We start from the raw sequence: 223,130 nt of genomic DNA, 5'->3' as shown, positions 1-223,130 counted from the left end.
CTGAAACTTTGTACCCTTTGACCAGTGTCTTCCTACTCCTCTCTCATCCATCCCCTGGCAACCATCATTCTACTCTCTGCTTCTCTCAGTTTGACCTCCTAGATTCCACATATAAGCGAGATCATACAGTATTCTTCTTTCTGGGTCTGGCTTGTTTCATTTAACGTAATGTCCTCCAGCTTCATCCATGTTGTTGCAAATGGCAGGATTTCCTTCTCTTTTGTGGCTGATTAATACTCTATTGTGTGTGTGTGTGTGTGTATATATTATATATAAAAGTATATACTTATATATTATGAATAATATATGTGTGTATATATATACACACAAGAGTATTGATTGCATATATATGTATGTGTGTGTATATATATGTATATATAATATATATGTATATATCACATTTTCTTTATCCATTCATCCATCAACAGACACTTAGGTTGTTTCCATATCTTGGTGGTTATGAATAGTGCTGCAGTGGGGGTACAGATATCACTTTGAGATACTGATTTCACCTCCTTTGAATACAGGTCTAGAAGTGGAATTGCTGGATTATATGGTAGGTCTGTTTTTAATTTTTTGAGAAATCTTTATATTGTTTTCCACAGTGGCTGTGCTAACTTACATTCCCACCAACAGTGTGTATTCCCTTTGCTGCACATCCTCACCAACACCTGTTATTGTTTGTCCTTTTGATAACAGCCATTCTAACAAGTGGAAGGTGCTGTCTCATTGTGGTTTTGATTTGCATTTCCCTGATGAATAGTGATGTTTGAGGACCTTTTTATATACCTGTTGGCTATTTGTGTGTCTTCTTTAGATAAATGTCTAATCAGCTCTTTACCCATTTTTTTAGTTGGGTTATTTGTTTTTTGTTTGTTTTTTGTTGTTTTTTGTTTTTGCTACTGAGTTGTTTTCAGTTTCTTATATATTTTGAATATTAACCCCTTATCAGATCTATGGTTTGCAAATATTTTCTCCCATTCCCTAGGTTGCCTTTTTGTTTTGTTGGTTATTTTCTTTCCTGTGCAGAAGCTTTTTAGTTTGATGTTGTCCCACTTGCTTATTTTTGCCTTTGTTGCCCATGCTTTTGGTGTCACATCCAAAAAATCACTGCCCAGGCCAATATCAAGAATGTTTATCCGTATGTTTTCTTCTAGTAGTTTAGTTTCAGGTCTTATGTTTAAGTCTTTAATCCATTTGAGTTGATACTTTTATGTGCTGCAAGATAAGGATCCAATTTCATTCTTCTGCATGTGAATATCTGGTTTTCCTAGCACCGTTTATTGAAGAGACTGTCCTTTCTCCATCGTGTGTTCTTGGCACCCTTGTCAAAGATCAGTTGGGCATATATAAGTGGGTTTATTTCAGGGCTCTCTATTCTGTTCCAATGGTCTACATGTCTGTTTTTTATGCCAGTATCACACTGTTTTGATTAGTGTAGCTTTAAAATCAGGAAGTGTGATGCCACTAGCTTTGTTTTTCTTGCTCAAGATTGGTTTGGCTAACATTCTCTTACTTGCTCTTGTGGGTACACAGGATCTAGTCTCACATGACACTCCCTGGGCACTGAGCCTCTACCCAGCAGAGTTCTGTTGGCATCTAAATTGTCCAAGGGGCACTGTCACAGGGAAGAGGCATGAGGACCACTTCCCCAGACCTGCACCCTCCTGTTAGGGCATCCTGGGCCATCACTTTTACCTCGGAGACCTCACAGAGCACTCGCAGCTCTGCAAAGAGGGAGAAATGGCTGCCTTTTCTTTTTAGACAATATTCAGTTAGAGGTGTTCCAAATCAGGGCAGCTTTTACCCCAGAGACTTGTGAGGTTTTTAATAACAGACCTTTTTCTGTTTACTTACACGCCTCTCTCTCTTCAGGTCACAGATGTGGGCTAAGAGTGGATCAAGTGAGAGAAAAACTGCAAGGCTTACTCAAAATGCCTCTTTGCTTTTGGAATCCTAGGCCTTGATGTGGGGGTGGAGGAGTTGGCTCCTTCTTCCGGTGGAAGGGCCTCAGGCCCTATTGTACTGAGCTGTTGTAGGCTGCCCTCCCCATTCTACCCACCAAAGCCACTTCATGTGCACAATTATATCTGAGTCCAGAATTAAAACAAGCATTTTTCATGTGTATCTTATTTAATGCATTTAATACATAAACAAGAATATTTGTAATGTGTCACACAGCATAATAATAAATGAAATGTCCATTATTAAGCCATGAAATTTAAGCAGCAGAACAGAAGCACTACCATTGCTTCTACCTATGTACTCCTTTTATATCCCAACCTTGTGATCCCACCAGGTATAACCTCTTTCTTGAATGTTAGGTTTTATCATTTCCTTATCTTTTTATATATACAGATACAGAGTCATATACATATACACTTCTATGTATATATAGTTTTATAACATATGTATCACTAAACAATATAGGGTTTCATTTTGCTTGTTGAACTTCATAAAAATGTCTCTTTAGGTATGTAGTCTTCTGAAACTAGCTTTTCTCACTCAGCATTCTGGTACTAAAATTCATCCATGCTCACTCATTTTCACTATTTCGTGAACAGGGTTGTATTAAACATTCTTTTATGTTTCATGATGCTCATGTACAAGAGTTTCTCTAGAATATATACTAGAAGTCGAACTGCTCTGTCATAGGATATACAAATGTACAGCTTTACAAAATGATGTCAATTTGTTTTCCAATGTACCAATTTATATTCTCACTAGTGCTTGTGAATTTCTTTCATTTACATCATTTCTGAAGCTCAGATTGGCAAACTTCTTAATTTTTCAATCTGCTGGGTATAAAATGATTTCTAGTTGAGATCTAGATTTCCCTGATTAGTGATGAGGTTGAGCGTGTTTATTTACCATCTGTGTGATGGTAAATAAACACACAGCGTGTTTCCTCTGTGTGAAATGTCTGTTCAAGTGTTTTGCCTATTCTTATACTGGGTTGTCTAGTCTTTGCTATACAGGAGTTTTCGCTAACACTGGATGTTAATCTTTTATCAGTTATATGTGTTGCAGTTGTATCCCAGATTGGGGCTTGATTCTTCCCTCTATGATGTCCTTTAATAAACAGAAATTTTTTAACATCAATGTAGTCAAATTTAATATTTTCCTTTATGTCTTAGTTAAGAAATCCTTATCTATCCCAAGGTAATAAAGATATTGTCCTCCATTTTCTTCTAAAAATTTTCTTTTCTTTCTTTTTTGAGACAGGATCTTGCTCTGTCACCCAACCTGGAGTGCAGTGACACAATCACAGCTCACTGCAGCCCTGACCTCCTGGGCTCAAGCAATCCTCCCACCCCAGCCTCCCATGTAGCTGTGACTACAGGCACACACCAGCTAGCTAATTGTTTAATTTTTTTTGTAGAGATGAGTCTCACAATGTTGCCCAGACTGAAAGTTTTTGTTTTTTTTTGTTTTTTTTTTTTGAGACGGAGTCTTGCTCTGTTGCCCAGGCTGGAGTGCAGTGGCACGATTTCAGCTCACTGCAAGCTCTGCCTCCCGGGTTCACGCCATTCTCCTGCCTCAGCCTCCCGAGTAGCTGGGACTACAGGCACCTGCCACCACGCCCGGCTAAGTTTTTATATTTTTAGTAGAGATGGGGTTTCACCATGTTAGCCAGGATGGTCTTGATCTCCTGACCTCGTGATCCACCCACCTCGGCCTCCCAAAGTGCTGGGATTACAGGTGTGTGCCACCGCACTCAGCCATAACTTTTAAAATATTTATTTTCACACTTAAGCCCTTAATCCATTGGGGATTTATATTGATATATGGTGTGAAACAGAGATACAATTTCATATTTTTCTATGTGGAGAGACAATTGCCCCAGCACCACTCACTGAGCAGTTCCTTCTCCACCACTGATCTGCATCGTCCTCTCCACCATAAATCAAATTTCCAAAGATTGACAGGTCCATTTCTAGGCTCGTTAATTTGTTCCATTAGTCAACTTTCTATCCCTGCACTACAACGTATTGTCTTAATTAGCTAAGTTTCATCCTAAGTCTTGATAGAGGAACCATTCCCATCTTTTTCTTCTTCTAGATTGTCTTGGCTAACCATTTTTCTTTGTTCTTCTACCTAAATCTTAGAATTGTTTATCAAGTTTCCTGAAAATACAAATGAGATTTGTATTCAAATTGTTTTGAATTTGGGGACAACTGACATGTTTTTGTTATATGATTCTTCCTGTCTATTAATATGGCATATTTCTAGTTTACCTTTTAAATGTTTTTAAATGTACCATATTATTTTCTCCATTATTTGGCAATTTTTCTTAGATTTATTGCTTGGTTCCTTAGAATTTCTATTGTATGTATATATATACACACACACACTATATATATATACATACACACACATACATACACAGTATATATATAGTTTTATTGATGTATAATTCATATACCATACAATTCACCCGTTTAGTGTGCAATTCAATGGTTAATTCACTAGTTAATTGCCTTAACTAGAGACTAGATGTCCTTTTGGGAGACTTCTTTGGTGGTGACCAGAAATGACAGGAGAGGATGATGAGCTACTCCTGGACAAGAATGCTGATGAATGCGTTCATCCTCCCACTGCACAGCCATTTCTCCTAGGCCTGGGTAGAACAGGCATTCGTCTTGGTGGAGTTCTTCCTGGAGATTTCTGCCTTCTAGATATGATCTTGATTGGGATCTCTGGCACCATCTAAGTTGAGGATGAGAAGCTGAGCAAGATGTGTGGGGGATCTTGATTTGGAAAGTGACTGAGATCTTGGTGGGGGTATTTTCCTTTTTCTTTTCTTTTTTGGGAATTTTTTTCATTTAATCTTCTCCTAGCTGTGGCTCCATGTTCTTGAGCTCAAAACAGCTCTATTACTCATTGACTGACCTTTAAACACATACATCTGTGAAGGAAGCTCCCTATTTGAAATCCTTCTGCCAAGTATAAACCACTTCTTTTTTTTTTTTTTTTTTTTTTTTTTTGGGGGGGGACAGTGTCTCACTCTGTTACCCAGGCTGGAGTGTAGTGGCACAATCTCGGCTCACCACAACCTCTGCCTCCCGGGTTCAAGCAATTCTCCTGCCTCAGCCTCCTGAGTAGCTGAGATTACAGGCATGCACCACCATGCCCAGCTAATTTTTGTATTTTTAGTAGAGATGGGGTTTCACCATGTTGGTCAGACTGGTCTCGAACTCCTGACCTCAGGTGATCCGCCCACCTTGGCCTCCCAAAGTGCTGGGATTATAGGCGTGAGCCACCCCGCCTGGCCTCAAACCATTTTCTTTTAAATTAATTGCTGTAGAGAGGCAGATGAGGTTACTGAGCTGGAGAGACTTACATTCGGATCTAGCCTTGCCATTTTCTGTGTGGCCCTTTGCAAGATTAACAGAGTGTTAGGTGCAACTATTCCAGTTGTCTCAGAGTTTTGTCTAAAAGTCCACGGCAGAACAAGCGTTCTGTGTCCCATGAGCCATATGGAAGATGGAAAGCACCTACCAGGACACCTAAGAGACCTTGAAGCTTGGGTTCGCATGCTCAGGCTGGCAGGGAGAGGACACCATGTTCCACTCTCTACAAGTCAAGCGGGGGAAGGAAGGGGAAGAAGGAAGGGAAGGAAGCTCAAGTGGTGTTCAGGAGTTAGAGGCACCGGGGGACCAGGCTATGAAGGTGAGAAGAAGCCTGTCTGTGGTCACCCAGGAAAACCATGGGACCTGTAACATCCCCTGGTGGGAAAGAAGGGAGTGGGTTTGAAGTGACAGGGAAGGGAAAAAAAATGTCGCTTTCTCCTTGCTCCCTACTAAACTTGGGACTTGCAATAAGCCTAACATATTTACTACTCAAAACCCAATGAGACTCAGTTTCCTCATCTGTAAAGTGGAGATAAGAATAGTGGCCATCCCACAGGGCTTCTGAGGATTTGAGATAATAATAACGAACTTAACATGCAGAAGACACTCAGTTGTATTTGTATGTAGTTCTATGTAGTTTCTTCCCTTCAAAATTGGAGTATTGTATTGTAGTAACAGTTTTATTACTGGATTAAATCATAAGAAATTGCTAATATTCAGCCATTTTGTCATACGGAAATGGCAATCTCCTATGTTTTGACACAAGGTATCAGGTGTCTTTTTCATATTATCAAATATCTTTGAAAACATAATTTTTAATGACTGCATCTTGTTCCATCATATGAATAAACTCTGATTTACTCAGTTCTACTTCCTGTTCTATATATTTAGGTTGTTCTAAATTTTTATTGTTTTCTACAGGCTTCTAACTAGAACATAGGTCATTTAATGAAATCTAAAATAATGCGTTGTGTAGTGTATGCATCATAGAATTTTCCAGAAGTGCTAACGAATATTTTCTTTCTAACCCACACGGCCTCTATTAGTCTGCCCTCGACGCTCTTGGCCCCCACCCACCACCACGCAGAGCACTGGGCTGGCCCCTCCTTCTGCTTCTCTCCAGCTTCATTGAGCCTTTCCTGAGAAACACGGGAAGTGGGGTTGGAGGAGCCCAAGGCTCTGGGTGTAGCCATAAAAGAATCTTGCCAAAGCTCTTCTTACCAGTACATCGATGTGGCATAATTACTGAGGTGCACTCAAAATCCATGTTTCTTCTTCTTCTGTTTTCCACTCTGGCTTATAACCTAGACATTGGGTGGGGGGTGGGGGTGGGTATTGCCCTAACCTCGGAAAGAGAGCAAGCCCATGCCCTTTCTCACCGCTATTAGATACACAAAACTCTATGGTTACTTGAGGCCATCCATCTTCAGTTCAAACTTGAAATGTTTGGTCCAATATATTAATGAATACTTCACTCACCTCCCTTCCCTCTGCCCTCCTCTATCAAGTTAAGGCTGTCAGGTGGTTGGCCTGCTTTGGGGGGAGGATGTGCTGTTTTTCTCCCTTCCTACCCACATCCACAATGTCTGAAAGCCATTTCTGAAGGCTACATGGCAAATCCAGAGGGTGCAATAAGGAAGGAATAGAGATCGGGGAAAGAAAGCTCCTACTTGTGTCTTGGTGGTGGGAAAGCTCTCTGAGCTGGGCAGATGCTTCTGGCAGATTCTTTTCCTCTTAGGCTTTTCTCCCCTGCTGAGCCATCTACCCCCCATGCCCCTTCAGAGTGGCTCTCCTTCAGTCAGTCACTCTAGAATTCCCTCTTAATTTTGGAATCCCCCACAATTCTGAGCAGTCCTCACCCTAGAAGGCCACCCTCTTGGACAAAAATCTCTTCAGTGACCCCAGGCCTTCCTCTTACCCAGATTCTACAACCACTGCCCAGGATCCAGGACTGTAGACCAGCCAGGCCAGCAGAGGGGAGAGTAGCACTTCCCAGGCACTGCCCAGACCGGCTGCTTTCCCTCCACCTTCATGCCCACCCCACCCCCACTCCTCTCCCCTGACCCTTCAGATCTTGCTAGGTAGGCCAGGCAACAGGACGCTGAACAAGCCACTCAGCACATTATGGGTGGGGAGTGGGGGGCTCACAGCACAGCATTTTTCCAATATATCCTCTCTCCCTCTCCATACAGTCAGCTACTTTACATCTTCCCTTATATGGAAGATCACTTATATCTTCTCTAACCAGTTCTCAAGCCCATTCACACTTTGCCATGCACAATCATAGCCATGTTTGGGTGGCCTGCCTTTCATTTTGTCCTCTGCTGGCTGTGGCTCCACGTCCTTGAGCTCTAAACAGCTCTGCCACTCACTCTCTCATCTCTAAACACATACATCTATGGAGGAAGCCCCTTATTTGAAATAATCCTTCTGCCAACTAAATGTCTTCAAATGCAAACCATTTCCATTTAAGTTCATTGCTCTTTGTATTAGAATTCTCCAACTTTAGGTGTTTTTTTTTTTGTTTTTTGTTTTTTGTTTTTTTTTGAGCAGGAGTAGGGGAAAGTTGTCTGCCAGTAGACAACTTTACAGGGCAGAGGGATTAATTACTTCTGTCGTACTTTCCTTTTTATTCAATTATTGTAATTGCAAGCAATACTTTTCCTTCCTACGATCTTCGAGTGTATTAAAGTGTCCGTGATGCATGAACTGAGGGTAGCAGTGAAGTTCAAGAAAGAAAGCCACAGGGAAGAAGGCTGCCACTGGGATGGGACAGGAGCCAAGAGTCAGGGGTCAGAAAGGCCAACATTTCCAAAGGCTACGGACAGCACACAGGACAGAGGGAGTGAGGAATCAGAGGCCAGGCAGGGAAGGAGGGACACGCAGCTGAAGGAGGCAAGCCCATCTATTTCCGGTCACTCACCTGTGGCCGACTGAGTCCTCCAGGGAGCCACACCACTGCCACTGGCACTACTACTTAGAGAGGTGGAGTCTGTGCTCTCAGGCAAATGACAATCAAGCATGAATGTAGAATAAATTTATTTTCAAACATTCAAGTACTCACAAAATTTACTTCCCATAACCCTTTCTTAAGAATGTACTTGAGGATGAGCTCCAGCAAAATAAGGAAATAATCTAAGAGGAAGACGTGAGATGTAGGAAACAAACAGTAGAATCTACCCAAGAGAAGGAAGGTCACAGAATGAGAGCTGTGCATCGCTCCTGGAACAGAAAGACAGAAAGCTCCAAGAGCCAGGTTCAGGGAAAAGCATGGGTGGGGTCGGGGTGGGGATAAGGATTCAAGAACATACTATCCTTGAGAGTTTGGGACATTTCGTTACAGGCCTTTCCATAATGTTTTATTTTTTCAATCATGTTTATATATTACTTTATACAAATTATAATTATCTTAATAAAAAATAAAACACTACTGGTGTGACTTAACAGTCCAGATGCAGCCACTGAGTCAAGAGAGAAATGCTTTGTATTTGGGGGCCTTGTTAATGATACTTGCAATGTGGGTTAGGGTTAGACTAGTTAGATGATGATGCAATGATGTAAATATTGGCTATTAAGATAGAAACAGGCCAAGCACGGTGACTCACACCTGTAATCCCAGCACTTTGGGAGGCCAAGGCAGGCAGATCACCTGAGGTCAGGAGTTTGAGGCCAGCCTGACCAACATGGAGAAACCCCATTTCTATTTTAAAAATACAAAAAATTAGCCAGGCATGGTGGCACATGCCTGTAATCTCAGCTACTCGGGAGGCTGAGGCAGGAGAACCACTTGAACTCGGGAGGCAGAGGTTGTGGTGAGCCGGTATCGCACCACTGCACTCCAGCCTGGGCAACAAGAGCGAAACACTGTTTCAAAGAAAAAAAGAAACAGCTTGCAAGCAGGAGACAAACTTTAAAATGAAAATTAAAACTGTATTTTCAGCTTTAGTTAGCATATATATTTATGTCATTATAGCAAAGAAAATATTTATAGTCTGGTTATGAGGCCAAGAGGCCTCCAAGGTTCTACTTCAAGCTCTGTCACTAACTTATTGTGTAACCTGGAAAAATTCCTAACTGCTGTGTTCTCCAGTTTCAACATTTCTAAAATAGAATTCTTTTATTTGTATTGAATATGTATTGACTGTCTTCTAGTAGACAGTGTGCTGGACCCTGGGATTGCAACAGAGAGCAAACCCCACGAAGCCATATTCTAATGGAGGGGCAGACAATAAGCAAAATGTGAACATCTATTATAGTGTGTACCAGAAGCGGGTGAGTGGCATGCAGAAAAGTAAAGCATAATACAGTAGTAAGGAGTGCTGGGGTAGGGGATGACATTGTAAATTAGAAAGTCAGGAAGGCCGTGTTGAGTCAGAAACATCTGAGTAGACTTGATGGAGATGAGAACAAGACTCACCTACACCTGGGTGAATAATATTCCAGGAAGAGGAAATACTACATACAAGCACTATGACAAGGAAGGAAACTTGCCTTGTACGTTAGAGGGGCACCAAGGAAGCCTGGGGGCTGAAGCACAGCCTGTGAGGGGAGAGTAGGAGGCGATAAAGTCAGAGATGTGATGGGGACCAGGTCATACGGCCTGTGAGACCACTGTAAGGACCTTGGTTTTCATTCCAATGTTGATGCATTGGGGAATTTTAAGCAAAAGAGACATAGGACCTGAATTCCATTTTAAAAGGGTAACTCTGGCTGCTGTGTGGAGAAAGGGCTCTGGGAGACAACAGAAGAGGTAGACAAACCAGGTAAGAAGCTTCTGCAACAATCCTGATGTTATGGGTTGCATGTGCCCCTACCCACTCAAATTCATATATTGAAGTTTTAACCCCCACTACCTCAGAATGTGACTTATTTGGAGTTAGTCTTTACAGAGGTTTTAAGACGAGGTCATTAGGGTGGGCCCTAATCCAATATGACTGGTGTCCTTATAAAACGGGGAAATTTGAACACAGATACATACATAAGATGATATAAACAGACGCATGGAGGAGACGGCTATCTACAAGCCAGAGAGAAACCTGGAATAAATCCTGCCCTCAGAAGGAACCAATGCTACCAGCACCTTAATTTTGGTCTCCAGAATTTCCGGCCTCCAGAATTGTGAGCTAATAAATTTCTGTTAAGATATCCAGTTTGTAGTAGTTTTTATGGTGGCCCTAGCAAACTGATAAACCAGGTAAGATATAATAGTGGCTTGGATGGAAGTAGCAGTGGAAGTGGTTAGATCCTGGATATATTTTGCAAGAAGAGTCAACAGGATTTCCTGACAGATTAGAAAGGATGTGTGAGGGAAATGGAATCGACTTCGGGGCTTGGGCATGAATAACTAAAATAATGAAATTGCTACAGACGGAGATGGGGAAAGCTGAGGTTGGACCGGGTTTGGAGGTGGGCACGGGTGGAAAGCCCAGGAATTCAGTTTTGGATATGTTATTAGAGATTGAATCAGGGATGATTATGACACAATTAATTGTGAGAATCAAACGAATTCAGTACATATTTGTTACATGTTTACTATGTACAAAGCACTGTGGCAGTTTTATATAGTATTCTTTAAATGTTTAAAAGTCTCTGTTTTATAGAAGCATAGGTGACAAGTTGTATGATGTTCCACCTCAAAATGGTGAAAACACTAAAACTAAGAAGTGGCATAGGCTATGCATGGGTTGGCCATAAAGTAATCAGAGTTTCTTTAATGGATTGTTAATTTCCTCTACAGATAATTTCATAGCTGTAAGTTAGCAAGATGATAATGACAAGTCATTACAGTTAATACTCTGAGGTATTCATTTAGAGTCATATGCTCTAGTGTGACTGGTTTTCTCAGTCTTGTTACTATAAAGATATGTATGCTTTGTGGGCTCAAGAATCAGAAAGATCTAAATCCAAATTCTGGCTCTGACCCAAGCTGTGTGAACATGGCAAGTTACTCTCCAAGTCTTGGTTCCTTTATCCGTAAAATGGTGAAAAACATACCTCATAGGATTGTTGTAAAGAGTAATTAAGCGACACATATAAAATGCTTACTCTAGTGATCAGTTCACAGCAAGTACTCAATTAAACTATTACTATTCGTTTCTCATGGTGCTATAGGAATTCCGGTTGAAGCGAGCCACTATCACTATATGGTCAGAAAAAAATATAATGGGACAAACAACCCCTAGGCTAGGACTTAAAGCAGAAGGGATATTTGCACAGGCAGCAGAGACCAATGCTTCTCAAGTTTTAAGGTGAATTTCAATTATCCAGGGATCTTATTGAAAAGCAGATTCTCAGGAGGTCTGCGGTGGGCCGTGAGATTCTGCATTCTTAACAAGCTCCCAGGTGATGCCCATCCTGCTGCTTGACCCACACTTTGAATACAAAGGGTCTAGATCACTGACAAGCAGAATGATGTAAGCCAGGACTAAGGGTGTAGATATACAGTGTGTTGAACGACAGGTACAGTCAGTCTGGCAGAAGTAAAGTTAACAGAAAATACCATGAAAAAGTTTGGAAAGTAGGATGAAGCCATATTCTGGCAGGCTGTGAAAGGCTTGTTGATTTTATACTTCATTGTGTAGTAGACAGCTGTGAGCAGGAGAACAATAGCTTGGTGGAGGCCAGGCAGGGTGGCTCACACCTGTAATCCCAACACTTTGGGAAGCTGAGGCAGGACTGCTTGAGTCCAGGAGTTCGAGAACAGCCTGGGCAACATAGTGAGACCTGGTCTCTACAAAAAGTACTGAAAAATTAGCCAGGTGTGGTGGCACACACCTGTAGTCCCAGCTACTTGGGAGATGGAGGTGGGAGGATTGCTTGAGCCCGGGAGTGCAAGGCTGCACTGAGCTGTGACCGCGCCTCTGCACTCCAGCCTGGGCAACAGAGCAAGACCTTGTCTCTAAAAAGAGAAAAGAATAACCTGGTAAGACAGCACCTTCACACACTCTGGTATTTATCTGTACAACACATCTGAACAAACAGGGGCTGAAGATGAAGAGGTCCGAGCAAGACTGCTCCAGTCAGGGTCCTTTCATCCGGGAGAAAGTGAAATCCCTTCAAACCAGTTTGAATAACAGGAAGTGGGGAGGTGGTTACTGCAAGGCCACAGGGCTCAGAAGGTGCAGGGGTGGATTCAGATCGAGGCCACCTCTTTCTCACGGAATCTCTAGGGACTTCTCTTCTTCTTTCCACACATCTGCTCACCCACCTTTGTCCTGCGGCTGGCTTTCCCTTAAACTCCTCTCACATATGGCCCAGAGTAGCCCGTGGATTTTTTATTTACTCTCCATGACTCACTGGAAACTTGTCTGTGTCTTTTAATTCAAATTCCTACAGGAAAATACAAACAGGTCACACAATACATAGGTCATTGTGAACGGGCTACTCTTCTCTGTGAGGTAGGATCAGAGGGAAGACAAGATCATGCAACTCAGTAGAGGCAATGTGCCACAGCAGATTAAAAAGGCTGTGGGCAGGTACCCCAATATATGTATGTTTAATGGGAAAAAATGTTCAAGTATAGTTTATCCTTAAAAAAAAAAAAAAAAGGCATCTCCTTGTTCCTCCTCATCCAGACTTCTCCAAATCAGCCTCCACTATCTCCACTTCCTGAACTCACATTTGCTCACCCCACTGCAGTCTGGCTTCTGCCTTCTTTTCCCCCACCCCAATAGTGCCCTAAGTCTGCTCTATCAAAAGTCACCTGTGATTTCACAAGTCACTAAATACCAAAAACAGTAATGTCAGTGTCTCTGTGGCTCCAATTCTGCCTTGTGTCAATAAGTACAGGGAATCTAGTTTCTCCACCAATATGCCCAAACAAATCCAATCACATCAAATATATCAGTTTGAATGAGGTAGTAATAAGGTGAGATTACACAATGAACATAATTTCATTTGACAAATTCTTTCCTCCGACATTTGCCTTTACTCAGTTTGTTCCTCTCCATATTCACCAAGGACAGCTCCTAGCCCCTCTGAAAGCTTGAAGCCAGCTGATCCCCAGAATCAAGGCTCAGTATTCTCCAACTTGAATGGTGATCTCACAAGAGGGAGTTCTCATCCCATACTCCTACTAGCGGAGAAGTGTCACCTTGCGGTTTCTTCCTGCACCATCTGCCAGATATGCGTGACTGTCCACTGTCCAATCATCTGAAGGTTCCTGTAGGCTGGGGGCTATCGTCCCATGAACAAGGTGAACAGAGATCCCTAGGAGCCAGCTTAGGCTCCAGTCCCACTGAGATCTAGGCACAGGCTGATTCCCACAGAGGTCAGCTATGAGTTAAGTACAGCTCATAACTCCTTGGAGAATTCAGAGTCCAGCCGTATTTAGGGAAGACTATTTATTCTCCTATTATGGTTTAGATTTGTTTTCTGGTAATAGCAGGTATCCCTCAGTTAATGGCAACTCCTCTCTCCAGTGCTTGGGCCAGATGCTTTCTCTCACAGTTCATACCCAATATATCAGCAAATTCTGTTGGCTGTACCTTTAGTATATATCCAGAACCCAACCACTTTTCACTACATCCATTACTACCATCCCATCCATCAAGGCCATTCCAGTCACAGATAACCCACATTAGCACAACCGCTTCCTTAACTAGTCTGCCTCAGCTCTCCCCCCTCACACTAGCCAGAGGATCGTTTTAAAATGGAAGTCAGAGTATATGACTCCTCTCTTCAAAACCTCAGGTGGCTTCCCATCTCACTCAAAAGCCCTATGGCTTTTGCTTATAGTCCTTGTAATAGTCCACAAGGTCCTACATCTGTGCTTCCACGCCCCTGACTTCATATAAAGCTCTTCCATCTTTACTCCATTCTAGCCACACTGGCCATCTTGGAAAATACTAGCAATGGCTAATATTTTTTGAGCACTTACTCTGTGCCATGTACTTCTTTACATTTACTTAATCCTTCAGAACTGAGACTCTGAGAGGTTATACAACTTGCTCAAGGTTACACAACTGGTAAGCAGCAAAACTGAGGATGAAACCCAGAGTATGGCTGCAAAGCCAGTCTCAGCCATATATATAGTACAGCTATATACTGCCTTTAATACGTATTTTTATTAGCGCTACTTTCTAAATATTTGTCATTTTTTTCCTCGACCTGAGAATATTTTTTAAAATTCCAGGTAATTAGATATTTCATTTTAATTCATTTTTAATTATGTAACTTGAGATTCTTCTGGCTTGATAGCCAATTTCCATACGACTCAGTTTCTTGACAAGGTATATTGTTTCAAAATTACAATATTTAACATCTCTATTAGATCTACCTTATTTTGATCCCTTATATACTTTGATATGTAACTTTTTGCACAATCAGTTTTCATCTTTATCTCACCATTAGTTCTTTGAGCTCTTTTTCAGAATTCAAGTTCTCTATTTGCGAGTATGGAGAATGTCTGAAGTCTTTCCTGGGATATTCTTTTGATAGCTGTTTTTTTCTTTTGTAGGAGGGCAGAGATGTTGGGTTGTGGTAACTATTCACAGTTCCCCTGCTGATTCCTTTTTGCCACTAGTCACCTTCTGAGGATGGCAGGTCTATCTAGGCCCTCTGTTTACAAAATCCATGACATTGTAAGAGATTGGCCATCTGAAACAGCTGGTAGCTTAAACTTGAGTTTCATGATGCAATCTCACTGAGGAGTAGGGGGCAGATCCCATCCTTAGTTTTTGCCTTGCCTCTGTAGAGTATGAGGTAGGCATGGCTGACAGTGAAGCCTGTCATGGGTTCTCTAGAGACCCATCTGTTGTTTCTCTCAGCTGAATTCAGTCTCCACCTGCAAGTGGATTGTGCAGCTGTATTTCCTTGGTGATTTCTCACTTCAGGATTTATTTGAAGGCTAGAATGCAGAAAGTGCAGTGTTTCAATGAGATTTCTCATCAATTCCACACCCTTGTCACTTAAGATGAATGAACTGAGTTACTGCAGGGGTGTCCAAAATGTGTCTTGGGCCCAGTGGAAGCCCTTTAATCATCTTTGTCACACCTACCAGAGGATCTTCGAGTGTGTTTTTCAGAGTGGTGACACTTTCAGAGAATTCATTCTCGAGCTTGAGAAGTCTATCCCAATTGATTTTGGTTTTAGTCCAAAAATATTTGGTGGATATTCTTCCTACTTTGTGGTATAAACTTAGGCTTTCTCCCCACTCCCCCTTAACTGAAGTTTCCTAGTTATTTAAATCCTCCTGTTTTCAACAGTTGCAATAGCATGGAAAGTAAAATGTCTTCTAGTTTAAAAAGTGAAATAATCAGGACTCCTTGATAGTCTATATCCCAGGTAATTGAAAAAATGATGTATCACAATGATGATGGTGGGTAGAAGGGCTGTGGTGGGAACAGAAAAGGAAGATGAAGTCACAGGAAATACAAATAATCAGTAATTAGTCCAGGCACAGTGGCTCATGTCTGTAATCCCAGCATTTTGGGAGACTGAGGCAGGAGGATGGCTCAAAGCCAGGAGTTTGAGACCTGCCTGGGAAACACAGGGAGACCCTGTGTCTATGAAAATATTTTTTTTTTTTTTTTTTTTTTTGAGACGGAGTCTCGCTCTGTCGCCCAGGCTGGAGTGCAGTGGCGCGATCTCGGCTCACTGCAAGCTCCGCCTCCCGGGTTCACGCCATTCTCCTGCCTCAGCCTCCTGAGTAGCTGGGACTACAGGCGCCCGCTACCACGCCCGGCTAATTTTTTGTATTTTTAGTAGAGACGGGGTTTCACCGTGTTAGCCAGGATGGTCTCGATCTCCTGACCTCGTGATCCGCCCGCCTCGGCCTCCCAAAGTGCTGGGATTACAGGCGTGAGCCACCGCGCCCGGCCTATGAAAATATTTTTAAAAATTAGTTGGGCATGGTGGTATGCACCTGAAGTTCTAGTTACTCGGGAGGGTGAGGCAGGAAGATCGCTTGAACCTAGGCGTTCAAGGTTGCAGTGAGGTATGATCATATCACTGCACTCAAGTCTCGGTGACAGAACAAGACACTGTCTCTAAGAATAAAAATAAGTAAAACAAATAATCAGTCACCAGAGATCATAATTAAAGTCCAGAAGTCAGTAAGGGACACAGACTGGGAATTACTCATCAGAGCTGAAGCTGCCAATAATTTGTCGCACAAATAAAGTTTATGTTTTCTCAGAGTCACAGTATTTAGTCTTATCTACAGTGTAATCAAGTTGGGCCATTTAAAATGATAAGCTCTAGTTTAAGAGGTCAAAAGCAGCAAGTAAGGCAAGAAGACACAGAGCTTGGTCTCAGAATCAGGTCTGGATGAGATTACAGCCTAAGACATAATAAATAGGAATCAAAACAAAACCAGTTGGCAAGATGAACTGCAGTTTAGGCAATGGGCAAAGGTCCGATATTTGAGAGCCCATAAGAAGTGGATACTGGAAGATGGTAACATGGCTTGGATATTCTCCACCTCTGACTCATATAAATCTCAGTGAGATATATCTATAGCTACATATCTGTATCATATCTCTGCAGTTAATGTTTTCTTTACATACCAACTATTACCCTCTTATCGACAAGTGGGCAAGGATCCCCATGAACTGAATTCATGACATATGCTTTGATAACTAAAGGCTAACAACTTTAACTGTTGTTATATGAGGTAGGCATGGCTGACAGTGAAGCCTGTCATGGGTTCTTTATCCTTTACAAAGATTTTTCACACACACCATATTTTATTTGGTTGATGACACTCGTTTTTAAGAGCTATTTTTTGCCTATTTGATAGATGAGGAAACCATACTGCAGACAGATAAACGACTTGCCTGTGATCACACATCTATTACATTTACAGAGCCAGTAGAATGAAGGCTCCATCAGCTATTTTACACTTGGCTTTACATCTGGAGTTAACACAAGTAATAAACACATCTACACCAAAATAAAGTGGCGAATATTTTCCCCATAAATGTAATATCATTCAAATGTACATGGGGAGGAGTAAAAACTTATAGAGCATGGCAAATCTAAAGTTACTGCCTAAGTTTAGGTATGGTCAGAAGCACCCTTGAGGCCGGGCACAGGGGCTCACGCCTGTAATCCCAGCACTTTGGGAGGCCGAGGTGTGCAGATCACTTGACACCTCATCAGCTCCTGACAACTCCTGACAGCTGGTCAGGAGTTCGAGACCAGCTGGCCAACATAGTGAAACCCCATCTCTACTAAATATACAAAAATTAGCCAGGCATGGTGGTACACGCCTGTAGTCCCAGCTATTCGGGAGGCTGAGGCACAAGAATCGCTTGAACATGAAAGATGGAGGCTGCAGTGAGCAGAGATCATGCCACTGCACTCCAGCAGCGATACAGCAAGAGTCCATTTCAAAAAAAAAAGTACCCTTCAGAACAGGTAAATTTATAAAATATTATTGCTTCCTTGCAAGATTTACTTCATTTTATCTGCCTCATACTTATCCAATCATACTATATGTTGTTGTGATGATTAAAGAAGATAGTAAAGTGAGATCTTTCAAAGCAAGTGTTTTTAAAATCAGTGTATATTAATGATATGGCTCTACCAAAGTAATATGTCTGTTATCTACATACATACATATTTTCTCAAGGGATAATAAAAGTACAATTACTATTGTATAAAAGTCAGTACAATTATTTTTTACCTTTAAAAAGAGGACAAAAAGCCAATGACTCTTACATTAAGTTGCAATGCCAATTAAGTAATGAGTGAAGAAAAACCACCGGTGAAAATAAGGGGGATAGAGAAAGGTAGGAAGAAAACCCTATTAGAATAGTGTCACAGGGGCCAGTAAAAAGGAAGGGATATACAGAAGTCATGAATAGGACCTACAAAAAAGGACGGGATATAGTCACTGACACTCTCCAATAATAGGTCCAAAAAATGAGCTGCTCTCCATCTGGGGTGGCTAGCAGAAGCCCTGAGGAACTGAAGTGACTCCAACTTATGAGATGAACAGTAGTAAAATAATGACACGCTGTAAGATAACAGCCTTTTAAGAAACAGCTCAGGAAGGCTCAAAGATGATGGATTGAATATAGGTTTATGAAACTCTTGTGCCCCAAACAAAACAGGTTAAGAATAAAACCTAAGTGCTGGAATCAGGGAGGGACACCACAGGATCAAGACAGAACAATGATTACTGGCAACTACCCTCCCTCATAAAATGATGGGAGATAATATAAAAACACAGAAACATACTAGATAAATCCGCAATGATGAGAACAAGAAATGTACAAATCTTGACAAATTCTGGGGAAAAAAGTATATCTTGAGAAAGAATTATAGCCCAAAGCACATGGTGGAGAAAAGTGTTGCCAGGGTAAAGCTGAGATGTGGAAGACAGCTGGCTCTAAAATCTCAAAAACTCTAAGACTTCCTGAAGAAGAATAGAGAAAATGGAGGAAAAATAAGTAATAAAAATAGCTAAATGCTGTTTTTGAATCAGATGGAACACAAAATGACACAGGGAAGTTGATAAAAAGGAGTATCATATACTAATAAAAAGCATAGCAAGATTAAGACCATAGAATTCAATCAAAAAGCATTAAAGAGAAAAAAACAGGTATTTAATACTGCTGACATGATACAATGCATCAAGAATACGTATCAGTCATAGGACTCCTCACATCAAAACTTTGAAATACATAAAGTAAAAACTGATACAAATACAAGGAGAAATATTCATAATCTTTATGGGAGACATTAACAAAACCATCTACCCTAAACCAGAAAGTTTGACAGACAATAAAAACAAGATATAAAAATTTAAATAACCTAAATAAACAAGCTCAATCTAAAATACAGATACACACAAACTGTGAATAAACCTTCTTTTCAGCATACATAAAAACACAGAAAAATCTCTCAGTAATACAGACAACCGAAATTATACAAGTGACATTCTTGGCCCATAAATTTAGCTACGTAAGAATAACAAAAGGATAATAAAATAAAAAATATGCCCCTCCCTTCAAGCCTATCCCCACATTTTTTTCCTCTTTTGGGAGGAAAAAAAACACACTAGGCTTAATAATCAAAACTAAAATGACGAACTATTTGGAAATGAGCAAAAAGTGGAACACCACCAAACAAGACCTATGTGATATAATCAAGAAGTACTTAGAAGAGGAATGCATATATTAGAAAACAAGAAAAGACCAAGATATACGTGAACTAAACATTCAACCCAAGAGACTAAAAGAACTACTAAGTGCAAGTGAAGTTGAAAAAAGAAATGAAGATCACTGCAAAAATTATAGAAATAAATACTCAATAAATAAAACCAAAAGCTGCTTCTTGGAAATTTTTAATGATTCCAATGACAAAGGAAAAAATGTTGACAAAAAACTTAGACTCAAGAAAACAAAACATAGAGAGATGCTGCAGAGATTTACAAAATAAAACAGCCTATGTTAAAACTTTTCCTAACAAATTTTCAAACCTAGAAATGCATGATTTCCAAGGAAAAGATTACCAAAATTGAGCCAGGTAGAAGGAACAATCTGGCTTAACCAACCATAAAAGCAGCTAAAAAGACAATAAAAGTTTCAGCTCCTAAAAAAATCTACTAAGCACCAAAGGAGATGAAATGGAGACTAAACTAGTATTCTTATCCACCAACAACAAACAATTAGAAAGGTACTTTTAAAGAAAGTTACAATGTGCAAGACTGTTATGAAGAAAATTGTAAAACTTTATTGATAGAAAAAGAAGCAAGATCGATACAAAGAGACTGACCAACTAACCAGCCATATTCATAAATGGGAAGATTCAACATCATGAAGATGGCCATTTTCTCCAAATATATATTTTTAAATTCAAAGTAGTTCTAATAAAAATCCTAAAGATTTTTCCCCAGAATCAGGCAACATGATTTAAAAATTCTTGTAGTTATAAAAAGACAATAGCCAGGACAATTTTGAAGAGTATTAATAAGGAGATGCCTTACTATAAAACTACAGTAAATATACTACACACATAAGCTAATGCAATAGAAAAGGAAGCCTAGAAACAGATCTTAATCTGTAACTGCCTGCATTTAGTATATGGCGGATAGAGCACTGTAAGTCAAGTAGAGAATAAACTATTCAATAACTAATGATACTGAGGCGAATGGCTATCCATTTGAAAAAGAGAAAATAAGATCCTTAGCTCACAACATAAATACAGTTTCAAACTGATACAAATCTAAAAATGAAAAGCAAACAGGAGCTCTTATACATTGCTGGCGGAAGTATAAAGTAATATAACTACTTAGGAATGCAATTTGGCAATACCTAGAAAGCAGAATATCCATATTTACTAAATTCAACATTTTCATTCAGAATAATTGTTTATGAGACAGGAAGAACGCTCACTTTTGAACTGCTTATAAAAGTGAAAGTGCAAACAACCTGATTATCTACCAATAAGAAAAATGATTAACTATGATAGAGAAATGGATTAACTGTTGTATATTCAAACAACAGAATGCTTTACAGCAATTAAGAGGAATTAACTACTGGATGTAATCAAATCTAAGATAACATCGATTATAAGGTACAGCATTATTCTGTCATTAAGAAAATGCTGCCAATTTTAAGACACCACTGATTTAGGAAGCATCCCAATTTTAAAAGATGTTATATTGTGAAGAAATGGAGATCAACAAATGTCAATATGGCTATATTTCAAAGACACGGTGTTGGGTGAAAAATAGGTTTCAAAATGATAACTATGATGTCTTTTTTCCAAAAAATTTTAAAAACACGAAATAGTCCTATGTATTTTAAATACACATAAGTAAAATGAAGATGAACACATGCATGAGAATGATACACATTATTAGGATAAGACAAAAAAGGGAATGCAGCTTGTGCACAGCTTTTTTCTATGTTAAAAGTGAGCTTATCTTCTCCACCAAGGGACAGAGACAAATCAATCACTCCACAGTGCCTGTGACACACACAATTATACAACATTCTTCAAACCCAAGAAACACAGCTTGCTAAACGTTTCTGAGATCTTATTCCTTACTCACAGGAAGTGGGTAGGTGTGCATCTGTGTGTGTGCGCGCGCATGTGCACGCACGCGTGTGTGTGTTGAGGGGGAGAACTTAATGCTAACTGAAACACAGCAACGTTGGTATCTTTTAAATTTGGGAAATGAGATCATGAATATCTATTAATGAGATAATCAATGTCTGCTGTATTATTTCCTGCATGTCTGAAACACTTTTTTACTTAAAATTTTAGAAAGCACCAAATAAAACTTTTAAAAATTCTATTATAATTTCAGGAAGCAAATAACTCCTACACTATATAAACGTTCATAGAAAAATACAAACAACTCTCCAACTCATTCTAGAAGGCTAGCAAAACTCCTTACATCAATACTGGAATAATGCTAGTATGATAAATTATAAAGCAATCTCAGACATGAGAATACTAAGTAAAATGTTAGCAAACTGAATCTAGTAGCATGACCAAGCTGAGTTAGTCCTATCAAAGCAAGGATGGTTCTATATATGAAATTTATTAATATAATTCATTAAATTATCATATATTTTTAAAAACATAAACTTCCATACAAACATGGAATTCAACATATATTCCAGACTTTATTTTTCAATAACCCTGATTAGAACTAGATACTTTCTTAAATTAGAAAAGGCAGAATGCTTTCTATTTAACTATGCTCTGGAGGAGCCAACCAATGCTAATTAGACCAGAAAGACATTTTGTATACGTTTCAGAACAATATAAAATAATACTGACAAAACAATTTGCAGATCGTATTATCCATCTGACAAATCTAAGAGAATTAACTGAAAAACTATTAGAGTTCAACAAAGCAGCTGAAAACAAAATAGCAGCTGGGCTCAGTGGTTCACATCTGTAATAACAGCACTTTGGGAGGCCAAGGTGGGTGGATCAACTTGAGGCCATGAGTTCGAGACCAGCCTGGCTAAACGGTGAAACCCCATCTCTACTAAAAGTATAAAAAATTGGCCAGGTGTGGTGGCACACACCTGTAGTCCCACTTACTCGGGAGGCTGAGGCACAAGAATTGCTTGAGCCTAGGAGGCAGAGGTTGCAGTGAGCTGAGATTGCTCTACTGCACAGAGCAAGACTGTCTCAAAAGAAAAAAAAAAAAGAAAAGGAAGAAAGAAAAGCATAGCAGCTATACCAACTAGAAAATAATGGAAATAGCAATGTAAGTAATAATAATAAAACCCATAAAACATTTTAAAAGGTGCAAAGCCTATTCTTATGAAGAAAATAAAAACTGTATTGAAAGGAAGGCCTTAAAAAAATCTATCTCAGTGGGAAGACTCAATACTGAATAAGCGAAAATAACAAGAAGAGCCAAGGAATGACCAAGACATTTTTAAAATTAAGACTTCGAGAATTTTTGGACCAAATATAAAAACTTATCAATATAGCGAATTAGATATTGGTACAGGCAAAAGATAAAAATTAGAAAAAGAAATCAATGAAATAAAATACAAAATATGAAGGAAGAATTAGCTAAACAAGAGTGACCCATGATGCAGAGCTTCGTGGGGCACATTATCCTAAAAGCGATGGTAAATTATTGAAGAGATATAAGGTTTATATTATTTGCTACTGTTGCTGCTGCTGCTGGGGGGGGGTAGATAAAATCATGGTACTTCACAATCTGGCTACATTATGAAAATGAATTTGAGGTGGGGCAAGAGTAAATGTGAGACCAACAAAGAGGCAAAGAAATGATGAGAACTTAAGGGAGACTGGTGGAAAAAAGTAGAAAAACTCAAGGGATAATCAGGAGGTAAACTCAACAGGATTTGATGACAGACTGGATACAGGTGTAAGGAACAGGAGTCAAAGCAAATTTCTAGATTTGCATTACTAGGTGGATACTAATTCCATTTTCAGACATACGAAGATGATCAGATTTGGGAAGGAAAGGTTATTCATTTAGTTTCAGAAATGCTGAATTGGAGGTATTATAATGAATTTCTTAATAGTTACATGCTTTCAGATTTTAGAAATGCCAGATGATGTAAAATGCCTACATTTTTTTTTTTAGAAGCTGTTTCCACCTTCAAACAGAAATTCACATAAAGGACTGGAATCCAAATATCCAAAGCACCCAAAGACTATGTAAATATTAATAAATCACACGCTGAAACTGATGAACCCTGACACCAAATATTTTATCCTGAAGAATATGTCCCACCCAGCTTCCTTCATATCAGTAAATGACACCACTCACTCAGTTTCTCTGGCTCAAAGTTTAGGAGTCATCTTTGATTCATCTCCCTCACGCTTCCATATCCATCAGCAAAGGGCTACTAACTGTAACTTCAAAATACATCGTGAATCCAAGTACTTATCACAATTTCTATCACTCTTATTGTGAAATGAATGAACAAATTGTCTAGACTACTAATATAATTTAACTAAACTGGGGGGCTTCTATTCTTACACTCTATTAGCCATTCTCATCAATAGCCAGAGTAGTATTTTTAAAAATTAAAACAAACCTTGCCACTCTCCTACTCAAAGCCTACAATGGATTCCCATCAACTTTTGAACAAAATTACCAAGAGACATCATAGGTGTGATCTGGCTCTTTCTTATCTCCTTTCTATCCTACCCCTTCCTTCAGCTTTTGCTCAATTCAACTCCAGAAACATCAGCCTTCTTGAAATCCTTGATGCACAGAGTTCATTCTTGCTTAAGGACTTTCATACTTATTCTTCCCTCTGCCTGGAATACTCTTCTCCCAGATATTCATAAGTCTTGATGCCTCGCTTAATTGAAGTCCATGCTCAGATGTCACCTTCTCAAAGACGCCGCCTTTGACTACTCTGTGTCAAATAGCGTTCCTGCTGGGGAGCTGGGCGGAATAGCCTGAATGAAATCTCCTGCAGGCTTGCTGTGCTAGTCTGTCATATAATGCATGTCTTACCATTAAGACATTTGAAACAACCAGATTGAGTCTAACTAAAGTTGCAACCCAGGCTCAACTCTTGAAGTGATCAATCTCTAGAATGCCTAAAAGAAAAAAGGGCAAACCTGCTCTTGGGAGAAAAATCACATCAACTTCAATCCTTTAGTACTTTTAATTCAATGTCCTCAAATAAGAAAAAAGTTACAAGATCCAAACAAGGAAGGAAAAAATGTGACCAGGAAAAGTTTGATGGATGTTCAATAGAAAAAAGAGTTAAAAGAATCAGATCGACAAATGATTGAGAAGTTGTAGTTAATTGGTAAAGATTTGGACTATATAATTAAGAGAAAAGGGGAAAAGATGAGTAAAAAGAGACTTTCAACAGAGAACTGAAATCTATAAAATATTATTAACTGGACATTCTAGAACTGAAAAATACAGTTTTTTGTTTGTTTGTTTTAAAGACAGAGTCTCACTCTGTTCCCCAGGCTGGAGTGCAGTGGTGCGATGATTTCAGCTCACTGCAACCTCTGCCTCCCAGGTTCAAGCGATTCTCCCACCTCAGCCTCCAGAGTATCTGGGATTACAGGCGCCCGGCTAATTTTTTTTATTTTTAGTAGAGACAGGGTTTCACCATATTGGCCAGGCTTGTCTTGAACTCCTGACCTCAAGTGGTCCGCCCATCTCAGCCTCCCAAAGTGCTGAGATGACAGGTGTGAGCCACCACACTGGCCTGAAAAATACAATATTTGAAGTTAATAACTAATTGAAAAGTTAACAGGAAGAACAGACAGCAAAAGAAATCTGAAGATGGATCAACAGAAATATCCAAAATGAAGCACACAGAGAAAAAGTGGAAAGAACAGAAAATACACTTAAAGGCAGATGGGATACAAGCAATCTAATAGATTTATAATTGGAATGTCAGAAAGAGAAAATAGTATAGAATATGTGAAGAGATAACAGCCAAAAATGTTTCAAAACTGATGAAAGACATCAACCGGTCAGTGAACTCCAAGCAAATTAAATAAAATGAAAATCATACCTAGGCATACCACAGTCAAAGTGCTGAAAACAAGAAATTAAAAAAAAGAAGAAGAAAAATGAACTAAGATGAGAGCACATAATGATTCTTAAAAAAAGAACAGAGCAAAAATGGAAAATCTATGGGTAAACATGAGAACATGACTATTCAACAAGGACACTGTAGCATTTTTATACTGAAAATAGACAACAACTTTAGCACAAAGGCTAGAGAGGCAGATACAGCTGAATTGTTTTAAACTTTTTGCATTGTTCGGATGGTGGCAAAAGCATTAATCACAGGCTATAATAAGCCAAACATAAATACTGTAATTCTAAAAGAATAACACAATCAGGTTTAACTAAAAAGCTAATGGAAGAGATAGAATAATAAAAAGCACTTTAAATGAGCCAGAAGGAGGCAGGAAAGGAGAAAATAAAGGAGAGACTGGCATAAAAGAAAATAAATAGCAAAATGGTAGATTTAAAATCAACTATATAAGTAACTACACTAGAGCTTAAACACTATTAAAGAACAAAGATTCTCAGATGAAAGAACAAAATCCAAGTATAAAATGTTTACATGATACACATTTTAACCATGAGAACATAAGTATGTTGAAAATAAAAGGAAAAGTTTTATCATGCAAACAATAGCTGAAACAAAACTGATATGGCTACACTAATATCAAGCAAAGTAGATTAAAAATATTCATAAAGATACCAAGTGACATTTTAAATTATAAACCATATCACTTCATCATGAAGATATAACAATCCTAAACTGTATGTTTCAAAGTATATAAAATAACTTCTCCACCTATCATTAGTACTTTCTATCCTGCTTTTCCTTTTTTTCACTGCATTTTTCACAATCTGACATCATATATTAATTTTTTTTTCTTATTCACCCACCTCTAACATAATGAAAGTACCACAAAAGCAGGGACTTACACTATCTTGATCACACTTTATCCTCTGCAAAACTGAGTAAAATTTTTGAGTGCCTGGCACATAGAAGGCATTCAATAAATGTTTGCTGAACGAATTAATAAAACTGCTACCGGCAACTTATTTATTTAGTGCTTATTTTTAAAGTTTATATTATACATTTATTTTGTTCAGTTACGCAATTATTCAACTTAAATAATACTTAGAATTCTCTGTCCGCCAACATTTTGCATGAGAAGTTTAAACAAAAGGTTTGGGAAAAGTTACTGAGACGTGTTTCCACTTCATGAAACAAAGGCTCCAAAATTAAAAATCATCAAATGTGCCTTTCTCCATTTAGTATTTAAATATGTATGTTGATTTACATAAACAAAATAATACAACTGTATTAGCTTTTATGTTTATTCAACTTCACAGAAATCCAAAAATGTGTCTGAAAATTGGTTATCTATTTAAATAGCAATTGTTCATTATGGTGACATAATACTATGTGGTGGCAGAGATATGCCTAATTTAAACAAATTCTTAAATTCCTGACATTCTTACAAGTGGACAAAAGGAAATCTTAAAAATCAGACTTACAAGTTATAAGAAGATATAGAAAGCAATTTAACCTTTAATACCTGGAATAAGTTTTACAGCCACATTTGTAATTTACATATACAGTGGAGATCACTGAAAAAGCCTCCTGTTGCACTGCAGCAAGAAATTTTATTATAATGTAGATTAAACAAATTTGCTACAGAGTACAGCAAGATAACCTCACTGAGGAATAAGATTTTCATAATGGAACTTGTTACAGGGAGTTAAATATTTTCTTAATGTTATACAGTACATATTTTCAAAATGAACATTATCACTGAAATAGTTTGCTAACAATTGTTAGCAATTAATGTTTTATACACACTTAATTTTACTGTAAAGTATGTGGCTCTCCAAATCTTACTACATGAAATGTTAAGCTTAAACGTAAGATAATCCCCTAAGATGGAGACTCAAGACATCAAAACTTTGATCATTATTGCACCTATTTTTCTACAAAAAAAAAAAAAAAGAAAGAAAGAAAAGAAAAGAAAAATTTACATCGTAATCCACCCAAAAAAAGAACAGACAGGTCGTAAAATTACAGACTCATCGGCATTGAACATAACAAAATCTACAATGAACATTTTTTTGTGAACTGCTGTACAGCATTACAAAAATGTGAAATGAAATTTGCTTAACTATAATCATGCAAATAAAAATCCTTCACAATCATTTTTTCGTATGTTTTATAAAATGTTCTTAATATTTCCATAAACATTTCTGGTGCAATTTAATCAATGACAAAAATACAAAGCTATTCCTTATTCTTCATGTTATAGATTTTAAAACATGCCTTTGTACTGCTGAAACAGAAATTATGTGTTTGGGAGAACCGAGCTAAGGAAACATTTCAAAACCAATGTATGTTGATCCCACCTGAGCTGCTTTGATATATGACAGCCTCTCATAATTACTGGTGTCAGTATTGTTGTAAATGAAGAATAGTTAAATATGGAGAGATTAAGACACAATTCAAAACACTTTTTAAAAAATAAATGGCTGTTTCATAAACACAAACAAATCTTTAAAAGAAAAATAATCACATCAATTGCAATATACATTGGCAAATAGTAAAATGTCATTTTCCAAAATAGTAGCTTCTTTATTATATGCCCCATCTATTATAACCAATCTTGGAAATATATCTTAAACATAATGGTGTATCATATGAAAATGTTCCACTATTCAATGTGATAAATTTAATAAGTTAGAATATGATTTTTCCCCCTCTGGTGTTAACCATGAAAAAACATAACAGCACCTAAAATACTAAAATGAAATTAGGTAAGCATTAAGTAGTAACCTATATGTTTTGGTTCAAAATACAGTTTATACAACTGTATAAAGGATACTGCCTTAAGTAATTTATTTCTACATTTTGCAGATTACAATGAAGAAAAAAAAAGACCTGCTCTAAATCCAAATAAATTTCCACTTCTCCCAATCTGGACAAAGTGGAATTTCATTCAAAGTTCACAAGACTGTGACAACTACGGTAGCTGATATACTTGGATATACCACTTCTACGCTGCCCCCACCCCCCAGAATCAATTTTTTGGCTCCAAAATAAAGTACAATAATAAACTCTTGATGAAAAACTATGTTATGGGGCAATCTATCATATACTATGGCTAAATATGAATTTACAGAAAACAGCACATCCCATTTTCAGCACTTTTTTTCATAAACATGCAACTCACTATAAAATACAAAACACTTGGCTTTCAAGAACAGCTTTATAAAGACACACTGCATCAATAAAATTTTTTCTTTCTGATTAACTTTACACTGTTACGGAGAACTGGAATATTTCTAATGTGTATATATCAGGTTTTATATTATAGTGTAATTTGCATTTTCTGAACATAATGTTCAAGAGGAAATATCTATACACAATAACATTCTAGACTATTAAAAACTCATTCAAATTACAGAATTTTATTGATACAGTAGATTAATAAAAACTGAAAGGATGATAAAGTGGGATAAAGAATTCAGTACATTATTTTATAACACACTCTTTAAAATTAAAATACTTTAAATCTTTCTTCTTAAAATTTTCATTGCCATGAAAGGCCAGAAAATTCTGGGACAAATCAATACTGAGGTGTAAAGTAATCCAAGAACTTCAGGACTATTTCACAATTTGCATGGTTGTCCTCCTATCAGAGGCATCCTTCTGGTGTAATGGCAGACAATTTAGCACCTCTGAAGATTAAGGGTGCCCAGGAGTAAACACTAGGTAAGATACACAAAGGGAAGAGACCATTTAACTCTCCAACAAATAGTGACATCAAGAAAATGACACCAATTGTTGAAAACAAATTTTTTTTCACAGTAAAATTGCAGAGAATACAAATACAAACACTGACAGATTACTGCTTAAGATCTATCCTAACAAATTCTTTTCAAATCAATAGATCCAATAAACAGTCGGGTACTGTCAGTTTAAAGCCGCAGATAAAAGCTATACAAGCACTTCAGAAATCAGAAACATTAAAAAAAAGAAAAAAGATATTTACAAGTTTCTTCTTTATGTCTACATAGCCATCGCACATTACACTTTCACAAGACTCCATAGTCAATGTTACCATGCGTATGGCTAAAGCATGTGACCACAAATGTATGGGGTCACCAAAGTAAGGTCCAACTGTCCACTCTTCAGCAGTCCCATTTTGTGCATCAAAGGCTTTATTCAGCCTCAAGCTTGACAAAAAAAAAAAAAAAAAGATTTTTCCAAAGCTTTCACAGAGAAAGTTATTAATTACATTTGTTCATCGCCGTTCCCTTTTAGCACTTCGCCGCCGTACCTTAAAAGGAAAGTCACCAGATGCTTAATTAAAACGGGTATATGTGCATAAGATATGCAGTAATCATTTTTAACTAATCTTTATTCTCATTTGTTCCTGATTTTCTTTGCTTTCCTTTCCCTGAAACTTCTTATCCTTACTTTCTGCCCTGGCATCACATATTTAGACCTCTATAACATTTGAACCCTTACAGGCTCACAGACTTCCCCAGAACAGTGAAAGAAAAAAATTATTTTACTTTTCTATCTAATAATTTTAAAGAGAAATGAACAGAAGTCAATGTCTACAGCAAGAAAAATAACTCAAACAGATTAATCATCTTTCTACTTATGTTTCCTGTGGTAAATGAAAACATTTCACATTTATGAACTTACATTATCTTTCTGGGAAAGTAGTTACTGAGTTTGGATCTTAACAATTATCAATACAGTAAAATAACTTAAAATTCAAACATATTATCATTTGCTGGCAAGCACTAATGAAAGCATAAAACTTCAGTTCAAAAAATGTCAATATTAACAATAGGAATATAAAAGAGGGTTTTAATTTACATGTAGTTTTTCTCTGATGAAGACATCAATCGTTATTGACTCTTCAGACTTACTTTGATGTCCTCCCCAAAACCCTTTAAGAAACAAGCCAAACTAATTTGAGGCCACAATTAAGCATATTTTCCTGTGTACTTAACTCACTTATTCACAAAAATGAATCCTGGTACAGATAGGAGTTCTGATTCCATTAAATAGGACAGAACAGCAGAGACCAATTCTGAGACTTGATTATAGAGCTTGGGTTTCTCAAACAAAGATGGGAGAAGAGCTTCTACTTAAATGTATTATGTTTTTTCCTAAGAGAAATATCTGAGTTGTATTAACTGGTAAAGTTATTTATTTATTACTTTAAAAGTCAAGAAGGGCCGGGTGCAGTGGCTGATGCCTGTAATCCCACCACTTTGGAGGCCAAAGCAGGCAGATCACTTGAGGTCAAGAGTTCGAGACCAGCCTGACCAACATGGTAAAACCCTGTCTGCACTAAAAATACAAAAACTAGTCGGGCATAGTGGCATTGGCCTGTAATCTCAGCTACTTGGGAAGCTGAGGCAGGAGAATTGCTTGAATCTGGGAGGCGGAGGTTGCGCTGAGCCCAGATCGTGCGCCACTATACTCCAGCCTGGGCGACAGAGTGAGACTCTGTCTCAAAAACAAAAAAGTCAGGAAGTAACACATACCTACTTTTGCAAAATAAGTATGTATTACCAATTTTATGAATTCTCATTCAGCTCAAACTTCAATTCCAAAGGCTGATTTTATTCTGTGTAACTAACTTCTAATTTCTGTAATGAAACCCAAATAGAAATACTAAACGGAGAGTTGTAAAATATAAACAACAGTATACTTAATGGGTATCAGTGCCCTAAAATCAAGGTACAACTTACATGCTTAAAGTGTCAATATTAGAATGCTGTACATTCAGTTCAGACTTGACATTTACATTCTCATTAAGCTACACCTATTTGCTTAGTTTCGGGTTTCCATAAAAGATGTTCTCCATTATCCAACCTGGTAGATAAAATGATGCTATAAACTAATGAAGTAATACATATAAATACTAAACAAGTACTAAATGATCTAACCAAACATTTACTAACTCTTTTTATATCCCACACCACTCACAGAAACTTTGAACACATACATTTACTGTAGAAACCTCCTCCTCCTCTGTTTCTTCCTGTGGAATATCATCGACAGGAGAGCTACCCTGAAACACATCTACTTCTTCACTTGAATCATTTTCCTTAGTAGCTGCTTGTTTGGAGCGTCCTACACGGCTAGAGTAAAACACATGTAAAACACAATGAACGTTCCAATCTTTCAGTAGATTACCTCGTTAGAAGAAATGTTTCAAGTATTTCATCGTCATATCATGTTTACCCTCAGTTACTTTATGAGACAAGAACATTTCTTTAATATTCTGAATCCTAAACCAGCATTTAATCATAGAATGTTACATATTATCTACCAAGTAACAACAAAAAAAAGTGACTGAGAACATACCATAACCTAAAAGTCTGCTCTTCCTTTCATCTTTCCTAACACAGTAAAAGGCATCTATGTCCACTGAGCTGCTCAAAGCAGAAAGGAATTCTGCTTTGAATATAGTGTACCTGTCTTTGTCTGGCCTTACAGATTCTTACGGAGATCTCAAATCCGTTCACTTCTCTCCACATCTCCATTGCTACCTCCTAATTCAAACCATTCCCATCTCTTGCCTCTTCTCTTTACAAAGTTATCTTTTAAAAGTACAAGAACAGATGATGTTACTGCTCCCTACTGAGCTGAGAATAATTTTGTAAACCTCCTTAACACAGTATACAAGGAACAGTAGATGGTCCTTGCCTACCTGTCCACCACTCTCATCTCTTTCTGCTCCCCAACTCCCCACAACTACAATCCAACAAACCCTTGCCTTCCTTTAGCTTTCTGATTTTGCCAAGTTATTTTTCACTTCAGAAACTTCAAATATAGTGTTCATGCCACCTGTTCTCTGCCTGTCTAGCCCCTACTATTCTCAAGATATCAACTCATTGTTACTTTTAAAGAAAAAACTTCCTCACTCCATTAGATGGTGGAAAACAAGAACCACGAGCCCATGAAAACAAGTACCACGTCTGTTTTGTGTCCCTAGCACCTAGTACTCTCTGAAACACAGGAGGCATCAAAAAATATGTAATAGAACCATCTAATCAAATGGATCCCTCTTGATAAATATTTATTTTTTAAAATTAGAAACATAACTTATCACTTCTATAAGCAATCCAAAATATGTATTTTTTTAACTCATGCTCGAACCAAACAATTTTTTTACTTGGTTTGGTTTTTTGAGATTAATGAAACTATACAAATAACATGAAACATAATGACAATCTTTTTCAATTTCACTGAGGTCAGAACAAGAAAAAGAAACAAATCCTAACATATGTTAGTATACTAGCTCTAGAAAGAGCTTCCCAGTGAAAGGAAGATAGGCTTCCAAGACAGACTACAGAATCTTCTTCCATATCAATTTTTTTTTTTTTTTAAGAAATACTTGTTTGGTTTAGAACATTCATAGGACTTGTGTAATTTTAGGAGAGCACAATAATCATTTAAACCCTGAATTTTATGATGTCCAAATAAAAACAAACTAAAATTATGAGGTTTGTTATTTCCTTGTTACATCATTCATGTGTATTTTATTAAATAAAGGATTCCTTAAGAATCCTTTGTTTAGAAATAGTGATTTGGTTGAATCCAAACACATTTATAAAGCTGCCACAAAAATGTACTTACCTTTACTTTTAACCTGATAGAAAAATTACATGGAAGATGGCATGAAGTACTGGCTAGACACCCAGGCAACTTTTCCTCTTCCTGTGGAATACACAGGAATAGGAAAATCTCTAAGATAATTGAGTATTTAATGACAGTACATTGGCAACTCTGAAAAGTCGAGCCACTGATGTAATTATGTATGGGTGGGATTACTCTCAGAAAAAGTGCTAAATTTCCGACTAATAGAAGACATGCTACTCTATTTCCACTCACATAACTGAGGAGAAAAAATACTGTCAGATCTACAAATTACAGCAGTGATACTCTGGTGACACTAAAATTTGGGGTACAGATTCTTACTGTACCTCTCTTATAAATGTGTTCGTGTGAACATCTAAAACTATATACATGTTGATATAGATAAATGAACTGGGTTAGAAAACAAACAAAACCAAGATATCAAACGCTTGAGACCAACATGTGATAATTTCTATGGATATAATTTTTAAAAAATGGTACCTGTTACTTTCCTACTACAAGTTCAAAGAATAAAAGCAGAAGCATAAGACCTGTTTTCCTTTTTTTAAAGGAAAAGGTGCTAATGAGAAACATTTAAAAAAAAATTGTAGTGTGGAATGACAAGGCAACCTGGTCAATGTGTGGTGATTATTTAAAAATACCTTATCATTTCTTTAGATATCATAAAGTCTGTATAGGAAATAATATAATATTTGGTATTCATTTATAAAGATTTGCCTGCACCTGTAAAAATGTACAAGATAGTTTATTGAGATATCAATCACTAAGGTAAGTTTATAAAAATTTTATCTTACCTAGTGTAATGGGGCTAAATATATGGAATTTAAATACAGCAATATGTATGTTTACAAATTTAGGAACTTTTGCAAAATAATTTGAAATTGGTTTGAAATGTAATATTTACAACTTACACATTTTTTTTTGGTTGTGATGGTGATGGCGTTTTTGATGGTCTTCCTCGTCCTTTCTGTGGTGTGGACTGTGTGGATTCAATTGCACTAGATTCAGGAGATTCTGCTCTGCTTTGGGGAAGACCCAAATGTGGATAGCATCAAATTATGATTTATAATATAGTAACGAAACAGATGCAGTTCAGAGTTACACATGCTTACCTCTGCTGTGCTCTCCTTGACACTCGGTGCTGTTTGCTTTTGGACTTCTGTTCCGTATTTCCACTTTGTCTTTCTTCTTCTTCCTCCTCCTCTGGTGCTGGAGGTCCAGATTTTTTTTTGCTTCCTTTTTTAGAAGTTTTCATTGTTGGCTCTTCTTTTGGTGTACCTCCACCAAGAGGTTTTGGTGGTCGGCCTCTCTTACCCTTTTTTGGCGGACTATTCTGTTCATCTTCATTTTCTAATATATCTTCTTTGAGCCTCTTTTCCTCAGGCCACTGCTGTTCATCAGATTCTGAAGCCGTATGGCCTCTTTTCCGACTTCGCTGACTGCCTTTAGGTTTCTGTTCCTGTACCAACTTAGTCAAGTCATCCATACCTAATTTCTCCTCCTGTTCTGTGACGGGCGTTTTTTTCCGGCCTCTAGGCTTCTCCAATTCAGACTAGGGAAAAAAAAAATCACAATTTATGGTTATGAAATTGTGAGTATACATATTTTGAGGAATGAAACAAAAAAATCTGTTATCTAATGTTGTCCTAAATATGTACCTAAAATATACAGCTCTTAAATACACCAGAACTGTATTTGCTTTTATTATAGTTTTTAATTTTAAAAACTTATCTGGGATAAAAGGGTACATTTGCACTCTTACTTTTCAGCTAGAGTGTCTTAAAAGGAAACCTCTCAAAATCAGTATCTTACTAAATTATAAATTTTAGTGAAGAGCTATCTCATTAAAAAGAGCATTATAAATTCAGTGCTTGGTCCTAAATGACAACTATACTAAAGTATCTGTTTGGATAGTCAATTTAAGTAATTCTAATTTTACCACATAGTGCGTAAGACATAAAATATTAACTATATAACATGCTTACATCATAAAAGAACTATTATTTTACAAATGGAGGTTGCAAGATACAAAAGGTAAACATATTCATCATTTATTATAAATTTTGGAAACACTTCTGAATTAGAAATACTGCTTCTTTCTAGGTATAACTAACTGATTAACAACAGAAACAACAAAAAACCAGTGGCTTTCACATTTAAAATAAAATCCTAGTCTATATTCAGAGAATCTATATGTGAACCAGCGTGAAGGCTGAAGAAATTCTCCAAAGACCCAAGAATAAATTGTATGTATGAACACTTATAATACAAAGTTAATTTCCAAAAGTCTGCGCAATTTATATTTTCAAAAATCACTGAAAACAACAAAAACTATCGAATTATCTGTAACTTTTTCTAACTTTAAATTGAGTTTCCTGTGTGTGAACTGCCTAATTACATCCTTCGTATTGTGTCCTTTGTCAACTTTGACTACTGCGGTGTTAGTAGGTTTTCTCTATATTCCTCTATGCTTTTGTGTATGCCTCTATGCTTATTTTTAAGTGTTATTTCTTTATTATTAATATTATCTTTTATTATTTTTGAGATGGAGTCTCACTCTGTCACCCAGGCTGGAGTGCAGTGGCACCATCTCTGCTCACTGCAAGCTCCGCCTCCCGGGTTCACGCCATTCTCCTGTCTCAGCCTCCTCCCGAGTAGCTGGGACTACAGGTGTCTGCAACCACGCCTGGCTAATTTTTTTTTTTTTTTTTTGTATTTTTTTAGTAGAGACGGGGTTTCACCGTGTTAGCCAGGATGGTCTCAATCTCCTGACCTTGTGATCCGCCCGCCTCGGCCTCCCAAAGTGCTGGGATTACAGGCATGAGCCACACTGCACCCAGCTTTTTTTTTTTTTTTTTTTTTGAGACAGAGTCTCGCTCTGTCACCCAGGTTGGAGTGCAGTGGGGCAATCTCGGCTCACTGCAACCTCTGCCTCCCGGGTTCAAGCGATTCTCTTGCCTCAGCCTCCCGAGTAGCTGGGACTAGAGGCATGTGCCACCATGCGTGGCTAATTTTTGTATTTTTAGCAGAGATGGGGTTTCGCCGTGTTGGCCAGGCTGGTTTCAAACTCCTAAACTCAGGTGATCCACCTGCCTCGGCCTCCCAAAGTGCTGGGATTACAGGTGTCATTGCACCTGTCTTTTAAGTGTTATTTCTTGCTTGCTTTGGACTGAATTGTGGCCCCCACCACCAAAGAAAAAAATTGTATGTTGAAGCTCTAATCCCAATGTGACAGTATTTGGAGATGGGGCCTTTGGGAGGTATTTCGTTGAGATGAGGTCATGAGGTGGCACCCTCATGATGAGATTAGTGTCCTTATAAGAGGAAACATCAGTGAGCTTGGGTGCCTTTCTTCTTCCTCCCACCCCACACCTCTCATGTGAGGACACAGGAGAAGGTGGCATCTGTAACCCAGGAAGACAGCCCTCATCAGGAACCAAATCTGCTGGCACCTTGATCTTGTATTTCCAGCCTCCAGAACTGTAAGAAAATACATTTCTGTTGTTTAAGCTACCCAGTCTGTGGTATTTTATAATAGCAGCTTGAGCTGACTAAGACATTATTGTGTATTGTTTTAGAACAGAATGTGAGATGAGATTCTAAACTGGATTTTCCACTCCCAAAGACACATCCAACCATTTCAGAATCAATGATTTGTAGTGCTTCCTTTATTTTATATGTTTTGAACAAGAAGAATATTTCTGGGCTATCATAACAGAAGCACAATATTTTACTAAGTATAATTATGTATCTGGTAGGGCTTAACCTACCTTTATTTCTCCTCCTTTTATATTTATTTATTCCTCCACATAGACTTGAAACAAAACCATGCTGGAATTTTGCAATTATATATTCAGTTGAAAAAAACTTTCATCCTTTTTTATTCCTTTTTCCTATACAAGAACATGGCCTGTCTTCTCTCTCTTCAAGTCTTCCAGTTTTGAGATTTTCTACATATAGGTCCTCCCTATCTCAGTTTTGAGATTTTCTACATATAGGTACTCCCTATTTCTTTTAAAGGTTATATTTAAATCTATGAATCTGTCAATCAGTCAATCTATGTTTGTTGTTGCATTGGTTCTTGTGATGAAGAAAATAATCCCTTTTCCCCTAAATGTACATCTGATACAAACCAAAATTATCAGAGTAATGTTAGTTACAAACATAAATATATACATAGGTAGGGATAGATTTTCAACTGCTTCTTTTATTTTTCTAAGATTACAAAAGTAACAATTGGTCAAACATTCTAGAGCAATTTTTAAAAACAGTGGTGAGAGCAGGTTGCTTGTTTTGTTCCTGATTTTTAAAAAGAATGCTTCAAGTATTTTGCCTTTAGGAAGAATGGCATTGACTACTGATTTAAAATAGACAAAACTTTTAGCACATTAAAGATGTATCCTTCTGGTACTAGTTTACTAAAAGTTCCTATTTGTCAAGAACGGATTTTAAGTTTTATTTATGTCCTATTGGCATGATCTGAAATTATTTTGTTTTTGGTTTTCCCTTCGGTTTATTTAATATACTATCATAGTAAAAGATTTGGTAACATTAAGCTATCCTTACATTCTAAGGAGAGGGGAAGATCTATACATGACTGGATTTAGTTTGTTTTATTTATTTAGAGTTTTGTGCACAAATTAAAAATTAACTGTTGTTACTCAAAGATAAGAAGGTAAAAGAAATGTTAAATTAGAACTAAATTTAAAATGTCACTTCTTATTTTAATTACTATAATTCTTTTTGATGTCCAAAGATCTAAAAAGGTAGATGATTTCCTTTAAGCTTTGGAAAAGGTTGGTGGTAAAAGAAAACCCAATGTCTACTTTCTTGAGAATACTAATCTAGTTTCCTAAAGCACCACTACTTCTCATTTCTTTTTCATTTTGCATTGCACTGTTTTAAGAACAGAGGGAGTATAAAACTGAGGTTAGAAGCAAAAGACAGGAAAATATTTTATTTATAAAGCTAAATATTTAAATACAAACGTATATGGAAAATAATTCCTTTGCTGTGAAATTTCAATGAGAAGCTGGTAACAAGCAAATGAGACCGTGCTCTTTCATTATAATCTACTGGTCTTTAAATTCAACTTGTGTCTCATAATACTCATCTCTCTGAGGGCACTTCAGTCAAAACTAGCTTATTAATAAGATTCTTCTAGCACCTCTAAAACTGGACCTAACATTACACATTATCCATGCCACAACAAATAGCAAAAGGCCTCCATTACAATCATACTAATAGATCTCAAGAGCTCAAAAATTCAAAACAGTTCTATGAAAAATAGAGTAGACTTTGTTCTGTACTATCCCAAAAGGTAAAAGCAGATGCAAAATTTATAGGATAACAGAATATTAAGAATTAATAAAAACCATGTTTCCCAACTTTTGGGGGATGGGAACACCAAGGTATAAGTGTAGTACACTATAGGTGTGGGTATGAGTAACCTAGTTGACTTTTCCAACAAATGAAATACATCATGAGCTCTCTGCTTAAAGCATTTTCAACGTGGTGACCAGCTCTCATTAATAATAAAGGAATTTCTGCAGTAAGTGAGAACTAAGAAGACATAATACCTTTTCCAATTCAAGGATTTTCTTCTGTAAATCCAGATAACAAGATTATTTCCAAGCTAAGTGATCAATTCTTAATTTTGCTCATGTGAAAATTTTAAACAGCCAATAAACATCGTAACTTACAGTATACATAGTTAGAATTCAGTAAAATTTAAGAATAATTCTTTCACAGCGGGTAGTATGGCTCAAGCCTGTAATCCCAGCACTTTGGGAGGCCAAGGCAGGCAGATCACCTGACATCAGGCGTTTGAGACCAGCCTGGCCAACATGGTGAAACCCCGCCTTTAAAAAATACAAAAATTGGCTACGCATGCTGGCACATGCCTGTGGTCCCAGTTACCCAGGAGGGTGATGCAAGAGAATCACCTGAACCCGGGAAGCGGAGGTTGCAGTGAGCCCAGATCGTGCCACTGCACTCCAGCCTGGGCGACAAAGTGAGACTGTGTCTCAAAAAACAAAACAAAACAAAACAAAAAAGAATAATTCTTTCTAAATGGAAATAAACACTCTGCCAACATAAGTTATTGGAGAAACATGAAAATAAACTTCTTGGCATGTGTAATGCTGGACTCGTGGAAGATGGGCAGTAATATTTTAGAGAAAGTAAAAGTAATTATTTCTTGGTTAACCTCTCACCTCTCTTAATCACGTAGATTCGAACATTTTAACTTTTATTATTATGATAACCATAATCAAAAGTCGTAACAATGAAACAGCAGCAACAATTCATTTTGGCTAAGTCACTTACTCTGATAAAGCTTACCAGCTAAGTATCCATAATTTACATACAGATAAGAAAATTGATTCTGATAGCCTAATTAGTTATTAAGGAAATGATCTGAAGCTGAACTGTAAAGTCAAAACAAACTCAGTTAAGTCCACTGAGTTGTGTTAGGAGACATAACTGTATTTTGTGTCTATGCTAAAACTTTAGCAAATTTGTCTTAAAACAACACAAACTGTCTATCATACAAGTTATCATTTTATCATTTCTATTAAGATTTAAAAACTGAACAAGGACTTGACGAGGACTATAGCATTTTCTACCTTTAACAGCAGCTTATTTAGTAAAAGGCTCAAGAAATAAATTAAATGAAAGAAGCGTTAAGGGTCCTCATTCCATTCCCCTTCTCTAAGGCTAAGTCTAAATATCCTATGTTAACAAAAACAACAACAACAACAAAACCACAAGCAAATGAGGAAAACAATACAAAAACCAAGCAGTTGAGTATGCAACTGGCAAGTCTAATACCAAAAATCTGAACAATTGAGATTACTTATCACATTGATAAGAAGCACAGATTCTATATACTTAAATTACATAGAGGATAATTATAAACTCAGGTTTGTGGTTAAAACCACTAAAATAAAATAAAATGTAAATTTGATAGTCATGTTAACTGGTTTCAGTGTAAACATTACTAAGTAAAATTATCATTAATATTATTATAAAATCAATGCAAATATCTCACCCTTACAAGATCAGAGTCGTCTCTCTTGTCACTTTTTTTCCCCGGCAAAGGTGAAGACATTGTGTAATCTTCATTTTCACTGTGATCCATTTCAGAACTATCAAGCCTTTTAATATAGACATTTGTAATTGTTATTACAATCAAATAACCTTACAAGCTTTTTCTGTTCCTAGTGTAGCTTTACAGATTTATGGAAAAAATTTCGTTCTTTTCAAAAATGAATCAGTTTCATTCTACCATATTTGGTACCAACTCAACAAGCAATGAAGCTCATTTAATTTAATATAGTGAGAAAATTTTAAAAATCAAAAATTTAAATCTAATATTTTCCTAAGTCTTTTTAAAACCTAAATTCTATTTTGGGGTCAGATCATAGAACCAATTAAAACTTTTCTCGTTGGCAGGTTAGCTTGGTCTACACTGCAACCTGCCCTGGTTCCTTACCCTATTCTATTTTTTCGTCTCTCTGTAGCATTTAACACCCTCTAACACACTATAATTATTACATTTATTACGTACTGACTGCCTTCCCCTGTTAGAATATAAGCATGAATCTTGTGTCAATCAATTTTACTTACCAATGTATGCCAAGCATTTAAATCAGTGCCAGGCATAGAGTTGGCATTCATATAAAGGTCCAGGCCTCTGTCCTGGGTGGTCTCATCTTTATCTAGTTTTTAAAACTATTTGTATGTTGTTGAACTCTAAATCTCAATCTCTGGTCCAGCTACGCTGAGTTCTAAACTCACACATCCAATTGTCTACTCAACACTTCACTTGAAATTCTAATAGGCACCTGATCTTTAATGTAGCCAAAACAGTTATTTGAACACTCTTCTTATTCCCACTTCCCCAAAACACACACATACAAACAGAGCCTGTTCTTCCTCAAGGCTTCTGTATCTCAGTAAACGGTACCACCATCTCTCCAGTTATTCAGGTAAAAAGCCCAGGATACACCCTTAAATTGTCCCTTTCCCTAACTGTTCACATCTAATCCATCAGAAAGATCATCTGATCTATCTAACATCAAAATAAATCTGAGGGTGGTCTAAAGGTAGTGAGTTATTCTCAACTGATTGCTCATAGTTAGTTAGACATCAAACTCCTTGTTTTAACTCACTCCTCCCTTCTCACTACTGCATTTCACTACTCTTAAAAAAAAAATCTGAAATTTGACTATATACCATCTTCTTCCCTCTTCATCCCTGCCATAGATTATGATTCGCTGACTCCTAACTGCTTTTTCTACCTCAATTCTAGCTCCTCTATAGTACATTCTGCACAAATCATCAGGGCAATTTTTTTTTAAAACCACAAATGAGATTGCTAGACTCCCTGGCAAATCTTTCAGTTGCACTTAAAATCAAATCCAAACTCCTTACCATGGTTCACGAAGTCCAAACATAATCAGACTACCTCTCAACCTCCTCTCATAATTTTTCCCTCATTCCTACTCTCCAACCAAACAGGTTTCTCAAATATACCTACTTCATTCCCCTGCAAACAGTCCCACTAAACAGACGGAATTTGGAAGAAAAAAATAACAAAACAGATTGGTCAAACATTGAAAGAAAGTTTAAAGAAAACTATATTGAAAAAGTATAAATTAGGATACTTTTGTGTTGAATAACAAATGGATGATAAGGAGAGGGTGAAATTATACTTGTCTTGAAAGCAAACAAGGGAAGCCAATTAAGATCTCTGAGCAATGAAATAACATCACAACAGTAGTATTTTTAAAGGATTATCTAGCAGTGATACAATATACACAATTGAGAGGAATAAGGAAGTAAACTAGTCAAATATGACAATAATTAAAGAAAGAAAATGAACTAAATGATGACAGTAAAAAGAGAAGTACAAAACATTGCACAGAAAAAAGTTAGCAAAACTTAGCAACTGAACAAATATAGAGGGGGGAAGAGTCAAACACAATTTTGAGGCTCTCTGCCTGGGTGAATTAGATCATCTTTGATTATAATAAGGAATTCAAGGAGAAAAACCAGTAATTTAGAAAATGAGTTGATGGAAATGTTTCTGGTCATGTTAAATATGAGACCATTTGATAGAAAATGTCCAACTGATATAACTAAAGGGTCACTTAGGTATTAGCCACTAACATGCATTAATACAGGAATCTAGAACAAACAAAAGCTATAAGTGCAATTTCTTTTATTTCTATCATACTATATATCATTCAACAATTTATTCATTATAAGAAATTTGGTAAGATTTCATAGAATGTCACCTACCTTCTTTACTGATTGGTTATCAACAATGAAAAAGACAGTACAGTCTTTTAATAATAACTTGGCAAAAATCAATAAATAGTGGCAGTTTAGCCCTATACAATGCTCTGTGCTAACAAATCGTGCCCTGAGCACTTATGCTAAAACCAGTGAAAGGATGAATTAATTTTCCTTTTGTTTTTCGCAAAGAATCATTTTAAAAACTCTTCTTTAATGAGCAAAGGACATGAACAGACACTCCTCAAAAGAAGACAAATGGCCAACCATTAAAAAATGCTCATCATTGCTAATCATCAGAGAAATGCAAATCAAAACTACAACGAGATACCATCTCACATCAGTCAGAATGGCTATTACTAAAAAGTCAAAAAACAACAGATGCTGGTGAGGCCGCAGAGAAAACAGAAAGCTTATATGTTGTTGGTGGGAATGTGAATTAGTTCAGCCACTGTGGAAAACAGTTTGGAGATTTCTCAAAGAACCTAAAACAGAACTACCATTTGATCCAGCAATCCCACTACTGGTTATATACCCAAATGCAAATACATCATTACACCAAAAAGTCACATGCACTCATCTGTTTAATGCAGCACTATTCACAATATCAAAGATATGGAATCAACCTAGGTACCCATCAATAATGGACTAGATTAAAAAAATGAAGTTCATATATACCATGGAATACTACGCAGCCATAAAAAAGGATGAAATCATGTACTTCACAGCAAGAAGGCCATAGTCCTGAGCAAATTAACACAGGAACAGCAAACCAAATACTGCATGTTCTCACTTATAAATGGGAGGGAACATCAAACACACATGGGTATACACATGGAAACAACAGACAATGCGGACTACTGGGGGAGCTGGAGAAAGGAGGATGTGGGCTGAAAAACGACCTATTGGGTACTATACTCACTATCTGGATGCAATATACCCATGTAACAAACCTGCACATGTACCCTCTGTATCTAAAATAAAAGTTGAATTTTAAAAAACTGAAAAAGCAAAAACACACTTTTAAAAAAACGAAGTTTATATATGTACGTGGTACTATACAAATAAATTCAAATGATACCAAAAAGTATAAAATAACCTCCCTTTCTATACTAGGTTAACATAAATACTGTTAAGATTTTGCATATTCTTCAAAAAAACTTTCTATGCATATAAAAACAAATGTGAACATTAATCTGCTTTCAAAACTTAAAGATTCCATAATGCTGTTTTATATACTTTGCCTTTTTCACTCAATAATGTATTGTGGAAACTCTTCCATACTAACTCAGACCTCATCATGTTTAATGACTATGTATTCCATTGTATCATACACCATAATACAACAGTTTTACAATTGCTACACACTGAGGTTGGAAACTAGTTTATGTGTACTAACACAGATTACCCCCAACAAGCTAAAGAATGAAAGACTAAGACAGAGCACCCATCCAAAATGAGCAAGCAAATAAGTATGAACTTGTGACTACCAATGTTAAATGGAAAAATTAAGTAATACATTACTTTCCATTTACTGACATGAAACATTTTGGATTATATTATTTCAGATCTCATAGCCTTGCTGGAATCCTTAAATGTAAATTGTGGCATTTCTTTTGCACTTACCTCCCCTTTATTCTTCCAGGAGAGCTTGGATTTGAGCTGCTGCTTGCATTGCTTACAGTTTCCATTCGTGATGATTTGGTCTGAGATTGCTTGCCTGCTGATGAAAGTGGCTTGTTAACAGCTCCTAGAACATTGGTTGTTTTAGGCTGAAATGAGAAATGCACATCTCTTTTTATTTGGTTAAAGCCAAAAGAAAGTTACGTGTAAAGAACCATGAATAACATCTCTCTCAAAGTATTTACTTACAAATCATGAAAAATGTGTATATCCTTAAGCAAAATAATAAGTATAAACTAAATATCACTTGAACAAATTAAAAACTATACAGACAGCATAACAGTTGAATTTCTTAGTTATTTGGAGAAAACGGCTTACATAAAAAGTGAGAACAAATGAAATGAATAATCAACAATGAAAACAGATAATTAGATTCTTGCCATGGAAAGACATAAGAATATGCTTTTTTGGCCGGGTGCAGTGGCTCACGTCTGTAATCCCAGCACTTTGGGAGGCCAAGGCGGGTAGATCACGAGGTCAGGAGATCGAGACCATCCTGGCTAACACAGTGAAACCCCGTCTCTACTAAAAATACAAAAAATTAGCCGGGCGTGGTGGCAGGCACCTGTAGTCCCAGCTACTCGGGAGACTGAGGCAGAAGAATGACTTGAACCCAGGAGGCGGAGCTTGCAGTGAGCCGAGATGCGCCACTGCACTCCAGCCTGGGCAACAGAGACTCCGTCTCAAAAAAAAAAAAAAAAAAAAAAAAGCTTTTTAAGATTTTTTTATCTTGATATTAACTTAACCTAAGAAGTCTAAGAATCAGGTCTCCTAGGACTTTATTACAAGCTAAAAAGTAAGTTTGTGTATTTCAGCTTGTGTATATCTAGTAAATATAATTATTTCTTACTAGTAAATGTAAGATCGTTAATACTTATATTTTCCAGCTTGAAAATATAAATTTTTGAAGAAATACAAAATAACACAATTTTGCCAATAATCACGCTAAAATAAGCTACCACATAAAAATTAAAATGATTCTCAAAACATACTTTTCCAGGAGTGAAAAATGATTTCATTTCAGGAGGCAGATAATTTTTGGTGTTACTGAAATTCTACAACCAAGAGAAAAAGAAGTCGTCAGTGAATATTAAAACACTATCTACAGGTGGTTCAAAAGCCAACAAAGCAAACAGCAGTTTTTTTATTTAAACTAAATTATCATATGAAACACAAAATTTCAGTCACTGATTTTAACTACTGTAATAAGGTTAAACCAACCTCATGCCAACTCTAATATTAACAAAACATATTTGAGCTCTAACATGTTAGAGCTCTAAGAGTGCATCAGAAAACACATGCTTCTTTAATAACACCCTTCAGGGCAAAGACCACATGTACATACTCCTATTACTCTGCTCACACCAACGTGACAGCCCTTTTAGCTACTGAGCAATCCTACAGGGCTGTTCCAAATCTCTATACACTGGTAAGGTCTTAACTGGCATTTTGCTTTAAAAGCAAAAAGAGGATAGTGGTTATTTCCAGACTCTGTTACTCAATATGTTCAGCTAAATTACGAGGAATTAAATAAATAAATTATAAGGGAGTAAGAGGGACTGTGGGAAACACTGTTTACATCTTGTATCACACTCGAGTTTTTGGAGCATGGTTTGGTAACACTCTTGTAGTATTCCCAGGGTCTTAGGCATGTTCTAGTGTCTGTTCTCTGCTTGTTTCCTCATACCAATTATAAATCCCAATAAAGGGCTTTTAACTTCAGACTGTATCTCTATCAGCACTCTCCTTCCCATTTTGAACAATGGCCATTAATTCACAGATTCACATGCTTTGATCACATTTCTACCTGTGCTCTAAGACTGTCTTAAAACTGAACATAAACACCAGATCATCCTAATATCTGAACCTTATGTGTGTCCTCCAGTTTGACTCATATTCTGGTTCTGATCTTAAATCACATTCTTAAGACTCACAGCAATTTTTCCATGATCCTTCCTGATCTTCCTACAACCCAGTGCTGAGAATACATTTTATTTCAACTTACACAAACAAATTGTAAAGTAACTACCTTGTCAGGTTGAGTGAAGAAACGAGCTGGTAGTACCGGGTCTTTAGGAGATTCCAAACTGTATGTAGTACTCTTTGACATGATGATATTCATGGCAACATCACACACGGTGTACAGTTTCTGCAACAGTATATTTTTAAAAAAACAGATACTTAAGCTGGCAATCTAGACTCTGTAAACTAGGAATAATTTCAGAACATGAATCCAGTCTGAATAGTAAACTAATGAAAGCAACAGTCTGTGTAAGCATCTTAGCTTACACTACTGGTTTTGCTCATTTACTTGTGATAAAATTACTGCTAATTCTACGTAATTCTAATTACTAATAGAAAAAATTATTTGATGCTATCTAAATACTACAGAAGTTTCATACTTTACACCTAAATTTTTAAATCAATACGGAACCATAATTATTTACAAAGAATTACATACTTCATTCATTTTTGCATCATCTGGTCCTTGGGCATCTTTTGTTTGTTTAATATTTTCTACCATCTTTCTGATAAAAGCGTGACTGTTATTTTCATTTTTAGCCATTAATATTTCCAGAACAAACCAAAGACATCTAAAAAAAAAAAAAAAGGAAAAAAGAAATATAGAAGAAAATCATCCTTTGTTAAATATAGATACAATAATTCTAAATATAAATATAATGAACCTAGATAATATAACTCCAGGAAGAAAAAAAAAAAAAGAAACAGTTACAAACCAGCAGGAAAAAAGAATATGTCACACAAACATATAAAAACAGGTCAACAATGCAGATATGAGCTTATAAGATCCCTTCTTAAAATCTCACCAGATTTCCAAGGAGGCGGGTTAAAGGGGAAACATAAATGGTAGAAAGGATGAAGTTATCTTAACCCTCAGCTATGACAGGGAGTTAAAGACTGTCAAAGGAATAGTGGGGCCACGGATCAAGTGAGGCCTCAGATACTCAAGACTGACTACAGTCCTGATGGGAACTCTTCAAGAGAATATAACTGCCTTATTAAATATAAACAGTTAAGAATATTCAATAATAGAGAGAAAAAGTCACGATTGACAACTATAAGCATTGTCTTTGCTTAAAAAGAGAAAAATTAAAAGAAAGCTTCAGTAGCTCAGTTTTAAACTTAATTACGTAAAACTCTATTCAATAAAAAATGAAAAGTGTTTTGCCTATGCATTATAGAGACAGAAAGGAACAAAGTTATAGTTGATACATAGAGGAGAAAAGTAATGGGAGAAGGAGGAGAGAAATGTGAAGCAAGGTATTATTCTAGAACAGAAAAGAAATAACCTTTAGGAACTTAGGTATAGGATAAGTTCTTCTGAAGTGGCTCCCTGATAGAATGGAGATTATGCATGGCTACACTGGGGCTACTTAGAAATATAACCGTAAGTGTCTAGTAAATTCCAAAGGATGTTTTATTTATTTTTAAAAACCCAATGTTCTCAGAAAGAAGTGGCTAGAAGTTTTCAACAGTTTTAATCACTCTAACACAAAACTAATTTTGACAGAACTAATTTTTTTTTTTTTAATAGAGACAGAGTCTCACTCTGTTTGCCCAGGCTGGAGTGCAGTGGTGCGATCTTGGCTCACTGCCAACCTCCACCACCCAGGTTCAAGCAATTCTCCTGCCTCAGCCTCCCAAGTAGCTGGGACTACAAGCACGCACCACCACATCTGGCTAATTTTGTTGTACTTTTAGTAGAGACGGGGTTTTGCCATGTTGCCCAGGCTGTTCTGGAACTCCTGACCTCAGGTGATCCACCCGCCTCAGCCTCCCAAAATGCTGAGATTACAGGCATGAGCCACCAGGCCTGGCCGAACTAATTTCTTATTTTTTAAAAAAGGAAACTGCAGTGGGAAAAAAAGGGCATTTTTTCCTTTGCCATGAGAATTCATCATTAATTTGATTTTATTCTCCTGAGGCTTCTCAAATTATTTAACTACAAAATACTTCTAAAAATTAAGACATTAAGAAACATTTTAATATAATAGGAAACTAAAGGCATCATAAATTAGTTGATTAAAAATCCCAATGGTAATCTTTTATTGTAACTGAACGAGGACCAGGGTCTCGAGCTTATTTAAAGAATTATGCTGGTCTTAAAAAGATTTCTCTAAATATCACTATATTCCTATTCCCCATCCAGGCATGTACAGTGTTTTCAGTCTTTAAGCAATAATCTTTGAAAGAATTACAAATATTTTAAACTCTAGTTAGAGAATCACCAATTAAGTAATAAGTAGGAGTAGTTCCCCAGTTACGAATTTGGCCCATTGTTAAAATTAGACCATTCTCCTTCTACAGAGGAAGATAGTTATTGCAAAGAAAAATGTGCTTACTACATGAGTAAAAGCAAGATTATTAATTGACCTCACATGAAAATCTACACAGTTTCAGAAGGAAGAAGGAAAAGATAAGAAATGGAATGGAAATTTTAATGAATTACTTCAATAGAAAAGGAACACCAGACTGGTAAAGAAACATAACTATAATAATTATGATTAAGTTTTGGGAAACTACATTAAAAATGTAATATAAAGAGATGGTATGAAAAAAGAAAGACAAGAGAGCAAATAAAGAACCTTAAACACCTAAGAAATGAAATACATCAATAAACTAATTATAATTGAGATCCAATTATCAGCATTAAGGAGAAAAAATAACTTTCAGAAAATATGAAAATGGGATGGAAAAAATCTTACTCTTTAACATCTTTAAGTTGTTCAATATCCTGTACTTTGACATAATCTGGGTCATGTGCCAAAAGGTGAATTGTATATGGAACAACATACTCTGGTAGAAGAGACAATAATTTTTCTGAAAAAGAAAACAAACAAACAAACAAACAAAAACAAAAGAAAAAGAAAAAAACAAAACAAAACAAAAATATCCAGGTTAGAAAACCAAATCTTACACACTCTTTCTTTCGTACTATATTTTCTGCATCCCAACAGTTCACCACAATGACTTGAAGAAAAATATATTGAAATACCCTGTGTTGAGGTACATGATAAACAGTCTATTCATTCATCTACCATGTTCAATATTGAAATGGCCTACTAAATACACCATGGGCTGAGGCTACAAAAACAAATATTTCAGTTTTAAAATACGTAAGGAAAAAGTGACCCAAACAAACTATATTCAAGAGTGAGATAAAAAATATCTATTTTTCCTATTAGAAATGACCCTATGTTTAACACTCTCTTGTAAGCTGCTGAGCAAAATAAGTAACATCTAGTATTTTTCAGAGTCAATATGGAACAACAAGAGTTTGATACTAATTGTAACAGAAGAACAGAATAAAGGAACAGACTTAAGAGTTTCTAGGGCATTTTAAATAAAGAAACAGCTATTTAGTTTAAATGCAATTATTTTTGTATGTTGGCTGAGATAAGCATATTCTGTTAAAGAGGTCAGAATGGTAATCCTAATTGGTTTAATAAGGGGTACACATAGACTGGGACTCATATTCTGGACAATTTCCATTTATATTTCCTATTTTCCAAATAAAAATATAAATTGGATGTTTTAACCTCATGTATATGTGTCAATAAAGCATCAAATTTTCTTTATTTCTATTGCTAAATCTACAGAGAACAGTTTGTGTGTAACATCATTCATTTCAAGGCCGACGTGGAAAGAAAAAGGTAACACAGTTCAAAATCTGGTGAAATTAAAATTAAATTCTATCAAATATTTATTGACTGTTTACTATATTCCAGGCCTATATTAGAATCTAAAAATATAAAGATGAGTAAGACTAGGTAAAGAGCTCACACTAAAGCATAATCAGAGACAGAAGCTACACTTCAATGTGAAAGGTGCACCAAAATAAGAATGGCTAACACATACTGAGCACTTCTTTGGGCCATACATTATGCCAGGCACTGTATGTAATTTTTTAAATTCTCACAACAACCACAAGCAATCAGTATAATTATACCAATTTTGCAAATAAGGAAACTAGGGCACAAATGATTAAGTAATCTGCCAAAATACGACAGGTAAACGGCAGAAGTGGGATGTGACTGCAGACCCCTCACATTTTCCAGCGTAAGGAAGGAAGAAAAAGAAAGAGGGTCACAGTGATGTGGTAACCCCAAAACTGTATTTTAAAGCATTCAAAAGGTGTCAACCATGTTCCTTGGTTTTGTTCATTGTTTGTTTGTCTGGAAACGGGAGGCAATTTCCAGATAGAGTTGACAACAGAGAAAAAAGACTGTTACACAAATTTCAAGTAATCGAAAGTAAATGAAACACAGATTTCATAATAGGGAGCAGAAAGAAAGCTTGAAACTCAGGCTGAGAGCAAACTATAAAGGGCTATAAGGTGTTTCAACTTTATCCCACAAGCAACAGAGAATCAACAGAAATTTCAAGTAAGGGACTGATGTGATCTAATCTGTTTTAGAAGGATAATTTTGATACCAATGTGATACAGCAGGCAGTGGGTCAGAGGCACAGGAACAATTACAACAGGGAGGCAATGTATACAACAATCCAAGTGAAAATATAGCAAGGTAGGAGAGTAGAAGATAAATGTTCAAGACATTTGGAGAAAGAATTAACAGAATTTGGTGATGGATGAGAGGAGGGAAAAAAGGTATGAATAATGCCTCTGATTTCTGAGTGAGATAACTGGATGGATTTTAATGCTGTTTGTTAAATCATAGAAGTCAAGAGGCACACCAACTAACCTCAATGGGGTAAAGTGAGCAGATGAAAAGTAGGCACACAAACACCTGATATTAATGTCAGCTACAGGTGAGAACAAACAACAAAGATCAAAGACTTGTACTTTCTTCCAATTAAAATAAGATAATGCTCAGACAATCTATATAAACGTACAAATTTTACTATTCTGTTAAAAGTACCTCCAATGTCATTGTTTATTTTCCTTGGCCATTTAGTCCTTTACATAAACAGATAAAGGTTGGTATTTAAGTACCATGCATTTTTTAAATGCCCTTCATATTAAATGAAAAGCAGTTATTGAAAAATGGTAATAAAAAGTGTCAATTATAAATAATAAATAACAGTAATATCATATATCATGCTGTATTCTATAAAACTGAAACTAGCAGGCTGAAAAAGTATCCTTTTCATTTTCTTATATGCTTACCACTAACAGCTGCATGCTGCTTCAGATACTCCCGCCTTACATTTATATTTTTCACCAAACATTGCCTAGCATGAGCTCTTCTCTCCTTTACAGGATCTTTTGCACAAAGGGCACAGATTGCCATATACTCAAGTGGAAGCCGTAAACGGGAAAGGCCTTTGTGAAGTTTCTGGGCAAACACTTGTCTTACTTGATAGCATTCATCCTGTAAAGACACAATTATACCAGATATTATTCAAATGGCAGCAAAGAGTAACAACTTCAGATATAAAATTTGCTATTTTAAGTAAAGAAAAGAGTAAACAGTAGCAAGTTTATCTACAGTAATTGCTTCTCTGCTCACAAGAGTGAGATGTTGTGATTAAAATTCATTTCAAAGCTGCAATATTCATCTGGGCCCTAATAAGTACCAGTTAGATGTGTTAAAAAACAAACATACTTTTAAAACAGAAAAAAACTAGTAAATATAAATCTGCCCTAACTTAAATAAGATACAAAAATTAAGGCTTAAACACCATCTCATATATATCTTTTTCATTTACTGGGCAAGATAAAACTGCCCAATTTATACATTTTAGTTCTGTCACTGAAAAAAACTATTCATATTAAAATGTACAACTCTAGCTGGGCATGGTGGTACACACCTGTAGTTCCAACTACTCAGGAGGCTAAGGCAGACATTGCAAGACCCTGTCTCTTAATAAAGAAATAAAAAGCACAACTCTGAAGGTAAGGATTACTAATCCATTTCAGAAACACCAAATTATTTTGACTTCTATACTTAAACCAGGCTGATTATTACCCGTGTGCCTGCTTAACTCATACTACTCCCCTCTCCTAAACTACCCACCCCTAGTCTCCTAGCTAACTCCTACTTATCCTTAAAGATAGCTTATATATCAGACAGAACGCAGTGTGTAATCTGTATCCAGCACCCACCTCTGTGCTCTTAGCATTCTGTACTTATCTCCAGCATAGCATTTAGTATGAAGTATTAAAATGATTGGTTTAAATGTCTGTCTTACCCATCAGTACTTGTTCCTTGAAGAAAAGAATTATGTTTTTATCTCTCTAAGCCTAACAAAAAACCTGGCACATAGATGATCAGAAGTTTTTCTGAACGACACTAGCTCCCCCTTATCAGTGGAGGTAGAGGATACATTCCAAGACCCACAGTGGATGCCTGAAACTGAGGATAGTACCAAATCCTATATATATTACGTGTTTTTCTATATATAGATACCTATGATAAAGTTTAATTTATAAATTAGGCACAGCAAGAAATTAACAGTAACTAATAATAAGATAGAACAAGTATAACAATATACTATATAATAAATGTTATGTGAATGTGGTCTCCCTTGTTCTTAAAATATCTTACTGTGGAAAAGCAAAACCAAAGATAGGGGAGACTACTGCACAGGGAAAAGTTCAAACTTTTCTATATGACCTACAAAGACCTTCATGATTACACCTTACACTCCACCGATTAAATAAGGTATGGTGTGTTTCTTATTATTGTAACAATTTCTTCATCTAGAATGATCATTTAGTTTATCTTCCCCAAAAATCTTGGTCATAACATCTCATCCTTATCTTTAAATCCTTATTTTAAAATCTTCTTTCATTTCATTTAAATTTCAGTTTATCAAAATACCAAACATCTAGTTTTACAGAAGTAGTCTAAACTAAAGAGCTTCTGCACAGCAAAAGAAACAAACCATCAACAGAGTAAACAGACAAACTACAGAATGGGAGAAAATTTTTGCAAACTATGCATCCAACAAAAGTCTAATATCCAGAATCTCTAAGAAACTTAAATAAATTAACAAACAAAAACCAAACAACTCCATTAAAAAGTGGGCAAAGGACATAGACACTTTTCAAAAGAAGATATACACACGGACAACAAGCATATGAAAAAATGTTCAACATCGTTAATCATTAGTGAAATGCAAATCAAAACCACGAGATACCATCTCATACCAGTCAGAATGGCCATTATTAGAAAGCCAAAAAATAATAGATGCTGGTGAGACTGTGGAGAAAGGGGAGCACTAATACAATGCTGGTGAGAATGTAAATTAGTTTAGCCATTGCGGAAAGCAGGTTGGTGATTTCTCAAAGAACTGAAAACAGGACTACCATTTGACATAGCAATCCCATTACTGGGTATATACCCAAAGGATTATAAATCATGTCTACCATGAAGGCACATGTATGTATGTATATGTTCACTGCAGCACTATTCACAACAGCAAAGACACAGAATCAATCTAAATGTCCATCAACAGTACACTGGATAAAGAAAATGTGATACAGATACACCATGGAATACTACATGTGCTTTTTGCAGCAATATGGATGGAGCTGAAGGCCATTACCTTTAGTGAATAAAGGAACAGAAAACCAAATACTGCTGTTCTCACTTGTAAGTGGGAGCTAAACATTGAGTACACATGAACACAAAGAAGAGAAGAACAGACACCAAAGCCTTCTTGAGGGTGGAGGGTAGGAGGAGGGTGAAGATGGAAAAACTACCTTTTGGGTACTATGCTTATCACCTGTGTGATGAAATAATCTGTACACCAAACTCCTGTGACAAACAATTTACCTATATAACAAACCTGTACATGTACCCCTGAACCTAAAGTTTAAAACACACACACACACACACAGAGGGAGGCCGGGCGCAGTGGCTCACGCCTGAAATTCCAACACTTTGGGAGGCCAAGGCAAGTGGATCACCTGAGGTCAGGAGTTCGAGACCAGCCTGGCCAACATGGTGAAGCCCTGTTTCTACTGAAAATACAATAATTAGCCAGGTGTGGTGGCGGGCACCTGTAATCCCAGCTACTTGGGAGGCTGAGTCAGGAGAATCGCTCGAACCCGGGAGGCAGAGGTTACAGTGAGCCGAGATCACACCACTGCACTCCAGCCTGGGTGACAGAGCAAGACTCCATTTTGGGGGGAGGAGGGGGGAATTAGCTGTAGGGAGGGAAGGGGAAGAAGCAGTCTAGTTTTCACAGAAACAGTTATCTACCCTCATATTCCACGAAACAAAGTTAACATTAACTCACCCCGCCCTCAGCATCAGTCCCACAGAGGAGAGGAGTCTCCGTTATAGAATTATTTACTATGACAATACCCAATTACAAACTGGGTAAGTAAAAATCCACATATCACAAGCGTATTCACAAATGAACAGGCCATTCATTAAAATCCCAATCAAGTCCAGTTTTTGTCCCTCTCTGACTAATCATTCAGGATGCAACAATACAAGACAAATTAATTGCAATGTCAATCCTTGAAGCATCACACAAGTAGCAGGTTTTCAAAAAGTCATCAAAGTGATGTTAGAGAACTGTGAAATCATAGGCAACTCCACTAACATAAATAACAACTGAAGAAGAGAAAATTAACAGGAATGATGACACACACATAGGTACTTCAAGAGAATCATGTGAATAAATAAGTATAAAAAGCGCTACTGGGAACTGAGGAAGTCTTCAAATATTTTTCTGCAAAGATGATTATCCTTTTGACTGGTATTACAAAAGTTAAATGTGAAGTAAAGAATAGAGTAATACGATTTTATCTGAAAAAAATGTACCCTCAAAAAAGCAAACACTGGATATAATTGGTTAAACATAAGAAAAAAACAGATGGTGTCTAATACTACAAATGTCCCCGCCCCCCCAGATAAAGTTCCAATCAAACCTTTTATTCACTACTGACTATAAAATTAATTTTAGTCTGCAGCTTAAGTAAATTCACTTTTAGTAGCCTTTTCTAGTACAAAGTATCTCAAAACTACCATTAATACCATGTAAATAGTTCAATTAGTTTGTGTATCTCATTGTATTATTGATACATCTCTATTTTCTGTTCTCCTAAGAGATTGTTAGCTTCCTTGGGCTATAACCATGACTTACTCATCTTTGTATTTCCAGAACTTAGCACACAGAAGTACAGAGTAAATCTTTCATGAACTGAATTCCAAGTTCTAAAATATCTAAGTAATTATTAAATTATGTTAAAATTCATATTGTTTTATTAAATTTCTCCAAATGTACTTTCTGTTCAAATACATAACAGCAGCCTCCCAGATACAATACTGCATTTAAAGAGCCTCAAGAAATAAAGTATATGTACTAAAGCGCAAAGCATAGTCCTGTATGTATCAGAGGACTGCAGATAAAATTCATAGGAAATCAAAGACTTCTTCCAGCTAAAAGACTCAGAGCGAGTTTTGTAAAGAAGGTTGTGTCGGAGCACTGACTTGCAGAAAGGGTTAGGTTGGATGTGTGGAAATGGGAGAGTAAAGAGAAAATTAAAGGCAGCAAAGTACAAGGCACAAAAAAGAAAAAAAGCTGTTCAGCTACATGAAATGAGGTTAAGTAAAGGAGAGTGTGCTCAACAAGATTTTTAAGCGTACATTTGGGTTAAAATATTAGAGGGGCTCAAACACCAGGTTGTAAAATACGTGCAGTTGTTTTTACAAGCATCAACCCCCTAAATATTTTAACAGAGGAATGACATGATCATAACTGTAATTAGGGAAATTTACCAACAATAAAAAAGATTCCCAACAGTCTTGGTGAAAGCTAATGATCATTACAGCAATAAGAATGGTCAAGAAAGTATGAATAAAAATTATATAACGGATATCAAAGGACAGAATTATCTGTACTTTGCAACAAGGTGCAAGGACAAGCCAAGAGTCAAATATAAACCATGCTTTTAGGTATAAGAAATGCCATTCAGATTTATTTAACACTTATATAGGCTCTTCATGTCATGAAAGAATAGATCTGAGAACTACTATATTTAACACTTATATAGGCTCTACATGTCAAGAAAGAATAGATCTGGGAAATATTATAACTTTCAGTATTATATTCACAGAACATAAAAGTATAAAATTTCTGTTTAGCATTTGAAGTAGGACCTGAGTCTTGAAAAACCTTAACGTTGCTGATGTAATAGTCACTTACATAGATGACGAGATGGCCAAAGAAGACTGTGTAAGTGAAGAAGTTGATCCTAGACAGATCCTCATAGAAGACATACATTAAAAAAAAAAAAAAAAAAGAGGAAGAGCCAGAAAATGTAATCAGATAAGTAAAGCAACAATCAAGAGACAGAAACCAAATAAGACAGTTTTAAGAATAAAGAAGCAATGAGTTGTGTCAAATATAATGAAGCCCAGTATCACTGGACTTGAGGACTTCAACAGGACATTTCTGGAAAACAACAAGGCAAATGACAAAATATGAGTAGAGAAGACAGGATAAAAGAGTAAGAGAGACAAAGATAGATTATTCTTTCTTGAGGTTTGGAGGTTTAAAAAGAGGAGATGGGCATATGATTTAAAGGAAGAACAGATTACAGAAAAGCTTTGCTTAAAATAGGGTAATTTGATATGTTTCTAAGTTGTGAGAAGATGCTAGTAACTGATTTTTAACAACTGACACATGTTCCATAGTCAAGATAATTCCAAAGCAATCTTAAAGTTTAGGCCATTTGAACTTTCACCTTGGGAATTTGGTGCTTGAGGTGGCAATGTATGACAAATATTTGCTAGAAAAGGAAGTCCTTAGAAGTCAGTAACTGTGGATGCTTTTTACTTAGAGTGGACATTTACCTAATGGCTGGCACATACTTCTTATATACTGTAAGTTTCAAATAAAGTCCATTTCTTGTATCTGCATACTTTGTGTTTTTTAAATATTTCCACTTCAATAATGATAGCAGCAAATGCTCTAAGAAATGCCATACCAAGAACCTGATAAACAGACTGCAAGTCTTCCCAATTTAATAAAATAATTACATATGTTGGTTTCTTCTAAGAAATGTGATAGATGCTTTTTAAACAATTTTCAGTTTCTTTTAAGATTATCTCCAAAAATTAAGTGGGGAAACTATACCAAGGAAGTAATGGGCTCCCCAAAATTCTTTTTTTTTTTTTTTTGAGATGGAGTCTCGCTCTGTTGCCCAGGCTGGAGTGCAATGGCACGACCTCGGCTCACTGCAACCTCTGCCTCCTGAGTTCAAGCAATTCTCTGGCATGAGCCACCACGCCCGGCCGAAATAGCTGTTTTTAAAAGACTGAAGTACCAGTCTTGACAAATCATTTGACAAAAATGATTACAATTTAAAAATAGATGACTGTTTATGTCTAGAGAGTTATACATAAGTGGCAATTTAAAAATATGTACTAGAATAAAGGGTGGGGAGGAAGAATTGCAATGATCACTGAAGTAAATTCTTAAGACTACTTGGAAAAGAAGAGAAAAACTAAGTGTAAAATAACGAAATTATTAATGAAAAACTCATATTGAAAGTATTTTATTTACTAATGTGAAAGTCCTTTTACTTTTCTCAATGATGCTAAAGACTTCTAAAGCGGTACAGTCCAAATATAAAGTTACTCTACCAAGAAATCCATAAAACTGGAATAGGAATCTGAAAGTTTCACTGCTTATAATCTGAAAACTTAACTCACTGAGTAATAAGGAATGCTTCTAACCTGAAATTAGTTCTATGTCATGTCTTTATAAAAGTATAAATTTCGATACTGTTGTTTTCCTTTCAGGAACTGAATACATACAGTCAGTCTTCCTTATTTGTGGATTCTATATTTAGGAATTTGCATACTCGTTAAAATTTATTTGTAACACCAAAATTAATACTTGAAGCAATTTTTGGGTCATTTGCAAAGTAAATACACAAAGCAGCAAAAAATGTAAGTAGCCAGATGTGCACATTCCCAGCTAATGTCAAAGAAGGCAACACTGTGCCTTCCTGTTTCAGCTTTCATACGTAAACAGTGTCCTTTTTGAGATCTATTCAGTGCCACATTTTTCACAGTTTTGTGGTTGATGATTTTGTTATTTCATGATGAAGTACTGTCTGGTGTTTCAAAGCACAAGCATAGCGATGAACTGTTGTCTGGCGTTCCAAAGCACAAGAAGGCTCTGATATTCCTTACAGAGAAAATGTGTGTGCTAGATAAGCTTTGTTCAGGTATGAGTTACAGTGCTGCTGGCTGTGAGTTCAGTGTTGAGACAACTATATATAATAAATAGTCTTTAAACAGAAACATACATAAAACAAGGTTGTATATTAACTGGATGAATGAAAATGTTGTGGCCAGGGGCTTGAAGGAATCTATTCTGTGAGTTCTCCTAAGAGCAACTGTTCAGTATCTGCTAACTGAATGCCTGTGATAACATTATAGAACAAAACTATTACAAAGAAGAAGATCAACTGTACTATGTTAGCAACCCAAAACTCAAATGACAGTTTCAGAACTCTGAAATGTTTCTCATGCATAAATTTTTCAGAAACAAACAAACCATACACATTCAAGATTTTAATCTATGTATCACAGTGGATGTTCTTCCTTCCTAAAAGTCAAAGACCTTCAAAAAGTAGTTGTACACAGCCATTTCCTTACGTTGATAGCTAATGCACATAGCTGATATTGTTCTAATGTGATGATTTCATGGTAACAGGGTTCTTGTGCCAGCTTCACAATAGCACTCCCAGCAGCAAGTCTCAGACGTGACATATCTGGTTTACTGAAAAATGAGTAGAATGAATATAGATTAGCATTTAAAATATTTGTACAAAATCTTCTGTACATCTGATTTTATTAAAAATTCTGGCACAAAAAAGTTAAAAAAAAAATGCTGTGATCTGAATGTTTGTGTCCCCCAAAATTCCTATGTTGAAATGCAAGTACCTAGGAGATAGTATTAGGAGGTGGAGCCTTTGGGGAGGTGATTAGGTCATTGTGGGAAACCCTCATGAATGGGATTAGTGTCTTTAAAAAGTGGCCTGAGAGGGCTTGTTTACCACTTCTGCCATTTGAGGACACAGCAAGAAGTCAGCAGTCTGCAACCCTGGAGAGGGCCCTCACCAGAACCCAACCATGCTGGCACCCTGATCTTGGATTTCCCAGCCTCCAGAACTGTGAGATATAAATTTCTGTTGTTTATAAGCCTGCTATTTTATTACAGCAGTCTGAGCAGGCTAATACAGAAAATAATTTAGTGATACTGAACACCATATTATGCTCATTTAACTTCGGAAGATGTTATCTTATACTACAAAATTCTTCTTTTAAACATAAGTCAATGCTAGTGTCATTCAAGTCATTTAATTCCCTCACTCTAAATAAAACAGGTCTTAGTCAAGTGTAGAAGAAATCTGTCTGTATGTTTAGTTGTTAGGTTTCACATATTCTACTGTGGATTTTGTTGGAGAAATGTTTATATATAGATGAGGCACCAAATATGTTCTAGCTTGCTAATAAATCAAACACAACTACTGTGCTAAGCACAGAAGAAGAATGAAAGCAGGTGTGGTGAGGAAAACATTACTATTCTTAGCTAGAATTCAACTTTTCAAATATTACCAAGAGGCTCTTTTTAAGTTCAAGGAAAGAAAACTGCTAAAATGAAGCACAATTCATAGAATTCCAGACTAGTAAATACATCTAAACAATCCTTCCTAATATAGTGATATATTAGCTGAAATAAAGGGGATCTTGAACAAATATAAGGAGGGAGAAGTTGTAACTCCTTAAATAGAACCCCTTTGTAGCTCTATAGTAAAAGATTGTTATTCAACATCCATGCAACAAATCTATGTCTATTGTGTACATATAGCACTGCGGGGTATTTAAAATAAAAGACAGTCTTAGTTTTCCAAGACTTAATAATCTAGTTGGCCACGTAAAAATATTGACTGGATGCTAGCCAACATTAGTAAGTTTCTAAAGTTGTAGGACCTCGTCTCAAAGGTGTGTCTCATCTCATCAACAACAATATTCCAAGTAGCTATTAAGCAGTAAATCATAGTTCTTAGTGCAAAAAGTATAAACCACCTGTTGGATGTTTTCCTCACAGATATGGATAACAGATGCTTCCTGTGTTATCTATCCTTAAAATTTCCCATCTAGACCAGAGGTTTCTATTTAACCTCGTAAACTTTTTTTGTTTTGTTGTTTTTAGCTTTATTAAGCAGAGGAAACTTTTCTTGAAACCAAATCTTACATAAAAGTTTAAGGTGTAAACACAAAAAATCACTTTTGCTTAAATAGGAATGCAAGCTTCCTACTTAAGGAAAGGACAGAGACCCCCACCTACCAACTCCCAAGACTCCACCTGTTATGTCTCTACCAGAAAAAAATTCTTATTCCAACTCTAGGCTGCCCCTAAATATTCCTGAATGTCATATGGGTTCCACAAAACACAGCATAAGTGACATTATATACTGGGTATTATTCCAATTACATTCGAAATTTTAATACATATAATCCTTACATAAACTCTATAAGGAGATACTATTGTTATCCTCATTTTACAGATGAAGAATCTAAGACACGTAGAAGTTAAATAACTTGCTGATAAATAAAAGCAGCTGATAAATGGTAGAACCTCAGTTTGAACCTGTGTAGTGTGTCTTCAATCTGCCTGAATGTTGTAAACCACCAAAGAACTTTGCCTCTCTGATAAAAGTTTATATAGCTGGATATAATTGGCCAAATAAGAAGTATAAAATAATATAATTAATAAATTGATTTATAAGGCCAAATGTATTAACACTGAGGAAAATTTCTTTACCAGGCTGAGCTGATCAATACAAAATTATTTCAAATTCAGTAAAAATTTTAAATCAAAACATACTTATTATTTGTAACTCCTAAACATTGGCATATATAAATTAGGGGAACAGAGACATGAAAACAGAATAGATTAATTAGAATAAAAGAAAGTAAACAGATACAGAATGAATAGTTTACCAAGTTTTTTTTTATATGTTTTGTTTGAGAAGGATGTGCTTCTGTTAACATTCTATGCAAAGAATACAGTATAAGCAAAACATACAAGGAGAATACAGTATAAGCAAAACATACAAGATGGAAAGGCAGAAGGCAGCTGGCAGTCATCTTTGTATGTTTTCTTATTAAAGTCTTTAGATATATTAAGGAGCACAGAGCTATTCTCCTATTTTGTATTACCAAGATGGGGCACCAAATGGCACTTGGTTTACACAGAGGACAAACCTTAAATTTTAACTAACACTGACATAATAACCACCATTATCATCAATGCTTCTAATTATTATGTGCTAAGTAGTGTTTTAAATGCTTTAGGTATACTAACTTATTTAGTTATATCGTAACAGCTAGATGAGCCAGGTACACATAATTATTACCTCTACTTCGTGGGTTAGGAAACTGAGGGACCAAGAAGTTAAAGCAACTTACTGAAGTTCACCTGACTAGTAAGTGGTGGAACCAGAATTTGAATCCAGGCTCCAGAGTCCAGTAGTTTTCAATCACTACACTCTACTTACTACATCTTTCAAAGAAAATAAAATAACAAAAACCAAAAAAGTGTGCTCATTTTCAATAATTTACTTCAAGTACATTTTTAAAGTATGCATTTATTTATACTTCTGGAAATAGATTCAATAAGTTGCCTTTCACCCAATCTGTTCTTTCCCCTTATATATTTAACAAGAATATAAAACACCAGTTATTGACTGGTACACTCACACTTTCATACGAGATATTCTAAAATGTAAGAATCTATTGTTTAAAATATTTACAATGTATAACAGTACCCTGCACCAGACATGTGACCGCCACTGTAAAATAACCACTGTACAAAAGCATATTCCAGTAAAAATATATGCACATGTACAAAGCAATTCTAATTTAAAAAAAAAAAGAAACAGCACCATTCAACAGTTACACCAAGAGCTGAAATATTATGCAATCCAAAGAACTGTGAAATAGTAATTGCATACCTAATTTTCCCCTGTTCTGTCAAGTCTCCATCACTATGCAATATTGTTGTTAGCAATCTTAAGGTAGAAGTTCCTGATTTACTGTGATTATTTTTCATTCCAAGTAGCCATCGAACCATCATTTTAATAGCCTGAATCTATTTAAGAGACAAGTCGACAAATAAAACACTGGTACATTTTGAAAGAATTTCTGTATCAACTTTTTTTAAAAATAAAATGTATTTAATGGATGCTTTTTAAGAAAAGAAAAAATTCTTTTCTGTATATATGAAGATAATCTTGAATGTTTTAAAGATGTTTCAAACCTCCAAGAAAATGGCAAAAGAATGATTTGACTAAAGACTAGTTTGTTCTTTGCTGTTTTAAAATGTTTCCCCAACATGTATTTGATCCTGTAGAACATACAGTAAAATCATGCTTAACCTCTCTAATCAGAAAAGTTAAGTTCCCAACTACAAATTACATTTAATCTTTTCTGCCTAAAAAATGATACCACTCATATTTGTTCTACATTTTATGATTATGAAGTATTTAAAGTATTTTTACACCCATTACTTCCTTTAATGTTTCCAAGAATTCTTTTGAAGAAGTACATATTACCTCTTTTTAAAATGATGTACAAATTATCTTTCACATATTAGCTCAGCTTTTTACAGAGCTAAGGCTCAGATGCGAAGAGGGTCTTCGATAGTGTCTGGCTCACGGCAAAGACGGAAGATCTCTTTCCTGGCCAGTTGGTAAGTATGCCTACCAACTGGTAAGTTGGTAAGTGGCCTACCTTCTAGTCCAGTGCTGCTTTCAAGTATACAAAAACTGCAGCTTGAGACCAATGCCGAGAAAAACAGGTTTATACTGAGACTCAAAGTATCAAGCATCATTCATTGATGTAAAGGTGGGGCTATTGTACAAGTCTGCAAAATTAGTATCATAACCTCAAGCTAGAGCAATGTGAAAAGGTAGTTCGTAATACGAACTATAAACAAATACACACACACACACACACAGAGACTGAAAGGGTTTGTAAGAAATTACAGCTAGAAAATAACAATATTTAATGTATTTATTTTTGGCCTTCATATCTTGGTAGTGGATTGACATGAGGTCTACACTACAGGCCATAGATGGTTTTAATAAATCAAGAGTCTATACCAATGATGAGCAATCTTATAAAACTCCTAATTCAATAAATTATAGGCTGAATTTTTTAAAGATAAAAAGTTTTATTAAATCCCATGGAAAAGATGAACAGGCTTAAAATCTGAATTATCATCTTTACAGAACAGAGGAAAGTCCATAAAAACTAGCACTGCCTTTTGCCATCAGGGAAGCAGCTTTCAAACCTTTTTTTCTCCTCAAATTAGATTATGTGCAGCTGTCCACAAAATCCCAGCTTTCTCATTATTACCCTATAGTCTCACAGCACATAAGACATCATACAATAAATACAAATACTTGAGTGACTTTAATATCTTTCCAATAGAAATAGAAATTTTAATACCTCAAATATTACAATGTGGTGATTATATTAAAATCAATAGATCTATGCATATTACTCACTTTGACCATTGTCTCAGGAGATACTTCTTCATCTGGAACCCAAAGTTTAGTTGTCTTTTTCCCTGGAAGCTAAAAATAAACGAGAAAAAAAAAAAAAAACCAAGGACTTTAAAATATAAATATGAATTCTTTTCAATTAGCACTGAGAAAATGAATGAAATCTGTACCTTCTGCAGTGACATTTGTTATATATGACTAAAGTACTTCATCTAACCCTATTTACTTTAAAAAAAAAAAAGGTTGAAAGGCATACCTTCACTAGTGCCTATGTACAGCACTTACAGATCCATCACGACTGGTTCTTTCTAGGCCTGTGGTGGGACTAACTCTAACTTCTTACACATCACTCCCTTATTTAGCCCCTTTTGAGATTCAATTATTTAATGCAAGAACTAGGATTTTAGAAAAACATGGAGCCAAAAGGTGTAGCTCTTAAACAAGAAGAAAGGTATTAAAAAAAAAAAAATCTTGAGCTGGAGGGGTTTTGTTTTTGTTTTCAGCACAACTCCAAACTAATCCTGAGGTGATCATGTGCAAGTACTAGCAGGTAGGTGTTTACAGTAGTAACCAGGAAATTAAAATAAGATGGCAAAAGAGCTGAACCAATCTTGGAACACTTGAGATCCCATTTTTACCCTCAGGTCAAAGAACAGGAATTGAGTATCACCTCAGGTAACCCTCTGGTAACAAAACAGGTAGCCCCCAACATCTAAAAAGGCAAACTCCCTCAAACACAAAGAGCTACAGATTCACACACAGTTTATAACTCATTTCTCCCATTGAGAAGTGCCTTCAAAGTATGAAGTAAAAATAATGAAAAAGGAATCACATTAGGCACCTTGTGATGAAATTTCTAACTAAGGATGTCAAGATCCCAAAAGCTTCCATAGAGAAACTACCAAAAAGGAATAAAAGATTAACTTCAGATTTCTCAGCTGCAAGACCAGATGCCAAAAAAACAATGCTCTGAATTTTCAAGTGACTTGAAACACAGAATTCTAATATCCAAAAAACAGTACTGAAGAATGAACACTAGAATTCAAGACAGAAAGCTTCCAAATTACAATCCATGTTGAAAGAATTACTCAAAGATAACACTATTTAATTCACAAGAAAAAACTAAATTAGTATAAACTATTACAAATACAAAGAAAAATGAAAACAAAAACCTTACATAAATAATAAACTATCAGATACTACCAGAAACAACAGAGACTATCAGGTAGATTTATAAATAATAAAGCCACAAAAGATACAACAAAAACAAACATAAGAAATCTGAAAATTATGGGATGGAAAAATATACCAGTCAAGATGAAAAGCACTGAAGAGGATATGGACTTAAATGGGATACTGATATATTTTATCTTACAACACCAAATAAAATATAAAATTCATGAACATTTACACAACTAGCAGAATAACATCAAAATAAACCAGAACAAACATGATTAAAATCAGAAGATTGAAAACTTCATCACAGCAGAATACGGGAATATATCTCTTTCAAAAACTGGTAAGTTAGGATGAAAAAGGATAAATACCTAAAATGGAAGTAAATATACAGAAATAAAATATGCAAGCATTAGAAAATCATCAAAGCTGGCATTCTTTATAATTGACAAAATTAGAATTTAGCAAGAAAGATGGATATAAAATCAGAATTACCAAATAATTCACCTTATCAATCATAAACATAAAACATAATCTTAAAAACTTTATTTAGTGCCTAACATAAGTTGTGTGAGAGAAATTTAAAATTTTCCTTTTTAGAGAAAACTATAAAACATTAAGGAAAGATATCTTGTGGATGGGCAAACGCATCAGTGGAAAAGAACAGAGGCTCTATAGGAGACATGAGTGGTAGCACTGCAGATTACCAGGAGATGGTAAGATATTTAATAAACAGTGCTGGGAAATTTGGTAACCCTAACATGCAGCAAAAATGAAATCCTTATATCACAGCATACAAAAAAAAAAGTAAATCAATTCCAGATGGATTGATTTTTGTGTGTGTAAAAAAAGAAAACCTTCAAACTTTTAGAAGAACATATGGGAGGCTATTTTCATGACATTAGAGTAGGAAAAGATTTCTTAAATAAGATGTAAAAAGTATTAACTACCAAAGAATAATGATAAATACAGCTACATTAAAAGTAATAACTTTTGTTCAGGCCAGGCGCGTGGTGGCTCACGCCTGTAATCCCAGCACTTTGGGAGGCTGAACTGGGTGGATCACGTGAGTTCAGGAGTTGGAGACCAGCCTGGCCAACATGGTGAAACCCCATCTCTACTAAAAATACAAAAACTAGGTGGACATGGTGGTGGGCGCCTGTAGTCCCAGCTACTCGGGAGGCTGAGACAGGAGAACGGCTTGAATGTGGGAAGTGGAGGTTGCAGGGAGCCGAGATGGCGCCACTGCACTCCAGTGTGGGTGACAGAGTGAGACTCCATCTCAAAAAGAAAAAAAAAGGAATAACTTTTGTTCAAAGGATCAAAGGACACAATAAAGGAGTGAAGAGACACACGTAAATGAGTTTTACACACTTCATGATGATACTGTAACATGTACCAGATAAAAGATTAATATAGGTAAAGATTGCCTATGGGAAAAAAACACCAAGGGGCATAAAAGGTAAAATACATCAAAAGGGAATTTCAGAAAGTAGGCAACATGAATGGTGACTAGACACACAAACTTAATTAGTAACCACAGAAATGCACATTGGGACTATTAATGAGCTATAATGAGATACTGTATCTATTAGATATTTTCTCCCAACAGTGTATAATAACATTATTGTCAGATTTCTTAATAGAAAAATAAGTTTTAACAAACATTATAAAAAATGACTTAAAAAAAGTGAAAAGTTAAATATGTCTATATACCGTGATTCATCAACTTCACTCGTAGGAATAAAACCTAGAGAAATTCTTGCTCATATGTAGCAGGGGGCTTCAATAGAAACATTCATAGCAGCGCTGTCCAAAAGAGTAAAGAAATGGAAATATTCCACAATCTACTAGAAGAATAAATAAATTATGAGATATTTTCCACAGTGAAATTATAGAGTAACCAATGAATGAACCACAGTTAGATTTAGTAACGAAGATTATTCTTAGAAACAAATGTGGAGTGATAAAAGCAAATCCTCCAAGACTATACAGGGTATGATATAATTCTTAGAAACCTCAAGAACAAGCAAAACTAAACAAGTATGTGGTAAATTTTGTTGCTGTTACAGATTAACCCAAGATTCAAGAGAGTAGATATTAGGGACAAGGAGGAAGTAGAAAGGATTGAAGAGTAATAAAACTCTAAGAACTCTAAGGAACTAAGAGTTCATAGGTGTTCATTGTATTATGAAACATGTTATACAAATGTTACATATATTCCTTTGTACATATCAAATATATAATAAAACAAGACAAATTAATGGATTAAAAATGGTGAGCAGTTCTGTTTCTGACAAGATGTGACTAGGTTGTTTTGAACCAATTTTCATACTGAAACAAACGGAAAGGCTAAACAAAATATTTTTTAAAAATCAGTTTGAAGGGAACAGACAGCTACCAAAGCAGTGAGAATTTGCAGGGCAAAGTTTCAAATAAGGAGGGAAAGCAAAGATTTGAGTCTGGCACTGAGATTAGTTTTTTCACACAGACAATTAATGATTCTGAAAGTGAAAGGGGGATGAGAAGTTGAGCAAAGCTTTCCTGTCACAGAGCTAGAAGAACAAGATTAAGAATCCTGAGCCCATTAAAAAGTAAAGGCCTTGTTAAACAACCTGGACTTCTGGGTGGATCCCAGACAAATATACTCTAGACATAAGGTGACCAGAAAAAAATAATAAGCTTGTCCAAAACTGAAGCCAAACTTCCATTTTCACTGGATGGAAGTCATCTGACGATAGCTTAACTGCCTGATAGAAACAAAAGTAAAACTCTGGAAGAATATAACCACATCTGAAGCCTCACATTATCTCAACAACTTTTCATACAAAAAGTCTATCACTCAATCAAAAGCAATATATGTACAAGATAAGATTTGACCAAAAATTTGAGAAAAAAATAGACAAAAGTTACAAGAGATCAAGATGATAAGCCTAACAGACACAAACTTCACATAATTAAGATTTTTCAAGGATTTAATGACAAGCAAATTCTGCAGCAAAACAAAGAGCTATGTTTAAAAACTATAGAATTACAGAATTGAAGTATGTGTATATATGTGAAATTAAGAATTCAAAGCATGAGCTTTAGGTACGATTAGACAAAACTGAAGAGAGTGAACTCAAAGATAGGTCAGAAAAAAAACAAAAACTGAAGCATGAGGAGGTTGGCAGAAAAGTACAGAAAAAGTGTGTCACACAGCTAGGTCACAGCAAAAAAAAAAATGTACCTTTAAAGTGTGTTAATAGAACTGCAGTAAGAAAGGAAAGAGAATATGAAACAGAAATCATATATGTAAAGATAATGCCTAAAAATTATTTAAAATTTGTAAAAAACTTTAAGCTATATATACAAGAAGAGCTATAAGCCCCAAGTACGATAACTATAAAGGAAAGCATACCCAGACACATCATAGTAAAACTGGAAACCAATGGAAAACAGAAAAGACAAAAACATTCACAGCAAAAAGACAGACCTTCAGAGGAACAAGACTGTCAATAAACTTCAAGAAAAAAGAAAATGGAAAATAGAATAATATATTCAAATCATTGATGGGGGAAAATACACCAGTCTAGAATTCTTAACCCAAAGAAAGCATCCTTTAAAAAATTAAGGTAAAATAAAGATCTTTCCAGACAAACAAAAACTGAGAAAATTCATTAGTGGAAATCCAAACTAAAAAAAAAGTATTAAAGTAGTTCTTTAGATAGAAAGAAAATCATTACATAGAAAGGAATGAAAAACAAAAGGAGAAAATATGTTGGCAAATCTAAATAAACATTAACTGCATAAAATAACAGCAGTAATAGAACTGGGGGAACAAGAGCACAAAAAAGCACCAAGGAATAAAAGGGATTAAAGTATTTTGAAGTTCCTTGTGCTATACTGAAAGTTCAAAACAGACCAATTGACACTGGCCTTTAATAAGTCCAAAGTCCATGTTGTAATTTCTAGGAAAACTACTAAAATAATAGCAAAATGTAAAACAGACTGGTAAAATGAAATAAAAATATTTAATCAAAAATAAGAAAAGAGAAAAATACACAACTGACAGGACAAACTGAAAACAAAAAATCAGGTGGCAGATTAACCCAGATATCACTACTTATATTATGTTTACTTTTTGGAGGAAAAACTTTATCTCATGTTTCTTTTAATTCTCCAGAGAACCTAGTACAGTGCTGTCACAGCAGATACAAAATAACTGGAGACTAACAAAATCATTATTTCCTCTCCCAATGTTTTTTCGTTCTCTCCCAATGTAGGGAAAAGAACAAGTTTATATAGAAAAAGGTAAAACTATAATGACAACCATACTATGAGCTGGTTTACCAATCTGCATATTTTTAAAAATAGATGTCCTGTCAAAAATTAAACCCCTGTAAATCTGAAATAGATAGTATCAGGTTATATTTTATATTTATCAAGGAATGTATTTGAGGTCATATGCCTATTCTCAACTAAAAAGATGTTTCAAGGTGGTTTTGCTTATAATGGAGACAAGGCTTATTTTTTTTAAATAGGAAAACCTAAAATCAAGGCAGTCAAATGGAAGTATTATTGATATCATTTCACTTCTTTCCTTGTTGGATAAAATTGCAAAAGTTAACATTACAAAGAACATGAATCTAAAAAATATAAATTACCCGATCATTCATGAGAAGATCTTTCACAATGAAAGTAGCTACCAAAGATTTCAAAGGAGCAGCAAATTGATCAGGTGCAAGGAGAGCAATATGACCAATAGTAACCAATGGTGTTATGAGATGTTCCAGGTTGCTTGGATCTAGGCTCTTATGCAGAGGCTGAAAATGAGGAGAGGAAAATATATTTAAACTCTACACATATACAAATAAACTGTTTACATATTTCATTTTCAAATTACAAAATTTCGTAATTTATTTTGTAATTCAAATTATAAAAACTACAAAAATTTCAATAAATATACATAGTATAAGTAGTAACTCAAGATTACATTTAGACTTCTATAGGTTATCTATGTCCAGAAGGCATCAGGTTCAAACATTTTCAGTTTTGCCCAATTCAGTTTAGAGGTAGGGTAAAGAAACATTTCGACACAGACTTCATAGCATATAGTTTATGACCATATACATGAATGTGTTAGAGACTGCTAGGGCTCACCAATATCCACTTCAATTTCCTGGGCATAAGGATGACTCTACTTGCAGCTTCCTGTGCAGTTAAGGGAGGATATATGAATGAGTTCTGGTCAAGAGAGTGGGAGTAAAATGAAGTATGCCACATATGCACTGAGGTAGGTATGAGCAGCATGTCTTCTCCACAGGCTCTACTCACTGGCTGGCTTGATGCCAAGGATCCAGTGGGATTTAAAGAGAAGTCACTAATCAGAATGAGTCTGTGTCCCTAAGCCACTGATTAGAGGGTCATTCAAACACCCACTAGACTTTTCAGAAGCAAGAAATAAGCTTTTACTACATCTAGTCACTTGAATTTGGGGATCTTCATTATAGCACCAAATATTAAATACCATAACAAATAAAATGATTTTTTGTTATTCTGATAGGAAACCCAACCATTAATATGCATTTTACCATGATAAAAGAATGAACAAGCTCTTCAAATACTCATATAAAATGATATCAGAAATATATTGTTAAGGCCGGGCATTAACAATTACAGATTACATCTGTAATCCCAGCACTTTGGGAGGCCAAGGCAGGCAGATCACCTGAGGTCAGGAGTTCGAGACCAGCCAGGCCAACATGGTGGAATCCCATCTCCGCTAAAAATACAAAAATTAGCCAGGCTTGGGGCATACGCCTGTAGTCCCAGCTACTCAGGAGGCTAAGCCAGGAAAATCACTTGAACAAGAAAGGTGGAGGTTGCAGTGAGCAGAGATCACGCCACTGCACTCCAGCCTGGATGACAGAGCAAGACTCTATCTCAGAAAAAAAAAAAAGAAAACAAAATATATGTTTGTGTGTGTGTGTGTCTGTGTGTTTTAATTTTTGAAATCAGAAGGGTGACTAAAATATGCCATTGGCATAAGGAGAGGAGAGGGAAACAAAATATGCGTGTGTATGTGCATGCATGTGTGCATGTGCATATTTACATGCCCTTACTTGTATATGAATAAAATATCTCTGGAAAAGTACGTTTAGAAACTAGTAACAATGGCTCTGCCTCTGGGAAAGGAAACTAAGTGGCTGGGGATACATGGGTGGGAGAACTTTTCACCGTATATTCTTTTTTGCATCCTTCTGATGTTGAAACAAGTGAATATATTTTCTATTAGACATTTTAATGCCACATTTTAATGAAAAACTGGTGCTCTATTCTCCCACACTGAACACCAAGAATTGTAGGCTTGAAAGGCCAATACAAAACTGTTCTTTCCCAACAAATTAGGGCAATATGAGGCTTCATTTAGTCAAAAATACATTTAAATGAGTTTACTTCTTGCTATTCTTGAAGACTTCCCTCAGTACTTCCATTGCACATCTTGCCAGCCTATTGTTCATATTATAAACAAAAATATCATAGTGTAGTTTTTTCAATTAGATTATAAGTTTGGTAATTTTCCATAACAAAATCATTTCTAAAAAGCAAAATTAATGGCCAGGCCCTAGATTAGTGGAACCTCAAAAATGCCAGATATTTCTAAGAAACCTTTTCTCAGGAAGCCAGCCAACCAAATGCTACATAGTAGGAGGACTACAGAGGTTCTTGTAAAGATAAAACAGCAGATACAATATCAAAATGAAAAAACTACTCTGAAATTCAACTTATATCAGTGTTTCTCTCATCACCATTGAGAGGAAAAGGAGAGCAACCAAAAAGAAAACTTTCCTATAAATTAACATCAATTTATTGAAGCCATTCTCATATACAAACACAGACTACAGAAAATACTGCCATCCCCAAATACACAAAAATTAAATTATCGCTATCTACAGGAAAGATGGTGTTTGGAGGATATACTACTTTTCTTTCTCCTTCAGGTCTTTAACATAATACATGAAAATATGACAAAAGTACCAACTTTCTAAAACAAAGATATTAAGTCCAAGTACTTATGTCAAGGAGCATCAGAATAATTTCTAAATTGTTTTGACTCTACTCAAGGCTCTTGAACTAAAATTACAAAGTAGGATTTTATGAATTTTCTGCTTAGCTTTTATTTGCACTAACAGTGTTAGTGCAATAGGTAGCAATAAAATTGCAATGCCTGGGTAAAAGTTATTTAGAATGTGGATAAAATAATATAAAATATATATTGAAAAGACACTTTATATCTGACACAAAATTAGGTCAGTCATAAAACTATAAACTTACTTTATATTAACAATTAGTACTGATTTACAAAACCTTACACTTCAATAGTTTCTCAAACAGAATTCAAATTTTTTGATCCTACAAACGAAAGAATAATCATCTGTTACCTACTATCTGTAACTATGATTTTATATGTAACTACCTGTTAACAAAAAATAGTCTCCAAATACAAATATATAAACCAATGTACAAAAATAAACAATGCTTGATTTCTGAATCTGTTATCATTAAACATTTGAATACTCAGATATTTTCATATTTTAACACTTATCAATGTTGATTTTACTGATTCAAATTCTGAAAATATATTACAAAATGATGCATCACCAAATGTGAACATTCCATAAAATCATCAATATTTGTTTTGTAACTATGACATATGAAATAAACAAGAAAATTTTTTTCTCATTACCTCAAATATCTGTGCAAACTGGGTCTCTTTACTAGAAAATATCGCATGGATACAATGAATGGCATATTTGGCTTGACGGGGGGGTCCTTTTTTAGATTTGTGATGTAAAACAGGAAGCAAGGCTCTATTAAAAAAAATCAAAGAAAAACAATAAACCAGAAAAATCAACAAGACTTCTGCTAGATACTTTAATATTTGTATTTTTAAGTAATGATTTACAAGGTCAGAAAAAGTCACCAAGATTTACTCAAACTCACTTTCAAAGGCCTATGATTTTGCTTTATAAATATTTATATTAAAAATGTAATCCAAATACAAATGTGGTGTTTTTTACTTTTTATTCACCAATAGCAAACACTAACAGGCTGGTGACTCACACTCTCCTGTTAACGTCGCTCCCAACAGGCCTCTCTCTTTTTATTCTTACTGCTATCATTCCAGCTAAACTTCTGCCACCTTACACATGTATGAAACTGACACTGTCTCTTCTTTCTCAAGTCTCTGCCTCTTCCAATTCACCTTTCATTTTGTGCCAGAGCAAACCACAAAAAGGAAAATCTGATTAAACAATGCTTATTAAGCAATATTACATGCCAGGGACTATTAAAAGGCTCCAATATTTAACTTGATGCTACTAGCATTTTAGGGACAAGATAAATTAACAAAATAAATGTTATGTTAAACTGTGAGAACTGCTACAGAGAAAAAATTTTTTAAAGATGGAGGATAGAAATAGGAAACAGGGAGGGAGGTATAAGAGAATTACAATTTTAAACAGAAGATCTCCCTGATAAAGAAACATGTGAGCAGAGTTCTGAGGGAGGTACTGAGTAAGTCATATAGCCACCTGGAAGAACATTCATGCATCGTATTATTTCATAACTCAAACATTTAAAACGAATACCGAATAAAGGAGCTCTTAAACTATTATACAAACATCTCAAAGCAAAAGAAACTTCCATATCTTCCTCAATGCCTGATACCAACCCAGTGCTTATCACACTAAGAGTAGAGTCTCACAAAAGATACCAAAGGTGAAGTACCATTAAAAGAAATATATTCCTAACATGTAAAGGCCTAAAAATGGAGAATGAAGAGACCAACAAAAACACAGAAAAACAGGCAAGACAGAAAAAGGTAAAACATTCTTTAATATTATACTGAATGGGCAAAAGCTGGAAGCATTCCCTTTGAAAACCAGCACAAGACAAGGATGCCCTCTCTCACCACTCCTATTCAACATAGTATTGGAAGTTCTGGCCAGGGCAATCAGGCAAGAGAAAGAAACAAAGGGTATTCAAGTAGGAAGAGAGGAAGTCAAATAGTCACTGTTTGCAGATAACACGATTGTATATTTAGAAAACCCTGTCGTCTCGGCCAAAAGACTCCTTAAGCTGAGAAACAATTTCAATAAAGTCTCAGGATACAAAATCAACGTGCAAAAATCACAAGCATTCCTATACACCAATAAAAGACAAATAGAGAGCCAAATCATGAGTGAGCTTCCATTCACAATTGCTACAAAGAAAATAAAATACCTAGGAATACAACTTACTTACAAGGGATGGGAAGGACCTCTTCAAGGAGAACTACAAACCACTGCTTAATGAAAAAAGAGAGGATACAAACAAATGGAAAAACATTCCATGCTCATGGATAGGAAGAACCAATGTCGTGAAAATGGCCATACTGCCCAAAATAATTTATAGATTCAATGCTATTCCCATCAAGCCACCACTGACTTTCTTCACAAAACTAGAAAAAACTACTTTAAATTTCATATGGAACCAAAAAAGAGCCCATATAGCCAAGACAATCCTAAGCAAAAAGAACAAAGCTGGAGACATCATGCTACCTGACTTCAAACTATACTACAAGGCTACAGTAACCAAAAAAGCATGGTACTGGCACCAAAACAGATAAATAGACCAATGGAACAGAACAGAGGCCACAGAAATAACATTACACATCTACAACCATCTGATCTTTGACAAACTTGACAAAAACAAGCAATGGGGAAAGGATTCCGTATTTAATAAAGGCTGCTGGGAAAACTGGCTAGCCATATGCAGAAAACTCAAACTTGACCCCTTCCTTACACCTTATACAAAAATTAACTCAAGATGGATTAAAGACTTAAATGGAAAACCTAAAACCATAAAAACCTTAGAAGAAAACCTAGGTAAAACCATTCAGGACATAGGCATGGGCAAAGACTTCATGACTAAAACACCAAAAGCAATGGCAACAAAAGCCAAAATTGACAAATGGGATCTAATTAAACTAAAGAGCTTCTGCACAGCAAAAGAAACTTATCATCAGAGTGAACAGTAAGTAGCCTACAGAACAGGAGAAAGTTTCTGCACTCTATTCATCTGACAAAGGGCTAATATCCAGAATCTACGAGAAACTTAAACGAATTTACAAGAAAAAAACAACTCCATCAAAAACTGGGTGAAGATGAACAGACACTTCTCAAAAGAAGACATTTATATGGCCAACAAACATATGAAAAAAAGCCCATCATCACTGGTCATTAGAGATATGCAAATCAAAACCACAATGAGATACCATCTCACATCAGTTAGAATTGCGATCATTAAAAAGTCAGGAAACAACAGATGCTGGAGAGGATGTGGAGAAATAGGAACGCCTTTACACTGTTGGTGGGAGCATAAATTAATTCAACCATTGTGGAAGACAGTGTCGCGATTCCTCAAGGATCTGGAACTAGAAATACCACTTGACCCAGCAATCCCATTACTAGGTAATATACCCAAAGGATTATAAATCATTCTACTATAAAGACATATGCACACATATGTTTACTGCAGCACTATTCACAATAGCAAAGACTTGGAACCAATCCAAATGCCCATCACTGATAGACTGGATAAAGAAAATGTGGCACATATACACCATGGAATACTATGCAACCATAAAAAAAAGAATGAGTTCATGTCTTTTGCAGGGACATGGATGAAGCTGGAAACCATCATTCTCAGCAAACTAACACAGGAATAGAAAACAAACAACACATGTTCTCACTCATAAGTGCAAGTTGAACAATGAGAACACATGGACACAGGGAGGGGAACATCACACACCAGGGCCTGTTGTGGGGTGGGGGGCAAGGGGAGGGAGAGCATTAGGACAAATACCTAATGCATGTGGGGCTTAAAACCTAGATGACAGGTTGATGGGTGCAGCAAACCATCATGGCACATGTATACCTATGTAACAAACCTCCACGTTCTGCACATGTATCTCAGAACTCAAAGTTTAATTTTTTTAAAAAAGAAGACATATAAATTACCCTAAAATGCATGAAAAACTGTTTACCTTCACACATTTTTTAAAAAAACTATAACAAGAGGACTTCTGCTTCAGATTACAATGGTGTAACTAAGACTATTTACTCTCCTGCCTTAAATGCCCAGAAGAGATAAATATGCTAAAGGTTTCAGACACTAGGGAACAGGTAGCAGAGAAATGTGATCCCTGATAAATGAGAAACAAACTAGAAGAGCTTTACTGCCCAGCTTATTGCATGGAAGTATTAAATAGTTTCTAGGCTGTAGTACAAATGACCCAAATAGAGCCTGGGTTGAGGGAGATAAAGATGAGAGTTCAGGGAGGCCAAGGAAGCTCTGATTTCTAGAGCACAATACCAGAAAGGAAGGAGTTACAAAGGGAAAGGCAGCATGAGCTCTGATAATCTGCAGAGGCTATTCCTGAGTCTTTGGCTGGATAATGATCCTCAATCGTGTTAGGAGGAAAAACTACCTGAGACCAGGAAAAGGACCATGGAAAGCAGTAGGACAAAAAATTCCCTCAACACAAACAGGGCGGTTAATTACTCATTCCTACCAGACATAGTAGAAAGCCCTTATAATATACAACCTGGAGAAAAATTACTCAATAGAAATAGACCCAAAAATGACATAAGTGATAGAATTAGGGTAGACATTAAAAGAGCTGTTACAAAAAACACTATGCTACATAGACTCAAGAAGTTAGAATAAATCAGGAACGCAGTGCTAGAAATGAAAAATATAAAATATAAAAAATATAAATAGATATAAAAATATAAAAAAGAACACAAATAGAATTACTAAATATAAGAAATACAATAGAAATGGAAAATAAACTGATGGAATTAAAAGCAGATTATACACTGCAAGAGAAAAGTATCAGTGAACTTGAAGACACAGCAATAGAAACTATCAAAATACAATGAGAGAGAAAAAAGGGCAAGAAAAAAATAGTAAGACAGCAGCTGTGATCTATAAGACACTATCAAGTAGTCAAAAATACTTGTAATTGGAGCCCCAGAAAACAAGAAGGCAGATGGAGAGAATAGATTAAAAAAAAAAAAGTATTCAAAATAATAATGGCCAATTTTTTTCCAAATCTGATTAAAATAACCTTAGAGATCCAAGAATCTCAATAAACCTCAAGCAGAAAAAAGATAAACCATTTTAAGGCATATTATTATTCATTTGGTTAAAAATTAGTGAAAAACAGAAAAATCTTAAAAGCAGTGCAAAAACAGAGGAACAAGGATTGACAGAACACTTTTCATCAGAATCTGCAATCCAGAAGATAATGGAGTGACATCTTTTAAACACTAAATGAAAATCACTGTCAACCTAAAATTCTATTCCAAGCAAAATTATCTTTTAAAAATGAGGGAAAAATAAAGACTTTTTCAGACCAAAAAATTCACTATAAAATTCACTATAAAGAGAACTATATATCAAGAAATATTAAAAAGAGTTCTTCCAGAAGAAAAATGATACCAGATGAAAATATGGATAGACATCCAACAAATTAAAAGTGACAGAAATGGTTATTATGTGTGTAAAAGAAATTTGTCATTATTAATTCGAGATACACTAGACTAGAGTAAAAATATCAAGAACATATTATGGAGCTTATAACATATAAAAACAAAACATAAGACAACAAAACTTAAAAGACTGGAGGAAATGGGCATGGAAGTATAGTGCTGTAAAGTTTTTACACATTAGTATAATTTTATTGGATGTAGATAAACCAATAGTAAAGATAAAATCATAATACTTGATTAATCTCAAGGAAAGCAGACATAAAGAAGAAAATAGAAGAGGAAAATATCAAGATGGTAGCTTTAAACCCCACCATATCAATAATTACAGTAAGTGTAAATGCTCTAAGCACTCCCATTGAAACAGTTTGTCAAATTGGATTCAAAACAACCAATATAAAAGCAAACAAGGAAACAAAAAACAACAACAGAAAGACAACTAGGACATTTATTTAAAAATAAATAAGTAAATAAACTTTTTCTTTAAGGGTCTTGCTCTACTGCCCAGGCTGGAATGCAGTGGTACAATCATAGCTCACTGGAGCCTGAAACTCCTGGGCTCAAGTGATCCTCCCGCCTCATATTCTCAAAGCACGGAGATTTACAAGTGTGAGCCACCATGGCCGGCCAAGAAACTCACTTTAAATATGAAGTCCCAGGAAGACTAAAAATGGAAAGGAAAAATATATGCCTTACAAACACTAGGACCAAAGAAAAGTACAAATGGCTACACTATTCTCAGACACAAAAGCCTGCAGAACAAGGAAGATGACCAGAGTTAGGAAGAGACATATTTCATAACAACATCGTCTACTGGCAAGGCTGTGGGGAAGCAGACACTCTTACATACTGCTAGTGAGAATGCAAAGTGGTGTAACCATTTTGGATAGGAACACAGTAATACCTAGCAAAATTGTACATGCATTTACTCTTCTATTTCTAAGAACTGCTCCCAAAGATAACTGTCAAAAATCACAAAAGGCGCAAATACAAAGCTATTCACTGAAAGACTGTAATACTGAAAACAACCCAATGTCCATAAATAATGAACTGGTTAAATAAATTATGATACAGCCACACAATAAATGGGGATCTCTCTATATTTATATGAGATAATTGCCAGTGCATGCCATTAGAGAGAAAAAAGGTGAAGAAAAGTATATAGTTTATCTTATTCATTTTATCAAATGTGCATACATATGCAGACAGATATGTGCACGGAAGGGGGCTTTTTTTTTTTTTTAAGTTTATCTACAGGGAAGAAAGGAATAGGTTAGAGGATTGAGGAATAGATGCTGGACTTCCTGAAATTTATCTTGCTTCCTTTAGATATGTTTAAAGCCATTTAACATTTCATATAATTAAAAATAAAATTAAATTTTAAAAGAGCGACCTCTCAAAAAGAATGAAACAAACGAACAAGGGTATGTATCCATGTGCTAGCATAACCACCCAAAGAATTATTATTCCAAATAACTTTAAAATGGGAATTTGACTGCAGATCTCTAATATGATACATGCTAAATAAAAAAAAGAACTAGCTAAAAAAGTAAATGACTACTTTTAGGAATCATATTGGTGGTGCTACTGCTATCATAAGACTGCTATGGATGTATTATGAGATAAAGCAATTGAGTTATTATGTAATATTATAGTGTTGTTATCCTGGGCCATGAGGGAAAAAAGAGATATAAATGTAAAATTGAAGTTCAGTAAAAACCATGTAATCCTCAATTTGAACTGGAAGTATCCGTATAAACAAACATGAATTTCATCTTTCAAAAAAGCTATGTCTACTGAATTATCATAAAGTCATGACTTATACATTAGCAATTAGTACCCACAGGACTCATGTTGTGATTTCTTAATACCATTCCCATTAAAAGGAACCAGAGCCCCTCGGAGAATTGGCCAATTCTAGGTCTGGGGCAGAACAAGTGCAAGATAGTCCTGGAATATCCTGTCATACAAGATAGCAAAGAAATTACAGAGATTATTGGGATTGTTTCAAAGGACTCAGGGACTAACTTGAAGAGGCTTCCAAGATTATACACGGGATAATCTGGGCATCAATGCATGTGATCACTATAACTGACTGAAACACAAATATGCGTAAACCCATTATGATTTTTTTAAAAACGACACTCAACTGGTCACCTTTGGAGGACACTAGTCCTCTTTATTTTGAATACTACTAAATAACATTCAAAAAATCAAGCATTTATTCTGCCTTTCCTAAACAAATATAACACTGGGAAACCAAAGAATCGATAAGAATTTGCTTTTTTACAAAAGTATTCAGCTAGGAAATGAAGAAGAATGACAATAAGAATATCAAGACTGACTACTAATATCAACAGCTGCAAACATCATAAATAGAGAGATGGCCAGCTATTATGAGCCTCCTGACAGGAAAGCATACCAATCTTATAAAATAGTCCTGTAAAAATAAAAAAGTTGAACCAGAATCCAATGAGGTCTCTGGATTCAGCCATCATTTTAGAGAAAATAAAGAAATATGACCAGGCACAGTGGCTCACACCTGTAATCCCAGAACTGTGGGAGGCTGAGGTGGACAGATTGCTGGAGCCCAAGAGTTCGAGACCGACTGGGCAACAAGGTGAAACTCCGTCTCTACAAAACAACATAAAAATTAGCCAGGCATGGTGACATGCGCCTGTAGTCCCAGCTACTTAGGAGGCTAGGTGGGAGGATTGCTTGAACCAGGAGGTCGAGGCTGCAGTGAGCTGTGATCGCACCACTGCACTCTAGCCTGGGCAACAGAGCAAGACCCTGTCAAAAAAATCAAAACAAACAACAACAAAGAAGAACCTATCAAATTATGTCTAAGGGATAAAATTAGCAAAAATCAGTCTATGGGAAACTCTTCAAGAGAAACAACCTGATTCCTACTGCAAGCAGAGTGAGAGCTAGAGAGAAAGCCCACAAGAAACAAGATACTTAAAAGACACAGCAACCAATCACAAGGTATAAATCTTACTTGCATCCTGAATCAAACAATTTTTGAGGAGGAAGGGTGGCTTGAGCCCAGGAATTTGAGACCAGTCTGGGCAACATAATGAGAGACTCCATCTCTACAAAAAGTTTTAAAAAAAAAAAATTAGCTGGATGTGGTGTCTGTGGTTCCAACTACTGAGAGGCTGAGGTGGGATGGTCACTTGAGCCCAGAAGTTCAAGGCCGCAGTGAGCTACGATCTGACTACTGCACTCCAGTCTGGGCAACAGACCAAGACCCTGACACAAACAACAACAACAAAAACACATTTTTTGAGAAAACCAATTGGACATTAAGTTATTAGTGTTAACTGTGTTTGGGATAAAGATATATAGATGAAATGACAGTATCTGGGATTTGCCTTCAAATATAAGAGGAACAAGGGAGTGTGTGGAGGCACAGAAAAAATAAAGCTGGCTGTAAGTTTATTCATTGTTAAAGCTGGTTGGTGAATACCTGGGGATTTGTATTCTCCCTACTTCTGTATATGTTTGAAAATTTCAATAATATAACGTGGAAAAAATTAGTATAACTAAAACACTAATCTTTTAGTCTATGGTCTGTGGTTTCTTTGTGAAATAAAAGATTATTATTCTGTGGTTACTTCAGTAACTAAACTTCATAGATAAGACCTATCTTCTCATAAATCAGATTTGATAACACAAACACCTATAATCCCTTTCCCCAATAATCAAGAGAAAAATTATTGTTCACACTAGCAGCAACTTTAGCTGAGATTTTTAAAGATAGTTATGTGAAACCTTTAGCTCGTCCAATATTTTACATACTCAGTTATTTTAAAAGAAAACAAACTGAAACAATGAACATAAAGAAAAAACAATTTTAAGAATTCTGCAGTACTAAGTCAATGAAAATAAATAACCACCTATGCTGACTGCTTTTCCTATTAAAAAGAATTTCTTATTCCCTCATTAAATTGACTTTCTACCTTCAAGTTCAAGTTTTTTCCTTGATAACAATCATACCAATATAGAAAATGAAAAATACATTCAAACTGAAAAATACATGAAAACCCTAAAGAAAAAACTCAGCATCTCACTACCCTGAAACAATACTGTCAACATTTTGGTGAACACTCCTAAAATTTCTCTAGGCATATTATTATACAGACATTAATAAGTAAGGATATAAAATACACAGTATTTGGAAACATTTTTTTCAACCAACAATGTGTGTAGAACCTCATTTGTCAAATATTGCTAAGCACTATTCTTTTTAACAGTCACATAGCTCTCAGTGTATGTATAGTGTATGGCTATACCAAAACTAATCTCATACTGATAAGCATTTTAGATTTAAAAATTTTTAAAAACACCTTAACAACAATACCATGAATATCCCTGTGCTGGCTGTTTACATACTGTCTCTGAGCTTTAAACCTATCCTTTCATAATCTGCTCAGAGATCCTGAAGCTGTAAATCTGCAAAGAGCTGGTTTCCTATTAATTTCTTCCACTACAAGACACTAGAGCTTCTTAAGGCGTTCTGAGCAGTAGTTTCACTGCTCCCCAGCAACAGCCAGGCCATGCCATACTTTGGCAGTCTGTTGGGTGATACTGACAGGGCTCCTCCACCTCTTAACATTACTTCTTCCCAATTATCCCACCAGCTCTAGAGGTAGTAGCTGCTTCCACCAATTTGTATCTCTGAATTACCAATGCAACATTTTTCTCTTTTGTCCTTTAAACATCTGTATTAATTTGTTTAAAATACAGTCATACATCACTTAACAATAGGGATACATTCTGAGAAATGCATCACTGGATGATTTCATTGTTGTGAGAACATCATAGAGTATACTTACATAAACCTAGATGGTATAGCCTACTCACACCTATATGGTATGACCTATTGCTCCTAGACTACAAACTTGTACTACATGTTATTGTACTGAATGCTATATGCAATTATAACACAGTGGTAAATATCTGTATATCTAAACATAGAAAAGGTACTGAAAAAATATGGTGTAAAAGATAAAAGTTGCTCTCTCTCCCTCTCCGTCGTCTCCGTCTCCCGCTTTCCACGGTCTCCCTCTGTTGCCGAGGCTGGACTGTACTGCCGCGATCTCGGCTCACTGCAACCTCCCTGCCTGATTCTCCTGCCTCAGCCTGCCCAGTGCCTGGGATTGCAGGCGCGCGCCGCCACGCCTGACTGGTTTTTGTATTTTTTGGTGGAGACGGGGTTTCGCCGTGTTGGCCGGGCTGGTCTCCAGCTCCTGACCTCAAGTGATCTGCCCGCCTCGGCCTCCCAAGGTGCCGGGATTGCAGACAGAGTCTTGCTCACTCAGTGCTCAATGTTGCCCAGGCTGGAGTGCAGTGGCATGATCTCGGCTCGCTACAACCTCCACCTCCCAGCCGCCTGCCTTGGCCTCCCAAAGTGCTGAGATTGCAGCCTCTGCCAGGCCACCACCCCGTCTGGGAGGTGAGGAGCGTCTCTGCCTGGCTGCCCATCGTCTGGGATGTGAGGAGTCCCTCTGCCCGGCCACCCAGTCTGGGAAGTGAGGAGCGCCTCTTCCCAGCCGTCATCCCGTCTAGGAAGCGAGGAGCGTCTCTGCCTGGCCGCCCATCGTCTGGGATGTGAGGAGCCCCTCTGCCAGGCCACCCAGTCTGGGAAGTGAGGAGCGCCTCTTCCCGGCCGTCATCCTGTTTAAGAATTGAGGAGCATCTCTGCCTGGCCGCCCACTGTCTGGGATGTGGGGAGCACCTCTGCCCGGCCGCCCCGTCTGGGATGTGAGGAGCACCTCTGCCCGGCTGCCCCGTCTGGGAGGTGAGGAGCGTCTCTACCCAGCCGCCACCCCATCTGGGAGGTGAGGAGCGCCTCTGCCCGGCTGCCACCCCGTCTGGGAAGTGAGGAGCGCCTCTGCCCCACCGCGACCCCATCTGGAAACTGAGGAGCGCCTCCGCCCGGCCGCCCCGTCTGAGAAGTGAGGAGCCCCTCCGCCCGGCAGCCGCTCCGTCTGGGAAGTGAGGGGCACCCCCGCCCGGCAGCCGCCCCGTCTGGGAGGTGGGGGGAGCCCCCACCCGGCAGCCGCCCCGTCTGGGAGGTGGGGGGTTCCCCAGCCCAGCAGCTGCCCCGTCTGGGAGGTGGGGGGCGCCCCCGCCCGGCAGCCGCCCCGTCTGGAAGGTGGGGGTCGCCTCTGCCCGGCTGCCATGTCTGGGAAGTGAGGAGCCCCTCTGCCCAGCCACCACCCCGTCTGGAAGGTGTACCCAACAGCTCATTGAGAACGGGCCATGATGACAATGGTGGTTTTGTCGAACAGAAAAGAGGGAAATGTGGGGAAAAGAAAGAGAGATCAGATTGTTACTGTGTCTGTGTAGAAAGAAGTAGACATAGGAGACTCCATTTTGTTCTGTACTAAGAAAAATTCTTCTGCCTTGGGATGCTGTTAATCTATAACCTTACCCCCAACCCCGTGCTCTCTGAAACATGTGCTGTGTCAACTCAGGGTTAAATGGATTAAGGGCGGTGCAAGATGTGCTTTGTTAAACAGATGCTTGAAGGCAGCATGCTGGTCAAGAGTCATCACCACTCCCTAATCTCAAGTACCCAGGGACACAAACACTGCGGAAGGCCGCAGGGTCCTCTGCCTATGAAAACCAGAGACCTTTGTTCACATGTTTATCTGCTGACCTTCTCTCCACTATTGTCCTATGACCCTGCCAAATCCCCCTCTCCGAGAAACACCCAAGAATGATCAATAAATACTAAAAAAATTTAAAAAAAAATAAAATAAATAAATAAATAAAAATAAAAAATAAAGATAAAAGTTGTACCCCTGTGCAGTGCAGCTCCATCATAATCTTACGAGACTACCATATACATCTGGTCTATCGTTAACCAACGCACCATTATGCAGTACATGACTTTATACCTAGTATAGTTTGTTTCTCTGACTGAACCCTGAACTATATGACAGATTATGTGCACATCTTTTCTAATTATCTCTGGGATAAGTTCCTGAAAGTGCAGAGTCAAAAGCTATACACATTTTAAGTTTGCATATATTACCACATTACCAACCTAGAAGCATAGCATCATTTTATACTCCCACCAAGACAGCATTGTTGGAATGCTAACTAATACTGGTTGCATCACATAATTGCTTATATTTGTATTTCCTTGATTACATAAGCATCTTTTCATGATTTGGAAGGCTGACAGGACTTCCTGCTTATAAATTTCCTGTTCATTCTCTTTGCTAGTATTCTACTATGAGATTTATATTTGTTATTCCTTCATTAAGAATCTTTAATACATTGCAGCCAGGCACAGTGGCTCACACCTGTAATTCCAACACTTTGGGAGGCCAAGGCGGACAGATTACTTAAGGCCAGGAGACAGAGACCAGCCTGGCCCACATGGCAAAATCCGGTCTCTACTAAAAACACAAACAAAAAAAAATTGCCAGGGGTGGTGGCACACGCCTGTAATCCCAGCTATTTGGGTGGCTGAGACACAAAAACTGCTAGAACCTGGGAGGCAGAGGTTGCAGTGAGCCAAGAGATCAAGCCACTACACTACAGCCTGGGAGACAGAGTGAAACCCTGTCTCAAACAAAAAAAAAAAGGGGGGGGGGGGTCTTTATACATTGCAGGTATTAACCTTTTCTAACTAATATATACTGAAAATAGTTTTCCAGCATATCATTTGTGTTTCCAACTTATTTCATGACTTTGGCTTTTATCTAAATAGTGGTTCCCACTAAAATAAAAGGGCAGAGACTTAGCCTGTCCTCTTTATTACAATGTCCTCGACACCTAGAACTGTACTGTACACCTAGAACCATACCATACATGGTGGGGCAGGGAGTGGGGGGTAACACATAGATTTTTTTGCAACAAATGAATTTTTTAAAAATAATACAATCCAGGCCAGGCATGGTGGCTCATGCCTGTAATCCCAACACTTTGGGAGGCCAAGCTAGGCAGATCACCTGAGCCCAGGAGATCAAGACCAGCGTGGGCAACATGGCAAAACCCTATCTCTACAAAAAATACAAAATTTAGACAAGCATGGTGGCATATGCCTGTAGACACAACAACTTGGGAGGCTGAGGTGGGGGGACTGATTGAGCCCAGGAAGTTGAGGCTGCAGTGAGCCATGATTGAGCCACTGCACTCCAGTCTAGGTAACAGAGCAAGACCCTATCTCAACAAAATAATAATAGTAATAATAACAATAATCCAACCCATCAATATTTCATTCATGACTTGGTATAAGTGTCCCTTCCTCTACAAACAAGGAAGTTATAAAAATATACTGGTTATTAGTACTTTGATTAATCCATGTTATATACTTAAACCAAATCCATGTTATACACTTAATGCAATAATTTGTCTTTGATTCTTCTGGAATATATGTAAAATCAAAGTAAGCAGTCTATTTTCCTTTCAAAACTGCTTGCTAATTATTTACTAGGTAACGTACCTTTTCCTGACCAATGTATTTGTTAAGTATTATATGCCCCCATCCACCATTATTACAGCATTGCAAATTTCTTGTATACTTTACTTCTAGGTCTTCTGATGTTTACTCCCATAATAATGTAAATGATTGTTGGTTATATACAGAAAACTTTGGATTTTTACATACTCATTTTGGCTACCCCATTTTGAGTAGTTTTTCGGTTGATTCTCCTGGATGTTCCAAGAAAAATGAAAGCTTCTTCCTTTCCCACACTTGTATTTCTTATTTTATATTCTTACATAATTACACTAGCTAATGCTTCCAAAACAATGTTAAACAATAGCAGAGATAGTGTGGTATCTCACCTTGTTCCTGCTTTTATTGGGAATGCTACTGGTGTTTTACATGATGCTGCCTATTGGTTTGAGAGATATTAATTATGTTATGAAGGTACGGATTCCTATCTTATTAGATTTAATTAGAAACAGACTGATTTTTTTGGCCAGGCGTGGTGGCTCACACCTCTAATCCCAGTACCTTGGGAGGCCGAGGCGGGCGGATCACGAGGTCAGGAGATCGAGAGCATCCTGGCTAACATAGCGAAACCCCGTCTCTATTAAAAATACGAAAAATTAGCCGGGCATGGTGGCGGGCGCCTGTAGTCCCAGCTACTCGGGAGGCTGAGGCAGCAGAATGGTGTGAACCCGGGAGGCGGAGCTTGCAGTGAGCCGAGATCATGCCACTGCCCTCCAGCCTGGGCGACAGAGCGAGACTCTGTCTCAAAAAAAAAAAAAAATCAGAAGCCCTTTCAGCATCTATCAAAAATGATCTATTGTATACCCTTTTCCCTACTTATATAATAAATTGTAAACATAAACAGTAGGCTTACTAATATTATACCAACCCTCTCTGTATACTCCTAAAATTAACCATGTTTGGCCATAATATATCCTCGCTTTATTATTTAAATTCTCTTTTTGCTACTATCTTGCTTATACAAAAATCACATATTAGTAAGATTTGTCTTAGCGGTTTTTTTGGGGTGTGGGGTGGGGAGGATATCTTTTACTAGGTTTTAGTATTCATGTTAGTTATCCTGGCCGTAAAGAAAATGAGTGCTTTCTTTTCTATACTCTGAACAATTAAAAGAATTAGAATTCCTGGTTTCTTATAGATTTGAAATATCTCCCTCAAGACACAACTTACACTGGTGCTTTTATTAGCGAATAATGTTTCAATTTTTTTATAACTAGAGTTTGTTAGGTTTTTGTCTTTCCTCATCTTGAACTTATTTACATCATTCTTAAAAATCCAGGTTTTCCAATACATTTACATAGCCATATCTAAAAGTTAAATAATTAAAGTAAAATGATAGGCAAAGACAAATCACAGATATACAAACAAAAAGGAAACAAAATCTAGATTTAGAGGGCATAAGCAAAACTGAGTTCCAGACGGAAAAGCATAAAACTATGTAGACAGGGTAACCTCATGATAAAAAAGGGGTGGTACATTTACTGAGTCCTGTATACTTAAGAATATCCTTCATTTGCCCCTACTTAAAAATAGCTAGGGCTGCCTAGCAAATTCTTTAGTTATACTGTTTTTTCCATCAGAACTCTCCAGCTGTTGAATAATTAACTTCAGAAATTGTATGTGGTTTGAAAAGAAGTCAGCCAGCTTCATTATTTTCCACTGCACTGACCTAACTATGTTGCAGGAAGTCAGGGACCCCAAACAGAGGGACCAGCTGAAGCCATGGCAGAAGAACGTGGATTGTAAAGGTTTCATGGACATTTATTAGTTCCCCAAATTAATACTCTTGTAATTTCTTATGCCTGTCTTTGCTGCAATCTCTAAACATAAAATTTGTAAAGATTTCATGGACACTTATCACTTCCCCAATCAATACTCTTGTGATTTCCTATGCCTGTCTTTACTTTAATCTCTTAATCCTGTCAGCTGAGGAGGATGTATATCGCCTCAGGACCATGTGATAATTGCGTTAACTACACAAATTATATAGCATGTGTGTTTGAGCAACATGAAATGTGGGCACCTTGAAAAAAGAGCAGGATAACAGCACTCATTCAGGGAATAAGAGAGATAACCTTAAACTCTGACCGCCAGTGAGCCAGGCATAACAGAGCCGTATTTCTCTTCTTTCAAAAGCAAATGGGAGAAATATCGCTGAATTCTTTTTCTCAGCATGGAACATCCCTGAGAAAGAGAATACGCACCTGGAGGTACAGGCTTATAAACAGCCCCCCCAGGTGCGCCTGTCTCTTATGGTTGAGGCTGCAGAGCTAAAACAGACTCCAGTCTCCCATAGCGCTCCTAGGCTTATTAGGAAGAGGAAATTCCTGCCTAATAAATTTTGGTCAGACCGATTGATCTCAAAACCCTGTCTCCTGATAAGATGTTATCAATGACAATGGTGCCCAAAACTTCATTAGCAATTTTAATTTCGCTTCGGTCCTGTGGTCCTGTAAGGCTTATTAGGAAGAGGAAATTCCTGCCTAATAAATTTTGGTCAGACCGGTTGATCTCAAAACGCTGTCTCCTGATTAGATGTTATCAGTGACAATGGTGCCCAAAACTTCATTAGCAATTTTAGTTTCGCCTCTGTCCTGTGGTCCTGTGATCTCATCCTGCCTCCACTTGCCTTGTGATATTCTATTACCCTGTTAAGTACTTGATGTCTGTCACCCACACCTATTCACACACTCCCTCCCCTTTTGAAAATCTCTAATAAAAACTTGCTGGTTTTTGTGGCTTGTGGGGCATCACGGATCCTACCAATGTGTGATGTCTCCCCTGGATGCCCAGCTTTAAAATTTCTCTCTTTTGTACTCTGTCCCTTTATTTCTCAAGCCGGCCGACGCTTAGGAAAAATAGAAAAGAACCTATGTGATTATCGGGGCAGGTTCCCCGATATAACTAGTTTTTCTTGATATCTGTGAAATCACTTTTGCAATCCCTGAAAATTTAGCAAACTGCACCAGTATATTTTCCAAAAATGAGTCTTCACCTCCAGATTCATATTTTAAATCATTCAAAACAAATTTATTATTATTTTCTTGAATATTTTCCATTTCCCATTATTCTGTCTTCTCCAAAGATGTCAACTATGGTTTTTCACTATCTGCAATTCATTCCCTTTAACTCCATTTTTTCTCTCCAATTTCTCCATATTCTATGCAGATTTCCTCAAGCCAAATCTCTAGCTTACTGATTCCATCTTCCACATTGTTTATTCTGCTCCTTGCTACTTATATTAAATTATATTCTATAGTCAATATCCTTAGCTCTTTTTCATATATTACTTCATTTTTGTTATCTTTTTTCTCTCATGTCATTTGCTGTTTACCTTCCTTGGCAGCTTAAATAACTAAGACAGTTATTTAAATATTGCTTATCAGTTACTTTGGAATGCTAAGATATTTACATAGGTTTTGTGTTTGTTAACTTGCTTATCTGTATTCTGTTAATTCATCTTTGAGTAAGAAAAATTCTCTCTGGCTTTGCTATTTAAACAAAAGTATAGTTAGCATCTCCCGGATGACTGAACACTTCTTTAAAAAATTAACATCAAAGCTCCCAACTCAGGCTACAGTTGCTTCATCACCTGGCTAAGTAGCATAGGAATGAGAGTTAGGACTAAAGGTAGTAAGTCCTTTTTCTCTGTGTAATTTATCTCCAAATTTGTTAAAACTCTTACAAGGATAAGAACCAGTCACTTGAGCTATGGGTACATCACATGTTATGACAGGATCCTCAGTTTTGGCACATCTAACTACTTTTAGGGGAGTCAGACTCCTGAGAGACAAGCTGAGACACAATGGAACTCATATAACTCATCGTTATGGAACCCCATAACTCATCTTCATTTTTTGTTTAATGGGTTAAGCGTATAATTTTCTTCTGTTCCCGTAAAGTTGGTAAAAAGATATTTCCTTCATGATTTTCCTTAGTCTCATCACTAAACTTTGCTCTTCCTGGTAAACAGGTTGACCTAAAGAAAAATACTATGACCACAAAGCCTCTCCTTTAGTCCTAGTACAGCTAAAATCAGGTTTTCTTTCTTTCTCTTACAGTGTGTCCATATAGCAATATCCTCCCTCTAAATTAGCAAATAATAGGACACTTAACAGTACACTGCCAATACATATCCCTTGTCAGTGTTCTCACTTTCAATAGAGTCTTAATGGCCAATTCTGGTCCAGTTGGTGGTAGCTTTACCTAGATACATTTTTCTTTAGGTTCTTTTTAATTATTTTGACGAATTCAAGGGAAGACAGTTTAATCAACATTCTCTTAACTATATTATTTTTCCTCAAAATCAACTCACCCAATTTAATAATTTAAAAAATTAAATCTACATACATAGTTTATCTCCTGGAAGAAATTATTATGAGTTATTTCATCAACAACAGTGTGTGCACACTGCAGGAATTCAGTATCAGCTGAGTTAATTCTCCTCATGAGAAGTATCTGAAATATATTCAGTATATAAATCAAATATTTTAAATACTTCAGTTCCATATTAAAGCAATACATTTTAAAATGCTCCATGTACATTTTAAAATGTCCACCTTTTGACCATGTTCTTGTGGTTCTACAAATATATCAAACCATGTTTCTTTAAAATATAAAAGTTACTAGGGAAAAACAATCTAGAATGAAAATAATAAAACCTCCAGGGAATAAGCCAAATTTGAACTTTGTCAATGCTCTAATTAGAAAAGAAACTGCTGTAATGGATATCGCACCATAGGCACTGGAGCCAAACAGGCCTAAATTCAAATCCTGGCTCTGTCACTTGCTAGCTGTATGACCTGGGTCCATTTACCACTTGAACATTAGATTCCTCATTTGGAAAACTAGGATAATAACCGCACTTCACTGAATTGTTACAATGTTTAAATGAGACAGTATAGTAAGTGGGCATTCAGCAAATGGTATACTGTTATATACAGTTTATACATAATGAGTGGGTATGTCTACGTACTACATATGTGTGTGCGACAAATACACACATACACATACACATACATACAACCAAACTCTCATCTCTGATCTGACTAGGAGAGCCATAGCACCATCCAAAGGGAAGCTTATGCTCTGGGATTACTTAAAAATTAGAAGTCAAGGCCAGGCGCGGTGGTTCATGCCTGTAATCCCAGCACTTTGGGAGGCGGAAGCGGGCAGATCACTTGAGGCCAGGAGTTGGAGCCCAGCCTGGTCAACATGGTGAAGCCCTGTCTCTATTAAAAATACAAAAATTAGCCAGGTGTGGTGGTGCAGGCCTGTAATTCCAGCTACTCAGGAGGCTGAGGCAGGAGAATTGCTTGAACCTGGGAGGCAGAAGCTGCAGTGAGCCAAGATTGCGCCACAGCACTCTAACCTGGGTGACAGAGTAAGACTTCAAGTCAGTTCCAAACAATAAGGTTTCTTACTCTTGCCAAAGAGACTACTGTTATAAAATTTTAGTAGGTTTCTATTACCATTTAAATAATTGCCAGCCAGGCACGCTGGCTCATGTCTGTAATCCCAGCACTTTGGGAGGCTGAGGCGGGCAGGTGGTATCACCTGAGGTCAGGAGTTCAAGACCAACCTGGCCAACATGGCAAAACCCCGTCTCTACAAAAAATTAGCCGGGCATGGTGGCGTGTGCCTATAATCCCAGCTACTCAGGAAGCTGAGGCAGGAGAATCGCTTGAACCTGGGAGGTGAAGGTTGCAGTGAGCTGAGATCACACCATACTACACTCCAGCATGGGCAACACAGTGAGGCTCCATCTCAAAAAAAAAAGAAAAAAAGAAAATAATAATAATGCCTTTGTTCTATTTATCAGCAGTTTCTAGAATAAAGTACACATGAACAGAAAGGAATAACAAAAATTATACCTGAAACTCTAATTGCGAGCTAGCTTTACTCCCAGTCTCTTTCTAAGGAAAAGACCCATAGGCAATTCTTCTCCATATAAAAGCATGGTACCCCAATCACAACTAACCAGACTAATGGGTAAGCCAGAAGTGATGAGGTAGAGGTGAAAGCAACCACCTATGACTACGCCAGTATCAGAACCACCTATTCCATCTTCTCTCCAAGAACTAGAAGAAGAGATATACATAGAGAAGTAAGCAGTGCCATGTAAGAAATGAAGATTTATTCTTCTGATTATAAAATCTTGAACTATGATTATCCCAGGATAACAGCTCAATTTGCAATTATGGGAAATACTGGAACACAGACAAAATTGCACTGCTGTTAAGGTAAGTATTCCATGCTTCTCGACTTCCCTGTGTCAATTAAAGCACTGCTTCTGACTTTTTTTTTGTTTCAGCCCTAAATCACAGAGGAAACTAAAGAATATTATGGATAGTCCTGATGAAATTCCTTTGAAACTTCCCATCATACCTTAAATTCATATGAATTGTTTATTCTATGCCATAATATACCAGGGACTATCTAACTGATGCATCAGAAAGACATGCCATGTTTATCCCCCACACTCATGCATCTTCTAAAATACCAATCAACGCTTTCTCCCAGGAAAGGAGAATCTAAACTGAACATTACAGACTTAAGATAACCTAGACAGTTTTTCCTAAAAACTTGAAAGATTCCCAATTATTGCATAAATCAAGAAATAATTATGTTTCTGATGTCCAGAATATTTTTGAAAATAAACTCAACTCACGATCTGATGTGTGGAAAATCCTCTTCAATTTTGCTTCCTGTGTTTTTGAAAATTTGTAGTGCAGCTTCTGCTACTTTTTCATCATCCATTTTCAGACAAGCCAGTAATGATTCAAATGTTTCAGCAGAATGAAATGAGATGGGATGTGTAAATGAGAGTACCTATAAAATGAATCATAAAAATGATTTGTAAAACTTTTTATCTTTATAATACAAATCCAAAATATTACATATTAGAAATACTATAAATCAAAGTCTATTTAAAAAAATTATGTTGACCAAAATCTGAGAGCACTATAAATAAAATTTAAAACATACTCAACTATGTAACAGAAATGTTCCTCTGTAGGAAGATTGTATGATATAATGAAGTAATTTCTTCCAAAATTAAATTACATGTTAATATAATTTTAATCAAAATAATTTAGATTTTGATTATTGTTCAGGTTTTTTGGTGGGGAATGAGAGGAGAAAAGGGGACATGAAGAGAGAATTTAACAAAACATCTCTCATCTTCTCGATAAACATCATTAGCAGAGACTGAAGAAGAAGAGAATAAACTAGACTGACCAGACAGTAAAAAAGTCTATAAAGTTCCGATGTCCAAATCACAATGGTACGAACATTAGAATAATCATGAAACAGAAAATGTAAGGCAGTTAAGTAGACTCTAGAATATATAAAAAATTAGATTATATAAATTGTAAGAGATTACAAAGAAGTCAACAGAAAATAAATAGTCCTGGGAAAACTGAATAGCTATTGGGAGAAAATCAAATTAGACCCCTTGCCCCCACAACACACTTTCAAAATAAATTTCAGATGGGTTGTGTTTAAGATTTTAAAAAATAAAAACAACAAAAACCCTCTGTACAAGATAGGGTTTTTTAAAGCATAAAATAAACAAAAGGAATCAAATGTGGAATGTAAAAAAAACAGCACACAGCAGAAAAATATACTAAGTATAATGCCACATTTATAAGTTTCTAAAATAATCAAAATAAGCAACATGTTATTTAAGATACATACACAGATGATAAAACTATAAAGAATATTGAAAGAATAATAAATCCAAAATTCAGGACAATGATACCTGGTACGGGGATGTAAGTAGGCAAGAAAAAAGACTACTCAGGGAACTTGAACAGTATTTTTAATATTCAATTTAATTTGACACTCTATTTACTTTTCACTTGTATTCACTTGTTTACTACACTTCATAATTTACATATAAGAGAATACATGTTTGTACATATATCAAATATGTCCCAGGAAAAAGCAAAGGAAATAAAAAGCTTATTTAAATCAGTTAAAAAAAAAACAAAAGATAGAGATGTCAGTAGATGTATGAGCAAAGGATAAAAATGACCACAGGGAAAACACAAATGATTAACATATGGACCTCACTAGTATTAAATATGCAAATTAAAACATTATTTTTGCTTATCAGATTCGCAAATCTTTTAAAAATGTATTATATTCCATATTTTGAAGGTTAAAAAGACCGGTACCTTCACATACTACTGATGGGATTATATATCGGTAAAATTTCCCTGTACAGCAATTTAAATATATATTGCTCCAAGAATTTTGAAAGTGGTCACTCTCTTTAACTCAGTAATGCTCTCCCAGTTTTCTAAAAAATAAGATATTACCAAGAGATCTTACATAGAAACATTCACCTTAGTGTTGTTTGTAAGAATAAAAGTAGAAAAATCAAAATATTCAACAATAGGAAAATACTAGTGATACAGAGAAAGGAGAGTCCCAAAGTGAGGATTAGCCCGCAAGGATTCTTGGCTTTGCCAAGGAAAGAATTCAAGGGCAAGCCAGTGATAGGGTAGAAGAAAATAGCTTTACTGAAGCAGCAGTCTTACAGCTCCGGAGGTGTTACATACACCTCTATGACTGCTTCTGCAGAACAGCACTACCCCATAGGTAGGGTGCAGAGAGTTGTAGCTCAGGGCAGTTTTACAGTAATATTTATACCTACTTTTAATTATATACAGACTAAGGGGCAGTTTATGCAGAAATTCCTAGGGAAGGGGGAGTAGCTTTTGGGTCATCAGGTCACTGCCAAGGAAAGGGACAGTAACTCCAGGGTATTGCCATAGCAATGGTAAACTGACAAGGCACATTGGTGGGCGTGTCTTCTGGAAAGCTGCTTCTATCTCGCCCTTGTTTTAGCTAGTCCTCAATTTGGTCCTGTATCTGAGCTCCGCCTCTGGAGTCCAGTCCTGCCTCCTACCTCGGTAGGATAGTATGATACCCCAAATATGGGCTAATCACCATTTCAAAAATGTTTATTATTATTTTTACTATGAGCTAGGCATGGTGCTAAGAAATTCATGTACAAGCTTTAACGTCCTTTGCAAGACAAGTACTTTATTATTATCTCGATTTCATATGAGGAAATGAGGCAAGTAATGTGGTCAAAGGCAGACAGCTACTAAATGACAGCCAAAAACCAGATCTGCTTTAGACACTCTTAAAAAAAAAAACTCTTGAAAAACACCGAGAAAAATGCTTATACTTTAGTAAGGGAAAATAGTTAAGGATACAAAATTGTATATTCAGTTTGATCTCAATGATCCCAACTATGCATTTGTTGAAGATTAAAAGGAAACAAAAGAAACTAATGTTTATGTATGATCAACCTATGTTTTTTATAATTTTTTATATTCTAAAGTTGTCAATAATGAACTAATATTTTTACAATCAGTAAAAGACAGAATATTTTATGAAACAAAAAAAATAAGAGTTTTAGAAAGAATTTGGCTCATTCTACAGTAGAGTTGTACCTTCTTTGCTCACTAATGACACCCTGAATTATACTCCACTCTTTTAATATAATTAGTACTAGGCTAGATTATAGCATTTAAACCCCAAAATAATCAGATTACATGTAAGAATAAATATACAACTTCTAAATCATCTAAACCAACTGAGAAAATTTTACTTTGGATTATACAAACTTAAGAAGAAAACATCAAGAACAAATAATATAAACTGTATATGTTAAACAGATATCTAATTAGGCACTTAATTTTAAATAGATACTTACCTTAAGCAGTTCAAGACCTGCTCTGATGGCTTGATCAGTTGGAACACCCTCATCTTCATCATCTGCTGTTCCATCTATTGATTTGTTCACTTGTTTAATAAGAGCACTAAAATATGACCCAAAAAGTCATTTTTTCAAATGTTACCAGCAATGTCTAAGAAAAATAATCCTGTGTTACATATATGTGCACATACATATATACATATCCGAACCAAATACAAATTTGATATAGCTGGTTTTTAACACTACCGCAAAACAACTATAGTATTTTCAGATGCTTCTTTTCAAAAACAATTCTTTTCCCTTGCCCATTCAAATGAGGTCAAAATGTTATTCAATTTGCTCTTTATTAATGCTATCAATATCTTTATCATCTTTTCCATGGCAGGTCTGAGCCCAAACACATAAATGACAAATTATTTTTAATTATCTAAAACTGATCACTAGTCCAGCAAGTAGAACAATATACACAGAAATAAAAAATGATAAAGGAAACATTAAGCACTTCCAAACCATTTACCAAATATTACTGTGTGTCAGGCACAGCTGTCAAAGTCAGAAATATACCTAGGCCTCCTCCTAAAAGGTGTAAGAATCCTAGGTAACAGACATACAATAAAACCTCATTAGAACATCAGAAAAGGAACTACAATAGATCAAAAGGAAACATGATGTTTTCAAGCTTTCTTCTAATAAAAACAAGCTTACGTTATTTTATTTATTTACTTATTTATTTATTTATTTATTTATTTTTGAGACGAAGTTTCACTTTGTCGCCCAGGCTGGAGTGCAGTGGCGTGATCTCGGTTCACTGCAACCTCCGCCTCCTGGGTTCAAACAATTCTCCTGCCTCAGCCTCCCAAGTAGCTGGGATTACAGGTGCGCGCCAACAAACCCAGCTAATTTTTGTATTTTTAGTAGAGTCGGGGTTTCACCATGTTGGTCAGGCTGGTCTCAAACTCCCGACCTGAAGTGATCTGCCCGCCTTTGCCTCTCAAAGTGCTGGGATTACAGATGTGAGCCACCAGGCCCGGCCAAGCTTGTTATTTTAAAATAAACATCTGTACCCAGGCACAGTGGCTCACTCCTGTAAACACAGCCACTTAGGAGGCTGAAAAAGGAGGGTCACTTGAGGCCAGGAGTTCAAGACCAGCCTGAGCAACATAACGAGACCCTGTCTCTACATAAAATTTAAAAAATTAGCCTGGCATGGTAGTGTGTGCCTGTTGTCCCAGCTATTTGGGAGGATCACTTAAGCACAGTAGCTTAAGGTTACAGTGAGCTATGATGCACCACTGCACTCCAGCCTGGGTGACAGAGTGAGACCCTATCTCTAAAAATATAAATAAACATTTGTAATGCATTGACAATTATCTAAAATAATCATTTATACTGATGGGTATGTATTTGTCCTTTTTATAAAAAACACCACCAGAGACAGAAAACATACCAAAATACAAGAAAACTCAATTATTCAATGTTCCTTAAAATGTTTAGTAAATATGCTTCTACAAAAATATTATATATTCAAATTTAAGGTCAAGTTAGGAGTTAAATATATCTGTCCCCATTATAGGGTCCCCTTAAATTGATCATCTCTTTAACAGTTGGTATTTCTGAGGGTGTTTTCTCTTTTTCTGCTCATTTTCCCTAATCAGCTTATTCTCTTATCTCCAACTATTCCAAATACAAATCTTCAATCTGAATCCTTTCCATATTTTCAGTAGCCCCAAGATTTTTTAACCTAGATATACGCAGGAATGAAAACTATCACATTTCCAAAAGTAAACTCATTTTCTTCCACGACTGAGAGTATGAAGCTCTCAGTGAAGTGAAGCAAGTAAAAAATAAGTTAACAAACACATTAAAAAGATCATCAGAGAACAAGACGGACTACAAAAAAAAGGCCACAACAAGAAGAAAAGTTCCATAGCCAGGGTAATTAGGAAAGGGATTTCTGAGGAAGGACAACTGAACTACTAATAGCCAGGCATACGAAAATCTATGGGAAAGCACCTACCTGAAAGATCAAAGAAAATCAACTGAAAAACTATTTTAAAATACTAAGAATTCAGTGGGGTAAAACAAAACACTCAAAAATCAATAGCACTTTTCTGTATCAGCAAAAACTACCTAAAAAAACAGAGAGGGGAAATCTATTCACAATAACAAGTCAAAATATAAAAAAATAACTAAAAAGTTCTAATGTACAGAATCTCTATGTCATTTGGTATGGGACAAGATTCCACAGGTACATACTAAGTCTCATATGGAAGAATTAATTAGTGCTTAGGAACAGCCAATAAATTTTATGGAAGGAGGGATGAAAGAACTTCCTCTAATGTATCACAACCTCAGAAGACTAAAGAACCAAAGGGAATCCAGCAAGGATCCAAACCATGTAAGAATTTACGCTATAATAAAGGAACACCTCAAATCAAATGAGAATCAATTTTTCTGTAAATGGAGTTCATACAACTATCTACCATGTGCCTTTGAAAAAGACTGGGTCATCCCTTCTCAGCCTTTTGGCTAGGATCAAGTGTAAAAAGGACTGGGTCAAGGCCGGGGCACAGTGGCTCATGCCTGTAATCCCAGCACTTTGGGAGGCCAAGGCGGGCAGATCAGTTGAGGCCAGGAGTTCGAGACAAGCCTGGGCAACACGGTGAAACCCCATTTCTACTAAAAATACAAAAATTAGCTGGATGTGCTGGCACATGCCTGTAATCCCAGTTACTCGTAAGGCTGAGGCAGGAGAATTGCTTGATCTCAGCAGGCGGAGGCTGCAGTGAGCTGAGATCAAGCCACTGCACTCTAGCCTGGGCAACAGAGTGAGACTTACTCAAAAAAAAAAAAAAGACTAAGTCTCTATGTCCACCTTACACTAAATTCCAGACTAATTACAGATTTAAATGTAAAAAAGCAGAGCTATTAATATGATACCAAAGGCTGAAATAAACCACAAAGGAAATGACTGACATTTAATTATACAATGTAATATTTATTAATTGCGAAGAGATTTAAAAGGTGATTCAACTGGGTGAACAGCCTTATTTTATAAAGCATTCTTATAATCAATAAGAAAAAGACAATTTCACTGAGTCCCTATGGAAAAATAAAAGGCATTCTCCAAAGGGATAAAATTAGCCAAGACATAAATAAAAAAAAAGTTCAACCTTACTAATAATTGCTCAACTTTTCTATTTGAAACACAAAAAAATTTTTTAAAGGGTACATCTCTTCATTCACCTATAAAATGACAAATATTGAAAAGATTAACAGCCACTGTTGGGAAGAGTCAGATGAAATGGACATTCACTGACTACTATAGGGGACTAAAAGTAGAATCTTTCTGTACAGCGTAGTGGTTAACCAAGTGGGCTCTAGAGACAGACTTCCTAGGTTTAAATGCTGTTTTCCACACTCCAGCAGTGGGAAGGTTACTCACCCTATGTGCAATTTACTGCTCTTTATCTGTAAAATGGGAATAATAATAGTTCCTATCCATGGAGAAAGAAGTTAGTTAAAACATAAATTCTTAGAATAACACCAGGCACATTATAAAGCACTAACTGCAACTTGTTCTTATTGTTTATGTTTTGACATATCTTCTAGATCACTATGACCTTCTGATTCCTAAAGCCAAGATCTATTCCTGGTTTTCAGTCTCTTTGTCCACAATACACTTTACTTCTGAAAACCTCCTCCATCTTAACTCAAAACATTACAATAACCTGGTCTTCTTACATTTCTACAATTTCTCTACTGTAAAAAAAATTTCCAAAGTTCTGTCTATGATCTTTTTACTTCTTTCTATACAATCTGAGCAGATTAATCCATTCTCATAGTTTCACATTAAACTTGATAGGCCTTTTTTTTTTTAATTGTTTGTCATGTACAAGTAGGAAGCACATCCTCTCTCACCTCCTTCAAAAACAGTTCCTTTCATTCTTTTCAAGGTACTACTATTCTCCACATCATTTGGACTTGAATCCTAATATTTCTGGTTCTTCCTTGCCTTTATTCCCCATACCCAGTAAGCTGGCAATTTTTTAGGTTGTTGTTTTAAAATTTCCTTCAAATACGTTGTCTCCTTTCCATTCCACTACTAGCCATAGACAATTAAAACACCTTGGCAATCTATCTCTTCTACTTCCCTCCTCCTAGCCATCATCTCAATCATCCATAGTTCTCAACAGATAAAGTAAAAGGAAGCTCAATGTTAAAGGCTTTCACAATCTGCTCCCCATCTGGCTTTTTAAGGATCATCTCATAACTGTTTTATATGATGCCACATTACACTATAAATAGATGGCAATCATTTTCTAAATATCCCTTTTCTTTACTATCAAATTAGCTTAATTTATGTTAACCTCAATGGCAAGAATGGCACTTCTATAAAAACAGAATCTTACCCATTCTCCCCTCTTAGGTGAAATATTATCCCTTAGAGATATCCTCTTTCAATACTGTGAACTCTATTTGCAATAATCTTACTGAACTACAATATAATCTCCTGATTTGAAATCTTTATTCCACTACTGACAGAAGGTATAACAGCACACTATGCTTTGCCAGTACCTAAACAGTACTGCCTTGAATAGAGAAGGCATGGGATTACTTACTTAATAAATTTGTCTGATTCAGAGTCTTCCTCTTACAAATATAGAGGCTTCTACTTCTTGTCTTGCTTTTTAAACCTCAGAACTACCTCTTCAAATGAAAACTGATAAAAGAGGAGTCCAAAGTGACTGACAGGTAACCAAAGTAGGGTCTCTCTATTTGTAAGGGGTCAATGACCAAAAGCTACGCCCAATGCCTTCCCCAACAAAACATCTCCAACAGGGTTTGAGCATAAGATGAAAAAATCATTAGTATTATTTATTTTAGATTATAATATATACCCCTCAAAGAACACTACTGATGACTAACTAGTAAATCAGTATGCGTTATATATATTGTATAAGTACTTTATTTTTTCAACCAGAGGAAAACATTTTAGGGAAAGTTTAAAAATAAAAAAACACCTCTTCCCACATTTCACAAAAGGGAATGCAGAGATAAAAAGAAATAAGTTTCCAACTTCTCACAGGTAGTATCAAAGCTGAAACTTTAAATGAGAGTTGTTTTAAAAAACAACATTTTCAGTTCTCAAATTATCTGTGAAAATGTATCATTTGTTCCTTTGCAACAGATTCACCTAGTTTCCCAAGGGTATAAATAAAATTTATTTATATTACCTAAACTATACAAGTTAACAAAAACAAAGAGTGTCTGGTATACTGTTAACAGATAAAATTAGGCTTAGATTGACAATTTCTCACACAATTTGAACCAATCCTTAAAATTAAGATAATTAACAAGAATAACAACAAATATACAGGTACAGATGAGTGTATATATATATATATGTGTGTGTGTCTGTGTGTGTGTGTGTGTGCATATACAAATACAGGTATATGCAGAGGAGTATATACAGAGGAGTACACAATACACACAGATGTGTAGCTAGATATAGCAGGCACTCAACAATGACTGATTCCTGAATGTACACATTAATGAACAGCAATGAGAACTTAGTATTTTATATACAAATACCTGATAGATTCGGTATCTATGTGCACAGGTGCTATCCTCTCCAAGAGAAACTTGATCATTTCCAGGAAAGGATTTGTAGGCTGTTTGGGGTTGCCCAACTTCTTAGTTATTTCACGCTGTAATACAGATTATTTCAGTATTACAAAAGTACATTTAAACAAATCATTATGTTAAAATATTAAGAACCAACAATAATTAAAACCATGTAGTACTGACGCTGGAATAAACAAACTGTAAGAATTGAACAAGCCCAGAAAAAAAGACTGAATTAAGGATTTAGCATATGAAAAAGGTAATATTTCAAGTAATCAGGGAAAAGGTAGACTAGTCAATACACTGTATTGAAATAACTGGATAGACATTTGGAATAAAAACAAAGTAAGGTCCCTGTCTCATATATTACATCAAAAATATTCCAAAAGAATAAAAATACAAATGAATAAAACCAAGAGTCACTGGATGCACAAACTTGAGGAAGTAAAATTATCAGAAGAGCTTGTTAAAACTATAGATTCCTGTATTTAACTCTGAAGATTCTCATTTAGTTGATCTGGGGTGAAGTCAAGAATCATCTTTCTCTAAAAAGCATTTCAGAAGGTACATAGGTAACAGATTAAGAATCACTGACAACAATAAATATTTTCATTGACTTATAACAGAATAGGATTTCATAAGCAAGACAGCAAAGCCGAACACCATGAGGAAAATACTGACTTACCTAAAGACAGAAACTATGGTATGTAAAGAACATAATAAACAAAAAGAAAGGGTAAACTAAAACTGACAGAAAATTATCTGCAACTTAGCAAATGCCATATGACAAACTCACAAATCAGTAAGATAAATACCATTCTATAAAAATAGGCAAATATTATAAACACAACTTACAAAAGAAATATGAATGGCCAATAATCCCAAGGAGAAAAAAATGGTCAGATGACTAGCGACTAACAAATATAAATACTATCAAAATAATTGTGTTTTTCTTTGTTTTTACTTGGGTTTTGTTTCCAGCAATGATGCTGACCAATATTGTTGTGTGTGAGAAAATGGTCACTCTCATTACTGGTGATTAGCATAAAATTAATTCAGTTCTGGAGAACAATTTGCCAAAGCATATTAAAGGCTTTAAAAATGAGCTGTTAGCCCATGCAATTGTACTTCTTAGAATTTATCCTAAAGAAAGAATCAAGACTGTGTAAAAATATTAATTATATTCTTCTTCATAGTAATCAAAAAGTAGGAAAAAATCTAAATGTGTAACTTAGTGGACTACTCAACAAATTATAGTACATGTATTCAGTGGTATGCTATGGAGCTATTAAATACTGTAAAAGACTAATTAATGAAAAAGTAAAATGTACAAAACTGTATGTATAATATCTCATTTTAGAAGGACATACACCACAATATTAACAATTGTCTCTATAGAGAAATTATAGTTTATCTGCATTGTTATTTATGTGACATTTTTCAAATTTAATATAATGAATATAAATTACTTTTATAAAAGAGAGAGACAATAAAGAAGATTTGGGGGCTTTTTCAAACATCAGCTCTTTTCTCTCCTTACCACACAACCTTCAGCCTGCTTGCAGGAGCATGTTGGACTAACAAGTACTTCTAACTGCTTTCTTATTTTCTCATCATCTTCTAACACCTGTGTGAATTTCTTCATGAAATCCTGAGCCTTACCAGGATCAGGTAAATTTCCTTAAAATAAATTAAAGTTCAATTAAAATCAATTTTTTTTAATTCTTAAAATAATAATAGGTCAATATTTTTCATTCCTTTTATTGCCTTAAAATCCTTACATACAAATTGTTTAGTTTAACAATAAATTGTGAAACACCTTCAACAGTCAATTTTCACACATAAAAATATATTTTCTAGAAATATAAAACAGGAGCATTGTGAAGGGACATATATGCAAGGAAAGTCTAAAATGGCTACTTCTAAGTAATTCCTTGTAATATTTAAAGGCATCAAATGTCAACCTGAATAATGCCAATTTTATTACTGTCCCCTTGAGCTTGTTGCATACATTGCTCTCTTATAATTTAAGAGATTAATCACTAAGTTTTACCTTTAAGAACTATTTTCCTGTATTTCCCTGTTTATTGTTAAACCAACCCAGAGAGTTTACATATACACGCATGCTATCTAGCAGTGATATATACTGAGCAACCTATCCAGGTGTTACTGCTGGGTAAGTCATTACTGCATGGGAAAGAATGAGTCTTTGTAGAATCAAAAATGATTTTTATACTATTCTGCTAATGTGTCTATGTATCAAAATACTTATGAAAGCTAATAAAACGTTGACTGTGGTATCTTTTTTTCCTGGCTTCTTAACTATTGCAGAGAGCCAGACTAGAATATAGCATCTCCAATAACAGAAATTGTAAAATGGAACTTTGGCACTTTGTGAGGCCGAGGCAGGAGGATCACGAGGTCAGGAGTTCAAGACCACCCTGGCCAAGATGGTGAAACCCTGTCTCTACTAAAAGAATACAAAAATTAGCCTGGCGTGGTGGCAGATGACTGTAATCCCAGCTACTCGGGAGGCTGAGGCAGAGAACTGCTTGAACCCGGGAGGCGGAGGTTGCAGTGAGCTGAGATCTCGCCACTGCACTCCAGCCTAGGCGACAGAGTGAGACTGTCTCAAAAAAAAAAAAAAAAAAAAAGAGAGAACTCTGTGGACTATCGAAATAGTAGTAGAAATTCGAGTGAACCCCAAAATATGAATATAGTAAATGTAGTCTTCAAGTTCACATACAATTCTGAAATCCCATTTTATGTCTTGGTGAGATATTTAAATGACTTAATATAGTTAAGAATCTAAAAATATATTAATCCTCCTAAATACTTCTGTATGACCTTTTCCTGTTTCTGTAATAGAAAAAAATCTGCAAGGAAAGAGAACCACATTATAGTACAACAGATAAACATGATCACTTATAGAAGATAAATGGAATGTTTTTGTAAGTTTACATAATAAGCACCTGAGGGCAAGCTGGAAAACTGCTAGTGCAGCACTTCGCAATCTGTGTTCCAAAGACCACTAGTAGTTCAGTGGAGTTTAACAGTGTTCAGGAAAAGGTATTTTTTCAAATAATTTTGGAAAGTGTTATTTTACAGGCCCTTCATAATGGATGGGCATCATAATAAAGGCTACAATAAGGCCTATTATTTCAGAAAAAAAAAGCCAAAGGGGGGAGGGAAAAGAAGGGATAAAGAAAACTCTTTCAATTTAGCATTCTATAAACATATATGACAATGAAACTCCTTTTTCTCACAATACTATTAACAACTGCAGGATACCAGCATTCCTTGAAAACAGAATCTGGGAAATATTGAACTCACTGGAAGAAAACTGATAGGGAAAAAAAAAAAAAAAAGAACTTAGGGAATGATCTCTTTTAGGAGACAGTATCCATAGCCAAACTATAAAAAGGTGATAGGCCAGGCACCGTGGCTCACACCTGTAATCCCAGCACTTGAGGCCAGCAGTTCAGCACTAGCCTGGGCAACATAGGAAGACCTAGTCTCTTAAAAAATATATTTTTTAAATTAGCTGGGTGTGTTAATACATGCATGGAGTCCCAACTACTCAGGAGGCTGAGGTAGGAGGATGGCTTGAGCCCAGGAGGTCAAGATAGCTTTGAGTTATGATTGTGCCACCGCACTCCAGCCCTGGGCAAAAGAGCAAGATCTCACCTCTAAACATCAAATTAATTTTTTTTTAAAAGGACTAGCACAAAACAACTGGCTTTAGCAAGTTACCCAGGGGACTGGAAAGTAGTTTTCCCAGGACAGAAGAACATTTTGGTCTTAAAGTTCTACTCATTCTAATATTCCCATTACTTAATCCAAAAACCAGTGAGTTAGGTTTACTGTTATCTTCGGTGTCTTAACATTACTTTCATACACATCTTGGAATATTTAGCGTCTCAGATCCATCTTAAGATCTCTTCATTATCACCAAGTGGAAGTTCAGCAGAAGTATTCCTCCAGGTGTTTCTGATTATCCCTCTATCCATTTGCTATACACAGTGACCTCTGAGGTGGGAGGAAAAGCAAATGACCTGCAAAAACAGCAACTTTTCCCTACTTTTCCACTGAACAAAGGAGATGTTCCACATAATCCTTTTGCATTTACTGTTAAATGAAATACCATTTTACTTAACATCACCTAAAGCAAAAAAGCAAATTAATATTTTTTCAAAGAAGCTGTTACGTATGTAGTTATTAGGTATATCCTTTATATTTTGCCTTGGAGTGAATTAGCTTCAGTTAGTCACATTAGAGCAAGCAAAACCAAACACAGATTCAGTTTTTACAAGTTTACATGATGATTTCGATAAACTCTTAAAAATAAATTTATGTACTAAATCCTTTCTCCAGCTCTAGCTCATGTAAGACACTAAAGAAAATTTAAAATTCCTATATTATCATAGCCTATAACAAAACTGCATGAAACACTTAAAATTATAAAAAATGTTCCAATAAAAATTACATTTTATACAGATTTTAAAATAACTTACTTGTAATAACCATCACTTTTGAAAATATGGCCTTGACACTGGCATCTGTCTGTAAATCACACAAAAAAATGCAAAATTAAAATTCCCTGACAAGAAAACTTCATCATACTCTGCAAAAAATTAGACAAGCATAACCCACTAAATGCTGCAGACTCATGCTCTTACCACTACTGTCACCTTCTTCATCTATTTTTATTAAACTCTAGATAAACTGGACAGGAGGTAGAAGTAAACTCCTTCTCTACTTTCATCATGTCTTCCCTCACCCTGTTGTGTTAGCCTCCAAACAGAAATCAGACAGCTGCACTACATTTTGTAACAGGTACATATTTTGGGTTTTTTTTTTTTTTTTTTTTTAGAGCTGAAAGAACAGGGAAAACTCCTACAATGTTTAGACCTGAGAATTATAAGGCATGGTCATGAAGCTTATGGGGAAGACACTGGAGAAAGACAATTAAGATGTGACTGACACGTAAAAAAGATGTTTCTAAGAGTGTTAGTTACGGGTTGCATCAGGGAAGTGTTATTTCAGTGAATTAATTCATTACATTATACCATATGTAATACATTCATGTACTACTGCATGTAAAGTCATGTATAAAAGACGTTTCTTAGAGTGCTAATTATTCACTGCATCAGAGTAGCGTTATTTTAAAAAACAGAAACAAAAAAAGTCATTGAGCAAGTGTATTTAAAGTACTGAGCTAAATAAACATTGAACTGAAAGCAATAAATCAAATAAATACACAAAAAGACCATCCCTATTGAGAATGAGCTTGCTAAGAGGAACTGAAAGTTAAAGCGTAATAAAGTTCAAGAATTAATTCCCAACTGTTTGGAATTTAAAGCATCTAACAGCTGTCTAGAAACATGTAAGATTTCTATTGTTGCTGTTTTATTTGGGGGGAACAAAGCGGTGCTGGGCTATCCTCCTCCATTCTGTTACTTTTTCAAAACCATCACACATGAATGAGAACTCCATCTTTACTGTGGATAACTGGGTAATTATTTTAAGACAAGCAAAAAGAAAATTCCACACTGCAGAAAAGAACTAAAACATTCTAGCTGAATTGAGACTGTATCTAGTGATTTCATGTATGACTCAGCAGGAAAGTCTAAGACCCTCCCAATTTTTAACAACAGGCAAAATGAAGAAGCTCCAACTAAATACATAAATTTTAGAGGAACAGTGAGAATCAAAAACAAAGTTATATTTGATTACAATCTCACAGATCATGCTGTTCAACATATGATTTATATACTTAACATACTACCTGGATGTTATTATGATTTCCATAATGCCTAAACACAAATAATTTTATATACATGTAAGTAAGAACATCTTAAAATTTTAATAAACACTCTTACATCTCTGGCCAGAAGGAGGTAAATATACAGAGCTCCAAGTAGCAAAGAGAGGCACTTTATCCAGAGATTATTAATGAAAACACACTAACTTACATTATGACACTAACTGAAACATGCTTATTGGCTAAAACATACTAATTTAACAGGGTTTAAGAAAAAGGACAGCAAAATCACTAAATTAGTTTTAAGTCATTTATTTTCAAGGAAAACATATTTTAACAGGTTCGATATACTCAATAATCACAGAAAAAAGGTTATGTTCAATAAAACACAAAGAGGTCATTGTTAACCTATAAAACAAAAATACTACTCAAATGTGAGCTTCAATTAGGCAAAAAAGGTGGTACAAAATGTCTTATTACTAGTGATCTGAAGGTTTAAAAAAATAGTGAGAGGGTCACTATAAACCACTCAGACAAATGGTGTGAGTTTTTTGATTTGTAGAGCAATTGGTGGATTTATGCCTAGGGAAAAGGTGAAAGTTTTCACCCCTTAGATGAAAACAACACTGCTCCATTGACCTCTGTCCTATGAAGTGTATGTGTGGAAGGGAGATTGAGAAAAAGCACTCTAAACTGAAAAAGAAAAAAGAATACTCTTGTTTTCCCTGAAGGCAATTTAAAATGACCAGGCGCACTGCTTTTTAGATGAATTATGCCTTTTACATGTCTACATACAGCATTTCAATGAAAAAAAAAAAACCCTAGAATCATTCTAAATGATTGATAAAAGATAAAATATGATACATCCAATGGATGAATACCATCATTACATTATAAATACTAGGTAGTACATTAAAATCTCCATAAATATTAAGTAAAAACATCAAGATACCTAACTATAATTACATAATTACTGAAACTTTCTAAAACCACAAGCATATACAAAAAAGTAGGGAACATCTTAGAGTGGCAACATAAAGTGTAATTTCTTTCAATTTTCTATGCTTTCAATAATGCTGAGTTATTGTTACATCTTTATTTTAAAGCTACCAAAAAACTTTGAGTACATAGACCCACACTCTCTGTAATGTTGGGTATTACCTTTTGCAGATATAAACATTTATCACTTTCTATCTAATAAGTTTCTTAAAAATTCAGAGTTTTCTAAGCAAAGAATCCTAACTTCTACAATCAGAACTTCTGCAAACAGAAAGAATTGTTTAACACATAGCAGCAATGGTAAATAGTAATTAAAATACATGTGTTTTAAAAAACATTGAAGGAAAAAATTCTTACTTACTTTGGGTTGCTTAATCAAGTCAAGCAAATCCTTTACTTGATGTCGGAGCAGATTTTGACATTTCCACATTTCATTCAATGCTCTGAAAAACACAAACATACACATTTAAATAACAAAACAGAATAAAAATCTTTCTAGAATATTACTACTATATAATTTAAGGTTCAAATTATAAAAGGAGATGACAAGAGATGAGATGAAATTCACAGGACTAAGCAACTGATAATGTGTAGAGGGAAAGAATGGAATCAAATATAACACAGCAAGATCAAAAGAAATAATCAGTGGTCGAATTAGGGTAGGAATTAACTGGAGAAATTATAAATTTGAGAAATAAAGGAATAACTGACAGCGTAAGGTGTTGTAGCAGGAAGGATGAAATGGAATCAAAAACATAAAAAGAAGAATTAGTTATGAGAGAATGGGGATACTTTTTCTTAAGACGAATCTTATTTAAATTGTAAACAGTCCGGAATTATTTATAAGTGAATATTTTTATATGTCAAAAACTCTGATGTTCTCTTAATAGCTGTATTGTTCTCAGGCAGAAATTTAAATCTAAAAAAATCATACAGGTACTCGATATATAAGCAACAATATTGTATTATAATATCGTTTAATATATTATAATATATAAATAATATTAACATATAGAGAATAATTAATGAAACACCTGGTTACAGATTAGAGCCACACAATTAAAAATTTTTAAGGAAATCTCCAAAAACAAGGAAAACTTTTCATCAGTTTGTTTTCAATTATTCTACACTTCTATTAACCTCTATTACCATACATATGAAGCACTGCCAAAAAGCAGTAACACAGAGGCATATAAGAAACTTTTTCTTTTAATAGACAAAGAACATCGTTTAATATTTTAATTCTGCCCTTTAACAATATGTTTGAAAAATGCCTTTGGATTTTTTAAAGGAGATAAACCAGTTCAAATTTTGGACACCTGAATTCCTTTATAGTAGTCCCGTCAAAATGGTACTGGCAAAAGCAACATTATCAGGACATTTTCATCTTAGAAGTTATATTTTAAATAGCTATACTTTACTAATTTAAAGTTACTAAGTTGTATAAATTTTCATAAGCACAGTTCAAGAATATAAACATTGAAAGCAAAATGTTCATACTCCAGAGGACTAAAAATCTAACAAGAGTTGTAAGATTAAAATAATTTTCAAAGAAACGGGGTAGTCATTTGTAAAATTACTTCTGAACTCCAAAGTCAATGTATTCTCTCTTTCCTATACACTCAATCATTCTAACTTCTGAAAGGCCTAGATTTTGAAGCTTACTTTCACTTAAAATAAAAGGGAAATTACTCATTAAAGATGAAATGTCAAGCTATTTTAAAGCCCATTATAAACTGTTATGGCTATAGCTTAAATAAAAAAGTGACCATCTCTAAGAACTTGTATTATAACATGTTTATAGGAACTATCCTTTCAAGTATTTTAATAAAATTGTATTAACCAGCAAGGCAATCTGTGCCTGTTTATTGCCTTTATAAATAATTCTCTAAAAAAGGGAAAAAAGTTATACTAGGAGAAGCAGTATTACAATAGGAAAAACCTCTATTTAATATTAGTCTGAATTGCAGTTCTGTTGCTAAGCAAATGTAAAAACTCCAGTTACAGCCTGGATATTCTTACATTTGTTACCTGACATTTTAAATAGACAGTTAGTTCCCACAAATCTCCCTGTTACCAAACCACAAGTTTGCAGCAACTCAAAGAAAAAGACAGCTACCATCAGGTTTTAGTCAGTGGCCTGTCCAAATGTTGAAGAGGACCTGTCCTCCAACCTTTAGCTCCCAACTGACAAGTCACCCATCGGACTCTATCTCAAAAAAAAAAAAAAAAAAAAAAAACAACTATCTGGACGCAAACTTGTTTAATAAAAGAGAAGATCACAACAAAGACCCCAATACCATCTTCTACTACTGTCGCTAATAGGAGTTCTGGGGAACTTGTGAGAGGTGGAAGTACACACTGTTCTCTTTTTCAATAATCAAGATATTTAGTTTACTTAGGAGCTTATTCAAAAACTGATTCACATAAAAAGTCTGAAATCTAAGAAATACTTTGTCTTCCCCAAAGAAAAGTAGTCAGAGAATAAAATATATGGCTCTTTCAACAAATAAGAGGAATTCTAACCAAATAAGTTCTTACCAGGAACATGCCTGACAAGCAGCTATTTTTAAGTCCCTTTCAAATTAAGTCAAAGTCATATATTCAAATGACTTCAGGACTAGAATGTAATTTAAATGAATAAAGAGGAACAGGTGTTGCAATACGTAGTAGTGGGGAGTGTGGTGAAATCAGAACATTAATGGACCATAAAACTATAAAAGATCAATATTACCTGCATTCAGGAAAATTAAAGATAAGAAAATTTGATACTCATAAGATTAGGAAAAATTTACATGTCTGATAATACACAGGAGGATGTAGAAATCCATAAACCACTGGTAGGAGTATAAACTAGTATAATCATGTTGGAAAACAATTTGACACTAGTTTACAATGATGAAAAGGCACATAGAAACTCCACTCCTAGCTACATACTAGTGATTATGAACCTTGGTTGCCCATTAAAATCTCCTGAAAGGCTTTTCTAAAAATCAGAATGCCCAGACTACACTCCGGACAAATGAAGTAACTATCTCTGAAGGAGGGACTTAGTTGTCAATTGTTTAAACCTTCCAGGGTGAGTTCAATAAGTAGCTAAATTTGAGAATAATTCATATTCGTACCTCAGAGAAACTCTTGCATGTGTATATTAAATTGAAAAGTATTTACAGCAGCACTATTTGAAATAGTAAAAAAATAAAAAAGGAAGTAATACAGACATCCATTTTCTGCATTGACTCAAATTTCTGATACCAAAATAATGGAATAAAATTATGGATTAATGACATAGTGCAATTCTATAGCACAGTGAAATGAATGAGGTACAGCTATGTATAATATTACGACTGAATCTTGGAAATAGAATAGAAAAAAAGACACACAACACTGTATACACAATTGTTTCTTTCATAAAGTTCAAAAGCAAAAATATATTACTGAGGGATACACATACATACACATACATATACATGTATATGTTAAAAAAAATTTTTAAAGGAAACAAGAAACAAGGGTAGAGGTTACCTCTGGGAGGAAGATGAATGGGAGAAAAGTTTACAAGTTGGGTAATAGATTCATAGGTATTTTTACTTTATTACTATGCTTCATAACATATATACGTGATTTATTATTACATAATTAAAAAGGTAATGGATTTTGGAGAAAACAACCACAGATAAATATAAAGTACTAAAATACTGGTAAGTATAATAGTTGGTCAGCTAATTACAAAAAGCTGGTTAAAGTGAAAATCATCTAAAAAATGATATATATGTACCCTAAATATTTTATCTTAAAACAAATAAATATCCATTCATTCACCAACCATTTTTGTAGAATCAAAGCCTTTCCTTTTGAGTACTGGTCCAGATTGGAATTTACTTTTAACTTTTCAATGGCATTATTTTTCAATATATCTCTTGTGAATGACACTGTTTCACTTTTGAATTCAATCAAATATACTTATCATTTAAGTGATGAGTGATATCTGACATGTTTAGTTTTATAACAACTATACTTTGTGTATTTATTGTTATTTTTCTTGTTTTCTATTTTGTTTCTGGTATAAAAGTTTTCATTAATTATTTTTTGTTCCTCTGTGTTTGGAAGCTATACATTTTAACTGCTTTCAGAGGTGACTGTTAAATGCCCACTTATAACATAGTTAGTCAACATGTCTGCCCTCACTAACATGACAAAAGAACCTTGGAACACCTTCATACTCATTACTTACCTATTACCTTACATGCTGTTATCTGATAGGACCCACCTGCAGTCAAAATTTTTCACAAAGGCATCAGGCATCAACCAGTCAGAATCATGGGCAGTGCAAGAAGGTACTGGAGACATTCCAGCCCTGCCCGGGCATGGTAGGACCATAGGAAGGAGGATTCCAGGGACACTCAGGAAATCTCACATAGTACTGCAGTGGTGTATGGTACTGGCTAAATATTGGCCTACATGCTACCTACTTTTTAATCCACACTCCCACCCCTTGCAAATAAAACTGTATTATTACTGTTTTTACAGTCCTTTATTATTTATATTTATAGAAGTGTTTCAAATTCTTGAATCTTATTACTTCTTTGTAGATTTGATTTCCTTTCTTACCAAAATAAGCTTATTCTTTAGTAATTTTTTCAAGTAGGACTGGCAAATTCTTCATTTTTGCTTAAAAGTGACATTTCATTTTTACTCTTGAATGATAGTTGGGCTGAGTAGAGAAGTCTAGATTTACTATGATTTCCAGTAGGTAGTTTCAAATATGATATAAATACCATATTTCATCCAATTTAAGAGGCCATCAATTAATTTTGCCATGAGAAAAAGAGCCACCAATTAGGCTATGACAAACCAACAATTTTTGGATGTATTTCAATTCCAGAGAAGAGTTTACAAGTAATAAAAGTAAATATGAGAGTAATGTATTTTACTACGTGTAGTGGAAAAAGAACAAGCTTTGGAACCAAGCAGGACTGAGTGCGAATCCTGGCTCCCTCTTATTCCTTGTGTGATTCTGTGGAACTTAACATTTGTGTGATTTACTTCATCATATGTAAAACAGGAAAAATATCACTTAAACCAGGGTTGCCAAGCTTTTTCTGTAAAAGGCCGGACAGTAAATATTTTAAGCTTTGTGGGCAATCAGATCTCTTTGCAACCTACTTTTCCACTGTAGCACAAAAGCAGTTATACATAATACAAATTCCAGTGCCTGAAATACAGCAGGTAGGGAAAAAAAATGTGTATTTCTCCCCTCTACAACCTTGTCCTCACTATTTCTGTATAAAACATAAACAGAAAATATAATTATTTCCATGGAAGAAATGAAGTTAAAAGTCTCATTAAACAGTGGTACAAATGAAAATTACATACAGCCCCTTAGATCTCTCAAATTTCTCAACATTTAACCCTTAATATTTGTAAACTACATTTGCTGGAATACTCAGGGTCTACATTTCCTAAAACGTAAAGCAAATCTCTAAGACTTCAATTTCCTAACCCTTAGTATGATTCAATTAGACTAGCAATGTCTTTTCCATGTCTAACACACCAATGCCACCTTACCTAAACACCCAAAAGTACTTTCTGAATGACATGCAGTAATAAAAATATATTTGTGCTTACTCTTATGTCAAACTATAACACGGTGCTGCTCAGGCTATGCAGCACAAAATTTGCAGCCTACTGCTCTCCACCGTAATGCACATCAGTACACCAAGTGAGAATAAAAAGGTAGTATTTTCATAATATGAATGTTTCTAATGCCTTAAGGAAAACAAATAAAAAAGAATAGGTACATCAACGTTTCTTGAGACACCAACAATATGAATAGAAAACTCAAATCCTAAAAGATTTCATGCCAATCAGCTCTATTTTTCAATTGCTTGTAATGGCTTAGTCTCATGTTTAAAGTGGTACTTTCTGAAAAAATAGCCAAGTACTACGACATAACCCTTTAAACAACGTTTACACTACATAGATTACATTTTAAAATACAGGTGTTTGTAGTTTCTTTTCCATAAAATCCAATATATTGCAAAGGATGAAAAGAACAGAATTTGATATTTGAAACATACTTCACAGCATTTAAATCCAGTGTGGCATACAAGTAATATAAGCATTTCATCCGTTCTGTAGTTTCTAAATTGTGAGGAACCATGTATTGAGCAAAGATCCGTTCAACAAGTAGTCTACAAAAAAGCAGAGAAGGCATTGTATTGATTTTTTTCTAATGTTCTAAAGTTGTATATAAAATTCTAAAACTATGTAAAGAACATATATTAAAGAAGTTCCTGCCGCTCTGAGTGGAAATGAGATTTCCAAATCAAAACCTTCTATCTGTAGATAGAAGGGGACCAAAACAGGATTTAGCTGGATGTACTGAAAACAGCCCTACACCCAGCTAAGACAACTACCATCTTCAGGATGTTGGGCACATTATGTACCAGGGATTTTTTCTTTATCTGTATAATACAGAGTTTTAAAATATGCCAGGTCCTTTCAAATGCCAAGTTCTAAATTTCTAAGTCAAAACTAAAGAAACTCTTAAGATTCTTTTGCATTTTCATAGGCATCATCATGAAAACAGACCTGGCTAAAAGTACTAAAAAAAGTCCTACAAAATCATAATGTAATTCTTTGTGCACTGATGCCATACCCTCAAAAAGTACAACTTCAATTTTATAAAAACAACTATAAAGTTTCATAGATAATCCAGTTTTTAGTATCCACGCCTCTTAAAATTTTAGTGTGACCTGCTTCTTAATTTTCTCATTCTGATCTGCTACAGGCAAAATCATTTGGTCTCCACTAATAACCTATCAAATCATTTCAGACTATAAGCAGGATTTAGAGCTCTATTAACTAATAAATGACTGCAGTCCATACAAGATCTAATCTTAGCCTGGAATGGAAAAAATATTAAGATTATATTCAGATAATGTGTTTTTTATATAAATTTATAAACTGTTTTTTAGCCTTCAATAGAAATTGTTTTTAAATGTGTAAAATTCAACAGGTTTTTAAAGTTTTCTTTGAAAAAATTAATGAAGATCCTTGTAACACAATTACCTATGAACTAAAATTATAACTATACACATACCTATTTTTAGATATTACTGTTCAAATACAGTATACGAAAATGGAACGTAAAACCTGTACCCATCCCTAAAGTTATATGTACATTACTGCTTCATTTATGGCTTGGGTGGGAATGAGCCCAGTCACTCACTACCATTACCTTGTACTAAAAACTGAGGAAGGAGTGTAAGGTCATAAAGAAAATAGTTTGCATAAAACAATAAATCAAGTTATATAACATTCAAAGTCACCAAATATTTATAGTGTCCTTAACTTACCGATCATCAATACTATTTTGATAATATATATGTAGCAATTTGTCTTTGATCCATGCTATCTGTTTTGCAGCATCTTTTCCAGCTGCTGATTGTAAAGCATATTTCTTATAAATTTGGGCAAGTCCCATCATGGCTTCTTTGCGTACTCTCCACTTAAAAACAAAAAGTTTTATTTATAATGTAAAAAGGCTTCCATTACATAAATTAAGGAAAGTCTAGTTTCCTAGTTTTGTGTTTTCCTTCCCTTTATACATTTTTTTAAGTCTCAGATACTAAATATCAATTTATAATTACTACATTTATTAAAAAAAAAACACACAACTATCACATAAATATTTCTACCATGTAAAGTATGGGAGAAAAATCAACATGTGTAAAGAACTTTAATGCTTTAATGTCTTAAACCTATCATCTATGCCTGAAAACAAAAGCTAATCATACTCTACATACTGTGACTTAAAATTGGTGAGGAAAAACAAGCTACCAAAATTTTTGTTCATGCATTTTTAGAGACAGGATCTCTGTTGCCCAAGTTGGAGTGAAGTGGTGCAATCACAGCTCACCAAAGCCTCGAACAACTGGGCTCAAGTAATCCTCCCACCTCAGCCTCCAGAGTAGCTGGGACTACAGGCATACAATGCCACACCTAGCTAATTTTTTATTTTTGTTTTTTGTAGAAACAGGGTCTATGTTGCCAAGGCTGGTCTCGAACTCCTGGCCTCAAGCAATCTTCCCACCTCAGCCTCCTAAAGTGCTGGGATTACAGGCGTGAGCCACTGCAGCCAGCTCAAGAAACCAAACATTAAAAGACAAAGACAGAATTAAATGGATAAACTGGGACCCATCCCTCATAATTTTTTTCTAAATTGTGGTCTATATTGAGCATACTTACACTATTACAAATAATAGTAATTAAGATGTATTAAAGGCATATATGATATTGGCTTTATCAAATGCTGAATGTAAAAATACTTATCAGTGGTCCATTCTGTACATCTGGGACTGAGTTGAAGTATAAGGGAAATGTATTCAACTTTTTTTTAAACAAGTGTATATTTGTTACAGTGCATCTGGCATTAATTATCTTAGAATAAGTTCATTCTTTAATTTTACATAAACACAGCACTGTAATCAAAAGGAAGCTGGTAATGTTGAAAACATCATGAATCTGCAGAGATTATTAATTTTTTCCTTCGTGGTCCTTTTTCTTTTGCTATGGTCTGTCATTCATAGCAACAAATTATTCCCTTGGTTTTTCTTTCACTTAATTACAGTATATTAAGAATAGTTCTTATCTCATTCATCCACCAACTACATATTGAAATAAAAGACTTCTACAGGTCTTATAAAATTTCAGGCCAGTCATGGTGGCTCATGCCTGTAATCCTAACACTTTGGGAGGCCGAGGTGGGAGGATGGCTTGAGACCAGGAATTCGAGACCAGCCTAGGCAACATAGTGAGACCCTGTCTCTAATAAAAAAAAAAAATTGGCCAGGCATAGTGGGATGTGCCTGTAGTCCCACCTACTCAGGAGGCTGAGGTGGGAGGACTGTTGGAACCCAGGTCAAGGATGCAATGAGCCGTGATGGCACCACTGCACTCCAGCCTGGGTGACAAAGGGAGACTTTGTCTCAAAAAATAAATAAGACTTCAATTTGTTTATAAAAAGTTTGTATCTCTAACTCCCTATGTTGTATCTAACTCTTAATTCCCTCTTCTTCAAAGAGAATTTAAAGATACATCATATTCTAATATTACCAAGAACATGTATATAGTCAATTATTTTTCAGTGCTCAATTTTTATATGAATGAACCAAGCAACCACACAACATAACATGATGATCAAAAATATACATTATGATCCCAACAATACACAAAAACAGCTCAAATTCTAAGTCTAGCTGAGAAAAAAGGTATTTAGAAGGCTACTATCCTATGAACAATGCAAATATCCTTTCCCTCTTCATGCCTTTTGGCCCTTTTCACTAATTAATACCACAACGAAATATTCAATAAAGATTAGTCTAAATTTATCGGTTAAAGTAAATTGTTCTGGATACCTATAGATTTGAAGGGAAAACCATGTGCTTCTTGCCCATTTATCCTCCACGCACAACCAGCATTATCAACGAGAGTATTAAACAAGGGAGATGGCATGATCAACCCGTTACGATGTTTTTTTTGAGACGGAGTCTCACTCTGTCACCCAGGCTGCAGTGCAGTGGCACAATCTCAGCTCACTGAAAGCTCTGCCTCCCAGGTTCACGCCATTCTCCTGCCTCAGCCTCCCGAGTAGCTGGGACTACAGGCACCCGCCACCACAGCCAGCTAAATTTTTGTATTTTTAGTAGAGACGGGATTTCGCCGTGTTAGCCAGAATGGTCTTGATCTCCTGACCTCATGATCTACCCGTCTCAGCCTCCCAAAGTGCTGGGATTACAGATGTGAGCTACTGCGCCTGGCCTACAAAGTTTTAAAGAATTTACCTAGTCAAAGATATTCCAACAACCAATAGGCAGGCCTCCCACTTTCTTTGATAATTAGCACTTAAATAAGTCAAAAAGTCTCATCCTTCACCAAAATTACTCTTATGCCCAAATGAGGCTTAGATGCCATTATGGCAATCAGGAGGGGAACAGAATGAACATTCATTAAAGTATTTCCTGAGTGCCTAATATATTCCATGCAGTATGAAACACAAACATAACAAGATACAGTCCTCTCAAGTTCACTGATTAATGAGTGGAGCTAGTGGGTACTCATTCAAAAAAAGCTGGCTTGAGGACACAGAAAATAGGCTAGAAGCATGGTGCTCTATCGGGTTTAGCTTTGCTAAGTTGAAAACATCTTTCATTTTCTATTCCATGTTGATTATAATACAACCAGCTAGACAACTACCAATTCATACCCATATAACAACAGCCCTGAAAGGAGAAAGAAAAAGAAGAGTCAACAACATAAGAGAAGTTGTATCTCAGGCCTTTACAAAAGTCCCTTATCATTAACATTGGTATACAGGATAAACATTGACTACCATTAAGAGCTGTCTTATCTTCAGGATTAGAACAAATATCTTTAATGAAGAAAAACTGATACAATTTAATGTAACAGAAAGTAAAACCTCATAAAGGTAATTTTAAATATTAAAATGCCTCCATACCCCCAAAAAAGGCTAATTTAAATATATATATTTAAATATATTTTCAAATATTGTTAAACTTCAAGTATTAAAAATGAAAACTTAGTAATATTTATTCATACTTACTCGTTTGTCTAATGTTCTCTCTCTCACAAAATTAAGTAAGTGATCATTGACCAGAAGAATATCCTTTTTAGCAGCTGTAACTATTGACACAATAACATCATGTCTAATAGCTTCCTCAGGGTCATGTGACCTCACTTTAAGATACTCTGAAAGATAACATTTTATTACAGTGGAAATTTTAATAACTAAAATATTTTTAAAACACTGCATGATACCCTTGAAAATAAGCCGTAGCAAAACAATACCTACATAGAAGTTTCAAGAAAATTAAGAGCCCAGAAAGAAAGGGAAGGAAGAAAGAAGATTAGTTCTTCAGTCAAAAAAGAGCCGTGACATCCAATTGAGTAATAACAGCCTCCTCTCCATTTGGTAGATTGGGAACTTGATTAAGAATTCACTAACCTGGCCAGGTGTGGTGGCTCACGCCTGTAATCCCAGCACTTTGGGAGGCCGAGGCGGGCAGATCACTTGAGGTCAGGAGTTCGAGACCAGCCTGACCAACACGGAGAAGCCCCTTCTCTATTAAAAATACAAAATTATCCAGGGGTGGTGGCACATGCCTGTGATCCCAGCTACTTGGGAGGCTGAGACAGGAGAATCACTTGAACCCGGGAGGGAGAGGCTGCGGTGAGCGGAGATCGCACCATTGCACTTCAGCCTGGGCAACAAGGGCAGAGCTCCATCTCAAAAAAAAAAAAAAAAATTTTAAAGGCCAGGCATGGTAGCTCACAGCTGTAATCCCAGCACTTTGGGAGGATGAGGTAGGTGGATCACTTGAGGCCAGGAGACCAGCCTGGCCAACACGGTGAAACCTCGTCTCTACTAAAAATACAAAAAAATTAGCCAAGTGTGGTGGCACACAGCTGTAGTCCCAGCTACTCGGGAGGCTGAGGCAGGAGAATCGCTTGAACCCAGGAGGCGGAGGTTGCTGTGAGCTGAGATCGTGCCACTGTACTCCAGTCTGGGTGACAGGGCGAGACTGTCTCAAAAAAAAAAAAAAGTTTTTTAAAAGGGACAAATAACAAGAGAAGAGATCACAACAAGAGATCACAGCGAGAGATGTGTCAACAAAATTTTGGCAGATGGACAACAAGTAAATGTCACAGGACAAAGGAAAAGGATGAAACCCAAATGGGAAAGAAAACAATACACAAGCTTATTTCCAGAAAGAACACTGAAAACATTTAAAATAGTTGAAGAACCTGTAAGAATGGTTAAAAACAAAAAGACTGAAAACACAAAATGTTGTCAAGGACGCTAAATGACTGGAACTCTCATTCATTGCTGGTACAAATGTAAAACAGTATAACTAATATGAAGACTGTTTTCACTGTCTCTTATAAAGTTAAACATGTATCTACACTATGACCAGCAATTACTGTTTTCAAAAAGAAATAAGAACATAAGCCCACAGAAATACTTGTATAAGACTATTCACAGTAATCACTATTAATAGCCCCAAATCAGAAACAACTCAGATAACCATCAAAAGAAGAAGTGGGTAAACAAATTATGGTATATTCATACAACGGAATAATAATAAAGAATAAATTAACAAAACAGGATAAATTTCAAAAACATGTTATGTGAAAGCAGCCAGATCTCTCTCCATTCCCCACCCTCAAAAAGAATAGTACACATTGTATGACTCAACATATATGAAATTCAGAAACAGGCAAAACTAACCTACAGAAATAGAAACCAGAAAATGGTGAGAGAACTAACTGGAAGGGGATATAGGGGGACTTTTTGGCATCATGGAAATTCACTCTCTTCAAATATCAAACTGAACACTCAGGATCTGTACATTTTAAGCTAATTACACTTCTTTTTTTAAGTTAAAAAAAGAAACTGTAGAACAGACTCTGATATTTTCTCTAAAATATAGATAAATCTGAGTTAGCTGTTCAGGTAGTCATCCAAATACCTTATCAATTAGGATTCACAGAGCTTTCCATATCCCCCTGTGGCAGAGAACAATTAAGTGAGAAACTTGTGGAGGCATGTTATCTCTGTATGTCATATCCAAACATTTAAATATTACAATATATACTACTTTATTATAAATGACTTCCCTTTTGTTTCTCCTGTATATTACAAATAGGGCAATTAATTTTTTAACTTTTTAAGTGGATTGCTTTATCTATTCATTTTATTTAAGGATCTCAAAGGGAGAATTACAAATTATTTGCTTAAAAAGGGAGGTACTGGGTCTGATAAGGTTGAGAAGCACTACAGTATAAGGTTCACATGGATAAAGTGAAATGATCCTGCTAGTCAGGAATGAAGCTGGAGAAACGTAAAATGGAACAGGGTATATGGGGTTTAAAAGAAAATAATTGAAGATGTGATTGAAACTACTAAAAAAAAAAAAATCAAAGCCTCACTTTTTTTTTTTTTTTTTGAGACGAGTCTTGCTCTATCGCCCAGGCTGGGGTGCAGTGGCGCGATCTCTCGGCTCACTGCAACCTCCGCCTCCCAGGTTCAAGCAATTCTCCTGTCTCAGCCTCCCGGGTAGCTGCGATTACAGGCGTGCACCACCACACCCGGCTAATTTTTGTATTTTTTAGTAGAGGTGGGGTTTCACCATGTTGGCTGGGCTGGTCTCAAACTCCTGACCTCAAGCGATCTGCCCGCCTCAGCCTCCCAAAGTGCAGGGATTACAGGCGTGAGCCACCGTGCCCAGCCTCAAGCCTCACTCTTTCAAACAAAAACAAGGATTGCTTTATTACTCTTATACTTTTATCACTTTATCTAGCAGTGAAAACCTCCGAAACCTGCCATCATATTTCAGGTAGGGGAGAAAGAAAGAATCTTCTATAGAATGAGATACCGCAAGCCCTCATCTGTAACAACAGTGAGTAGAAGTTAAAAAGCAAGAAATGACTGACTCTAAGGCTACTGGGAAACAGGAGATGGGAAGCCAATATGAGCCTAAGAAGGAAACGTATACATTGGCAGGATATTTCCAGCACTGCCTCTCTCCTACTCAGTCAGTATAAATCCTTTGCGGCCTATGTAACCTAACATGACAGCAAATTCAATGAAAGAGAAATTATATTTAGCCATGTACAAATCAAAATGGTGCACACTGCTACACATTATCAACAGCAAAAAAGCAGGGGTCTGGTTTTACTTAATAACTGAAAAACATGATTTAAATATTTCAATAAAAAAACTCAAAATCAGCCTGGGCAACAGAGTAAGACCCTGTCTCTTAAAAAACAATTTAAAAATCACAACTAAGCAACCAACTCAATATACACTACACTCTTCAAAAGGCATAGGAACTAGCAACAAGAACTTCTGGATCTTAAAACAAGAAAGAGAAGGAAGGACTGGGTGAAGGCTGTTTGAGAAATCCATCAAGGAGATTGCCCCTATTCCACACCAAAAGAAGTCTGGAGATAAATACTATAATAAAAATATAAAACAGTAGCTCTAAACTGGGGGACCCCAAACGGTTGAGGGCATGGATACCATACCCAAAAGGGGATTATGTGACAACTAATCTGAAATGTGAATGCAGAAACCCATCATTCTTTTCCCAAACACATTAGTAACTCACCTTTAACTTCTAGATAAGATACTCTTCTATTAGAAATTTGACAGGATGAAGAGGAAGTATCTAAACTAAGGGCTCCCCAACAAACAACTCACTCTGATCACCCAAAAGTGAAGTTCAGAGTTGACAGACCCAACCATGTACTCAGAGTGTTCCAAATAGTTTACAACTTTTTATTCAGCCCCCCACTCTTAATCATGAGCAGATAGCCACAGATTGCCAATCATCTGAGGAAAGCATATACTCAGGGCTTTCCAAACAGCTTTTGATTTAGCCCCCCCACTCTTAATCATGAGCAGACGGCCTCGGATTGCCAATCATTTGAGGAAAGCCTTTAACATGGAAAAAAAGACAAAAGCAAATATAAGGTGAAAAAAACAAATAGCAGATACAGACATTTTGGAAGAAAAAGAAAAATTCCCCAAAAAACTACCATTGACACTCTCAGAGAAAATACTGCATTAGCAACACAAGAAAAGGATGCTAAAGAAAAAGGAACATCCAGAGAAAAAGGGAAGGAGAAAGGGGAGGTGTAGAAACAGACAGACACACACACACACGCGCGCACACACACACACACACACACACAGACGAAGAGGAAAGGAGGGAAAAAGAAGGGAGGAGGATGGAAGGGGAGAGCAAAGATGGGAGGAAGAATGGATGGCCCTAAGGTCAATGCTGTAGAGCAGAAGCTCAGAGCAAGCAGTCTAAGCACTGCAAATGTGAGTAGGAAATCAGAAAGCTCCAAGTGGGATGTCTCCCAAAAAGGATGAAACTGGTAAAATATCTGCTGTTTTATTTATTTATTTTTATTATTTTTTTTTTTTTGAGATAAAGAGTTTCGCTCTTGTTGACCAGGCTGGAGTGCAATGGCACAATCTCAGCTCACTGCAACCTCTGCCTCCTAGGTTCAAGCAATTCTCCTGCCTCAGCCTCCTGAGTAGCTGGGATTATAGGCGCATGCCATCACACCCAGCTAATTTTTGTATTTTTAGTAGAGACGGGGTTTCATATTGGTCAGCATGGTCTTGATCTCCTGACCTCAGGTCATCTGCCCACCTTGGCCTGTGCTCGGCCTGGAGCTAGAATTTCTACAGCATAGTTCCTACATAGGTTGGAAGCATCTATGAAAATGTCTGTCTCCAGGAACAATTACTAGTTTCTTAGTTTAAGGACAATTCTAAACTTATTTTAGACATTTGGATTTGAACAGGTCTTGACTTTGACTAGATTATAAGACTAATGTTCTTCAATATTTTAAGAACTTAGGTGAGTCATGGTAAACTAATTTAACGAAGGCAGAAGGACAGCTTGAGTTCAGGAGTTCTAGGCAAGCTTGGGCAACATAGCGAGACCTTGTCTCTATTTAAAAAAAAAAAAAAAAAAAATCTAGCTTCAGAGAACAACTTCCATGACCTTAAACTAAAACAAGACTTCACCTACCACCCCCTAAAAAAGGGATTTTTTTCCCCCTATGAAACTTATTTTTTTCCACTGAAGAGCATGTAAGAATATTTGCTGTTACATATATATAGTACCTGTTAAGTCCTTTGCTAAATCAGGATGGTTCATGAGACAATGGCTAGCAAATTTCACACATTCCAGGCGGATTGGTACATGGATATCATTAAACCTGATAAAATATAAAAGCACAGAGTGATCTTTAAAATAAGAGAAACAGACATGTGTTAAATCTGTACCCAATTTACATTTATCTAATTAAAGAAAAAACAGTTTATGAAGGAAAATGCAAAGTAGAACCAAACCATTTTACAAAGTTTCTGATACACATGTATGTCTGAATGCTCTGGAAACTCTATACAAACTAGGGCAATCTCCTGTGAGAACTATGTGATTTTAAGGAACCTGAATAAACCATATACATTTGGCTCAAATATAAGAATGACCAAAAAATTCCTATCAACGTTATACTCTCAAATACATCTATTTATGCAAGCGTGCATATATAGTTCATAGAAACATCATAAATCCCAAACTATGTTTGAAAGAAAACTTTCCCTAAAGTATTCCCTTTTAAATATAGGGCATTCACTAATGTATGGCAGATCTCACACTAAACCCTACAGTATATTACATGAATCTAAAAGTGTACCCAAATTACTAGTATCCAATTAATCATCACCATTATTACATTGCCACTAACGGCAAGGCCACTTTTTACATTACATCTGTAAATATGTATGTATCCCTAAAAAGTTAAAATTCTTTGGTTGATATGTCACTTAAGCCTCAAATCTTTTGTTTTCCCTCCAACTCTTTTTCCTGTAATTTGCTAGAGCAACTGCTGTGTATGTGTATGGTTTTATTCCATAATTTAGATTTTGCTAATTGTGTCATTCTGATGTGAATTAACAGGCTCCTCTCTCTTCTAAATCCTGTAAACTGGTAGTTAGATCTAAAAACTTGATTATATTTGGGTCAATTTTTTTTTTTTGCCAGACTACCAAAATACCATAGATGGCACTGTGTTCTTCCATCAGGAAGCACATGATGTTTAGCTGTCTCTCAACCACTGATGTTCCGTCTGTATACATTACTTTATCACAGAATGTAAAATAGTAATTTTAAAAAATTAAGTATCAAGAACATTAAAGTGAAGCCAAGACTTTTCCATTCGATATTTTCATATGTCTTAATTCTATGAAATCAAAAGGCTCCCAAATCTTACATCATTCAACACCTAAGAAACTAAAGTTAGCATTATAAAGGAGTGGGAAAAAGTCTTCAAAACCAGCACCAAATTACTCATAAAAATTAGAAAAAAAAAAGCATATGCTCTATGAAGTATACCTCCCCTCCCAAAAGTTGTAAAATCTAGCCTCTGGTCCCATACAGCTTCCTGAGTGTTTTGAATTCAGGTACTCAATCCTATATACGTTACCATTTCTCAGGTAAACATGCACCTTACAACAATTAAAAATAAATATACTAAGATGTCTTTTAAAATACTAACTCCTTAAAGTTGGTATTATTTAATACTGTGTAAGTTTTATGTTGTTAATATTAAAAGGAAAAATTACAACATAATAGAAAGGTGACATATACATTTACATTAGGATTTCTCCAGCTAAAAACCAATAAAATACATCCCGACTAATCCAAGTCTTAATTTAAAGATATAATAAATACATATACAGTAAAAGTATTTTTGTTTTAAAATATTAAACTTTAAATTAAGTTGCATAATTTAAACTGATATTCTTCCCTGTCTAAAAACTTTCCATTGTATTTAAAAGAAAAAAGTTGGCTTAACTTGACTCACTGAATATAATTATTGAGCTAAATAAGAATCAAGAAATCAGACTGGAGATCTGAAGCTTAACAAACACTTATCACAACTTATATCCTCTTTTAACAAATCAGAAAAATGAGACCAAAATATTAAATTTACAGTAATCACCGACAGTTTTCATTAAAATGTAAAGAAAGTGGTCATACCATTGCAAATATTTCAACACAAAGAATATAAAATCAGGGCCTTTAAATCTTTTTTTTTTTTTTTTTTGGAGACAGAGTCTCGCTCTGTTGCCCAGGCTGGAATGCAGTGGCGCCATCTCAGCTCACTGCAAGCTCCACCTCCCAGGTTCAGGCCATCCTCCTGCCTCAGCCTCCCATGTAGCTGGGACTACAGGTGCCTGCCACCACGCCTGGCTAATTTTTTGTATTTTTAATAGAGACTGGGTTTCACCGTGTTAGCCAGGATGGTCTCGATCTCCTGACCTTGTGATCCACCCGCCTCGGCCTCCCGAAGTGCTAGGATTACAGGCATGAGCCACCGCGCCCGGCCAGATCTTGTTTGTTTATGACTTAACTGCATTATTTGTTATGAGAATAATTTGAGGGGAAAAATTCTCTTTTTTTCCGAGTCAAAGCAGGTTTCGGCCAAGGCACTTGTCGGGCTTTTAATATTTCAAGGTCAGGGATGAATACCTCTCACAGAAAAGTGACATACACAAACACACTCAAAATTCTGCAACCATTTCAAGGATTTTATGCATCATTCAAACCATGCAAGGAATCCAGGCCATCATTTCCTTTAACTGAGTAATACAGAAAGAAGTTAGGAAGAGAAATATAAATAGTCATTTCTTTATTCACTCTGTGAATACTCTCATCCTGTCAATATCTCCAAACAACCTAATTAATTGTAATTAATTTGTAGAGAGGCTATATCTCCCAAAGACGTATTTTCAGTTGGAATTAATCACTGCCTTAAAGTAATATTATTAACTTCATGGTCATAATACCATAAGAGATAGCTTTAAAATGTATTATCTTTTAAAAATTACTGAGGATAAAGACTAAAAAGAGTAAATATAAATATAGCCAGTCATTAACAACTTTCAAAACTTTCAACATAAAAAATCCTTCATTTTTATGATTCCAGAGAACACAGTTTAAATGTGGATAATGTTTCTTAAAAAAACGGTCAGTAGAATAATGTATTACTTTTAAATGGGAAACCAAAATCATATACCTGCCCAAGTAGCACTGCCAAAGTGGCTTGTTTTGAGAAGCCAATTCTGAATCCTTTGCCCCAAACATTTTTGCCAGTAGTTTAACAACTTGTAGGCGCTCCTCATTATCATTGCTCTAAAATAAAACACAATCACAGCTTTAAAACCATGCAGTAGATATTCAGAATAAGGCTGCCCATTCTTTGCCATCATTTCCCTGATGCTCCAATTCCACAGAAAATCTTTCATGAACTCTAAGTGAAAAATTACATAAAAATGCTCACTATACTTTTCACAAAATTAAATGTCATCATAAATGCTCTAATTATCTCAAATTCCATTAAAGAAGTACCTTTCATGAAAATACATCTTTAAAGTTTGTTCCAATGTTAGAGGCCCCTCCTACAATTAAAGTTTATTTCTATTCAGAGTTAAAATAAAAAATGAACTCTTATAAAACCTACCCAGGACCCTTGAAAAACTATGTGTGGTTTTTCAGAACAGACACTGACAGAGGCCAGGCCTACAGAAAACAGAAAACTCTGTGTGAATAAACTTTTTAGCTCTATTAGTATGTGCTACAGTCTCCCAGTAAGACACTTCATCTACACAGACCAGATTTCTAAAAGGAGCTGAACAGTAAAGAGAGGCCTTAAACCTGTGAAAACTCAAATTTGTTTTATATATTATATTGGGGGCACCCTAAGGATGTGAACTCAATTTTACTATTGATTTTGGCACTTCCAACAAATGACTCAATGGATAAGTGAATGAGCCAGTCACAATACTAGACTTGAACATAAAGTGTGGGAATTGGGTATATCAAAAGGCACTGATATTTAAGGTGCTATGGAAATGTCACTACACAAATTGTTTTTAAATTTTAAACCAATGCCACAACCTGCCATGACAAGAGCCCCGACAATATGACCTAACTCATCTCTATTATTTCTTTCTTTATTCATCTAAGTAATTATATCTCAAGCCTGGCTGTACATTAGAATCATCTTAAAACTTAAAAAAAAAAAATTAAAAGAAGAAGAACAACAACAACAAAAAAAAACCTCTATTCCCCAAAACTCGGAATCAGCTAGTCTGGTTTAGTGCCTGGACAGCTATTTCTTTAAGGCTTAACAAGCAAAGATTCTAATATGCAGCCAGGAGTGATTTAAACTTACTTTATGCTATCTTCCAATTATAATTCTTTGTGTTCCACAAATTCACCCGGAACCTTCCTACCTCTATATGCTTCTGCATGCTGTTTCCTTTGCTTCAATTGTACGCTGTTTGTATCTCTTATGACACTTATAATATCTGGCCTCATATTAGATCTGGATTTTTTTTCCTCTTCCTCTCATACTAGATGTTAAGTTTGCTGAAAGCAGGGATGATAATTTCCTTATTTTTATATTTCTCATAGTGTGTAGGAACATGCATAGCATTTACTCAATATTTTTAGTTCAGAAAATCATATAAACCAACAAATAATTAGAGGTGTGGCTACCTGCTGCCTCACCCAAATCACTAACCACATTAAAAAGGGGAAAGGAAGGCCAGTTAATTGAATGGCTCATTTGAGAAATATACCAAAAACTACTCCAGAATATAAGAAGCATACTTATTTACTGGCTACTTGGGGTGTTCACATTACCAATGTGGACTGTTTTGTTTTTGAAAGAAAATCAAAATTTTTAGACACAGACATCATTTAAGAACTTTTCTGGGTCCACAAAGATTAATAATTATAACCAGCTTTACTTAATCTTATTGTAATGATTTGAAAAAGAAAACTATATTCTCCAATTCTGCTCAATTTTACAGCATAATTTAATGTCAAAACAGTTAGGAACATGCTACCAAAAAATTTCACTCGGTCGGGGGTGGTGGTTTATGCCTGTAATGCCAACACTTTGGGAGGCCGAGGCAGGTGGATTACTTGAGGTCAGGAGTTTGAAATCAGCCTGGCCAACATGGTGAAACCCTGTCTCTACCAAAAAATACAAAAATTAGCAGGGGTGGTGGCACACGCCTGTAGTCCCAGCTACTTGGGAGGCTGAGGTGGAAGAGTAGCTTGATCCCGAGAGGCACAGGTTGCAGTGAGCCAAGATCACACCACTGCACTCCAGCCTGGGCAACAAAACAAAAAAAAATCCTGTCTCAAAAAAATAAAAAATTCACAGAACTATATAAAAAGCAAACAAACTTTCAACATAGGCAACATGAGATAATATGCATAAAGGGAAAGCATTTCACACTATGTGGATAAAAAACTCTAAACTACTTTTATGGCCTCAGTGGTCAAAGGAACTACTATAAACTGTGCCTTGAAAACATAAGCTTGATGTACAGCTAAGACTTCAAAAGTTAGTCAAATCCTAGAATTTATCTGGAAAATGTCTGGAGGAAAATACCATCTTGCTAATCATTTATTAAACAGTTACTATCTGCTAGGCACCTGCCAGGCACTAAAGATTCACAAACAGACACGGCACAAATACGTCAAGAAATAATAGTAATACTTCCCCCTCGTCTCTTACATTCAGTTAAAACTACTGTAAAAATTAAAAAGCTATAAATAATGCTCTTTGCTAATAACTTGGTTGGTAGAATCATATTATTTTTACAAGTTACCTTTAATTTAAATTCAAGCTGGGGTAAAACAGAGAGCAGCAAATGACTATCGATATTGTAGAGCTCCAAAATTAAGTCAAAGACATGCTCTGACAAATCGCTGATAGATGTTTTCCCAAGCATCAGAACCTGATTAAAAAACTTTTGAGGAGAAAGAAAGCCTATCATTAGTAGAAAAACCAGAGACAAGATGAATGTTTTAAAATCTTATTTGACCAAATTAATCATTATTTTATACAAAGTCAAACTAGGCATATCAAAATATTTTCTAACATTATATGGGAAACCAATATAGGCTACATGAAAGATAAAACATGGAATCCATCTTGTATACAATAAAACAGACTGAAACATTTCAATAAACATTCTACTTTTCAAATATACTCTGCTCCCCATTATAATACTGATTATATTCTATCCTATATTATTTGTGCATATTTCTGGATGGTTAATTTTATGTGTCAACTTGACTGCATTAAGGGATACCTAGATAGCTGGTAAAGTAATGTGTCTTGGGTGTGTCTGCAATGATGTTTGCTGAGGAGATTGGCTTGTAGACTGAGTGGGAAAGATCTGCCCTCAGTATGGGCAGGCATCATCCAAATAGGGTGGAAGGCCCAATAGAACAAAAAGGCAAAGGAAAGTGAATTCACTCTCCTCTGGGCTGGGACATTCATCTCCTATCCTTGGACAGCAGAACACCAGGTTTTCCTGCCTTTGGACTCCAGAAATTGCACCAATAGCCCAGTCCCCTGCTAGGTTCTCAAGCCTTGCCTTCTGCCTCTGAGAGTAACACCATTGGCTTCCCTGGTTCTCCAGCTTGCAGACAGCCTACTCTCGGACTTCTCAGACTCTGTAATCTCATAAGTCAATTCCCCTAATAAATTCCCTCGCATACATATACATGTGTCTCTGTGTGTGTGTATACATACACTATGTGTGAATATACACACACATATATGTATATGTGTGTCTGTATATACATACACTCAATATTGGCTGTTTCTCTAGAAAACCCTAATACAATGTCTTAATCTCCCCAAGGGTGAGGGATAATAGCTTGTTCACCTTAGTACATATGGAAGAAAACATCATCCCATAGATACAGCCTTCTTACATTTTCATAGAAGGCAATTCTATGTTTGAAATATGAAATTTTTTATTTTTGATGAAAAACTACCTCTTCCTAATCCTTTGTCTTCTTTTACATTCTGATGTGTACATATCTACACGGTTTACAACACTAATTAAAATCCAATTAAAAGCACACACAAACACAAGGAAAATCCAAATTTAAACAATTTTTCCCTACCATATAGCTAGCTCTAACTAGTTTCCACACTCAGATCATTTATCATATTACTACTGAAATTGGCAAAGATGCATGGCATAACTGTCAAGTTCCTTTCTATTTAAAATCTTCCAAAAACATAAAAAATTAACCAAAAGCATACCCTGCCATGTATCCTCAATGGTTTCCTGAGTCTCAGCGGAGAAGGAGTCAAGCATTCTTTATACCATACAAGCTGCCCTAATCTCTTCTGTGACAGTTAACACACAACTGGCTTAATTAGGCTTTAGCTTTCTATACTGAAAGTACAGAGTGGAGGATTTCATATTTCTATGTCTTTTCTGCTTACTTTTACTTCTTGGGTTGTTTTTATGTGACTTTTTTAGGTCTATGAATCAGACCAGACTACCTAGCCATGAAGAAAGAAGAACAAATTCTATTTTGCTATTCTTTCTTTTTTGGTTTTAAAAAGATCTTGTTTGTCCTTCCTATTTATCAATTTTATGGGAAGAGAATTTCATGACATCAAAGGTTAATTTCTTATTCAGGCTGAAAATAAAGTGGCTTTTTTGCTTCCATTCACAAATTTTCTCCTGCTTAAAAAATAGTAAAACGAGTACTATTTACTTAATAAATAGTATATGCCTTAATAAAGAACAATAATCCTTCCCAATCTCACCACCCAAGTGGTCAAACCATCATCATCTTCTTCTAACAGTCTGGGAAAAACTTATTTGAAAAATTAAGGGAAAAAAATCATTCCCTGGTTTAATTTCTCACAAATTCCATAAAAAAACACATGTATTGAACACTTTTATAATCTCCAAAAAGGCAATGACCAAGTTGGTCTTCTCCAATGTGTAAAAGCCTACCTAGCACAGTGCCTGACACAGAGGAGGCATAAAATATATGTTTGGTAAATGAATAAAAAATATGCAAAAGACAGTATGATACAAATATGGGTAAAACAATCCAAGTCCTTCCTAAGAGCTGAAAATTTAGTGGAGGTAGATTTAGATTTGATTAAAATATTTCCTTCCAAAAATTCTTTCATTTACAAAAGGGTAGCTAATTACATACTACAAATTAATTTTTTTGTACAGCAAATGTCTCCTAATGAAAGATGTCACCAGTCAGTAATAAATTCTACCTTACATTTACGTGGCTAATTTTAATTACAAAATATTTCACATTAAATAACACATTCTCCACCACTACCCAAGCATTACAGGTGCAAAAACAGAGGCTCAGTGGAATTAAGCAATTTAACCAAATTTTACCTATTCCAACAACGATTGGATGTACTTTTTTCAGTCCAACAAAATAATTTTTTGCCATATCCTAAAATTTGTGATAAAAAAAGAACTGGTGAAAAATAACATCATTAAGAAGTGATGCGTGTTAGGAAATTTTTAGAATTATCACCATGTACTTTTTGTTCTTGATATTCCATCTTACCTTTTAAACAAATATATATGTACTGTTTAGCTTCCTGGATTGTTGTGTTACAACAAATTCTATTTAAAAAAAAATAACCTAGGCTGGGCATGGTGGCTCACGCCTATAATCTTAGCACTTTGAGAGGCCAAGGCAGGCGGATTGCTTGAGCTCAGCAATTCAAGAACAGCCTGGGCAACATGGTGAAACCCTGTCTCTACAAAAAATTTTTTAAAAAAGGAAAAATTCACCAGACATGGTGTTTCATTCCTGTAGTCCCAGCTACTCAGGAGGCTGAAGTGAGAGGATCACTTGAGCCTCAGAGGCAGAGGTTGCAGTGTAACAAGATCACACCACTGAACTCCAGCCTGGGTGACAGAGCAAGACTCTGTCTCAAACAACAACAAATTTTAATACATAAATAACCTATACCACCACAGTGATTTCTTAAGTCTTGATATGTAAGAAATACTATCGATTAAAAAAAAACAAGAATGTGTCTGTATGTGTGAATGAAAAAGAAAAACAGAAGAGAGAAGTGGAGTTATTATCTCAGTATCTTACTCCTATTTTTAATTGTTAATTCTCAACTAGGAGGATGAGTAAATAATAGCTGTTTTAACTGTAAGTCCAAAAGGGCTAAGAATGATTTCTAACACTGAACTAATTTTACCCTACTACAAGACGATTAAGTCCATTAGAAAGTGATTTTACATGTAATTATAAAGGTCTGAAATGGAAACATAAGTAGACAAAAAGGAACTAAAGGGAGGGAAAAAGCAATTCTTATTTCCTAGCTAACCTTCAAATAAGGCAAGGAACAAGAAAACAGGGAGAAATAAGAAAAGAGTGGACAACGTACTGGGAGAAAGTATATAATTCAATGTGTACTCAGAACACTCTGGCCCCTGCTCCCCAGCTTTTGATAAAGACATAATACGAAAGTTTGGGGAGTTCATGGGGGAAGGATTCTATTTCTGCAAGCAAGAATAACAGGAAATTAACACAAGGTATAAGTGATACAGAAATGTTTTTACCTTGATGTATTCCGGGATTGTTAAAAATATTTCCTCTGCCTTTTTTTCTTTAACTTCCATTATAAACATTTTCAAACATACAAAATTTGAGAGAACAGTATAACGAACCTAATCATCTAACTCTAACAAGTATCATCATTTATTGTGGGTTTTTTCCTTTAATTGTCCCAATCAAATATTGATTTTCCCCAATAACAGTAGAGATATCAATACGGTATAGCGTTCTTTTCTTATTTTTATGCCAGAAAAAGAAATCAAAATAAGATGTGTCCCCCCTCCCCTCCAAAAAAAAAGAAAAAAAAAACTGGCTTGGCAATATGAGTTTAAATAAATGGCCACCAGGAGGAGCTCACCTAGTGTGCTCTAATGGCCCATGGAAATAGTCATTTAGAAGTACTTGAAGCAAGGGAAAAGGATAATTACAGAATGTTTTAAGTCTAGGTCTACACACTTCAAGTGCCACTAAGCCAATGATGAAAAAACTCAATCCAACCAATTTATTTCAGCCAGTACCTGTAACTAACAAAACTGCAGAAACCAGTATTGGAAGTTCCCTGAAAATCTTGGAGCAATTAAGATAGATTACAGATTTGATTCCACAGCTTCTGAAAGTTTACCCTTCAAAACACTTTCTTACAAATTAAATTAATTTTTCCAAATCATCGTATGCTTTGGATTCGCTAAGGCTATAAGCCAGAAACAAAAGCTGGAATTTATTAAGTTACTGTTTTATGAAGTAGTTAGTTTTCAAAGTACATCTTTTCATGATATATTTCATACACTGACTTTAAATTTGTGTATACTACAAGAAAAACTCTCCCTCAATAAATTTTAGGAGAATGCATAAGTAATTATTAAAGGCTTTCTTTCTTACTTTACTCAGGAATGCAAATTTATATCCTTTACTTGTCTGGAGGTGAGTGAAACTGAAAAGCAGGTGGAGGGACTGAACTGTTACACAATTCCAAGGGCCACCATTAACACTGTACTCTACATTTGTATTCCAGGAGGCACCATTCACACAGAATATAATATGAATACTGCCACCTAAATCTGTAGAACTCAAAAGAACTGTGGAGAGAAAATAAAACTTACCATAAACTTCTGTCAGTGAACCTAGCAGCTAAAAAATATTTCTTCTAAAAATAAATACAAGATAGTCAATCATAAGTAAGTAGATTTGGGGTGATACTGAAAGGTCTCATTTTATTACAATTGTTCCTTTTTTCCAGAAAAGACAGATTTATATGGAATCTACCCCAGGAATAGCAATAGATAAGCAACTTTTACTAAATCACTACTGCCATTCACACTTGCCTTCAATTTCTAGGTCTTAATATTAGTTCATATCTTCTTCTTGTACAAATCAATTTAAGCTCCAAAAACCTGTAAGCAACGTCTCTGAATAATGAAAAGTTCCATATGTTTTATCTAATTACATTTAACTCTATTTCTATCAGTAGAAACAAACAAAATATCTTGCTAACCAAAATAAAACTGTTTAAGTTCTCAGGCAAGTTGAAAGATAAAGAACAAACAGGATGAGAGCAAGCCTTCCAAAAAATATTAAGCAAGAATAATTTTAAGAAGGAGAAAGAAAATATATTACTTAAGGGTTAAAACAACACAAATTTGTTGTTTTTAAAACTATATACTATCTGATGAAATTTTGCTTCTAGCAAGTCTTTAAATTTTCAGTTTAATCCTTCTGACAACCAATTACAAGTAAGACTTACATTGGTAATATATGGCTCAATAGCTTGAGCTGTCCTCTTCAGTAAAGCCTTTGCCAAATCATATGCTTGCTTGTTTAAATTCTGAAAAACATAAACAATATCTATATTATATATCTCTAACTATGAAAAGCAAAATATTATCTGTATTCAAAATGCTACTTGAGTAAATGAATGAAAAAACTAAGACTCAATTGGAATAAAAGAGAGAAGGCAAAACCACTTTTCTTTTTTTAGGACTAACTGGCCTACTGGATCTAAGATTCCATCCACGTAAGGATAATTATATTCTCTTCCTATTTTGTTCATAACAGAATGTAAACCACACAGAAATGGTCAATAAATGCTTATTAGATAGAGTCACTCTAGATCTAGTCCCAAAATCAATTCAGTTAAGTACAAATACAGGCTGTTCCACTTCAGGTCCAAAAAACACAAAATATCCTAAGAGAATGAACTATGTTCTAGTGTGGGCAGCGATGGGCATCCCATAGGCGGGGAGGGACAAAGGAGTTTTGGGCAGCTGTAAAAAAAGCAGATTACTCAAACACATTTCAGAGCACAGGTAAGTCAAAGGATACAACAGGAAATACAACAAATAGTAAAGTATGGGCGGAAGATAACAAGAAAAAACATCATAAGAAGCTATGTTTCTAAGAGACTTTGATAATGATACAAGGAAGTAAAGATAAAAAATGGAGTCACTACCCCAGTTTAAACATATTCCAGAGAAGAGGAACACTGTATATATCCTTAAACTCACACTCTTTACTCAGCATATTTTTAGATTTACCTGCCTTAATGCTTGTATTTTATTATTTCATTCATACTAACTGCTGTTTAGATATACTAGATTCTTTACTGATTGTCCTATTCATTGACATTAAATTATATGTCTTGTACAAGTCTCCTTGTGTAAATGAGAAGTAATTTTCTGTAAATTTTATCTTTGCCATTTTTCAGTTAGGCTGTTTAGTCTTGCTTTTATTTATTTTTAGATTTTCTCCATAGATTCTATGCACTAAACTTTGATCAATTATAGATGTTTCTTGACTTATGATGAAGTTACATCTCAATAAACCCACAGTAAGTCAAAATGCATTTAATACCCCAATAAACCCATTATAAAGTAAGTCAAACCATTAAGTCAGGAACTGTCTGTACATGTATAACACACCTTAGTCTATACTTGTCTTTTCACAATATTTATGGTGTCAAAGTATGGAGACTTTTTTTCATTTTTTTTTATGGATATGTAACAACTATGCTTATTCTGGGGGTACATGTGCTATTTTGATACATGTATACACTGAATAATAATCGAATCAAGGCACCTGACATATCCATCACCTCAAATATTTATGTTTTCTTTGTCCTGGTAACATTACAAATCTTCTCTTTTAGCTATTTTGAAATATAAATTATTGTTAACTATAATTTCCCTACTGTACTATCAAATACTAGAAAGAGGATGGGCACTGTGGCTCACACTTGTAATCCCAGCAATTTGGGAGGCAGAGGCAGGTGGATCACCTTAGGCCAGGAGTGCGAGACCAAGCCTGGTCAACATGGCAAAACCCCGTCTCCAATAAAAATAAAATCAGCCGGGCGTGGTGGCGGATGCCTATACTCCCAGCTACTTGGGAGGCTGAGGCAGAAGAATTGCTTGAACCTGGGACGCAGGGGTTGCAGTGAGCTGAGATTGCGCCACTGCACTGCAGCCTGGGCGACAGAGTGAGACTCCATCTCAACAAACAAACAAACAAACAAATACTAGAAAGAACTATGCCTTCTATCTAACTGTATTTTTGTACTCCTTAATTTCACTTCATTCCTCCCCTCCCCAGTTCCTTTCCCAGCCTCTGATAACCACCATTCTATTCTCTACTTCCATGAGACCTTTCTTTAGTCCCCACGAGTGAAAACATATTTGTCTTCCTGTTCTCATTTTATATCACTTTACAAAATAACCTCCAGTTCCATCCATGTTGCCGCAAATGACAGAATTTCATTTTTTTATGGCCGGAATAATATTCCATTGTATACATATATCACAATTTCTTTATACACTCATCCACTGATAGATACAGTTCAATTCCATATATTGGTTACCACAAATAGCTTTTATTTTTAATGTAATCAAATTTATCCGTCTGTTCTCATACGGCTTTGCTCTCTATAGCTTTCTTAAGAAATTCATTCCTATCTTGAGGTTGTAAAGATGTTTATTTTCTTTTTTTTTTTTTTTTTTGAGTTGGAGTCTCGCTCTGTCGCCCAGGCTGGAGTGCAGTGGAACAATCTCGACTCACTGCAAGCTCTGCCTCCCGGGTTCACACCATTCTCCTGCCTCAGCCTCCAAAGTAGCTGGGACTACAGGCGCCCGCCACCACGCCCAGCTCATTTTTTGTATTTTTAGTAGAGACAGGGTTTCACTGTGTTAGACAGGATGGTCTTGATCTCCTGACCTCGTGATCCGCCCGCCTCGGCCTCCCAAAGTGCTGGGATTACAGACTTGAGCCACTGTGCCCAGCCCCCAAAGACGTTTATTTTCAAACAAAATTTTAAAAACTTACTTTTCACATTTAGACCTTTATTGCACCTGTAATTTATTCTTATGTATGGTCTGAGATAAGTAGCTAATTTTTATTATTTTCCATATAAGTGCTAAACTGTCCTAAAACCATTCATTAAATAATTTCTTATTCCCCCTTTGATAACTTGTAATACCCACTCTCTCTCAGCTTCTACGTAAGGATGCTTTCATTCAGAAATTCTCCATTATTTCCATATGTCCCTTTGTCTATCACTGACTGATTATAGCCAAAGGGACACATGAAAATAATGTCAAGATTAGGTCCCTGTTTTCTTATTCTTCTTCAAAACTGTTTGGCTATTATTGGTCATTTGCTCTTTCACATCAGTTTTAGATTCATCTTGTCAAATTACACACAAGTGCACATGCTATCACTTTCTTTTTTTTTTTTTTCTTTTTCCTTTTTGAGACAGAGTCTCACTTGGTCACCCAGGCTGGAATGCCGTGGTGTGATCACGGCTCACTGCAGCCTTGACCTCCCTGCAAGCGATCCTCCCACCTCAGCCTCCCAAGTAACTGGGACTACAGACATGCATCACTTGCCCAGCTAATTTTTCTAGAGACAGGGTTTTGCCATGTCGTTCAGGCTGGTCTCAAACTCCTGAGCTCAAGTGATTCCCCTGCCTCGGCTTCCCAAAGTGCTGGGATAATGAGAGAGAGCTAGTGAGCCTGGCCTCGGTTTCTATTTTTGATTGAATTATTGATCAGTATGCAGAAGATTGACATCATTATGATACTAAGTCTCCCCTTCCATAAACAGTAAATCTCTCAACATATGTAAGTCTTCTATTATGCTTTTCAGTCAATTATAACAATTTTCAACATAAAGGTGATACACATTTACAGTTAAATTTCTAAGTACCTTACATCTTTGTTAAAGCTACAAATGAAAATTTTTTGAAATTATGCTAGCAGGTTTTTGTACCTTATGTCTCACAACCTTCTAGAATGTTCTTATATTTTCTATAAATTTGTCTGTACACCATTTTGGGTTTTCTGCACAATCATATTTCAGTTCAGTTTCTTCCAATCCGCTTACATTGTATGTCTTGTCTTATTCCACTAATATAACACACCTACTATAATGAGGATTAAAAATAGCATGCTTAAGATATGGAACCAATCTAACTGTCCACTGACTGATGAGTGGATAAAGAAAACGTGGTATATATACACCATGGAATACTACTCAGCGATAAAAAGAATGAAATAATGTCTTTTGCAGCAACTTGGATGGAGCTGGAGGCCATTATTCTAAGTGAAGTAACTCAGGAATGGGAAACCAAATACTGTATGTTCTCATTTATAGGTGGGAACTAAACTATAGGTACACAAAGGCACACAGAGTGATATAATGGACTACAGGGAATCAGAAGGCAGAGAGGGAACAAGAGACAAAAAACACACTGTGTACACACTGGGTACAATGTACACTTCTCAGGTGACAGGGGCACTAAAAGCTCAGACTTCACCACTATACAATTCATCCATGTAACCAAAAACCACCTGTACCCCAAAAGCTACTGAAATTTCAAAATATATAAATAAATACAAATTTTTTTAAAGCATGTTTGCCTTTTTGCCTGAACAGAAGCAGTATTTTTACAATGTTCCTCACATCAAAGAGAATGCTTCAACATTTCACCATTAAATACTGTATCATACATATCTCCTTATCAATTTAAGTTCTATTTCAAATTTGCTAAGTTATAAATTACAATGAATTGTATCCATCTTTTTCTATATCTATTAAAATTTGTCTTTCTCTTTGATCTATTAAACAAGTATCTTAGTCTATCACTAACATAATGTTAATCCATCCTTGTATTCCTAAAATAAAGCCAATTTGGTGATTATCAATAGTATTTTAAATCATTCTGGAAATTACTATTTTATATTGGGAATCAATTAGCCTTTTTTTTTTTTTTTTCTTGCTTGGTTTGCACCTGGTTTCCCTAGGAAGATTATTCTCTGCTCATAAAATGAGTTATGGAGTAGTCCTTTCTATAATCTGGAAGTGTGCTGAAAGTTAGGAATATTTGCCATTTAAATAATCAACAGAAATCCCTGGTAACGGGTTTACAGGTTCTTTTGTTGTTGGTTTGAGTTCTGCTGCTGTAATTATTTTTGCTGCTGTTATCGTTGCTATTGTTGTTTGAAAAGAAGAGTTTTGTTTTATAGGCAGAGTTTTTAAAACCAACTAAATGTATTGGTTATAGGCTATTTGTCTTGATTTTCTCTCAAGACAAATTTGCCAGGTTATATTTTCTAGGAATTTATTCTAATTTCAAATATGTTAGCATAAAATATTCCTCATGGAATTGTCTTTTGATCTTTTTCATGTCCATTGTTCCTCATTTCATTCTAAAACTGTACATAGACACCATTTCCTTTTTTGTGATCTAGCTTTCCAAGCATTTGCCTATTTAAAACATTTTTCAAATTACTAACTTAGGGTTTTGATGGAATGTCACTGTGTTTTCTATTTCACTAATTTCATTTATTCACTACTTTCCTCCTTGTATAATTTGTTTATTCTCATGTTTTTATTACTCCTTGAAATGGACATTTAGCCATGGAGTTACACTTAAAAGTGTATCCTGCAAGTTTTAATATGTATCACTTAATTATCATTTCTAAATATTTTAACTGCCATTATGACTTAATGTTTTGTCAGATTACATGCTTGCTATTAGTGGTTTTGTGTTTCAAATCCTCAATATTTTTATAAACTCAGTTTACCTGATTTATAGTCACTAAAACACATGTTAAAATGGAACACGAATAGTGAATTTGCTTCTTTCTGTCCGTAATTCTTTCAATTTGTGCTTTATATATTTTGAGCCTGTGTGCATACAAGTTTAGATATCTTCCTGAGTACTGAATCTTTTCTCATTATATAAAACTCTTCTTTATCCATTAAAGACTACTATGTCTAATATAAGCTATCTTGGTTTTCTTTTGGTTTATATTTGCCTGGCAAGTACTTTTTCCATCCTTTTATATTCGACCTTTTGTGAATGTGTTTTATTTGTATTTCTTAGTAAAAATAATCACCCAGATTATGTTCAATCCAATCTGAGAACCTATCTTACATGGTAAATACAGGTCATTTACATTTACTGTAACTCTTCCTTTTATTATAATCCTTAAAATTTTAACATAAACGGCTCATTTAAAGTTCAAACTTAATAGCTCCAAATACTCCTGATCATCCCAGGATCATATCACTTATTAATTCCATTAAACCACTCTATTTTACATAAGATTCATTTATTCTCTAACACTGCAAATGAGAAGCCAGTAATCAGTTTAGCGTTCATTCCTTGGTAAGGGCCATGCCTTTACATTCTGGGTGCTTTATATATAATTTCTCTTTCAGTATTCCACAATTTCAGGATGGGCCTGGACAGGGATTTCCTCTTTTTATTTTTTTTTTTACTCTAGTCATGGTACTTTTTCTCACTAATCCATAAATTAACGGCTTTAACCAATTCTGGAATATCTCAAGCTAACTTCTACTTGAATATCATCTCTTCTCAATTCTCCATTTGTTATTCTGAAATCACTATTAAATATGTCAGACCTTACCTTTCATGTTTCATCTCACTGTGCCTGTATAATTTCCTCACATCTATCCCAGTTCTCTAAATATGTTTTACATATAATTCAATCAAGGTTTATATTTTGGTGGTCATTTTTCTTTTTCTTTTTTTTCTTTTTTTTTTTTTTTTTTGAGACAGAGTCTCACTCTGTCACCCAGGCTTGAGTGTGCAGTCGCACAATCTCAGCTCACTGTAACCTCCACCTCTCAGGTTCAAGCAATTCTCCTGCCTCAGCCTCCTGAGTAGCTGGGATTATAAGCGCATGCTGCCACGCCTGGCTAATTTTTGTAATTTTAGTAAAGACAGGGTTTCACCATGTTGGCCAGGCTGGTCTTGAACTCCTGGCCTCAGGTGATCCACCCGCCTTGGTTTCCCAAAGTGCTGGGATTACAGGTATGAGCTACTGCACCCAGCCATTTTTCATTGCTAATGAGTTTTTCTCCTAATTTTCTCCTTTAATATGTCTAGTTATTACGTTTTTTTACCTATTTTATCATTAATCCTTTCAAGAGTATTTATAATTTTTTTAAAAATTTTGTCAGAATGTTTTATTCAGTGTCATTCACTAAACTACAAGGACCTATGCAAGTTATGCAAAGGGCTGCAAAACAGTAATTGCCTTGAGAAATTTCCACCCTAAGCTAAATGGACTAAGCAAAAGATTGAATCTATAAGTACTTGGTGGAAAGATTCCAGCTCCTGTACTTAGAGACAGGAAGTTTGGAAGATCCTATGATTCTAGTTTCTGGAAGTACCTACAGGTCCTCTCCCTACAACAAGGCCAAGGAGAAAATGTTTAATCAGGAAGGGTGGGTTTATTTTCCCCAACAAAGTCTTCACGACAATCGATGGATGGAGGCCTCAGATGTCTCTGGTAGTCAGCTGCTCAGTGCAGAAAGCCAAGCTAGATACTCGATTTGTGTCTAGGAGGGTTTGTCTTGGCACAGTTGACAAGTGGTTGAGGGTTCCAGAGAGCTAGGCTGAGAGTCCAGTCAGGCACAGCCCATTTGAAAGGCTTAGCAGGTCTCCCCCTGGGAATTCAGTCCTCCTCCCTAGGGCATTCTGTGGCTGGATTCATGACCTCTGCCTTCTCACCTGAGCACACAGGCAGTAGAGCTTGTGGCATCAGGCCAGGTGTTCATTTGCCCAGCAGAAGTCACTAGCTGGGCCCCAGGCTGATTTTTACAGCTCATTTAATAAAATGGATTAATGGGGATTATAACTAGATGTGGGCACCAAGGTGAAGGAGACGATGGGAAGAGCCTCTGCAGGTCTACTTGCCAGCTTCCCCCTTCTCTCCTGTGGTCACCAGAGGCAGAAGTGAGGCTGGGCTGGGTAGAGTCAGGACATGGTGGGCTGCATTCAGAAGGTGCAGCAGGAAGGAGTGAGGGGTGGGAAGAGGAGCAAGATGGCAGCTGACTAGGAACCCACAGCACACCAGGACCTGTAGATTTTATTTAATAAATATATTATCTGAATTTCTGAACTCTAATCTTGCTATTTGTAGTGTCTGCTAAGTTTCAGGATTCAGAGACTGTTTTCTTTAAGAGTTTGGAATTTTTGAATTATGAGATCATTTTCACTGAATCATTATTCATGTCAATCTCTACACTGAGATTCTATCTTGCCAGAGAGGTCTTATATTTGCACAGATAACTACACTGGTGATTCCTGTCCTCCTCTCCTTAACCCAAACCCCTTCTAAATAACAGAACCGTATTTCTAACTGAAGATTCAGTCATTTTCTAAAATCAAAACACAAACACACACAAAAACATACAAACATAACATCTAAATTAATCACGCAGGCAAGAAACACTGTCACCAACATATCACTCCTCTCCCATTTAGTAGAGACTTCCCTTTAAATTTCACCAGTCCTCTCTATCTACACTATCACTATCTTTTAGTTACGGCCCTACTTGGTTCCATCTTCTGACAAGTAAGTTATGTAACAGCATCTAAGTAGCTACTACTAACTCACTCCCTGAAATACACTCCATATGCAACTGAATTATAACAAATATGTTATTACATGAAATCTACAATTTCTTATTAGTTATTAAGTGTATCTTTTTATTACACATTAATCACAATAAATATGTATTAATATAACTAAACCAACAGATTCTCTAAAAGATTAAAGCAGGATAAACCATATTTAGAACCTAAGCACAAATTTTAAGCCTTAATATTAACGGGCATTAGACACATTACAGTATACATTGCTACTCACCTTATGAGCAGGTACCAGATTTACTAAAACTGTATCCAAAAGCTCCTGAGACACTGTATCACCTTCACAAATAATAGAGCTCATAAGGTCTACCATGTGCATATGGACTTTCTGATTGTGGCCATTGCTGCAATTCAAAACAGATTTTGTTTCAATTACAACTGAGATATACAGGATTTACTCTTAAGATGACACTGACAAGCATTACGCTTTACAAAAATACTACTAAAATATTAAATAAAATTCTATGTATATTCATTTAAAGCTTCCCTCTCTCCCACATCATACAAAAGTATACAAATTATATTTTTACACTACATTTCTTAGATTTTTCCCTAATTTTAACCAGTCTCACAATCAAAAGTAATTACATCAAAAGCAACTTCAGTTCTGCCTTAAATTCAGAAAATCGAACTGCTCTGAAGTTAACTCCAGTAAATAATTTTAAAGCATACACAAAAAGCTCAAATAGCCATATGCATTAAGAAGTCAGTATGTATGTTTTATAGACAAATAATGCAATCCAAAAAAATTTTACACTGGCCTTATGCCACTCCTCTAACCAATAATTACATATAATACAAAATTAAGCTCTATTCATTTTTGAAACATGTATAAAAATAAAGTGTGTTAAAAGTTACATCTCTTAGCCTTCTAATATTCATTGTAACAGTTTATGCAGATTCACCTACAAGTTCAAAATTTGTTGCCTTTTTTTAATGTTACATACTTAATAAAATAAACTTACTTTATAACTGAAAATAAGGTTCTGTATAGCTGGGTGAAAATTTCATTGCTATCTTCTAACTCAAAGCATATGTTATATGACTTGACCCAAGCAATGTTCTAAAAATAAGATGTAAAAAAGTGAAAGTTAAGCATTTTGATTATTAAAAATATACAAACAAAAAAATCAGTTTAAAATGTCATCTCAAGATACAAGATATTGCTTACCTCAAGTAAATAAAAATACCTATTGAATTGTGGGCTCTTTGTATCCTCTAGCCCCTTCAACTGTCTTGTTATAAACATAAATATATCCTTAAATAAAAAAAGACAAAAGTGCCATTTAGATTATGAATGCTAAATGAAAATAACCATGAAACGCCAAGAGTTTATTCAGCACTCATGTGTACATATCATAATAAACTATAAAGAACCAGAAAAAAATTTTATTTGGCTAAAATTTTTTAAAAGTACACCTTTATATGAACAACATTAAATATCTTACATTAAATATCTTACTATCCTTCATAGGAAAACAGTAAATCATTTGCCATAATCTTAAAGTCAAAAAACTTCATCTTATAGCAAAAGTTAAACAAATAAACCTGAAAACTGAGATAGCTAAAATGTATGCTATTTTTAGAATAAAAAATGTTGCAATGACTGAGAGCTGATCAGGTTCCCTGGAACAGTAAAATATATGGTAATTAAATAGCAAGACCAGTTTAGGAAACAATTTTTTTTTAATTGCCAAATGACAATACAATAGATACCACAGAGAAGCTTAGACTCTTAGAAGTCAACTTGTCAAGCTTCCTACCAATCATTGTAATTACCTGCTTTTCCCCATCTTTCTAAATCTATTCCCGTCTCATATTTTTGACTTATTACTATATCTGCATTTGTATCTACATTTGTATAAAGCAACCACACAATCAAGTCTGCATAATAACCAGCTAACAACATGATGACAGGACCAAACCAGCACATACCAATATTAACCTTGAATGTAAACACATTAAATGCCTCAATTAAAAGGTGCAGTGTGGTCAGTTGGTTAAAAGAAGCAAGGCCCAACTGTATGCTGTCTACAAGAGACTCGTTTCATATGCAACGACACTGATAGGGTCAAAGTAAAGGGATGGAGAAAACTCTACCAAGCAAACAGAAAACAGAAAAAAGCAGGGGTTGCTATTCTAATTTCAGACAAAACAGGCTTTAAACCAACAATGACAAAGAAGAGCATTACATACTGATAAAGGGTTCAATTCAACAAGAAAACCTAACTATCCTAAAAATATATGCATCCAACAAAGGAACACACAGATTCATAAAGCAAGTTCTTAGAGACTTATGAAGAGACATAGATAATGACACAATAATAGTGGGAGGCTTTAACACTCCACTGACAGAATTAGATTATTGGGGCAGACAACTAACAAAGATATTCAGACCTAAACTCAGCATTTGACCAAATGGGCCTAACAGACATCTACAGAACTCTCCATTCAAAACAACAGAATATACATTCTTCTCATCTGCACATGACACATACTCTAAAACTGACCACATAATAAGCCATAAAACAATCTTCAGCAAATTTTTAAAATGTGATTCACCACATAATGATGACCACATATGTTGAAGTTGACAGCCAAATCAAGAACAGAATACCAGCCAGGAACAGTGGCTCAGCCTGTAATCCCAGCACTTTGGAAAGCCAAGGCGGGTGGATGGCTTGAGCCCAGGAGTTCAAGACCAGCCTGGCCAACATGGCAAAACCCCATCTCTACTAAAAATACGAAAATTAGCCAGGCATGGTGGCATGTGCTTGCAGTCCCAGCTACTCAGGAGGCTGAGACAGGAGAATTGCTTGTACCCAGGAGGCAAAGACTGTAGTGAGCCAAGACTGTGCTACTGCACTCCAGCCTGGGTGACACAGCCAGACTCTGCCTTTTAAAAAAAAAAAAAAAAAAAAAAGCCACAAAAAGAATAAAATACCTAGGAATATAGCTACCCAGGGTGGTAAAAGACCTCCACAACAAGAATTACAAAACATTGCTCAAAGAAACCACAGATGACACAACAAATGGAAAATCATTCCATGTTCATGGATAGGAAGAATCAATGTTACTAAAAAGGCCATGCTGTCCAAAGCAATTTACTGAATTAAATGCTAGTCCTATCAAACTACCAAGAACATTCTTCACAAAATTAGAAAAAACTACCTTAAAATGTCTATGGAATCAAAAGGGACCCCAAACAGCCAAGGCAATCCTAAGCAAAAAAAAAAAAAAAACAAACAAAGCTGGAGACATCACATTACCCAACTTTAAAGTATAATACAAGGCTACAGTAACCAAAACAGCATGGTACTGGTACAAAAACAGACACATACAACAATGGAACATAACAGAAAGTTCAGAAATAATGCTACACATCTACAACCATCTGATCTTCAACAAAAGCACAAAAACAAGCAATGAGGAAAGGACTCCCTATTCAATAAATGGTGCTGGGATAACTAGCTAGTCATATGCAGAAGACTGAAACTGGACCCTTTCCTCAAACCACATACAAAAATCAACTCATGATGGATTAAAGACTTAAATGTAAAACCTAAAACTATAAAATCCCTGGAAGATGACCTAGGAAATACCATTCTGGACATAGGACCTGGCAAAGATTTCATGATGAAGATGTCAAAACCAACTGCAACAAAAACAAAAATTGACAAATGAGACCTAATTAAACTAAAAAGCTTCTGCACAGCAAAACAGAGTTAAGAGACAACCTACAGAATGGGAGAAAATATTTGCAAACCATATATTGAACAAAGGTCTAATATCAAGAAGGTATAAGGAACTTAATTAACAAGCAAAAAACAATCCCATTAAAAAGAGGGCAGGCCGGGTGCAGTGGCTCATGCCTGTAATCCCAGTACTTTGGGAGGCCAAGGCAGGCAGATCACAAGGTCAGGAGTTCAAGACCAGCCCAGTCAACGTGGTAAAACCACTGTACTAATACAAAAATTAGCCAGGTGAGGTGACGGGCACCTGTAATCCCAGCTACTGGGGAGGCTGAGGGAGGAGAATCACATGAACCTGAGAGATGGAGGTTGCAGTGAGCCAAGATCGCACCACTGCACTCCAGCCTGAGCAACGGTGCAAAACTCCATCTAAAAAAAAAAATATATATATATATATATATATAGGGCAAAGAACATGAAGAGATACTTTTCAAAAGAAGATATACGTATGGCCAACATGCGTATGAAAAAATGCTCAACATCACTGATTAGAGAAATGCAAATCAAAACCACAACAAGATATCATCTTGTACCAGTCAGAATGGCTATTGTTAAAAAGTCAAAAAAAAAAATGACAGATGCTGGCAAGGCTGCAGAGAAAAGGAAGTGCTGATACATCGCTGGTGGGAATATAAATTAGTTCAGCCATTGTGGAAAACAGTTTGGCAATTTCTCAAAGAACTGAAAACAGGACTACCATTTGACCCAGCAATCCCATTGTTGGGTATATAACCAAAGGAATATAAATCATTCTACCATAAAGACGCATGTATGCATATGTTCGTAGCAGCACTATTCACAATAGCAAAGACATGGAATCAACCTAAATGCCAATCAACAGTAAAATGGAGAAAGAAAATATTTCATATACACCATGGACTATTACACAGCCATAAAAAATGAGATCATGTCCTGTGCAGCAACATGGATGCCACTGGAAGCCATTATCCTAAGCAAACAAACGCAGGAAGAGAAAACCAAATACCACATGTTCTCACTTATCACCAGGAGCTAAACATTGAGTACATATGAACACAAAGAAGAGAACAGACACCAGCATCTTCTTGACGGTGGAGGGTGGGAGGAGGGTGAGGATCGGAAAACTACCTATTGGGAACCATGCTTTTACCTGGGTGACAAAATAATCTGTACACCAAACCCTCATGACATGTAATTTACCTACATAACAAACCTGCAAATGTACCCCTGCACCTAAAATACAATTTTTTTTTAAAAAAGGTTACTTAAAACAAAGAAAGTTACTTTGATAGTAGTACTGTGGGAAATATGTTCTCTATGAATGAACCCTTCCTGGATTGCTGAAAGAGTACACACGCCATATTGACCCTATGTAGCGATGGAAAGACAACAGTCACTTATAACCTCACCAATTACTGCCTAAACATGAAGCCAACTGTATAAAAGGGGTTTGCTGATGACAATAACTAACTGAAAGTGGAAAGGTAAGGCTCAAATATCACAATTTTCTAATATGTATACAACACTACTGTAGACAAAATATATAGACATACAGATATACGAATTTGACGCTAATCAAGATGAAGTGAAATCTCTTAAATATTTAGAAAGCACCCTCAAAGTCAGTAATTTTAAGTACTATCCCCCAAAAAGAAAAAAGAGGCATTTAGAATAAGACTCAAAAATTCATCAGAAAAACCAAATACTTAACATTTTTCAGCTAGGGAATAATGCACAAAGACCCTAATTTCAGCTCTTTTACAGTCTTCTCATAAATTGTCCTGTTAGAAACGGAACAGATATGTAGCTATTCTTTAGGGAGAATTTCTCGTTACCCCCAAAGCCCTGAAATAGGTCCTTGATTATGCAAACTGAAAGATCCCCAAGAGAGATAAATAAATTGGACAGTAGCAGTCTTAAGTTAGACTTCCTCGTCATGAGAATGCCAACAAGACATCTAGTACGGGAGAGCCACAGCCACTATCAAACAAATGGAATCATTCCTTAAACCGATTAAGTATCTCCAAATGAGAAATTCACATTTAGAAATCAAGCTAGTACCTGGGTATACAACTACATGGACCAGCTCATGTTATCTACTTTAAGTCTCCGACCATTCTCAAATCTTACAATTCAATACCACCTTTAAATGACAAATATTGCCCTCCATCTCCCTCATCCTAAGATTCTTTCACCAATCAAAATTTAAAACAAGCATGCCCAAAACAGGTTGCACATCCTCTACTTGAATTTTGGTAGACTTGATCAAATAAGCACATTCCTCACGCCAGTTATCAAGAACTCCATGAGTCCAAGAACCATGCCTGGGTTTTTTTCACCACTGTAAATCCAGTTCCTGACACATAAGTAACAGCAAGACTTATTAAGTGAAATAAACATAAATTGCCTGCCATTTTTTCACACTGTGGATTAATAATCTTTCTATGGACTCATTCTCTAACCCATAGTTTCCACAATTATCTTTTTTTTGTTTTGTTTTCTGAGACTCTCGCTGTGTTGGCCAGGCTGGAGTGCAGTGGCGCAATCTCACTCCATCCTCCACCTCCCAGGTTCAAGTGATTCTCCTGTCTCAGCCTCCACAGTAGCTGGGGTTACAGTCATGTGCCAACACAGCCGGCTAATTTTTGTATTTTGAGTAGAGATGAAGTTTCACCATGTTGGCCAGGCTGGTTTCGAACTCCTGAACTCAGGTGATCGGCCCACCTCGGCCTCCCAAAGTGCACAGGTGTGAGCCACCGCACCCGGGCTCCACAATTATCTTTTATTGTTGCTGTTTTTAATTCCTACCTGATCTGCCTTATAAACATTCAGTATCTTTTGCACAACTCTAATTACTTCATGCTTTCTACCAGCATTTTCCTAAAAAGATTACTCGTGCTATTCCCCTTCTCATCTTTTAAAGATTTTGCATTTCTATAGTTTTACTTACAATCACTGTAACCAAGTACCACATGTCTTTTGTACCTTTCCATTAAAATTTTGTTCACTGAATCTTTTTTTTTTTTTTTTTAATAGAGATGGTCTCACTCAGCCCAGGCTGGAATGCAGTGGTGCCATTTTGGCTCACTGCAACCTCCGCCCCCCGGGGGTTCAAGCACTCCTCCCACCTCAGCTTCCCAAGTAGTTATGGGATTACAGGTGCACAGTACCACACAAGGCTAATTTCCTTTTTTTTTTTTTTTTTTTTTTTTTTTTTTTAAAGTAGAGACAACGCCTTGCTATGTTGCCCAAGCTGTTCTCAAACTCATGAACTCAAGTAATCGTCCTGCCTTGGCCTCCCAAAGTGCTGGGATTACAGGCCTGAGCCACTGCGCCTGGCCTGTATTTTCTTCATAACAATGTATATCACACCTTCCATTAAATAAATGAGGATTATATATTATAAACTCATGTTTATACTAGGTATTGTGTTTTAAATAATGGCCATGGTCTTCAATATGGATTTTCAAAAGTGAAAAGGAATTGCCCCCAAAATTATAATGAAAGAAACAGAACTAATGATGACATGATATAAAAAAAAATTATACACTGTATTAATCTACTTCTTAACCTCAAGACCAGAAAGTTTTTCAAAAATAAGTTCAAAAAAAAAATATTAAGTTTAGCAAAAGATTACTGTAGCTAATGTCAAAGAATCCAAGGAAATCATCTAAATACCTTAACTCCTATTTTAGTTAGAAAGATAAATCAAAAGTATCGGTCAATCTTGGAGTTATTTAAATCAGTACTTGCCTTTAGTTTATCAGGGGATGTGTAAGGAGCTTCAGGAGCATAAATCCTGAAAATATCAGCAAGGCAGCAGGCTACCAGTAAGCGAACATCTTTATCAGGATGCTTGAGAAAAAAATCTGAAGCAAGATGTAAAGCTAGGTTTAAATAAAGCTCCTTTTCTTCTTCAGAGTCCTGGTCCATATCCATAAAAGTTTTCACAACCATCTATACAAAAATAAAAAATCAAATAATGAAATGCTCCATGTAAAACTACAGTCATGTGAAATAAAGGTCATGTTAATTGCTAAGGTTAACTTCAAATGAATATACTTTCATTTTTCTGCGGAAAGTCTCTATTTGAGAGAACACAATTCTCCTAAAACTACAAAGTAAACTTCTATTTAAAAGACTTACTAAAACATTTTTTCATTTACCCAAAATATCTGCTAACCAGATTTTTAAAGATTAAATTGCCCTTATGTAGTAGTCATTATTGGAAGAATTCCAATAGAATATTTGTGGAAACTTCTGGTCTCATTTGTACAACTGGACTAAAAGGAGTATGTCCTTAAGAATACCATCTTTTTTAAAAATAATATTTCTAATCCTTTCATGAGAAGAAAAAGTATATGCCTAAAGAAAACCCTAAGATGACAATTTAATTTTCCATTTAAGTCATTAAACCACTCCAGTCACATGGTTTTATTTAAGAAAGGATGTCAAAGATGCATCCCTCAACACTGAAAAGCTACTATGAAGTATCTACCACGGCATCCAACAAAATATTTCTTGTGTGGCAGTAAAAGAGAATATGATGTGGATAATTCATTAATTCAGTTGCACAAGTGAGTTAAGACAAAGGAAGCTAAAAGAAATGGTTCTTTTTTCAAAAATATTTCTATAAAAGGTGAATAGAAAATAGAATGGTATACCATGAATTCTCAGAAGAGCTTTCTCTGATTTCAATATTAGTAATTACAATGATGATCTCAGTCTGCACTATTCCTACTTTAGATGAAACCAAATTGCCTAATTTGACAGGAACTGACATTTAAATACAACTCCAATGGAAAGGTGACCATCCAGCATCCACTAGGTGGTGCTGCAAATACTAGGCAACAAGTGGGGCTGGCCACAAAGTATCAATGTTAAATGTCTTGGTCCTTTATGCTGCAACGATTTCCACTTGCCATCCAGCTAGACTTCTGAGTAACAAATGGCTCCATTTCTACTGAATTCTCAGAGCAGCTGTGGAAAACACTGCTCCTCACAGAGCAGCCTCTCAGTTCTATTATGCCAGATACCAGAACCAACAGTAGACTAATCCTTGCAACCTGGCACTACATTTAGATTAAGGGTATGATGTCTGGGTCTTTTAGCTTTTTTATTTTATTACTTTAAAGATTTAGGCTTTGATTGCCTATATGTTTAGGAAAAACCACAAAGGGTAAAAAAGAACTGCATGCATGTAACTATTTATTTCTGTAGATCTCTTAACAAAAGATAAGAGATTAAGCATATTTTGAATAAAATGTTACAGGAAAAAAAATTTTATAAACAGTATCACCTTACACGTTAACAAATTGTTATAATGTATAAAACTTACATGGGTATTTGTACATATCATCCTACATAATTTTTTCATATTTTTCTAAGAAGGAGGATGCTAAAAATGGAACTATAAATTAGGAAAATAAATGAGAAAAAAGTATAACTGGATTACTGCTAGACATAAATGTCTACAAAATAATGAAAGCATATTACAAACATTAAATATGAGTACTGAGGCAATCATTCCACCAACAATAACCACAAAGTTTGTTCAAGGTCCAGAAAATGGGAATTCCTCACTACTGTCTACAACTCAAATGCTGTTATAAAACTCATTAATAACTCATGAGTCCTCCAAATTAGGAAAGAAATCTGAGAAAATAACATCTCTAAAAGACACCAATGCTAATCAGTTTTAAGTGTAGGCTCTGAGTTCAAGATTAGTTTCTCAACAAACAACAGGAATGCTCACTTAGTATAAACAAATATAAGGTAATAAATGTATTAGTTTCTCTAAAAATGCAATAGGTCAAGAGAAGGTAAATACATAGAAAATGAAACATGTCATATATAGAAAGGATTCATAGCTTGACTATTCTTAATAAAATACACACCAGTTCCCAACTAGATAAAATATCCACCTATTAGTAAATTTAATCTGCTCAAAGATGATTTTCCTTTGAATAAACATCTGATATCTGACATTCTGATACTTTAAGTATAAACATATACATGTACAATATTAAGACTTTATGTGAAATTTATGATAGTATTAGCATCTTTTTCTCTTTATAAAAATTCTATACACCATGTAGCAATAAAGAAGAGTATTTGTTTTTAAGCCCCTGGATCTTCAATGATTAATTTGGGAACATTTTTCAGCCCTGACATCCAGATAAATAATAATAATTCAAGCAACATAAATATCTAGATAGATACAACCTCGATCGGAAATGCTCAAAAATAAAGACCATCTAAACTAACTAATAGACCAGCTTAACATTCTCCTTGAACACTATGCTTCTTTATCCATTTTAACAATTACAGAGATCATCACCACCCTAAAGGAAAAGGTGAAAATATTATTCAAACACATATGAAGAGGCCCTAGCCTCATCCATAGAAGTTCACCAGCAATCTTGATTCATTACTACATGTCAGAAGCAGAGGGAGAAGCTTAAAGTGAAGCCCTTTGACCTACTTTGAAAATAACTTACAAGAAAGTAGTACACAGCCTAATTACTCAGTATAAAGACTTAAAACTCCCTTAAAGTGGTTGTCTTTAGAAACTATATAGAAGAAAGGAGAAAACTTTGTATAGACAATAAGGAATATGAGTATTGTAGACTTGTTCTTTATACCCAAGTATAGGAGATCCTAGAAAATCTAAGCTTCACCTAATTGCTGTCCCTTTAATCATAGCCAAATAATCCCCACTGTACCTTATATACTCTACTCCCTTAGATCTTTTCTATGCCATTTGCTGCTTTGCTTTGCTTTTTTAAGTTACCCTAACAAGATACATTATAGCCCCATGTGATTTCCACAGGGGACCTCTGCCCTACACAGATGTCCAAAAGAATAGAATTTTACTCACCTTTAATCGTCTCACCATCTCCTCTTTAGATATTTTATCTGATATTTCCTTGACCCCAGGCGGATATGTAATTTTTCCATCATTGGTCCTAGTCTTTGAATGAGCCATGACAGAAATATTTCTACCCCTGAAACAAGAAAACTATTAGATGCAAACCAAAAAATAGATATAAACATTCTTAACAAACATAAATGGTAACCTTCCCCACCAACCAAAATTTGTAACTACCTCCTAATTTACAGTAATTTACTTTACCATTTAATGAAAATCACTCTATTGAACATTTCCCAAAATTATTTTTAGAAAAACAAAACTTATTTTTACTTTCATTTCCTCAGTGGCAAGCTTTGTTATTTGTCCTAATCCTCCAACTAAAAATAATAATAATAATAGTAAGCTAGAGAAAAAGAATAAAAAATAAATACTTTTTAAAAGCACCACAAAGTACTCAAACTAAAACCTAAGAGAAAATAGGAATCCAGGGAAGTAAGTGGGAACACTGGGACATTATAGCTACTTATACTCTGAAAGCATTTTTCATTTCTGACAAATGTGGGATTCAGTTTTGATGGTCTTATAGGGCAAGGGGAACAGAAGTAAATCTGAACATATCAAGGCAGACAGTCAAATAGGAAACTCTCCTGACATTAATGTAGGCCACCACCCTACCCAAAGAAGATATACCTGCAAAGGAGAGGGTAAACTAGAAATGAACACCTCTTTTCCCCAGCCCCACCCCCTAGAGGGAACCGCTGAGAAGGCTGCCTTGGTGCTAAACAGAGAAAGGCAACACGAATACAGGGAAGGAACAGGTAATTAGTTTTGGCCATGGGCCTGCACACTTGCTGGGGTTGACATGACCTAAGTGGCCCAGAGAATCTCAAAACATGAACTCACAGACCCCTGGTTAATAACAGCCCCAAGCACCTAACATAAGTAAATCCAAGTCCTGCCTAGAGAAGGGTGCCTTCATCCTAAGTATCAAAGAATCCCCACTATGATGTTTCTAGAACAATGAGCAAGTATCAAGTCAAAAATAACCAAGCAACTATGAGGGAGAACCAGCAGAAATACCACACAACAAAAATAGACACAATTTTTGTGTCTATCAAAGACTGTAAAACTACTATAATCTTAAAGAAATAAAAGACAATTCCAAAAATATCTACAGGAAACAAAAAAAATTATAAAGACTAAACTAGAAGATTTTTTTAAATAAAACTTCTAAAAATGAAAAAATACAATTACTGAAATTGAAAATTCAACAGGTCAATGTATTCGCAGATACGAAAAACCATTAAAGGCCAGGTGGGATTGCTCACGCCTGTAATCCCAGCACTTCTGGGAGGCCAAGGCAGGCCTTTTGAGCTTAAACTTCGAGCTCCAAAGTTTAAGAACAGCCTGGGCAACATACCAAAATCCCATCTCTACAAAAAATACAAAAATCAGCCAGGTGTGGTGGCACACCCCTGTAGTCCCAGATACTCGGGAGGCTGCAGCAGGGGAGCTGCTTGAACCCAGGAGGTAGAGGTTGCAGTGAGCTGAGATTGCGCCACTGCATTCCACCTGTCTCAAAAAAGAAAGAATGAAGTGAAAGAAAGGTCATAAGAAATTATCCGGAGTGCAACACAGTGAAACATACAACTGAAATACATAAGGATAGAAAGGCCTAAATGTAGCCTACAATTCATGGAAGTTATAGAGGGAGAAGAATGAGAGATTCACTCATGGGATTCATGAGAGTACCAGAAGGACTAGATTGAAGCAGAGGCCAAATACCTACAGAGGATATCATAAAATACCAACCTACAAATTCAATAAGCCAAACAGGATTAAATTTAAAATAATAATAATTCCAGAAAACAAACAAAATTTAGAGCACACACAGTACCTGAAAGGAATAGCATTTAAACTAACAGGTGACTTCTCAACAGCAACAACATAAGCCAGAAGACAGCAAAATGTTATCTTCAAAGCGGAGAAAGAATATAACTGCAAATCTAAAAGTTTACAACCAAGGAGTATAATTTTTAAGTGCAGAGTAAAATAAGGGCAAATTAGCCAAATGAAAACTAAGAGGTGTAAGTATTTATATATAAAGTACCTACAACATTGCTTAGCACATACTAAGTACTATATGTGTATGTAATATACACAATCAGGTTAAAAGAAAAGATTTTTAAATTTCAACATAAACACCTTAAAAGACAATGAAAAAAGTGGATACATGCTGAAAGTAAAAGGATGGAAAATTATGTCATGCAAACACTAAAACCAGTTAAGCTAAATATCAAGTTAAAAAAAAAAAAAGATAAATAGGCCCCAGATTCACTCTGTGGTATTTACTCAATAGAAACGTAGTTTGTCCACCGTAAGACATATAAAAAAATGTTCACAGCAATACCATTCAGTTGCCAAAACAGAAAACACAAATGACCATCAACACTAGAATGAATAGCAATTTGTAGTATAGTCACACAACGGGGGCAAAAAAAAAAAAAAAGCCATGAGAGAATAAATCATTGCCTCACACAATAATATGGATTAACATTACAAACATCCAGATGGGCATGATGGTTCACATCTGTAATCCCAGCATCTGGGAAGGCTAAGGGAGGTGGATCACTCGAGCCCAGGAGTTCAAGACCAGCCTGGGCAATACAGTGAGACCTCATCTCTACAAAAAATAAAAATAAATTAGCCAAGCATAGTGGTGTGCACCTGTGGTCCCAGCTACCCGGGAAGCTGAGGTGGAAGTCCTGCTTAAGCCCAGGAAGTCAAAGCCACAGCAAGCCATGATCACACCACTGCACTCAAGCCTGAATGACAGAGCGGACCTTGTCTCAACACACACCACACACCACACACCCACACACCCACACACCCACACACACACCCACACACACACATCAAAGTGAAAGAAGCCAGACACAAAACACTACATAAGAGTATGATTACATTTATAAGCTCGAAAACAGAGAAACCTAATCTATGACAGTAAAAGTCAGGACAGTGATGTTTTGGGAGACAAATGTTAACGGAAAAAGGGGTGAAAAGATACTTCTAAGGTGCTAGTTACACAAGTATTTTCACTTTCTGTGAAGTCATACAGAGCTAAAGACATAAGTTTTGCACTTTCCTGAATGTATGTTATACTTCAACAAAAAGCTTAACAAAACAGATAACAAGAAAAGCTCCAGACATTTAAATTTTTTAAAGCACTTCTTAATAATCAATGAATCAAAAGAAAACAAGCGTAGGATCAACAAAGTCAAAAATCACAGGTCAATCTTATAAATTTGATAATATAACATTTGAAAATGTAGATAAAGCTGAGAAACTACATCTTATTACCAAAACTAACTCAAGAAAGAAAAAAAATGATTAAGAAACAAAATCAATCATTAACAGATCTTTCCACAAGGAAAAATATCCAAGTCTAGATGGCTTTACTAGTGAGTCCTGTCAAATAAAGGAAGAAATATTTCCCATGTCATACAAATAGTTCCAAGAAATGAAAAACAAGGGAATCCTTCCCAACTAGTTTTAAGCAACTAATTAGCATAACTCTGACAACAAAACCCAATGAGAACTATCAGAGGCCAGGCACAATGGCTCCTGTCTGTGATCCCAGCACTTTGGAAGGCTGAGGCAGTAAGACTGCTTAAAGCCAGGAGTTCAAGACCAGCCAGGGCAACAAAGCAAGATCTTGCCCCTACAAAAAAATTAAAATGAATAAAAAATTAGCCAAGTTGAGGTGACAAGATCACTTGAGGCCAGGAGTTCAAGGATGCAGTGAGCTATGATTGTGCCACTGCACTCCAGCCTAGGCAACACAGTGAGAGTCTGTATCTGAAAAAGGAAAAGAAAAAAGAAAAGAACAATCAGAGAAAATAAATCACAGACAAATCTTAATCTAAATGCAAAACTCCTAAACAAAACATTAGGAAACCAAATGCAGCAACATATTCATAAGTGTTTATCCCGGGAAGGCAAGGTTAAATTCATCACATCAACAGGCTTAAAAAGAAAATCATATTTAAATTATATACTAAACAGATTTTTTCAAATCTCAATAAATTAAGAAAAATTTGGTAAATTCAACAACTCATGACTGTAAAACAAAAACGGAACAAGAAACAAGTTTAGTAAACTAAGAATTGGGTGAAAGTTTCCTTTATCTGAGATAAGTAGGATGCTATAAACATCCTACAGCATAAATAATGTTTACTGACAATCCATTAAAAGCTTTGTGTTCAGGAACTACAGGAACATACCTACTATCATCACTTTTTTTTTAATTTGACACTGCAATAAAGATGCTAATCAACAAAGGAGGGAAAGAAAAAGAAATAAAGGGTATAAGGATTTAAAATGAACCAGTCGTTATTCACAGATATGTTTACATATATAAAAACTTTAAAAGGATTTACAGATAAAACATGTGAATTATTAAGACTGAGTTTAGCAAGGATGAAAAGTAAAAAACATCAATATAGAGATGTTCCTCAATTTACAATAAGGTTACGTCCCAATAAACCCATTGTAAATTTAAAATATAATTAAGCCAAAAGTGCATTTCTATCATATGTCAAGAAACATACCAAATGTGTATTGCCTTCACACCATCATAAAGTCAAAAAATTGTCCTAAGTCAAACCACCATAAGTCAGGGACATCCATAACAAGCATAAGTCACCAACAGGTAACAAGAGGTAACACAAATACTTAATGGTAAAAGACTAAATGCTTCCCCTTTAAGATCAGAAACAAAGAAAGGATGTCTACTCTCAGCACTTTTATTCAATATAATGCTAGAAGCCCTAGGCAGCACACAAAGAAACGGAAAATAAAAAGCATACATATTGGAAAAGAAACTGTCCCTACATCCAGACAACATGATTATCTACACAGAAGATGCCAAAGGAATCTACAAAAAATAAACTACTAGTTCATCAAGGTTCCAGGATACAAGATTAACATCCAAAAATCTGTGTTCCTCCTGTACATAGTCATACATCACTTAATGATGGGATACATTCTAATAAATACGTTGTTGGGGAATTTTTTTGTTGTGCAAACATCATACAGTGTGCTTACACAAACCTAAATGGAACAGACTACTACATACCTAGGCTATATGGTATAGCCTATTGCTTCTAGGCTACAAACCTGTACAGTATGTTACTGTACTGAATACTGTACACAACCGTAACACAATGGTAAGTATCTGTGTATCTAAATGTATCTAAACATAGAAAAGGTACAGTACAAACACAGTATCATAAGCTTATGGAACCACCATCATATATGCAGCCCATCACTGACAGAAAAGTTGTGTGGTACGCAACTGTATATGAAAAAAAGTGGTAGCGATAACAGGAAAAAACAGAGAGAATACAATAAAAAGTTCTGAAGACACTTTCATATCTATGTTTTTTAAAAAGGACACTGTACCTATATTTCACACCATATACAAAATGAATTCGAGGTACAGTAACAAATATAAAGGCAAAGTGTTAAAAGCTTTTAGAATATGATAAAAGAGAATAGCTGCATGACTTCAGGTTAGGAAAAACACTAGCAAGAACCAAGTTCATAGTTACATTCCTTCAACCAAAGAAGATACTCAGCCAATGCCTAGGACAAAGCACTCCAGGGAAAGATTGATAAATGTGATAGGCTTCTCTTCCACTGAGTCTGGAGTGGAAGAAAGTCTCTCTGCCTTATTTCAGAGACAAAAGCTGTTCATGATTCATAAAAACAAATACATGAATATGGCCACAGACCACAGCTATACAATGTAGACTGAGTGACCTTGTAAAATATACTCATCCATGTAACCAAAAATTTATCAAGCGCCTCATATGCAGAACACAACAGCAGAAACTACAGAGCAAAACACGTAAAATGGGTCTCAAAATCCATGAAGAGAAACAGACATTCCCCTAAATAAGTGAATCACAGTTGATTCTGAAATTATCCTAACAGAAATAAACAACAAGCTTGGAAAAAATAAGACTGAAAGAAAAACCACTTCTGTAAGTGGACAGGGGTAAAGTGGTAATAATACAGAGAATAAAAAGACAGAAAAAAACATTCTGAATAAATCTCAGAGAGCAAATTTCAGTTACTGGACCAGAAGTATGACTGAAGGAAAAGGTGGAAGGAAGTAAAGGGAGCTAAGACGGAAAAAATAAAGAGACAACAAAGAGGGAGGTTACTCAATTTGCACTTGAGTCTTATCAACAGCATTGTAAGGAGAGGTTTGAAACACCTCTGTGAATATACACAGGTTGTTTTTCCTATGAGTAAAACATATTGGCCCTTGTCTACTAAGCAAACTCTATAGACCTTAAAGTCTCATTTTAACTTTTTCTGACCTCAACCAGGCAGAGCTAGGCTCCTCCCCTACAGCTAGTCACACTTTGAACCTACTACAATTAGCATTTATCACATTGTATCTATTGTACTTATTGCTATCTTTGTCTCTCCCACTAGACTGTAAGCTCCTTAAGAAAAGTAGCATATAACAATTATGCTAGCATCTATCTGCTAGCATCTATCGCATATAATAGCTACTATCAGTAGTAGGCACTCAGGAAATAATGAATGAATGAACGACCAGAACTATTCGAAGAAATTATGGTTACAGCAAAAAGTAGAGCTAGACACAGGAGAAATTAAAACAAGTTAGAAAACTACTGCAAAATTCCAAGAAAGAAGTAATGAGGAACTGACTGTAGGCAATGACTACAAAACAAGAAAACTGATTCAACGACTTATGAATGATTATACCAGAGAAGCAGAACATGATTATAAGATTCGAAACCCCCCCTAGAAGGCCATTTATTTAAATATTTATTGAGAATTTGTTTGGTGCAATACACTAAGTACTAGGAATACAATGATGAGCAAATGTACAAGAAAGAGCTCTGCCCTCGTTGTAATGGAGATGGGGGAAAACCCAGAGAGAGAGATTAAGTCTTGGGAAAAATAAAGTTTGCTCTAGAAGGCAACTGTAGATTATACATCTAAAGTTCTAGAAAAAAAGTGTAAAATGAGAAAATATTTTTAGAACAATTTATTGTTCATGCTTTATGGGTTTACAAGATGAGTAAAGAAAATGAGTAGGGTGAGCTGAGATACCAACACTAAACCTTAATGAAATACCTATAGTGATTGGGGTGGTGGGAGCCCACAGGGGAGATAAAGAAGGAAAACAGAAGAAAGTCAAGAAAATGGCTTTAGAAAAATGAGAGTAATTGTTACAAAAATCTACGGAAAAAATGTTTGAAGATGAAGGGGTGATATATAGTGGTATTACAAAAACCTAGGCAAAAATGTTTGAAGATGGAGGGGTGATATATAGTGATGATCACCCTCAGTGAAAACATACAAAATGACCTCAGCAAATACTCCCTTGAACTTGACAGGATATTTGAGAAAAAAGTGTCCAGAAAATGATGGGAATGAATACCAAATTACGAGATAAGAAAAAGGTGAAAAGAAAAAAGAGGAAGCAGAAAAGGAGCAACACAGAAGAAGAGGGTATCATTAAGTCAATGAAAAACAGGTATTGATACAGAGCTGCTCCTTAAACAGAATGTCAAATAAATGATTTGACATATAATAGTTCCTTTCATCTTTGGGGAATCTCAACCATTCACTATTAAGGTAGAGCAAACAAAAAATGAAAAATAACTGCACTTAGAAAATAGTCATATAAAACTGGCCTATATCAGACTCTATTTTATAAACTATAGTATATTACAGAAAAATGTGATTTTTTTTTTTTTTTTTTTTTTTTTTGAGACGGAGTCTCACTCTGTCACCCAGGCTGGAGTACAGTGGCGTGATCTCGGCTCACTGCAAGCTCCGCCTCCCGGGTTCACGCCATTCTCCTGCCTCAGCCTCCCGAGTAGCTGGGACTACAGGAGCTCGCCACCACGCCTGGCTAATTTTTTGTATTTTTTTAGTAGAGATGGGGTTTCACTGTGTTAGCCAGGATGGTCTCGATCTCCTGACCTCATGATCTGCCTGCCTCGGCCTCCCAAAGTGCTGGGATTACAGGCGTGAGCCACCACGCCTGGCCAACAATGTGCTGATTTATCAGTTTCTCCATTTAAAAAATATAAACTTTAAATTTACCACCAATTTATAGTAAAACTATAACCTAGAATTTCCCTTCTTTCAAAGGGTTATTTGAAACAAGCATTTTCAGAAAACAATTCAGTTCAAAAATTATCATATGCATATTATTATATTTACATTTTTATGTTCAGCATGAACAGTAAGCATAAGAAAATATTCTAATACTAGGCCATGCACAGTGGCTCACGCCTGTAATCCCAGCACTTTGGGAGCCCAAAGTGGGCAGATCACCTGAGGTCAGGAGTTTGAGACCAGCCAGGACAACATGGCGAAACCCCATCTCTACTAAATATACAAATATTAGCTGGGCATGGTGGCGCATGCCTGCAGTCTCAACTACTCGGGAGGCTGAGGCCAGAGAATCACTTGAACCTGGGAGGTGGAGGTTGCAGTGAGCTGAGATCGTGCCATTGCACTCCAGCATGGGTGAGACAGCGAGATTTCATCTCAAAAAGAAAAAAGAAAAGAAAATATTCTAACACTAAAGATTTTTTTTAAAGTTCAAATAAAATGATCATTAATTAAATATATGAGAATCTTTTAATCACACTGAGTACAAGAAAAATCAATGAAATGGTCATTCTTTAATATTATCAGACATAAATAAATGTTCATAGATGTAACTAAACAAGAGACTGTAGTAAAAAATATGTAAGATATTTTCACTGAATAGAAAAGGAAAACAAAGTACTGACTAAAGAGCAAGAGCAATCATAACAATAAGCAATCCTATTTTTTAGTTGATTTAGGCATCCAAATCAACAAATAAAGACTGGCATCTGCCAGTTTCATGGTGATTTTTCTTAAAAATTCACAGTCACAGAAATCAAATCAAACCACTACTAGAATCCATACTGGGCCACGTTAATTTAAAGCTGTTTTTCCTTCTGGGATTTCACTCCAGGTTTGAGGTGGAATTCAAAGGAAAACATAAGATTTTGTAAAGAGTCTGATATAACTACAGAAGGCAGTCTTCGCCACAACTGCTACCTCTTGCAACCAGCAGATGGTGCCCTCCATAAAGACAACTCTTCAGTACACAATAATTAAACAGTGTAAGAAGTTTAGCTTATTCTTGTTGAGGGACAACCAAAAATCTAATGGGAGTTTTTCCTACGAGAAAAAAGGCTAAGTAAATTATGCTATTCTCCCCTAAGCATACAACTTGAAAGCCCTGTTTACATATTTTCCAACTGTTTAAACAAAAAGCTGCCTTTTTCAACATAAAATTTTTTGACTAATCTACCATGCAGCTTGAATTAATCTTTATTAATTCAAAATCAGTGTATTTATGTTATTCCTTATTTGTTCTGGTAAAACAGTGACGGTGAATACTTTAGGAAGTTCTTTTAGAAACTGGACCCTTTCTTTGAATACATATTTTTGTTAATGTTTATTTGTAAAAGGGCAAACATGGTCACTTGCCTACATCATTTTTTAAGGACCATCAATGTTATGGAAGATACTAAAGTTTAACTGGCTCAAACAGAAAAGGAGCCCCAGGCCCTGGAATATCTCGACCTGCATCAGTTTCTAACCGCACAGAAAGTGTTCTGTTGAATCTCTTTAAAGTAATTCTTGTATATTAATAGTGATAATATCTCTCATTTATTGAGTGATTAGTATTTCTCTGGTCAGTAGTCAACTTGATATCCCATTGTGGGGGGTGGGGGGAGTGGATAAAATTACGAATTTTTCTATTCACGTCAAATCTCCAACACACATTCTTGTACAACGCCACCCCCGCCCCACGCCCCCATGTAGACTGCTGCTGCTTCATTGAGAAAACAGAAGCGCCATCAAACGGAAACCCTCAGCCTCTTATTACCCAATTTACATGCCTATGTACATTTGCACCCATTCCCTCCCTTCCCTCCTTCCCCATTCCTTCCTTCCCTCCCTCTTCCCTAATACCAGAAAGGAAATAGCCCTCCTCACATCAAAACACTAACCCCTTCATAAGCACACAAAATCCCATCCTCTACTCAAAGACTTTTACTTGATTAGTTATCTCCTCTTTCCCCCGTATCAGCATCCTCTGTGTCTACTAGATACTTTCTCTCAGCATTCAAATATATTCTGTTATTGGATGGATGGAAGGCATTCAGGCAGGAAGCGAAAGAAAATACAACATACCTGCTTAGACTACAAATACCTCCCCTGCCTCAGGTATTGTCCTCTCTCCCAAATTACCTTCACAGACAAGCTTCTCAAAGAGTAATCTATACTATCTACTTTCAATTCCCATTCACTATTCATATTAATCCAACCTGGCTTCCAAAGAGTTCCCCACCCGCACACTCCACCTCATCAGCAAAATGCTTTTGCCGCAGTCACTAGCAGATTGCAAAAAATGACAACAAATTTTTCCATTCCTTGTATCTACACCCTTACAATGTGACTTTGCTGCTCCTCCCATCAAGAAATAAAAGTGTTTTTTCAGACCTAGAATCTGAGATGGCGTTATGACTCTTTTAGGCAATGGGACATTGAGAAGTTTAGTAAATGTTTGTGCTCTGGGTTAGCTTACCTACTGCTCTTGGAATTCTGCTATGGAGATGTCGGCAAGTCCAAGCTCTCCCAATGGAAAATTAGAACGTATATGCACAGAGGCACATTGTCCCAGCCATGGTCATCATGAACAAGCCAGCCCTAACCAAATCACCAGGTGACCACAGAGGCATATCTGTAGATGCATAAGCAACCCCAGCTAAAATCAGCTAAGCCTGGTCCGGATCAGTAGAACCACCCAGATAAGCCAAACCCAAATTGCCAATATACACAATTAGGAACAGTTGTTTTCAGTAAGTCAGTCTTCGGGTGATTTGTTATGCAGTAAAAGCTAACTAAAAGTCATCAGTTGACCTCTATGTTGCCAAATCAAGTGAACACTTTTCTAATCCTTATTTTATTCATCTCAGCAGTATGATACACAGTTGACCGCAGCCTCCTCCTTGAAACATTATTTTCCTTTTGTTTCTTCTAGTAACACATTGCCTTTTCCTGATTTTTTCCTACCTTACTGGTAATTCCTGTCTCCTTTGTTGACTTCTCTTCTACTCAACCTCCAAATATCAGTTAACTCATCAGAGCTCAATTCTCTTTTTACTGTTTACGTTCTTCTCCCAAGGCTTTTGCCCTAAGCTTTCTTTTAATACATACTCCATAAAGATCTCTCTTTTCAACTCCAGTCCGCACATACAATTGTCTACTTAACATTTCCACTTGGGTATTCTCAAAGATACCGCGAACTCAAGATACTCAAAACTAAACAAAAGGTCTCCCAATTTTTTTCTCCCTCCAAAAAAATCCTCATTCTTCATTCCTCTCCCTCTTCAGTGTGTGTTGCCTTCATGTACCCATTTCTTCCTCACAGTTCTCTGGGAATGAAGCTTGGCAATTCCCTTTCAATATTTACAATCAACAATCAAGTCCTATAAATGCTACCTTGCAAAATGTAAATGAAATCAACCCTTATTTAGCCATTACTTCACCACACATAAATCTACGCCACATCCAACTCATTCTTCAGAGAGCAACCAGAATGATCTTAATAAGCTAATCTCTTCATATCACTGCCTTACTTAGAATTCTTAAGTAGGTTCTCACTGCCCTTCGAATAAGTTCCAAAAATACTAATCTGACCATTTGCTCATTACACTCCAGTCACATCTCTATTCCTTGAAGACACTAAACCAAGATCCTTCTGTCTCAGGGTGTGCTATTCCTTCTGCTTCAATAAACTTTTTCTCTTCTCTAGCCCTCATGCCTGGTTAACACTGCTCTTTCAAGTCTCACCTGTCAATCAGGGAAGCTGTCCCAAATCTACTCAGTCTAAATAAAATCTCGACTGCACGCTCTCACACCACCCCTGCACTTTTGCTTCAAAGAATTTATCATAAATGTAAATACAAATTCTCTAATGTGTTTCCCCTTCTGAACTGTAAACTATATGAGAAAAGTTTAGGGATCCTAATTTGTTCACTGCTACATACCTAATGCATAACACAATGCAGGTTAAAAAGCAAAAGCTGAATAAATGTTCTTACTAAGATGAACTATATAATTATGCCCATTTATAAACAAGAAAACTGAGGTTCAAAGAGGTTAAATAACTATGCTAAAGTTATCAACAACTGAACTTAAATTGAGCCATATCTGATTCCAAAGCCTATGCCCTTAACCTAATGGTTTTCCATCTCTGGTGCACTGCTGAATCCTCTAATAATCAGACCCAAACACTTCCATATGAAAAAAGCTCCATGAGGAAATTTACATGCCAAGTTTAGTAACAAATGCCTTAACACTACAATATAGTGCTAATTCTGCCTACTATCTCTGTAAGCATTTCTGATACTTTATATACGTAAGCATGACAGCTTTAATTTTTTAAAAACAGATCATGGTTTTCAAAGCTCTTTCATGCACACATTTTCCTTCAAAATTCTATAAAAGTAGGAATCATCCCTATGTTACAGATGAAGAAAATGAAGTTCAGAAAGCTGACGAACTCGCATACAGTCACCCTGTAGTAAGTGGCAGAGCAATGACAAGAGGTCAAGTTTTCTCGTTTTTACTTCAGGCTCTTTAGGGAATGCTGAATTGGAAATTAAGAATCAGAATACTAGGCCGGGAGCGGTGGCTCACGCCTGTAATCCCAGCACTTTGGGAGGCCGAGGGAGGCAGATCACAAGGTCAGGAGATCGAGACCATCATGGCTAACACGGTGAAACCCCGTCTCTACTAAAAATACAAAAAAATTAGCCAGGCGTGGTGGCGGGCACTTGTAGTCCCAGCTACTCGGGAGGCTGAGGCAGGAGAATGGCGTGAACCGAGGAGGCGGAGCTTGCAGTGAGCCGAGATAGCGCCACTGCACTTCCAGCCTGGGCGACAGAGCAAGACTCTGCCTCAAAAAAAAAAAAAAAAAAAGTCAGAATACTAAAAAATCGGAGCAAACTGAACAAAAACGTTAGCCCAACCAGAAACTCAAGGCACAAAGATATTTTAGCTTAAGTAGGCGACTACAATGGCACTGATTAAAAAGGCCAGGCCAGGCACAGTGGCTCACGCCTGTAATCCCAGCACTTTGGGAGGTTGAGGCGGCCAGATCACGAGGTCAAGAGATCAAGACCATCCTGGCCAACATGGTGAAACCCCATCTCTAGTAAAAATACAAAAATTAGCTGGGCGTGGTGGTACGCACCTGTAATCCCAGCTACCTCGGAGGCTGAGGCAGGAGAATCACTTGAACCCGGGAGGCAGAGGTTGCAGTGAGCCAAGATCACGCCACTGCACTCCAGCCTGGCACCAGAGCAAGACTCCGTCTTTAAAAAAAAAAAAAAAAAAAAAAAAGGCCAGGCATAGTGGCTCACACCTGTAATCCCAGCACTTTGGGAGGCCAAGGCAGGAGGGTCACTTGAGGGCAGGAATTCTAGACCAGCCTGGGCAATACAGTGAGAACCCCCCATCTCCACAAAAAAAAAAAAAAAAAAAAAAAACGTAATTGGCTGGACATGGTAGTGCATGCCTGTAGTCCTAGCTTCTCAGGAGGCTGAGGCAGGAGGATGGCTTGAGCCCAGGAGTTCAAGGCTATCATCAAGTTACTGCACTCCAGCCTAGGTGACAGAGTAAGGCCCTGCCTCTTTAAAAAAAAAAAAAAAAAAAAAAAAAGGCAGTAAGAAATATTGCTGAGGTTGTGAAAAAACTGGACCCCTCATATTTTATGGGAATGTAAAATGCTGCAGCCATTTTCGAAAAACGTTTCACAGTATCTTAAAAGGTTAAATGTTGGCTGGGCACGGTGGCTCATGCCTGTAATCCCAGCACTCTGGGAGGCCGAGGCGGGTGGATCACAAGGTCAGGAGTTAGAGACCAGTCTGACCAAGATAGTGAAACTCCATCTCTACTAAAAATACTAAAATTAGCCAGGCGCAGTGGCAGGCGCTGTAATCCCCGCTACTCGGGAGGCTGAGGCAGGAGAATTGCTTGAACCCTGGAGGTGGAGGTTGCAGTAAGCTGAGATCGCACCATTGCACTCTAGCCTGGGTGACAGAGTAAGACACTGTTCTCAAAAAAAAAAAAAAAAAGTTAAATGTAAACTTACAATATGACCTAGCAATTCCCCTTCTAGGTGTCCATCCAAGAGAAAACCTATATCCACACAAAGACTTTTACCAGAATATTCATGGCAGTATTATTCATAATGCCCCAAAAGAACAAACAATCCAAATGTCTATTAACTGGTGAATGGATAAACAAAATGATACTAATTGGAATAAAAAGGAAAAAAGTACTGAAACAAAAGTGAATCAACTAGATTCTGTGCATGTACATATACATGTGCACATATTGGTGAAGGTGTTATAAAAGAAATCGGGACCAGTTAATCTAAGGCTTTAAGTCTCTGATAAGGAGTCTGGTCATTATCACATAAGGCAGTTGTCATTTTTTTTCTTTCTTTTCTAAGAAATTTAAAGAGAAATGAGATTTGTATTTTAGAGAATTTCCAAAGACAAAGACATACCAGCTAGAACACAGGAAGACTGCAGGAATCTATGAGGGACTGCAAGAGGCTCACTGAAGCAGTAACAGGAAGCTCTGAACAACTGGAAGATAACATAAGAGTATTTGAAGAGAGGATATAACAGAAAACAGGAGAGAAGTATAGTTTAGTAGGAGAAAAGAGATTGAGACAGAAGTAAAATCCAGGAGGTATTGCATAACATTACAATGTAGCTCTCTAAGATGACAATAAAATGGGCATAAAAGTACCACCCATATTGATATGTAGGGACCCAATGTACCATACTGTATACAGGACAAATGAGAGTACAACTGTTAATTCTACCTCATTAAAAGTAACACAGTATCCATAAAGATAAACAAATAATCAACAAATCTGCTTACAAAGTTATATATCTTGTAAATAAAATATTAATAATGAGTAAACTGGGGGAGGGGTTGTAAGAAAAATTAGGATGTCAAGTCCACCAAAAAGTTTAATTTGATAAGTTTCTCAATAAATTTCCCTATAATGGGGAAAACTTAACAAAATCATTATAGTACATAAACACTTGATATATTCCTGAAAGACATTAGTTTTGAGGGACTGCATACGGATTAATATTACTAAATCTAATCTAAATCTAGTCTCACTGATTACATCTACCTTATATGCTTCCTGGCTAAAATCAACAACTTTGTTTTGTGACAGTGTTGTCCAAACACGGATAGCTGGTTTTGTTTTCGTTTTCTTAAATAGTTTTATTAAGATAGAATTCACATATCAAATAATTCATCTTTTAGAGTGTACAATTCAATAGTTTTAGATCTAATACTTTTTTTGTGTAAAATATATGTAACATAAAATCTACCATTTATAAATGTACAATTAAGTGACATTATTAATTATATTTACAATATTGTGCAACCACTACCATTTCCAAAACTTTTTCATCACCCAAAACAGAAAGAAACTTGTAACCATTAAGCAATAACATCCCATGCCCTCTTTTCCCCAGCCCCTGGTAACTTCTACTGTCTGTCTCTATAAATTTGCCTATCCCTAAGTGCCTCATGTAAGTAGAATCACAGTATTTGTCCTTTTCTGTCAAATTTCACTGAGTGTATTTTCAGGTTCATCCTGTTACAGCACTTATCAGAGCTTAAATTCTTTTGAGTAGCTGGGACCACAGGCGTGCGCCACCACGCCTGGCTAATTTTTGTATTTTAGTAGAGACGGGGTTTCACCATGTTGGGCAGGATGGTCTCGATCTCCTGACCTCAAGATCCGCCCGCCTCAGCCTCCCAAAGTGCTGGGATTGCAGATGTGAGCCACCACGCCTGGCCCAGAGCTTCAATTATTTGTATGACTGAATATTATATGTGTATACCACATTTTGTTTATCCATTCTTCTGCTGGTGGACACTTGGTTTCCATTCTTGGCTACTGTGAACAGTGCTGCAATAAACACTGCTGTACAAATACCCATTTGAGTCCCTGTTCAAATCTTTTCAGCATACAGCTAGCAGTGGAATTGCTAAGTTTATGGTAACTTTATGATTAGCTTTTGAAGAACCACCAAACTGTTTCTCACAGCAGCAGCTAGCTACATCAGCAAATGAGGGCTCCAATTTTTCCACATCCTCTTCAACAGTTATTTTCTGGTTTTGTTTTTTTTATAGCCATCCTAGTAGGTATGCAGTGTAACCTCATTATGTTTTTGATTTTCATTTTCCTAATGATTAATGGTGTTGAGTATCTTATGTGCTTACAGGTCATTTGTGTATCTTTGGAAAAATGTCTATTCAAGATCATTGCTCACTTTTAAATTAGGTTGTCTTTTTGTCATTGACCTGTAGTTCTTTATATATTCCGGACATTAAATCCTTCTTAAAGATATGACTTGCAAATATTTTCTTCTGTAGGTTGTGTTTTCATTTTCTTATGTCCTTTGATGCAGAAAAGTTTTTAATTTTTATAAAGTCCAATATATATTTTTTATTGTTTGTGCTAATAAATTCAGGTTCATAAAATTCTACCCCCATATTTTCTTCTAAAAGTATACAGGCTTAAATCTTATATTTACATCATTGATCATTTTGAGCTCATTTTTATCTACTATGTGAAGGAGAGGTCCAACTTAATTCTTTTGCATGTGGAAATCCAGTTGTCCCAGTGTCATCTGTTGAAGATATTCTTTCCCTCTTTGTTTTTAATAAGGATATCCTGGTTCCTCCTCTAGAAATTTTGATTCAGGAGGTGTGGGGAGAAGCTTCAGATTCTGCCGTTTTTAAGGAGTGTCTCAGACAATTCCTATGGTCAGACAAGTTTAGAAAACAGTTTAGAACACAACTTCAGGTGCTCAATTCGTGTTGTAAAGAAGCCAAAGAACTTTTTTTTCCCTTAAATCCTGGCTTTGCCTTCAGATACATATTCCTGGCCTATACTATATCCAACTGACAACTTAGGTAAGAACTCCTAATTTTCACAAAAAACTGTCAACTTTACTGCACCTTTGATCTCTAAAACATTGGGCTCTGCCAAAACAATACAATCAAACTTGCCACAATACAGACTCAGATCATTCATTCTTTCAACAACAAATATTTATTGAGCACCTATTATATCCCAGGTACTGTTGACTGGGGAATATAACTGTAGGAGAAAGCCAAAGATTATTGTTCTCGTGGCATAGCTTATATTAAAGTTGAAGGAAAACAGACAACAAATGTCAATGTATGTGTTAGATAATGTGAAATGTTAAGAAAAATAGGGGCCGAGCGCCACGGCTCACGCCTGTAATCCTAACACTTTGGGAGGTCAAGACAGGTGGACTGCTTGAGCCCAGGAGTTTGAGACCAGCCTGGGCAACACGGTGAAACGCCACCACTACAAAAAATACAAAAAAATTAGTCCCAACTAATTGGGAGGCTGAGGTGAGAGGATCACCTAAGCCTAGGGATGTCGAGGCTACAGTGAGCCACGATCCCACCACTGCACCCCAGCCCAAGCAACAGAGTGAGACCCCATCTCAAAAAGAAAAAAAGAATCAATAGAGATGGCCAGGTGTGGTGGCTCATGCCTGTAATCCCAACACTTTGGAAGGCCAAGGCAGGTGGATCACTTGAGACAGGAGTTCGAGACCAGCCTGGCCAACATGGTGAAACCCTGTCTCCACCAAAAAAAGAAAAAACACAAAAATTATCCGGCCATGGTGATGCATGCCTGTAATCTCAGCTACTCGGGAGGCTGAGGCAGGAGAATGACTTGAATCCGGGAGGCGGAGGTTACAGTGAGCCGAGATGGCACCACTGCACTCCAGCCTGGACAGAAGTGAGACTCCGTCTGAAAAAAAAAAAAAAGTAAGGAAGAGAACTGTTTTAGCTTGCAAAGACTGGAAAGGACTCTATGACAAGGTGACATTTGAGTGGAAACCTGAAAAAGAATGATGATAAACCATGCAAATACCTGAGGGAAGAATACTCAAGACAGAGTGAGGCTCAGAGATTTTAACCTTGCACTATCTACTACCCAACTACTATCAAAGAAGACCAGAGAACAATTATATTTCTGAAGGATTTTTTAAAGAAATCCCATTCATCACTTCCTCTAGATCAGGGCTTCTCAACGTCAGCACTCTCACGTTTTTTGCCAAAAATTCTTTACTGCAAGTGGAGGTCAGGGTGCACCTGTGCATTGTACAATGTTCAGCAGCATCCCTGGGCTCTGCTCACTAGACATGAGGAGGGCATGCACACCATCACCATCCCCAGTTGTGACAACCAAAAATGTCTCCAGACATTGCCAAGTGTCCCCTGCAGGGCAAAATCACCCCACACTGAGAACTACTGCTCTAGGTCTGTTCTTACACTCAGATTCCACATAGGAAACCCATAAATGGTCTTCAGGAGGTCTATGAACCATCTATAGTCATCTAAAAGAGTATACAGAGTTTGCATGCATGTGATAATGTACATTCTTCTGGGGAGATGGAGCAGAGCTTGTGGTGTATTCTCTAACATCTATCGTCAAAAAAGAAAGTTAAGGAACACTGCTTCTAATATCTCAAGGATGTTGAAGAACAACACCTGGAAACTCCAAATTTGAGCTATACTTGTCTTGGCCCCTACATTCACTTTCAGTTAGTTGAATGCAATTGGGTATCTTCTTTCTTTTCTTTTTGGCTTTCATTAAGTAACCCATTAAAAGCCTATAAACTAGTCACTGAATTTGCTGAAAGATGTTTTTGGAAAATCATCAACTCTGATTTTATTATCATCCATATTTTTTAACAAATGAAGAAAACTGGGACAAGAGAAATTCGCTGATTTTGCCCAAGATCAGAAAGTTCCCAAATGGCAGAATTAGAACTACATCATACCTGCTTACATGGTTATATGGCTGGAAATGGCCACAGAGGCACACTCAACTTCTTGGTTTATTTCAAAAATAAACTATAAAAGCCCTGTAAGCAAGGTACAAAACCAATAAATCAAAGGGCATAAGATGAGTAAGAAATATCAACCATAAGATAAACATTGTCTAAGAGCTATTGAGGAGAAGTGAAGCTTTATGTGACATCTGCATCCCCGCTGAAACCTAATGGGTCAGTGAGTAATGTAATGGATAACTCTAACAAGGATAAACACAGAAGTGAGTTTTAACCACCCCTTTTTATCCCTCAATGCAAGCCAAAGTACAATTCAAAGTACTTAAAGTATGATTCAGTAGAAAACATTCTACAAGAATTGTAGCCAACACAAGGTATCCAATGTAGCCAACACTCGGTATCCAAATATACAAGAAATGCAGCCAACACAAGGTATCCAAAAAGCCAGTGATCTCAATGTCTGGTTTGACCTAGAAAAAAAGGAAAAGGTTAAAAAAAAAAAAAATCGAACAACTCGGAGCAATGATTCTTCAAACTTATTTTAATCATGAAACAAACTCTTCTAACCAAAACATTATAACAATGTGCAATATATCAAATAGGTTAAAAGAGAGCTGCTCTGGCTGAATTGAGTGATGGGTATTCCAATATCCCCAACTTCTCTTGTCAAGAAAGTTCACAGAGAAAAATTTGAAAACCGGTGATCTGTCAGATGTTATTGGAAATGTGAATTATTACAGCCTTTCTGAAAAGATTTGTGTTAATATCTATTAAATTTTAATGACACATTCCCTTCAACCCAGCAATACTTCTCTTCCAATTCTCACAGGAATAAAAATGTCAATATAAATGTACTAGAATATTTATCTTAGCACTGTTTAAAACAAGTGGAAAAAAAAATCTGACATCGAAAAGGGAACAACAGCTACATGAAGTGTGGTAAATCTTTACCATGGAATATTATGCAGTCATTACAAAGAAAAAATATAACAGTGTTAGCCAATAATACTAATGTACTAACGAGTGGGAAAGGCATTATACTCAAGTGTGTATGTGTGTGCACACGTGTGGGTTTAATAGTATTTTTGGTAAAATAAACACTACTATAACATACACCAAAAAAGTACCTATTGGGCAATAAAAAACACCAAAAAAAAATCTACATAATTAAATTAATGGGAAGTATAGAGCATAATTTTTTTTTTTTTTCCTGAGATGGGAGTCTCTCTGTGTCGCCCAGACTGGAGTGCAGTGGCACGATCTCGGCTCACTCCAACCTCCACCTCCCAGGTTCAAGCAATTCTCCTTCCTCAGTCTCCCAAGTAGCTGGAATTACAGGCACCTGCCACCACATCCGGCTTGTATTTTTTGTAGAGACGGGGTTTCACCTTGGCCAGGGTGGTCTCGAACTCCTGACCTCAAGTGATCCACCCACCATAGCCTCCCAAAGTGCTAAGATTACAGGCGTGAGTCACCACACCTAGCCCAAAATTATCTGTATTATTATTGCAAGTATGTAAAAATGGAATATAGAAATGATTTGAGCTTGGGATGGAAGAAAGGACATCTCTTGTAGATATGTTATTTCAAAGTATTTGTAATAAAGTATTTTTTAAAAGCAATCCTTAAAGAAAGAAAACTAATAATCTATAGGTATTATGGATTGCCTATCCTTCAAGGCTGTTCTCTATTAACATTTTTTTCCCTTAAAACTGAACTTTAAATAAAGATTGGGCAACAGATCTATTCTAGATTATATACTCTGGCAGGAGCCAAGAGAGTAAATATTCTGAAATGTCAAAAGTGCTTCTGCTTTTAACAAGAATACAATCATACAGTATCACCCTCTTTCCTCCTCCTTCTCCCCACTAACTTCTCTTTCTCTCCCTTCTTACTTTCTCCTCCACCTCCCACTGTAAGATCTCAAACGGTATGCAAGAATTCAATTAGATGACCCAACTCTCATCTCTATCCTCATCCCACCTTCCAGATCTAAAACTCTCAATTCTATTATCTTACTATATCATGTACTTGCAGTTTTTGGCAATCCTTAATACTTATCACTCCAACAATATTAAATATAATCTGTTCTTTACAGATTCATTAATGCAATTACTAATTTTCAAATTAATTTTTCTCTTTTTTCCTTCATTTTCCCAGGAAAACAAATCACAATGGAAAGAACTGCAATACAGAAAATGGTTCTGCTAGAAAAAAGATATTTCTTTTCAACCCCCTTGCAAACATAAAAAAATTTAAAAACTTTCTTCCTAAAAAAGAGTAAAAAAAACCCAGGAAATGAACTACATATTTTTTAAGTACCATTCAGAAATAAATTATAAAGTATATACTGTCTTGTGAGATGCAAATAACTCAACAGAGCAGCTTTGTACAAATATCTATAGCTAATTCTACAAAGTTGACTCCATTTTCTCTTCCATAAAATGTAGATAGCATCCATCTGCTTAATTACTGTACAGACTGTAAAGCACTGCACCTGCAGTTACCAAACTGTAAAACAAGACATCTCAGAGTCCCCTAGATATCACAGCAAATTCACAGGCACTGAGGGATATTTTAAGTTCTCAAGGAAAATACAGCTATTCTCAAGATCTGTCAGACACCAGGTAAGCTTACCAGCTCAAGGTAGTTCCACTTGAAAATGAGATCATTGTTCTACCTTCTTTTTGAAGGTAATATATCTTTGAGAAGCTAGGTTTTGGGACAGCTGATGTGATAAAAAAAAAGTACTAGATAGAAATCAATGGAAAACAGGAAACAAAGGTGGCAGTGTTCAATCTGATTCCAAGACTTAAGAACTTTGCATATGCCCAACAGGCACACACATCAGACCAGTAAGCATATGTCACTATTTAAGCATAAAAAGGGAATGTTTTTATTTGACTGAACATATAATTCTTGAACCATAAATACTTATTAGGCTACTTGTATCTAACTAAAACAGAACTGTTATGTATTCTATTTTGGCTCCATGAAAAAATGATGAGACACTAAGGACACCATGAACAGAACATTTGGGAATGTCTCACTGTACATTTATAAGAGATTCTCATAGATGTAAGTTGCACAATTGTACAACATCTTTACTCTTTCTTCACTGCAGACAAGGCAAAGAAAATTAAAAAAAACAGCAAGACTGAAAACATGTCAAAAATGAGTAGGATGGTGACAGGAGGCTCATCATCACATTTTGTTCTAGAAAAGCAGGAGGCAAAACTAAAGACTGACTACAATAATTAAAGAAGAAAAAATTCCCAAATGTTGCCTATTTAATGGTTTATTTAAAGACAAGGTCGAATTCAGCCTTAAAACCTTGATTATCTAACAATGGTTTTCCAATACACTTTAGCAGATGAGCCCTCTTTTCAAGCCAAATCTCCCCTAAATTCTAGTTACAAAATACAGAAAAAGCAAAGTTCTGTTTGTAGTTGAGGAGGAACATAGGACCATGGTCTGGCTTATCTCCCTCCATACCTGTAACTGCATTCACAGGGGCCTCTAGCACTTCAACAACTCAGTAGGGAAGGGATTATGGTGCCCCAGACCTTCAATTAGAGCAGCTCAGCTTTACAAAGCATCTCACTTGAATACTGGGCTGGGGCTGGGTGCAGTGGACCACGCCTATAATCCCAGCACTTTGGGAGGCCAAGGCAGACAGATCACTCGGGGTCAGGAGTTCAAGACCAGACTGGCCAACATGGCAAAACCCCATTCCTACTAAAAACACAAAAATTAGCCAGGCGTTGGTAGTGCGTGCCTGTGATCCCAGCTACTCTGGAGGCTGAGGCACAAGAATCGCTTGAATCCAGGAGGCAGAGGCTGCAGTGAGCCAAGATCTTCCCCACTGCAATCCAGCCTGGGCAACAAAGCGAGACCCTGTCTCAAAAAAAAAAAAAAAAAAAAAAAAAAGAAAAAGAATACTGGTCTGGGCTGCTTCACAGACTAAAAGCTAGGACAATGCATTTCAAACTTTTTTTTTTAATTGCAACACAACCCAGTATATAAATATGCTCAGGGAAAAAAAATGTCTCATTAAACAATATCCTTCTTGTGTGTACTTCATTCTGAGGTTTTCTACTTTAATTAAAACCTGATTTACAAACTCTAGCCTAAGAAATTATTTCAATGACTTCTCGAAATACCTGAAATTAATTAAAATAAAATGAAATTCCACTTATACATAAAACCCCATCAGGATAAATCAAGTACATCAGGAGACTCAAATAGTCCAAAAGAGGTGCACAAACTGAGAATCACAACAGGTTATGTAAAATTAAACATTAATACAGAAAAACACAAAAGAATTTTTTTTTTAATTTTTAGTGCTGTCACAATGAAATGTGCAGAGATTTGTATATGTAAAACTAAAATAGGTTAGCCAGGCATGGTGGAGCACACCTGTAGTCCCAACTACTCAGGAGGCTGAGACGGGAGGATGATTTGAGCCCGGGAGTTCAAGGCTGCAGAGAGTTATGATCTCGCCACCTCACACCCTGTAGTCCCAGCTACTCAGAAGGCTCAGGTGGGAGGATCGCTTGAGCCCAGATGGTCAAGGCTGCAGTGAGCTGTGATCACGTCACTGTAATCCAGCCTGGGCTACAGAGTGAGATCTTGTCTCAAAATGAATGAACAAATGAATGAGCGAATGAATGAAAAGAAAAAGCTTAAAAACTGAGCATCTTTTTCCAGTAATATATATATTAATACTGTATATCCTGAAAGGCCCAATAAATCCAGCAGAAAACTGTTATCACATTGCTGAGCTCAAAAAAGTAAGGAAAATCTACAAGAACCTACCAACACCCAACCTTCATTTCCACACTCACCATCTGTCTCTTATCTGCACAAAAAAAGGGTAAATTGAAACCTGAACAGTAAGTAGTATGCACTTGGAGATGCAAAAGGGCAAATGTGCATATTAGCATTTGCCCTTTTGCCAATTGAGCTTGGACTCTAGAAAGTTCCCAGGTAGATGACAAATCCTATTTCTCAGTAGAAGCAATTTCTCAGTAGAAGCAAACTGAAGTCTTCTGTGGAGTTAAAAAATTCCTCAATTTAGGCACCCAAATTTTCCACATACCAAGCTCAACAAAACATGAGTCCTTCCCAAGGACCAACAAACACATAAGAAAACCAAATACCAAGAGTGATTCACGCCCCAATGAATTCAGATATTGAAATCTCATTGCCAAAATACAAAATATGAATGTTTAAACTTTTAAAAATGAAATCACAAAATCAGCAAGCAACAAGAGGCTGCTGAAACTAACAAGAGACTGAACAGTAATAAATACTTTAATGAAAAGTAACTGTTGATTTCAAAACCTCAATGGACAGGTCAAGCAGATTAAACACGACTAGTTTTACAAAAACCAGTAACTGAAGAAACTACCCAAAATGCAGGGCCAAGAGACAAACAGATGAAAATTTTTAAATGAAATTAGGAGATCCTAGAGGACACAAAGACAACTCTGATATCTTAGTAAAAGAAAATAAAGAAAAAGAAACTCTAAACATGAAAGCAAAATATAAATACATAATAGCATGTATAATTTGGGGGATAAAAGGGAGAATAAAATGCTAGGCAACATCAACATGGAAGTTGGAAGGGGAGTGTTGACCAGATTGGTAAAAGGGCCTTTGTGTCAATTTTGCAAAGAGCTAAGGAATTAAGTATACAAGGCAAAATTTCAAGTGTAACAATTTTTTTTTTTTTTTTTAAAAGGAATAGTTTGGCCAACATGGTGAAACCCCATCTCTACTAAAAATACAAAAATTAGCTGGGCGTGGTGGCACACGCCTGTCTTCCCAGCTACTCAGGAGGCTAAGGCAGGAGAATCACTTGAACCCAGGAGGTGGAGGTTGCAGTGAGCCAAGATCACGCCACTGCACTCCAGCCTGGCGAGAGAGCCAGACTCTGTCTCAACAACAACAACAAAGCAAAAAAAAGGAAGAAATAGATTATAAACTGTAATTTCCCTAACAGAAAGAAAAAAGAAATGGATTGTGGAAAAATGAAAGTAACTAAACTTTTTTTAAAGGTAAAAAAAAAAAAAATGCAGGCAAAGAAAAGGGAAAAATAGGGCAAAAAGAAAATGAAATTTATAACAATCAGAAAGGTGGGTATGAAACCTGCCTTGCGAAATTATAACTGTGAGAGAAATCTAACATAACTGACTCCATCTTGCTTCTAACCTCACAAGCTAATTGCCTTTGCTTATTCCTATACATAGGTCAGGCTAACGATGTCACTATGTTTATAGTTTAACTTTAAAGCAAGGAGGATAATAGTCCCTTCCCAAGACTAATCCACCCCTCCTTGTTGAGGGACTAAAACCGACTTTGTATAACGAACACAAGGCCACAAGCTTAGAATTATGGTAGGGGCCTCAATTCTACTAAGATATAAGGATAAACAGTAACCAGTCATTGTCCCCTAGCCCCCTTTTTTATAATTACTTGCTGATCAGGAATCATGTAGCCAGTGGTCACAAGATGTGTAACTTCTCCAATTGCTCTTATAGATAACATCACTACTATGAAACCTAAAACTAGTGTTTGAGATATTTTTCAGACTTTGAATTCTGTTCTACCAACTGATGCCACACAGGGCTGGTGACCCATACCAAGAAAATGACTAAACTGGTCCTGTAACCCTCACCCAGGAACTGATTCAGCACACGAAAACAGTTGACATCCCTGTGATTTCATTTCCAACCAAACCAATCAGCAGAACTCGTTCCCTAGACCCTTGCCTGCCTGCCAAACCACCCTTAAAAACCCTAGTCTCCAAATTCTTGGCAAGGCAGATTTAAGAACTATCTCCCATTCCCCTGACTCAGCTGCCCTGCGACTAAACTCTTTCCCTGCTGCAATACCTGTTGCCTCAGCGTATTGGTTTTTTCTGTGCAGCAGGCAAGAACCTGAATGGGCTGTTAACAGGCACCTACATTCTCATCAGACCAAACAAATTTTTAAAAACAAAGAATTTTAACACATACAGAAGCCATCACAAAATGATTAAAAGATTCAAATTATCAGAAAAAAATTAATTTATATCAGCTATTAAACAATTTGAAAATAATAAAAACTGATAGACCTGGAGGGACAAACCAACATGTCCACTGGCACAGTACAAGTTTTAACACACCTTTTCCACTACTGATAGATTATATACTAGAAAAACTAGTAAAGACATAAGAAGACTTAAACAAGGTAATTAACAAGTACATTTTGTAGGTCATTTATAGAGCTTTGTACCCTTACACAGTCTTTTCAAGCACACATATAACATTTACAAAAACTAATGACAATCTGGTACTTAACCCATGTCTCAACAAATTAAAAATAATCCAAATCTCACCCACCACATATTCCTGACTAAAATGTAATCAAGTCAGTTAAAAAAAAAAAAGAAAGAAAGTCATTTCCATATGTTAGGAAATGTAAAAACACTCAAATAATTATAATTGAATAGTAAAGAAAATAATACACATAAAACTTGTAGGAATTAGGAAAAGTGGTATAGAAAGGGAAATTTATAGCCTTAAATGTTTATACTGAAAAGAAGAAAGTTTAATACAAATAAGCTAAGCATCAAACTTAAGCCAGGAAAAGAAATGAAGAATAAAATGAGAATGAAATCAAAGAACAGAGAAAGAAGATAAAAAAGAGTGGAAATTAGTTAATTAAATAAGAGAATGCATCTAAATAGCCCAAAATTAGCAGGTCTCTGGTGACGCTGATCAAGAATAGAAAAAAAAAGATTAACATTAGGGGGAAAAAATGAGATGTTAAATACAGAGATTAAAAGAAATATTGAAAGAATGATAGATAAAGAATAGTTCAAACCAGAGACTGGCAAACTTTTTCTTAAAAGACCAGACAGTAAATGTTTTTGGCTTGGGGCTCATACCTTCTGTCATAACTACTCATCTCTGCATTTATAGCACTAAAGCAACCAGACAATATGATTAGGTGTGGCTATATTCCAGCAAGATTTTATTTAGAAAAAGAGGCAGGCAGCCTGTGACAGGCCATAGTTTGCTGAGTCCTGCTTTATGCCAATAAATTTGCTATTTTAGATGTTATTTCCTAGAAAAAAATGTAATTAACAAAAAATTATTCAAGAAGAAATTTAAAACCTGAATAGAGCAGTAATCATTAAAGAAACTAAGTTAAAATCTTCCCAAAAAGAAACATCAGGCTTGATGAGCTGTTACAAATTTTGGAAGAACTGTCTCCATCTTACACAAACGATTCCGGAACACAGAAACAAAGAGAATACTTTCCACCTTCTCCTCTTTTTTTTGAGACAGGGTATTGCTCTGTCGCCCAGGCTGGAGCGCAGTGGCAAAATATTGGCTCACTGCAACCTCTGCCTCCCAGGCTCAAGCAATCATCCCACCTCAGCCTCCAGAGTAGCTGGGATTGCTACAGGAACACACCACCACGCCCAGCCAATTTTTTTATTTTTTGTAGGGACAAAATTTTGCCATATTGCCCAGGCTGCTCCCAAACTCCTGAGCTCAAGTGATCTGTCTGCCTTGGCCTCCCAGAGTGCTGGGATTACAGGCGTGAGCCACCGCACCCAGCCATTCCATCTCTTCCAATGAAACAAGTGTAAGTTTGACATGAAAACTCATAAACAGACATACACAGATTAGACAGATAACTTCAGCAATGTATTTAAAAAGACAACTCTACCACAGCACTAACAGAATTTTCCACAATAATGGAAATATTCTGTAATTTCTGTTTTTCCATTATAGCCATAACCACAATTAGCCCTTGAAATGTAGCTAGTGGTTACTATGTTGGCCAGTGTAGCTATATCCCAACCAAGCTTGGTTTACTCTAATAATGCAAGGTTAGTTTATTATCAGAAAAATTTATTATTCACCACATCACCAGATAGAAAGAAGAAAACTATGTCAACAAATGTAGAAATCAGTACCCATTTGTTAAAAATAACAATAAAAAGAAAAGCTTTACCTGACAAAGGTTATCTACCCAAAACTAACATCACCATTCTTCATGTTGAAACACATCAAGCATTTCCTCTAAAGCTAGAAACAATCAGAATCCCGTTATCACTACCACTTTTTTTTTTTTTTTTGAGACGGAGTCTCGCTCTGTCGCCCAGGCTGGAGTGCAGTGGCGCAATCTCGGCTCACTGTAAGCTCCGCCTCCTGGGTTCACGCCATTCTCCTGCCTCAGCCTGCCAAGTAGCTGCTGGGACTACAGGCACCTGCCACCACACCCAGCTAATCTTTTGTATTTTTAGTAGAGATGGAGTTTCACCATTTACAGGATGGTCTCGATCTCCTGACCTCGTGATCCGCCCGCCTCGGCATCCCAAAGTGCTGGGATTACAGGCGTGAGCCACCGTGCTATCACTACCACTTTTTAACAGTTACCAAAGGACCCTGGCGAGCATACTAAGAAAAGGAAAAGAAATCAACAACATAAGGATTGGAAAGAAACCACAGTCTCATTATTTGCAGGTGACAGTACTGTCTACACAGAAACTCAAAAAATTAATATTGTGAACATTAAAACTTTTAGCAAGGTGGACCAAAAAAATCTGTTTCATTTCCATATACCAGCCAAAGCAGCTGAAAATGTAATTTTAAAGAAAAAAGTTTATTATAAGATACATTTTAAAAATCTAACCAGGGCCGGGTGCATTGGCTCATGACTGTAATCCTAGCACTTTGGGAGGCCGAGGCGGGTGGATCACCTGAGGTCAGAAGTTAGAAACCAGCCTGGCCAACATAGTGAAACCCTGTCTCTACTAAAAATACAAAAATTAGCTGGGCGTGGTTGCGGGCCCCTGTAATCCCAGCTACTAGGGAGGCTGAAGCAGGAGAATCACTTGAACCCAGGAGGCAAAGGTTATAGTGAGCAAAGACCGCACCATTGCACTCCAGCCTAGAGGACAAGAGCAAAACTCCATCTCAAATAAAATAAAATGTTTAACCAAAGATGTCTCAGACCTATGTGGAGAAAATTATTACATTTTGGGGGCCACGTAATGTTTCAGTCAACAACAAACCATATATAATGGTGGTCTCATAAGATTATAATAGAGCTGGAAAATTCCTATCATCTTGTGACATCATAAACCATCATGATATCATACTTTATTTTTTAAATAAATTTAACATAGCCTAATTGTACAGTGTTTATAAAATCTATGGTAGTGTACAGTAATGTTCTAGGCCTTCACATTCACTCACCACTCACTCACTGCATCACCCAGAGAAATTTCTAGTCCTGCAAGTTCCATTCATGGTAAGTGCTCTACATTTTTTATCCATCATATTTTTACTGTACCTTTTGTATGTTTAGATATGCAAATACCATTGTGTTACAATTGCCTATGATATTCAGAACAGTAACATGCTGTACAGATTTGTGGCCTAGGAGCAACAGGCTACACCGTATAGCCTATGTACACCCTGCCATGTTCACATAGTGAAGAAATTGCCTAACAAAGCATTTCTCAGAATGTACCCCTGTTGTTAAGTGACATGTAACTCTACTATGTCTATATCATAAAGATGCTCAATATCATAAAGATGTCAACTCTCCCCCAACAGGGTACCTCAAAGATCTTACCACCAAATTTTTAAATCATTTGGACATGCAAACAGCCAAACAACTTCTGAAATACAGGGTAGGGGTATTTGCCCTGCCAGACAGTGAGACTTGTATAAAGCTATAATAATTAAGGAAGTGTGGTATGACGGTGAAGATAGACAATTAGGCTGCAAAACAGAATTGAGTCCAGAAACAGACTCACACGTATATGGAAACTTGATTATGAGAGTTCGTTCTGCACATCACTGCAGAAAAGATGGACTCTAAAAAATGAGGTTGTGACAACTATCCATATGGCAAAAAGTAAGTATCAATCCCTGTTCCACTACTGGTGGGGAAAAAAGAAAAAAAGCAACCCCAGTGGACTGAGATGAAAGACAAAGCTTTAAAGCAGGAAACTATTTTAATTACCCAAGTTTGAAGAGATGACTTCTTAAACAAAAGTAAATATAAATAAATACATGAATGCCCATATAAACCATAAAAGATCTTACTACATTAAGACTATCTGTTTTTCACAAGACACCAAAAAAAGTAAAATTATTAACTTCAACAAAGGAGAAACTAGGGAGAAGGTACGTGAGGGATATGCTCCAAGACCACCAGTGGATGCCCAAAACATATAGTACTGAACCCTATATACACATTTTTTTTTCCTACACAGTAATGGGCCAGTAGTATTACACTGGACGGGTAACTGGACAAACGAATAATTCACATCCTGGACAGGATGGAGCAGAAAAGCAAGTGATTTCATCATACCACTCAGAACAGTGGGCACCTTAAAACAGCAATTGTTTAATTATAACAATTTTCCATTTAGTATTTTCAGACCATGGTGACCACTGGTAACTGAAATCACTGAAAGCAAAACCTCGGGTAGGACCATTGTATCTGTAACTCACAAAACTGATTTTTTTTTAAAGTTAGTGAATTCAAGTTAGTAGAATGTGTCCCCTCCAAAATTCTGGTGTTGAAACTTAACAACCAATGTTATAGTAGTATTGAGAGGCTGGGGCCTGAGTGCTTAGGCCACGAGGGCTCCTCCCTTATGAACAGGATTAGGCCCTTAAAAAAGCAGCTCCTGGCAGCCAGCGTTTGGCTATCTGGCCCTTCCGCCTTCCTTCCACCATATGAGAACACAGCATTATTCACCTCTGGAGGATGCAGCCCTTACCAGACTACACAACCTGCTAATGCCTTCATCTTGGACTTTCCAGCCTCCAGAACTGTGAGAAATAAATTTCTGCTCTTTATAAAAAATTACCTGGCCTTAGGTATTTTGTTATAGCAGCATCACGGGACTAAGTTAGTGATCAGAATATATAAAGAACATACATAATGATGAAAAACACAACCCAACAGTAAGATTAGCAGCACACTGCAAAAGAAGAAATATCCAATAAACACTTGACACGTTGTACCCCTCTCATTTGTAATAAGAGGAATACAAATTAGGACCACATTGAGGATTTTACACCCACTGAATTAGCAAAAACTGAAACAGGTAATGCCATTATTAAGCCAGATAACAGCAAGGGAAACAGAAATGCCACAGCTGGTTTAAACTACTCTTCTTTAACCCTTAGGGTTCACAGGGACCAGCCTCCTCTGAACCAAACAGGCCCTGAATACCTGTAAAAAATCTTGAGTTATATGTGCAAGAAACAAGTGGGAGAATAGCTACTGGATAAAAACAGCATTTGCCACAGTGGTCTCTTCCTTTCCAATATTTACATATCTTATTTATGTCATATTGTTCTGTTCCCAAGATATCCAAAACAATATGTCTGTGTTGTAGATATGTATGTGGCTGCCTCTCCCACAATCATTACACCTCTCTCTCTGATAATGTAACTACAATAAAATTTAGGGAAGTACTAACAAGCAACTCTGTAAGTAGGTGCTAACTGGTGGCCAAGACAGGATAATTTCATCGCCCTAGATTATATTAAATAAATGGCTTAGGATAAAACAGATTTAGGCTGATTGGGATACGGCAATTCTTCTAGCCAGAGGTTATTTATTCAGAGGTGGTCTGACCGTAGCTCAGAATTTTGGATGAGACACATAATATGGACATGATTTCACTGTCTCACTACTGGGAGAGCTCTCTTTTGCATATGAGTTCTCTACGCAAACACTGTCAACATCAGAGAAACTATTAATAGATGAATTACATTAATAGGTAAAAGAAGAAAATGCACAGGATCATCTAAATTAAACTGTTTATAATTCCTGACTTTAATCCCTTAGAGAAATCAGGAAGAGAAGGAAAATTCTTTACTATGATAAATACTACTTTTCAGAAATAAACAGTAAACTTACAAACACTAGGGCATTTCCACTAGGACAAGTGAAAAATGAGAGTGTTCGCAATATGTTAGGATTCTTGAATTGTTAAGGAACAAAATTTTGCAGTTCAACTACCTTAAACAAATTTTTTTTTAAAAGGCTATATTGTCTCAGATAAATAAATAATCCCAAGGTAGAGAAGGCTTCAGCATGGTTCCAACAATGTTCTTGGCCCCATTTCTGTCCAATTCCCTTGGATTAGAAATCAGACAATGGCAACTCGGGCTACATTTTCTTGTATTTATATGCAGACATAGGCATAATAGCAAAATACTGAAAATACCTACATGTCCTTCAATAGAAAAGTTATATATTTCTTGGTAACATCATAAAATGGTGAAGCATTTTATGTGCTGGCTCAAAATCCAAAATGCATCACTAAATTGAAAAGGCAAAATAGTATCCATAGTATGATCCCATTCGTGTTTTTAAAGTATAAAAAAATTTTAAAGAGACGGGAGGGGCCAGGCGCAGTGGCTCACTCCTGTAATCCCAGCATTTTGGGAGGCCAAGGCGGGTGGATCACCTGAGGTCAGGAGTTCGAGACCAGCCTGGCCAACATAGTGAAACGCTGCCTCTACTAAAAATACAAAAAATTAGCTGGGTGTGGTGGCGGGTGCCTGTAATCCCAGCTACTAGGGAGGCTGGGGCAGGAGAATCGCTTGAACCCAGGAGGCAGAGTTTGCAGTGAGCCAAGATCGCGCCACTGCACTCCAGCCTGGGCACCAAGAGCAAAATTCCATCTCAAAAAAAAAAAAAGAGAGAGAGAGGAGGAAAAATATCCCTTCTAGCTTAGCATCTTGATGTATTTCCAGAACCCAACATATAGCTATGTTTCATAGTATCAAGGAAGTCTTTGACTTTAGGCAAGAATTTAGACACTATAAAAAAATTTCAATATTCTGAAAACAAAAGTCTACTCTGGATTGATGAATTATTGCACTAATCACATAATAAAGATTAAAACTAAAATTCACAGAGCACCTATTGCCAGGGACTATGTAAGTTACTTATATGTACTTTCTATGATTTATATTTCCAGCAACCATGAGATATTTTATATCCGTGCTTATTAAGAGAAGCAACATGTCCAGAGCTCACATGGTGAAAATACTTGTATTTGATACAGCTGGAATTTAATTCCAGATGTAATCCCAAAATTCACACACTCTTCATTACACCATGATGACCAGAAGTTCAATAAGTGTCTCTAAAGGGTACAGACTTTCTCTTCACTCATTATAAAAACGTCACAACTAAAAATTATAGAAAAGGCAAAATATAATAAAGTACAATCAATCCCAGTAGGAGCCATCTATTCTTGATGATTCAATACACATGCTTTATATAATAAATTATGATAGCACATTTCACTTTTGTATACCAGGAATCTTCCTAATCACTCTATCAAAATTCTGATTCCCACAAATCTCAATTCAGCTTTGGATAATATAATTTTGCAATTGATGAAAAACTATCTGATGAGTGACTGAAAATAATGTATAAGAATTTAATGACAAAAGTACCAGGAGTATCCCTGCTTACTCTACTACATGCAACAAGATAGACAAACCTCATAAACATGATGTTGAACAAAATAAGTCAGATACAACAAACTATATATAGATATGAGTCAATTTATATCAAGTTATAAAATAGACAAAACATGCTATCACAAAATCAGGATAGTGGCTACCCTTGGGGTAATAATAATTGATAGGGGGCACAACGGAGGTGGTTCTGTGGTGTCGGTGATGTTGTCTCTTGATCTGAATGCTGGTTACATAAGCATGTAAAAATTCACAAACCTGTCCACTTATAAACTTGTGTTTACTTTGTACACACATCAAGAAAAAGTTACAAAAGGGACAAACTCAACTAAGCTCAATCAATCTCTACTGGAGAACTTTAAATAATAATAGTCTCAGAGAAATATTCACAAGACTTCCAACAGGATTAAGAGGAAGACACAAGAAAATCAGTCACATGAGTAGGTACAGTGGAAAGAACCTGACATTTGGAGTCAACAGCCAAAACGTTTTGACTTGAGCCACTGTCACCTTAGACAGCTCACTCAACCATTTTGAACGTTTTTACGTTTGTAAAATAAACCTGGCAACAAGTAATATCTACTTTGCCTGGTTCATACATCATAAGAAATTAATTATTAGATAAATATTTGAGACAGATGAGTAAACTATTGAAAATCCAATGTGGACCAGGCCCAGTGGCTCACGCCTGTAATCCCAGCACTTTGGGAGGCCAAGGCGGGCAGCTCACTTGAGGTCAGGAGTTCAAGGCCAGCCTGGTCAACATGGTGAAACCCCTTCTCTACTAAAAATACAAAAATTAGCCAGGCATGGTTGCAGGTGCCTATAATCCCAGCTACTCTAGAGGCCGAGGCATGAGAATCGCCTGAACCCGGGAGGCGGAGGTTGCAGTGAGCTGAGATCACACCACTGCACTCCAGCCTGGGTGACAGAGTGAGACTCCGTCTCAAAAAAAAAAAAAAAAAAAAAAAAAAATTCCAATGTGAATAATGTGAATCCCAGCTGATTTTCTTGCCGAAACGGATAAGCTCATCCTAAAATTCACATGGAAATTCAAGGAACCCAAAATAGGCAAATGAAACTTGAGAAAAAATTGAAAGTTGGAGGGCTCACAATTCCCAATTTCATAACTTACCCCAAAGCTACATTAACTAAGACAGTACAGCACTGGCACAATGAGATATACACCAATGGAACAGAACAGACGGCCTAGAAATAAACTCTCATATTTACAATCAATTGATTTTCCAAGGATGCCAAGCCAATTTAATGGGAAAAGAACAGTCTTTTCAACAAACGGTGACAGAACAGGTTATCAACATGCAAAAGAATGAATGTGCATGCCTACTTCATACCATATACAAAAATTAACTCAAAACAGACCAAAGACCTAAATATAAGAGCTAAAACTATAAAATTCTTAGAGGCAAAAACAGAGATTTAAATCCTTACAACCCTAGATTAGACAGCATTTTCTTAGATATGACACCAAAAGCATAAATAACATAGCAAAAATAGGTTATACAGACATGATTAAAACTTACAACTTTTGTGCTTCAGAAGCTACCATCAACAAAGTAAAAAGACAATTCACAGAATGGGAGAACATTCATACACATCATATATATGATAAGGCACTTTTATCTAGAATATATAAAGCTTTATTACAACTGAATAGTAAAAAGATGACCCAATTCAAAAATGGGCAAAGGATCTGAATAGACAGTTTTCCAAAGAAGATATACAAATAGCCAATATACAAATAAAAAGATGCTCAGCATCATTAATCATCAGGAAATGCAAATTAAAACCACAATGTGATACCAGTTTACACCCACTGCAATGACTATAATCAAAATGACAGACAATAAGAAGTATGGGCAAAAACATGGAAAAACTGAAACACTCATGCACTGCTGGAGGGAATGTAAGATGATGCAGTAGCTCTGGAAAACAGTCTGGCTTTTCCTCAAATGGTTAAACGTGGAACTACCATGTGATCCAGCAATTCTACTCCTATGTTTATACCCAAGAGAAAGAACATATGTCCAAACATAAACTTGTACACAAATCTTCAAACAGCATTATTTATAATAGCTGAAAAATGGAAATAACCCAAATGCTCATCAAACTGATAAGCAAAATGTAATACAGCCTTAAAATGAAATATTTGGTAATAAGAAAAAATGAAGTACTGATACATGCTAAAACATCAGTGAACTTTGGAAAACTGCGCTGAATGAATGCCACTAGTTACAAAACACCATATGATTTCATTAATACGCAATGTTCAGAATAGGCAAAACTACAGACAAAAAGTCAGTCAGTGGATGCCTAAGGTTGAGGGGTGTTTTAGTCGATTTTGTCCTGTTGTAACAGAATACCACAGTCTGGGTAATTCATAATGAATGAAAATTTATTTGGCTGACAATTATGGAGACTGGAAAGTCCAAGATTGAGGGGCCAGCGTCTAATGAGGGTCTTCTTACTGCCACATAATACGGTGGAAGGCATCACATGGGCAAAAGAAAGAGAAAAGGGCCTCTCCTTTTATAATGAATCCACTCCTGTGATAACTAACCCATTTCCGCAATAGCAGCATTAATCCATTCACTCAACCCTCAGGATCTAATCATCTCAAATTAGGCCCCACCTCCCAACACTGCTGAATGAGGATCAAGTTCCCAACACATGAACTTTGGGGAACCATTCAAACCATAGCAGAGGGCATTGGCTAAGAGGTGCAGGGTTTCTTTTGAGGGTAATGAAAACATTCTAAAATTGATTGTGGTGATGGATGTACAACTCTGTCAATATACTAAACCACCGAGCTGTTCAGCTTTTAAATTAGTTGACTATACGATATGTAAATTATACCTAAATAAAATTGTTCTTAAAAAAACAATGTGGGCCGGGCATGGTGGCTCACGTCTGTAATCCCAGCACTTTGGGAGGCTGAGGTGAGTGGATCACCTGAGGTCAGGGGTTCGAGACCAACCTGACCAACATGGTGAAATCCCGTCTCTACTAAAAATACAAAAAAATTAGCTGGGCTTGGGTGATAAATGCTATAATAAAGGCATATACCAATACAGGTAAAGATTCCAGGTGTCTGAATACATGTGCACTGAGGTAAGGAAAACTCCCTGAGAAATTACACCAGTTAAATCTTTAAAAAGATGCACAGTCTCCTGAGGGATGGCCTACGTGAAGAAAAAAAAAAAAAAGATGCACAGTCTGAAAGTCTGCCAACAGAACAAACCCAGGCAGATTTCATATGAAATTAAAAGTACTGAATATGAGAGTATTCAATAGTTTCATATAGCCAGAACTCAGAAATTCTGTTGAAAAGTAAAGATTCTGCTGGACAGGGAAGCAGAGACAGATGTATCAGGAACCCTGAATGATCAAACTTATTTTTTCTTGCAGACAATGGGAAGTTAACAAAAAGGGGGGTGGGGGCAGTGAGAACCAGGCACAGTGGCTCATGCTTGTAATCCCAGCACTTTGGGAGGCTGAGATGGAAGGATCGCTTGAGCCCAGGAGTTCAAGACCAGCCTGGGCAACAAGGTAAAACCCCGTATCTACAAAAACCACAAAAAATTAGCAGGGAGTGGTGGCACGTACCTGTAGTCCCAGCTACTCAGGAGGCTGAGGCAGGAAGATCACTAGAGCCCAGGAGGCAGAGGCTGCAGTGAGCCAAGATCATGCCACTGGACTCCAGTCTGGGCAACAGAACAAGACCCGGTCTCCAAAAAAAAAAAAAAAAAAGTTTTAACCAAAGTAATAAAATGATCAAATGTCTTTCACAGAAACTGTTTTAACAATTACTGAAGGATGGAGTAGAAAAAGACAAGACTGGAATTGGGAGACCAGTTAGGAGGCTACTACACTAATGAATGAAAAAATAATAATAAGGACCTTAACTAAACCGAAAGCAACAGGCATAGAGAAGAGAAGGGTTTGGGATAATATAAGAAGTAAATTTAGTGACTAATTGAAGAAAGAAAAAAAGAAATCAGTGAATGAAAATGAAAAATGAGGTAAAACATCAGATGCTGATTTGGGAGTAACATATAAGGGAAGCCATGGAAATGAATGACTATGCAGAAAACGCTTAGAAAGGAGGTTAAAAAACAAAAAAGACAAAATCCTGTGGGATAGTTTTTCTCCAAACTGAAATGCCCCTATTTGTGATCAATTCACATAAGTAAAATTCATAATTATTATATTTGGGAACTTAAACCATAAAGATTAATACTACTTTATGAAAAAAAACAGATGGCTCTAAAAACGAAAGTGATAATTTCAGCCTCACTTAAACTTTTCAATAAGAAAGGTTTTAAAAGGTTTGAACTAAAGGCAGCATGGTATAATACTAAGAGGAGAGGAATAACACTGAGTACCTACCCAGTGCTCAAAATTCTAACCACTTAATACGTATTAATTCATTTCATCCTCACCAAGAACTCTGAGGTAAGTAATCTCTTTCCTAGAGAGTGAGGCACAAAGAGGTTAAATCATTCACTCAAGGATGAACAACTAGTAAGGGGAGAGCCAGGACTCAAACACAGTGAAGTTCCAGAGTCCACATTTTTAACCACTATATATCTCTCAAAGGAAAAAATTAGATTTTTAAAGCAAAAAAAAAAAAAAAAAAAAAATTTGGTTCAAATGTTGGATCTACTACTAACATTAGCACATTGGTAACTTTTAAGCAACTCTATCCATCTCCTCAAGTGTAAGAAGGAAAAGATCACAGTATTACAGGATTATTATGAACATTTGGTTAGGAATGCAAAATATCAGAGTAACTGTTAGTGTTACTAACAATCATACTTAACATTTATTGAGTACTTACTGGAATATATCAAGACATTACACCTTAAGCACTTTACATAGGGTATTTTATCTAATCCTCAAAATTGTCTTTCAGAGAATATCATTAGAATTAGAACTCAATCGCTAACAGCAACCTGTCCCTTAACTTATTACGCACTTTCTTATTTATACGTCTTCAACATTTTTGTATTGGGCTCCCTTAACTTCCCAAGTATTACCTATACGTACCTACACTGATTTGTATTAACTCACTGTCACTCTCAACTGATGATCTAATCCACTGATACATAAGACACACCACATCATCTGCCAGCTTATATGCATCTATGCCCATATACTCTACCATCTCTTCATGTTACAAGAAATTCTCAGTGCTCTTAAATAAGCCAACTCTTACACTAGTTAATCTTTTCCTACTGCAGGACATTGCTCCAGCAATTCTATCATCTCTTTCCTGCCTCCATCAACTTTTTTCCTCTACTAAATTTTATTGCCATTAGCATAAAAAGGTGTTCTCATTTCTTTTGTTTTTTTTTTCTTTTTTTCTTCCCATCCCCACAATTTTAGCCTCTGCTAGAGATCTCAGTTCCCAAGGAAGGAATGTTTCCACCAACGGATGCAGCAATGGTTCCATTACTGTAAGCTGAGACTGCCACCCAGCCACTTTGGACTCTTCATGACCAACAAAAGATGAAGATTACAGAACTGACTAGAGTGACTGATCTCACTATCAAGGGGAAACTGGGTTGCTACTACACAAGGGGGCTAAGAAAAAGTATGTCTGGAATGTAGGAGTTCCTCTGGGACACCACTTACTATTTCCATGGACTATGGTTAAAGTCAGTGGAAACAATTCAGGCAAGACTGCTAATGGTCCAGAATTACAGAATAAATGAATGAAAGCAAGCAAGCAAGCTTGGTTCACCCCACCAGGCAAGAAACCACAACTAACTGAGTTGTTAGCCAAAGACAGAGGGAACATGGAATGGCAGTGGAAGAAGGTAATTACAGATAACAACTACAAGCACATAACTTGATGCAGAAGTAAGAACTCTAATAAGTATTTTCCTCTTAATGTAAAAAAAACTCTGTATATAATTAACCAATTTATTCTTTTCTCACCTTTTCTACAACAATCTAATAGTAGCTAGCCTCATATTTCAGTATTTAAATTAAATACAAAATGTGACTCAGGTAAAAGAAAAATTAATCCAACAACGGATAAAGGGATTTGGAGCCTCTCTTAAGGAGAGGATTTATGTGTTATTTGAACTAAGGATAGTTGCACTATGCACAGCAAAAGTACAATTTTCCAACCACCTTTATTTGCAAATTAAATATGATTAAAAGAGATGTGTATGACAAGAGGGTGAACTGTGATGGCTTTGTATTGTATCAACCTAGCTAGGTAGCAACTACCCTTCTCTAAATTCTTTTGCATGAATGGGTGTGAGTTAGGGTTCACCTCAAAAGAAATTTCCATGAAATTTAGAAGACAAAAGTGAAGCAGTAGCCACGTTTGTGTTCAGTAGGTCAACATAAGATAAGCACTGCCACTTTCTCACATGTTGTCATAGATCTTTTGGTTCACCTTCGGTGGCATAGGGTAGCAACTGAGCTCACAGCTCCTCCAGTGCCTATCAAATCTCGTTCTCCAACTTCTCCAAATAATCCTGGGACCAGTTTGTGTGCAGTTCCATGGTAAAGTGTGCCATATCTACTGCCCACATCATCGAAGTTGCAGGTTCAGAAGCAGTGAGACAACAATGCAGGTTCAAGTTTGAGCTTATGGGTCAGCTCACTTCCATGACTTCCAAATCTCTGTAGGTTCCAGTTTAACCATGATCTCCCCCACTTCATGTCTATCGTCCCTTCCCAACTGCCAGCCCTAACAACTTCAAGTCTAGCACCAGACTCAGAAGCATACAAACGCTTCCTACAATTCGTTAAAAATATATATGTATTAATCACTGTAATAAATCTCTTAAACACAATAATTTTGCTTCTTTAATCAAACCCTAGCTGACAGAGATGGAAATGTAATTTAGGGTTAGACTACTATATAAAGGGGTGAATATGTCCACCTGTCTCCTCTCCACCTCATATAACCCCAACAAAATTTTTGCAACTTTTTAAAAGTCAGTTGGGGTTACATCAGGTAGAGAAGAGGCAGGTGAACATATTCAGCCCTTTTGTGGTAATCATGCACTGGCTTTCCTTCCATCAGCAAAAATACTTAAGAATTTAACTGAAGATCCCTCTTCAAGATGGCCAAATAGGAACAGCTCCAGTCTAGAGCTCCCAGCGGGAGCGATGCAGAACACGGGTGATTTCTGCATTTCCAACTGAGGTACCGGGTTCATCTCACTGGGGCTTGTCGGACAGTGGGTGCAGCCCACGGAGCAGGGCAAGGCATCGCCTCACCCGGGAAGCGCAAGGTGTTGGGGAATTCCCTCTCCTAGCCAAGGGAAGCCATGACAGACAGTACCTGGAAAATCAGGACACTCCCACCTTGCTACTGTGCTTTTCCAAAGGTCTTAGCAAACGGCACACCAGGAGATTATATCCCGCACCTGGCTCAGCGGGTCCCACACCCACGGAGCCTCACTCACTGCTAGCACAGCAGTCTGAGATCGAACTGCAAGGCGGCAGTGAGGCTGGGGGAGGGGCATTCGCCATTGCTGAGGCTTGAGTAGGTAAACAAGTCGGCCAGGAAGCTCGAACTGGGTGGAGCCCACCCCAGCTAAAGGAGGCCTGCCTGTGCAGACTCCAACTCTGGGGGCAGGGCATAGCTGAACAAAAGGCAGCAGAAACTTCTGCAGACTTAAACGTCCCTGTCTGACAGCTTTGAAGAGAGTAGTGGTTCTCCCAGCACAGAGTTTGAGTTCTGAGAATGGACAGGCTGCCTCCTCAAGTGGGTCCCTGACCCCCGAGTAGCCTAACTGGAGACACCTCCCAGTAGGGGCCGACTGACACCTCATACAGCCAGGTGCCGCTCTGAGACAAAGCTTCCAGAGGAAGGATCAGGCAGCAACATTTGCCGTTCTGCAATATTTGCTGTTCTGCAGCCTCCACTGGTGATACCCAGGCAAACAGGGTCTAGAGTGGACCTCCAGCAAACTCCAACAGACCTGCAGCTGAGGGTCCTGACTGTTAGAAGGAAAACTAACAAACAGAAAGGACATCCACACCAAAACCCATCTGTACGTCACCATCATCAAAGACCAAAGGTAGATAAAACCACAAAGATGGGGAGAAACCAGAGCAGAAAAGCTGAAAAATTCTAAAACTCAGAGCACCTCTTCTCCTCCAAAGGAACGCAGCTCTTCGCCAGCAATGGAACAAAGCTGGACGGAGAATGACTGTGACAAATTGAGAGAAGAAGGCTTTAGATGATCGGTAATAACAAAATTCTCCAAGCTAAAGGAGGATGTTCGAACCCATCGCAAAGAAGCTAAAAACCTTGAAAAAAGATTAGACGAATGGCTAACTAGAATAAACAGTGTAGAGAAGACCTTAAATGACCTGATGGACTGAAAACCATGGCACGAGAACTACGTGATGAATGCACAAGCTTCAGTAGCCGATCTGATCAAGTGGAAGAAAGGGTATGAGTGACTGAAGATCAAATGAATGAAATGAAGCAAGAAGAGAAGTTTAAAGGAAAAACAGTAAAAAGAAACGAACAAAGCCAAGAAATATGGGACTATGTGAAAAGACCAAATCTACATCTGATTCGTGTACCTGAAAGTGACAGGCAGCATGGAACCAAGTTGGAAAACACTCTTCAGGATATTATCCAGGAGAACTTCCCCAACCTAGCAAGGCAGGCCAACATTCAAATTCAGGAAATACAGAGAACGCCACAAAGATACTCCTCGAGAAGGGCAACTCCAACACATACAATTGTCAGATTCACCAAAGTTGAAACAAAGGAAAAAATGTTAAGGGCAGCCAGAGAGAAAGGTCGGGTTACCCACAAAGGGAAGCCCATCAGACTAACAGCAGATCTCTCAGTAGAAACTCTACAAGCCAGAAGAGAGTGGGGGCCAATATTCAACATTCTTAAAGAAAAGAATTTTCAACCCAGAATTTCATATCCAGCCAAACTAAGCTTCATAAGTGAAGGAGAAATAAAATCCTTTACAGACAAGCAAATGCTCAGAGATTTTGTCACCACCAGGCCTGCCGTACAAGAGCTCCTGAAGGAAGCACTAAATCTGGAAAGGAACAACCAGTACCAGCCACTGCAAAAACATGCCAATTGTAAAGACCATCAATGCTAGGAAGAAACTGCATCAACTAATGAGCAAAATAACCAGCTAACATCATAATGACAGGATCAAATTCACACATAACAATATTAACCTCAAATGTAAATGGGCTAAATGCTCCAATTAAAAGACACAGACTGGCAAATTGGATAAAGAGTCAAGACCCATCAGTATGCTGTATTCAGGAGACCCATCTCACATGCAGAGACACACACAGGCTCAAAATAAAGGGATGGAGGAAGATCTACCAAGCAAATGGAAAAAAAAAAAAAAAAAAAAAGCAGGGGTTGCAATCCTAGTCTCTGATAACAGACTTTAAACCAACAAAGATCAAAAGAGACAAAGAAGACCATTAAATAATGGTAAAGGGATCGATTCAACAAGAAGAGCTAACTATCCTAAATATATATGCACCCAATACAGGAGCACCCAGATTCATAAAGCAAGTCCTTAGACACCTTCAAAGAGACTTAGACTCCCACACAATAATAATGGGAGACTTTAACACCCCACTATCGATATTAGACAGATCAAGACAGAAAGTTAACAAGGATATCCAGGACTTGAACTAACCTCTGCACCAAGCAGACCTAACAGACATCTACAGAACTCTCCACCCCAAATCCACAGAATATATATTCTTCTCAGCACCACATCGCACTTATTCCAAAATTGACCACACAGTTGGAAGTAAAGCACTCCTCAGCAAATGTAAAAGAATAGAAATTATAACAAACTGTCTCTCAGACCACAGTGCAATCAAGCTAGAACTCAGGATTAAGAAACTCACTCAAAACCACTCAACTACATGGAAACTGAACAACCGGCTCCTGAATGACTACTGGGTACATTTAACGAAATGAAGGCAGAAATAAAGATATTCTTTGAAACCAATGAGAACAAAGACACAACATACCAGAATCTCTGGGACACATTTAAAGCAGGGTGTAGTGGGAAATTTATAGCACTAAATGCTATAAAAGAGAAAGCAGGAAAGATGTAAAATTGACACCCTAACATCACAATTAAAAGAACTAGAGAAGCAAACGTATTCAAAAGCTAGCAGAAGGCAAGAAATAACTAAGGTTAGAGCAGAACTGAAGGAGATAGAGACACAAAAAACCCTTCAAAATATCAATGAATCCAGGAGCTGGTTTTTTGAAAAGATCAACAAAATTCATAGACTGCTAGCAAGACTAACAAAGAAGAAAAGAGAGAAGAATCAAATAGATGCAATAAAAAATGATAAATGGGATATCACCACCAATCCCACAGAAATACAAACTACCATCAGAGAATACTATAAACACCTCTATGCAAATAAACTAGAAAATCTAGAAGAAATGGATAAATTCCTGGACACATACACCCTCCCAAGACTAAACCAGGAAGAAGTTGAATCCCTGAATAGACCAATAACAGGCTCTGAAATTGAGGCAATAATAGCCTACCAACCAAAAAAAGTCCAGGACCAGATGGATTCACAGCCAAATTCTACCAGAGGTACAAAGAGGAGCTGGTACCATTCCTTCTGAAACTATTCCAATCAACAGAAAAAGAGGGAATCCTTCCTAACTCATTTTATGAGGCCAACATCATCCTGACACCAAAGCCTGGCAGAGACACAACAAAAAAAGAGAATTTTAGACCAATATCCCTGATGAACATCGATGCAAAAATCCTCTAAAATACTGGCCAACCAAATCCAGCAGCACATCAAAAAGCTTATCCACCATGATCAAGTTGGCTTCATCCCTGGGATGCAAGGCTGGTTCAACATACGCAAATCAATAAACGTAATCCAGCATACAAACAGAACCAGAGACAAAAACCACATGATTATCTCAATAGATGCAGAAAGGCCTCTGACAAAATTCAACAGCCCTTCATGCTAAAAACTCTCAATAAACTAGGTATTGATGGGACGTATCTCACAATAAGAAGAGCTATTTACGACAAACCCACAACCAATATCATACTGAATGGGCAAAAACTGGAAGCATTCTCTTTGAAAACTGGCACAAGACAGGGATGCCCTCTCTCACCACTCCTATTCAACATAATGTTGGAAGTTCTGGCCAGGGCAATCAGGCAAGAGAAAGAAATAAAGTGTATTCAATTAGGAAAAGAGGAAGTCAAATTGTCCCTGTTTGCAGATGACATGATTGTATATTTAGAAAACCCCATCGTCTCAGCCCAAAATCTCCTTAAGCTGATAAGCAACTTCAGCAAAGTCTCAGGATACAAAATCAATGTGCAAAAATCACAAGCATTCCTATTCACCAGTAACAGACAAAAAGAGAACCAAATCATGAGTGAACTCCCATTCACAATTGCTTCAAAGAGAATAAAATACCTAGGTATCCAACTTACAAGGGATGAGAAGGACCTCTTCAAAGAGAACTACAAACCACTGCTCAACGAAATAAAAGAGGACACAAACAAATGGAAGAACATTCCATGCTCATGGATAGAAAGAATCAATACTGTGAAAATGGCCATACCGCCCAAGGTAATTTATAGATTGAATGCCATCCCCATCAAGCTACCAATGACTTTCTTCACAGAATTGGGAAAAACTACTTTAAAATTCATATGGAACCACAAAACAGCCCACATTGCCAAGACAATCCTAAGCCAAAAGAACAAAGCTGGAGGCATCACACTACCTGACTTCAAACTATACTACAAGGCTACAGTAACCAAACCAGCATGGTACTGGTACCAAAACAGAGATATAGACCAATGGAACAGAACAGAGCCTTCAGAAATAATACCACACATCTACAACCATCTGATCTTTGACAAACCTGACAAAAACAAGAAATGGGGAAAGGAATCCCTATTTAATAAATGGTATTGGGAAAACTGACTAGCCCATATGTAGAAAGCTGAAACTGGATCCCTTCCTTACACCTTACACAAAAATTAATTCCAGACGGATTAAAGACTTAAATGTTAGACCTAAAACCATAAAAACTCTAGAAGAAAACCTAGGTAATACCATTCAGGACATAGGCATGGGCAAGGACTTCATGACTAAAACACCAAAAGCAATGGCAACAAATGCCAAAATTGACAAATGGGATCTAATTAAACTAAAGAGCTTCTGCACAGCAAAAGAAACTATCATCAGAGTGAACAGGCAACCTACAGAATGCGAGAAAGTTTTTACAATCTACCCATCTGACAAAGGGCTAATATCCAGAATCTACAAAGAATTTAAACAAATTTACAAGAAAAAATCAAACAACCCCATCAAAAAGTAGGCAAAGGATATGAACAGACAATTCTCAAAAGAAGACATTTATGCAGTCAACAGACACAGGAAAAAATGCTCATCACTGGCCATCAGAGAAATGCAAATCAAAACCACAATGAAATACCATGTCACACCAGTTAGAATGGCGATCTTTAAAAAGTCAGGAAACAACAGGTGCTGAAGAGGATGTGGAGAAATAGGAACACTTTTGCATTGTCGGTGGGACTGTAAACTAGTTCAACCATTGTGGAAGACAGTGTGGCGATTCCTCAAGGATCTAGAACTAGAAATACCATTTAACCCAGCCATCCCATTACTGGGTATATACCCAAAGGATTATAAGTCATGCTGCTATAAAGACACATGCACATGTATGTTTATTGCGGCACTATTCACAATACAAACACTTAGAACCAACCCAAATGTCCATCAAAGATAGACTGGATTAAGAAAATGTGGCACATATACACCATGGAATACTATGTAGCTATTTAAAAAGGATGAGTTCATGTCCTTTGTAGGGACATGGATGAAGCTGGAAACCATCATTCTGAGCAAACTATTGCAAGGCCAGAAAACCAAATACCACATGTTCTCACTCATAGGTGGGAATTGAACAATGAGAACACTTGGACACAGGGTGGGGAACATCATACACCAGGGCCTGTAGTGGGGTGAAGGGAAGGGAGGGGAGAGGGATAGCATTAGGAGATATACCTAATGTAAATGACGAGTTAACAGGTGCAGCACACCAACATGGTATATGTATACATATGTAACAAACCTGCACGCTGTGCACATGTACCCTAGCACTTAAAGTATAATTTTTTAAAAAAGACAAGGATTTAAAAAAAAAAGAATTTAACTGAAAAACATTGTTTTGAATGCATTCACTTCCTAAAGGAGCAAGATCAAATATTAAAACCTAAGTTCTTACAGTTACATTTACATTAAAACAAAATGGGCAATGTTCAAATTCAAAAGAAAAATCAACTTTAATAAATGCATTTAAACTACACTGTCCCTTATACTTGTGCTGGCAATACAAAAGAACCAACTTATTAAAAGATGTATGTGCCATCTCTAAAACCAATTCAATCTAGTTCCCTCTTGAATATACCTTTTCTTTAATCTGCTTAGCTAAAGTCAGAGCCATAAACAAATATTTGTAAAATGATCCTAAAGGGTCTTTTGGACTTCAGCTGGTCCTACCTAACCATTTAAAGATAAATGTCCAACAGCCCTATCTATTTTTAGACAGAAGCAGTTGAGACAAACAATTACATTTTAGTATTTTTTCCTCAGAGTAGAAATATCAAGAGGGGTAAAGGTCAAAGACAGCTGAAAAATGATATTTTCTTCCAGTATCATCTGGTACCATGTGTCCCACTGCTGTCTATCAGGTTGCTGCTAATAAAGAGGAAAAGAGACAACAGTAGAAATATGGCTATCCCTTTCACCAGCCTTCATAAACATTCATTAGCTCTTAGCTTTCCATCAAATAACCTATTCTTATCAAGTGTATGTGACTGAAACAACACTGAGTTTCTATCTTATTCTAAAACAAGGTGTGTATTAAGTTAGCAACTGTGTTTAACGCCCAGTTTAAAATGAATGAAAATGAGTGTGAACAGTTCTGGACATGGTGGAATAGAATTCAGCAAACTCACTGAAATAATCTTTCCACAAATAGCAATTATAAACCCTGGGAAAAAAATACTTTAAAGAATGACTTGAAAACAGAGGAAAGCAATCAAGAGCAAGTAGAAACTGGAGATCTGACCATGAAAGAAGGGGAAGTACAGTGGAGGAGATTCAAATTTGTACAGCATTACTCCTGAGGACACTCCCAGTTTGCAACAGCATAGGGCAGATAGAGCTCAAGCAGAAAGCTGTTTTATTCAAGGCTACAAAGTGGCTAGAAAATCAAAGGGAAAATTCAAAGGAGAGAGCTACGGTAGGGAAGCCTCAAATACTAATATAAAAATATAAACTCCTTCAAATTATTTGCTGATCCCCGAACTTCATATGCTCAGGGAAGACTCCAAGGATCCCAGAAGAAAACAACAACTAAAAAGCTCAAAGAACTCAGCAGCAATTTTAGCTGCTGTCCACTGCGGAGAACACATGAGCTTTAAGTTTGGACAAGTGAGAAGGGCTTGGTAAACACCTCAAATTTTTTTGTTTTGTTTTGAAGACGAAGTCTCACTCTGTTGCCCAGGCTGGAGTGCAGTGGCACCATCTCAGCTCACTGCAACCTCTGCTTCCCAGGTTCAAGTGATTCTCCTGCCTCAGCCACCCAAGCAGCTGGGATTACAGGCACCTGCCATCACACCCGGCTCATCTTTGTATTTTTGTAGAGACAGGGTTTTGCCACATTGGCCAGGCTGGTCTCAAACTCTTGACACCTCAAGTGATCCACCCACTTCGGCCATCCAAAGTGCTGGGATTACAAGCATGAGCCACCACGCCTGGCCAACACCTCAGACTTTCTATAGACCCATCTTAAAACAGAAGACCAAGGTTCCAAAAATTCAATATAATCAGCCACTAATTTTAACATTCATCAAGGGAAGATAAAAAGAGTTTAGAGATATGATGTATCATATCCACTCTACAACAAAAATTTTGTATTTATGAAATGAAGCAGGAAAATGTGACCTACTATCACGGGGGAAAAAAGAGTCAAAAGTCCATTAATACAGACAGAGGAATAAACAAGGACTTCAAAACAGCTATTATGAATACATTCAAAGACTTAAAAGAAAAATATGGTCACAATGGGGAATCTTGGCAGATAAATGGAATTTTTTAAACAAAATACTGTAACTGAAGGGTGCATTCGTTGAAAACAGGCTTCACTGCACATTAGATACAACATTTAAAAGAGTCTCTGAAAAACAGAGAAAAAAATTAATACATACTCATGGACCAATTTTAAACAGAATAATGTGTAAGCAGAATCTCAAGAGGAAAAACAGAGGAATGGGGCAGAAAAGGTTTTGTTTTTGTTTTTCTTTGAGACAGAGTCTCGTTCTGTCACCCAGGCTGGAGCACAGTGGCACAATCTCGGCTCACTGCAAGCTCCGCCTCCCAGTTTCACACCATTCTCCTGTCTCAGCCTCCCAAGTAGCTGGGACTACAGGCACCCGCCACCACGCCTGGCTAATTTCTTTTTGTATTTTTAGTAGACGGGGTTTCACCATGTTAGCCAGGATGGTCCAGATCTCCTGAACTCATGATCCATCCGCCTTGGCCTCCCAAAGTGCTGGGATTACAGGCATGAGTCACCGCGCCCGGCCGATATTTTTTAAGTAAGGTCTAAAATGTACCAAATTTTGGGAAAAAGTATCAACTTACAAATCAAATAGGCCAGGTGTGGTAATCCCACGCCTGTAATCCCAGCACTTTGGGAGGCCAAGGCGGGCAGATCACAAGGTCAGGAGTTCAAGACCAGCCTGACCAACCTGGTGAAACCCCATCTCTACTAAAAATACGAAAAATTAGCTGGGCATGGTGGCATGCACCTGTAATCCCAGCTTACTCGGGAGGCTGAGGCAGGAGAATTGCTTGAATCCAGGAGGCAGAGGTTGCAGTGAGCTGAGATCACGCCACTGCACTCCAGCCTGGGTGACAAAACAAGATGCAATCTCGCAAAAAAAATAAAAATAAAAATAAGCTCAGCAAACTCCAAACAGAATACAAAAACAATTCACAAATTCAATATAACTTTATCCTACTCAATATGAATGTTATATTTATATGACAATAACTTTCAACATCAAATTGTTGAAAGTTGAAGAAACAATGGAGACCAGAGAAGAATAAAATGACATCTTTAAAGTGATTAAAGGAAAAAAACTGAGGCTGGGCGCGGTGGCTCACGCCTGTAATCCCAGCACTTTGGGAAGCCAAGGCAGACGGATCACGAGGTCAGGAGATCGAGACCATCCTGGCTAACACGGTGAAACCCCGTCTCTACTAAAAATACAAAAAATTAGCTGGGCGCCGTGGCAGGCGCCTATAGTCCCAGCTACTCGGAAGGCTGAGGCAGGAGAATGGCGTGAACCCAGGAGGCGGAGCCTGCAGTAAGCCGAGATAGTGCCACTGCACTCCTGCCTAGGTGACAGGGCGAGACTCTTGTCTCAAAAAAAAAAAGAGAAAAAAAACCATCAACTGAGAATTCTATATCCAGCAAAAATATCCTTGAAAAATGACAGTAAAATATAGATATATTTAAAGTAATGAAAACTGATGCTATTACTAGACCTATGCATTATGCAACATTAAAGGAAGTTCTCGGTGGCATGTGCCTGTAGTCCTAGCTACTCAGGAGGCTAAGGCAGGAGGACTGCTTGAGCCCAGGAATTTGAGGTTACAGTGAACTGGGTACACCACTGCACTTCAGCCTGAGCAATACAGTGAGACCCTGTCTCTAAATAAGTTAATAAAATGGAATATTTAAAAACTACAATAATCTCAATAAATACCAAAAAGGAGAGAGGGTATCTGACAAAATTCAGCACCCATTCATAATTTAAAAATAAAAATCCTGGCCGGGCGCGGTGGCTCACGCCTGTAATCCCAGCACTTTGGGAGGCCAAGGCAGGTGGATCACAAGGTCAGGAGTTCAAGACTAGCCTGGCCAACATAGTGAAACCCCATCTCTACTAAAAATACAAAAAAATTTGCTGGGCGTGGTGGCGGGTGCCTGTAGTCCCAGATACTTGAGAGGCTGAGGCAGGAGAATTGCTTGAACCCGAGAGGTGGAGGTTGCAGTGCGCCAAGATCACACCACTGCACCCCAGCCTAGGTGACAGAGTGAGACTCCATCTCAAAAAGTAAATTAATTAATTTGATTTAATTAAAATCCCAGTAAACTGGAAGGAAACATCTCGTCTGATTTTCTTTTTTTTTAATCTACAGAATATCCACTGCTGACATACTACTTACTGGGGAAAGACTAAATGCCTTCCCCCTTAAGATCAGAACAAGACCAGGATGTTCACTCTCATTTAAAAAAAAATTCATCATTTTAAAACATATTTTATGTTAACACTGAAATTAATTTTTTTTTTTTTGAGACAAGAGTCTCGCTCTGTCGCCAGGCTGGAGTGCAGTGGCACGACCTCTGCTCACTGCAACCTCCGCCTCCCAGGTTCAAGCAATTCTCCTGCCTCAGCCTCCTGAGTAGCTGGTACTACAGATGCACGCCACCATGCTCAACTAATTTTTGTATTTTTTAGTAGAGACAGGGTTTCACCATGTTAGCTAGGATGGTCTCTATCTCTTGACCTTGCAAGCCCCGCACCCCCTGCCGCCCCATCCCCACCCCCAAACCCCCCCCCACCCCCCACCCCCCGGCCTCAGCCTCCCAAAGTGCTCGGATTACAGGCATGGGCCACCGCGCCCGGCCTCTTTCTTTTTTTTAAAGAGACAGGGTCTCTCTGTGTTACCCAGGCTGGACTCGAACTCCTGGGCTCAAGCAATCCTCTTGCTTCCCAAGTAGTTGGGACTACAGGACCATACCACTGCACCCAGCCATTCTCACCACTTCTCTTCAATGTTGTATTGAAGATCCCAGATGCTGCAATAACATGTGAAAAAGAAATTAAAGGGCCAGGCACGCTGGCTCATGCCTGTAATCCCAGCACTTTGGGAGGCTGAGGCAGGAGGATCACTTGAGCCTAGGAGTTCAACACCAGCCTGGGCAACATGGCGAACCCCATCTCTACAAAAAATACAAAAAAAAAAAAAAAAAAATGAGCCAGCCATGGTGGCACTTATCTGCAGACCCAGCTACTCAGGAGGCTGAGATAGGAGGGTGGCTTGAGCCCAAAAGTTCCAGGCTGCAGTGAGCTATGATGGCGCCACTAAACTCTAGCCTGGGAGAGTGAGACGCTGTCTCAAAAAAATAAAAAATAAAAAGAACTCAAAGCACAATCCATAAAACAAAAAGTTGATTGACTGGACTTCATCAAAATTTAAAACTTCCACTCATCAAAATACTGTTTAAAAAAAGATAAGGCAAGCTACAAAACAGGAGAAAATACTCTTAATACTCTGATCTGACATAGAATTTGTATCGTGAGTACATTAAGAATTCCTGCATATCAATAGTAAAAAGATAATCCATTTTTTAATGGGCAGAAAGCTTGAAGAGGCATCCTACGAAAGAAAATATACTGTCAATAACCATGCAAAAAGGTGCTCAACATCACTAGATATCAAGGAAATCCAAAATAAAACCACAATGAGATACCCTTCCACACCCACTAGAATAGCTAAAATTAAAAAGATTGACTAACCAAGTGTTGGTGAGGATGTAAAACAACTAGAACATTCATATATTCAGGTGGGAATATAAAAAGAAAAACCACTTTGAAAAACTAGTTTCCTGTAAAGTTAAACACACATATGCCTACAAACCAGCAATTCCATTTCTAGGTATTTACTTAAGAGAAATGAAAACACACACTTGCAAAAAGATCTGTATAGGCCTTATTCATAATAGTCAAAAACTGGATTCTACCCAAATGTCCATCAACAGAAGATAAACTGTGAAATATTCCCCCAATGAAATATTACTTAGCAATAAAAACTGATACATCCAACCCCATGGATGAATCTCAAAATATGTTAAGCAAAAGAAGCCAGATACACAAAAGCACACACTGTATGAAGATAGAACAAAACTAATCTACATTTAGAAATCAAAGAGTGTTTGGAGGCAAAAGAAATTGAATGGAGAGAGCAACAAGGAAACGTTGTGGGGTAATAAAAATGCTCTACATCTTCTTGTGGTTATTGGTTACATGTGTATAATCATCACACCTCATCAAAGTGAACAGCTAAGATCTGCACATTTTACTGTATTTTAATTACACCTCAATAAAAATAAAATTTTAAATTTCTAAATAAATCTGTGAGCTTAATATTGTATTAATTTTCCTTTTCTTGGGTTGTCACATATATGTTTAGTATATATACATTCTTACACATATTCAATAAATATTCATCATCTACAATGCGCTGAAATCTTTGCTAGATCCCAAAGTAACTGCAAGTCTATGGCCTCAAGAAGCCCACCTCGGCCTCCTAAAGTGCTGGAATTACAGATGTAAGCCACTGTGTGTGGCTGCCAGCATTTTCTTTTATTTCCTTATAGGTCCTTTGAACCCCCCAAACAATGAAATGTTCTAGCATCCTATTGTTAGACCCTTTGTCTCTGTGTCTAATTGATAGTTCTCTGCTTATTAACAGCTCAGTTTGGTTTATTCACGTGTCCAAAGTTCTCCTTTTCATCTTCTATTCAGGACCTAATAGGAAGGTTTTTCCAATACCTAACTCTTCTTTTAGGGAATGCATGGTGGTTCTTTCTCCTTCTCACAGACTCTGTGTATACCTCTATTGTGGAAATCCCATGCTGTGTGTTCCTATTTGTTTAAGTATGTGGTTCCTTCTATATAGTTGTGTTTTTAAACCCCCAGAAGGATATAACATAACATTAACATATATAAACTTTTGTAGGAGTCTAGGAATGAGGCAAATGGGGAAGGAATGAGAGTTTTTTTATTGTGTATCTTTTTTCTTTTTGCCGTCTTACTTTTGGAGTATATATGTGCATATAATTTAAAATAATAATAACCTTTAAAAATACTATATCAGAATCAACAGGATTTGGTAACTTATGTAATGTGAGAGGTAGGGGAGACGGAGAAGTCAAGATGACTCCCAGGTTTCTAGCATGATGATAAACCTAGTCATGTCATCCCCTACAACATTTTTTTTTTTAAGAAAGAAATCTGTTATTAATCAAGGTACAAGTTGGAAAGATGTTAAAGAGTAAGAGAAGGTAGATCAGTTTGGGATATATTGTACTGGAGGTGTTGTGTCCAACAGTGCACTAGAAAAAGAAGATGGGAAATTCAGGAGAATGGTCAGGGGACATAGTTGTTACTAGAAGCCTTGGAGAAGAAGACATGTATATGAGGCTAATTTATCTAGGAATTACTTATTCTGTAAGACCAATTAACAGGGATGAAACCAAGACCCACAGAATAAACTAAAAAAGCAACTATATCAAAACGACAGCGTAAGACCATATATTGGTATCCTTTTCAAACAGACATCAGGCTCTCACTAGAAGATTATTTACTAATTTAGTCCCCCAGGTTCATAACAGATTAGAAACATCAAAAAAAGGTGTAGGAATAGCTTCCAGAGGCAATCATCTGGCAGCAGCATGAGGGTACAAAAACAAATAATTTAAGACTTCAAAAAGCATTGCATTCTTTACTCTTCATTAAAGCCAGAAATCCCATCTTTCCATCATCTAAGACTTGGTCAAAATGGTTGCTCCTTCAAGAATTTTTTCATAGTTCCTATACTCTCAGAGTAACATGACTAATCTCCATTTGTCAAGTTTCCAATTCCAAATATTGTATTGAGCCCTTCCTGAAGGCACTAACTATACTCTGGCTTGTTTTATAAGTATTTTTATACCAGCCTCTTTCCTCCCACTTGAATATACATCTCTTGATTGAATATCTTTCATCTTTGTATCTCTAGCCAGCACTGTGCACCACATCCTTGCACAGTATGGAAGTATGCAAACATCCATTCAGTAATTATCCCATTTTTGCATTCTCTAAAACTATGTAAATGGACTTTGCCACACATAGTCTCCCTGCAAAAAGTTATAACTGCTTTTTTTCTGTGTACTTACATTCTGGCACCAACCTAAGCATTTGACCTGGCTTATCCCAAACACTAAAGAAATAAGGGGTGATGGGAAGTGACAGCTAGTAGGTTCGGGGGTTTTATTTTTATGCTTTTTAACCAGCATATAATTGTACATGTTTGTGGGTTACATGGTGATACTTCAACACATACAATGTGTAATGATCAAATCGGGGTAATTAACATATCCATCACTTCAAACATTTATCATTTATTTGTGTTGGGAACATTCAAAAGCCTCTCTTCTAGCTAGTTGAAAATATGTAACAACAACACAGGTTTGAACTGTGCAGGTTCACTTATACATGGATTTTTTTCAGTAAAAGTTACAGTGTGCCTCCCTCTCCTGCCTCCTCTTCCACCTCCTCTCTCTCTTCCACCTTGCCACCCTCGAGACAACAAGACTAATCCTTCCTTTTCCTCCTTCTCTTCAACCTACTCAACAGGAAGACAAGAAGGCTGAAGACCTTTACGATGATCCACTTCCACTTAATGAATAGCAAATATATTTTCCTTCCTTATAATTTTCTTAATAACATTGTCTTCTCTCTAGCTTGCTTTAAGAATACAGAATGGAGGCCAGGCGTAGTGGCTCACATCTGTAATCCAAGCACTTTGGGAGGCCAAGGCGGGCGGATCACCTGAGGTCAGTAGTTCAAGACCAGTCTGGCCAACATGGCGAAACCCCGTCTCCACCAAAAATATAAAAATTAGCCGGGCGTGGTGGCAGGTGCCTGTAATCCCAGCTACTCCAGAGGCTGAGACATGAGAGTCGCTTGAACCCATGAGGCAGAGGTTGCAGTGAGCCGAGATCGTGCCACTGCACTCCATGTGTTAACTGTTTATGTTATCAGTAAGGCTTTCAATCAACAGTAGGCTATTACTACCAAAGTTTAGAGAAATAAAAGTTATATGTGGAGTTCCAACTACACAGCGGTTGGTGCCCCTAACCCCTTCGCTGTTCAAGGGTCAGCTGTAGTCACCCAGTACAACACTAGAACTTATTCTTCCTATCTAGCTAAATTTTGTAGCCTTTAGCCAACCTCTCTCTATCCCTTCTCACCTCTTGAGGAGCCCCCATAATATTCTCCGTAATGGCTCTACTCATTTACATTTGGTTTGGCGTTTTTCACAGAAGACAAAAATGTTCCAAAATCAGACTGTGATGATGGTTGCACAAACCTATGAGTATCCTAAAAAATAATGAATTGTGTATTTTCAATGGATTATGGTATGTGAGTTGTATCTCAATAAAGCTGCTTTTAAAAATGAGGTTTCTGCTGTTAGTCCCACTGTTCAGATTAAGAAGTTGAGATTTAGTAAGATTAGGTAATTGCTCATTTAGCTAGAGGAGATAAAAACCCAAGCTGTCTTGACTCTTAAGTCTATATGCTTAAATTAACCACCATGCTCTTCTGCATTCCTTAGAAAGGGACCCCACTTATCAAGCATCACATCCTGATATATCATAGGAGCATATATTGTGATATATGCTCCTATGTTCAAGTCTTAAATGCCAGTGACCTTCCGAATTCCAACTACAGCTATAAAGACTTGACCTATTTATGTTACCCCAGAAGGCTAGGAGAGTCGAAAGCTGAAAGGAATAGTACCAAAGAGACAGAGGGGGAAAAAGTGCTCAAGAGCTTCTACTTAGGCCAGGCACAGTGGCTCACGCCTGTAATTCCAGCACTTTGAGAGGCCAAGGCGGGCAGATCACCTGAGGCCAGGAGTTCGAGACCAGCCTGGCCAACATGGTGAAACCCTGTCTCTATTAAAAATGCAAAAAATTAGCTGGACGTGGTGGCGTGCACTTGTAGTCCCAGCTACTCAGAAGGCTGAGGCAGGAGAATCGCTTGAACCTGCCAAGGCCGAGGCTGCAGTGAGCCGAGATCGCACCACTGCATTCCGGCCTGTGCAACAAGTGCGAAACTCCGTCTCAAAAAAAAGAAAACCAAAAACTAAGCACCCCTCATCTCTGGGGCATTTGAAATACCCAGGTCTAGGCTGCCATGCCTGACAGGAAAAGAGGAGAAAACCAAATGACAGTATGAATAAAAATGAAATGATAGTTGAAGGTGGGAGGGAGAAGTGATGAGACAGGATAAGCAGATGGTACAAGGTGGGGTTGACTCTATACAAAATTTATTTGCCCTGACTCTCAAATCTCCCTTCCTGTGTGTCGCTTCAGCTTCTCTTCTACCTTATGTTTACACCAAGTCAAGGGCTTTCAATACTCTCATACTGACCCAGAGTTGTTCAAAGCCAGGTGCTGTAGCCTCTCCATTCAGAGCATTGCTCCCCATCAAGGTGCCATGAGCCCCAAAATATTTTTCCTCTTCTAAAAGTCCCACTTCTCTCAGACCATCTTAGCTCTTAGGTAAGGGTGAAGGTAGGTGGTGGGGGCAGCAAGTAAATTAAACTAGCATTAAACCACTTGATTAAAGAATATGTTGCAAATGGCCTCCCCCTAATAAGCATATAAACAAATGTTTACCTTCACTCACAAAGAAATACAAACCCAAAACAAGACAAATTTCATATATCAAATTGGCAATATAGTTTTTTAAAGTCCAATGTTGGTAAATACATGTCACAGGCATTCTCATACACTGCTGGTCAATGTAAACTATTACAACGTAGTACTACTACTCAACAGGAGTCAGAAAAAATAAATTATGTTATAATAAAATATTCTTATTATTTCTTAATTATGTTGATCTGTATGTGCCAGTATGAAAAGAGCTTGTGACTTAATTAAGGAAAAAAGTAAATCACAGTTAAAAAATAAAACAGTAGGCCGGACGTGGTGGCTCATGCCTGTAATCTCAGCACTTTGGGAGGCCGAGGCGGGCGGATCACGAGGTCAGGAGTTTGAGACCAGCCTGGCCAACACAGTCTCTACTAAAAATACAAAAATTATCTGGGCATGGTGGCACACGCCTGTAGTCCCAGTTACTCAGGAGGCTGAGGCAGGAGAATCACTTGAACCCAGGAGGTGTAGGTTGTGCTGAGCCAAGATTGCCCCACTGCACTCCAGTCTGGGCAACAGAGCGAGACTCCATCTCAAAAAATAATAATAATAATAAAATAAATAAATAAAATAGTAAATTACAGTACAACAGTATAACAATACTCTTTGTACAATTTTTTTTAAAGTAAATTTTTAAGAAACTGTTAACAGTGGATTACCTGTGGAGGGAGGAGAAAAGTAACATTTTTTACTCTCTGTACCATTAATTTTTTTTTTTTTTTTACCATATACCTGTATAACTTTTAACTTAAAATACACAATTCTTTAGGTACTCTATTCCCCTAATAGAGTACTTAAGGCCTGCAACTCTCACCCCTGCAATTTGCCCAGCATCTTGCCCCTGCAACTTGCCCCTGCAACTCTAACCCCCACACCCAACCCAAAGCATCCCATATCTGAAAGCTAACTGAAACTACCTGGTAGAACTTCAGCTACTAAATAATATTTTGGGGATATGGAGCTTTCCTTTAAAATATCTTCAATTAATTCCCTAAAATCACCTCTGAGGAGAAAGAATCCTATCCTACCTAAGGAAACACAAAATTTCATTTCTTTTCAGGTCCCTAACCATCCTCTTCTAGAGAAAGACAATGGTCTTGGTTATAAGAGCCCCTCCTTCTCCTTATGGGATCTAATCTTGGCTAATTTCACTCTCCCACATAAAAAGAGCAACCTCAACTGTCACTGAAAAGGAAGGAGGGCCTGCTCCTTCGGAACTAAGTAACAGCAGAGATCCTACTCTCTGGTCTGTCTCAGCTCTCATCACCTTGCTGTGGATGGCCAACCACTACTCTGCACTTCTATAAGACAGGGTGTCTTCAGTCCTGTTTAGTGCATCATCCCTGGTACTGTATGTATATGGAAGTTTTGTACCTGTTCATTTTAATTGAATCAGGTAATTATCTGTCAAAAAAGAGAATGGCAGGCTAGTGGAATACTTTTAGTCCTTAAAAAGATGCCTCAAAATAGTTTCTTACTTTAATCAGTCTTTCCCCCAAGCCTGTTAGCTTTTAAGTTTTACATAGCTAAACCAAGTATTTTTAATTACTAATTATTAATGTCTAATTATTAGAACACAATGATTATACTTTTTAAACCTCAAAGGCTTTAAGATTTGAACAACTAAATTTTATTCATCTAAGTTTTATCATGATTTTTTCACTGTGCACGATCACTCATGCCAGCTAAAACAATTACAGTCTCAACACAGCAAATTTATTCTTAATTCTGAACTAATTAATGAGAAAGGATTCTAAAAGCTTTTTCAAGTAATGGGGGGAAATGGTTAGAATCAGGTGGTTATAACAGAACAGTGTGAGGAAAGGACTTCTTACCTCTACTCTCCAAGGAGTCAGAATTGCGAACCATTTGGCAGCTTCTTAAACTTAAAAAGTAAATACACTCTCAGAGAAACTACTGGGCTTGTTTTTAAACTAAGTATTTTTGGAATCTTTAACATTCCCGAACAGGAATACGAAAACCAAGTAAAACGCCTATTGTAACTAGAAGTGACAGATGACTTGTGTAGCAAACTGAGTTTAAAAATGAAAAAATACACGCATACTCATGCACGCACTATATCCTGTAACAAAACAAAGGTCAATACTAACTTTCCCAAATTACTCTTAGAAGTTTCACAAAGAATAAATAAATGCCATGTCAAGTAATGTTACATAAAGAAAGACGGCTCCCGGAGACAGAGACCTACAAGAGGCTATCTTCTGAGACAACCTAAATGGACTGAATCCTAAACAGAAATTATTAAAAAACCAGACGCTGAAACAGATGGCTAACCACAAAACTTTATTCTTGGTTAAATGAATAAAAAGGTGAGAAGGGGATGGAGGGTAATGTGCTACCCTGAATTTTTATTAATAAATATTGCTAAATCCTGAATAGAACAAAAAAAGACAATGGGGAAACTTCTAAGCTTCCAGGATATCTAAGGGCTGCCCCAATTCCACCATATGAATATGACTGTGACCTCAGATAAATCAATGAAATTAAAATCTGAACCTAATTTCTCATGTATAAGTGAGTTGGAGATCATCCTCAAGTTTTCTTGTTGCTCTCTAACACTAACAGAGGAAACACAAATGTATTCTTTTCCAATATACGTTATATACAGTCCATGTCATTCAAGAGTCCGTATGCCAAATCATACTGAGCACTCCTGTTAGTTCTAAGGCAGTCTCTAAATTTCCCAAGAGGTAAAGCAGAAAGAATACAACTTCCCGAAATATTCCTTCCCCACAAAGTTTTGGGTATTTTCTACCATTGCACCCCTCTCCAGGGCAAGCCCTGCCTAATACAGAGTATCACTTTATCTTAGGCCTAACAAATTATTGATAAAGCCTACTGCTCAAAATGTTACTTCGTTAAACAAAGCTGCAGAACAATTTAAACAACTTTCATCCAACAGCCAACTCGGTAGAATCTTATTACAAATAAGCTTAATACAAACATCACATAACAAGAATCACTATCATCACCACATCTCTCTCTAACATGGGGAGAGGGGAGAGACATAACACGAGAGAACAAAGCCTACAAGAGTAACAAAAGCTGCTGTAAAAGAAAAGTTAATATAGGGAAAATCAGCCTTAACCGAAACAAGGAGAAAAGAAAAAAAGAAAAAGGCCAAGACAAACACTACCTTCCCATTTAAAATATACCTTGAAGTAAACGCCAGCTGAGAACAATTTTTAAAACCATCAGAAAAAGGAGGAAAAAGTCACTATTTTGGTAATTTTTATAAAGTCTAAAGTGCACCTTGTTATACATATTTGTAAATGTATATTAAGTACAAATTTTATTTCTAAGGAATAATGTTCTTAAGATGTGTTTTTACAGTTAAGTTTCTGAGACTAAATCTATCTTCACATAAAAGGTCCCATGTAATTTTCACCTACATATTCAGCACTATAAATTTTAATTAGGTTTTCTGCTATCACCATGAGATACAAGATTAATTGTTCCACGAACTGACCTGCATACACCATTGAATACTCATTTTATTGTCCCTAAAGATGCGAACATCTCAGACATGTGTACTGCATAAAGAGCTGTCTTTCAAGTCCATATTTGTGGCTTTTAACTACTTTACCTGACCACTACATGAGTTAATATAAAAAACGTTCTGTCTGGGAACTCGGGATGTGTTAACTGAGAACAATGACTACACTGCCGTTCAAGCATTGGGTAATTACGATTTATTTACAGCTCGCCTCCTGTGTGTAAACACAACTTGAGTTTTTGAAGTTCATTAGGAAGATAGTATAGGATTACCCAACTCTCTCCACACCGCAGACCAACCCTCTAAATTAAGGCTATACCCAAAGTTTTCGAAACTATTTCATCAACAGGGTAGGATCAGTCTGGGCACCACTGCCCATCCATCACCTCTTATTAAAAGTACGAGAAGCACTTTCTTCGACATAAAAAAGGGTTAACCCTCGCTGGGGGAGAGAGGCTGTTGAAGACGCGCGTGGAGTGGGTGGGTAGCTGTTCTACCAACCCTTCCCGGAGCTCGCCCCGTCCGCGGCAAGGAACGCAGCAGCCTGCAGTTCCGAAGGCGAGGGGCGGCGTTTCTGGTTTCAGTCATTCGTCCAAAATAACTGTCGAGCTACTTAAGAGTTAGCTTTCACGTCTCTACCAAAAACCAACAGCAGTAGCAGCAACGACAACAAACAAGGTTTTTCTCCGGACCGAAAACTTTTAAAGTAACATTAAAATAACAGTGCAAAAACAATAACGAGTCACAATTGCACACCATTTTCCCCGCTGTTCCTTCTGAAAGGAAAGCTAGAACCCAGTTGTCGCCTGGGAGGAGTCCCTCCACGCCAGCGCTGGGCTCTTCCTCAACTGGCTGCTGGGGGACCACTCGGGGTGGCGCGGTGAGCGCGATTTCCATCCGGCGAGCGGCGAGGGACAGTGCAAAAATGTCACGCTCAGCCCGTCCCCTGGCCCGAAGCGGAGACCAGGCGGCGCGCGGGGACCCGGCGGCGGGGGCGAGAGCGCCCGCGGCCCCGACCCGCGGTCCCCGCCCGCCCCTCGCCCGGAAGGGGGAGAAGCCCGCCCGCGGGAGGATTCAACAGGAGCACCGCGCCGCCCGCCTGCCGCCCGGGAAACAGCCGCCCGCCGGCCGGGGCGCGGGGGGAGGGGCGCGGCGGCGGCGACGGCGGCGGCGGGAGGGCGCGGGCGGCCGGGCGGCCCCGGGACCCCCGCCCGCGCGCAAGGTCACCGCCCGCCGCCGCCGCCGCCCCGGCCGGGATCAGAGCGGCAAGTTTAATTTCCAGAGGCTGCGGCAGAGCCCGCGGCGTGGAGGCGCGCGCCGGCCGCGGGGCCCTCCCCACCCCCACCGCGCAGCCGGCCCGCGCCCCGCGACCCCCGCCCCGGGCCACCGCCAGGCAGCCACCCGCTGCAGCCCCCGATGCCGGGAGGCGAGTCGCGCCTGGCACCCAGGCGAGCGGCGCTTCAGCCCTGCCACACACACACACACACACACACGCACACAGCGGCAGTGGCGGCCGCTGAAAAATGGAGCGCCGCAGCCAGAGAAGAGAGACATTTTCTTTCCGTTAACTGAATTGTTTCCTACCTCCGGGTTGCCGACTCGCTACTCCTCTCACTCCGGGGCTCTCCGGGATCCGCCGCCGCCGCCGCATCCAATCGCCTTCTCCCCCCCCCCCTTCCGCAGCCAGCCCTGCCGTTCCTCCTCCTCTCCGCTTCAAAATGGCGCCAAGCGCTCTTCGGCGGCTGCTCCAATCGAACCGCCGCGGACAGCACCCGGGGGCAGGCAGAGCGCGGCATGGGTGCGCAGCGCCCCCTGCCGACCAGACGGCCCCGCGCGCGTCCGCCCTCCGAGCTCCACCCCGCCCCGTCCGCGCGCGCGCACGTCCCTCCTCAGCCCCGCCCCGTCCGCGCGCACGCAGTCACACGGGCACGCCGCCGCCTGGCCCGCGAGACGGGCAGCTGTCAAGGCGTCCACTACTCTTGCGGCTTCCTAGACCTCTACCGACAAAAACCACACCGATTGTTACGTAGCCCTATCTTTTTAGATAAAGGTTGGGAGATTTTTTTAAACCCTGACATTCAGCACAGGTGTTGTGATGGGTAAACAGAATTGGTATTATTAACTACTTTGCTCCTTACTTGTTAACTCTGACCTAGTCGTCTCGGAATGCCATACAAATAGTTTTCCTACACTTTACGTGTTATGTCTTTATTAAATCTCCCCGCTTTCCTAATTTGAGGAATTGTTTATAGGTGGTAGGCTGGCGAAGACACAGAGTAATTGAGCCTGTGACGAAGCATTCCATTCCTTTGGCAGAATTGTCCTTATTAGAGGAAGAAATCATCTGGAGACCACAGGGACACATTCCAGGAGGTGGGTCTCCTCCCCTCTTCACCTCTAAGGGATGCCAGTCCCTCCTGCAGCTGTAGAGTGGGTTTAGCCTGGTCACCACAGCAGATCACCTACCTTGCGGGAAGGTTTCCTCCCCAGCCAGGTCCCTGCCAGAGCTGAAGAAGGGACTTCCTCCTCTTTTTACTTTAATACCATCCCTGCTGTAAGGAAGTTTCCCTCGATATGATGTATTTGGTTACTAGAATTTTGTTCCAGGGAGAATTTGTTTCAACAATGAACAAGCAAAGGGTGAATGAATGGATTACAGTAGGATACTTATCAACTGAAACAAAAGAGAGGTAATGCTGATATATAAACTAATGCTACTGTGTTAGAAAAGGTATGTACATCGGGATTCCATCGGACCCGGGCACCTAGAGATACTGAGACCTCTTCATTTCCATTTTTGTGGGATTCCCTGGACAATTCCGCCTCAGTCTCCTCCAGTGCTTGCTAGACCAATATGTTGTGTTACTGTATTCCTATGTCCAAGATTTTGCCACTGAATACTCCAGGTTCTGCCCATTTTATACATTCCTCGATGAAGTCTACTATGAGTTTTTTCTGCCCTCTTTTTAAAATTATCTCAGGAATTTTCTTATTTTACATCGTTGTTCCATCAACATAAATCTTGTATGGGAGAGTAGGATGTCTAGATCTAGAAAAACCTTTCCTCTTTGGTTGTTTTTATTATCTTTTTTACTTTATTTTCTTCAATTCCCAAACCTCCAAAGCCAGGAAGCCAGAAAGTTTCAGAAGAAAGCCAGGATGAAAGCAAGAATTTTTTTTTTCTTTTTTCTTTCTTTTTTTTTTTTTTTTTTTTTTTTGAGATGGAGTCTTGATCTGTCGCCAAGCTGGAGTGCAGTGGCGCGATCTTGGCTCGCTGCAACCTCCTTCTTGAGTTCACGCAATTCCCCTGCCTCAGCCTCCCAAGCAGCTGGGACTACAGGCACACACCACCACTCTCAGCTAATTTTTTGTAATTCTTAGTAGAGACAGAGTTTCACCATGTTGGCCAGGATGGTCTCGATCTCCTGACCTCGTGATCTGCCTGCCTCAGCCTCCCAAAGTGCTGGGATTACAGGCGTGAGCCACCATGCCCAGCTAAGAGTTTTTGTATAAATTATTCAGTGCTCTTATCCCCATTATATGACACCTGGAAGCCTCAGTAAATATTTTATTGGATGTATGAATTGTTTAAGAATGTCACTCTACATCTTGTATATGGCAGTGAGTCCTGAAAGGGCTGAAGGTGTCACGTCAACTTTGTGAGCAGTTTTGCCAGTTTCACCATTAACCCTCTCTCTTATAAAATGATGCCTTGAATTTCAATGAGGCCCGGAATACATATTGCCCACGTTAGGCTGCTAACACCACAGGATTAAGCCCAAGAAAAGAGTGGGCAGAAAGGAGATAGCCTTCAAAATAGCTACATTGTAAGGGTCAATGGGGCAATTACCATTAGGACAGACAGAGGAAAAACCCTAAAGCTTTAATGAGGCATAGTTTCTAACAAAAGGGCATACTTTTATATGACTGCAAGTGGCTTTACAGAAATCAGTAATATAAACCTTCATTTAAAACAATATTGTTTGGGAAAACTAAAATCTAAAGTTGATATTTGAACAAAAATAATCTTCTGTGTTTGGGATTTTTAAAAATAGCCAAGTTGCAATTGATTAGGAGCAACATAACACAACATTGTTTAAGACAGTTAAGAGTGTGAACCACTCAAAACTCAGTTGTGAATGCTTTCTACACCAAGAAAGACAAATTATGTGGGAATTATGTCCAAATGCTGGTTTTATACAGAAATGGTTAGGAGAATTGTCTTTGATTATGAATAACCACAAATGTAGTTCCCACCTCTACTAATTTTACTTTGTCACTATAACAAATTATCACAAAGTTGGTGGCTTAAAAGAGCACAAACTTATTGTCTTACTGGAGTGCAGAAGTTTGACAGGTATCTCGCTGGGCTAAAATCAAGGTGTTGTCAGGGCTGTGTGTCTTTCTGGAGGCTCCAAAGGAGAATCCATTTTCTTACTATTTCCTTCTTCTAGAGGCTGCCCAGATCCCTTGGCTCATATCCTCCTTCCTCCATCCGCAAAGCCAGCTCCATGGCGTCTCTCTGACCTGCTTTTGTCACCGCAGCTCTTCCTCTGACTCCCTCATCCACTTTTAATACTCTTGTGATTATATTGGGCCCACTTGGATAATCTCTAATTTAAGGTCCATTGATTAGTGACCTTTATTCCCCTTTGCCATGTAACATAACATATTCAAAGGTTTGGGGATTACGACATGGATATTGTAAGGGGACCATTATTCAGCCTGCCACATCACTCATATTTGAGTTACCTGGGCTTTTTTTAATAGAGTCCAAATTTGAGGTTAGGAAGTTGAAAGACATCAGGAATGCACACAATTAACCTGGACAGTCCTAAATATACCCCTATGGCCCCTACTGCATTTTGAGTACAGCCTTGCTGCACTACAGCATGGTTTCCAAAATGTGGTGAAATGTTTATCATATTATACATAGTAGAGCACACTGGGCAGCTAATTAGTAAATGATAAGACTGGGCCCTACCTAGACAAACATTACCTGTTCAACATAATTCAAGGTATGTCCCAAAGGCTAGTCAAGACAAAAATACGATCCCTGTTAGCCTGCAACAGTGCTGAAATTCCCACTAGACTAATTTATTGGGTTAAGGCATTGGATTCTCAGGAAACATGTTGGAATGTGGTTGTGTTACTTGAAAAAGTTAGGCAGGGCTTGGTGGCTCACGCCTGTAATCCAGCACTTTGGGAGGCCGAGGCAGGTGGATCACGAGGTCAGGAGTTCAGGACCAGCCTGGCCAAGATGGTGAAACCCCGTCTCTACTAAAAAGACAAAAATTAGCCAGGTGTGGTGGCAGGTGCCTGTAATCCCAGCTACTTGGGAGCCTGAGGCAGAGAATTGCTTGAACCCGGTAGGGGGAGGTTGCAGTGAGCAGAGATCGCACCACTGCACTCCAGCCTAGACAACCGAGCGAGACTCCATCTCAAAAAAAAAAAAAAAAAACTAACCCATTCGTATCCATTAGGAGAAACTAAGCCCAACAGAAATTAGCTTTGTGATATTTTAGGCATTAGGCAAACAGGTGAGGCATTTTGATAAACTCCAAGCCCCTGAAGTTGATCCTTCATTCATGACATCACTACTGCTGAGAGATGGTATACGGGCTCGTTTCCTTCACCCTCATCCAAGACTCAGCCCCTGGTGCCTCAAATTTCTCCCTCCACAATCAATCCCCTGCATGAGGCACTGTGCCCATCCTGTGATCCTCTTTACAATGCAAATATTCCTGAAAGGATGCCACATTCATCTACAGTCCCAGGGCAGCGGTTCTTAACTGGAGTGGAGTGGAAGAATACCAGAATCATCTGGGAAATTTCCGTAAACTAGATCTTCAGAAACTATATTGGAATATATTTGATACATCTAACTTTTTTAAAGAGTTCCAAAGATAGATGTCAGAAATTTTTACACAAAATATTGTAGCTTGCATTATCATCCAAAGAGAGATTTGGGTTTAAGAAAGCATTTATCATCAGTTTAACTTCTGGAAATAATAAAGAGATATGGAACCAAGAGCAATTTCACTTGAAAAGTAAGGAGAATGAGAAAGGAGAATTTAGACGGCTGCTTTGAATATTTGTGCAAAGGTGTATAAATTCCTTCAATATAATATGTTTCACATATATTCACATGCAATCACTAATCAATGTTATTTACTTTTGCACTGTTTGAAAAATCTACAGGTCGGGCATGGTAACTCATTCCTGCAATCCCAGCACTTTGGGAGGCTGAGGTGGACAGATAGCTTGAGCCCAGGAGTTTGAAACCAGCCTGGGCAACATAGCAAGACCTCCCTCTATAAAAAATAAATAGTTAGCTGGGCATGGTGGCATGCACCTGTAATTCCAGCTACTCGGGAGGCTGAGGAGAGAGGATCACTTGAGCCCCGTGAGGAGAGGTTCCAGTGAGCAGTGATCGTACCACGGCACTCCACCCTCGGCAACAGAACAAGATTCTGTCTCAAAAAAAAATTTTTTTTAATTTAAAAATCAGCATTCCAGTGTAAGATGGCCAAAAACTCCAAAACAATTTTTCAGTTTCACGTTTCTGTTCTAGGCAAGCAGCCTGTTTTTGAGCATAGGGTAGTAGCTCACTCTATATGGAACCAAGTTTGTATCACCTCTTATTCCAAGTAAATTGACTCCTAATACTTACTCTTCATGGATATGTAGGAAGCATACTTTGCTCTAACACAGGAATTCTATTTCTTCTGGCTGTCTCATTTAGTTAAAACTTGATATTTAAAATTAGCTTTATTCAGCGGCCAGCAGATGGAGCTATTGAAAAATGTTGACATCCCCATTCTTTTTTATGAAATAAAACTGGTTTAGAGATACACTTTAATTTTTTGCTGTGTAAATAATCTGCCCATTATAGAGAAATCTGGAACTGCAGTTAAGATTAAAAAGAATAAAAGATCACTCATAATTATGCCACCAGAAAAATTTACTTATAATGCTTTGGTATATATCAGTCCAGAACATATTATATTCATATATTTAGATTTAGATTTGTTTTATAAAACATAATGTTTTATAATATAAAATTTGCTCCTAAAGGCATAGAAATCTCCAAGGATAATATTAAAATACTTGCAACTGTACAGGACAGGCAAGGACCAATGAGAACAGATACTGGCTGTAGCTTGAATAGGACCACATATGCTGCCTGCTGTGTGAAGCATTAACTCTTCAATTGATGGATGATGGGCAAGGTCTTGGGGGTGGCAGGGAAGGGTTTGGGTGCCCAAGGAGGAAGGGGTAGGTTCAGGGAACCAACTGTATAGCAACCTTATAGAAGTGTTTCATTATTTTTAACAACCAATACAGCCACAATAATAAATACCATGTGAACTATCAGCTCTAGAAATCTCTGGAAGAATATACAGGGTTACACAAAGGTAGAGGACTTCCAGATGGGAATCTAGGTGACTTGGGAACAAAGGTGAGAGAGAAATCTGTCACTGTAATACCTTTGATACTATGAGCATGCATTTAATATTTTAAAAATAAGTTTTAAATAAAATATAAATAACTTTCTGGTGAATAAATACACATTGATATTATTATTTTAGTGGCTATGTAATGCTATTTTATTGTGTAGTTATGCTATGACTTATTTAATGAACCCCTATTGTTGAGTAGTTCAATAATGAATTATAACACACAAAATATATTTAAATCCATGACTCATAATATAGCTTAAAACTAAAAACATTCGGCCAGGCACGGTGGCTCATGCCTGTAATCCCAGCACTTTGGGAGGCCAAGGCGGGTGGATCATGAGGTCAGGAGATCCAGAGCATCCTGGCCAACATGGTGAAACCCCGTCTCTACTAAAAAGATACAAAAATTAGCTGGGCATGGTGGCACATGCCTGTAGTCCCAGCTACTCAGGAAGCTGAGGTAGGAGAATTACTTGAACCCGGGAGGTGGAAGATGCAGTGAGCCGAGATCACGCCATTGCACTCCAGCCTGGAGACAGAGCGAGACTTCGTCTCAATAAATAAATAAATAAATAAATAAATAAATAAATAAATAAAAAGAAAAACAATCACTGTTGGAGGTTGCTAATGAACCATTTCATTATTTTTAAAACTGACAAATAAAGGAAAGAATCAATCATTTATCCTGCCTGCTCTGTACAGACTGTACCAGTGGAAAATCAAATAGTAATCTGTGAACAGAAGTAGTCCAGCTAACAAATGAAGAAGGAATGTAAAAAGTAGGATATTATTATTTTTAAAACCCTAATGAAAATAACTGATCCAGACATTGAACATATGTACCTGCTGGCATCACAAAGAGAGAGAATAAAGCATTAGATGTTCACTGACAGAGGAATACACCAGCACCTATGTAGTCATCTTGCCATAAAAATCTAAACTGAATATGAAAGAGCCTCTAGATACAAGTATCAATTTACAAGAAATACATAGGAACATGTTTTGGTTTTTCACACAAATAAATTCCAAGGAAGAAATAAATGAGGGATGGAGGAGAAACCTAAATATTAAAAGAGATTAACCAATCAGTCAGTTGCAATGTGTGTACCTATTTGGACCCTGAGTCAAAAAAATAAACTGTAAAAAAATAAATTGTGACATTTATAAGACATTTGGAAATTTGAACACTGGATATTTAATGATATTAAAGAATTATTGTTTGTTTTTTGCAATAGTAGTACAATAGCTATGTTGAAAAATTTACTGAATACAAAGTCTTCTGTTTCTTGATCTAGCTATTAGTTACCCAGTGTGCTCAGTTTGTGAAAGTTTAGAGAGCACCACATTTTCTATATGAACATTATAATTCAGTATAAATTTGAAAATATAAATGCAAATGATAAACATGGCATATATAATTTTTTTTAGAAAAAAAG

General features: G+C 36.9%; 1 protein-coding gene across 14 annotated transcripts; it reads right to left on the bottom strand.

Annotated features, from left to right (window-relative positions):
• Positions 1-26,831: 26,831 nt before the first annotated feature.
• PDS5B (PDS5 cohesin associated factor B) lies at positions 26,832-216,083 on the bottom strand. Of its 14 annotated transcripts, none has more exons than XM_054664881.2 (36): positions 215,816-216,004; positions 168,162-168,243; positions 153,485-153,611; positions 150,358-150,561; positions 144,045-144,131; positions 143,839-143,936; positions 143,091-143,217; positions 134,660-134,740; positions 129,159-129,299; positions 126,548-126,663; positions 123,588-123,682; positions 118,485-118,630; positions 115,219-115,370; positions 113,938-114,051; positions 108,219-108,300; positions 105,609-105,657; positions 102,635-102,774; positions 101,062-101,177; positions 95,464-95,569; positions 92,401-92,561; positions 72,400-72,523; positions 69,317-69,475; positions 63,498-63,566; positions 61,941-62,077; positions 58,576-58,699; positions 51,114-51,318; positions 48,691-48,805; positions 46,425-46,557; positions 45,993-46,112; positions 44,956-45,018; positions 43,907-44,052; positions 40,032-40,137; positions 34,093-34,532; positions 33,892-33,999; positions 31,323-31,458; positions 26,832-29,630 (listed from the first exon to the last, which is right to left on the bottom strand). In XM_054664881.2, the coding sequence occupies exons 3-36, from the start codon at positions 153,590-153,592 to the stop codon at positions 29,595-29,597; spliced, it is 4,344 nt and encodes a 1,447-aa protein (XP_054520856.1). In that variant the 5' UTR covers positions 153,593-153,611; positions 168,162-168,243; positions 215,816-216,004; the 3' UTR covers positions 26,832-29,594. The 14 variants fall into 14 exon arrangements, 13 of the variants coding, with proteins under 13 accessions (XP_054520856.1, XP_063648535.1, XP_016780638.2 ...); XM_063792465.1 differs by having other exon boundaries at positions 33,892-34,002; positions 215,816-215,924; XM_016925149.4 differs by lacking the exon at positions 168,162-168,243 and having other exon boundaries at positions 33,892-34,002; positions 215,816-216,083.
• Between the last annotated feature and the right edge of the window lie 7,047 nt (positions 216,084-223,130).

This window comes from Pan troglodytes, chromosome 14, assembly GCF_028858775.2.
Source record: "Pan troglodytes isolate AG18354 chromosome 14, NHGRI_mPanTro3-v2.0_pri, whole genome shotgun sequence".
Classification (NCBI taxonomy): Eukaryota; Metazoa; Chordata; class Mammalia; order Primates; family Hominidae; genus Pan; species Pan troglodytes.
Note: the sequence above shows the minus strand (reverse complement) of the source record. Positions and strands in the feature narration are given on the sequence as shown.

Excerpts from the sequence above, each read along its gene's own strand:
- PDS5B (XM_016925149.4), bottom strand. The coding sequence starts at position 216,027 with ATGCCGCGCTCTGCCTGCCCCCGGGTGCTGTCCGCGGCGGTTCGATTG. Across the intron at positions 105,658-108,218 it reads ACTTGATTAAGCAACCCAAA|ACAGATGCCAGTGTCAAGGC; the intron begins GTAAGTAAGAAT and ends TGTGATTTACAG. Across the intron at positions 34,533-40,031 it reads ACGACTCTGATCTTGTAAGG|TCTGAATTGGAGAAGCCTAG; the intron begins GTGAGATATTTG and ends TTTTTTCCCTAG.